General features: G+C 35.1%; 7 protein-coding genes across 18 annotated transcripts; 3 read left to right on the top strand and 4 right to left on the bottom strand.

The window, feature by feature from the left end:
• The first annotated feature begins 11,757 nt into the window (after positions 1-11,757).
• Positions 11,758-16,244, top strand: LOC121418788. Its single transcript, XM_041612902.1, has 2 exons — positions 11,758-14,578; positions 14,739-16,244. Exons 1-2 carry the CDS (start codon positions 14,230-14,232, stop codon positions 15,593-15,595), a joined length of 1,206 nt encoding a protein of 401 aa, XP_041468836.1. The 5' UTR covers positions 11,758-14,229; the 3' UTR covers positions 15,596-16,244.
• A 4,687-nt stretch (positions 16,245-20,931) lies between these two features.
• Positions 20,932-33,575, bottom strand: LOC121418786 (lysocardiolipin acyltransferase 1-like). 2 transcript variants are annotated; one of them, XM_041612900.1, is made up of 7 exons: positions 33,449-33,575; positions 30,538-30,746; positions 26,984-26,993; positions 24,522-24,710; positions 23,809-23,940; positions 23,113-23,244; positions 20,932-22,562 (listed from the first exon to the last, which is right to left on the bottom strand). In XM_041612900.1, the coding sequence occupies exons 2-7, from the start codon at positions 30,715-30,717 to the stop codon at positions 22,063-22,065; spliced, it is 1,143 nt and encodes a 380-aa protein (XP_041468834.1). In that variant the 5' UTR covers positions 30,718-30,746; positions 33,449-33,575; the 3' UTR covers positions 20,932-22,062. The 2 variants fall into 2 exon arrangements, with proteins under 2 accessions (XP_041468834.1, XP_041468835.1); XM_041612901.1 differs by lacking the exon at positions 23,113-23,244.
• A 13,746-nt stretch (positions 33,576-47,321) lies between these two features.
• LOC121418785 (neurexin-3a-like) lies at positions 47,322-184,270 on the top strand. Of its 9 annotated transcripts, XM_041612890.1 has the most exons (23): positions 47,322-47,465; positions 58,556-58,623; positions 82,319-82,351; positions 97,173-98,095; positions 100,720-100,749; positions 103,349-103,366; positions 115,676-115,980; positions 118,430-118,594; positions 134,968-135,144; positions 140,246-140,284; positions 157,889-158,128; positions 158,598-158,851; positions 159,461-159,582; positions 163,644-163,970; positions 169,022-169,042; positions 169,968-170,735; positions 173,154-173,273; positions 173,893-174,071; positions 174,636-174,807; positions 175,214-175,584; positions 175,989-176,112; positions 177,421-177,432; positions 180,079-184,270. In XM_041612890.1, exons 4-23 carry the CDS (start codon positions 97,357-97,359, stop codon positions 180,633-180,635), a joined length of 4,740 nt encoding a protein of 1,579 aa, XP_041468824.1. In that variant the 5' UTR covers positions 47,322-47,465; positions 58,556-58,623; positions 82,319-82,351; positions 97,173-97,356; the 3' UTR covers positions 180,636-184,270. The 9 variants fall into 9 exon arrangements, with proteins under 9 accessions (XP_041468824.1, XP_041468832.1, XP_041468831.1 ...); XM_041612898.1 differs by lacking the exon at positions 140,246-140,284; XM_041612897.1 differs by lacking the exon at positions 169,022-169,042.
• A 7,306-nt stretch (positions 184,271-191,576) lies between these two features.
• Positions 191,577-193,165, bottom strand: LOC121417986. The gene has a single exon (XM_041611694.1). The coding sequence runs from the start codon at positions 192,885-192,887 to the stop codon at positions 192,444-192,446; it is 444 nt and encodes a 147-aa protein (XP_041467628.1). The 5' UTR covers positions 192,888-193,165; the 3' UTR covers positions 191,577-192,443.
• Positions 193,166-195,139: 1,974 nt separating this feature from the next.
• LOC121418781 (McKusick-Kaufman/Bardet-Biedl syndromes putative chaperonin-like) lies at positions 195,140-203,720 on the bottom strand. 2 transcript variants are annotated; one of them, XM_041612885.1, is made up of 7 exons: positions 203,459-203,720; positions 202,304-202,596; positions 200,658-201,484; positions 200,117-200,325; positions 199,475-199,653; positions 198,669-198,779; positions 195,140-198,339 (listed from the first exon to the last, which is right to left on the bottom strand). In XM_041612885.1, exons 3-7 carry the CDS (start codon positions 201,482-201,484, stop codon positions 197,761-197,763), a joined length of 1,905 nt encoding a protein of 634 aa, XP_041468819.1. In that variant the 5' UTR covers positions 202,304-202,596; positions 203,459-203,720; the 3' UTR covers positions 195,140-197,760. The 2 variants fall into 2 exon arrangements, with proteins under 2 accessions (XP_041468819.1, XP_041468820.1); XM_041612886.1 differs by lacking the exon at positions 203,459-203,720 and adding an exon at positions 202,959-202,996.
• Positions 203,721-205,044: 1,324 nt separating this feature from the next.
• LOC121418784 (mitochondrial import inner membrane translocase subunit TIM50-like) lies at positions 205,045-215,350 on the top strand. Its single transcript, XM_041612889.1, has 9 exons — positions 205,045-205,484; positions 207,249-207,280; positions 207,752-207,832; positions 208,268-208,387; positions 209,120-209,227; positions 210,821-210,919; positions 211,505-211,661; positions 213,597-213,700; positions 214,996-215,350. The coding sequence occupies exons 1-9, from the start codon at positions 205,103-205,105 to the stop codon at positions 215,095-215,097; spliced, it is 1,185 nt and encodes a 394-aa protein (XP_041468823.1). The 5' UTR covers positions 205,045-205,102; the 3' UTR covers positions 215,098-215,350.
• A 3,052-nt stretch (positions 215,351-218,402) lies between these two features.
• LOC121418783 (constitutive coactivator of peroxisome proliferator-activated receptor gamma-like) lies at positions 218,403-265,124 on the bottom strand. Of its 2 annotated transcripts, none has more exons than XM_041612887.1 (6): positions 265,034-265,124; positions 255,486-256,872; positions 254,804-255,084; positions 253,870-254,076; positions 243,448-243,538; positions 218,403-225,140 (listed from the first exon to the last, which is right to left on the bottom strand). In XM_041612887.1, exons 2-5 carry the CDS (start codon positions 256,816-256,818, stop codon positions 243,467-243,469), a joined length of 1,893 nt encoding a protein of 630 aa, XP_041468821.1. In that variant the 5' UTR covers positions 256,819-256,872; positions 265,034-265,124; the 3' UTR covers positions 218,403-225,140; positions 243,448-243,466. The 2 variants fall into 2 exon arrangements, with proteins under 2 accessions (XP_041468821.1, XP_041468822.1); XM_041612888.1 differs by having other exon boundaries at positions 255,486-256,867.
• Positions 265,125-267,416: the final 2,292 nt, after the last annotated feature.

The following is a 267,416-nucleotide window of genomic DNA, read 5'->3' as shown; positions in this document are numbered from 1 at the left end:
CAAAAAAAAGGGGGAGAAAGAAGAAAGAAACGAAAAGAAAATTAAATTTTCAGGAAAAAATAAAAAAAAAAAATCGCTCGTGCTTCGCGCTCGCACTTTTTATAAGGCTTATGAGATTATTTTATGTTTATGTTGTTTAATAAGAATAAAACTAAGAAGTGACTGAAATAGGTGAAGATAATTTCGGGCCCCGTCCCCTATTGGCGAAAGTCGGATTCGCCCTTGTGGACACATACACACACACCGGAAAAATGGCCGGTGCCCCCCCCCCCCCTGAAAAAGCAAGGACCCCCCCAGTGCCCCCCCGGGAAAAAAATCCTAGCTACGCCACTGGTGGGGGGATGGCCGGGTGGTGAGACGTGGGGGTGGCCGGTTGGTGGGGTGGGCAGTCATTCCCGGCCCCAAAACGTACCCTAAAAAAATGAGAAAAAAAAGATAAAAGCAAAGGGGGAGGGTATTGCTTTATACTGTTTTCCTCCTTATATTTTCAAAAAGAATAAACGCCTAAACGAACGTTCTTCCATGGACCTATAGTAGGTCCATGGTTCGGGGTTCTACTCTCTTCACTTTGCTTCCGCGCTTTCCCACATTATTTTTCTTCTCATTAGAACTCATGTATTTCTTTCCAGAAATTATAGAATATACATTGTTTTAAAGTATGAAAAGTATTTTTTTAATTGCATTGTCAGAAAATTTCCGCTTTTCTGGTCGAACTTGCTGGCAAATATACTATACCGCCACTCCTTGAGTCCCCATATGCTATTTCTTCCCCCGGTTTCTTCCACGTTTTAGCAAGCAATTTTAGGCAAGTATCTGCTCAAAGGGATAGGCATATAATCCCTGCCCATGCTATTTACAAAAGTATATATAACTTCATTCCATATCCGTCTCGTGTCTTATTTAGCGCCATTAATTTGAAAATTTGAATGTCACTCAAATTTATTATCATACAAAACGAAGCGCATGCAAATGATGAGAAATTACACAAATGTTTTTTTTAACAAATCACAAAGGTTTCTATGCTTCACGTGTATTCGGGAAAGGAAAGATCCCTCTCCGTGAGTGCATCATCCCTTTCCCATTTTGTGCTCTTTAAGAAATACAATTAGAGCAGGATAAGGTTTCAGACAAAGTTATTGGTGGGAAGGAATATCTTCTCTTTGCGATCTACCCATTTTGCGATAAAGATATAAGGCTAGATCTGTGGCTCTTACATCTTATCTGACCAAGATAAGCATTTTAGACTCAATGAGCTGATGAGGGTCCTAGAGACGCAAAAGATGTCTAAGTCTTCTGAATTTGATGAGACTTTGAACATTTCGTGCTTAGCTTGAAATCAAAATTTGATTTGTGATAGATAGACTTTGACATAAAACTATGCAGAATATTAATAATTATATAAAATTGTTTACCCTTCTCTCTTTTTTGTTTTCTTGGTCGTGAAAATTTGGGGGCAAGCGCCCCCCCCCGCCCACCATCCGATACGGCCACTGGAAAAAAAAGATCTCATCTATTGTCTTGTGTGAACCCCCATATTATTGATAAGTCTTAATCAGGATCTGTGCCTGCAGACTAAACAAGGGAGGGGGTGGGGCTATTATGGGGGCGTTACGGCCATTAGGTTTATATAACTTTATATAATTCCTGGTTATACGGACAGGAGCGCCACGCTTTTTTTTAATGCCTGCACACCTTTTTTTTTATAACAGCCGCAGATGAACATCATCATCTTTTCAAAAATACATGTTTCATGATGACTAGCAGGCGCGCCGGAACACTTTCAGTTTTTTTTTTTTGGGGGGGGGGCGAAATCCCGAAGGGGGCACAATATTTTTGACAGCGTGAGACACCAAAGCGATCGAGCGGGAGAGGCTGTGGGACCACCACCCCCACGGTACGGACTTTGTGTAAAAATGGAGTATAAAAGTTGCGTTTCTAAAAGCATTCAAAAATAAATTTCTTGAGAATTAAACAGTCTTGAAGTTCTCTTTGCTCCTTCTGTTTCCTCCCTTCTGACCCAGACTGGTGTTTCTTCATGATCAGGGTCGCAGTTCCAGCAAATTACGAGCCTTATTGCAAACGAAATTGTTTCAAACAAACCAATGTAATATAAGCCTTTAGCTAGACTTTAAGATGACAAACATGACCGTACGCAGCCGGGGGCCGCCGATCGAGAGGGCAAAATTCACAAAATTCACCAAAAGTGTGCACGAAATCCTTCAATTTTATTCTAGAAAATGCAAAAGCTCCCCCATCACAAACCCCCTCGCTCTTAAGTTTCTTCGAAAATTTAGGTCTTGCAGCCCCACCCACTCCCGGATTGTTTTTTTTTTATTTTTGCAAACGTCCATGAATAACAAAAGCTGGGATGAACCAGAGAACATAGCTGCCATCTCGATCTGATTAGTAACAGGTAATGGAAAGAAGTTTTGGAATCTAAAATACATAAGTGCTATATCATATGAGCTGAAATAGTATCAGACAAAACGCCTTCCAATCATGCCAATGAAAAGGAATAGAGGAAAATACGGGGCTGTGAAAATATCTTAAGACTTTTTTTTATAGTAGAGCAGTACTGTAACGCTTTTTTTCTTTTATATTCTTTATTTACATTTTTATTCATATCTCGGATAATATGAGCCCGGTCAAGAACTTCAAGAAGACACTTTCACAGATGATTTTATTTTTTACATGTCTAAACATTATCTCTAAGTTGCTTTCGAGTGGGATTCACCATTTTCACAAATTATAAACCTCTATACATGATTATTCTGTGTGTAGTTTTCTGATAACATGTCTATATTGAGTTGAAATGACCTTGGTATTTTCTTTAAGGCACTGACTTGTTATCACTGTATTAACTCAATTTATATTTAGTTGAAAATGAATAATTGAAACAAGTTTCTCGAGATGTTATGGTTTCTGGGCTTGACAGCTATGACATAGATTCATATGTGGCTCGAGTAACTAGTGTTCACGCGCGTTAGTGATATCGGGTCCGGTCGGAGCGTTTCTGGGCAACCGCGCGTTTGTTAGACGACACAGCCAGCATAATTATAACCCTAATCATTGGTGGACCACTATCAATTTGCCATTCGCTTTTAGTCTGAAATGTATTCCTTAAAAGGTTAAACGTTATCACACTGTAATGAGATGGAAAATGGGCTTATCAAAGGTATGTTTCACAGAGGAACTGTTCGTCAAACGACGCTAGGCTTAGTGGCTTACTATGATAACGTATTTGCCCCGTCAGGGGCAAATTTTTTTCATTTTTTACAATGGAAATGACAATTTTCAGGCGGAAAAGTGCCTTCGTTTACTTTTGTCCTTAAATAATTTATCATTTTTCTACTTTCAGGGGGGCACATTGGGGGGGGGGGGCAAAATCTCGTTTTGCCCCCCAAAAATGTCATGGGGGGGCAAGCGCCCCCCCTGCCCCCCGCTTCCGGCGCCCTTGATATTGACTTATAAAAAGGGGGTATGTGTCTGATATAATGAATATGAATGCACAAATATCACTTTCACTTTTTTTTAAATAGAAAATGGTATTTTATGGAATATATTGCATAACATATAGGAAAGCTGCCAAATCTTCAAAAATGCATTTCTTTATTTTTTCTTCTTTCATGAAAAACTTAACGTAAGGTTGAACTTTCCCTTTCAAATGTCAACTCTGAGAAATCATATTAAGACCCAGAGGAAAACTTAAGAGGAGGAAGCCATATAAACAAGGTGGGAAGAAACGGAAGAAAGATCTGCATTGTTTGTGAACACTAAAATATTAATATAATTCAATTACAAGTGGAGCGAGCGCCTCTGGCAGTCTCACCTGCATTACACGATTCAGCAGCATGTGATGACATAAATTATTCACAAAACACCATTCATATAATGATACAATACTACGTTCATTGACCCTAAATGACATTGACCTTGATCATGTGACCTAAGATACTTGATTACCCTTATGTCAATATTTCATAAACTACATCCATAAACTTCGACAGTTATGACAGCAATATAATAATTACCTCCAACATGGCCAAAGTCCATTGACCTTAAATGACCTTCATGTGACTTGAAACCCCGCTTGAAACTCGACCGCAAAGGATATTAAAAAATACTTGATTACTCTTATGTCCAGGTTATATGAATCAGATCTATAAACTTTCAAATTATATAATTCAACAAATATCTCCAACTTGACCAACGTTCATTGACCCTAAATGACCTTTGACCTTATTCGTGTGACTTGAAACTCAGGCAGGACGTTCTGTAATATTACCTTGATTTACCTTATGACCAAGTTTCATGAACACTTACTATAGGTCCATTATGATGTCATTAAAAAAACTTAAATTTCGGTTGAGATTGGACGTTGACCCCGCCGCCCCCGTCCTTAAAGCGGCGCCTATATAGTCTCACTCTGTTATGCAGATAAGACAAAAAATGGCATCATATTTAGGCTACCTCTTCCCTCTATCAAAATTAAATTGTGGAATTATATCATACAGATTTCCAGAATATGAAAAATAAGCTCATCTGAATTAGTTGATAACAGCGGATGACTGTGACCCCACAATTAAGGCCGACAATAAAGGATTAGATATAGATTCGCCTGTCCACCCACCCCCCCAAAAAAAAAAAATGTCGATTTGAATTAAAAAAGAAAAATAATCATACAAGCATATATGCTGGAAATTTTATCAAAATTTGATGAAAAACAAGAAATCAATGACATCATAATTTGATGCTTTAAAATTTCCTTATTTTTAACAAATCAGATATGGCACAGCACATTGCAAATGAGAGAGTCGGTGATGTCTCACAACGAATTATTCCGGAATTATCACTTTTGAAGATTTTACAAAACACTTCTCATCCAAACAAAATAATGCACTTCCACATTGTCAGGGAGAAATAAAAATTAGTTTTACATTACAATGAGTAGAAAATAATATTGTAGTATTATTTTTTTTAAATAGTGAGTACGTAGGCCACCCGTCATCGGTCCCGTAAGTTGTATATTGACCAGAATGTGTGTATTACAAGGTAAAACTTTAAGATTTTTTTAAATCCGATTTTGATGAATTTTTCCTCATTAAAAAAGGAATGAATGAGATACATTTGCAATTTAAATATAATATTGTGTGCATGTTGTGGGCGTCCCCACCCTTCGAGTTAAGTGGTGACAATCGTTTTTTTTTTTCTTCAAATTTTATTTTTTTCCCCAAACGATTAAATAGTGCCTTTACATGAAACTGAAAACCTTTCCATGTGTCATTCCGAATACGAGTAAACAACTGGACGAAAAGTATATTTTAATTACGTTTCAGTTCTACCGCCTGGCCTTCAGGTACAGATTCTTTGACCGCGAGTGTGGACGAGCATGCAATCCGCGGCGAAAATTATTCTTCCATGAACAATGCGCGCCATCGTCAGACGGGGGCAATCGATAACAATATTTTGTCTTTTCTTTTTAAATCCATAGAAAGGGATGTATAACAAAATACACAATCAAAATTGAACACATTTGAATCGTTTCAATTCAACCATCAAAGATCAGACAATATCATAGGCCACACATGTGAGGCTGCTTTTACGGCACTCCGCCCATCTTTCTCCTCTTTCTTCCCCTTCCTCTCCTACTTCTTCCTCTTCTCCTGTTCCTTCTTCTCCTTCTTCCTCTACTTCTTTCTCTTCCTCATTCTCCAGCCTCTTCTTCCTTCATTAAATTTTCCCATTCTCCATATTATTTTGTCATAATATTGTCAAATTAAAAAACAAGTGGAATGCCTCTGGCCGTCTCACCTGCACCACGCGGTTCAATATAGCAGCAGTGCTGACTTTGAATACTACTCTAACTCGCACAAGATGTTCAGTGATACATGGTTACTCTTATGTCCACTTTTTATGAACTAGACCAATAAACTTACAGAGATATGATGGTTATTCAACAAAAAACCCCAACATGGCCAAAGTTCATTGACCTTACATGACCTTTGACCTTGATCATGTGACCTGAAACTCGCACAGGATGTTCAGTGATACTTGATTACTCTTATGTACAAGTTTCATGAATCAGATCCATAAACTTTCAAAGTTATGATGGTAATTCAACAGATACACCCAGTTCGGCCAAAGTTCATTGACCTTTGACCTTGGTCATGTGACCTGAAATGCGCACAGGATGTTCAGAGATACTTAATTACTATAATATCCAAGTTTAATGAACTAGACCAATAAACTTTCAAAGTTATGATGGTAATTCAACAGATACCCCAATTCGGCCAAAGTTCATTGACCCTAAATGACCTTTGACCTTAATCATGAGACCTGAAACTTGCACAAAATGTTCAGTGATGCTTGATTACTATTATGTCCAAGTTTCATGAATCAGATCCATAAACTTTCAAAGTTATGATGGGAATTCAACAGATATCCACAATTCGGCCAAAGTTCATTGACCCTAAATGACCTTTGACCTTGGACATGTGACGTGAAACTCATGCAGGATGTTCAGCTATACTTGATTAACCTTATGTCCAAGTTTCATGAACTAGGTCCATATATTTTCTAAGTTATGATGACATTTCAAAAACTTAACCTCAGGTTAAGATTTCGATGTTGATTCCTCCAACATGGTCTAAGTTCATTGACCCTAAATGACCTTTGACCTTGGTCATGTGACATGAAACTCTACTAGGATGTTCAGTAATACTTGATTAACCTTATGGCCAAGTTTCATGAACTAGGTCCATATACTTTCTAAGTTATGATGTCATTTCAAAAACTTAACCTCAGGTTAAGATTTGATGTTGACGCCGCCGCCGTCGCCGTCGGAAAAGCGGCGCCTATAGTCTCACTCTGCTTCGCAGGTGAGACAAAAATTGCAGCTCATTGTAGCGGATCAATGTGACCGGAATGGCGTAACAAAAAATGTGCGAAGCCTTGGAGCAGATTTCTTCCTTTTTTCTCGATGAGAAGAAAATGCTATGCTTTGGATCGGCTTTCTTTGTTCTTTTTGTCAATAGGACAAAAATGCTATGCCTTGGAACGGAAATTTGTGTAAAAATGGCGGTCCCCACTGCGGCACATACCAACTATGCAATATATACTGAGTGCCCCCCCCCCCCCCCCGGAAAATACCCTTTCATAAAAGAAAATGATTTGAGCATTTAATATACATGTACATTCAGACACATTTTAGGCATACTTGTTTCTGTACTGTATAAAAAAAATTGTCATGAACTTAAAAAAAAACACAATTGATGCACTTTTATGACATGACACACACTTAAAAACTTGCTTCATAACAAAACTAGTTATTTTTTGATGGATTTTTTGCCAAACCTTCATTAACATTCCTCCCATTTTCTATTTCTCGAATTAAAACCTACTTGACATAAATGATCAGGGTGAAACTCCTCTCGTTTATTGAAAATTAGTTAATTTTGAATCGGGGATTGATGTACAAATCTTACAGTCCAAAGCAGAAGCACAACTGTATTCAGACAGAGTTAAAAAAGCCTTCATCAAGTCAAATAATATATATAAATATATTTTATTCTTAATACCCAACATTCATAACACAATTGAATAAAACGTATCCAAGAAGAAGATAACACAAAACCAAACTTCACATTTATCCCATTTCACAGATTTCTCAATTCTTTTCAAAAATTAGCATGACTGTATAAAAAAGTTGAACAGCCGTCCTTTGTAAAAGAGGAATTAACAACTGCATGAGGAAAATAGCATTCCTAACCTTCATTTCTTGTCATTTCCAAATATTCTATCATATCCAGATCTAAAAACAAGGCATTCAATCGCATTCAATAAACAGAAGAAACATTGGTACAAGAACCTTAAATCCATGCACGTTTCTTAACAACAAACTAATGAACCCTACTCGTATAACAAATCCTTTTAAAACATTTATTCACAATAATTGCTACTATCCATATTAGTTTCAACCATAAAGCTTATTTGATACCTGAAACTAGATATCAAGAGAGAAACCTGTATCTGATGCAAACCATAAAAATTACATGTTTGGGGACAAGACATGGCACATTCCCTAAATCTTGCCCAAATGAAGACATCTGTTTATACACCTATATCAGTGCAGATTCTTCCTGAAGCCATGGTCATTGTTTTACAAACCCATTTTAGAAGTGTTTGTAAAGTTAAAGATATATCTCAATTAACTGTTGGTGTACTATTACTAAATGGGGATTTGTGAGATAACAGTGTATTTTATTCACCTGTCTTGAGTTTGCAATAGCAGATTTATGCCATCTTTTTTACCAAAAGATTCCACCGCTAGCATAAGTTTTTAGTATATTATTATTAGTCATCAAATCATCAGGATAAAGTTGGAAGTCATATTTTGGCACTTCCAACTGTGGCCACTTTACACATAGCTCAATAAACTGTTGGTGTACTCTTACTAAATAGGCATTTGTGAGGTAACTGCATTTTATTCACCTGTCATGAGTTTGCAATAGCAGATTTATAACATCTTTTTTACCAAAAGATTCCTCCGCTAGCATAAGTTTTTAGTATATTATTATTAGTCTTCATCAAATCATCAGGATAAAGTTGGGAGTCATATTTTGGCACTTCCAACTGCGGCCACTCATACCATCATGTATAATAACTTACAAATAGCTGATGAAATAAGCCCCCCCCCATCAGTACTTTATCTTGATGTGATGACACATTCTCTACAAGTGGTCATAAAGAATACATATATATACACCAAAGGAAACATAATTTGGTTGCTAGTTGCTACCATTACATAGACTACGTAACTTCTATCGAACTGTTCAGTTCTTGACCAATATTATTTTTACAGGGGATGGGGTACTGGTAAAAAGAACAGCCTTTTGCCTGAAATATGGTAAGAATGATTAACTTCTGAGTGCTATACTTAATCCATACATATTGCACATCCTTGCTGCTACCTATGAATTCATATCACATTATGGCCCCTCAAAAAACGTCATACAAGATATACATTTGTATTAAAGAAAAAGGAAAGACCCAACTGAAACATGTTCCTAATACTGCTCAGAAAAAAAAAGAAAAATATGAAAGAAATTGGCATTGTGATTGGGTATTCTTAGCACCAAAATGAAATGCATCTTGCGCAAAATGTACACTTCTGCTTGTAGAAGAAAACAAGATTACAAGCCCCCTTTGAAGTCACAGTCAAGACTTTGGCTAATTCTAATTTAATAATTCTACAAACACAGCATATTTTACAGACTTGGCACCCGAAAGGTATGGCATGGACACATCCCTTCCTGAAAACAAGCAAATAATGCACAGGTCACAATGTGAGAATATGTTAGTAGCCAAGCAGAGAGCACTAAAGGTAAATTATGATGTTGCAATAAGCACGGGGCAAAAGCACTAAACATGTTTGCAGATTGAGAGAAATATCGGAGATGCCTGCATGTGTGTTTGAGTCTTTTTCACAGAGGTGCATCAATCAGATATGATTGTTTACAACTCAACCGACATTTAACCTCACTTTCTGAAAGACTTGATGAAGTAATTGTTTCATAAAGCTTTTAGTAAGTTACGAGTGACTCTATAAAAGACTGGTGATCATTTCTTAGGCATTTAATCAACATCAATGAAAATTTGGTGTACATCAATTACAAGAAAGGATAACCAGTCAAACAATACCTTATGAACAGTATTATGAAACACCAAACTGGGCTCAAACCACCTCAAACCTCTGCTTTAATTTGTAACCTACCCAACATAGCTTGGATTATTTGCATTATTGGTTTCGTAAAACAGGTACCAGTATGAATGTCTAAGAAAATTTGTTCATAAAACCTTTCCAATTTCCACGAATTGTACAGGCAAGGAAGTCACATTTACTTCCCCTTATAACTTGAAAAGCATAACTATAAAGTATGATGCATGTTCATGTCACTGCGTGCATGACTCAGTGTACACACCATTGTCAATGCAATAGCAAAGTCTTCACTTAGAAAATACACAAATTATCAGTGCAGTGATGCATCCAAAATACAAGGCCTGGAGGTTGGGTAAAATCGAAGCACCAGCACATGACTTAAACACTTAAACTATTGGCCATATTCTTACAACCTGTTTATATTTTGTTACTACTATTTAATAATAATAATAATATGGTCCAGACTCCATTTATATAGCGCAGCTACTATAATTGCATATACTCTTCTGCGCTTGATACTTGGTATCATATTACTACCCCAGCTGTAGCTGAGCAGCCATATAGACGCTAATGCATTCAAGGAATAAATCCTATCGGGTACCCATTCACCTCACCTGGGTCGAGTGCAGCACAATGTGGGTAAATTTCTTGCTGAAGAAAAACACGCCATGGCTGGGATTCCAACCCATGTCCCTCTGATTGGAAGACAAGAGTTGTAATCAAGAGACCATGATGCCCCCTATTCCTATTTGTAAATGAATACTTTCCAATTCTGTAGAGCTATTCTAAAATATACAATAAACACAAATTTTTACTTCGTTTGGAGATCTCGGCTGCTATGGATTATTGCATGTCAAATAAATAAGTGTAGTTCCAAAATATGTTACACCTTATAATAATAATAACAATAATTCATTATCATTCTTAACATTCTCTCTGAAATATACCTGTGCATCAATACTGAACAATGAAAAAGCTAAAACAACCCATCACAAACTTCAAAAGAAATGGGCATAAAATAAATATACAACACATTGCACAGAACATTCACTGTTTCATGAATTTGATAAGTAAAATTCAAACATGCAAATTCAACAATAAAAGTTAGGTATTCAAATTATTAAAAAAGCTATGTAAAAAAAAAACAAGTGGAGCACCTACGGCAGTCTCACCTGCATCACGCGATTCAATATAGCAGCAGTGCTGACTTTGAAAACTACTGTAAAATAAATATTCACATAATGATACAATACTACGTTCATTGACAATAAATTACATTTGACCTTGATCATGCGACCCAAGTCTTGTCAGTGATACTTGATTACCCCTATAACCTATCCACATTTTATAAACTATATTTATAAACTTTGAAATTTAAGACAGCAATCTAATAATTACAAACAACATGGCCAAAGTTCATTGACCTTAAATGACATTTGACCTGGGTCATGTGACCTGAAACTCGCACAGGATGTTCAGTGATACTTGATTGCTCTTATGTCCAAGTTTTATAAACTAGATCCACACACTTTCAGAGTTATGGTTATTCAACAAATACCCCCTACATGGCCAAAGTCCATTGACCTTTGACCTTGGTCTTGTGACCTGAAACTAGCACAGGATGTTCAGTGATACTTGATAACTCTTATGTCCAAGTTTTATGAACTAGAGTACTAGACCAAAAAACTTTCAGTTATGATGGTAATTCAACAAACACCCCCAACTTGGCCAAAGTTCATTGACCTTAAATGACCTTTGACCTTGATTATTTGACCTGAAACTCGCACAGGATGTTCAGTGATACTTGATTACTCTTATGTCCAAGTTTCATGACTCAGATCCATAAACTTTCGAAGTTATGATGGTAATGCCACAGATACACCCAACTTGGCCAAAGTTCATTGACCCTAAATGACCTTTGACCTTGCTCATGTGACTTGAAACTCAGCCAGGATTTTTAGTAATACTTGATTAACCTTATCTTCAAGTTTCATGAACTAGGTCCATATACTTTCTAAGTTATGCTGTCATTTCAAAAATTTAACCTTTGGTTAAGATTTGGTGTTGATGCCGATAGTCTCACTCTGCTATGCAGGTGAGACAAAAACTATGATATGAAATGCTCAACACATTATTGTCCAAATTAAAAATACACAAAAAAAATGCCTACAAAGATCTCTACTGAGAGTATGGGCACATCACTATTTTCAATATTATTAAATGTCCAATAAAAAAAAAGGGTTTTCATTATGGTATGTATATCCTAAATAGCTCCCAACAGAAACACTAATCTACAATTAACTACTACTTGGTGAATCCAACTCAACTATTTAATCACAATTATCTTTTATATTTCACTTCATACAATTAAAACAATATTCATGAATGACTTTGATCATTGGTCATGAAATTGTTTCAGGATTTTCATAAACACCTTGCAACATCTGTCACCAAATGAGATTTACTTAAATAAATAGAGTAAAATTCACAGAGCAGAATGCTCAAATTTTCGACAATTTGCTCTGTGAATTTTACTCTTTTTATTGAGATATCAATATCCTGAGCCTGGACCATCCCTTTAATTGGCTACATGGCTACTACTTTTTTCCCCACAACACATTTATATATTAGTGTCTAGGATCATTTAAATGAAATCACTCTTTCTTAGTAGCATTAACGTGAGGAGAGAACTGCGGGTCACAGTTCTGTGTGCGCGCCCTCCTTGGCGACCCAGATTGGCTGGCTCCTCCAATGTGCCTTTGATGTCTTTGACAGATATATGGCGCTATACAAATGCTGTGCATCATCATCATTATTATATTTACTGTCATAAAAACACTATATTTTCTCTATTTTGACATCTTTTACATGAAACAAATCATTCACATGTTGTCATTTACTGAGAGTGAGTGGCAATCAGTAGATGATGAGTTGATGGGACAGACATTTTTGGCTAAAATTTTCAAACAAATTGAAGTTCTTACTAGTCACATAAACGGATGATAAGGACAACTACTGAATATGGTGTAATGGACACTAACTTTAATAACTGATTATTGCCATAACTGATGAGATGCCGTTTAATAGACTAACTGCTTTTAAATCTGTGTTTACTGAATTACTTTTGGCAAATGAGCAGGGATATTATATTACATCAAACAATATCCATGTACTGACATTGTAGTAAAAACATTATGTTTCCAAGAAAACCCTATCATTACCTCTATTTGACCACTATCAAATACATAAACTTGCTGAAAAATTGCAACAAAAGAACTGCTGAACCTGATTTTAAAAAAATCCTCATTTTATTTATCAACACATCTATAAGAAAAAAAAACAAAGGGGAGAAAAGTTTAATGTAGTTTTGTTCATGTCATGAAATCTCGAATGATGTGATTGTGACCTTTAACATTAAAAAAAGAGGACATACATGTACATTGAACATTTCACAAATAACAACAATGCAACAAAATTACAATACTCTAAAAATCAACCTTCTTTTTTCAGTCTACAATAATAACAATTAATCAACAAGACCACAATACTGAATATGCTTAATATTTTCGACATTACATAATCAAATGTCTCACCATTTTAAAAATGGTAACCCGTATTAAAGAAACTCCATCAACAAATCAAGGTAATTTAAAGAGACTTCATAAAGAAATGCAATGGTTAGCAATTTCTTCAGTGGGGATTTAATAAGCAAATAATCACCACTGGTACAGGTGATGAGCAAACTTTCACTGTCAAGGCAAGCTGGATATAGCTATCTTTCAGCAGCAGCGCTGAGGAAAAATAGTGAGTACATCCAGCTCGCTGAGTTGTGAAAATGATGTAAAGTTAATTTTCCCAGAATTACATTCTTGCATCACAAGAATGCTTTACAAAAGTTCGGATGACCGCTAAAAATAAAGACATTCAATAGAGTTTAAAGTACATTGTGCTCAAAAGATCAGTACTGCCTCAATAAGCATTTTATCTCGTAACTTCTCGCTACGGGATTCTGTGAGATACGAGCTACGCTTGCGCAAAATCAGTGAGCCTACGTTCATGCATCGGCTGACCACAGGCAGCCATTTTGATCAGTAGAATTTTGTTTTTCTTAGAAAGTTCCATACTCTACAGGAGGTAGGTGTAACTTATTAATGTTTCTTATAATTATCACTATTTTCTGAGCCAAAAGATAATTTCTTGTGTAACATTTTAGCCTGTTATGGCTGATTTTGATGACAAGGGCCCCCGTGAAGGCTCGTCGATTAAGTCGGCTAACGGTGACGTGTTTTTACCCGAGTCAATCCGCACGGCGTTATTGGCCTCTAACGCTGCGAATAAGGCTCAGAAACCAAGCAAGGCTGGTACAAGTGATGTGAATTTTGCCAGCACGCTGGTGATGTTCAGGCCTAGAAAACTTTGTGATACCTAAATTAACAAAAACCAGATCGGGTTTGAGTATTTCCAGTAAAGATAAGATTGATTCTCAATCCCATTCCCACACCCAGTCCCACATGTACGACATGAGCAATCAAGCCCAACAAGAGGCTAAGGCAGGGCCTGCTAAGCCAAAACTAGGGAAAAGCAAGCCAAATAAAGACCCCAAATCTAGTGCTATTGGTGGTAAATCATGCAAGTCAAGTGATGTTTCCCCTCCTGCAGCTACAGGAACCTTGGCCCCGGGCAATTCTGTGAATGAAAGTAATGAAAAGAGGTTTCAAAGTCTAGAAAGGGCACTTGAGAAACAGAATACTATGTTAGAGAAGCTCTGTAACAACATGTCACATACTAGTAGTAGTAGCAACAGGATTGAGAGACAGGATGTAAATGTTAATGCCCAGGGGGCACAAAGTCAAGTTTCAGGGCCCCGTTGCAGAAAGAGCTGCAATCAAACGCAACTCTAAAAATCATGCGCAACTTGATTTTCAACCAATCAACAGCGCGCATTTGGGACTTGCAATTGATTTTTTGGCTTGCGTTTAAACGCAACTCTTTCTGCAACGGGCCCAAAGTCAAGTTTCAGATCAGTATATGGAGGGAATGGACCCCGAGGAAGGGAGTTTTGTACCAGATTATGAGTATCCTTATGACTATGGCGAAGATGGATATATTTTCTCCCTCTCATCTGCTCAAGCTGGTGCTGAGCAGGTAGACCCTGCCCCTACTATTAGTCCCAGTGTAGTTGAAGATGAAGTAGTCATGACAACAGGGCAAGATGGGGATTCTGTTGCTACCCCTATGGTGGCAAAGGGTTTTGCAGCCCGTTTTCAAGCTCAAGCCCCTATGGGACCAGATGTGAATAAAGAACTAGCAGATAGTCTGAACATTATGCTGTCAGAGCGCATGGGCCTGGAAAATATGGGTGTACTCATGGACAAGTATGTTCCACCCAAGAATGTGCCAAACCTGGTAGTACCCAAGGTTAACCCCTTAATCTGGGATAATATCCCTGCAAAAACAAAATCCAAAGATTTGAGGCTTCAGAAACTCCAAAAGCCCCTAATCAAAGGAATGATTGCTGTAACAGAGCTTATGAAGGATAAGACTACCCCAGAACAGGAAGAGGCAATTGCACTACTGGCACATGCTAACAATGAAATAAACATGTTCCGAAGGGAGTCCATTAAGCCAGACCTCAATCCAAACTTCCAACCACTCTGTCGATCAGACGTGAAGGTAACAAAACACCTTTTTGGTGAAGACTTGGGAAAAGTTGTGAAAGATATGACAGAACAACAAAAGGCAGTGTCTGTTACCAGGCTAGGTTTCCACAAAGTCAAGGTCAGAGGTTTGCTCCATATCCAGGCAACTTCACTAGGCCGGCATACAGACGGAGGGGCCGTGGTAATCAGAACTCTCCCTTCACACCCTCTTTTTTAGGCATGCAGACCAGAGGGCATGCATTCAACCTGCAAGGCAGGGGGAGAGGAGTAGTCATGAGAGGCCAGAAGAGAATGAGAGGACTCAAGGCACCAGCTACGCAGTCCAGGCCCCCTTTATACTAGGACCCAGTTTGAACAAGACAGATGATGAGGTAAGCAATGAACATGCATCTAGTAGCACTCTGAATTGCAACCATTTCCAGGGGGGCCAAGAAAGCTTACATTTTGGCCAATGGGAAAGTTCAACTTCTGATAGAAATATTTTGAACATTATCAAAGGGTATAAATTGGAGTTCATAGGAGCGCCACCCAATCAGATATACATACCCCATCCTTACAAACTGACTCCTGTTGAAATTTTGGCTGTAGAAACAGAGATACAAACCCTTTTGAATAAAGAGGTAATTGAAAAATGTGACCACATACCTGGTGAATTTATTTCCAATATTTTCATGCGGGAGAAAAAGGATGGAAAATGGAGAATGATTCTGAACTTGTCCCAATTTAATGATCATTTGGATTTCCACCATTTTAAAATGGATACCTTTGAAACTGCAGTGCAACTTTTAACCAACAAGTGGAATGCCTCTGGCCGTCTCACCTGCATCACGCGGTTCAATATAGCAGCAGTGCTGACTTTGAATACTACTCTAACTCGCACAAGATGTTCAGTGATACATGGTTACTCTTATGTCCACTTTTTATGAACTAGACCAATAAACTTACAGAGATATGATGGTTATTCAACAAAAAAAACCAACATGGCCAAAGTTCACTGACCTTACATGACCTTTGACCTTGATCATGTGACCTGAAACTCGCACAGGATGTTCAGTGATACTTGATTACTCTTATGTACAAGTTTCATGAATCAGATCCATAAACTTTCAAAGTTATGATGGTAATTCAACAGATACATCCAATTCAGAGAAAGTTCATTGACCTTTGACCTTGGTCATGTGACCTGAAACGCACACAGGATGTTCAGTGATACTTGATTACTCTAATGTCCAAGTTTAATGAACTAGACCAATAAACTTTCAAAGTTATGATGGTAATTCAACAGACACCCCTGATTTGGCCAAAGTTCATTGACCCTAAATAACCTTTGACCTTAATCATTAGACCTGAAACTTGCACAAAATGTTCAGTGATGCTTGATTACTATTATGTCCAAGTTTCATGAATCAGATCCATAAACTTTCAAAGTTATGATGGGAATTCAACAGATATCCCCAATTCGGCCAAAGTTCATTGACCCTAAATGACCTTTGACCTTGGTCATGTGACGTAAAACTCATGCAGGATGTTCAGTGATACTTGATTAACCTTATGTCCAAGTTTCATGAACTAGGTCCATATATTTTCTAAGTTATGATGAAATTTCAAAAACTTAACCTCAGGTTAAGATTTCGATGTTGATTCCTCCAACATGGTCTAAGTTCATTGACCCTAAATGACCTTTGACCTTGGTCATGTGACATGAAACTCTAATAGGATGTTCAGTAATACTTAATTAACCTTATGGCCAAGTTTTATTAACTAGGTCCATATACTTTCTAAGTTATGACGTCATTTCAAAAACTTAACCTCAGGTTAAGATTTGATGTTGACGCCGCCGCCGCCGTTGGAAAAGCGGCGCCTATAGTCTCACTCTGCTTCGCAGGTGAGACAAAAATTGTTATATGGCATCACTTGACTTAAAGGATGCATACTTCTCTATCCTAATAGATGCCAGGTACAGAATATTCTTGCGGTTTCAATGGAAAGGGAAACTGTTTCAATTCAGAGCGCTACCCAATGGGCTCTCACCTGGGCCTAGGATTTTTACAAAAGTGCTCAAGGTGCCTCTATCTGTGTTCAGGAGCAGGGGGCATGTTATTGTTTCCTACATTGATGACACACTCATAATAGCAGAATCAAGAGAGCAGGTGAGGCGTGCAGTGAATGACACAATAGAAATGTTGTCAAATTTGGGGTTTGTCATTCACCCCAAAATAACCAAGTCAGCAAATCACTTTCTTAGGGTTTGACATAAACTCGAATACCTTGACTGTTACAACAACAAATGGGAAAGCAGCCGAGATTAAGGCATTTGCTCAAAAATTGATGAGAAAAAGCAAGATCACCATAAGACAACTGGCTTCTTTTATAGGGAAGGTTGTAGCAATCCTCCCTGCTTGTGAGCAAGGAAATATGCACTATAGCACTTGAAAGAGACAAAATCTTTAACCTGAAAGTACATAAAGGCAATTATGATGCTCAAATGACATTAACTGACCCATCAAAATAATTGATCTGATGGGTGGAAAACATTGAATCAGCTATTCAACATTTGGGTACAAGGAAAATAGATGTTGAGTTATGTAGTGATGCTAGTGGTTCAGGCTGGGGTGCCACAGATGGCAATACTCAATGTGGAGGTAGATGGAAAACGTCAGATTCCCTTGCAAGTGGCAACAACATAAATTACCTGGAGTTACTTGCAGCTTTCCATCTACTGTGGCAGTGGTGTATAGTGAGAGATATTTGGGTCACTGCAGCCCATTTGCCAGGCGTAGATAATGTAATTGCAGATAAAAGATCCAGAATCTTTAGAGATGAAACTGAGTGGATGTTAAATCCCTGAATTTTTAACGAATTGTGTAAACTGATGGGTAACCCTGAAATTGATCTCTTTGCATCTAGATTGAATACCCAGCTCCCCAATTATGTGTCATGGCAACCAGACCCCGGGTACTAGCCATTGATGCCTTCACCTTGGATTGGGGAGGTCTAGAATTATATGCATTCCCCCCATTCTGTATAGTCAATAAATGTCTTCAGAAAATTGTGGCAGACAAAGCAGAAGGGATTTTGATTGTCCCAAAGTGGGCCTCCCAACCATGGTTCCCTAGATTATTACAATTGTTAGTTGATACACCCATTGTTCTGCCACAGAGTGAGCATACCCTAATGCAAATGGAAACGGGGAAAATACACCCCCTGTGTGATAAACTGTTTTTGCTCGCTTGCAGATTATCTTGGAATCTCTCAAAGCAAGAGGCATTCCAGAAGGAGCTCGCTCAGTCATCTTGGCTTCATGGCGACAGTCTACAAGGAAGCAGTACATGTCTTACATCAGGCGATGGATTCAGTTTTGTCATAGGAGATCGACTAATCCGCTGCAGACACATGTCAGTGAGATTTTAGACTTTCTTACAAACCTAATGCCTAATGGTGTAGGATATAGTGGCATTAATACTGCAAAATGTGCTATTGGAAGCTTCACTCTATTGCAAGGAGGGAAATCAATAAAGGATGATCAGATAATATTGAGGTTTATGAAGGGAATTTTCAACCTGAAACCACCAAGGCCTCGTTATTCAGACATCTGGGATGTTGGCAAGGTGTTAGACAACATTCGCTTCCTCCCGGTTAATTCTGACATTTCCCTGCATGACTTAACCTTGAAACTTTGTTTGCTAATACTCCTGATATCAGCACAGAGAATCCAAACACTTCATCTTTTGAGAATTGACATGCTAGATTTGCAGAAAGATCGAGCAAACTTTGTGATAACAGAATTGTTGAAGCAGAGTCGACCAGGCAACAGTGGGGCGACTATTTGTTTACTGGAGTACCCTCATGACAAACGACTATGTGTTGTAGAAACTCTGAAGCAATATTTGTCAAAGACAGAATCACTACGTAGAGAAAAGCGGCTCTTCCTCAGTTACAAAAAACCTCATTGTGGTGTATAGCTCAGAAGAAGGATTGTCCCGGTCAGGAATCGACACAACAAAATTCAAGCCTCATTCTACGCAGGCAGCCTCAACGTCTGCAGCTGAATCAAGGCACGTCCCCGTTTGTGAGATTATGTCGAAGGCTGGATGGTCATCAGAGAACACGTTTCGTACTTTCTATCACAAGCCAATAGAGAACACACTTGTAGATACTTTCCAAAAAGCAGTGTTAGAAGCCTGATGATTTATTGGAAATTTTGTTTCATCGAGGATGATTTTTAGGACATGTGAGAAGACTTGAGGCTGAGAGGCCAAGCCTTTGTGACTTCAGTTTTGCATTTCTAATTTTGACATAATGATCAGGACAATAGAACAGTAACATGTACTCTTGATAATGTGCAGAGAGGCATTAGTTAATGAACTCCAACAAGCTTGGTATGGACTGACCCAATTTTTATAGGGTTACTGATGTTTTTAATTTTATAACATAATGTGATAATGTTCACAAGTTCTTGTAATGAAAAATAAATTTACAGGACATTTGAGGCATTCATCAGATATCATACAGTGGATGTGTATGTTTATGGTTTTCCTAGTGAACTCAGAGTGGCTTTCAATGTCTCACAGAATCCCGTAACCAGAAGTTACGAGATAAAATGTATACATTAAACGAGAACTTACCTGAGTTTGAAGTTTGATCTTCATTTTATGAAGTAACGGAGAGTCTAGGGATTATGTGCCCTACCCTCCCTCCCTTTGCTTCAAAGCTAAGATTAGTCTTTACTATATTGATTGAGTTGTAGGTAAGTCACTGTTTAATCATAAGTTTCACTCTGGTTCCACTAGTGTTTTCAATACTGATTTTGCGCATGCGTAGCTCGTATCTCACATAATCCCTAGACTCTCCGTTACTTCATAAAATGAAGATCAAACTTCAAACTCAGGTAAGTTCCCGTTTAATCTATACACTTTACATTCATAAATGTCAAAGATTTCCATGAACCAAAAATTTAATGAAAGAACTTGTGCTTACTTTAAACTAGAGATGCTCGGCGGGACGCGCAGCCGAGCACATGTATCCCCCGAACCCACCGCGTCATCCGTCATTGCGATATATAGAGCTCACACAGAAATTTGACAAATAAATACAATTATCATGGCGACAATGACCCTAGCATGCAGGTCCCCCAAGCCCATCTACCATCCAAATGTGGTTGAAAGTGACTTATGTTTGCGGAGAAAGAGAGTCTTGCATGTAAACTTCAACGTTGACCTGAAAATGGCCTTTGACCTTACCCTGTGACCTCTGACTGCAGCATTAAATGCAGGTCCCCCAAGTCCATTTACCATCCAAGTTTGGTTGAAAAGTGACTTACAGTTGCGGAGTTAGGTGTCTTAAGAGTCTTGCATGTAAACTTTAACGTTGACCTGAAAATGACCTTTGACCTTAACATGTGACCTCCGACTGCAGAATAACATACAGGTTCTCCAAGTCCATCTACCACCCAAGTTTGGTTGAAAAGTGACTTACGGTTGCAGAGTTAGGTGTCATAAGAGAGTCTTGCATGTAAACTTTAATGTTGACCTAAAAATGACCTTTGACCTTACCAAATGACCTCCGCCCACACCAAAATCGATTGGCGGCTCCGCTATACCATACTCGACCTTCATGCCAAATTTGAAGATGATCGGAGAAGAAATGCAGCTGATAGAGCGGTCACAAGGAAATCTCTGCGGCGGCGGACGCGGCGCGACAAGGCCAAATCCATAGTATCCTCCAAACTCTGTTCGGGGGATACAATAATTGGCATGATGTGGAGCACAGGATAATATAGAATACTAAGAGAATCTGAAAGTACTGTTAACCAATGCTCATTATTCAGCACTTCATGTAGCACTGTCCCGTTATGGCAAAAGGAAGCAAGTGACAAAGGTTAGATCTGTAATTTACTAACATATTTTGCGCATAATTTAGTTTTTACAGACATGCATCAATCAGATATGATTGGTCATCACCTTCAAAAAGATTAGAACCAGAGCACGAACCTCGAACTTGGGCGTTGCATTGTAACTTCTCCATGTAGCTTGGATTACAGGTGCATGCCATAACGCCATATTTTTTTATCGGAGGGGGGGGAGCCGTTTCAAAAATTGTTTCCAATGTTACCCGAGACTTTACAAATGTCTAGAACATGCACTGAATCGGATTCATATTCATTTCAATTCCCTTCAAACAGAAAAATGTTGGTACTTCATTACATAGAACAAGAACACAATCAAGTTACTGTAATTAGGGCTGAGTCATTACATTTTTTTTTAAACTAGAAATAATAATGTGAAAGGTTTCATATATAGATCTAGACAATGAACCATAAGTCTTAAAGTGGTTGATATTCTTAGTCTTTGGTGATACTGATTTTTATGTATTCTTTATTTTAGTGGTGCATCAGTCTGGAAGATATTGCATCGGTGATTGGTGGCATCGGTCGCTCACTGGTGGACCGTCAGCTTTGACTCAGCCCTAATTGTTATGTTATGCATAGTTCAAGAATTTGAGCACATCAAGTAGAATATCAATCTCTAAAATGTGACTGGTATGTAACTTGCTTCCTTTGCCAAAGTAGGACAGAGTATATCTTGTATAGATTTATTCTCATATCTTCAGAAAGAAAAGGCTTTTTTCGAAATTACATTCTGCTGTTTTTCTTTGGCTGTAGATACCCGGCATACAGTCAACGAGCTATGACGACTTCTCTCGTGTAGTCCGTCCCACATGCCAGTTATAAGCATTCACCATCAGCCTCTCCATACCACCATAGAAGATCCCCACACCTGTGAAGAACAATCCAACAATTAGGGTATGCCACCATGCAATGGAAGTGTACACCAACAGACACACAATAAAGCACAAGAAGAAGATCCAGTAGACCAACGCGAGGAAGAGAGTGATACTGATCGCGGACACATATCCTCTGTCCACGCCGTCCCCGGTGGAACTGCTGGACACGAACCTCTTGTCTCCGGTGTAATACTCCATGAGTTGGACCTCCTTCTCCTTCCATCTCTCTACACACCAGTCTTCATAGTTTGTATCTTGAGGTAGGGATTTGATGTCATATCGTTTCACATGGTAGTGGACCTCGTTGGGTAGTTTGGCCTTGAAGATATCCATCTCTCCACCTACAGGTATCCTATCAGGGTAGGCCACTGTCACGTCATAGATGGCATCCACTGCTTCATCTGTCAAAAGGTCAAAGGTCATCAGACATCGTTTCCTGCATCAATCTGATTTATTCAATGCTAGTTTATAACATAAATTTTTAAGTTCTATTTTCAATGAAGAAAAAATGATTCAATTACATGAAAAAGGAAAAATTCTAGTGACATTCTACATGTGACATATCATCAAATACAGGGGGATCTTTTCAAGTGTAATATTACATATGAAAATTAAGAATTGTCTTGATATTTTCATCTCCAATACCACTGATAACAAAATAAATGCTTTGATTTAGCAAGCTCTTCAAAGGTGAGATGCACTTGTTCAAATACAAATGGAGTACTGAGTATATCCAAGTAAATCTAAAAAGTGTGTAAAAAATTAAATAAAAATTGTAACTGCTGTACTGTGACAGCACAAATAAAAATTCAGTTTCAGACCATCAATTCATATCTGTAGTAATGCATCTTTCTTTTTTCATACATAATCAACTTGCTTTGTGAATTACTCTCCAGTTTGTTTGTTTTATGCTGTTGCTGTGTTTATTTGTTTTTTTTTTCAAATACTCACGTTTTCTTAAATGATCCATAATAAATTTGAAACCAGTTGTTCGAGGATGCAGAACATACTCATACTTTGGTAGATTATATTTGTTTGCATAGGAATCACTTTTATTCTTGCTGTCATCAGTGTAGTCAGTTCCTGTACATGTAAAATAGAAAATGCAATGTATTAGTAATCTTGCTCAACAACACAACTAGCAACTCTGAAACTAAATCAAGCACATATACAATCAAAAAAGTTAATTAGGGAAATATGTATATTAGGAACAGATTAGCACACAGAAAGCACTCTTTAGCCAGAATGATTAATTCTGTGTCTGCTTAACACTATCCTGCTGGGTAAGTATGATGCAAAGAGTACATGTCCCATTCAGCTAAGAATCCGTAATAATTTGCCAGGTAAGGTTTTCTGCGGTAAGCTGCAAAAGCCATTCAACTTAGCAAAATATCTGAAAGAGTAATTCTTTGTCTATGTGATGTAAAAAAAATAACCAGATGAAAAAAGTTTATTTGAAACAATTTGATTTCAGACTGCTGAGTTTTATAGTATACATATTATGCTTGAGTTAATCGAAATTTTAAAGACCTGATTTTCACCTAGTTCATTTGATCTTGCCATGAAATGGTTCTACATTATAGAAAATATTTATACATTCTTTTGAATATATAAATGACAAATAAACTGAATGAAATATCTTCAAACCTTCAGGAAAGATGAGATACTGAGCATTGTATCGCATATCACAGAAGTAATCTAACATCATGGCCAACCATTCTTTGTCTTGTTCCCAACGTCTTTTTAAGAAGATATATGACGCAATCTGCATAGCCCAGCCTGAATGCAAAGAAACAAATGAATATCATCCAAATAAATAAAGTAGTAGTTTTGGTACGTAGAGGAAGGGAAATTTTTTAGCATACAGTAAGTAACACTATCATACCCCACATAAATCAACTTGAAAGGAAAACATTTAATTTTGTTGCCTCCATCAATAATTGATAATGAGCTCTAAACCAAATATTTAATTGATTTGTTCTAAGGCAAATCAATCCAGCTTGTGGGACAAACTTTCTGAGCCGCTTCAAAACATCACACCTCAAAATTTATAATATTCAATCAATTCTTGCCAAGTTCGTTATACAGTTGTCATTTATTTCAAGAAATATGGTGAATTTTACAAATTACATTAAACAGTGTTAGAGAAAATGCATGTATTGTTATGTGTAGTGGACAAGACATTGTGTGATGTCTGATATGCTATAAAATAAGTGCAATCTCTTTTCAAGTGTATAATTGTGTTTCACTTTGATCAGGATATTTTAATAGACTACTCAAAATTACTTGATCATTGTGAATTAATCATATGACAAAGAAAATTAAGTCCATGAATAATCATGTTTAGTTGCTTCTCTGACCTGGCCCTGGTAAATGTTTGAGTTCATTCTTGAGGATGATTTTCTCTGATCTGACAGAACTGAGAGAGAAGAGAGGTATCCAGAAGAACATCCAATCCAATCTCGTCCGATGGTTCATCATGATAACGCTCCTCTCTGATTTACTCAGTCTGTCACCGCTCACCCTACATTTCACTCCAAATATCACTTCTGCAAAAACAAAAGATAAAGGCTTAATTCCATAGAAAGTTAAGGTCTATTCTAAATTCAGTATTCCAAGGGTTGTCTATTATAAGGAATTGATACTGGTATGACTAACTGAATAGTGGTTCATTTCATTCAAGTTTAATAACAATGTTTAACAATAGTAACAATATCAATTATGATAATTATAATAAGAACAACAACAATACCACTACAGTACCACTATTACTACTAATAATGATAATATTAATAAAAGGTAATAATAGTAGCAATGACAAGTTCATCCAGTAAGCAATTAGATCAAATGTTAGAAATTATGCAATTTACTTCCAAAATCTGACTTGACTGACTTGAAATATTTCTTTTTTGTGTCTTTTCAATACACGGGGACTCGGGGCGATTTTGCCCCCGAAATGCCCTAGAGAGCCCTGGAAAACTAAAATGGAGCCCCTGAAATTCATATAGGGTCCAATGTAAACTTTAAGACAAATTAGGATATATTTGGGCTACTGAGCTCAAAAATAGCTCTGGAAAATAAATTATTAATTTTTTCCCTTTTTCAATCATGTCCCTTTCATCAACTAAAAAATACTAGTTAAATGTTTTTAAACATCTTAATGATCTTATAAAATTATAAACTTCCAAAATAAATTTCATATTATATGAACTAAATCAAATTGAATTAAGATCATTGAGGGGTCTTTAATGCTAAAAAAGATATCAGTGTGCAAAGCAATCTTTGTCATGATGGGGAGATAATTCACAAGCTTTAGTTGTATTGTTTTCATTATGCAGCGTACATTATTTCACAATTATCTGACCTAATACATGCTACCATACAAAAGCTCTGTCTGGCTTTCACAAAGGACTAGAACATTGCCATGGTAACTGAATGTGAGCTTAGTGAAGGATAATCAAATTTCCATTAACTCTAATGGCCAATGTGATGTCCAATGACAGTAAGCTGAGTACTACATGTATGTGCACAAATCATTATTAGCCTTCACCATTACACTTACTCAGGACTATGTACATTGTATGTCAGCCTAATATTTGCATTCATAAACATATTATCATTAACTAAGGATGCCATAAATATAAATTGTAGTGAATTTATATTTTTGGTTCATTTTGAATGATTTACTGGTTCATGCTCTGCTGACTAAAGGCTCGCAAGAAATGATATCCCTATACCCACCCAAACAAACCATCTAGGGTAGTATGTCTCGCATTGTCATTGCTCTATTACTGTTTTAAATAATCATGCATGTATTGCTATGATTGTCACCCCCATAAAACATAAAAAGATAAGTAAAATAAGATAGAGTAAAATAAAATGAATCAATAAATGAATAGATACAAACTGAAAAAATGGGGGGAAATTGGCTTCTCTTTTAATAGAATGATAGCTATATCCAGATCACACAAGATTCTCACTACCTTCATCAATGTTATTTTACTTGCTTACTACTTTCACTTTCTAATCAGTGTGTTGATTTAATTGTATGTACTATTCATAGGACATTAATGAAAGAAATTGCCCAAGTTAATTTTTTTTTTATATATATCATGATTATTTAGATATTTCACAATAAGACCCATCTTTTAAAAACTTGTGATTGTAGGTGTAATGGTGCTTCATTTTATTTGATTTTTGCTACTCGATATTATTATTCTTTTATATCAATAGGTAAACCCTTGGCTCCTATTTTTTGACACATAAATAACAATTAATATTTGGTTCTTTAAGTATTAACTGGTAGAAATTTAGAAGAAACACAATCGATAAAAGGAAAGGGACAGACTACTGTCTACTGAGACAGCATTATGTCTTCTAAATTACTATTTTCTTCTTTCTAATAATCATTAACTGGACATATCAAGGTTGGCAAATTTTGATAACAAGTACAAATATTCAACTAGACCCCCCCCATAGGGGGCATAGGGAGAAAAAAATTATTGTGTATAAATGTGGTAACATCGTCATTGAGAATTCAGAGATTTTCACATGATATATCTTGGTAGACTTGGGAGAATGTTAGATACAGTGTGATTCTACATTTAAATGTCCACTTGATACATTTCACATTGTTTTTATTTCTTTAGTTTTTTTTTAATGTTTCATTAGGAGTATGATAACAATCACATTGACAAGTAATATACATGTTACCAGCACTGGAATCTGATACTTTTTTACGAGTAAGTGCAAAAGGTGGTGGAGCACAATCAAACAGAAGCACAACATGGATAATTAAAGACAGTGAAAAAAAATAACTCACCTAAAAAAAGCTGAAGTTTTCCATTTGTCATGAAAATGAAACAAATAAAGATAAGCTTTGTGAAAGAGATTAAGCTATATGAATAGGCACAGTAAAATATCAAACATCCTAAAACTTAAAAAAAGATATACATAAATCTATTCAAATGAAAATATTTTCTGAGAATTTTTTAATGAAAACAAAAATGAAAAAGAAAAGCTACACATGTAAAATGCACGATGGGTATGAAATGCTGGAAGTTTTTATCTGTTATTTTGAAATAAATCAAGTCAACATCATATGGGCATAATTTCCATGTTTCATGTTTGAAATTCAGGTTCAACACAAGGAGACAACCAATAGATCTATGACCTTATATTCCAATGAATATGTGTTAAAGTCCAACAAGGAACCAGATTTACAGGTACTCACAAAATTTAGGGACAATTGTCCTTCAAAAAACGTGTCTGATTTAATAATCACCTCAAAATTGAAAAAGAAACAAAACAAGAAATTTTCCTTTAAATAAACTGTCCTCCCAATACAGACTAAAATGACACCTAACCAACTGAACTATGAAGTAAAAAATAATATATGCAGAAGTTAACATACACTTACAATGCACTGAAACATTTATAAAAATTTCAACTTGAAATATCATTTTGATTCTGACTAAACATCATGAACTGTAACTATCAAAACATACGAATATGCTCAGTAAACTATAAAACATCCTAAAACTGGCATTTATTCAAATATGAAAACAGAGAAAAAAAGAACAGTGGGTATGAAACAAATCTCATTTCAGATCAACATTTCATAGGCATTATTTTGAATTTATCATAACTTTCTCAATATCATACATGTATTTGATCAGATCTTGGCTTATCTGGTACCTCCAATTAAAGTTGAATCTAATCCAATTGAATTTTGGAATTTGTTTAGCATTAATTTAAAAAATATATATATATATTTCTGGAAATGATGAAAGTAACAATTACTTGCAAAGCAATCTGAAAAAAGGGACAATCTTCAGTCAAGTTCTAAATGTGGATATATTTAGCTGCCAGAAGATTCAGTTGAGCATTCCATAGCCCACATAGTCTACATATAAAATGTAGATATACATTCAGTAAACAGCCCAAAATGAAAGTTTTAAAAGTGGAACAAAAATCTACTAAGCAACCTGTGAATGTTTGAACATAATTGTGCAAACATGAGCAAACAATAAAAGTATTTGAAATCTTATTATAAAAGGTTGTAATTATTTTATCAAAGGGGAATTCAAATTGACAACATATGAAATGTTATTGTGATGTATTTCATGTATGGTACACAAAATGACTGAAACATCATCCTTTACAAAAGCTTTACTTTCAATACTTTTTTGTTTAGTTTGCAAAGAAAATATATATATACATATATTCTTATAATGATACATTTTTTATTACCTACCATCTACAGGGCTCCACACTAACCCATTTTTTCTACTGGTCCAACCTATTCATGTCGGACCAGTAGATACCCAGTTTATCAAATTTTTACTGGTCCGAACCTAAAATCTACTGGTCCCAAAAAATAAAGAAAACATTAAAAAAAGGCGCATGTTTATTTGTCTAGCCTTTCGTTACCCCCCCCCCATGAAATGAAGGAATGAAGGACAAAAAGAAAGCAAGACAGAAACGAAGAAGGAAAGAAAGGGAGGAAGGAAGGAAAAGAAAGAAAGAATAAGAGAAAGGAAGGAAGGAAGGAAGGAAAGGGAGGAAAAGAAAGAAAGAATAAAAAAGGAAGGAAGGAAGTAAAAAAAAAGAAGGATAAATGTGAAGGAAAGAAAAAAAAGAACTAAAGAAGGAAAGGAATAGGAATGAAGGAATAAAGAAGGAATGAAAGAAAGAAATGAAAGAAAGAAAAGAAAGAAAGAAATGAAGGAAAGAAATGAGGCAAGCAATACAGAAAGAAAGAACAAATCCAGAAAGTAGTAGGAAAGAAAGAAGAAGCAATACAAAAGAAAGGGTTAAAGGAGAGATGGAAAGAAGGACAAAAGAAAGAAAGAGGAAGGATTGAAAGAAGGAAGAAAGGAATTAAGGAAGAAATAAAGGAAAGGTAAAATGATAGATAGAAGGAAAGAAATAAATAAGGGAAGGAAGGAAAGATGCAAGCAATATAAAAAAAGAAAAGGTAAAAGAATAGATGAAAGGAAGAAATAAAGAAAGACTGAGAGACAAAGAAAAGAAGAAATAAAAAAGGGTAAATAAATGATGGGTGGAAGGAAGAAAGAAACAAAGAAAGTAACGAAGAATGAAGGAAAGAAAAGGGTAAAAGGAAGGAAAGAAAGAAGAGATGAATATAGGATGGATGGACTCAAGAATTAAAGAAAGAAAATATCAAAAAGAAAGGAAGGAAGAAAGGAAGGAAGGAAGGAAGGAAGGGAAATAGAGAAAAAGATTTTTTAAAAGGATAGAAAGAACGAATTAAAGAAAAAAAAAGGGAAAATAAAAAAGAAAGACAGTAACAAAAAAAATTAGGGAAGAAACAAAGAAAGATTGAAAAGAAAGAAGGAAAGAAAGATAGGAAGAAAACAGAGGAAGAAAGCTAAAACTATCATCATAAATAATTTATCAATTTCTTTTTGGCTCAATTAAAATAGCTACGAAAGAAAGTCAGAAACCAAGTGTATCAACACACACATAAATGCATATGTGGGGCTAACTTGTATTCAGACGATATCACCCGAAACCCGATCTGTTTGAACCAAACAGAAGTGAAAATTTATCCTTTTACTGCTTACCAATAACTGAGTTACTCCAATTTTTAGGAAATATGGACATTATAAGAGCCTTTCATGAGTATGAACCGCGAATTTTGACAGTTCTGTGAGAAATTTCTGCCAGAGTTTAGCCAAGCTTCGTTCGCGCAGCCAGTAAAGAATTTACCACGTGAGTTGTGTGGCTGGCTAGCTACATATGTACACTGTATCTGCTCTAGTAGCAATTACGTGCGATTCATTCTGTGTGTATTCTGTGTATGAATGACAGAATTTATCGGGGGGGGGGAATGGTTTGCAGTGAATTTGACCATTTCTGGAAAAGTTATTGGCCCAACAATAGTTTTTATTACTGGTCATGTCGGTTCCTTAAAATCTTGCTATTTTTGGAAAAATTACTGGCCCGACAATGATATTTTTACTGGTCATGTCGGACCAGTAAATCTTCCTATTTCTGAAAATCTACCGGCCCGACAGCGATTTTTACCGGTCTGGGACCGTCGGACCGCCGCTAGTGTCGAGCCCTGCATTATACATGTAGGTGCATAAGCTGAGGAGTTGTCCCTACTAATTTCACTCACAACCTACTTGCCAAATTGCCAATTTGAAATTCACAAAGTCCTAGTAATATTGTTATACAAAGAGATATATCACTTTCCTATTCCTCGTCCAATTTCTTTAAAACTTTCACCAAACCCTTCTGTTTTTTTTTATTTCTCTTTTTTAACCAAATCATGACATTACAAAGATTGGATTTCACTTAAAGTTTGGATGTACTCTGGGACTTTATACTTACTGTGCTAGTACTTACCACTGGTAGTGTCAACCATAAAACCATGAGGTTATCATTGATGTGTCTGAATGCAAGAGGTCTGATGAACATAAGAGGTATCAAGGGCCCCATCATCAACATGGATCCAAAGAAAGCAGTAAACGAGAGGAGGGACAAAAATAAAAACCCTCCTATCTTATTATTCAAGATTCCACCCATCCTAAACGTCTAAGTCTATCAAGAGTGACCTGTAGAATGAAACAACATGGTAGGATTAGAAAGGTAGGAACACAGATCATGTCAATAGATTATGCAATAACACATTTGAAAACTGCACATGTTTAAAATGATTACAGGCGATTGATTTTTAAAAATGTACAACTCCTAGGTAATAATTTTCATAATACCTTCTTGAAAGCAATTTATTATAGGTTTTCCCGCTCAATTTTGCACTTAGTGCATGCAAGAGTATAAATAGTTAATTCAATGTCGCGAAAGAGCAACCAAGAATTCAAACTAGTCATTCAAAATCGCCATAGGGCTGCCAAAAATTCATAATGGGCATTCATTGTAGCTTTAGGGCAATCAAAAGTCTAAGAACATCAATCAGATTCGCCATAGTGCACTCACGTTAACACCGGAGGTCATGTGACTGAAGACAGAGCGTTCAATTTCGCTATTGGGTATCCATGTTCATAACTAGTGCATTCAATTTAGCACTGTATTTACATGACTTGTAATACATATTCAAAAATTCTTCGCTTGTTTTTCCCAACCTGCAGTATGTGTGCCACATCATGCCAAAAGGGAATATTAATTTTTTTGTCCCATTTATTTTCAAAATTTTTATTCATTAAACTTAAAGACAAAAATTGAAGAGCCCCGACGGGGGGATTTTGCATTGAATCATAACAAAATGGACGATCGAGACTAGGGTAGGAGAGAACTTTTCGGATTTTGAAGTTCCAGTCTGTGCATCCATGCCAGGATTCTACCACTTGTTAGACCTTCATCCATATAATCGCGGTAAGTGCATAATTTCTCTTTTCACAATTTATCTTTCTAGATATTTTGACCATAATCTACCCTTGTCCCGTGAGTATAGGTAAATACACGGTTAGACAGCTGGCAGCCGTCTGTTTCGAGGAGTTTTTTAACATTTTTTTTTTATTTCTCCTCGTACACAGACGGCTCGCGATCGTGCAGCCACCATTAGGGGACTTGCAATGCAAAATCCCCCCGTCTGGGCTCTTCAATTTTTTGTCTTTAATGAATAAAATTTTTTTTTAAATCAATGCGACCAAAATGCAAATTAATATTCCCTCTTGGGATTAATTGCCAAAAAACAGAGAAAAATCAAGTTAAAAGGAACAAAAACAGTGACTTACCTCGGCTGTCGCGAAAATTCACTTCCCCGTTTTATCCGATAAACATATGGCCATTGAGTACCCTGTACATGCAGATCGCGCAAGAACTTCGGTCTCTGTATTTGGTGAGTGAAGCCATCGGAGTTCAGCCTAACAACCAACAAAACAGAGACCGGAGCTTTTGGTCTAAAAATACACAGTAAGCTCCTGGGCGCCGGACCGCTTTGCGGTCCGGCGCTCCTTGGCCTGGTTTAGATCTTTTACTAGTTTTAGAGAAGGAAAGTAGAAATCTCGGGGGTGAAAGTTTCAGGTTTTGGCTTCCGTCGTGTGGGTCAATGAGAAAGAAGACCTGGCTACATTGAGAGTAAGCCTACGTTAGTAAATTATGATTTTTACACTCAAGAAGCCGCCTGGCTAAGCTGAGCCGAGTTAGACCAAAAGCTTCGGTCTCTGTTTTGTTGGTTGTTCAGCTGAACTCCGATGGCTTCACTCACCAAATACAGAGACCGAAGTTCTAGCGCGATCTGTACAGGGGACTCAATGGCCATATGTTTATCGGATAAAACGGGGAAGTGAATTAGCGCGACAGCCGAGGTAAGTCACTGTTTTTGTTCCTTTTAACTTCATTTTTCTCCCTTTTTAAATTTAAGCAATTAATGCCAAGAGCCTCAAGAGGGAATATAAATTTGCATTTTGGTCGCGTTGATTTTCAAAATTTTTATTCATTAAAGACAAAAATTGAAGAGCACTTGTTCACTGCTACCATCTGGCCTGTGGAGAATCTACAGGTAGGACTATGGTATGCCAATCGTATGCGCATGCCAATGCTGTATAGAGAACCCACTTTAAAAAATCATTAAAATATCACTTTTGTGACCAAAATTACTTATTTCAATATAGTTTTAATTTATTTATCATTAGTAATGTGGGAATAATTTTTGTATTCACCAGAGCGCTCAAAAACTTGAATTTTGGGCATATTTTTAAGTACGCCCTCTATTGGTGGAAAGTAATATAGCAAGAAAATTTTCATTTTTTGATGTCTATTTTTAATTAAGAAAAAATTATATAAAGAATCAAATTTTAATAAGAGCCAAGTGGTATGAATTACCAGGTCTAATGGAAACTGTCAGTTTAAAAAAATCAAGCATTTGCCCCAAAGAAAAAGAGAAAATAAGCCAAACATTGCCACCTTTATTTTGTCACACATGGAGATACTGAGAACAATTATAACCTTATGAGTGCCAACGGGGGGATTTTGCATTGCAAGTCCCCTAATGGTGGCTGCACGATAGCGAGCCGTCTGTGTACGAGGAGAAATACCAAAAAAAATGTTAAAAAACTCCTCGAAACAGACGGCTGCCAGCTGTCTAGAGCCGAGTGAGTCAATCCCCGCCGCGGCCGTGGTTCGAACGTCGTCTGGTGGGGCGCGGTCGGGCTAGCGTACGGTACCCGGTACGGTATGGACCGGGAGCTGATGCTACCGTATGCAAAAAAAAACACACACACGATCGCGAAATTACGATAGAGATTTGGGGGAATTCTAGAAAAGAGGGATAAGTCTTCATAACTTAGTCACTTACCAAAGACTCTGAATAAAACCAAAGATGATCCTGTTAGTTCTTCTGCTCCCAATTATTATTTTATATCACAAAAATGACAATATCAAGCTTCGTGTTCGTCTCTGATCCGCCGCGATAATATGCACGTAGAATGTGTAAGGTGTCGTTGAGATAATATGAAAAAAAAAATCCACAACTGGGCGTTGTGGCGTGCGCCTGTAATCCAAGCTGTCATGGCTGTGGGGAAGTTACAAATTGATGCAGAGGTTCGAGCCCTGGTCACGTCTTTCGGATGGTGACGTTAAAGTTCGGTCCTAGACGTAAATAATCATTTCTGATTGATACACGTCTGACAAAACTCAAAACACACATTCATCATCAGTTCACCTCATCATTATCATCGTTATGCACAAAGGGGGCTTTGTCGGTTTGTTTCCATATTGTTTTATTTTTGTTTGTTTTTTCATTATATTTTGCTTCGACTTATTTTGGAGAAGAAATGTCTCCTGTTTGGGAACTGATATCATTCTTTTTAACATGTTAAATTTTCTGGGAGAAAAAACGAGAATCTATTTATAACTTTTGAACTTCCTCTAAAAGTACCTTGAAATGTTTGCATGCATCATCATCATCACCATCGCCAATACCCATCCTCATCATCATCATCGTCGTCATCATCATCATCATTATCACCATCATCATGATGATCAACAAACTGCATTGTTAGTCACAATTGTCCTAATTAGTTTTTACTTCATCTTTAAAAAAAATATGTAAGGTCAAGTCCACAAAAAAATAATTTCATTTCAATCATCAAACAAGCATTAGGCCTACAGTATCATTTTGACATTTAGATCTATGCTGATGACACTAACAAACATCGCTCCAGGATGACTTGGATGCAGTACCTCATGGGCCTAATCCTGGCAACTCTCCTTCAACCAGGCTAAATATGCAAAACCATGCACATTGGAAGAGTTCATGGGCGGAAATCCCAGGGGGGACAGGGGGGTCGTGTCCCCCCTACTCAAAATAGTAGGGGTGACACAATATCAAATGTCCCCCCTACTATTTTGTGTCTTTGGTGATGCTAAGAAATATATCACTGAAAATGGGAATAAAACGTGCGTTTTTGGACGAGATGACCTTTTTATTTTTGCTTGTCAAATATATTTTCGTCGAAACGACCTTAAATTTTAGGTAATACCCTTTTTTTTGGGGGGTTGTCCAATTTTGTCCCCCCCTACCTTTTTGGAGAGATTTCCGCCCCTGGAAGAGTTTATACCAGAACAACATACCGAATAAACAACCAAATTTTACAAGTGTCTGTTGCTGTAGAAAATGACCTTGGAGTCATGGTTGATGAGGAGCTGAAATTCCACTTACATGTAGCACATATCGTGAATAGAGCCAATCAGATGCTAGGACTAATCAAAAAAACTTTTACTGTCATCTCAAGTACAACATTGCCAACCTTGTTCAAGGCATTAGTACGTCCTATTTTGGAATATGGAAATGTAGTGTGCCATTTAAGGTTCAAGAAGGACGGCTGTTAAAATCGAAAAAGTACAGAGAAGAGCTCGAAGAACTACAAAGCTAATCCCAGAATTGCGGCAGACTTGTAAGCCTTGGAATGTACTCGCTACATTACAGAAGACAAAGAGGAGACATGATCGAGGTATTTAAGATTTTAAATGGATTTGTTAATGTTGACTCTTCTGTATATTTCATCAATGCCATTTAAGACACAACAAGAGGACATCATCTAAAACTGTTTAAACAGAGGTCTAATACTACTTTAAGGAGGAACAGTTATAGTCAGAGGGTTGTAGACCTGTGGAATAATCTTCCTCCATCTGTTGTGTCGGCACTCAAACACAGACTGGACAAACATTCAATCATCAAATTTATTTTCATTCTTCAAAATGATACAAATAAGTACAAGATAGATTAATTCAATTTAAATAAACAATAGCATGAACAAAATTCAATATTGGAAGAAAAAAAAAACATATTTGAAAGTAATCTAAATAGGAATTAACATACATGTCAAATTAAATCAATATAATCAATATCATTAGATATAATTGAATCAATGCAATTATATATCATAAGAAGAATGGAGGGGTCCAAAACATTGGTCTTGCCATCGTAAAATTCTCCCCTAAACAAGCACTATCAGAAGGAACGACTGGAAGTCTCGACAGGCTTGCCTTCTTCTTCCGTATATATATGATGATGATGATAATGATGATGATGATCGCTCATGCATGCTGTGCATTTGTGTTATTTAAATAAAGCGGACATTTAATCCCTATAATTTTCCGATTCGTAGATGAATTGAAGTGAGATGAGCTGTTTTGTCCATATCAAGCCTTTGAACTCATCCATGCAGGGATGTTCCGCCAATATATAATGAAGAGCATCTGATTAGGACAAGAACGGACATCCTCTGCATGGACGAAAACAACATGTTGTCAGTCGCTGACAGGAAGTTCAACAATGTTATGAAAATAGTCAGGCTATGATGGTCCATTGAAGAAAAAAGTTGTTATCAGGAACTGTATCATATTGAAGCAATGTATAAAAACGTCTGAACTCTAACTTCGGCAGATGGAGGACCCCCCCCCCACACACACACTGACACTTTTCGGAGAGGGCGAAGCCTGTCAGTCTGTCACAACTTCCGCCCCCGCGCCCCCGACGCACACCCTTCATGACAAAGGCTATTTTATTTCTTAGTCATCAAATAATTTACATCAATTGCTGTTAATGAGTGGTTCATCTTTATCTAATGTCGGCAACTTATTTGGGCCTAATTTTGCATTGTGCAAACGCAAAATTTCTCGCTGTCACTCCGATCCCGCGGTCTCTTACAAAAAATTGGCCACGACATTATGAGTTTATTTTTAAAGTGACTTTTGAATATGGTTATAACATTCATCGTCGACTAATAAAATGAAGAAAAAAAAAACTACCGTGAATTATGGGGCAATAGGCCTATATCGTGGCATGTTTGTTGAAGCTGGTGATTCTGTATATACTTATTTATGGCATATTGATCATAAATAATGATTTCAATAAACACAGCAGTATTTCATATAATTTTTCATTTTAATCAATTTTAATATGAGATTTTAAAACTAATAAATATTTCAAATGTAAATGAAATTTTGCTCATAATTTTGAATGTTGTATCATTTTTTTTTAAATATGTCAAAAATTATTTTAATCTGTACTTTCTGCAAAATCTTGTCCTTCTCATTTGCATCATTTTATTATTTGGACGTATTCTATTGAAGTTCATGTTATTGTCTGTAACTGGCCCGAAGGCACGTCCGAGAGGCACGTATCTCGATAATCAAGATCCCAGGCCTTTTCCCATTCTCACCTAACCTCTAACCAGTAAGTAAATGAGTTTTTATTGAAAAAAGAATCGATCGACTGTGTAGTTCTCATTTTTTTTCGCTTCGATTTAAAAGCTTTGTATTTTTGCCTTTTCTTCTGGATTTTCATTTCATTATTGATAGGTGATCCTTATTTTCCTATGTGGCTCAATATTTTGGACTGCTATAGAAGAAGCATTGTTTCCAAGCCTTGCTCACTATATATACGCTCGTTCGCCACAGGTTTTCAGTATCTCTCATATACATACCCCTTGAAAGACTTTTTGGAGACAGTCTTACAACTACTGAAAATATGCTCGCTTGCTTTGCTCGCTGCATACATGGTCGTCTCAACTGTAATCTCAATAAAAATAGACCGTACTAACTGTCATCACCAAAGTGGAAGCATTATGGACAGCTTCATTTATCCCAGTAAAGGCCTACCTAGCCCATGATGTGGGGGTGCCCCCAAATTTTGAATTTTAAAATTGTCGGCTCAATATATTGCTATCATAACCATTCCCCCTTGTGCTCGGACCAAATTTAGGGAACTGATTTTTATCATCCTGTTAAATTTCTTTAATCTTGTAACTTTATATAATCATAAAGTAATCAATGATATTGTTATAACAACGTGTGCTATTATTATAGCACTTGTCATTTTTAACATCTTTTCTGTAAATAGTACGCATATTATTGTTTGTTCCAAAATAGTCATTATTTAAACCTGTTTGTCTTCGAATTCTTACTATGAGTTTTATATTAGTATTTGTTATCTCACAAAACCCAATTACCAATCAAACATTTTTTTAAAACAAATGCACACCTAGTTACCAATAATACGTGAAGCATTTCCATTTATTTGAATGCAGGATAAAATAACATAGGTGCCGTGGCTGGGAATCGAAGCCCGGACTTTCCATGTAAAGCCAGGCACCTTAGACCACTCGGCCACGGCACCTCTATCAATCAATCTATCTATCTATCTACCCAAGCAACCAACCGATCATCGAAATATAAGATAAATCGCGTGCGCATATACTGCAAGGTTAAAATGAGGGGTAAACATTGTGCAGACAGGCTCCTTCCTCGAAACTGCGAGGTTCACAGCGATTTTAACAAAAAATCCATCTAAGCCCTAGTTCAAACAACAGTTCGTTCATTCCAGACCCTTTGATTCTTCTCGGCTAGAATACTTCTAATATAGAGATAGCCGACTGAGAAGTACGTCAACAGGAGAGCTTCACTCGGTCCATATTATACATTTTTTGATAATGAATATCAAAATTAGTAGATTTTGTATAATATTCAGAAGTTAACATCATATTTCACTCTCTGTCTTTCTTTTTCTCCATTACCCTTGTTCCTGATTTTTTAAAGGAGGTCTATACTAACTGCCTTGGTGTCAACCCTGTTCTGTTGCGAGAGTTGAAAGAACAATTTTTTCACTGATCCTTGCTCCTGGAAGTGTAAATCAAATTACCCACTAGTCCCCTTCTCGAAAAAAAATCATTATACAGCAAAGCAATCCTAAATTACCTCTGATAGCGTTTGAAGCAAACAGAACACATTTAAAAAAGAGAAAGAAGGGAAATTTCATTTTCAAAGACCCATGCCAAGAAACAAACACGATTGACATGAATATACAGCAATTGAACAGCGCAGAACATGCAGAATCGAGATCAAACGAGCATTGTCGGCCCTGCTGAGTTCATGTCGGTTTTAAAACGAAATCTGCTAGAATCATTACACCTAACATTGCATTTGACCTTCCTTGAATATGAAAAAGATAGGGACAGACAGTGGGAGGACAAAAGAAAAAAAAAACTAATGAATTGACTGTTGACTAGAAAAAAAAGTGTGTAAGCGGGAGAGTGTGCAGAGAGCTGGTGGATTGTGCGCATGCGCGGGTGTGTGTAAGTACGTAGCGTTTTGTTGTTGTTGTTGGACATTTGTTAATGGGGTGCCGACGTAAATTGGACAAAGAGAAAAATAAGGATAATAATACGCACAGCACCCCGGTTTCCTTGGAAATGATTTGCTGTAAGGTCTTGAAGGTTAGGATGGGAGAACATTCTGCAGACAGGTTGCTACCGCGAAATGGGGAGGTTCTTTCCTCAGAATGGGGAGGTTCCTTTCTCGACCATGTCGACATGGGGATGTTCACAACCATTCCCCCCACAAATATCCATATAAGCCCTACCTCAAACAGTTCGGAATTACATTCGACCAACCTCGATTCTTCTAGGCTAGTATACTTCCAGGTGAGAGAGAGCCGTCTGAGAAGTTAGTCAGCAGGAAAACCCTCAAAACCTCCCTCGTTTCATGTCAAAGACTGTACGTATAGCTTTGGGGAACAATATTACCTCGGCCCAAGTGGTTGGCCCTTTTGGGGTTCCAAGTCGTATTACTACTAGCAATTCATGCACAAGGTAAGACACGTTTGCAAATATATATATATATATACCATACATGTATAATCATAATCTTTTGCAGGATTTTTCGTTGATCCGCCCTTTCCGTCAATCGTCATTCAACATTCAATATTACATTACAGTGTTATTAATGTTTCGTTTAATCGACAAGATTGATAGGCAAACATGCATTATCGGTAAGGCTGCGTCTGAGGGTTTTAAAATGAAAGGTCCGATTATTCTGAAGACGAGTTGCAATCATCATGATTCAAGATTCAAATGTGAAAAGGCTCTTTGTCATGTTTGTAATAACATTGAAATTGACCTTCAGGCCTATTATTCCTTCTCATGAGAAAGAAAGAACGAAAGAAGGGAGAGACAAAGGGAGGGAAAATAAATATTAATGGATTGACTGTTAAGTAGATAAAAGTGTGTGAGAGGGAGAGGGTGGAATTATGCGTGCGCGCGCGTACGTAGCGCGCATGGGCCGCGGAACCGGGGGGGGGGGGCTGGGGGGCTTCAGCCCCCCCCCACTTTTTTCCAAAACCGTGTACAAAAACGCAAAAATTACCATACGATTATGATTTTTAGCATGGTCAGCCCCCCCACTTTTGGCTCAGCCCCCCCCCCCACTTTGAAAACCGTTCCGCGGCCCCTGATAATGACATGGTTCCAGGGTTTTGCTTGTGATGAAGAAACTGTGTATTTTGCTTTAAATAATCACCCAGTAGATGGCGCTAGTATAGTAACTTTTCATTTCAGGTGTCGTGGAGGTGCCGTGGCCGAGAGGGAAGGCGCATGGCGAGAGACAGTTATGTAGATACATGAAAGTCCGGGGTTCGATCCCTAGTTACGGCCGGTCCTTGAGCAAGGCATGTTTGTAATAAACCTTGCTCTTTTATCCCATGGATTGTAATGAACGGGAATGCGAATGACAGTATTAACCAATTTCATATATAAAGACTAATTGGGGAGGGCAAGAGGGCCGAGCCCCCCCCCCCCTTTTATTGGTGGCAAAAAAAAAGAAACAAGCGAAAGAGAAAAAAAGGAAGGAGAAGAGAAAATTAAGAAAAATGATAAGCGGGGGGGGGGGAGACAAGGGAATGAAACGAGGGCAGGGAGTAAACTAGAAAATAAGAAGAAAATTCGCGTTTGCGCTCGCATTGCCTTGAGTGATATTACAATCTCCCCAAGAGAATGGGGCTTAAAATATCATGTTTTAAGGGAATTATATGTTAGAAATATATGTTAGAAAATAAGAAGAAAAATCGCGTTTGCGCTCGCATTGCCTTGAGTGATATTACTGAGGGAATTATATGCACACATTATTCTGCTCGTGATTCGAGTTTTCCTTATTTTATTTCAGCGAGATAGCATCCTGTTAATAATTTGAATTTGATAAAAAAAAGTGCTGAATATCATTACTTTCAGCTCGCGCTACGCGCTCGGATTATTTGATTCCTGATTCCTCTTCAGAATTCCCACAAGCAATCACCGAAATGCTACCTTTTTAGGTCAGTGTATATAGGCTTGAGTAAAATATTTTCATTGCTTTGAATCAGCGTTTTTTGTTTGTTTGTTTTTATAGTAAGATACGCAGCATATTCATGCCTACAAAACATGAATAAGGTACATGGGGATTCACAACTAAAAGAATACAGAAAGCTTTTCGTTTACAAAAATGAGCAATCCGTTCAATAACTCATTCTCATTAACTATTTCAAGTAAATGCACCTCTTTTCCAAAGAGATGTTATAGACTCATGCAGTATATAATTTCATAACCTGTTTATTTATATACCAATGCCACAATCAGATGTTCATAAAGTCTCTCCAAATTATTTTAAAATGAATGATTTGTACCATTCATCAACTAGAAATTCAAACAATTACCACCTTCCTTTGCCATGTACACTCTTAAACTATTTTTTTGCTACTCTCTTTGAATTCATTACCCAATTTTGTTAAATATTAGGTTAATCTTCTAATTTCTTTAAACGTGTATGTCTCTGGGACAAAAATTATAATCACGGCTTTCCTTTCATTGTAATGATTTTTTTTTACCCCTGGCCCTCTCTCTTATAATTATGTAATACTAGTATTTTTATCGTTTTGGTGCTAAGTTTACATATATCAAAATGATTTTTTGGGGATATCAACATGGGGCCAATCCCATAAACAAGCAATTGTGCTACATTGACCCCTTCACATGTGAAATATCTTTATTTCAATGATTTTCATATATAATTTTAACTGTCAAAATAAAGTTGAATTTGAATTTATAATGTCCCGTTTGGGGTCTAAACAAAAAATTAGTTCGCGCTTCGCGCTCGAATTATTTTATAGTGACAATCATTATCCTCCCTCTGGCGCTGCACAGCGGCGATCAATAAATTGGGCGAATTAACTTTTCGGAGTATTTCATTTCATGTCTATTTCGATCAATAAAATATGGATTGGATTGGATAATGTTCATATTATTTTTAACAGTGCTTTTCGGGTCAGTATATCAAAATTTCCATCTTGTGCTTCAAGCTCCCATTCATTTTTTTATTGAGATAATGTTCTGAATTAAAAAAAAGTGCTTAAAATGCCCAGATATTAGGTCGGTATATGATTTTAAGCTCGCGCTTTGCCCTCGCATTATTTATTTGGGAAAATTCTCGCAAACATTTAATGGTCAAGTCCACCCCAGAAAATTGTTGATATGATTAAATTGAGAAAAATGAAACTAGCATAATGCTCAAAATTTCATCAAAACTTGATGTAAAATAAGTTACGACATTTAAACTTTCGCATATTTTTCACAAAACAGTGATATGCACAACTTAGTGACATGTAAATTAGACAGTTGATGATGTCCCTCATTCACTTTTATTTATTGTTTGAATAAAATATTTCAGTTTTTTACAGATTCGACAATAAGGGTCAATTTGAATGAACCATATAGTATTAAAATAATGCTAATTTCACATGTTCAGGGATTTTGTTTCCACTTGACAATGAGGAGAAAATTGAAATACAAATGAAATAGCAAGTGGATGATGTCATCATGCAGTCTCCTCATTTGCATACCAACCAGGATGTGCATATAACTGTTTTGTGAAATTAAGCAAAAGTTTAAAATGTCATAACTTTCTTATTTTATATCCGATATTGATGAAATTTTCAGTGTTATACTTATTTGGATTTTCTCTTTTCATTCATTTCAATTTTTGTTGGGGTGGACTTGTCATTTTTTAAGAAATGTCCTATTTTAAGTTCTAAATATAAAAAAGTCAGCCATATAACTAGTACTAGTTGTTTAAGGCGATATTTCTTTATCAAAGACATGCTAAAACTGTTTTGGTTTTTAGAAAAAAAAAGTTTGCGCTCGCATCGTGTTCAAGATAACAAGAAAGTGTCCTAAATTATGTCGAAAATGTCTCCTTCTTAGGTCTCACCGAAAGGATACAGCTAGCGCTTTGCACTCGTTTACTTTATTCTTTATTTAAAAATGTGATTTAACTGTAGGCTTAAAGTTTTGGGGTTGTAACATTACAATTTTCAGTTTTGCTGGCTTTTCACATTAAATTGTTTAGTTCTATATACCTATGCTGTTTATTGCTTATACGTGTAGAATGTCAAATTTTCAGGTCATGCAGAATAAAAAAAAATCACTTCGAGTTCGCATTATTATTGGTGAGATACAGGGGCGGATCCAGGATTTTGAAATAGGGGGGCGGGCGCCAGCGGCGAGGGAGCGAAGCGACCGAGCGGGGGGAGGGTGTGGGAGGGGGGTACCCCCCTCCCACGGCAAGGACTTTTTCAAAAAATCATGTCCAAAAGTCGTATTTTGAGAGCACCTTTAGAAGAAAAATGCACACTTAAATCACTGTAACTTCATGAATAAAGACACATACTGACTCATTTAGGAGCTGGTTTCCAGTCACACACCGTATAAGCGGTCATTCAAAACATACATTTGGCAAAGGCTCTTCACTTGCTTGCATCGTGTGATTGAAACGTCAAATTTAAATGATACGAAACTGAGACTTGTAATCGATAAGTTCCGAATAATCCATTCTGTTTATTGTCATTTGTGTATTTACATTGTGTGTTTCAAACGAGAATTGTTTAGTCGTATGGCAACATGCATAAAATTTTGTTCTTTTTTCCCCAAAATGCACAGTAAATTGTTACAAACTACAGAAAAAAACGACATCATCTTCTGGTAATCAACCTTTTCCCTCGTATTATTTTCAAATCATCTTCAATAATCCAGTCATTCTGCACAACCTCAAAGTAATATAATGCTTCTTAAGGGGATTCTCATCATTTTTATTGTTTACGTTTTCGATTTTGCTGGCAATTTTTTTTTAAAGATATATTGTAATCAGCAAACCTATAGATTATCAAACATTAAAAATGGGGTAAGGGGGGGGGGTTAATGTCACAATTTCTACTTTTTAACAATACACAATGTGTCCTCGGGACGTTTTTCCCCAGCACGAAAGTATTTTTATTCTCCCCCCAACCCCCACCCCCCCCGTCACATAAAATCTTCGCTCCTTACGCTGACATATAGCTGCCTATACACAGCAAACGCGGAGTGGGGTCGACTGGTGATTGAGAATATACAATTTTGCTCCTTGATAATTCGTTGGAATGATTGCTTCGGCGAAACTTAGTTGGGGCGCCCTGGATAATATGCCTCTGAATCTACCAGAAAGTGTAAAAGTTAGTTTACATTAAATACAAATATGTCTGACCTATACATTTCAGCAGTGGCGTACCGTGGGTCACGGCATGGGGGGGGGGCACCAGGAAAAATTTCGGGTCACTTAGGGAGCGCGCGAAGCGCGCTTAGTTGTCAGGTATACTGACCTAATAGAGATATTTTAAGGACATGCAGTGCCATCAAACGAATATGTATCTCACTGATTAAATAATGTGAGCGCGAAGCGCGAGCTGAAAATTTTTGATATTGAGGGCTAAAAATGGACATTAAAAGCAAATTGTTTTGTAATCATGATACTTAACTGTCTCGTTAAACAAATGATGCGAGCGCGAAGCTCGAGCTAAAATTTTTGTATATACTGACCCTAAACAAGGAAATTTTAAGGATTATATTTTAGAATCCATTAAGAGTATAAATATCTCACCATAGTCATCTAATGCTAGTGCCATCCTTTGCTGATTTTGTTAGAATTACATCTAAACACAGTCATGAAGCACCTTTTGTAGTCATGTAATCATGATTATCATATGTATCTTACTAATCAAATACTGCAAGAAACATTTAGGAAATATAGACCTAAAGAGTTGCATTCTAAGGGATGTTTGTAGGAATTCTCTAAGACCCTACGTATTTGACTAACCAAATGATGCGAGCGCGAAGCGCGAGCTGAAATTTTTGTATATATTGACCCCAAAACATGGATATTTTAAGGACTATAGTTACAAATCCATTAAGTCAGAGTATACATATCTCACCATAGTCATCTAATGCGAGTGCCAAGCGCTTGCTGATTTTGTTAGAATTACATCTAAACACATGGAGCACTTTTTGAAGTCATTGTAATCATGATTATCATACGCATCTCACTAATGAAATACTGCGAGCGCGAAGCGCGAGCTGAAAATCTAGGAAATTCAGACATGAAGAGGGGCATTCCAATGCTTGTTTGTAAGAATTCACTAAGACCCCACGTATTTCACTAACCAAATGATGCGAGCGCGAAGCGCGAGCTAAAATTTTTTGATATACAGATCAGAAAAATTGACATTTTAAGGACTGATTTTAGGAGTTCATGAAGAGCAGAAATCTCACCAATCCACTAATGCAAACGTTAGCACGAACAGGAAATGTTTTATATTAAGACCTTAAAATAGGGCAATAACTTTCAGTAGCCATGAAAAAGAAGAACATATCACTACTTAAAACAATAACTCTAATTGCGAGGAAATATATTATTTTGTTGTATATTGATTCGAAAACGGGAGGCTTTAGTACATCAGTTTTATATGTCTCGTTAAAAAGTCTATGCGAGCACCAGGAACAATGAAGACACAATTAAGCAAATAATGTTTCATAAAGTTGTGAAAAATGCTTCTTATGTTATATAACATAATATAACACTATGATAAACAACAATTTCTTCTTTCCCCCACTACGTTTCTCTTCCTTTTTCCCTCTTTTTCTCCTTTTCCCCGTTTTTTTTTTTTTTTTGGCCAGCCGATTGGGGGGGCACGTGCCCCCCATGCCCCCCCGTAGTTACGCCACTGCATTTCAGTGAAAACGTACATGACCAAGGCAGAATGATAATGCTGCGCACGTGGCGCCCGATATAGGGCTTCATCTTTGAGTGAAGAATAATCTCGGGGATAGACATTATCATTCGCATCGTTGACAATTTCTCTCGCGATCTGTTACTTACAATTTACATGTATTTGCCATAAAGACGGACAAACGCATGTTACAAAAAACACAAAATTTCGGGAAAAAATGATATCCAATCCAACATCTTCACACTGGTCACTGCACTGCAACTCCCGATTACAAGTGGTGCAACTTTCCAACCAATCGACTTGCGCGCCCTGGAATTCCGGAATTTACATATTGCAATACAGTATGACAGAGGTGCATTTGTGCGAACACAAAGGCCATGAGCGTAAGTTAAAATATAGTTTTGACTAGATCTAGCCCTTGAAATTGACTACATTGTACCAATTCAGTAAATAAAAAACCATCAAAAAAAAAAAAAAAAAAATCCGGCGAAAATAGGGGGGGGGGGGCGCGCGCCCGGGGCGCCCCCCTCTGGATCCGCCACTGAGATATGTATTCTCTTTATTGATCACATCAAACAGCGGCGGATCCAGAATTTTCCAAGGGGGGGGGGTCAGTTTCCCCTTGAAAATTTGACAAGCCCCGCTCAAAGAAAAAGGTTTTTACCTAATTGAAGGTCATTATGTCAGCGGAAAATTTGACAAGCGAAAAAAAAGGTCTTTACCTTCAAGAGGGCGGCACACTTTGGGTTAAAATGTCATATTTACATTAAAAATTTTGATAATGGCTCTCAAATATGGGGGGGTACAGGCCTGATGTGCCCCCTGGATCCGCCAGTGACTTCAAACAGCTCCCTTTTCATGTCATATACAAAAATTTCAGTTTGAGCTTCCAGTTAAATACGCATCTTGATCGTGATTACAAAATTTGCTTAGATGTTGAATACTCAAAATAAATAGAGCCAGAGATTTGCACTCCAAATCCTTGAATCATTAATTTATGAGATACCTTCTAACTTTTTTGAAAAAATAAGTTAAGGGGCTGCGAAACCGGGGGAGTTCGGGGGTCCCGGGGTTTCCGGTGGTGGCTTTTCCATTACAAAAACTTAAAAATGATATGATTGTATTTTTTGCATGATCAGCCCCCCCCCCACTTTCGGCTCAGCCCCCGCACTTTCAAAACCGTTCCGCGGCCCCTGAAGTTAATATGGACTTGCAAGATTACAGGCTCAACTTTGGTGCTATACCTGGTTGCTACCAGTATTCATTTATTGTGTGAAAAAAAATTCTCGTTATGTTCTTTGAAGGTCAGGGAAGGATACAGTTTTCACAACTTTCTTTGATCAGCTACAAGAGTGAAGAGCAAAAAGGGGCTATAAACAGGGGTGTTTTTCTTTTGTCGGGAGACTGATGAGAACATTTTAGTTTAATAAAAAAATTCAAACTTTTTATCATTTGCATTAAGAAATGCTTATTTGTACATAAGGTGCATGATACTTGTCATTAAGAAAGGTTCAAATTTGTACCTTTTTATGGTGCATCTTTGCCCCTTGGGATGCTGCTATTGTACCCCATGCAGAGGGATCCAATTAAACCCCAATTTTTTAGTGTGTACTCTTAAATCTTACCAGTAATAAAGACATGATTCAAATGATTTGAAAAATGCATGACAGTATAATTTAAAGAAAAAAATTGAAAGCAACAAATAAAGAAATTAAAATAAAGTTCTTGCAGAGGGGTGTCGAGCCCGCATGAACTCAGCTTGAGCTCGGAGATCGCATTTGGCCCTGTATACTGCGCCTGCCAGACATCTCGAGCTAGCTAGCTGGAGCGTAGCAAGGGGCACAGTACGGTACCCTACACAGACAGTGGTGGTGGAGGCGATTCCCGTCTGCTTCGATTTCGAAAAAAATAACCGATTCGCTACTCTATATACGCCAACTTGGAGAACATCGAGGCTTCATATTTAGAGGTAAATATGGCATGTGTGTCCCGGCTTAAATTTAAAACGTGCAAAATCTTAGGTACATCTCATATCTGGCTTTATTGCCTTCGTTTGGCTTTGCCAATGGCAATGTTGAAGTTGAGCCCGGAAAGTTGAGGTCTAATTTTCAGCCCCTGCGCCGCGCCGCCGGCCGGCTGCGCTGATGTGACCTCTACACTCACGATATGCCGTTTTATTTCGTGGACTAGTACTTGAGATACTAGACCTGATTGAGAGCGATTGACAGTCTGTGTATTTGTGTGTTACCATTAAAATAAAGTTGATTCTATTTACTTTAATTATGCATTGTACAAATTTGTCTGAACATTTAATATCATTTAAACTGTGCAATGATTTTTACCCTGGTGTTTTTGATGATGCACTTTTTACAGTGAGGGGGAGGATCAAAGTTGTGATGTAGAACATTAAAGGGGAAGTTCACCCTGATAAAAACTTTATTGTAAAAATAGCAGAAAAAATAATAAAAAATATTGCCGAAGGTTTGAGAAAAATTCATCAAATAATTAAAAAGTTATTAGAATTTCAATTATTTGATTTGTGACGTCATATGCGAGCAGCATTCCTACATAGCGAATGGTAAAAAAATCAATGAAATGTCATTTTCTCAGAAAATTGAAAATGGATTTCACTGTACCTTTTGTATATCAATAGACAAATCATTTCACACCCGATCATGAAAAGAAAACAAAATTAAGTCATCAGGAACCATACAAAATTTGAAATTAATGCATTTTATATTACATAACACATGGGGCAGCTGCTCGTTTATGATGTCACAAATCCAAAACTTTCAACTCTAATAACTTTCTTACTCTTTAACGGATTTTCCTCAAACCACCAATATTGTTTACTATTTTTTCTGCTATTTTTGTAACAAAGTTTTCTTCAGGGTGAAATTCCCCTTTAAATGATCTACATATTGGAGGGTGGCTCTTTCAGTCTTTGTTCTCCATTCTGAAGCCTGCCCCATGAATAAAATCTGTACTGCCAAAGTATGGGGGGGGGGATCAGTCCCCCACTTACTCCAATAGATGTGCACAAAAACAAAAATTACCATCTGATTGTGATTTTTTTTTAATGGTCAGCGGTCAACCCCCTCACTTTTGGCTCAACCCCTCCCCACTTTCAAAACTGTTCCACAGCCTCTAAAAAAGTAAAATGACACAGATATTGAATGGAATGGAGACCCATCCATTCAATCAAGATAAAAATAAAATAAAATAGCAAAAGAAGTGATAGTCTAGATGTTAAATGTCTGCCAAGCTTAAAATACCCCCTTCCTTCCAAAACAACCATTTTCAAATGTGCCTGTTCCAACTTTTCATGTATTGCTCAATTTCCACGGTTATTTGTCCATCACCAAAAGAGAGAGAGAGAGAAATAGAAATTGGATGATGCGGGTCATGAAAATTGGGATATGTAGGAAGGCTTATAAGTTTTTGAAGTTTGTTTATAAATGTATAATAGCAGAAACCTTAATGCATTTTTCCAACTTTATTTAAATATGCATTTTTTTTGCTTTGTGTAGTAGCTACTAGATAGTGTGTACATGTAGCAATAAAATAAGCAGTGTCTACTATTGATACATTCTTGTTCAGAGCACACTTATATTACGATGTTAGAACATATATGCTTTTCAAGATATCAAGATATTTTTAAGTTTTCTACTTTGAAACCTTTTTTTTTCATCTTGAAGATCATGAAGAGATGGTATCTTTAAATAATCATTGTTATTATGATTTTCTCACTGGAAGTGAGCTTTACCCCATATCTCGGATATAACATACCAAACATTTGTAATACCCATGTAAATTACTAGTTTCATAGAACAGAAAGTAATTTCATCATACATAGTTTCCAGATATGTTGAGATGTTTTATTCAGAAATGTAAACCTCTTCATTTTACATGATTAAACACCGTTTGTGTTGACTATAGTATAAGCATCTGTTGATAAAGAATGTAAATCCACTCCGGAATGCAAGTGACTTGATTAAAATGTCTCCCTCTACATTAAATGCATGTAAATGTTCCTAATAAAGGGACACTAGATATATCTAAGATAAGTTTCAGTGTATTTGAAATTAGATGTTCATCTAGTTTGATTGAATTATAATGTTATTTCTTCTCTATCCTCGTTTAGGAAAAAATGTTTTGAGAGCAATTACAGCATACAATATTACTGTAAAATTGTTTTAGTTGATCCTTTGATCATCATATGAAAGGCATTTATCCAAACTGGATATTTTTTTTAATGTAAAATAAGTAATACCAACTTTAATGATAAGCATCATCACTTTATTCTTCATATTGTTATGGTAGTTATTGCAAGTGTGATGAATTGTGATCTCACTCGGTTATGTAAGTAGTTTAGTTTCCCACCTGGAGGTGTTTCACAAATATTTAAGTATGATTTAAAATTGCTCTCATATTCCCAGAAGCCTTTGGTATCTCATGCATCAACCCCATTCATTGGTAGGAGCATGCTCTGAGGATATGTGCTACTTGGAGTTATTAATGAGATGAATATGCATTGAATATCAGGTGTGCTTGATGAATGCCTCGGTCACATTTGCTCGACGACGGCCATACAGCGAGTCGAAAACAGCCGTTTTAACATTTTTTTTTACCAGCTACATATAGGTGGTTTGAATGAACATGAATAAAATAGCTGTTTTCGACTTGCTGTATGGCTGACATAGAGGAAATGTGACTGTAGCATAAAGAAGACTTTAGATCGCACCTAACTCTTTGTGAAATACCTCCCTATGAAATGTTCTGGGGCCCGATTCCATCAAATTGAAACTACTGTGGTAACAAAGGCTCAACAGATGCAGAATCAAGGAATTCAGGGAAAATACCAAAATGATATGTATGATGTAGTAACATTTGTGCAAGAGGACCCCATTCTGGCATACATCTTTAGGTATTACCAAGCTTTACAATCATATGTATTTTCCTGTCCAAAGACCTGAATGAGACTTTAGAGGTGTTTCAAAGTTCAATGTACAAATTGACTCAAGGATAGAATTTGACAGTCAATTGATAAGATAATGTTAGTCAAAGCTGATTCATAAACACGTCTTTCAACGAACATTGTTTTATGTCCTTGTTAAACAATTAACCAATTTCTTTGCAATTTCAGTTCTCTTCAGAGGAGATGTTATTCAGTTCAAAGAAGAGTCAGATGCATCTCAAGGTGACTTGGTGTGCATTTATTTGAATATTATAAAAAAAAATACTAGACTTTGTTATCAGTACACACAGGTGCTACATGACAAAGTTCATGGCAGCAGCCACCTCTTATGATATTTTAAGTACTTAGCGAAAAAGGAGAATAAAAGAAGGCAAAGACTTCAGAAGAAAAGTAAAGAAAGGAGAAGCGTAACTCTGCAATGTATTAACCCTGTTATTCATTAAAAAAAATATTATCACCTTCATTTTGTCTACTGCCACCGCCCTCAAAATACCCTGGCACAGCCCCTGAGATCACATACAGTTTGATAAAATCAAACATCTTCAGATGCCCTCAAATCAGTATATGCCTCACCTTGTCTGATAGATGTTTTGCATGACTACATTGTTACAGGACAAGTTCACCCCAACAATTTATTAATTCATGTTTTATTTATATCAAGTGATAAAATAAGGTAGAGGGTAGTTCAGTTCAGTTAAAAAAATTGCTTTTGGTTCAGTTATAAAAACTGCTTTACAAAAAGTCATTTAGATGAAAGAGAAAAATCCAACAAGTACATAACACAGAAAATTTCCTCAAAATCGGATGTTATGACATTTAAAAGTTCACAAAATAGCTATATGCACATCCTGGTCGGTATGCAAATAAGAGGACTGATTCGTGACGTCACCCACTCACTATTTCATTTATATGTCATTATAGGAAATATCAAATATTCTAATTTTCTCCCCATTGTCCTGTAAAACATAGAACTTTATATTTCTCCCCAAACATGTGGTATTACCATTGTTATAACATTGCAGTTCAGAAAAGTTGTTTCTTAATGTCAGATAGGTAAAATTTGAAAATTCAAACAATAAAAAAAAGAAATTGTGAGTGATGGACATCATTGACTCTTTCATTTGCATGTCACTGAGTTGTACATATAACTGTTTTGTGAAAATTAAGCAAAACTTTAAAGTGTCATAACTTATTTTACATCTGATTTTGATTTTCTGCGTTATGCTTGTTGATTTTTTTTGCATTCAAACAAACATTTTTCTGGGGTGGACTTGAACTTTTAAAGGTACTTAAGCTTAAATGTCTAAGAATGAGGGCTTAATTTTATCTGTTGAGTTTAATTGCAAAAAGTTGTTTGCCAAATATACTGTTTCATGTAAAGAGAGGAAGGAATCATCTATTTATAAGGGAGACCTTAAGATGACCAAATATTAGTAGTGCTCAATATTAGTGTTATGAAGGTCAAGTACTAAGTTGTCAATTTGGCAAATTAGATTTGAGACTTTTGAGTTTACAGTGAGAGTGAGAATAATGAATTGAACAACTGCTTTTAATTTAATTGAGTTAATCTTTTCAGTGTCATAAAACAAGTCATTCAAGAAAAGAACCCTGCTTCAATTAAGTATCTGAATAAAGTAACACATGTCTAATGACTTGACAATCATCCGTGCTGTGTATTTCAGGAAAAAAGGTCTTAATAATGACCAATCCTGGTCTGTACACATGACTTTGTTTATTCATGAAAACTGAGATGAGGATGGGAATAGGGCATTCTCACGATACATCATTCCTTTTTCAATAAACATCTTCTCCTTCTTCTCAAAACATTCTAGGAGTTTGATTTGCAGTCATTTGAAAATATTGACATGCCATTTAACATTCTCTCCTATACTTGTGGGAAAATTTGCCTGTTTGAAATTGAAATCTATGATAACCTCTTACATGGTATCAGACATTTCATCATCACGTGAGCAATTCATGAAGCTTTTAAAAGTGGGTGATTTTCACTGACCAGTTTTGCTCTCTGACAATAAGATGCAAGGATTTCCAGTAGCTTGTAACATTCATTGTTTAAAATCACTGATTAAAACCCTCATGAAATGCTTCCCTGGTATCTGGGGCCGATTGCACGAAAGGGTCTTTGCAAGGACCGTCTTTCGTGTCGCCCATCTTTTATGATGCGCCATGTGAAACGCATTTTAAATAAATCATCTGCAAACATATTTCATTCGTCCGTTTAAACAAACAAGATATTTGTTTATAAAATAATGTAATCTATCATGAAATTGTATAAAATTTGATTTAAAAGCAAACTAACGAATCTTATTCTTTATCATAAATTTCAGAAACACCCCGCTTATAGCGTTTCATAAAAGATGGGCGACACGAAAGACGGTCCTTGGAAAGACCCTTTCGTGCAATCGGCCCCTAGTTCTTGCTAAACCTAGATACTTTTTGGTCACTTTGTTTTATTCTCTTTCTATTGTTCCTATATAATCTCATTAATGTTGTAGCAACATTGTTTTACAATTACATTTTCGATACTTAACTCATATTCCATACAAACTACAGTATGAATCATCAAATTTAATATTACAGTAGAAGTTAATTCATGAATTACTGATTTTCATTCCTTTGAGGTTTTTAAACTAATTTTTGTGAGGGAAAAGCCCAATTTTAGGTATACGTATTTCTATTGATGTTCAACTTAAAAAAAAAATTGGGTTAATATATGAAAAAAAAAAATCCATGATTGATCGTGGGCCTGGCAGCTGCTGTACAACGCCAGAACAAGGCTCTATCTCTTTAATTGTTGAATGCCAAACGGTAGCAGCAACTCCCATCCTTTAACGTCTTTTAATCTTATGTGGCCAGGGTTTGCACTCCCGACCTCCCGGTTGTGAGACAGACGCTCTACCAACTGAGCCAACACACTGGTCATATAGGAAAATAATGAAAATGTGTGATTATTTAGATTTTGGAAATGATAGATTTGAGTGAATAGAAAAAGACAAGAAATCATGGACTGTAATTTATGATAGGCCGATAACAAAGCAATGCCATATTTATAGCGTTAGTTTGCCCTCTTGTTTTAGTCTTGTTGAATTAATTGGCATATCTATCTTCTTTCATATCTAAAGATAGGAATTTTTTTGCAATTTTATGATCTGATAGAGAGGAAGGGCAAAAGAAATAGGCTCTCAAGCATTGCCAAAATGTCAAGGGGAAATAATGATTGGTTTGGACATTTGCATTAGTTCTATCGATATAGGCCAATTAAAAATGAAGGGTACATGTATGCGTGTCGTCAGGAGCCTGGCATCTGAATCAGTATGCAAACAGTTAATTAAAAACTGCACAGAAATCACTGATGTTCAACTGCAGGAGGATTTTTTTTTTGCTCCAGTCATCGTGCAGACGTGCATGTTTCATTTCCGTGTAGGCGGTTTAATTTGATAAATTATGCCAGCGAATGAAGTAGCAAAAAACCCCATTGTACTTACATAATGTATAAAATAGTATTTTGAAATTTATTGATACTGTTCTATCCCTGCTCTATCATTGAAAAACAAAATTTTCATAGGATTTTTTAAAATCAATTTAAAACCAAAGGGTTGATAACTTTGATTGTCATATAGCATGTGTAATATAGTCTTAGAGAGATAAGCTTTGATTAGGAGATATAGTAACTGGATCAATTTGTTTACTACACACGATAATATGATATAAAATTGATTTAAAAATGTATGTAAAGTTAATTTCAGAAGTGACGATACAAAGGTGGGCAGTTATCAGTATAACCTCATACACATGCACTTTGATAATTGAATAGTTTCAGTAAATGTTGCTAATTGATGCTAAAATTTATGCTGATTTTATAAAAATGAATTCTGATCAAATGTATATATTTGTAGATATATGAAGGGAATGGATCAACTGTTTAAAGAATGTTCCATTTCACTATAGCTTTGTGAAGCATGTTTATTTATTATTTTCCACCTTCATGTGATACATGCTTTGAAAGGGGACATAGCTCTATTTATCCTGTGCACAGCAGCTCCATTCTGTGTCTCATCGCATCAACATTACATACAAGACTCATGCACCCCACCGCTTGCCCCCCAAAGACCTCAAAGCTGTTTGCCTCATAAAAAAAGAAAAGGGAAAATCCTTCGTCATACAACATAAAGCCGGGCTTCTCCGTCTTGGAAAAGCAAGAGTGTTGGCCCTGGAAATAGATGTAGATGGATGGAGCGCATCTCTTCCATTGCTTGGCTGGAGGATGAGTTATGTGAGGATGAGGAGAGGGATGCTAGCAGAGATGCGGAAGATGGTTCTACCAGATGTTCTTCTCCCTCTCCGCAGCAACAATCCCAAAGGTTAATTTCATCACAGCCACACGCCTGCCCTCAAGAGTCACTGCATTAATGCTAAGAAACCCATTTACGAATCATCTCTCTGACTAATTGAGGGTCAGCGGGCAGGGTAGGAGGAGGGATTTGTCTTTTAGAATGCTCTTACCCTCAACATACCTTCATTCAGAATCCTTGGCAACTGCCATTTCCATTTCGATTCCATCAACATATTTGTGTTGTTTTGTCACAACCAAGTCCTTCCTAAAAGAAGTATAAGTCAAAAAAAAATAAAAGAAGCCCAACAAAATGTTGAATTTCATTGTGATCAGATGTGAAATAAGGAAGTTATATGTTTGGCAGTTTCACTACCAGTTAAGTTGTGATTGAATGGAGAGGTCACAGTTCCTTTGTTGTGAAATCTATTAAATGAGGATATTTGCAATATCATGTACTGAATATATTTTCAGTTTTTACGTTTGTTGCATTCTTCTTGGTATACATCAACTAGGCATTTGATAAAAATATGCAAGCATATTAAAGCGGAATATAAAATTGATAAAGGTTTGAAATAGTCAAGAGTTTCTTTAGTAGGAATAATCTCAGAATGGATATCTGATATGTTTTGTAGAGAGGGCCTGTGAATGACCTAGTTGAATTTTGCATTTGATTTTTAGGTCATACTCGTACATAATATCCTTTTTGAGGGAGTTTCCTATCTTCAGTAGAAAGTGAAGTATTGAATGCCTCTCACTGTTTCAGTCTGACAGGGACAGTTTGGAGGTTTCATGTTCTTTTTGTATGTTCAGAGCTACATTACAAAACAACAATACAGTCATGGATGTGAATATACATGTACATGACTGTCCTACATGTAACTGCCCCCAATATTACATTCTAAAATTAAAAACTCATGTAAACTTCATCTGTAGACTCACTAGTTTAAGTGTGTACATGACCAGTTGACCACACATATCTCTGTAATTTTCTTTTTTATCAAGAGTTCAGCTTTTACTGTGCTGTATGTTTTTGGAATGAAACTTAAAATGTCTTTAAACATAAAAGATATTTAAGTATGAACCAACTACTTTAAAACTACATGTTAAGTTCATCATTGTAGCTTATTGAATATTGCACAAATTGCTTCAACATAAATATGGGGAGCGTGTAGGCATGTCCGCTTTGTGCAACTGTAACAAGAAAATCATTGAAAGAATGTTGAAAGCTTCTAACCTGGAAATACAGGATGAAAGTATTTTAACAGGGTGTATCCCCTCTTTCACATCACTGATCTCTGTGCCATCCCTCCCGTTCACACTTAAAGGAACGCTAAAACAAACCCTTAAGAAGAAAAATGTGAATGGTCTGTCTTTGTAGAGTAATATTACACTAATATTAGGCACAATGGCATCTTATAATGAGGAAAAAGAAATATGCTTCATAATGCTTATATGTTTAAAGAAATCTTTTTGTAGAAATTGATTTTGATGGATCTCATTGCTGGTTTGTTTATAGTTGTATCCACAATGCTAATCATGCTTTGTAGACTCCAATCAATCTTAGTTCATTTTTTATAATTTGACTTCAAACCAAATATGATCCAATGTTTTGTTTGACTTTCATGATACACATCACAATGTGAACTCCGCAATACATGTATGTTGTTGTACTCTTCTAAGCAGGCCTATATTTCTGCACACTACCTAAGCAAAAATAAACATATTATTGTTGGTGTCATTTCCATGATTCAAGACTTCTCTGTAGTCTGAAATAGCTAAGGACATTAGCATGCAGATTGTACAACGAAGAATGACCAAGCACAGTTGTGTATGGATGGAGTGCGTTGACGGTTTATTACAAGGTCATCACGTGGGTTACATTAGTCTCAATTTGTTTGACAACTGTCACGAGAGCACAGGTAAATTGATATGCTCTCGTTCGTCATCACTCTGGGGCTGTGCCCAACTAGATAGGGGGCTAATAATAAAATGGTTTCAAGGAAGGGGCAAGCAAAATATGGTGTGGTAGGAGTACAGTGTGTATGCTCTCTTAATTTGCATGAAAGGCCTGATTTGGGGGAATTTATAGCGTGCAATATTTTATTGGCCTGTATATTATTAATAGAAGGATTAAATAATGACCAATTTCAATACCGTTCCACACAACTGTAAAGCATAAATTGAAGTAAATATCCTTATAGATTGAAGGAGCGTTTCATCAACATTTTTGTCTGACAAGTTGTCAGAACTGACATCTTTCCTTCATTTTGATTGGCTGAGAGGCACTGTCTTATGGTAATTGTCAGATAAAACGGGACTTCTGACAAGTCCTTTCATGAAATGCTCCCCAATTGTCAGTGGGCAAACAGTTATTGATATTGTCAAAAAAGCAAAGATGATACTTGCTCTGTGAAAGACTCTAATCACATAATGGTTTCTTTTGTCTGGATCATTTTTGTAATAGAGGGAAGGAGCTAGATCTAAGATGGCACCCCTCCTTAAATATTAGCCTTCTACCTTGCTCATCCTACATACATGATGGAATTGATATGCTTACTTTCTTGTCTCTTAGCCAGGGTCTATCTGTAACATGAGTAAAGCTAACTGCTTTCAGTGGTTTGCTATCTCGATATGTGCGAGGCCATCCCTAGCGCACCTTACACACAGGCTTCGGAGAGAAAGGGGGTGGTTAAAAAAAAATCAATACCATCACTGCGATGAAAAAGCTTGCATTGGGTGGCTCGGTGGCTATTTGCGTGTCATTCTCGTCATTTCTCGCATTGTCCTCGAATGTTGGCTTGCGCTTCTTTGATGGAATTTCACTTCCTAATAGTTCATCCTCTGAGGTTTGTGACATTTGAAAACGGGTGTCCTTTGGGTTAGCAAACAGTCACTTTAGGTTTGTCGGTAGAATGAAGTGTGAATGTATTACCTGTGTGTGTAAATATACTCACGCCTGTCTCTGTGGATTCCTTTGTATGTAAATGTATGTCACCAGTCTGATAACCCATATTACCCCTGATCTGTGAAAACATCTTTGATTTCCTATAGAAAAAAAACCCCACTTATTTAATTGTAATGAAACATGTATTAATTTCAACATAATATTATGAAAAGCAAAATTTGACATGTTTTGTATAACCTACTATGAAGACTTTATTTGAATTTCAAAAAGTATTACAAATATCATCATTGGCAATGATTTTAGTTTTTGCTATCACAAAATATATGATATGAATATGACAGGATATTTTAATGTTTGCTATTCACTTTTTTTCTTAGTATTAATGAGAAATTTCTTTAATTGATATATTTGCGAAATACAGAAGTGGCAATTACTAATAGAGATCATCTAAAACTCGTCAAAACTTATAGTTCCGTGCAAAATGCTTTACTAGTATAAAATGGTTTTAAATACAGGAGGAGAGTAAGATGTTTAAATACCAATACACCACACAAACACTCCATCTTACACATTTGCCAGAGTTTAGTATCACTAGTTGCTTCTACCTCTGCAGTCCTTTGTTCTATATTGATTGACCTTTGAGTCCTCTCATTCAAAAATGGAATCTGACACAGTGAATTGACCCTTGATAGAGCCAAGGTATCCAATAGAACAAACCCTATAGCCGATTAAGGTATTGACACAAGAGTATTTAGCAGTGTTGATTGTGATGACAGTTATTGAGTTGGATGTCATGGAAATTCTTGCTATTTATTATTTCCATAGGATGTTCTCAAATGACCATCAGTGATCAGAACAGGACCAGGACACACCCAGTGAGCCATTGAATGAAGGTAGGCAGTGGGAATACCCTCTGGAATGAATGGTTCTTTTAAATTTTTCTATTTCATATGACACCCTAGTTTCAGAATGTTTGTCAGTTGTGGGAACCTAGTAGCAGTGGACAGACAAGATATGCTACAATCAAACGATGCTCTGGGTTATTAGTGAGATAATTGAATAACTCAAGGTGTGAAGGAGTTCATCCTCCTGATAGTGTATGCCAAAGTTCTCAATTTTAGTTGATAAGATAATACAATGTCATCAATGATTGCTTAAGATCGACCTAGTTGGTTCATAGTAATATTTTTCCATTATTGATGCCAATTTCTGATTTATAGTTATGGTTTTACATATAGACCTAAATGGATATAGTCTGGAGTGAGCAATTATTTGTGAGGGAAAATAATACAAATCTGGGGCCCGTTTCATAAAGGACTTGCTTTTGTTGTAACTTTGCCATAATGGCAACTACAATGGTAACAGGGCTCAGCAGCCCTGTTACCATAGTTGCAAGTCCTTTATCAAACGGGGCCCCTCCTATTATAAGAAGCAGACTGAAATTGACAAAATCATCATCATCAGAATGATGGAATGAATTTCCTGCATATTTATTACATGTTAAAAAAATTGTGAATCAAATTGGAAAAATGATGCATTGTTAACTTGACACAGTGACAGTGTGTCTGTGTACAAAAGACCGGCAAACGTTTATGAATACAACTTTTCAGATATCAACACACCTTACAAATTACTCAACACCATTGCTATTTGCTTCCCAGGCTTCTATAATTGATTCCCTACAGAAAGAGTTGTCCCATCTTGAGGTCACCTATTGATAGTTTGAGAGATCATTCCCTGGTAGAGGGATTCTAAATGGGTTTATACCTAAATACACCATTGTTGCCTTCCCTGTTATAGACCCTCTTGTCACAAATTGAGTTTACACAAGACTGAACAATGCCTTTATATCAAACACAATACCTTCCTATAGTTATCCAACTGGTGTATGGAATGCATTTACCAGAAGGTGGTGGGTTGTGACCCCCTTTTTTCATCATCTGTATCCCTTTCAAGATCAACAGTTTGCTTCATTTTAGGTGTTTTGTTAAGGGAAACTATTGTTAAAAAGGGTCTTTTGTTAGTTGGATGAATAGCCTTCCTGTGTCATGTCTTTGCGTATCTTTTAGAAGTTCGTTTACTAATTTGATGGAAATAAATACATCAGTATATTGCTTAAAATAAGAAATATTTGTCTAATTCATAGAAAATAATACACTTGAAACTCTAAAGAAAATGTGAATTTAAATCAGACATTTCAAGATATTTTTCTTTCAAAGTCAATAGATCTTTTTCTTTATAACAATAAGAATTAGGCAAGAAAAGTACTTTATAAAATTATACAAGATGCCAATCTCTTGCATGAATGTTTTTATGTTATCAGGATTCTCAAACATGTACATGTAGCATGAAAGATGCATCATTCATTATAGGTTGAGAGTCTATTTTAAGATGTCTTTGCCTCTTACAAGCCCCCTGAATTGCACCTGAATTATGGATATATTATGACTGTTTATTGTGGGCAAATATTGACTATGAAAACATCTGTCTGTACTTGAGTCATGCATACATTCATGCAATTCACACTCGAGGGACAAATCATACCAGGCACTTCATGAAATGTTCTCACCTCATCATGACCTGGTGTATGCTCGATAAGAACCCTTAAAGGGAGTGTTTGTAGAGTCTTGGACAACGTTCTCACTACCGTCCTAAAACTAGTTTAGTGGAAACTATTTTAACGCATAATCATTATGAGAACGGTCGAAGCAGTTTTGGAAACCAGTTCGAAAACCACCTCTCGAAGTAGTTTTCAAGATCTGTTTGCCTCGTTAAAGTGATTTTAGCGTAAATGAGAATGCAACCGTTCTTCAGGAAGCGATCTTCGCACATTTTGAGCATGCTACTCCGCACACTATGTGTAGAATAGCGACGCTGCGGTTTCAAATTTCGTGCGATACATGTCACCCCCACTGAGAGCATTTCCATAGCAACAAGGCCACTTTTAATACTGGAAGTGGTTTTGAAAACCACTTTCGGATGATCAAATGGGAACCCGAGCAAAGCAATCCTGGTTTTCTAAACCGGTTTCCAGTGAACTATTTTTCGAAAGTATAATGAGAACAGTGTCTTGGAAATCATGAATCTTTCAGTGATCCACTGCAGTATAGCATGTAGACTTTGTTTTTTTATTAAAGAGTTCATCTGATTTACCGAATTGAATAGTGAAGTGAAGATGGAATTTCTTCTTGAAATAATTCTTGTCTTGGGTTGTGTGTTTTTTAAAGACAACATGCAGATCTGGTTATGAGATTGAATTATCGAAGAAACTGCTTCAAAAGTGATAGTAAAATGTTTTATCATAATGCTCCCAACAAGTGATGCGTACTGTACGATTTGGAAATAGCCAAAATGATAAGATGTTGACTCAAGGCTGATGAGAGTCGCATCCAATATGCATTCACACAGAAATGCGTGAAAGGGACTACACCCATAGCTCTCGTCACAAGCGTGTAAGCTATAGGATCATACATGTACGTGTAAGCCAGCATATCTGAGAAGGGATCCTTTTATACTTCCTAAATATGAAAAACTTTCTATCCTAGAACAGGAGTTGCTCTTTTGATCAGTTTATCAAGAGCCTTAGAGTGAATTTTCTTGTATGAGTTGGTCACAGCCTCACAGGTAAGTATTTTGTTGACAGTTTGCCCAGATAAGAGTCTAGTGTAATTGAACTACATGTACTTTCAGTAAAATTGTCAGGAGTATGGTTTCAGTTAATAGTGTGTCCAGCCTTCATTTTTGAACGAGTCTAATAGTGAGTAAGGTATGTGCATTTTTTCACATATTTTGTCCATAGCCTACTAGTATGAAAGGTCCAATTAAAATAAGTTGCAGGTTTAGTTTATCCAGCGCCTAGTGTAAATGAGTCTACTATAAGTTGGCAGGGGATACACCTGTATGGGTGAGAATGCAAGAATCCAGGGGCCATATTGTTTCCTCATTAACCCTGTGAATCGTGATCAACCAGCATCTCAAAAATTGGGTCATCCCGTCACGGTCAATCAAAGGTGTGCCCATTTCACTTTTCTTTCTTGAGAACAAGACAATTGAAGTCAAGTGGTTCATGGGTAATCCATGAGCCTTCTTAGAGACCCTTGTTTTATGAGAGAACAACAGGAAAGAGCTAACAAATTATTTCCAAACACCCCCTAAACAAGTTTTTCGTGGGCTTTATTTATACACTTTGGGCCCTTAACAAGTTGTTGTCACCAGAATATGACCCCGGGGAAAAAGCTTGGGGAAAAAACATACCCTAAACACGTCTGGCTAACTGTTAGTCTTAAAAGAAAGAAAAGCTTTGGAAAAAAAACCCTTAAATATGTTTGACCTCCAGATTGGCCATTGACCTGTCTTTTAAAACCACCCTTTTCCTTGAAAATCTGTGTTTTTGATACCCTTAACTAGTGCACGCACGCGGCCAAAACTGAAAAAACACCCCTTTAAATGCATTTTTTTGGTCAGGCATACATGTATGTACAGCAATATATTCCCCCCCTGGTAAGAAAATATCAGTTGAAATGAAGGGAGAGAGAAAGATTGGCATACTAAAGAAAAGCGAGCACCCAAATATCTTGAAAAGGTGTTGCAATGATAAAAGTCAGCCATATGTAATCAATATGGCCCAGAGATACAGGTGAAGCCCAGACCCAGAAGCTCATTTTAAGTGGCCACTATAGAGGGTCTGCTTTTTTGCAAAATGAGCGGCCACTGGCCTGTTAGACAGGTGCCCACTATATACAGGGTCTACAACACATGAATTTTCTGTGGGGGAATTTTAAGTGGCCGCTATAAGCAGGTGGCCACTATAGACATGTGGCCACTGAGACAGGTTCGACTGTACATTTGAAAGCAGTACCATGTTTTTCTTCAGATTTCTTCAAAACAGTTTTTATTTAAGTCACCTCTCTGCATTGCTGAGTATGTATTTGTTTCTGTGAATGTAACATCAGTCCACAGACAGAACGCGTTATTTAGTATATTCACTTGTCTAATGATTTTCTTTTCTGTTCAAGATTTTAAATACCTCTGTATAGAATGGATATTCCCATATTGAAAAATACAATCCATATTCAATGCACTTGCAAATCTCATTCAATAATGTGTACGCACCATTGCACTATAGGTTTGATTATATCTGTGATGATTCATGTCAATCTATATATGAATTATCTCATTTGGATGGGGGTCTGCATAATATTTGATCACAATGCCTGCAAATATAGTTTCCCAACATGCCCTGCCAGGGGGCACTATTCCGAAAGCAGAAAATATTGATGAGAGGAGTAAATTGCTGTTCACTTAGCTAAGAGTCTGGTGGAGCCGGTATGTGTTGCAATGCTGGCTGGTTTAGGGATGCAGTCATCGTTAGCAAGATGGCATTAACAGGCCTTAATTGTTCAAGTTGGATGCTGGAGATTGAGGCAAATCAATATGTGTGTCGCCACTGAGGTTCCGGAATAGCGGGGAACGGCAGAGAGGGGAAATTGATAGAAAAAGAAGATATATGAATGATGGTGTCAGATTACGGATGGATAGAAGGTGGGATTCCTGAATTCAAAAGTATCAAACAGGAATTGTGCTTTTCAGAAAATCAGTGCAATCTCCCCTTCATATTCCTACTCATATAGCAGCATAATTGATTCCTGATCCTATTCAGGTATAAATTATTCTGAATGAATAATGAATCAGCCAAAGCACAGATATGGCAATAATCAATAAGTTGAGGCAACAAATTTTACAGTTTTTATTGCTCTTGAAAAGTGGGGCATAAGTGAGGTGTGAAAAACTATGAATCAATTTAGTATTGCTATCAGCACGTTTTAATTAACGTTTTTAGGTCTCCAATTATCATGAAGGATCTATTTCTTCATTTTTAGCTCATCCGGCCCAAAGGGCAAGATGAGCTTATGCCGTGGCGTGGCATCCGTCCACAATTTCAAAATGCTACTACTTCGCCATTTTAAGTCCGATTTCAATTCAGTTTCCTTTTTATGATAGCACTAGATGGGGGATTCAAAACTTCTACACAGAATTTTGAAATCTTATTAAATATGCTAATTTATGCGCATTTTCAAAATTCACAAAAAATGCTTCTTTATTTGTTGACCGATTTTGAATTTTTTGCTTCCATCTGGTAGAGCTTTATGAGGTTCACAAAATTTTACACAGAATTTTGAAATTTTGACCAGAACAATTTTTATGCTAATTTATGCAAAATTAATTTGTGCATATTTTTAAAAATTCACATAAAATGCTTCTCCTTCTTTATTTGTTAACCGATTTTGATTTTTTTCATCCATCTGATAGAGCTTAATGAGGTTCACCAATCTTCTTCACAGAATTTGGATATTTTGACTAGAACAATTTTTATGCTAATATATTTATATGCGAAATCAATTTATTCATATTTTTAAAAATTCACATAAAATGCTTTTTCTTCTTTAATTGTTGAACGATTTTTACTTTTTTTCTTCTTCCATCTTGAAGAACTTCATGAGGCCTACCAAACTTCTACACAGAATTTTGAAATTTTTAGTAGAAATTTACTTATGCTAATTTATGCAAAATTTATTCAGAAATCACAGAAAATGGCTCTTCTTCTTTATTTGTTGACAGATTTTGATATTTTTCTTCCATCTGGTAGAACTTCATGAGGCCTACCAAACTTCTACACAGAATTTTGAAATTTTCAGTAGAAAATTATTTATGCTAATTTATGCGAAATGTATTCATAAATTACAGAAAATGCCTCTTCTTCTTTATTTGTTGACAGATTTTTTTTTATCCATCTGGTAGAGCTGCATGAGGTTCACCAAACATGTACACAAAATTTTGAAATTTTGTCTGGAAAATTATTTATTCTGATTTATGCAAAATTTATTCATAAATCACAAAAAATGTTTTTCCTCTTCATTTGTCGATCAATTTCAATTTTGTTTGCTTTATATGATAGCTCGAGGTAGTGATACAAAATTTCAACATAGATTTCTGAAACTCATTTAATATGCTAATTCATATATTTTAAAAACTCACAAAAATCACTTATTTGTTGATTGATTTTGGTTATTTTTGTTCCATCTGAGAGCTACATTAGGTTCACCAAGGTTCTACACAGTTAAGAAACTTTGACTAGATTATTATTAATACTTAATTCATATGAAATTTAGATCACAAAAATGCTTCCATGTCATTTCTTCGTCAATTTCAATTCTATATCAATCTATGTCACCAATTTAACTCACTACAGTGTCAAATGGGCTGAAATTAAGATGGTGTTACATTTTGTTGCGAGATGCCGAATGAGCTCCACATTATTGATGTGCTAGTTTGTTACAAATTGGCAGTATGATTGCCAGTTTTTTTTATACCATAGAATATGATAAAAGGGAAGAACAGTAAGCCCATTTACATCGGGTTGACTTTTCAAATTATTCATCTATTGATCCAAGTAAGAACAATTTTGAATTTTTCCTAATTTAAGTAGGGGGATGAAAATATAGATCACCCACCCCCGCCTCCTTTACAATAGGTTCACCATCACTGCTTGGATTTACACCAGCCGTAGAAGATGCTCTGGATGAAATATTCAGACCATCACCACTTTATTCAAGCATAGAGCCCAGAGCAATCATGACTTGATAATTGCCCAAGGTCATATTCTATGCTTTACCAGGATCCCAAAATTTGTTGGAATAAATTTTTTTAATCTTGAGGTTTTTTCTCCAGATTGGCTGATTATTGTAAGAATCTTGAGATTGGGAAAACTTTGGCTGACAGACAACTGCCCTGATCATCCCAGCTTTGGATTCATTCCTTAATGGAGTTCCATGACATTTCCTCAAGTGGCAGTATGGCTCCTATGAAAAATCTGCATATTATTAAGCCAAACAGTTCTCAAACCTAACCGTTAGCTTATCCCAATTACCTCAGAACTATGAACTTAAAATCATATCACTGCCTTAAACCAATCCTAACTTTAACCCTAACCCTGCCCAGTGTCTGCCAAGAAATCAAGACAAGCAATTTTACAAGTTCAAATGTCTGGCTACCCTCTATTCAGCCCACCGGTCATTCAATTTATCCTTCCTTCCTTCATTCAATCTATCTTATTGGATAAGAAGTATAGTCTTAATTCTTGAGAGCTTGATGATGGATCAGAAGCTCTTTTCAAGGAAACGCTTCAAACTAATATGGTTGTGTCTCCTAGGATTACTGCATGCATAGAAACTTTCAAATGGGTCTCGTCTCAACTAGTGTACCCCATGGTTCATTTTGTGTAAATGGAATATATACAGTGAAAGTTAAAAAAAAATAGGATACTGATGGCTTACTCATACAATAGAACTCATATTCAGGATGGTAAAAATACTCTTTACAAAATTACATGGAAAGAATGGAATGGAAAGAATGGAATCTGAAATGAAAGTAGTTTTGCTTTGTTTCTACATTGTTGAGAAACTTAGAAATTAAAAAGAAAAACATCAACATAGAATGGTACCTCTTTTTCTGTAGATGATTGTTATGAAGAACTTATAGAAAGGAAGATTACATGATTTTGTATTTCTTTTATTAATATAGAGAATAAAATTTTGCATAAGTGTTGAATGAGAATAAATGAAATTGTAATCAATTCAAATTTTGACAAAAATACAATATTTTCTCAATTTTTGTGTTGATATTTAGAATCATATATGTTAAATATTTAACATAATCAGAACATGTGTTAACCATAAAGAAGGATATCATAACAGAATGTACTAATAATTCAAGCTAGTAATCATGCAGAACTTATTGGCAAGCTTTGTCAATGATGCATTAAATTAGAATTGTCCTACCATGTAAAGGGGGTTGTAATGACAGAGCGTTAATTAATTTTAGCCAAAGTCTTAAATCATTGTCCTTATTATTGAAAAAGATTATAACTATCATCATTTCATATCTTTCAGGGTAAGCCTAGATGTTTGAGAGTTGTTTGCCTGAAATTTAGGTAGTGAGATAGTAAAAGTATGTATTTATTTTTTGTTTAAATACCGGTAGATAGTTCTAACTAGAAGCAACGGTAGTAATATAGAAGTAGAAGTACCCATGTTTGGTGTTTCACCTGCACCCCCCAATTTATTAATCAATTCAATTTAATTTATTTATTTACTGTCATGTATTTTGCTTTAAAAAAAATTGTAAGGATATATAGATATTCAGCCTGGAAGGAGCAGATTATCGCAAAGAATGTATAACAAGGTTGTATGATTTGAATAATTTGAACTGAATTGAATCAAATATCAATTTCATACAATGAAAATGATTAGTAAAATTAGATGTATTCGTTGTCATTGTAATAGCGTTGTTATTATTTTTTATTCTATTAACTTTGGTTTAAATATTATAGGGTGCTGAGAGGACCCTAAAACCATCATCAGTAATTGCGTAATTGCATTCATATCTAAAAAAGCCATGGGATTACATTTTATCACATATAGTCATGTTCGTAAGAAATGATCTAAATTAAGAAAATATAACTGCTCAATTTTAGTCTTCTGACATCATATGATAACAATCAAAGAGTAAAGTGATGCAGAAAAAATTGACTTGCCACCGGTTTATGTATTGCATTTCAGTAATCAGTAATCTCACTTTACGTGTGTCGGCTCGCATCAATTCTTGTAACAATCCTTACAGCTGCACACCGCCACCACAGTCATTAATATCTGACAAAGCCTGCGCCCCGTTCTAGTTCTCTGTGCAGGAGAGAATCATGGGATGTACGTAAGTGTTGTGTGGAATACTCATTAGAGGCCTGTCAAGGTGCTTTCATCTGCTGGAATTGGACAATTGCAATGCTAGAAATTAGTTTCTCAAGGGTTGGATTTCATTAGATATTTGTTAATTCTTGTTTAATGAGCAGTGTGTAATGGGAATGGCAGAAGTTGTTTTGTACTTTATATTGTGGAATAGTGTTTGCTGCATATATATCTTTGGAAGTTTGATACTATCATTCAGCTTTCTATCTTTAGTCTTGGAAAGTTCAGTATTTTTTTTAATATTGTATAGTTCTCCATTAAAACATGTATTTCAAAGAAACTGCTATTTTTAAGAAAGTTTTTCCTTTGTTCTTTTTCCCCCAAAGAACTTTTTATGAAAATAAGAAAAGAAAATCCCTTAGCCCTGTAGCATTTTTAGAATCTTAAATCAAAATGAAATTTGGATGTGCATAGATAATTGTAAATTTGGGGAAAAAAGAGAATTCTTCTTTTTCTTTATACATTTTTTCAGAATTGTTTAAAACTCGCAGTCTCAGAGTTTTCTAACAATAACATATCCATTTATATAGCGCAATTGATATGTGCATATACAGATTTTGGGAGTTGCCCGTACTGATGTTAAGGAAGTTACTAGCATTACTCTTTTGTTCTGTCATGACTTTTTCAGTTTTACCAGACTTCATTTATATATTTCTCTAATTTTCCTCCTATTTTAATTAAAAAGTTGGATCAATGCTTTTTTTTCAAGACTTCCCTGGATCATGCATCTGTAAACAGTATAAAGACTTTATTGACTGAAGCATTATGCAAATTCAGAACTTTTTTTTATTGATATTGACTTCACTATACCTGTCAGATCAAGAATTGTAGGGCCTTTTCACACGTGAATCTTGAATCATTGTAATGATGATTCCTATTTTAATCGTGGCTGTGATTAGCATTCGTAGTTCTAATCATGTACCTACTGGTAGGTCCATGGTAGTTCTAATCAACCGCCATCGAACATGTTCTATTTTGGTTTTACATGTGCTAAATATTCGTCATTAGCCTTATTTTTCACTGGAATCATTATTCAAATTACGATTTTTTCCCGTGTGAAAGGGTGGTATGTTTGCAGGCCCATATTTCACACCACAATGCTTTTAATCAAACATATAGATCTTAATCACGATTTGTATAGTAGAATTTTATAGCCTTGCCTATTTCTGTGGTTATGACTGTTGTGCTCTAACCTCTAAATATTTGGGAATTTTAAATGCCTATAAAATATCAGCAGGCAGGATGTATCCTGACTTGTTTATTTTATTGTAATAAATCTTCATGTTTTATATGTTCGATGATTTAAAATTATTCTGTTAGAATAGATGTGGGCAAGTACATGTTTTGAATCTAAATGTATGTTAGAGCTTGTCTAAAGCTGTGGTATAGGGGTCAGTAATGTGAATTACAATCAAGTATCAACTAACATACCAATCCTAGTGTAAAAGCAGTAAGATCATTTTCCAACCGCCACTTTGTGAAAATTCCAAATATAAAAATCTTAGATATTTAACACCCTCTCTCTGTTTTTTTGTCTTTAAAAAATGGGACTTTGGGGATTATATCTTCCAAATCGTGATTTGATATCCTAAACCTACATACTAAGAATACATCCTGAAAGTTTCAGCCCATCCTTTTGAAGTGGGTTTTATTTAAAAAAAAAACAAAAAAACATGCAGATATTGTATTTTGATCGGGCATCAGATCAAATTAAATTTTCATGTGTAATCGCAAAATCTATCCTGTAAAACACATTTCCATTTCATGTTCTTCACATCACATAACTGTTTTAGGGCATACCCATTTACATTAGCTAGAAAGGAAAAGGAAGAATAGTGATAGTTTTAGGGGATTTACCAATTAAAGACAGGCTTTAACATAATTATGAATAAATATAAGGTTAAAATGCCAGAAGCAGCAACGATTAGAGGAGGAAGTGAACAAGTAGACGTGATGATGGGTGTATGGCTTTCTGGGACACAAAATGGTGTTAGAATTCTTTCTTTTAAAGATGAGCATGTGATAATTAAAGTTGAATAGATACTTTTCATAATTAAACCTACAAATTATGAAAGGTAAGTGCAATATGCGCAGAATTATGAATGGTGACTCCCCCTCATTGGTACTGGTAAACATTCAGATTACCAGTTAAGATTGACTAATCCATAAGTGAATCCACATTGTTCTTAAAAAGAAGACAACCCAAACATTTTAAACCACAAGTTAGGCTTCATGACTGTCACATAAGTGCTGTGGGACCCTGTAGCTGATATGATTTTGATATGTAATTCTTTTTTATCCTAAATTAGAAATGGATTTTCTCTCTGGTTTCTGATTTGCAAATTTTCTGAATTTTGTTTACCCTTTTAGCCTTTCCCATCAGGGGACCATAGTTCTGGATAGAATTGATGACATCTTGCAAAGTTGATTGTTCTTTGTGAAAGACTGGAGTTATATTTCTTTTTGAAATCGTTAGTCAAAAGCTTTCCAAGTGATCACAGGACAAATACGGAAGATGCACTTTATAACAAAATTGATGCCTAATCAGTTTTATGTATGTGAAAGTATTTCAAAAATAGTTTTGGAACACCATCCAAAATGTTGATTTGTGTAATGATTTTTAAAGTCATTCACAGTAATACAATAGCTTTAGTCTTGTGATCGGAATGAAAATATTGATAAGGTAAACTGTTATTCTCACAAGATTGTTTTTGCAACTTTGCAAGGTGTTGTTTTCCATTATACAGTATGTCATGTTTTAGTTATCTTGAACATTTAAACAAAATCCTTCACCCCTTTTGATATTCATGTAATTCAATAAGAAGGATGTTTAAGTAAGTAACATCCAAACATAGGGAGAATGTTGGGAAAAGACAAATGGAAATTTACACATCCCACTTTCAGACCTACAGATTTCATGGCATTACTATGTGATAAAGAATGTACTTGTACTAAAAGTTCTTGAAGTATATAGTGAGATGCATGTTTAAGCATCATTTTGGATCAATGAATATGATCAGGTTTCTCTCCAAGTGTGGACATTTGTTTTATTACAATCTGGATGCCTTCATTGCAGTTCAGTAGGCCTATTCACACTTCTCTAAACAAGTTTCAAACAAAGTGTCCCTAGTCTGAACATGCTATGAGACGTTCTAGATGATACCTTGGCTGTCTTCAGAGAGGTGTTGGACCCCACAGCAACGCTTCATATGATTACAAGTATACCCGACCCTACAGGACATACTTTATTTCTCATCGGTAGATAATCAGATCATTTTCTCTCACTGGTGTTCACGGCTGGAGCCAAAGCGACACATTTTCCGAAACGCTTATACTACGTTTCTTCCAGTAAAACTTTGGTAAGTGGATTAGCAATGAGTGGCAGTTTGCTCTCAGCAGCCATGTTGTTTTACACAGCAGGAAGGTGTTTATGTCTCTGTGTCCCTTGTGGGGGACTTGTCATAGAGGCTTGTCATTGCAACCTGTCACAAAAACACATCCAAAATTGTTTTTCTGTCAAACCATGGACCTACTAGCAAATCACTTTGATCCATTGAGGAAGAAAACTACCCTCTCACCAGTTGAGAATGCATACTGTTCATGCTTTAGTAATGTTTATAGTTGGTAGTTATAATAATTATGAAATAAATCTGATGGGATTCCCTCAGTCATTGTGGCTGATAATAAGGGATTAAAAACATTTTGGTTAAAAAATATAATTCCCTTTATTTGACAGGATATTGCATGTATTATGCATGCTTTGTCTAAAATGAATAACATGAAGCAATATAGAGATTATCTCACGATCCAGCTCTATCTATACATCTTTCCGTGAAAACTGAGGGAGTTTGTGGCTGATACTTTTATAGCCATGCTTAGATATTCTAAAGCTTCCTAAATGTCAGAAACGTTTTTTCTGACATTTCAAATGCTTTACATGTACTTGTTTTTAAGGTTGTGATATATTTTGTTTAGCCTTTATCCTATTCGGCTTAGTATTGTATCCTGATAATTTGAATGGTACTGTGCTATTGTTTTCTACCTAAGTTTTGATAGGACTGTCAATATGTCAATTATTATTGTGGGGTTGAAATTAATTACAGGTGCATTTGCCTCTTACTCTTTTGTCTCTTCTGAGGGCGGAGTAATTATAGAATCAATATGTATGGCTTTCATACTGGGTTTTTGCAAGGATCATCATAATTTAGTGTCCCGTTGTTGCATTAGTTCCATGGTCGACTTCTGAATGTGTGTCTGAAACGTGCAGATTATCATCCCATGATGATCTAAGCTAGATCTAAGCTAGATCTGAACTTACTACCATGATAGGTCACAGAAATAGAAACGGTCAAGACTTGGAGGTTATTTATATCATGTTGGTAACCGGATTGCTAATGTTGCAAATCATTTCATTGCTACATTCCCGATTGGGTTGCTGGATCCGTGCCCGTGATTAATAATGATTGATAGGAAAGGATATATAGCGGGCATGAAGTATTTGAATTGAGAATGCAGAGCCAATCAAAATGGCATCTGGGATTTTTTTGTTCTATTGACGTACAGACTCATAGATTTGGTGTTTGCCGTCACAGCTCTGGCAAATGTCATGGTGGTGGTGACATTACGAAACTGTGCACAAATTGAAATAAAAATTACTATCACTTAGCATTTTCCGGAATGTTATTGCTCTCTTTTGTTGTATTCCAGAAAACGTCAAGTAGTTTTAACAGAGAATATTATGAGCATGGTTGACAACTAAATGAGTAAAATTTGTTGACCTAATATCCTTTTTTCTGTATTTAAACAAAATGCTCTATCTGTTCTTCACTTGATAGAAAGAATTACCCTTAGCATTTCAAATAAATAAATAGTTAATCTCTTTTCCCCTGGAAATGTTGTTCTTAGTTAAAATTACCAAAGCCCTATTTTTGAGAATTAAGAATTTGGTTTTCTGCCAGTTGTACTTGTCCCTGCCATTAAAGGTCCTCATAAAGATGTACCATATTATTTCCATTTCATGAAGCTATATGTTGGACCAAAAACTGCTAGCCCTTACACTCTAGATCTGTTGTGATTAATGGCAGACAGGCTGAGACTGTTGATGTCCTTTGTACTCTCTAATTACAACCAAGCTCAGGTTGTTGTTTCTCTTTACATTTGATGGAAAGGGTATCACAACATCACGGAGCAACATCGGTCATTCTTCTTACCAATTGTCATCTCACAACGTTGTCATCTTCCACCATTGTCACAATATTTTGGATAGATTGGACTTTCTCTTTCACATCAGCAGGGAAGTGCTTACATATCATGGCTTCTTAGCAATGATTTAAATAGTTTGAATGTCTAAATATATACTTATGATTTCGCCTGTGTTAAGTGTTTCGGGATACATTGTACCTGCCGTGTTGCCAAAAATTCTTCCTCTGTTAGAATGCTTACATTAAAGAGAAATTCCAGTAGTTGCAGTAAACACTGATTTCATGAGAAAGTCTGTAAAACAAGGCTTAATTGTCAGTATATCATCGAGGATCTAGATCTGGTACAGTTACATTAACTGAACTTTGTGAAATCTTGAAATCTATGCTGAAAAATGTTCACACCGAAGATCCCCAACACAGATAAGCGCATGTGGGACAATGTATAATTATTGCTTAGAGCGTCAGGCCCGACGCCCTACCCGAATCCTGTGCTTATTTGCTGATTTCTCAGCAATTACACAATTTCTTCCAGAATCCTTTGGCACATGCGTTTTATTTATACAAACAGACAATTTGGTGGTCATTTCATTGGATTCTGCACGAACTCCTTTTGATGTCGTTACCAAAACTAGCATTTACCTTTAAAGTATACAGTTTATTTAAAACAAACAGATACATGAATGTACAAATTTGCTGGTTTGAAAAAGTTATTGTGGTAGAGCTTCAAAATAATGTGATACTTTGAAAATAAACATACAGTATATATATTTAGCTACATACATCAATATGTCATTCATGTGGAATAAGGAAATTATTGAAACAAAAAAGGGAAATAAGTTTGTTATTTCTTTTTCACAATACATAGGTGTATATGTAGATTTCTTACAGTTACGCCAGGGTGCTACATTAACTTTTAAGAAGCACTTGCCAGGTCGGGCAAGTGAAATTTTAAATAGTTGGAATATACTTGCCCCAAAAATTTATTTCACTGCCAAAAAAAATCCTTCAATAAAAGTTTTACCTCTTCAAAGGAAAATTTTTGCAGTTATTTAAACCAAACTGTTGACCTTTTTCTCTCTTTTGACATGAACTGATTTACCTTTTTATTGCATTTCTTTTTCCACAGTGATTTTATGTTGCTTGCCATGTTCAAATTTAGGGTCAATATCATATCATATTGACCCTAATTTTGGTCATTCTACTGTGAGGATTTTTCTTGCCTGAGTTTTTAGTTTTGGTCTTTACTTAAAAACACTTGCCTGACTCTAACTTTTACTTGCCTCGGGCAATCAGACAAGTGCTTATTTAGCACCCTGAGTTACATACATCACTCACCGAGAGTAACCTAAAAATGTTACCTGTACCTTAAAAATGTTTAATTATGAATGTTTTATGCTTGTTACACAGAGGAAAGAGCTTTCACAAAAGTGGAATTTTAGGGGGAAACAAGAAAAAGACAATTTTGTTGTGGTTTACCAAATTAATAATCAAATGCTGTTATTGAAATTGTATTACCTATGAGAACAAAAACATAATAGATTGAGATGCTATTAGATGATTAGTTTTGTAAATCATCGAATGATTTCCTACAATATGTACTGCCCACTAATGGAATCTGGGATGCTAAACCTCAAGGTGGGGTATGAATGGGTAAAATCAATTAGTATGAGAGTGTTAATATTGCAAATATTTCATTTGATAGAGAACCCAAGCGGCCTTCCCTTTTGTTCTAAGAACAATATATTTTACAGACTTGTCCACTTTGGTAACATTTAATTACACGATGGGATCGCTGAGATGGCAGGAAGGGAGGATGTGCTATAAATGAAAGATATCTTGAGAGTGCTGTGGTGGAAATTGGTGAGGTGTAATTAATGGCAGTGAAGCCAGTGATTGCATCATGGCACGTAGAATCTCAGCATCTCAGTGGTTGTAATTCACCTCCGTAAACTTGGCGGCGCGGCGGTGGGTATTTCAGGGTGGGGGCGTGCGCTTCCGTCAATCTGATTAAAACGGGTAGGAGAGTAAATGGATAGGCTGTGAATCAAGATAAGATACTGCTCAAATTAATTATGAGATAGACAATGCTGATAGATGGTTGTAGTGATGGGTTCCAGCAGTGTTTCTTGTGTGTGAAATTTCAGATGCAATCAATGTAGTATTGATTTATTATTATCAATTTCTCTCTTAAATCTTCTGCTGTATGCTGCTCACCAGCACCCATGCTTCAAAGTCATTTATAGAAGAGGAAAAATTTATCATTTGCCTTCTAATCTTCTTGGTTTACTTTTAAGCTTACATCTATGCATTTTACATATTCATTTTACAATTCTTGGCTTACATCCAAGTCGAAGTCAAAATAATGTGTTCCACTGTTATTAAACACTCCAAGGTTTGATCAGATTATTAATATGACCGCTCTTGGAAGCATAATGATAGCCAACGGCCCATGGGCAAATGTCATGACACTGTCCCCGGCAGAGGAAAATCATATTAAAACGGAGGCCCAAGTTATCATTGCCTGACATTAATGACATGACTCACTGGTGCTTACACTGAGTGATGATGTAGGGAGGATAATATCCTCGCCAATTCAAGGAAATGTAGAATTACAGGGAAAGGACATTTGATTGGTAGAATTTATACCTGTTAATTTGAATGACAGAGATCGGAAGTACTTGACAGATGACGTTGTTTATCTAGTAAAAAGAAACCCAATGACGTAGCAAATTAGGAGATTATTTTATCATTGATTTTCACAGAATTCATGTTTTTTTTCATCTGATACAAATATACCAGTTTACAGGGGGGGGGGGGGAATAATGATATTTTATTTACATTTTACTCTCTTTTTTATAAACATTTTCATACTGACCCATCTTTGAAAAAGCTTATTTACTCAATATTTATTTATTCATTTATTTTTAAAATTCTTTATTTATCATTTATTTATTCTTATTTATTTTTCATTTCAGGGGGGGGGGGGAGGGTGAAGGGTATAGCACTTTTGATCCTCCATTGTTTTTTTTCCCCCTTTGAATCCTGACAGTCATATTTCTAATATTTATTTCTATTGCTATATTTCATTATTCATTAGTGGTGAATAGGGGGGCACACCCCCAAAGTTAAACAATGAAGAAAAAAGGAGAAAAAGCAAACTAAGGAAAAGGAAATCTGGCAAGTGTGAAATTCTTTTTGAATATTATGTCAAAATCTAATCTTGTATTAGATTTTCATTTAAATAAGTTCAAAACTTTAGCTGGCTTAATTACAGCTTTTCTGGAATTTTGCCCCATGTGCCCTGTTGTGCCCCCTAAAAATATGTAAGTCATTACTCCATTGGTATTCTTATCATATCGCCATATTTTCACTACTAGTCACTTGAAAACAATAATTTTAAAGTTTAGAATGCTGAAGTTGAACTTTATAACTCTGAGGAAGTTGAACACAGAAATTGCATGTTAGAAACTGAGAAGTTCGATCTAGATGATGGTAGTGTGTTTTCAATATATTCACCATGCAATATTGGACAAGAATTATCTAAACATTTGAAACAAAATATGCCCAAACACATCCAATATGTAGCTTTAATATCATGATCAGTCTAAGTGTCTACTATATCAATCATTGAATGTTGAGAGAGGGAAAATGATGGGCTGGTTTGTTCAGGATGGGACGATATGAGCTAACCCCTATCTTACCCCTATCTTGTCTTGATTAAAATCCACTCTGTGGTGAGTGGGAATGGAAATGGATGCTTGGAAATTGATACGAATGAGGGCTTGTTTATCACAGGCACTGCCAGGAAGGCAGAAGGATGGTGGGAATGGATCGGAGCCAGTGATTCTGTCTTTTTGGATTATGTTCTTGAAGCCAAGGAGCTGTAGTCAGCATGTCCACCACTCACAAGTAGGCCTACATACCAGAAGTTAGACACTGTTCTCACTACCTTCCTAAAACTAGTTTACTGGAAAGCGATCTTCCAAACCGGTTCAGAAAACCACCTCGCGATGTACTTTTCAATATCGCTTTGCCTCGTTAAACTGGTTTTAGCGTGAGGACACAACTGTTCTTCGGGAAATGATAAGCGAACTTTTCGCACATTTTGAGCACGCTACGATAAAAGACAGGAGCAGAATGTCTACACTGCGGTTTTAAATTTCGCATGAAACATGTTACCCAACTGAGAGCATTTCCATAGCAACAAGATCGCTTTACGTGAAGTGATTTTGAAAACCACTTTCGTGTCATTAAGTGGGAATACTAGCAAAGCAATCTTCCAAACTGGTATCCTGAATCAGTTTCCAGTAAACTAGTTTTAGAAAGCGTAATGAGAACGGCCTCTTAGAAATACCGATCTGCCAATAGTTTACATTTTATGCACATATCTCTGTCTATATCTTCCCTTAAGATATGTGCCATTGTACCATCTGTATATCAGAGCCTTGTTAGTCACAATATAGTTTTGGTAAAGATTAATTGAATAATTACTTATTTATTAGCTGATATTTTGAAATACCTATGCAGTGTAACCTGTAGTGACCTTTGTATCATTTTCATTAATTGATTCTGGGTGGAAATGTGAATTTCACACAATAAAGTCAGGTTCAATATATTCTCTTAAAATCATGCATGGGATAATATTAATACAGTTCTTGTACATCCCTATATATGGGATGAGATGGGAATGAAATATCAGGAAGAATTGATATTTTCTGATTAAAGATTTTCTTTGATAATTATTTCATAATGATTAGCTTATCTTCAACAATTCATGAACAAAATAACTAAACAATGGTTGTCCTTGAAATTTTCTTCCTATAATGACTGAAACTCTATGACCAACAAGAAGGAAAAAAAATATATATTTAATATGCAGAACAAAACAAATCTTTATTTCAGTTGTAAACTTTACTCATTACCATTTCAGACAGTTCATTAAAAAAATAAAAACAAAAAGTAGTAAATAAGTTTATCAAAATCTGGCATTGGAATATCCAAACTAAGGCCAGGCGGTAGGATAGTAATTCAATCTTGCATAAAATAGCCATATATTATTCAGTTTATGGAACCAGATCACTCTCTCTGTTGTCCTTTTTCTTTGTATTAAAGCTTAAAAATAGACAAGTAGAATAACATTCTGTAAACCTGACACTGTAGTTAAGGTAGGAAATGTAATTTGTTTTCAGTTGTATTTTGGATTCATTGTCAGAAAGTGTGTGTATATAGGGAACATGTAGTGTTAAAGATTAAATCTAAATTTTGAAGAAAAAATATCATTTAATGTCTAAATTAAAAAAGGTCTGATTTGCATATTTTTTTTTGCATGAAACCAATTCCCACACAAAAAATGGGATTAAAATCTTGCAGATATACTTTTATGAAGCTTTTTTTATGAATATTTGAAGGACCCTTTTTAAGCCTTAGTATCACAAGATGAGATCAGTCAAATTTAGATCATTTATAATAAGAATCAAGTATGGGCAATGTACATGTAGTTTCATAAGATTTATTTTTCTTTAAATTAGAATAAGGATCTTCACAACTGAAGGAAGGCTTTAAAAGTGCATTAGGATTTACTCCCATGTTTATTATGTTTAGTAATGATATGAACCAATGAATAAACCAAGTATTGTTAGGGAAACACATTAATCATACTATAATTGAAAAAAAAGGCTGGGTTTTTCCCTCTAGCCATTTCTCAGATCATTATCTCTTATCGTGCAATACATTATTCATCGTCGGGAGTTTGTTGTCCTCAGTTGGCATTTCAAAACTGAGTGATTTTGCAAGTAACACCTTTAAAAAGCAAGGGTGTTTATTGCACTTTTCAGTTATTTTTGCAATTTATATATGATTACGTGATGTGAAAAATATGATATTTGGTATCAATTACTGGGAAGTGAAAAGATTTAGAAACATTTTGAGATAGCCACTGTGGTTTGTGTTAAGTCCAGAATCAGTGCTTGAGTTGAATAAGAAATAAAATTCTCTACTCACAATTGAAATAACTTGATCTGGTACCATATAGAACTAACATGGATAATATGAATCGTTTTGAATTGAATACATAGTCCAACATGAGATACAATTGGATGTGAACTTATATTCTGAACAAGTACGAAAGATAGGCCAAGCATTGCACAAACTAGAAGTCTTTTCCCGGGACTGATCACTCTCCAACCTAAAAGCGGTCAAACTGTAACCTTATGTTGAAACACTAAGAAAAAGAGTTAAGAATATTCATTTTGTTCTCAGAATGGATGCATTTTGAAGGTAGATGCTGATGAAGTATTGAGATGCAAGTGATGCAGTCTCTATGGTACCAGTGAATAACTTAGAAATGCTAATACAGTGCATGCCCATGTGTTAGCATGGTGCTTTTAACATGTTTAAAGGCCCTAGTATTGTCATCAGAGGATACTGTCTGAGAAGTGAGAGTGGTTTTTGTCTCACCTGCGAAGCAAAGTGAGACTATAGGCGCCGCTTTTCCGACGGCGGCGGCGGTGGCGGCGGCGGCGTCAACATCAAATCTTAACCTGAGGTTAAGTTTTTGAAATGATGTCATAACTTAGAAAGTATATGGACCTAGTTCATAAAACTTGGCCATAAGGTTAATCAAGTATTACTGAACATCCTATTAGAGTTTCATGTCACATGACCAAGGTCAAAGGTCATTTAGGGTCAATGAACTTAGACCATGTTGGAGGAATCAACATCGAAATCTTAACCTGAGGTTAAGTTTTTGAAATGTCATCATAACTTAGAAAATATATAGACCTAGTTCATGAAACTTGGACATAAGGTTAATCAAGTATCACTGAACATCCTGCATGAGTTTCACGTCACATGACCAAGGTCAAAGGTCATTTAGGGTCAATGAACTTTGGCCGAATTGGGGATATCTGTTGAATTCCCATCATAACTTTGAAAGTTTATGGATCTGATTAATGAAACTTGGACATAATAGTAATCAAGCATCACTGAACATTTTGTGCAAGTTTCAGGTCTCATGATTAAGGTCAAAGGTCATTTAGGGTCAATGAACTTTGGCCGAATCGGGGGTATCTGTTGAATTACCATCATAACTTTGAAAGTTTATTGGTCTAGTTCATTGAACTTGGACATTAGAGTAATCAAGTATCACTGAACATCCTGTGCTCATTTCAGGTCACATGAACAAGGTCAAAGGTCAATGAACTTTGGCCGAATTGGGTGTATCTGTTGAATTACCATCATAACTTTGAATGTTTATGGATCTGATTCATGAAACTTGTACATAAGAGTAATCAAGTATCACTGAACATCCTGTGCGAGTTTCAGGTCACATGATCAAGGTCAAAGGTCATGTAAGGTCAATGAACTTTGGCCATGTTGGGGTTTTTTGTTGAATAACCATCATATCTCTGTAATTTTATTGGTCTAGTTCATAAAAAGTGGTCTAGTTCATTAAACTTGGACATAAGAGTAACCATGTATCACTGAACATCTTGTGCGAGTTAGAGTAGTATTCATAGTCAGCACTGCTGCTATATTGAACCGCGTGATGCAGGTGAGACGGCCAGAGGCATTCCACTTGTTGTTGTTGTTGATTTGAATGCATTCATTGGCTGTCTATTAAACTTACCTAGATGTTGACAGGTACTAGCCGTGTACACTTTAGACAGTATGATTTTGGCCACCTTAAACCGTCTAAAGTAAATTTGATAGGAGGCAGAGAGCACTTTCCAACAACAGTTTGTGACAGGGTCTTTAATAGTGTTACGATCCATTTTACACTCTTTTGAAACTTGCTTGCAGGGCTACACATAATATCGTACTGACTGAATTGGCCTGTGTAGGATATCACAGCCAGTTGATCTCCAATATTCATTATAAATTAAAAAGTTTGTCCTGATTTCTTGTCAACAGTCAAACAATTTGAAATTCTAATATCTGCTGTAGTGACCACCTGTACAGAAGGATCACTTGTCTATAAAGACTGCAAGCTAGGATTTCCTTCAATAGTTTCTCCATTGAAGCAATAAAGGAACCTTAAAGAAAACTTTTCTAGCCACCCTTAGGTGGTCGTATACAGGTTCAATTGTATCGACTGCAATGTACCGCAAGGTCTGCACTGGAATGTGAAATGTTGTATTTAAACCATTGATTGGAGTCAAGCTTTGATTTCTTTTTTTAGGTAAAAAATGTACTTATCATTGAATTAAAAATGTAATAAATGTACAAAAAAAAATTATATTCATCTACCAGCTTCATCACTCAGTGAAAAATGATTACTATAATATGAAATTCTGTATGTGTAATATCTGATTTTTAAGCATGCAAAAGGTGTAGACTGACTTTAAAGATAATTGCTTGTTCTGCGTTGTGTTTGTTACAGGAATATAACTGGTACGCTCACATGCGATACTGTATTCTTTGTGTCAATATCCTTCCTTTTGAGATGCAAATAGGCAATTACACCATACACCCTATATCAGCCGGTCTCTGGAATTCAATGCATATATATTGAGCATCTATGAAAAATGACTAGGTATTACAGATAATAAAGCTCCTGGCTTTTAAGATGTAATGGATGCTTGAGTGATACATTCTGCTTGTATGATGGGATATCGGATTATGTTATTGGCATAAAAGCAATAAGATTATTATGTAGCCTACACAATACAGCACAGCCATAAGTGTATCATATTCCTTTCTTGGAACAATTAAACTCTATTTTTGTTTTCATCCCAGTAAATATATGTCAAAGTGATAACTTCCACCCAATGATTTATTGTTTTGGTCTGATGCTCATGGGAAATGCTGATGTAATCAATTCTCTTACTTGAGCTTGCGGAAGCGCACCATTGATGTTTGAATCCATCTGGTCTTTACTGCAAACATCCCTGACCTTAGATGAATTTCCCAAAAGTTCTCAAAATATTGTAGTGTTAGGCCTTCTAACTTGCAGGTATTGATTTTTGAGACCTTTTTGCTTTGGAATTCTCCATATGTATATATAAAATTAGGATCGGAATATTATTTTCCTTGTGTACCTTTAAGATCAGCTGGTGACGAGTTAGAGAGCTCCAATTAGCTGTTCTCACATGACAGGCTGGACAGAATTTATTGGTGTAGCCACTGTGACATTAATCAGTCTGATGGTTATAGATCATCACACACTGGCCTTGCTCCTAAATTTATACCTATTATTCTATTCATTACACACCTATGTATGTTACATAGGGATGCACATGGAGACATAGTGGTAGTGTTTCTTTGAATTTATTGTAAACGAAACACAGGAATTGGTTCAATTGGCATACAAGAGTATCATGTCAAATTCTGAATGTGATTCTTATTTTATTTACTCTTGTTGATTAGTTTTTGAACATACATTATATCTAAAGACTGATGTAAGCGATAAACTTGGCTTTTGATAATACAGATACATTTAGATATTGAATTGGTTGAAAATAGACATGTAGAATGAAGAATATGTCTAGAAAAAGAGAAAAGGAGGTGATGTTCGAATAAAAGCACTGTATCTAAGGAGTTAAATGCCATATAACAATGAAGTTTTTTTTCATTGTGTTTGCATACAGGACTTGAATCTATCAAGAAACTTGAACAAGCAGGTAAGTGTACACTGTTTTGAAAATTGAACTTGCTTACAAGTCTGGTTTAAGAAGTCTGATATGAGATTCAAGTAACATTTCTTACTTTCATTTTATACAGAAAGTATATTGATCTCTTGGAAAATGGAAGGAATTAAAGTTATAGTGGTAGTATACATGGGGGATATAATAAACTCTTAGAACACTTAAATCCAATTATTATAGCTTCATGAAACCACAATGTCTAGATTGCTGATGCACTTTTTAATAATTATTATTGCTCACATTGAATTCCAATACATTATTGCTGCTATTATCATTTTACCACCACCAGAAAATGCATTTCCCTTCTCCAAATCTCCAGAGTGTTTTCTTGAGCTCAAAGAACTTTTCATAAGTGATTAAAATTCACCCTTTCAAATACATGAATATGGGAATACGTTTATTTCCTTTGGTATTTTTCTGCTCATCGATATTAACAGACATAAGTATATGAACATCAGCGGATGCTTTTCATTATGGATGCCTGGTTACTCTTCATGTATGCATAGAAAGGTTTGGATAGAGAGTGTTTTCACATGAGAGCCTCCATGATTGCCATTATGAATCATTATTGAGCAAACCAAATGCATGATGAAAAAATTGGCAGTATTTGTATTATTTAATAGCATTACCGAGCAGGGCATGAGGGTATGTGTTATTTCAATAAAACATGCAATGAGCCAATGAAAGGAGACCTACCACGACAATTGTTGCCCACAGACACACACAAAAAAGTTGTTTAAATTTCAAAATGTTCTGCTTCCAGCATTATAATTTCGAGTTAAAATCATTGAGCAGTCACATAGGAATTTCTATTTGTAATTTGAAATATGAATTATTGATTTTTAAACATCTTTGAAACCATTGTTTACATGTTCACAATTCCAAGTTTTACTAGGAAATTATACTTGCATTCATATAGTTTTAAGTAATATCATTGGCTATGTCAGTAAATTGCATTTGATTGGCCATTGTAATTTTACTGAAGATTGCATGTTTTATACTAAAGGCAATCTAACAAACATCGGAGCATAGCATTTTAGGTTTTTTTCCCTCTGTGTCTTTTCTAGTCTTATCTCCCATTATCAGCATACAAAAATAATGAGAAATATGGGAATGACACTGAGAAACACTGATGTGGATTCTTGCAAAAAAGTAATAATTTAGCCAATCGTTTTGATTTTGATTTTTTTTTTACTTTGCAAAGTAAAGTGATTTTAATCTCGTGTGAAAAGCCTGATGAAGAGATGGCTAGTTGTTTGTTAGGATGTCTGAGTGAGCAGAGAGGTAGAAGATGTGAAGTGTTGATAAGATTACTCAAGTACACTTCAAGGGGAAAGTGACCAAAATGGAGGTCAGGGACGACTGTAGTATCTCTAAACATATCTTTAAAAAATGTCCATTTATGCCCTGAATGTGGTAGGTTCAGTAACCCAATATGTTGATAAAATGCACCAAGCTATACATTCTAATATTGTAATTTACATTTATTGTAAGAAAACAAGAACAATGTATATTAGTATTACTTAGATTCCTGGCCTGTATATTCAATATTTGAACAAGTTTGTGATTGTGAGAGATTTGTGATCAGCCAGTGCTGGTAACACATTCAGTTATGATTAAATGAGATCAGTGATATGAATGTCAGAAACCTTTGATACATTGTTCAATGTTCAGAGATTTTAAGTACTTTTCAGAGTTAAGTATTTCATCTAGATTGTTTTATGTCAGCAGAGCAATGAACTTATAACATGTGCCTTTAATAAGTGGTTTATTCAAAGTTTTCATTGTAAATTACATTTTGTTATGGAGCAGTAGAATAATAATGATTTGAGTGAACCATTTTTAGAAAAGGCATGTTAAAATCACTGTTTTTATTTTGCAATCTTTGATGATACATATACATCTAGAAATAAATTTGAATGTCACCTCACTGCATATATCAGATTGCCATGAGTATTAGGTAAGGGGGTAGTTTCTTTTCACCCAAACTATGTGGTTTCTTCTGAAAATGAAATTACTTTCCTCTGCTCAGTTGGTGTGTAGCAATGTTTGCTTGGTATCCCATCTGCTTTTGCCCCTATTTGAATATATTATGAATGAGAAAATTAGCCGCTGAGTCATGCGTCATGCCTGTAAATGCTTGCACAGAAGCTTTGGTGATGGGAACTGGAATAAAGTGAAAAATTTGCAGTCAATCATCATGTGTGTTTACTCTGTTTCTCCCTCCCAATTAAGAATCAGTTATGTCTACACTTAAACCAGTGCCATTCTCACAAGTGAAATGTTTCTCACATTCTAGTCCATTTTATCCAAGAACTGTTTGATAATCAAATATAAATTAGAAATATAAATATCAGAGATTGGCAAGTGGGTGATGGTATCTTATTTTTGTTGTCAGTTGTCAAGTCCAGATGAAGTTGATTAAATCACATATTCAAGCTTTGTTTATACAGATGATCATAATTTGATATTTGCAGAATTAGGTGATCAGTACATCACTCAAAGACTGATTCCTTCCTCTGCAGTTGTTAGGCATAATTCATACAAAAACAAAAATCTGCCTACATTAATCTGCAGGCTTCTATTCTAGGGAAGTGAGTTTCATCATGAATGTGAATTGTGAAATTATCTCTGAAATTCGATTTGATTTAATTTATTTTGATGGATAATTACAGTATTTATATTCATCATGGAATCTTGTTATTGTCTGAACTTTGTTTGACCCTCTCCATTATGGCCAACTATATGTGCACTTTTGCTGATTTCTGCATCGCAATTATCCAGGCAATCAAGATCAAAATTATTTTTACAAACCAAGATGGACATATATCAAGTTGATGTGAACCTGATCGTTAGCCAGTGATGGTGGTCAACCTTGTTTCTGTGATGTGAAGGAGACATTTGCGGGAAGCGCTGTGTGTCTAAAAGAGAAATGACTTTTACGGTTGCCTAATGGAAGCTTTCAAGCAAGTATGAATTGTAAATGCATTCACAAAATCACTTTTGTACTCTCAGACTTTGCTACAGAGTAATAAATGACGTGATTCATTACCCTTTTCAGTAGGGCAACCTTCAAACTGACACTTCCAGAGAAACATATTTTAAAAAGAAAAACATGTTTGTACATACATTTACAAATCTATACAATGAATTGAGATTCTGTCTCCAGAAAGATGTCCAACTTTGTGTCTTATCATGTTTAATTTTGTTTTACATTGCATGGGTGTTTTTACCCTTTAATTATATCAGACAAGTTGTATTTTGCTTTAGCAATTCTCATAGGTGCTTATACTGACGTAATACTTCAACATCTTCATTAGATTTCATCGAAATTTAAAAATAAAAAATACTGATATTTGTCTACCAATCGTTATCAGAAAATCATCTGAGAATAATAATGTGGATTAACTTGAGTCTTTTTTATCTTTTATTTCATTGTTTGGGGGTAACATAAAGAAATGAATATGAACTTAAAATGAATCATTTAATAGATGAGAATAGCAATTTTTTCTTACTTATAAAATCATTTTGATGAAAAGACACATTTACTGGTAACCCTTAGAACCCTGAAATAATCGGGATGGTCGTGACCCTCACCTGAATTATTTGCAGATATCAAGCTTATCGGCAAAAAGAATGAATACATGACGTTTGAAATAAATTGAAATCTCCTATTGTCATGATTCAAGCCCAGCCAGGTCAGCGGCACCTAACATTGGGACCCGGCCTGGTCCAGCTGATGTTGTTGAGTATCCCGTACTAACGGTTTCAAATTTTGTGCAAAGCATGTCGCCCCACTGAGAGTGTTCCCATAGCAACAAGAACGCTTTTCATGAAGCTGTTTGAAAACCACTTTCGGGTGATTGAATGGGAACGCTAGCAAAGCGATCTTTCAAACTGGTTTCCTGAACCAATTTCCAGTAAACTAGTTTTAGAAAGTATAATGAGAACGGTATCTATTTGTAACACCAACTCATGCATAAAAGAAGAACAACCCCGCTGACCCCACCTGACCAGCCTAGGACGAGGATGCAAACTATGCACGTCTCCCTCTCTAGTTACCCTGAGAGGAAGCCCTGTCCGACATGGTCATTGGAAATCTTCACCCTTCGATTACAGGAGACGATAGGTTCCAGGTTGTTTATTTGTCAGAATGGCAAGGCAGAGTACATTTTGATATGCTGGTCAAGTTACAATCATGCTACTGCACCATTGCATTGAAGAGAGAGATGTCCACACCCTGTTTGAGGATTCTGGTTATATTTAAAGAAAAAATGGATTTATGTTGAATGCTCAAGCCTTATATAGGTGTAATACTAGATATTGAGAAAGTTAGTTATTACAGCTTGATTGCAGCAATAAATTCTATAAAATGCTATTGCTTTTCATTATCTATTGATTGATATGTCATCGATGTAAGATGATGAAGTACAATGATAACATTTGGTTGGGAATTGTTTCAGAGGAAAATGATATGTGTTCTTGAAATTGCCAAGTAAATGAGGGCATTCATCTTCTGAAAAATTTAGATCTCAGAACTCTCTCTCATACCCCTTTCATAAACCCAATTATGCGGCTAATAGCAGCATAATTTGGTCGTAAAATTGGAGGACAAGAGTTATCCGCATTATTTTGATGCTACTATTATCCACATAATAGCAGCATCGGGACAAGATTTTGAGTTTATGAACGCATTTCCAAATAATGCGGATAATTGCCATGGTGCGGTCACAAGGTCACCCTTCTCCAACACAACTTCATGAATATTTTGTGCATGCGTTTATGTTCAGAATACCTAATTGCTGTATATAATGCTGTGTAAAGGTGCGGTGGGTAGTAGAAAGATAGAGATTGGGGATGGAAAATGAATGAGAGAGAGAGAAAGAAAGAAATAGGGGGGATTGAAATGAGAGGAAACGGGATAGGTTGCAAGTGTGTTCATGAAATAATGATGGTAAATCAAATACCACATTTGGTTTCTTTCATTTACTTGACTTTTTAGTATTTCGTATTGAAAATTGGCTGTTCCAATTAGCTGAAAGAGCACCGGTGTTTCACATTTTCTTTTCTTTTCAGCAATCTCCATCATGACATGGAAAGGTCAGTAGTTCACACATGATGTGTTGGCGTAAATGGCTGTGCAAATTTCAATTTCATATTGGTAGTAGTCTTTGCAATTAGATGTAATTCGAGTTCACATAGTCTAGCTAATCTGATGTGACAATGTAACATGCAAGCGTGGGCTTTCTACATGTTTAGTGGACTGCGAGGCATTCCAGACCCTGCTCCAGCCTGAAATATGTATGAGAAGGGGGAACGTTACTACGCGACAGTGATTTGAGGCACGTTTATTTTGCCTCCTAAGTATGCCGGGCGTGTATGCGGGTGCATACAAAATGAGACAGGTCTCTCTCCCCACTGTCGGTGAATGGGACATTGTTTTATTTGTTGTGTGTTTGTTATGCGGACGGATGACCGCTGTTTTGATGGCTAGGATAGTGTGAGTATGTGAGAATGAAGTGAGTACCGTTGGTGACCAGAGAGAATTGAGATGGAGTATCTTCTGACCTGGCATGGTCATCGCACTGAGGTCATTTTATCTCACAGTTCATCTGATTTAGTTGAACTTTGCCATTTTACGCCATCAGTTTCTGAATCACAGGCAGTGATCCAAATTTATGTCTCAAACAATAAAGCATACATTTATTCTATTAAGAATGTATCCATGTTCAAATCATTTAAATGTAGGATTTGGGATTTAAATTTCAAATTGAGAATTTTTTTTTTGAACCTTCTGAAATGTGAGTTGGCTGGGTGGTACTCTGCAAATGAAATAACATTTTGCTAACTTGGGTAGTTGAAATCTGTATTATGAGAGAAACATTGCCAAATCTGCCTAAGAATAAAAAACCCTGATCAGTTCCTTTTCAGAAATTTAAGTGTATGTTTCCCTTGGAAAAATAAAATCAAGTTCAATCCGTTGGAATATTTTGTTTGCCCATAATAAAAATTGATTTTTTTTGTTAGAATCCTATAAAAAAAAACCTCCAGTGTAAATTATAGAATCCTCAATAGTGGGAAGTGAACTATCGCTCTGCAAACTGTTGGTGGTTGTGTTAAAGTATGATAAAGATGTCTGGTGTGCTTTTACATCCATCACCTCCAGATAACCGCTGACGGTTAAAGACAGCTATATGTTACATCCCACGCATCATGAAAGTTTCATGCCGGAAAATACAAAAACCTCAGAAAGGCCATTCAAGTATAAATTTTCCCTTTTTGTCACTGGTTTGGGACTGGATCAGAGTGAAATCGATTGCTTCCGTGTCTGAAGGTAAAGGAATAAGTTGGTGTTGGTCTGTATGTTGTTACTCAGAGTGATGCCAAATTAAGCATGCTTTCTGTTTTTAGTAGATTATGCAAAGAAATGTCATGATTAAAATGCCACCTTCATCAATTGGACATGATAACGTAGGGAAAATTAACGGGTAAATGGAAGCTTGCAACTATTTCTCCGTTTCTAAATTGATTTCAGATGTTAATATATATTTAATTTCTTTTTGCTGAGAACTACTTTAGAAATAAAAATATCATTAGTATGCATGTAGAGAAATAAATAGATTGATAGATAGATAGATAGGTGACAATATGTAGATAAACGGTGAATGGATTGAATACTGGATGGAGAGATAGATAATAGATTGATAAAGATATTGATAGTGATAGTGTGTGTGAGAGAGAGAGAGCGAGAGAGAAGGGGTGTACACACATGCAAGTGAGTGAAAGAAACTAGTGATTACAGACATAATACAAATAGATAGATAGATAGATAGATAGATAGATAGATAGATGTAGATAAATATGAATATAGATATAGAAAAGGTAGATGTATGAAGTGATGAATAGCTTGCTGATCTGGGTACAGTATATATATCATGGACGGATAGATAGATAGATAGATAAAGGGGAGTTTGTATGTAATATTGGGATTTCATAATCATAATATATGAGAGATTGATGACACTATAACAGCACCTGCAGAATTATTTTATCTAGGACACAGAGGTCAGAACAGGTTGTGAAAACAAGGTATGTGTATATCTATATTCCCGTTCTGTGGTTTACAAATTCATAGGGTGGATCAATTACTTCAACATGGAGTTTAATGCTTCATCATAATCTGTCTGCAGAATGATGAAAAAAATCATAATCATATCAAATTGAAATCAAAATGAAAGAGAAGTTTTGAAATGGAGAGTCAAGAAATTGGTGATTTCAAATTGTTTCCTTTGGAAAACATCATTACCTTCCTCAATAAAGTGGATTCTACTAAAAAGTAGAATATTTCAGATTATGTATGCATTCACTCTGTTAATTCACTCTGCATTTGAAATGTATGAGAAGAGATTTAAAGCAGACCTGATTTAACTTCAAACTTCTCTTGGAATCCTCTATCATATCATCATCACTTATCCTAAGGTACCATAATGAATCATCAAAAGAAACCTCAGAGTTATAACTTCATATGTTTGATGATAATAATAATGATAAAAAGAATACATTGTTTGCTTGAAATCCCGTGAAAGGAGGTAACAAGGTGGTTTTTATTCCTAACATTAATGATCAAAAATAAAAGATTGCACATTTTATGTGCTCCAATCAAGAGAATATTGAAAGTCTGTTATATTGGCGCCGTGACATTTTAGCTTCATACAAAGAGCTATTACGCACTGAATTCCTTCTACCACATTCCCTGACAAGGCTGACATGCAGTTGAAAAAGTCATTTTACTTGTACAAATGATTTTTTTTTCTCATGCTATGCATAGTCCCAGAGAAATGAACGGCATTTTCACGGTCACCGGCGAGCGATATTTGATTAAGTTGGTGAAAACTGATTGTGCAGTTGATTTCCCTGCAGGCTCGGTTCAGGAACTTTTGTGTGTCTTGCGTATGAATGTGACCATTCATTAAAAGTGGGTTACGCTAATAAAGAGTGATTGGTTTGTAGATGTAATGAACATAATTTCATTTTCAAATAGCCCCTGAGACACTAGTTCCTTGTTTATAAGGTCAGCTAGAGCATTATCTGATAATTTAGGCTTTAGGATATTCTGGATTACTCAAGATAAAGAAAACATTACATAATTGAATGCCCAATGATAGATTGGAGAAGAATTTTAGATTATGATTCCATTATCTAAACTTGTGTAAAGATTAATAAACTGCTTGATTATAAATTGAAAGTTAAAATGGGGATGTTACTTAGACAATTAATAGATAATATTTCCATCATTATTTCTATTAAGTAGTTTTTTTTTCTTGATAAGTCATGTTATTAATTATTTTGTTTGTGCTTTGAACGTAAATTGAATTAGCAATTCATAGACCATTCTTTGAATTTTCAGCATAAGGAATGTAGTTAAAAAGAAACAGCTGGAGTTATTTCCTCAAGAAAAGAATATTGATGTGGTAGTTAAAGGATTATGTTAATACAGTATAGACAAATCCCCCTAATCAATGTAGGGACAAGCATTTACGTATGTTGTTAGAAGAAAGTATAAAAGAATTATTAACTACATTGATATGGATTGAAAATGTTTGATCAGGAATAATGATGTATTAATTGGTAAACGATTAGTGTGAACTTTAACAATGAGCATAGCAGGTGGCTTTGCTACTGAAAAATTGAAGAAAACATCTCATGAAAAGAAGAGTTAATTAACATGGAATTAGATTCATGATAAACATTGCTTAAATAGCTTACAGGACAGGTGAATTTTCACAAAAAAAAAAGGATTGTCAGTTGTTCACTGTATTTATTTATTTATCCTTTTTGGATTTGTACATGAGAACAAGGGAAATGGCAGCCAAGGTGTGCTAAGGATTTCAGATAATGCTCAAATTTTGATGCAGTATGACTTGAAAATTATATAAATATATTTAAGTATATTTCGTGGTATAATGGAGACAAAGAAGTAGGCCTAATTACAGCTAAAATTGATGTGACTTTGTGAATTGATGTGATATCAAGAACTTTGATATCAGTGTATAGATATTGAATTACAAGATGATGGTGAAAGTTTAGTGGTATGGTATGTGAATGTGCAATAGATAAATTTTCATCAGTAGGTAATTTATTCATGAATAGTAATGATTTGATATCTATATCAGAAATCCTAACTTGGCAGACCCTTCTTAGGATTAAAATATTGCTACCCCCTCCCTGGTATATTTGCAGTCTCCCTTAGCTTCACATGGGGAAAAAATGAAGCAGCGGAGTGTGTATCTATGTGTTCATTATTTGCCTGACCGATTCCCAATACCCATGGAAAGCGGAGCTAACTGAGGATGACGGCCGGGCCTTGATTAAACGCGACCCCCGGCAAGGCGCATCGCCAATAACCTGTCATCGATTATGCCGGCGTTTTATTGAATACATTTTCTAATTCTGCTACGAATGCAGCCTTAGTGAGGATATGATGCAAGCTTTCTGTGTGTGATATGCCTGATTTTCATTCATCTTCGGTTGGATGGAAGTGCAGATAGGAGTCATGCTTGTGTAATAAAATATTTTAACTTAAATGAAACAAGGCTGTAGAGTAGATAGATGTGAGCTAGGAATCAATGAGGTACGTATACAAAAAGATGTAAGCCTGGGAATAATGAGGTACCTATTTCCTTCTTGCATCTGTTGTGCCGCCTTTGGCTGTAGTTTTAAGTAATGTTGGCAGCATAGAAGGAAAGTTGATACTGACGTGGAGGAATCCTTCTTTCGTTCTGTCTTTCTGTTTGTCTATCAACATTGCCATCACTGATGCATAGAGTATCGCATTGACAAGGGAGGATATTAAAACGTGGGGCATTTAACACACTGTACAATGAGACTGGGATGCCAGGTAAATATGGATAAAGGGTTGTGTATATAAGAGAGAGAGTAAAAGGAAGAGAGAGACAGAAAAGGGAAGAGAGAGAAAGAAAAGAGGAGAGAGAGAAAGAAAAGGGGAGATAGGAAAAGAAGAGGGGAAGAGCAAGAGTCAGTTGGAGGATAGTGAGTTGCTCTTAATGCATGAAGCGCTAGTCTGTGTGTGCCTCATGATTTGAGGTGAACTCTATGTAGGTGTGTGTGGAACCTCTCCTCTATTCCTTTCTCCATCTTCTCTCTCTGGCTCTCTCACCCTGCAAGTGGGATGCAGGAGATCTGAAATCCCTCACCCGCTCTGTGCAGTGCAGTGCGCTCCACTAATACCCCCAACGCATCACTCGCTCGCGGGTAAGATCAGAGGAGGAGCATAACAGGGATATTTATCCAGCCAGTGGTGTGTTATACATGTCCATCGTCCGTACCATCGTCCGTATACCACAGTCCCTTTGCCACCGATCCCCCACATTGGAGACTTATGTTTAGCAGCTTTCGGTATTGGCGGAACGGAAAGGATTTTAAGGAGAGCTTGAATTGCTTACTGTATGTTTACAGACGTGGAGTATGTGGTGAATCTGGAATTATCTCTTGAGTCTTGATTGGTCATATGCTGTTTGGGACCTAGTTGATGTATTTAAGAGCTACGTGTATGATGACTTAGACAAGATTTCATTTACTTGTGACCATTGGTAGGTATGTACTTCAATGTCAGTATCTATCAATATTCAATTGTATTGTTGGCAGTGAAATACTTATATGAAAATCAATGAAAATCAAGATATGAAAATCAATTTAATACATGCTAATAGATTTAAGCATATGTGGCTGTTTATTTTTTTTCATGTAATAAGCCATTTATCATTGTAAATGAAAGCAGGATTTACTTGAAGTATGAACTCTAAAATAATAGTAAGCAGGCTTGCCCCTATAACTTAAATTCTTATCTCTTAAATTAGAGATGTAGACTGACATTATCATGAAGGGATTATATATAAATGATATTTTAATGTAGATAGAGAATAGATAATGGGGGTGTAGGTGGATGGTATTCATCCCCCCTGATTCTGAAAGATTTTGTGTTCATTAGTCATCTTGTTAAGGGGCTGGCTTTAGCGGACCCCCCTCCATCCCCTCCATTGTGCCCCTACAAACTGTTTGTCACATAAATCATTTTAATCAATTCAAACAATTCATTATTTTACTGTTTTTACCAGGAAGAAACTATCGTGCCTTAAATGAACAATATATACATGTTTGTTATAAATTCATTGGTCTTTGAATACAGTGCTTAGTGTGTGATTGTCATAGTCAGTGAGAGGGAACGGAAATGTCATTTGTATTTTTTTCTTTCTTATATTTTCTTTCTTTTTTTCTTTCTTAATTTTTTGTTAGAAATTCTAAATTTAATGGTGAATATGCATATAAAACCTAAATATGTGCATAATGTTCTACATTAAAATCAATTATTTTAAATATAGTCAAATCAATGTTAAGCTTATATATGCTTCTCATTAAAAGGTTACAAATTTTTTTTTTACATTTAAAATTTGAGAAATTAATAGTTCAATTCTTTGAATCATCTTAGTTTGTGTGATTTATTTTAGGTGTTCCTTTAATGCATTTTTCCATTTGACACCATCTAGCACCATCTAACTGATTTGATTTATTGGAGCATTGCAAAACAACTCCATATTGTAACACCCTCACACCCTGGTCAATTTGTTAATGACATCCATCTTTAAATTAGACCATAAAACGTCATCATAACACATGCTTATGAATCCTGAATTAAGAGTACCGTGCTTGTAACCAATCTAATTAGCAGAAGTGTACTTTTTACCTTAACGCTTAGTGCTTCATTAGGTGACGTTTATGAAGGCTCGTCAATATAATGGATTTTTTTCTCCTGCTCCGTCTGCTAATTGAAAAGATTTTATGAGGATTCTATTTGCATTCCTCTGTTATTTTCTTTTCTTTCATTGAATTTCAGTTATGACGGGTGGTAATAGCTGAGTGTATTTATTAGAAGTGAGCTAATTGATGGTGTATTTAAAGAAGCAAATAAGTACAAGTTTTGATTATGTTTCTTCATTGGATTAGAATTCTTGCAATGATGTCAGCAGTTACCACATACAGTATGACATAAGACAGAAAATTTATTTTGTTAAGTAGATACTGGTAGCATAGCTTATTAAAGAGAAATTCCAGTAGTTGCAGTAAACACTGATTTCATGAGAAAGTCTGTAAAACAAGGCTTAATTGTCAGTATATCATTGAGGATCTAGATCTGGTACAGTTACATGAACTGAACTTTGTGAAATCTTGAAATCTATGCTGAAAAATGTTCACACCGAAGATCCCCTACACAGATAAGCGCACGTGGGACAATGTATAATTATTGCTTACAGCGTCGGGCCCGACGCCCTACCCGAATCCTGTGCTTATTTGCTGATTTCTCAGCAATTATACAATTTCATCCAGAATCCTTTGGCACATGCATTTTATTTATACAAACAGATACTTTGTGGTCATTTCATTGGATTCTGTACGAACTCGTTTTGATATCGTTACCAAAACTAGCATTTACCTTTAAGCAAACCAAACATACATGAAAAATGTATATGATTATGGGTGTATTTTTACGTTATCACAATATCATTTTTCAAAGGAGTCTGCACATGTGTGATGTGGATGATCCATGGTTAAAGCTATGAATTATTTATCTTAAAACAAGTTTTTAAAAAGGATTTGGAACTTTGTGCATTCTGTGATCATCACCTTTCACATCATCATCCTCAGCAACATTATCATCAACAAACATCATCATCATGATGAGCAAACTACATTATCATCATCACCATCATCATCATCATCATCATCACCATCATGAACATCATTCAGCATTATCATCAACATCACCATTAACTTCATCATCATTATATTCTTCGTCATCAAAATGAATATCATAAACATGTTCAATATTATGCCTTTCATTTTGTGTAGATTTGCTAATTTGAACAAAAATTATCTGAAAGAAGGGATTTACTCTTGGTTGAAACATTGATGATATAAAAACGATTCTGAAAATATATTCTATCTTCTGTGAGCTGTTTATATTTTGACAATAGTTTGTTCACCTCTGAACACAGAATGTGCTACAGAAAATATTACCATTCAGTTCGGATCAAATCAATGAAACCCTAAAATGGCTATTGTTAAATTCACAATAGAATTCACCTCAATGAAAAGTTGGTTGAACTAGCGTGATATATATTTCTCTGTGTACTGACAATGCCAGTCAACTTATATCTGATTGTAATGTGTTTTGTCTATTGAGCATAATCGGAGAGAAAATGACACTCCACTGGATGGTTTCAGACGTGTTGAGCCCGCCATAATTAATGGGGTAGTTGTATACTTCTACTAAGTTGTGGTATGTAGAATTGTATGTATCTTGTGAAATTGATATTGTTGCATCTTCTCGCTTTAATGATTTTTTTACAGGGTAGATTTTGTAGCACTGTCATGTATTTGTATTATGGGGATGGGGAGGGGCGGGTGAGCTCAATAGTGTAATTTTGTTTTTCTTTTGTTTAATGAAGTGTATTCAAGACTGATCATTGTGAATTGCCTAGTACCTACTCATGCTTGCATATATTGATTTTCCACTGTGATGTTGCCTATATGAGTAAATAACAATTTGTCCATAAATAATATTCCAACTATACTGCTAATGTATGTTTGTACAATCAAGGAGGTATCACTTTATCGGAACCTTATTATCAAGATGGATTGGGGATCTATTTTATGAATACTTGTTGTAATAACAAGAGCAATTTTTTGCTAAGTTTACTATTAGACAATCAAATTCCATGATTTAGGTATCGGTAGCTTTTAATTTTTGTCACAAATTTTGTCTCGCCTGCATAGCAGAGTAAGACTATAGGCGCCACTTTTCTGATGACGGCGGCGTCGTCGTCAACATTGAAATCTTAAGCAAGCTTAAGTTTATGAAATGTCATCATAACTTACAAAGTATATGGACCTAGTTCATGAAACTTGGATATAAGGGTAAACCAAGGTCAAAGGTCATTTAGGGTCAATGAACTTAGACCATGTTGGGGGAATCAATATTGAAATCTTAATCAAGGTTAAGTTTTTGAAATGTTGTGATCATTATCAGATAATTACAACATTTTTGCATCAAACAATCTTATGTAAATGAAATGTCATTTAAGTAAAATCTCATGTGTATATGACATTTACATGTATAATATCGACAGTGTTTCTAATTGTACTGGAAAGCACTGTCCCCCATGTGTAATGTAATGTGGCAAACATTGACCTTGTGCCATGAATGACGTAACGAAAATGATGTTTGTTTGTCCCATCGATAAACTGAGGATAATGGGAATATGGGATCATTAACAGATCGACATGCCGCTGTAAGTGGTGAAGAGCTAGAGTACAAATAGCTGTCTTGTTTTCTCTTTTGTTATTGAGTAATGAAGCAAATAAAGTAGAAGCTACATTGATTGAAGTTTCAATGTATATTGATTAGGATGTCTGTCATCTATTGAATGTAGTCATCACTGTAGCTTACTTTAGAAGCTTTACTTAATGAAGACAAAATGAGTTTTCTTTGTATACCTTTAGCTATGCCTCACTGGGTATCATCTGAGGTATTTGCATATTCAGCCTGATACCTCGAGATGACTATGTCAGCGAAGGGATATATTAATTGCAAAATAAAGGGAAAAAAGAAGGTAGATAAAGTTTGAGATGAAGGTTTACATTTTGCCTTTGTACATTGTGGAAGGTCAATTCTTGACGATTTTAATGTGAAATATTTTTTATTTCTTTTTATTTTTTGCAGGTAGGAGAGTAAAAACTGACTTGCAGAGAAAGACTGCAGAAGAAGAAGCTTTTCTTTGGAAAGACTTTAAAAATGTCTAGATGACAGAATTTGATCTGTAGAGAATCTGTTAGAATCATTTTATTAGGACAAAGTTGTTCAATTTTCTCATTGGAAGATTGTGTGTGAGAGGATAGGACTCACCATGAAGCCATCAATAGCAATTTGGAAATCAAAACTGTTACTTTTAATAATATTTGCCGTATCATGGCACACTGCAATGTCACTCCGTTTTCTGGGCACTGAGAACACATACGCACGATATGAGGAGTGGAACAGGACAGTCAACGGAACTCTCAAATTTGAATTCAAGACAGAAAGGAGAGATGCATTACTACTGTACACGGACGATGGTGGCACTGGGTCAAAGTTCTTCTTGGAGCTTGTACTGGATAATGCACAGTTGCAATTACGCTTCCGAATCAGGAACAAAGCAAGGACAATAATCATTGGCGAAAACCTGGATCAAAACACATGGCATAAAGTCACACTAATGAAAAGCCCAGAAGAGTGTGTTATTATCTTGGATGGTGTAAGAAAAGCAGGAGCTATTCCTGATGGTCAGACATCGCTAACCGGGAGTTCGGATTTGTTTATTGGTGGTGTCCCTCGTACTTTGCCTGTTACGGATATCTCTGAACCGGAGGTCAAATTTCTGAATCGCTTTGAAGGCCACGTTCGGAACTTAGTTTACCTGGTGAGCGAGAGACCCAAAAGGTGGTATCGTCCTGAATCGATGGCAGCTATTGGCCTTGAGGAAGATCCTTCAGATCTGTGTGGCAGTGATGACTTCTGCAGGAACCAAGGTTTATGTGTCAGTTCTGATGCAGATGCAGAGTGTGATTGCTCAGGGACAGGCTACACTGGTCTTACTTGTGAAACACGTAAGTATACAATACACAATACAGGCAAGTATAGTTTCTCTGTCAGGTTCACATACTCTTGTCATTTTCTTTTAGAATTTTCTAATGATTTGTGATTCCTTTGGAGAGTGAAAATTTATTCTCCAAACAGTGTAGAACAAATGAACCCCCACTATTCTCAGTGAATGAGATTTTACATCTAATGTCAGATTATCATTCTTATAACAAATATTCTTCTTTCAAATCATCAATATATATATATTCTTTCAATAGTCTGATGATCTGTTTGAAAATAAAAGATGAAAAATCTAGTTATAGTTGCATATACATTTTCTGGGATGATGTTTTAGTAACTTTGGTAGCCATTAATGCAAAGGTACATGTATAAAATGAGAGAAAGCTTGAGAATCATGAAAATTATTCATTGACTGTTCATTGATCAAGTCATAAAGTTAATTTCAATAATTTTGACTTTTATCCTAAATTTATCTTATTTTTCGAATAAAAAAATCAAGATGAGCATAGCTTTACTCTTTAACTCCTGTGATAAGGATTTTTGCGGGGTATGATACTCCTACACCATTCGTGGTTCAAGTTCAAATTTCATATGCAGCATACATTAGGTAGGCTATAAAGCAGCGTTCAACAGGTCTGAAAGGATATCAGAAATAAGGTTTTTGTGTTTATATTCAGGTGTGGGTTTCTTCCGCTAAACAGTAGCGTTGCACCTGCCAATGCAAGGTTGTATAATATCATCATTCCTAGGGATGGTTGTATGAAGAGAGAGAGAGAGAGAGGGAGAGCATGCAGATGGATGAGTGGGTGGTAGAAAGTGTGGGAAGAAAAAACAAAAAGGATAAATTTACAGTGTGTCCCACAAAAAAAACTAAACTGAAATTTTATCAGTTTTTGTTTTTCATAACTCACCATAAATAATAGCTCACATATACCGTATATGTAAAGTGTTGGCTCCCCTTTTTTTTATCTCATTGTACAACTGATATGATGTATACATGATGAATGAGTTAGTAAAAAAAATTAAGAATAGAGACCAAAAGTTGGTTTTGTTAACAAAATTTGAATTTCAAAGAGATAATCACTTGTGTGAAGAGTTTAATACTAGTATCTGATTCTCAATTGGGAAAATGAAAATAAAAGCTCTAATTTTAATGAAATAATGCTTGCATTTCAATATCATGAAACTAAGATATTTTTCATTGGCTGTTGTATACTGTCATGCTGTATACTCTCGACTATGCACTAAGTCTTAACAGCAGTGAAAACAATTTTTATCATGGCATTATTGAAATACAAACATTATGTCAAAGAAACGGGACTTAGTTATTCCTAATTCATGTAGTTTCACCATGATTTAGTTATCATATTAATAAACATTATATAATTAAACTTTCTAGGAATGTGAATTCTCTTTCAAATTACCCAATCTTGATACCTTACACTAATACCCTTTTAGTCTCCTTTCTTCACATTGTTTTGATGCACTCATGTGGGGAGTAGGCATCATATAAGTTGCGAAGCAAGTACACAAAATAATATACAGAAAGAAGAAGGGCATATAAAATCTGAAGATGGATCTTTGTAAGGAATATAGTAATTCTACATAGATCATGGATCAGCTATAAGAAAGGAGAGAAGTATATAAAAAAGGCACATTAACATCACCAAAGCAATAGGAAGTATGAAGATAGATATGAATATGAATTAACAAAATGGGAAAGAGAGAGAAGGGGGGAGATTCAGCACAAGAAAATCAGAAAACTGCAAACATTGTTGATGGAAGAAAAACAGAATTAGGGGGACAGACAGAGATAGATGGACAACCATAGTTTTCTCCTTAAAGTAAATCTAAAACAAATGATGGATACAAAGCCAGAGTTCCTGCTTCCGATCAGTAGGCTGCTCATGCAGCTCATGTCGGATATTCAGATCAATAACTTTCCAGCCTGTGAGCCAAGGAGTAGTGACGTACTTGCGTATGAACTATTGAAACATTGCTCCCTTCTTTTCATTTTCCTTTCTTCATATCTGTCTCTCTTCCCCCTCTCCTCTCCCTCTCCTTTTCTCCCTTCTCTCTTATATACCCCTTTCTTTCTTTCTCCAACTCTTTTCTCTCTGTCTTTCTTGCTCTTTTTTTGTAATGCTTTGTTTCCCAGATGGAATCTGATGATAGGCAATGTGGAATCTTTTTTTGTTTCTGTGAAACCTTTTTGTTTTAAGCATTGAATTATTCTCTCCTTCCTCCTCTTCTCTCCTTTGCCATTTAACAGCATCAGAACTTGGTTAGCATTGCTATCTATTTCCTTATGATCACCCTTGATCAAAGAAATACTTTAAAATAATAATAATAAATTTTGCCTATTTTTTCATATTCCTTGCCTGCAAAAATTCTATGTGTATTGTATTTTTTCCCTCTTCTCTCTCTCTCTCTACTTTTTCATCATTTTCAACTCAGTTTGTATGTGAGAAATGCTTTTTAAAGAAAATCATCTATCCTCTGAAATAAATCAATAATATTAGAATGCTTGTATGTATTATTTATTATTGTAATCATTGTACAGTCTCTTACCTCAAGATAAGTAATAATAACTTACATTTTTTATTGTATTAATTTTGTTTCATTGAAGCACTCATACCCCAAACACAATCTGAAGAAGGTAAGCTTTGTATATGTCTGCATGGAATGCATTGAGTTTTGTGATATGAGTATTGTCATTGCTTCTAGCTTTTTCAATCCAAAGATATCATTTTTTATAGGAAAGAGCAAAATGAAATGGATTAATTTGAAATATTTACATTACCATTCTTTTATTAGTCAATTCTAACAACTATTTAATGAGATGTTACGTATTTAAGTGAATGGTAATTTCCCTTGGATCTTATGTAGGAATGCAGCAAAATTGCATTGAGGTACCATACCCAGAATGTTGAATATTTCAATACATAATGTGAAGGATCACTATTTATTCCATTTGATTCACATTATGTTGATATGCACTACCAAGAAATCGGTTGCCCCTAATTCATTGTCAAGCTTTTGATTCTGAGATACTCTATGAGAATTTCACAAATAATTAACATATTCATTGTGATGGACTTGTAGTTGATAACTCAATTGGATGTTGCATGTTTGTGTCAGGGATAGAATTATGTTTTTTTCTTTGGGGGTTGGGGGTGGGGCTGTTTTTTCCACTTCTTGCCATTCTAGAATACTTGTACAGAATCCAATAGCAAAAATCTCTTTAACTTGTGAAGTCCATTTGTGACATTTTGGGGGGCAAATCCACCTTTGGGCACTATCCTCTGGACATTATATTATTGTATTTGTTTGTTCTGTGTTACAATTTTTTGTTTTTGTATGGTGATATTGAATGATCATTTATATGATAAATAATATGATCCTATGAAAAATTGAAACTGTTGTCTATTTTCAACCCTTTTTACAATTCAACTTTTATTAAACTATGATGGATCAAATAATTGAAAAAAGGTTAAATAAGTTATGTTTTTAATGAGCTCTACAGTTTGATCAGTTTATATGTTATTCAAATTATTTTTTTGTGCATTTTAATTGCATGTAAATACTTTAATTAATTAATAAATAATTTCATAAATAATTTGATAAATTAGTAAGTTTTGGCAGAATAACATAAAGACACATTCTTTTTATCATGAAATATATCATTCATGTATTTTAATTCTGAATGATATTTGTTTTGTGTGTTTGAATTTTGTTTACTCAAAACTATATTACATCATTTGCTTTGTTTTGATTTAGTCAACAAATTATCAAAAACCCAAAGCATTTTTTCTTCATGTTTTGATCAATTAAAACAATAACTAACTAGTAAGTCTATACGGACACATTCTGAAAAGACCCTTATTTCTTTCCTTGATGCAACAAGATGGCCTTTCTTTCCAAAACACATCAAGATGGCCTATCTAGGCAACATTTACTATTGATTGAAATACATTACACTTCTCCCTATTTCCATTAACCGTCCTCAGTCTAGGTTCTTTAAGAAAAAATATTTTGCTTCTCAGCATATTCAGTTACAAAGAATTGAATTTAATTAGATATTTAAAGATTTTCCCCTTGGGTATCGGGTTTTTAATGTATTACTCTTTCATGGAAACATTGTAAGCATTTAAGGAACCATTTTTATGGATACATCCTTTCATCATAGCAAAAAACAAGATTGTTGAGTATGCATTTATATGTATCTTATCAAAATATTTTTTTCATTGTTATAGATTTATTATTTATATTCCGTAATTTGTCATGTCGGTGCAAGAACGCCCTTAGCAAAACATTTTTGCGCACCTGCAGTGGTCCAGAAACGCCTTTTTGCAATGCACTTATTCGTGCTGTCGAGGGCGTTTTTGCACGCATGCAGTGCGCAAATTTGTGGTTTTACGGATTCTGTTGCACCAACACAACAAATTATTCTTGTAGTAGATATAAGTATTGATGTATGATGTGTTGTCTTCCTTGGATGCATGTAAGTTTTTTGTGTGTAGATCTTGTCATTGGCATTTTCTTTTCTTATACCCCTTTCATAAACCCAATTATGCGGCTAATAGCAGCATAATTTGGTCGTAAATTCGGAGGAGGACCAGAGATATCCGCATTATTTTGATGCTGCAATTATCCGCATTATACTTTAAAAGCAGCATCGGGACCAGATTTTGACTTTATGAACGCATTTCGAAAATTAATGCGGATAATTGCCATGGTGCGGTCACAAGGTCACCCTTTTTCAGGATGGGCGCTCGTAAAAATAGTGCGGATTATTTTCGGAGTTTTGTGAACGCAATTATTATTGAATTATCCGCATTACTCTTAGGCGGCTAATTGGAGGATGGGTTTATTAGTTTTAGTATTGTGATCAATTTCTTACCCATTCTGTAAAATTATGATACTTCTTTGTTCAAATTTGTGTTTTTTATTGTATATCAGATAACATTTTTTTATAGCCTTTTAATACTTTTCTTGATTGAACAATTTCCAATCATTTCAAAATATTAGAAACCTTTGAACAATTGATTAAGACTTGATGTGGATAGTTGTTTGAATAGATATTTGAATGAGCATTTTGTTTTCATAAAGAAACAGATATCCTTGTTTGATATTACTTTTAATTCAGAAAATGAAAGTATATATGTTTACCGTATGTCACCAAGAAAGCAATGTCATCAGTTGAAATTGAATATGATGAAAATCTCTTTCACTTTTCCCATTCTATGGATATACAGCACCTGATGAGAAGGAAGGTAAGTGTTAAGTGTCTGGTGAATCCAATTATGAGTTAGTCTCTTGTTGTTAAACTAGATGTTGAATGATTTAATCGAAGCTCCTTAGACATGTAATGTGCTTTTTATTTGTTTTTGTTTTAATTTCCATTGTTCTATAAAGGGGCGGTAAAGAGAAGGCGTCACAATGGGAATGTCACACAGTGTTTGGTTTATAAAGGATCAAAAGATGTCTTAGAAAGCTGCTATACAGGTGATACTCATGAATGCAGCTAGCCGCATTGTGTTGCCGAGAAAGAGTTTATGTGCTTTTGCAAAAGGTTCACAACTTGCATTGTCACAATGTAGCAACGGAAGCTTGTTCGTATAGATGCACTTTTGCAAGAGTTCATATTCACAAGTAAAGCAAGCTCATGACACCTTTTCACCTTAAATAATTAAAATGATTGACTGAAAAAATAGAAAGAAAAAAGGTCAATTTCACATAATTATTAATCCATCTATTGCACTTGAATTGGTACTTATTTGAAATGTAATGAATGTAGGTAACATTGAAACTGGGGATTGCTATTTTAAAGATAATGTATGCTTCCATTTTCTTTTAAATTTCTAAACTAACTAAAGTTATTAATTAATGACTGCAATAACTTTATTACAAACATACTGTTATTATTAAGTAGATGGGTATTTGCTAGAACTCCAAATTTGTCAATTAATGAAATGACTAAATTTGTGATTTTAACACTTTGACAGTTAATACCTGTTTTCTATTTTGTTGCAAAGAAAAAATATGTATTTATAGTATTCATATTTGTCAGTTTAAACAAAAAAAGAGCAAATCACATGAATTATGTGTGTGTATATCATAGTTTGTTGTGACATCTTCTCTTTTATAACTTCTAGTATATAGAAGTCTGCATTGTGCTGAATGTTGCATGCACATTTTGACATAAAACTTGCTGAACGTCAGAATCTTATTAGAAGAAATGTGAGTGTTAAGATTGTACTTCATAATATCTAGAAGGGTGTCAGGCATACACATTTGAAGACTCTTATCCAACTAGAATCTGTAAAATTAGTTTATATGGTATACCAGGTCATGATTGATGGGTTATAGCTATATCTGTTAAATTATATTATCATTGTAAATTTTTTGAACTTGTTTTCTATCTCTGAAATGATGATAAAATGTTAAATTGTGATGAGAAAATATTCAGAAATAACAAAATCAAGTTGTGAAATGATTACATGTATTTCTATAGTTTTAGATTAATATAGACTAGATGCTATCTGTTTTTAATTGATGTTGGTTTGTTCAGTATTACTATTGCCTTAGTTTTCTTTCAAGCAACTAGAATGAAATGGGTGATTTTGTTGTTGTTTTCTATTGCATTTATCGTGGCATTATTGTGAAGTGTATTGAATTGAATACTATACACATATTTTATTGGGAATTAAAATCTGCATATTGCATTTGTTTTATGGGATTTCCTCATGCAAATAATTGGACATCTTGTGAACCATGATCTAGGTTGGTTGAGCTGCTCACATTGGTAATGCCTTAGACATGATGGCATTGCCCTGATGAGTTTAGTATCTGAGTGATTTACCGTGACAAGGTTCGTTAAGCAGAAAACAGCCGTAATCCAGAAGATCCGGAGTAGAAAACTACCCTAATTTGCTTGTAAATTAACATTTTTATGTTGACATACTTTGCTTCATAACATCCATTTTCATTTTGAACTGTTCCTTTGTTGGAATTATCTATCCCGGGAGTATGTATTTATGGCTGCTCCTGAATTCCACTAGTTGCAGTATCAAAGCGAATTCTAGTGGGGAATTATGATAGAATGTATGGAGGAAATGAGATCTAGCTTGTTGTGCATTTATGCCCTGTATTTATGCATGCTTGTGTGTGATGGATGAAAATTATTAGGATGATCTAGTTAGATATGAGAGATGATGATGAACGTTGCCGATGCTTTTCATGTAATGAAGTAAAAGCCATGCATCTAAATTGACAATATTACATTGAAAAGAATGATGAGAGTGAACATGATTGAACAACATACCATGCTTATCTTGCTTTCTTTGGAAAAATATGACAAAAGGAGAGTTTAAGTTCACCTTTATGTTCAGGTTCATGTGTGTGCTGCAATTCCAAGAAATTTAGAGGAAACTTCATCATTGCTCCATGTACATACGGTATATTTTTTGTTAATTTTTTTTTATCGTAGACTTGCCTGGAATTTGTAACCATAGGGGATTGTGAAGCAGTGGGTGATCAGTGCCTCTGTGAGGTATTGACACTAGCCAGCCATTGAGGCGAATCTTAATCAGTCAAGCTTGATTTTATTCAAGGGTGGTGCTCTTCTGTTAAATTATTTTAGCCGGCTTGTGTTTGTCTTAGAAATATAGACCTACAGGTGAGCTTTAGTGCAGTTCTTGACACGAAGAAGAATCGAGATGTCTTTAGCAAAAGGTCAACCGTCAGGTTAGCACTTGCAGGAGTTCACTTTACAATCAAATTTGCTTTCATCGATGCTCGCCAAGACCCATTGATACTTAACCTGTCTTCTTAAATTGGATTTCTTTTATGAGATGACTTTCACATGTGTGTTTAGTGCATGGCTAAGTTACAGTACTGGTAATCCAAAGCTCAGACATGGTGGTTTTTAATTAAACCCTCAAATATTTATGTGAGAGGAGAGAAGAATGCTGTCTAGATTATTCTGCCATTGTGTGTGTGAGCATTTCAGTGTACTTGAGGATTTTATTTCCAAGATTGATTATACAATTGCTCTTCAATATATTGCTTGTCATAAGCTTGTGCTATCTAGAGAAGATTTGGAATAAGTGATTGGATGAAGGGATTTTATACATTTTGGAGACCACAAAAAGAAACTGTTAATTTTTCTTATAATTCAGAAAATGAAAGATGCTTAGAAGCAATGATAAAGACTTTGATAGAATGATGAAATAAAATGAAATAAAATATGAGAAAAGGACCATGATGTAACATAACTAAGACCCATGTTATAAAGACCAAATTCATACATATTTTACTGAGCCAAGCAATTTAAATTTCTGACCCCTTTCATTTGTAGAATTCAACTCTAAAAGTGTTTAAACGCGGGATTACAACTTCTATTTTCATGAAGTGTCCTGAGTGGCAAAAATTGATGAAAAATTAAAAAAAATGAATTAAGAAGTATATAGGTATCTTAATTAATATTCAACTAAAACAAAACCTATTAAACACTTTGTAGAATTAAAAAGCAAGCGTGTGATTGCACATGTTGTCTTTGTTGTAAGATGTAGCTACACAAATAGATATATTCTGTGTTTAATAGAAATTGTCCAGTTCATCAGCAGTTACCTTTCCCATAATGGAATGTGTTTGCTATGAAATGCTTTCAAATAATCCCCACTTCGTTGTATGAAGAATGTCTATCAATTTCAAATGACAGTTGTGTGTACTCTATGGAAAGTTAATAACAAAGCTCTCATATCAACAACAAGCTTCATAAAGACATGAATACTGATAGCCAACTATTCATAGAATTTAAGTGAATATTTCAGTAGAGTATTTTTTTCATAGATAGTGCATTATAAAAAACAGATCATAGTCACGCAGTGCTGTTTTTAACCTCCTTTTACCAATGCAGCAAGTGTGTATAAGATCTTCATCTTGAGAAGCTGACCTTTTCTTTATGCCTCAGGAAGTGTTTTCCTACTTCATCGCTTGGTAGCCTCGTCCCAAATGGGAAGTTTAGAAAGTAAATAGTGGGAGACATATTACTCAAATTTTGCAGCAGAAGACGTTAGTGCTCATGCATGTGATGTTATGTAATTAGGCTAAGGCATGGGTCAAGGGGGTATGCTTTTATAAAATAGAATAATATAGAATAGAATATAGAATAGTTATATCTTTTTGTCAATCATTTAATTTCTTTGAGAGTATGTGAAGGAAAGGTGTAAAAATTGTGCAAGAAATTAAGATGAAGCTTGTCTATCTTGTTTGACACAAACATCGGTACATTTTTGAAGGTATTTTTTTACTTTCTTATAATTGCATTTGATTGAAGAATCTCATATATTTTTAATTGAATTGGTAATTTTTTTTTATTATTAAGCTTTTTTAATTCAAGAGTGCATTTACTTGGTTACAACATTTAAACAGTTTTCCCATGTAAATCATGCTTTCTTTGAAATTCCATTCTCTCATCTTTGGTAGATGTGAAGTTATGATAATGATGACAAGGATGATGGTTATGATTTGGAGGAGTAGGAGGATGATGGTGATGATGATAATGATGGCAATGGGATGATGATGATTGGTGATGGCGATGATGATGATGATGATGGTGATGGTGGTGATGGTGATGGTGATGATGATGATGATGATGAAGCTAATGATAAGGGTGATGATAATGGTGATGATAATGGTGATGATGATGACAATGATAATGACGAGGATGATGATGATGATTACATTGATGAAGATGATATTGATGATAATGATATTAATGATTGCGGATATTTATATTTCCTGTGTGTGGCAAAGATGACAGAAAGACGGGGAGGGAAAATGTGATAACAGGGGAGAGATGTATGAATGTGTAAAAAAAGAGAAGGGAAAGTGTAGCTAGGTCATCAGAGAGAGAAAGAGAGAGAGGGGGGGGGGGTGAAGTGAAGGGGGGTTGGATAGTGACCAGAGGGAGAAGGAAGAATAAACCATTGCGAGCACAGTTTTAATGCGATACACTGGGACTTCAGCTTTTATTGGATTCTAAATGCCACATGCAAATGTGTAATATGATTGCTTGGCATTTGCTTCTTGCTGTCCATTACAGCGTTTAGCCCGAGATTTATTTCCCTTACCCGACTTTCAACTTTAATTGGAAGGAGGCAAAGAAGACTATACGATATGCCTACTCCGTCCCAGCAGACTGATGATGGAAAGTATAACATTAAATTTCTATGACTGTTAGTTGGTTTATATTACTAAACGGTTTGTGGAAGTAAATATGGACAGTTACGAATCTGTTTCATAACTATGAGGGGGGGTGAATGTAGGGTTTATTTTCAATTGATCTAATGCCAGTTTGTCTAATTACCAACTGGTCTACTATCAATTGGTCTACCATCAGTTCAACCACTATCCACATGGTCTAAATCCTCTCACCCATTTCGTCTAAAAGCCAGTTGGTCCAATAGCCATTTAGTCCATGTACCATTTGGTCCAATTGGACTAAATTTTAATTGGGTGAATGAATGCAAATAAGATGGATATTACTCAAACTGGTTATGAGACGAAATGGACAAACTGATGATTAGACCTAATGTTTATTGTACCAAATGGTCGTAAAACAAAATGTTGATGGACGGAATGGCATTAGACTAAATGAAGGTAGACTATGTTATGAGTGGACAAGTTGGATATAGACAAATTAGCAATTTACCAAATTTAGGTACAAAGGCTCTGGATAACATTCTGTACACAATAGAGTAGCAAGATCTTAGGATTAATAGTTAATATGGAATATTTTTTTACAGTTTTGCTTCGTATTTCCTGGTTGCTGTTTTTTTACGATTTTCTTTGTGCATCTTAAAGATGCACCTTTTCAGATACAGATAGTTTGCAATTTTAAAAAGTGAGTGTGATAGACTTGAACCTCTCTCCCTTATCTTTCCCACTTCGTGGCCAAATCAGCTTTATATTTGAAGAGCGTTCGCTAAGTAAGACCGAGTTGTTTGATAATCGAGACTGAACGGCTATCAGGTGAGTCTACAGAAGACCTGAAGGGATTGGTTTAAACAAAGTCTCCACTGTTTATTTCCATCTTCTTTCCAGCCCCATTATTCTCCATCTTAGATTCCCCTGTTGGCATTGTTATTACAGTCCCATGCCAGAAGCTACTCCCAAACACAGTATTGATTTATCACGACTAATTTTTTATCTTGTCTATATTCCTGGTCACCCAGAGAAGTGGGTGGTTTGTAGTTGGGTTCTGATCACACCTCTGTGCCATGTGTTATTTATCGTTATGTTTATCTCGGGATTTCATCTTAAAAAATTATGTAAAGTAAACTACCATGCATGAAGTATTTTTACAACCGTACATTTGAGAAAGGCCTATCAGTTTTCACATTTCAAGAGAAGTAGGTTCGAATGAAGAAGAGGCATGGTGATGTTTAACAATTTTTTAAAAAGAATTTAGATATCACAATATGATAGTGACAATTGAAGTTTTTATCACGTGTCAACTCCAATGTACAATTTAGGCCTACTCATTAAGTTAAGAATAAATTTAATGAAAAAGTAGAAATACTGAAAACCAATTTTAAAGAAATATTTTTAAGCTCTAAAAGCAGCTTACTCTACGGTTGGAAATATAGCTTATTTGTACATGATATTAATTAAGAATGGATTTTAAAGAACACGCAAGTGCTTTACACACTGATAATCATTCAACCACTAGGTTTTGGAATATTTGTTTAGTTTTTGTTAGTATGCAGTTTGTTAATATGCAGATGTACTCATTATGTTAATAAGGTGTATGAAATGAAAAAGAAGAATTTTATGAAAAGGAAAAAACACTGAAAACAATACAACACCAATTTTAAAGAAATATTTTTCAATTTCTAAAAGCAGCTTATTCTACTGTTGAAAATATGGCTTATTTGTACATGACATTTATTAAGAATGGATTTAAAAGAACACCCAAATGCTTTACATACTGTTAATCATTCAACCACTAGGTTTTGGAATATTTGTTTAGTTTGTTAATATGCAGATGATATATTTGACATTCCATCAGATGGTTTTCATGTGGAGTAATTTTGAGCAGATTGCACCTGCGTGTGATTAACGGGTATGTTTGTATCGTACGAAACATTGCACAATCATGCAATCGTTAAAATGATTTAGCTGCCGCCGATAATTATGATAGAGTGTGTGTTTAAATTGGCAAGAGACGAGTTGCGCAAACATGGTGTTTGATCATCGTTGCGAGGAACATCTGTCACCGTCGACCCTCGTCATGTGACCATTTTTTTGTTTATTTGTTGATTGCCCTGAAGCTGTGGCCAGAGTATGCAATTGTTATGGTCTTTGGTCTTGCTGGTTAATCATTATACAAACTTTAATATTATCTTAGTTGACATCTTGGTTGAACTTGATTATAATAATAATATGTCCATTTACATAGCGCTGTTACTATGTGCATATACACAACTGTGCATTGATAAGAATAATAATAATATAGGGTATTTATATTGTGCACATATCCACCTTGTTAGGTGCTCAAGGAGCTCCTATATTACCTGGCTAAGCTAGGCATTCAGAGCGCACACAGTTTCTTGAGGAATTACTTCCTACCGGTACCCATTTAACTCACCTGGGTTGAGTGCAGCACATTGTGGATCAGTTTTGATATGTGGTATCATTATCTTATTACCCCTGCCGTAGCTGAGCCACAATATCCGTGCTAAAGCATCAAGGAATGAACTCTAGTGGGTACCCATTCACCTCATCTGGGTCGAGTGCAGCACATTGTGGATAAATGTCTTGCTGAAAGAAAGAAAACTTCATGGCTAGGGTTCAAACCCACGACCCTTTGTGTGAAAGTCGAGAGTCAGAACCACTGGACTATGATGGCGCCCATTGATTGATGAAAATAAAATATGATTTTTTTTTTATCATATCTTTTAAAGTTAAGGTAAAAAATGTCCCAGTAAGAAAAAAAAGAAGAAAAAGGATGGTCAATTCAAGTGACGTAGAACCAAGTGGAAGCGCCGTGGTGTAGCGGTTCTGACTCTTGCCTTGTAATCAGAGGGTCGTGTTTTCGAATCCCACCATGGCCCAGCGTCCTTTGGCAAGGCATCAATCCACAATTTGCCACTCTCCACCCAGGTGTTAAATGGGTACTCGGTAGGATGCGAAAGCCTATGTAGTATGACTAGCAATTGAGTCTTGGAACTCTTGTTGGAATGCTCCCCAGGGAGTGGAGAAGGTGCATACATTGTATGCGGGCATGCAAGGATCTAATGACCGGGGTAATAATATATCTGTAATGCGCTTAGAGACGTTGTTTTGATGTGTTAAGCGCTATATAAATGGGGATTGTTATTATTATGATCATTTAAAAGATGGAAGATTTTTATACAGAAAGAATAGTACAAATTGTAGACATTTTTTCATTTTGACATTTTAAATAAAAGCTTATTTTGAGATGAATAGTACAAAGTTAAAAACATTTTAATATTTGATATTAAAGCTTGTATGTAATTTCAACTTTTCAGGAAAAAACTCAGCATTATGTTTATTAAACATTCATCATGCAATACATTGTTTGAAGAAGTGGCAAATAATGGCATGAATGTCAAAATTTGCAAAGTAAAAAAAGTTTCATTATTCAGAAAATGGTTTTATATTAGATGTACATGTCATGTAAGAGTCTACTTCACACATCTTATTTTTTCTAGTTTTACATGGGTTAAAGTTAATATTTCATATCGCTACAAGCCACGGTCACTCTGAAGAGAACTTAATAGGCAGTAAATGAAGCAGCAGAGTTTTAGAAAAGTGGGGAGAATAATCTTTGCATGTTGAAGCCTAAGGCAGATCAAGTACGGCAGTGGACCATTGGCGCCATGCCCTATACCTACCCGATCTATTGCCTCTACTCGAGATGTCAAAACCTCCCCGTTTTCATGAATAATGGAGATTATGTCGGGAGGACGAGGTGGCGGTGAGCAGGAGAATGACTAAATCAGGCCTGCAATCTGATGAATAACTTGAGATTTTTAACGTTATAGTCACTTCTAGATTTCAATTTCTTTTAGGAATGTTTGTGAAGTGCTTGGATGTAGCAGTCTACATTTGATGGAAGTAAGATCTATTAAAGAATGTCATTGATAGAGAGTGTGGTTTGATCTTTACCACATGATTCATATCTCAAAAGCTTCCAGGGCATTGACACATTGGAAGACTATATGGGTTAATGTCCTTCTAGTCATAGGGATAGAGTTTATTGTAGCCTCAGTCTTAGGTGTTCATTGAAGAGAGAGACTTTATAGGATTCTTCAGACTTTTCCATAGAAAACCTGCACATAAGCCAAAAATGAAATCGAAATCTTAACCTTAAACTTATATGATTCTTGTCTTAAGATAATTCTAACTCAAACAGACCAACCATGTCACAATTCAAACACCAACCCTATATTATTTAGAAAATTAAACAAGATAAATTGTTATAAGGAGGCGTGTTGACTTAGAGCTGAGGTTATGATACCGGTTGTCATACAGACTCAGTGGTAATAAGGCTCCATCGGTGGCAATTCCTGTTCAAAATAAGCCATGTTAGAGTGGAATTCTTTTTTATTATGATTTTCTCAAGAACTTAACTTAAGGGTAAATATTGATATCTTTTCATTTTCAGATTTATGTTGATACTTTTAAGATTAACGAATAGCTAAGCATGGTTAGAGGCTCTAATATTTATGTACCTGTGTACGGCGCAATGATATGGGGGAAAGGAACCACAGGGCACGCATTCTAAAGCCTTGGATTCAAGTTCAAGTACGCCATTCCCAGGCCAAAATTACCCCCTCAAGGGATCTCAACAGAAAGCATAGCTGTATGAGAAATGGAGCAATCTTCTACGAATAATGAGTGGAAAAAATTTACATAGATGGAGCCAAAGAGGGAGAAAGTGCTCTATGCGAAAACGAAACCAATTACATTTGCAATTTAGATTGATGTCATGTTCACACTCCCATGAAACATGCATTGTAATTTGAAATGAATGTATGTACTTTGCAATCTTTTGCAGCTATTCATTCTGTTCATTTCGAAAGCTGGTGTTGTGGGAAAGGTTCAGGGCAAACATTTGTGTATAGTCCCATTCATGCACTTCTGTGTGTAGTTCATACAACCCAAATCAAAATTAACTGAATTTCGATCATTTTGTTGATCCAAAATTCTTACAGCAGGCAATTGCCTAAATCATATTTCCCAATCATTTTGAGATATTTTGTTTTTCTCAACTTCAGTGTCGTGACCAGAACCTCTGATTAAGTTTAAATGAGTGACATGGTACTCTTTGAGTCTTTAATGTTTAGGTCTGTTCATTCCTGAGAAAGCGATCCACCCATTACTGTTTACCATTGTAAAGTAAAAATAAAGATTGAAGCATACATAAAGTATTTTTAGATTTAAATAGATCAAGGGATCTATACAATTTTCAGTAGATTAAGTTATTAATGATTTTGAGCAGTTTATAGTGCAGTTTCTTATGCCGTGATATAGCTTGGTTCTTCAATTATACTATAACAATATCACTCCAAACGCATTGCCACTCATTGCATGAATATATTTCCAGATCGACAGAAGCGTCAGAGAATTCCCCAACCCATCGATTCCGTTCCCCCACACTCTAATGTGTGAATACAGGTTTTTGAGATATGCTAAGTACATACTTCAGACGTAATTGCCAAGTGAAGATATGCACATGGCAAAGTGGAAGAGGTGTATTATGACTTTCATCCATATCCCATTTCAGTTATCCAAACAGCTCGCCCCAAAATGAGGGACTGCTTTTCTGTTTTCGCATCAACTATTCATGAAAATCTTGCTTGGTTATACACAGGAATATGATACCGGTAGAAGTTGATTAATGCACTGCACCCTGCTTCATCGATGATGAATTCTTCCACTCATGGTGGAGACATTCTCCTGATATGATTGAGCATCGATAGGGTTAAAATATCCCTGCACAGCCTGTTTTTCTTGAGGAGGAATTCTAAAGTAGCTTGAAAGAAGATATATTTTTTTTCATATCAGCCAGGCATTACTGATACAGGGATGACGCACATGCCAAAGATTATATGGATATGCCTATTTGGGGCAATTTTTTTCCCAAAAAACTGATAGATTTCAAAAGAGATTGAAAATTTTACAGCAGATCAACATTGAACTGTAAGATTTCTCCTTTCCTACATAATGTTAGCATTTGAAATGATGAAATTATACTACTGATTAGAGCTTCCTTATTTGTAATAAAAGCTTTTAAAATAAAGAACACTTTACTGGCCAGTGGGCCAGTGATGTTCTTCTAAGGCTTGCTCCAACCTATGAGATGTTTTAAGATAAGTTGGTATCAGTAGTATCATGGGTATTGTTTTGCATTGTATCTTGCTACTCTTCCAAGCCTGCATTTTATGCTGCCTTTATAAAAGACATTTGATATGATTTCTATTAAAATATTTTGAAGTTTCAATTAAATGTATTGCTTGCATTTTCTTTCCATTCTTTTTCTTTGAAAGAGGTTTTATTTGTGTCAGTTTATTTTGGTTGCTTGTCCATGTCTTTCATGCTAGCAGTCTAAAGCCCAAGCAGATATTTGTGAAAACCGTTAATTATAGTACTAGCCTTTGGGAGACCCTGTCTGAAGACGTTCTGGGTAATTGCCCATAAGAAACGTATTTGATTATTCAGTATCAGTTGCAAAGATATTGTATTTTTTATGTTTATTTTCTGTTTGTAATTGTATCATTATATAATCAAATAATAAGTTTGTTTCTGTAGTGCATGCTTTATACATATCCTATTTCTTGTTGGAATTTAAGTGTTATTTAGCTATGAAAATCTAATAATTTTTCACGAGATAAAAGAATTAACAGGTGTAAGATTATTGTTAAACCCATTCCAACCAGGGTGTCTTGACTATTACACATTTTCAGGTCATTTGTGTCTCAAAACTGAATGGCTTATTTATACACATTGCATTTTGTGATTTTGTGAAATGTTGTGGTTACTCTCATTCCTAAATGTACCATTCTGTGGTTATTAAATTAAGAGGATATGGTTATTATTTGGCTTCAAACCTGACTCAGGGATATACTCAAGTTAAAAGAGAAGTTGAAGTATGATAGTTAATGATGAGAAAGAAAAGGGGAGGGGACAGATGTAAATTAACTATTGTATGATCTCAAAATTAATGTTTTCTTACTTCTAAGTCTTTGAAACAGTTAGTCGTTGCTCGTTCTGGATTTGGTTGGTTGGTAATTTGTGTAAACTTTGGCCTGTTTCTTCCTTGTAAGAGTTTGAACTCAGTTGAGACTATCTGTGTAATAATAACCAAACACCAGAATCAGTTGAGAAGATTTGAGAAAAGGTCATTATGCTGCATCCAGATGTTGATTATTTTGTCAAAATTTGAGGAAAATTATTAGTCTGTACTTCCATTGAAAATGTAGCTATTTCACAGGACTTTGGATGTGAATGTAAATGATTTTTCTCCCCTTTCATCTCGGAAAATACAGGTAAAACAGCCACATCAGCTACCTTTGACGGGAACACCTACATCAGCCTTAGTCTTGACAAGAAGCAGATCTCCACCACTCGGGATGAACTCCTGTTTGAATTCCGGACCCAGTCTCCTGCAGGCCTCATCATCAGTGTTGGAGAGTATGACTATCTCTACGTTGCTATGAACGGAGGCAGGATCGAGATAGCTATCAATCTTGGATCAGGAGAGTATAGAGAGTTTATCTCTGCGAGGAGAGGGCCAGATGGATTTATTGATAATCAGTGGCATAAAGTCAGGATAACAAGGGAAAATACACAGGTAAAAATGTAAACTCGCTTTGTCAGTGTCAGTATGACCAAAAATACACTGGGTCAAAGAAATTTTGATAAAAAATTTCAATCTTTCATTTATTTATTTGAAGACTGATACTAGTGGAACACATGTCAATAACATGAAAAGTGAAACAAAAATTATAGAAAAATCACAATATTATTAATGAAAAAGATGTATGCTGAGAAGTGTCAAACCTGGAAAACATTTCAATGTTGAAAATTGCACCTTTCAAATATAGATCCTCTGTATTTGCAAAAGTACCTTTCTAAATTGCTATTTGGTTCAGTACAAAAATGGCTGTTTTTTATTTAAAAACTTAAGAAGGTGTCACTTATACACATGTATATTTTTACCATGATGGCCATTGTTTTGTTAATTTCTTAATTAGTACAACATTATACTATTGTTACTGCATATTGTAATTGAGGACAGCATTTTATTTCAAATAAAGATAATAATTACCAAACAGAAAATATTAAGTGGAAAGAAATGTGTTAAAATTGTATACGCTATGAGTAAGCATAGATTTAGACTCAGGATAAAACTTAAGGGATGATGATATTCAAATTAAAAAAGAGGAATTATTCATTTTTTTCCAAACTGCATCTAATATCAAAAGGTGATAGAAAGGAAAGAGAAAGATTAGATTTAGTTAGTCAAAGCTGGACGAGAATAATCTCCCCGATCAGTGTCTTGTCAGGGCTATCTATCTGTGGGAGTAATTGAATATTAGCCATGGCTCCCTGTGAGTGTGGGTGTGGGGGTACATCTGGACACACTTTAGAAGCAGGTGCAGGACGGGGAGGCGCCCATCGAGAGAAGACAACTAACGTTAAAGGTTCACTCATAGGCAGGGAAGTCCATTCAGATATTGCTTTCTTCAGAGAACGACTTAGAGATTGTAATTGATATTGTTGATATATTTTGCCTTGAAGTCATGTGTGAATTTTTGAGAAAAAGAGATGACTTACTGTAGCTTTATTTTGATGCCAGGTTTGACTTCAGATTCTTTGAATGTATAGGATGTATTTTTAATGTCTGTTACTGAAAAGGATTTCAATATAAACAGATATGTATGAATCAAACATGGATTTATTGTTTATTGACTCTAGATGCAAACAGGCAATAATTACATTTATAGTTATTTTTCTTTCCTCTGGAGAATACTTGTTTTGGTTTTTTAATGAAATTTATGGGGACCAAAAATGTTATTATAGATCATATCGCTAGAAATAATCATATCTTGTAGAAGTCAATAATCATCGTAAAGAAATTAATTCTATTAAGATTTAGATGGCGATAAAATTATACTTCCTTTATTCACTGTTATTATAATACCAGAGTCTTAATCCTTTTCACAAATTACACAATAAACCATCGTTAAATGTGTGTTAATCCTAGAGTGATTATTCTATTTTGGTCTTTATGTTACTGCGCTATGTCCAGTAAATCAGTATCTTGTATGCAATTGTATCCAGCTATTCCTGTACATTTGCCACTGACTAACTGGTAAATGGATTTAGTTTGCTGCTGCACTATGAAAGCTTCTATTTTTAGTCATATTATCATGCCATGTGTGAACCAGCCGATAGGATGTAGATGGTGTCTTAGACGTGGCGGCTGAAGTTGGACGTGGTTACATTGACACCATTCTAAGATCTAAATTAAAATTTATTTCAAGAACATTCTCTGGTACATCATTGTGACAGGAAACATCACACAAGTGTTTTAACATTTATAGAATTAATTTCCTATTTTTCTTTAAAAAATGTATTATATGGGATTATTTATGTGGTATTTGTTGTTCCTAATTCACCAACATCTTACTGCATTATTAGTATTTTTCTTGATTAAGTCAGAAAATTGTCAATAGTGTATATTTACTTGTATTGACATTATGGTATGAAAATGTAAAAAAATCTTGCTAAGATGATTTAAATTTGTTTTGAAGTTTTTATTGAATTTAGTGTTTTGGGGGATAGTTTTATACCTATGTCCAGAAAGGCATAAATCTTTACAAAATGAAATTTCCGCACAGTATACCTGTAATATGATGATATTCAGACCTTTCATTATTTCCCTCAATGTGTATAGTTGTTCTCCCCCCCCAAAAAAAAAAAAAACATTGATTGATTGAAACCATAAAAATATGAATGAATACAAATTAGAATAAAAATGAATAAATAAAAAATGAATAAATGTAAATAATAGTAATAAAACAATTTTGTAATGATATCTTGTATTGAATATTTTACATTTACAACATAATATTTAAGAGTAAAGAAATTTCTCTTTTTTGTAATTTATTTTATGTCTTGTAAAATATGGGTACAAAAGATGTAATAAAAGAAGAATGTAGACAGTAAATAAAGACATGAGATGAATATGAAAACATGATACAGTTAACTATTACATGTGTGTACCATATCTACAGGTAACAATACGAGTAGATGAGAGTATCATGGCAACGGGTAATACACAGGGGGACTTCATGCGTTTTACCAACAAGAGGGAGTTTCTAGTAGGGGGTGCAACTAATCCAGAACAGGTTCCAGGATACACAGAGGTCTCACAGAACTTCAGAGGAAATCTCAGAGATGTAAGTGCCATTTTCAGAGTTTTTATTGACTGAGATATTAGTGCTTGTATTGTTCCATTTGAAGACAAAGATGAGAGAGAGAAAGACACACTCATACACAGAGAAAAATTGAGATAAATAGATAAATAAATAAATAAATAGATAGATAGATAGATAGATAAATAGATAGATAGATAGATAGTAGATAGATAGATATATAGTAGATAGATATATAGATAGATAGATATGGAAGGGGAGGGGTAAGAGAAGGTATGGAGAGACAGGCAGAGATAAAAAGGTGGATATATGTAATGTTTTATGAGAGCAGAAGGGGAGAGAGAGAGAGGAAGGGGCATGAAAATGACTATAAGGATGAAATTGTAGTTAGGAGATGGAATATAAATCATAAATCAAAGAGTGCGAAAGATAATGAGTGATACCAACAAAATTATACAAACATCTAGACAGTATGACAAACAAACTGATTTACTGAGGAGTGGGCAGAAAATTAACTTTCAAATTTTAGAAAGAAATAAAAACCAGGAGGAATAATGACTAAAGACTTGAAGAATAGTGATCAGTTTTTGAGTCATTATAGTTAAAAAATAGTGTTCATTATTATAAAATACATTTGTTACTATGTTGGAAAAAAGGCAGTACTGGTCAGTAAAGCAAAGCTATTTCCCCCCTCACTGCACCTCATTGCCGCTCACAACCCCCTCATTGCCCCACATTTTCCACCTGATCTAGTTGGACAATCTGGAGGCAGATTTTTTTTTTCTGTCTGCTTCAATTGAAAACTGACCTCAATTACTCCTTCATTTTAGCGTAAAGGATGGTTGGTGACTTTTTTTTATCATACATGAACTAGTGATTCAATTTTATTGCCCTATTTCTATCACACAATTGCAATTTTTGTAATTTTCTCAAGCTGAGCTGAGATCCATGTGATGACAGTTGGTTAACTCACCACAGCCCTCAACCCTTCTTATTTTTTTCTTCACATTCTTCTCATCTGAAGTGCTTCAGAGATTGTCTGAATAAAGACTTCATCCCTTGAAAGAATAACCGTAAAATATAATGGTTTCTGTGCTTTCTTTTACTTGCTTGGAACATTACATTATAAAAGTATCTCAAATATGTAGTGATAAACATGCTCTTTAAGACTTTTGTTTTAAACACTCCTCAATGATTATTAAGAAAATTTGATAATAAACATCAAAGTGATAAAACGACATAGAAGGGCTTCTAAAGATGCATAATTTATGTAAGATTGTTAATTCCAGTAAAATAACAACATGGTTAACACTCTCAAGCATAAAAATTATCCAAGCTGCAAGGATTTTCATCAAAGTCCAATTACCATCAAAGTGTATAGCTCATGAGCTACCTTTTCCTAGTACAATACAAAGACAGTCCCCTTAGCTAGTGTTATCAGGAGTTTTATGAGTCATTGAACTTTAATGTTATTGGGTAAATAATCATTCCATGTTTTAAGACATTACACATTGATCAACGCATACAATCTTTAAAGAGACATAGAGCGAAGTTCAATAAGGTCACACTGGAGTGAGCATTTTAATTTTGTATAAATTCTGTATGGAAAATGAGTTATAGTAGAAATAATCATGCAGGTATATTTGTTGATATGATAAGAGCTATTGATAATGATATTTGCTACTGAGTAGGATTTCATATTTTTACCACAAAAGATTAGTCAATAAGACTTGGAACACCTACCATATTATTCATTACACAATTTTGTCATTAAAAGTTATGCAATCTAGGGAGAACTCACAGAGTATATTTTGTTTATTTTTATTTCCCGATGGTTATCAAAATAAATAAAAAGTTCCAAAATATGTCACTAAAATTTCAAATTACCATGAGAAAGGCTTGGTTTGTTTGATAGACCCTTCCACTGTCAAATGAATAACACGCCACTAACATGAATATAAAGAAAACAAATAAGACATAACCTTTTGGCAAATAGGACATATTTGCAGTCTCCAGACTTCATAATCGGAACAAAATTTTATGATCAGATCCAGGGAATTATTTACAGTTGTATATTATGGTGGGTAGGTAGTGTTGGGCATATTTCTGTTAAGTATAAATCCTGTATGAGAGTAAATGTATTCATCCACACCAAAAATGATCATTTTGTTAACTTTGCTGTGTGAAATATTATCAGTCGCATCCAGGGTCCAATCTTACAAACAGTTATGATTGATCCAATCAATCTCAACTCTGGAAATCCATCAGTGTCATGATTTTTTTCTACATAAAATTTTCAAAATGCCCTTTGTAAACAAAGGTGAACACAACAAATTGTCAAGAATTCAATGAATTTATGTAATTTACGTCATATCTAGAAAGCATTTTGAACAAACATGCATTTTAGATGTTGACATTGCTGGCCATTCATAGTTGTGATTGATTGGATCAATCGCAACTCCTTGTAAGACGGGCCTGATCAACCCCAACTATGGAAAGCCAGCAATGCCCACATCTAAAATGTATGTTTCTTCAAAATGTTTTCTAAATAATGGTGTATATTCATGAATTCATTGTTTTCTTGACGATTTGGTGTGTTCGCCTTTGTTTACAAGGGACATTTTGCAAATTTCCTATTGAAAAAATAGAGTTATGATTGATTGGATCGATTGTAACTCTTTGTAAGACAGGACCCAGATGTGATAGTTACCTTCTCAAGAAAGAAAATCAATTATTTATAATACAGAAAATAAAGATCCCCTTAGTTTACAACCTTGAAAGATATATGTTTTCATATCTAATGAAGATGATGATGTAAGAATACTTTCCCCCATTATCCTTAAGACAAAGGCAAAGCATGTTTATTTTCTTGACTTGTTTTACTTTTCCATATAGATGATTATACTTTTTCAACCTTTTGACAGCTGGTACATGTTTGAAGCCTTCAGACTTGATAATTAGACTAGGATCATGATTGGATGTAGTGGTTTGAATTATTTTTAATTTTGTTGCGCATCTTCCCTTTGAACCATCTACTCACCTTCAACAAATGTGTTTAGCCATCTGCTTAGAGGTTAAAGGGGCATCAATCCATAAATCCATAACTTTACATATAGAGGTTAGCACTATTTGGGCTTTAAGTTTGTAAAATTAATCATCCTGAAAAATTGTGTTGTCTGTACCAGGGTTATGTTTGAATAATAGAAACTAATGAGTATGAAATAGATCAATATGTCACATCAAATAGTGAGATATGTTTCTAGCTATGTCTGGGTAGAGTACTGTTGCACAGGTAATAATTTTTCCTGTAATGCTTAGACACATAAATTTGAATATTAAAATACTTTTAAAAATGCATTAATTAAACCTTGGTAGTGATGACATAAGCAAAGATAGATCAAAACAATTTTGATTGGATCTTCTGCTTTTTTTCAGTTCACTGTCAGTAAAATATATTTGCATAGAAATAGGTATGTTTGTCCAATGTATTTCATTACGAGGAAGGGAATTTTGGAATACCTTTTATTATTGATTAAATCATGTTCATTCATTTCAAACTCAGATGTTTTTAATATGTATGATTATTTCAGAGTTGATTAATTTACTCAAGAGACATTTGGATAGTATTTATCATGAGATATTCTTTTTTTATCTACTATTTCATAAAGAGGAAATTGTTATAATCCCATCGTTCCCTCACCTTTGCTTTACTGAGATTCCCTTCGCGATCTCTCATAAATACATCAAGCTCGACCATCAGGGATACTGCAATTAAGATAAAGCGGCCTTAATGCAACAAACAAAAGATCAAAATTGAATTGGTTCCAGCACGGCTGGATTGTGACAATAGACTCTCAAATGCTGAACATTCTGTTACACCGTAGCATATCACTGCAGTATCACAAACTGCGAGGCAATTATGCTAATGCCAACAAACAATCAGATAAATCTTTAAACTGGAATCACAATGTATCCTCTATTCCTATTGGGACCCCCTCCATGCCTCACTTTAGCTAATCAATGATAATTAACGACTGAAATCAATATTAGTTTTTTCTGAATAGCGATATCTATCCTGTGAGTGTACATGATTAGTCAGTTGTTCAGGTATCCAAGTTTTTCACAATTTTTTTTCATTATGTGCTTTACAGGAAATATGAAGGTCGCCTCGTGATATCCGTTCATTACATTCAACGGCAATCATTGTTATATTTTTTGCACATTGTAATTTTATTTTCTCAAACACAAAATATGTACAGGGTGTATCAGAAACACAAAAAATATCTTTCATGTCCTTTTTTGAAGATGAATATAAAATAAAATCTAATTTAAAATCACATTGCTTAAAAATTAATCTTATCAGTATTCAAATGAAATCGTATTGATTATGTATGTAGGACCATGCATCGGTGGACACCATTATTTTGCATTAAGTTGCATAATGGTTCATGTATGGGTTTAACACAATGAACAATGAAAAATGAATATTAAAACTTAAAATTCATCATACATCTTCCAGTCTAATAATTTGTTGATTTTTTTCCAAGAACCTCCTGCTTCAAAAAGTAAAATTGGATTCAAACAACAATACAGTAGCCTGTTTTTAAAACAACTTTGATGTGGCTATAAAAGTGAATGCATAGTTGCACTGTTCATTGGCAAGAATTCACATTTATTTGCTTTTTCATTGTGCTTTTAAATCACCAGCTGGTGTTCAGTGATGCATGGTCCAAGAAACATAATTCAAGTGTCTTTGGAATTCTGATAATTGATACTTTCAAATTTCATAATGGATTTGATTATTCTACCGCAAACAATTATATTATTTTGCTTTGCTTTATATTGATACACCCAATATAACAGATGAAGTTATCTCCCAGCGGGTTAACGCGAGATGAAAAAGTCCCTATTAAAGTTTAATGAAAAGCACGGATATATTCTCATGAGTTCTTGTTTTGGGAATAATTTTCGTGCCATTCATTCAGGCAGATAAGATCCATTCATCAATAAAACATTATTGTGTCAGGTTTGTGATATTTTTAGTTAATCCTGAAATTAAGAAAAAAGAAAGGGCTCTCTATAAGTTAGGAAGTGTTGCAGTTCTTAATATAATGGATGGAAGGTTCTAAAAAAGGTTGCTTTTGGTCAAATATTAAAAAAAAGAAATATTACAATTTGTTTTTACTGCTTGAGAGAAGTAGGGGCTTGTATAACAGGTTAACATGTTATATTGCAACAAATTTAGAGCGATAATATGAATTTTGGTTACGGTAAATTACTGGAAAGGAGTATTATAAGCTGATCAAAATAGCGGCAAGTTGTCAATATACTTTCGGTTATTCAGCATACTCATCCAAATGCAGATTAACTATTAGTACGATACAGTAGGATGTTTATTCTAAAGTTATGGCTTTTTCTGTCTCTCTTGGGACAGGTCTTTATCAATATTTCACCCCTCAAATGGGCAACTTCCTTAATTGAATCTGTCCTGTGTAAATCAAAAGGCTTAATCCTATCACATTAAACATTGCAAACCTTACTCTCAATTCATGGCAAGCGTCACTGAAAAGGCAGGATATTAAACGAAACAGAATTAGTCATGTAGCCAATTAAAATAACTACACATTGCTATTGACTGTTTATTGGTTAACTCTAATGAGTTTTGGGAGAGATAATGTTGAAAGGAGAGAGACAATCAGTGTGATTGAGTAATTGGTTTACACAAGTATCATCACATATTATGAAAGACCTAGAGAGACATGTACAATAAATGTCTGTACATTATCTTGAACAATATTCATACATGAGACCAATTATATATTTTTATGTTTTATATATTCATTTATTTTTTTAATTCTTTATTTATTTATTAGTTTATTAATCAATTAATTATTTCATTTATTAATCTATTTATTTATTGATTTATTTCATGTTAAATTTCATTTAATTTATTTCTATTTTTGTTAGGGGAAGCTAACAACCATTAGTACTTCTATTCATATTGACAATCATTCATAATAACCACTATCCATATATACATGTGACTTCAGAATTGAACACGGGCATGTTTAAAATCTCCATACTTACACTTAGAAAGCAGACGGTGCAACTGGGGGCTTCATATCTCCTGAAAAAAACAAATTCCATGCACAGATAAAACAGTGATTGTACAATCAAATGACAAATTTCTCTCTATATCTTATGAAAAAGTTGTTCTCATTTAATAAAATCATTGAATATCTGTGCTGATTCAACAAGATATTTTAATGCTGGTCTATGTCTGTACAATACAAAAAACCCCTGTTTTTGAAACCCATGAAAGATTAATTCATTTCCGTACGATACAATTTGTTGCATGATATTCTTCAGCATAGCGCTTAATAAGTTAATTGTAGTGAAATGGTCGATATACCAAACAGATTAAATTGCATTCAGATCCAACTTCCTTCCAATTTTCTCTCATGTGATTCTATTCTTATACTATAAAAAAAGGTGAATGAGTAGTTTACTTTGAACCATACAGATACAGGGGCAGTCATTAGTGAATTACTGTTTCTTTTTCGAGACTATAACATCCCGTTAATGACGCTATAGCACAGTGTGTCATGGGCATTGCGGTCTTCCACTTCATGTACATTTAAAATGTTCTATTTTAAGATACCTTTATCCTGTTGAAGCATAGTAAGCTAGCATCATAGAGGAAATTTTGAAGACCCATTATTACATTCTTACTTGCCTGAATGGTGTAAGGCATTAAATGGAATAGATATTGGTGTTTCATTGGGACTATGCACAGCAAGTGTGTTATACAAGAAACGCTGTTATGAATGCACCGGTAAGTTAGTTGAAAAAACAAGCATGACACATTTAAACAAATATTTGAATCCTGTGCTTTCACAAAGTGATGACTGTGTTTAAAGCTCATTTATCCCCCAAATATTCACAATCATTGAATAAAAAAAAAAGATTATTGATCCAAGTTAAGATGTAAAATTATTTCTCTTTTCTTGCAGTATTGCAATTGATAGTATTTGTTATATTTTTGTTGGCAAATAAAACTGACTCTCTGTGACTTTCAAAAAATGGTGATGATACAGTGAGTTTAGTAGTAATAGTACTTGTTTCTTTCTCTTTACTAAACAAAGAGAGAATAAGTACTATCATTAAGCAGATGCCACTGTGATAATAAAGCAACAACAAAAAAAGATGTAACAGAAAAGTGTGTACTATAAAACCTGCATAATACATGTAATGCAACTACTTCAAATCAATTAAATTAGTTGGATCATTTTACAGAATTACTGAATCATATCTGTCTAATGGGTCAAAGAGTTAAGGGAAATATTAGAAGTAATTGTGAAGTGCCTTCATCAGAGAGAAGGTAAAAAGAAGGAAGCAGTTTGTGTCATCAAAATTCCTGATAAACAAAACATCTGATTGGTCTGGAAAGTGTCATTGGTTGGGGTCATATGGGTTTGGACGAGGTTCAACTTTTAAACAAATCGTATTTTGGGAATGTTTATGTTGAAATGCCCCATTAAATTGACTGCCCAATTATCTTCTTTCATCTTCCTTGACAATCTCATGCAATTCATCTCTCACCAACCAACAAGTCAATTCTCTAACTCCAACCTCCCTTCTCCCTTCACCCATCTCCACCTCCCTCTCTACTCCCTCTTTCTGTCTGTCCTTCCTGTTCTCTCTCCCTCACTCTGACTTGGCCATCTCATTATTTCACTTCAGATCTCTTTCTCTCTCTCCTTATCTCTATTTTTCTCTCCCTTTCTCTCTGTCAATTTTCCCTCTTTTACTTTCTCTCTCTTCACCCGTGTTTGTTTTAACTCTTCTCTCCCTCTCTCTATCTTGGTCATCTCTCTCCCTTTCCCTACTTCCTTTCTCTGTACTTCTTTCTCTTTTTCTATCTTATTTTCCCTTTATCCTCTTTTACACTCTTTCTCTCTTCTTATTTCTTCCCCTCTTTGTTTCAACTCTTCATATGTGTTACTGAATGGAATTCTGATGACTACCTCTGTCTCTATGTCATCTCTGATATCTCCTGAAGTGCTCAAAAGCTTTCTGATGTTTATCGCTCCAAGTGGCATCAAAAATAGATTGAGCTATTTGCTATTCTACCTTACTGAGCAAAGATAGACTTAAACACAGATTCAGGTTATAGGTTCAAGTGCATTCCATCTGAAGTTCATGATTTCTGAACTGCATGTGCTAAGTGGAAATATTGTTTATATGTATGTGGGTTTAATATTCTTTATTATGCTTAGATATTCTTTTATTATTCTTGAAGAATATGACATACTTATTTCTAAGCCTGAGTCGAATCGATTTTAAAATCGGTGTTCGATCGATGTCATCGAACACCGGTGCAGATTTTGCAAAATCGGTGCATCGAAAAAAAAAAAAAAAATACGTCGGCCGGCCGATTCGTTTGGTTTACACAATCAATCATCAAAATATCAGTAATGTCCAACTTTACTACTACTTACTTGATTTCTATTGCCCCCAAAATGAAACCGAATGAGTAATTATGATGCTATTCACCATTAATTTGAAGTTTATTTCGATCATAGTTCGAGTCCTCGTCTGCTCGTGCCGAGATAATTTATGCACGATGAATTCATGAATATATGGAAGTCATGGCCATCGATCGTGCATGCGCAGTACTGTTCTTTAATCAAACCAGAAAATGGCCGGAAATTGACGCGATCAACGTAAAATAAATCTTGCTTTCATGAACAATATTAAAATCATGACCATAGAACATTATTTAATCGTAATATTTAACAATAATTTGCATATGATAATCATTAATATGAATTTAGAGCTTGATGTGAAACGTTTGTATTTCGTTTCAATTTTCAATGGCGGACATCTCATGACGATCGACTTGACTTCTTGAGTCGAGCTAGTGCACTTGTCTAAAAAAAATAATCATCACGTCAGGATTGATTCTCGAACATTGTCTACATGCAAAAATTCTGTTCAAGTTCGTAATATCACCATATAATAACATTTTACATGACAAAACAGAGAAAATTGCGTTTGATATTTTTTCCCATCAATTTGAAGCTAGTTTGTGCCCAACTTTGGGCTCTGATTTCATGAATGGGAAAATATGTCATACGTCATCAAACACGCATGCGCATTGTGCTTATTTTCTCGGAGCTTGGAGGAGACGTCCAGAGATGGAATAACAATAGAAATAATCCCAGTATTATTTCTTCCATATGAACATAACATACTTTGCTGACATCGTCAATATTCTTAGTATGACCATAAAATCTTGTTAAATCGTAATAATTTAGATGAATTTAGGGCTCGATTCGAAACATTCGTACCCGGGGGGCCACTTACATTGACGAGTGGATACCATGCGCGACCAAAAAAACACGTAAAAAGGATGTCCTTTTCACGATAGGGCACGTTACGTACGTAACGTGATAAGGGTGTCAAAAACACAAAAATAATGAAAAAAGGGTATCTATTTCGCTAGGAAAATTACGTGTTTAGGGTCGAATTTGCGGGGATGATAAAACAAAATTAAACTGTTTTATAAAGGATGTCCTTTTTGCCCCAACACTACGTGTTTAGAGTCCTATTTGCGCGAGGTGTAGAAGGTGGGGTCGCACTAAACCAAAGTACCGGTAAGGTAAAGCCGATCGACGACCGAAGGACCCGTAATAATAAAACATTCCTGTACTTGTTTAGGGGTTCATTTCAGGGAATATTTGCCAAGAGTATCGTTTTGTTTCCAATACTTGTTAAGGGTAGGGTTTCACACGCCAATACTTGTTAAGGGGTGCATTTTCAGAATATGGAAATTACGTGTTTAGGGTCCTTTTCGAGACCCCATGGTCGCGCATGGTATCCACTCGTGAATGGAAGTGGCCCCCCCGGGCATTCGTATTTATTTTGATCGCATGCTCAATTGCGTCTAAAAAACTGGATTGTCATTATCAGGATTAATTCTCGAACATCGTCATAACTCATATTCCACAATCTTTCCTCACAATCGTTATATCAGCATTGAATAGCAATTCAATGACCATCCAGAGAAAATTACGTATTTATTCCCATAAATTTATTTGGAGCTCATTTTGGATCCAACTACACAATCTCAGGCAAGTTACAGCGCTCTCCGTTGATTGCACTTGTTTGCTGGCGCTGACGTCAAGCACGCCTGTCGTTTCGGGAGAGTGAGTGTACGGAGCTGCGGACGGGGCTGGTGAATGGACTGCGAATGCTAGTCGACCGAAAATCATTCGGATCGACTCTGCGTGATTCATGTCTTTATTATTGTTTCATTTTAAACTTATATGTTGTCATCTGCAAATATCATTGTTGAAGATATTTTGGGAAGAATTCTGCTTTGGTCCCCGGCCTTTTTTGTGTGTTTTGTGATCATGGAAAATACAAACGAACTTTGCTCTGTCATCTGCTTGTGCAACGCTCACCCGGCAAACGCCAGCGCATACATACCGTCAGTGCGTAGTGCATATATGCAAAGCGCATCGCATCGACGCAAAAACAAGACTAAATTTTCCCCGCCTTCAATATTCGATGCATCGATGTTCGATCGAATTAGAGCTGTCGAACACCGGTTTTCAAAATAATCGATATGACTCAGGCTTACTTATTTCATATCTTCACTGAATACACCTCGGTAATGATGTATACAACATTAAAAACAGCACATCAGACTCTCTGTACTTTCATCAAACATTTCCAAGTTGAAATCAATCTAGTGATATTGCAAAACAAGGTCTGTTTTTCTTGTGACACCTGGATACCTTCATAACACATTGAATTCCATACCCCTGACCAGTATTTACTTTTCCTTGATGCTTTGGTCTGTCCAGGATATTGGGAGAAAACGAAGAAAAGATCTCGAGACGTGATATGAATGGCACGTCACGGAGGAGCATTTTCAAACAAGTCGGGCGTTTAAACACAGGTGCTGAAATTCTAGGCCGTAGACTCTCCCATTCCATGAGATTCATAGCCCAAAAAGTCAATATGGCATTTGCATTTTTTGTCTCCGATGCCAAAACTGATCTGAGTTCTCCAGAGCTATGTTGCAATTGGGTCCAGCCGTGCTTCTTTTATCCACACGTGCCTTGGGGCAACGGTAAATAGAGAGAGAAAGCGAGATAACCAGGAATGGATTGTCCAGAGGAGGATGCGAGATGAAGAAGTTATATTTTGTTTATTTTCCAAATATTTAAAGTATGGGAATTCAAGTGCTTCCCTTCAAGGCACTTTCACTGCATGCTCATACTTTTAACCTGTAGGTCGATTGGAGTAAATTCATGCTCATCCATTTAGGATTTAAAAAAAAACTTTATGTACAGTGTCTATAGAGTTTTTTAATTTCTTGAAGTGTTGAATGCTAGATGATTGTTAACCGGACTTTGTAAATTGCTTTGTTATTTGAAGACACAACTGGCTTTATTCGACTAAATTACCTGCAAGCATTACCTTTAAATCCAATTTCATTTTGCCATGGAAAATATTGTTAGAAGGAATACTACTGATAGTATCCAACATTTGATTGCAAAGTAAATCAAAATTGATATTACAATAATGATTGATAAGAAATAAATCCTTTTTCTTGACCTCTGTAATTTTCTAAAGGATCCCAAAAGATGTCCTTAATGATAATACTTCCTATTTTACAGTTATTTGACAGTTCCTTTGAAACATTTTTGAAACTTACCCAATTTATTTACTCAATAGAAGGACAAACATAAAGCATCTTAATCCTTTAGTGGTTTGTTGTTGTTGTTTTTCCAAGTGGTGCACACTTAGATTTAGGTTTCTTTTGCTGAAACGACATTGCGACTTTTATCTCACAGATCTTCCTCACTTGGTCAAAATAGAGACTGTATTTGATAGTGTGCTTTTATAGTTGTTAAACATGATCAGGTGGTAAATAGCATCTATAGCTTCAGGATATATGCATGTTTTCTTCCTTTCATAGTCTCCGGATGCATTTCAAGCTCTGTTCCCACTGCCAGGTTTATGGGTTTCCCAGATTGCTTATACCCTTTTTATTGATTTTGAAGATTGTAATGCTACCGATAGCTGGCCAATGCTGTGCTGTGCAAAAAATTGTAAGACGTGGGACTAGTAAATTGAGAAGGGTGAATAGAATGCACATGAACAAGGTGTAATATTGACAACAGTCATGTTTAATCTCATATTAGCTTTATACCAGATTTATTATCATATTTATAATCTATTAAATTTAAAATAGAACATGAATACATCTCTAAAAAGCATATCAGACCGGAATTACTAATTCATGTTACTTTGTTTTGTAGTACCTTCACAATTTTAGCACAAAAATGGTTCTTTGTAAAACTAGAGATCTAATCGCAATGCGTTCAGCTGAGATATACTGTAAGTTCTCACTAGTGTCCATCCTCATTCCTTTCATCATTATGTTAGAGTTTGTGTGTTTGATGATTTTAGAGGTTCAGTCGCGGTGAATAGTATTACTGGTGAATGTGGCCTTTAATATGGATGTGGATTTCTAATGAAGAAGAAATCTGACCTCCACTATCTTTAGTAGATATCAAACTAGTTTCAAAATTGGCTCTGATAGAATAAGATACATGCTATTGAATTCTTGTTTAGTTAATAAGTTTTATATAAATCAGAGTCATGGGCATGTTCACACCATTCACCGGCAGTATCGTGTGTCGCCAAGTTGTCTGTAGGAGACTCGACGACACTTCTTGCCTGTAAAAACATTGTAGATAGTCTGGTGTCCCAAGCTCAGCCAGTAAGAAGCCAAAACGGTTTATGCATAGCCGCAGCTATCACCAGAGGCATTCACCACGGAAATAATATTCACTCTCAAAGAAGAAAAGCAATTGAGCATTCGTAATCAATACTGCCACCTTTATTTTTCAGGGCGTATTTTAGGGAATGTGGGTGCACCTCGATGTCCAACTGTGGTTGGGGTACGTGTTTTCATTAGAAATGGAATACGGGAGATCAATAAAAGCGCGTTTCAGGGGGTTTTGAGACATGGGACGTGGGATGGATTACGTGTGCAATATTAGCTTGTTCTAGGTACTAAGCTTCTGCCATAGGCCCCCCTAGCTGGAGTAACGCTGTACTTATGCTGACGACGCTAGAAGAGGATTTAGGCTTTAGACTTCATTGATGATGGTTGGCTTGGTGATTGGGTCATGTGATATGATCTCGGGATTGAAGAGTCATGTGACTGAGTGACAGAAGATTGAGTGCATGTTGCCACTTTCTCTCTATTTCTTTGGTTTCTGAGGTGTAGGGGTCTGTATCCAGGTATGGCACCCCTGAGGTCATGAAATAAAGTAATAGAAGAAGTGCTGACAAAGTGATTCAGTGTAACAAATAGCTCTAGTATTTCTAGCCCAGATGACTCTATTTGATATGGTAGTTGAAATCTCAGAGATAAATTTAGTTATCAGAAAAACCTTTAATACATTTTAGACAGACTACTATCATAGAGTTGTGAAAATAAAAAAAAGATGTTTTACAATCAATTGTTTTATATACCCCTATGTTTAAAATGGAACCATACTTTTTTTTCTTAGGGATCCAAATGTTGTCCGTCACAAACCTAATGACACATAACTCCACAACCGTTAGTCGTTTTTCAACCAAACTTGGATGGTAGATGGACTTGGGGGACCTGCATGTTACGCTAAAGTCAGAGGTCACATGGTAAGGTCAAAGGTCATTTTCAGGTCAACGTTAAATTTTACATGCAAGACTCTCCTATGACACCTCACCCTGCAACCGTAATTCACTTTTCAACAAAACTTGGATGGTAGATGTACTTACGTGACCTGCATGTTATGCTGCAGTCGGAGGTCACAGGGTAAGGTCAAAGGTCATTTTCAGGTCAACACTAAAGTTTACGTGCAAGGCTCTTATGACGAGTGTTATTTCACATTGAAGTTTCAATACAATTCTGTTGCGTGCCCTCGCAAATCACAATATTTCTGGTTATATTCATCAGTGGGCGAGACACAAAGTCGCTTTTGCCTTGTTTTACCTTGAAAATTATGGACATGGAGTTTTACATCATGACCAAAAAACTTTTGTGCAATTCTTTTCTATTAATATTAGAATTAAATTGTGCTTTAGATAGAAGGTAAAGTGATAAATTGTTAAAGATAATAAATACAATTGTTTTTTCTTGGGTTTGGAATTATGACTTATTATTTCAAGGGAATGTTTTGTTGTTATTCTTAGCTAGTTCTGCTTGCTGTAAAGTTTTTTTTAGAAATAGTGATGCATTCTCATCCCATTAATAAAGAGATCAATCATAACTCCATTATGATAAGTCACCTGTTCAGGTAATTTATTATGAAAAGCCACCCCTGCCAAAGTAATATACATATAAATTGGTCTTTACTGATGGGGAATGATCTCTCTATTATTAGGAGTTGGCCCAATTATCAGTTGTTAGACCTCTTCTATGCAAATGATCAAATCCATAATTTCAAAGTTGAATTGTCAATTACAGTAGTGATGTAAATCATTGTTACATTTGAATTGTCTTTTAACATTCTAAAGATTGGGATCAAATATGGATAGATCGAAATGTTAAGAGATGAAAAAATTGTTAAAAATGTCTCTGATGTTCCATCAAGCCTAACTGAAGTTACATTCAGGGCTCTGTAACACAAAGGTTAGCGATTGATCATATGTTCGATTCTCACGATTGATTGTACATTGTAGTCAATGGAATCAATTGTAGAAAAATGTTATACAATCATTGCTAAGCTTTGTGGTACGAAGCCCTGATCTTAATATCTCCTCAGAATGGGGAATGCATTTGTATTGTATGCATTATGGATACATTATGGATTATAGCTAGAATTAAAATTCATATTCTCTCATATTCCTGCATGTACTTGGTTACCTTAGGAGAAGTTCTTATCTCTATCTAATGATGTCCCTTGTAGAGTGGCTGGTGGCTGTGCACCTCCAGCGCCTGTCACAAGCTCTTGCTTTAATCTCTTCAGTATAATATAATAATTGATAACCAAATTTTATTTTGAAAGGGACACTCCCCAAGTCATGGAATGCTGAAATGGTGTTAATGCGCTCCAGATCTCTGGGAATGTAGACAGGTCTTTGTTGTGCAAGCCCCCCCCCCCCCTTTCACCCATTGTGTATTTCATTTGCATTTTGGGGGTAAAGTATTATTCTTCCAAGGTGTATCATGGAGAACATTACCTGCTGTGTATGAGCAATAGTTTTTTTTTCTTTCTTAAGAAACTTAACTATTGAATGAATAAACAGATATCTTGAGCTTTTGGTTGACCCTTCTGACTAAACTACATGCTTTACTGAAATATTCAGTAAATCTTGTAACATACATTGCCTCTATGAAAAGTGTATAAAAATGCCTCCTTTTTAGAGTTAAGGCACCCAGTTAACACCTCATGTACCTCAGAAGATTGGTGTGTTTGAATATCCTGGCCAGTATTCTCACCATTCATCATAGTAGAAAACAAACAGTATCGCAGCCATTGACTGGAGGCAGTATTCAGAGCATTTGTTTACATAGAGCATGCAGGAAGGAGATGAAATATGCAATGAATATTTGATGCATGGGTTTAAGGCAAGATAGCTCTCTAATGACCCAGATTTATTTCAAGTGCTACATGCACATTTATTTTCAGAACCTCAATGAAAATACCTCTTTAATTTTTTTGAGGAGGTTGGAAATTTTGGTTAAACCTGAGGCAATTCATCAGATTTATTGATAAATGATGACAATGAGATTACAATATTGAATAAAGTAGTGATGATACACGTTAGATTGTTTCATCGTATGAAATACATGTAAAACATAAATGATCATCCTCATGGTAAAATGACACTATGAATTAACTCAGAAAATCGATATACATTTCAGTTTCAGATTATAAACTTCTGAAACTTATCATATAATATTTTGTGAAGTTATGTCAAAATATCTGATACAAGTAAAGTTTTGAAAATAACTTCATTATATTTATAAAGCCCATTTTGAACTCTATGTATTACTGTATAAAGGCATATTCAGAGGTTATTTACTGATATTTTTATTATGTCTAGAATATTCTCTTCTAATTGAAATCATTGATTGTATTTTTGCTTTTATTAACTCACCTTTCCCAAATGAGCAGATGAGCATATGGCATTGCCCCTACTTCATTATTTTTTTCCCCAATTAAATTCTGTTTGTAGTATATTGCATGAGGTGAGGGATTTTAAATACTTGCATAGAATTTCGAAAACTCATTAAATATGCTAATTTGTGCACACTTTTTGAAAAACAATTAAACTGATTTTTATTTTATTTAATTATATTTTTGTTCAATATTTTCCAGGTGGTTTACAACTGTGATGACTTTATGTTGGAGCTTCTTGACATGGCTTTCAATGGTAATGACTTCATTCAGATTTTTGGTGATATCACCTTCACAACAGAAGATGTTGATGCCATTGACCCTATCACCTTCCTCACCGAAGAATCCTTCCTTCTTCTTCCAAAGTGGATGGCAAAGGTAAGGCATAGTGAATGCTTTTATTCTGAGATATTTCTTATATCTGACCATGCTCCTTGTCTCAACAATGCATGCATGTGACACAGCTTTGAATAATGAGCAAGAGTACACCAGCATGTGTTTGGCACGTCAGTGACAGAAAGTCAGTATGGAATATAGTAACATTATGCCCTTATCACTTTCAAATCTTATTTGTAGCTGAGGTTTATCTTCAAAAGTAAATGAAGGTGTGTGTGTGTGTGGGTGTGTGTGACTCAATGTGCTTTTTTCATTATTTCCTGTCAATCTAAGAAAAAGCTTATTTGAATGTAAATAATATTTTTTTTTTTTTTATATCATTAATATTAATTGAAATTGAGAAGTCATAAATACTTTCCTTATCATTTTAGAGGTCTGTGTGGTAACAGATAGAGCTATAAGAAAAACAATAAAATTTAGCTTTATATTTTTGCACATCAAGGTAATTTTAAATTTCTTAGGTTTGCTTCCTCTTCATTTTTATCATATAGGGGGGAAATATATTATGAAATTTAAGTAAAACTTGTGATTACTTAGTGAAACTATAAGGAAACAGGGTGTAAAATGTTTTTTTTCTAAATAAAGGAAACAAACAAACAGGCATATTGTTTAATTTATCAGTTTTCTCTTCAATCTTGTTAGAGTAGAGAGAAATCTACTTGTTCCTCTTTTGGGTGAATTTTTATCCCTGTTTCTCGCCTCCAGATTCATGCCATTGAACTTTAAACATGTAACTCCTATGTTAGTATTGGCAGGATTTTCTTGCATGTAATTTGGTTAACGCGATCCGGCTGTCTGTTATTGTTGCATCAAACAGTGTGCCAGCTTGTAGATGAAGGATTGTTAAACAGCCATCTGAAATTACTTGCTCAGTCATAGAGATAAACACACACAGTCAGTCTGTAGGACATTGATTGTGTTTTAATTTTCAGATTATTATGGAATATAAAAAATGGGTTACATTTGGGGTGGAGTTGTGAGTTTAATTTGAATTTATTGAATGGGATTCAATCTTAATTCTTTATTTTTCTCAATCTTTGATGTTATGCAAAGAGCATACTTTCATGGTAATTGTACTTGTTTAGTTGCCTCTTTCTGAAAAGGTATCTGTATTGGGGCTGAATTATTTTATTATTATGTGTAGTAACCATTTGACACCAATGAGGGTAAATTTGGTTTGTCTTGATTTGATGCTCTCATTCTCCTCCAATGTTTAAATCAAACATGCGTTGTTCAAAATTTTATTTTCATTGATTACATTAAGATTTTGTGGTTGTCACCTAATTTTTATTTGTACAAGACCATATCCAACACAGAATAAATAAATGGAAAGATTTATGAAAATTATCAAATTAAAAAGCTTATTTTCAAACTCACAAACCTGGATGTTTATTTGTGGGACTGAATGAAGCCAGCTAGGATGAGATGAGTTATGCCTAGCATTCGGACTCTGGATGAAAGGACTATCTTGTTACCCAGTGTTTATGTGTGACAAGGACCGATCTATTACAATCCTACTGCAGTCATGATAAGTCAGGCTTTCAGCAGATTTACAGGTGCTATGAATGGAATTGCCTCTGAAGATGGAAAGAGATGCAGGGGGGGGGGGGTGGAGAGGGAGAAACTGAAGAGAATGGAGATTTAAATGATAAATTATAAAACTTGGGTATAAATCAAAATAAAACTGATGATTATACAGTAATAAAGTTTATCATGATGCTAGGGGAATCAAGAGTAGATACTTGATCATTACATTGGAACATGAAGTAGGGATTCCTAAACATGCATGGCAAAATCAGCTTAGCTATAAGTGAAATATAAGCAGCATTTGGGGTAATGTAGGAAAGATGTTATGGGATAAGATTGTATGTAACATTGTAAAAGAGAACCTCTCACAAAGATAACCAAAAGTCAAGGTCTTGAAGAAGAATAAGTGAGATAGTATCTATCATTCACCTGGCTGATTGGCTTTATCAGGCTTTCAGTAAAGCCGACAGACAGAAGCGTGTCGGGAGGGCATTTCAAGGAGTGCAAATTCGGCGGGTATTACGAGGTCCATTTGCTTGATTTCCGTCAATCGGCGGCAGCATCTCTTGCCTGTGTTGCCATGGTGATGGCATGGACGAAAGGCCTCTAGTTAGGCTACTTTGCTTTATTTGGAGGGCGTGGGCTGCATGCGCAACAGGATGAGTCTCTCTAAAGAATAACATCTTTGTCGATGACTTACTCAAGAAGAAGCACCTTGAGTGACAGTTACTTTGTGTTGGCTCATATTATGAGACGCGTTTTTGTGTTTATTTTAGCAGCTTCCGTGCAAGATACGTGTATGGGGAAAGCCAGGAAGAATGGGATGTGCAAAAGTGAAAGTAGACAAACCAATGAATGATGTTGATATTGTCAGTCAAGTTTCATTAGTGGTTTTATTTATGTATCGCCATCTGTTTTTACACTAATGTTAGATAATTTGTAGTCGTATATCCTTCCATTTTTATGATTTAAAAAGATTTATACTTGTTTAATTAGATTAGAAAAGTTTTTTTAACCATATAATCTGGTTAGTTAGCTTATGAATACTTTGATTTGAGTACAATGCATATTGTGCTTCAGCAATTATGTGGAAGCTATGAAAAGGGTCAATTTTTTTAAGTAAACAAAATGTGGAAAGTAGGAATTCATTTGGTGTTAGTAAATGATGATCTCGTTGTTGATGTTTTTATCTGTCTCTTTTTTTCTGTACAATCTATATCTTTCTATCAATCTTTTTCGAACATGTTTGTTTGCATGACGTGCATGCTTTTCTAAAAAATATGTTTTATTTTTCAACAATCATAGTGATCATAGCTTTAAGTAAAAATTATTCGCTGGCAGGCAGGAGGCATAAGTTTTTTGATAAAAACTTGAAAGTGAGGAAGCCAAGCGACCAAGCTTGTCATTGTGGCACTTTTTGCATTTTGTAAAGTGAAATTGAAGGATTTGTTGCATACTTTTAGTGAATTTTGCAAAAAAAATCAGTAAAAAAATGTAAGTTTTCAAAGCTGCCCCCCACTGCATACAGCCATGATAGTGATTAATGAGATATTTACTCATTTCTGTTTTAAGAGGAGTTTTCTCACATTTTTAATTCAAAGTATTCATAACAAATTATTAATGTTGGTTTGTTTTTTACTGGGAAGAGCCTATTGGATCATTTTAATGTTGATTGATTTCTAGAAAAATGAAAATGTGGTTTATTTCATGCCTGGAACTTGTTTGTGATGTGGTGATGTTCAGACAGTTTAACTCATCAACATAGATATAATTTTAATGTAAATAAAGCAAATTAAACATAGCATGCTTTTAAATGAATTTAACATGATAGGCCTATATACTGATTATTAATTCAGTCAGCTTGAGAAATGGTAGTATTGTTATACAGAATTGATGAATGGGCAGTTGTGCATTCAATCAACATTACAATAGTACAATATATGACATATAGCTCTCCCTGTGTTGTAATGGGTAATTCTAGTCCATCGCTCATTTTCAGAAGGCTTCATTAAATAATTTGTATGGTAATTTTTTTATGTTTTATTAGATATCTTTATGATAAGGGACCACAAGTGTCATGTCATCCATAAATAACAAGATGGATGTACTTGTTTGATTGTGTTACAGTTTAGAAAACGCAGAAAGTGTAGAAAATGCAGAAGGGTAAGTTTTTAAGCATGAAAAATATTCAGGATCCTTTACAAGAATTCTTGCACCAATTGATGCAATGCTTCTTCCTTGTGAAGAAGGCATGCACTTTCTTCCTTGAAACTTTTCACTTTCTGCTTGAAAAATAATGCCCATCAGAACAAAGAGGTGGGCTGTTTTCTTTCCTGACTATAGTAGAAATATTTCCATCAAGAATACAGGAAGTCGTGATATTGAATAAGTTCTTTAAAACAAAGCATTGTCAGGATCACATAAAACTGTAGCGCACTTAATTTTTTTTCCAAGAAAAACAACAATCGCCATTGACACTCTATATAGTAGAATCCACACACAAATATAGAATTGGCTAGTGAATTAGTCATGCTTATATTTTGAAGAAATTCTCAGAATCATGTTTCAGTTCTTCTTAGATATTACCAATCTCTTAGAAGCTTTCTTATTTAAAGTGGTAGCATAATGACATTTTTGAATCCCTTCCCTGGATAACACTCTTTAATCTTGAGCTAATGATTGGATGGTCTTCTTCGCACCTCGTCTGCTCCCAGCAGAAATTTGCCCATCCATCTTTCATCGATTTGTAATTGCAAACACCAACTGCCACTCTATTCTCTTGGCATCAAGATCACAAAATATATAGTTTGTCTGCTAGTAATGTCGTAGGTTTACCAAAGTATAGACTAAATGTTGTTATATCTCTGCCTTTATTGATTATAATAGAACAATTTGCTTCAATTTTATATTCAGTAAAGAAATTAAAATGCTAATGATGTGAAATTTTCCCCATCGGCAACATTTTTTTTTTCTTTGGACTGAGGTTCCACATTTTTCATTTCATGAGGAATGAAGGTTTGACTTGTAACTACAAAGGGGGAGGGGGTAGGCATGAAGCGCCTCATTCTGATAATTCCCAGTTAAAACATTCAACTTTTCTATGAAATAAGTTTAGAACTTTTATTCAGTGATATAAAAAAAAACTTTGGATATGAAGTCTAAAGAATGAATAGAATACTTAAGATATTCCATATGTTTGGTTTAATGTGAAAGTGAATCAAACACTGCAAATGATAATATGTATCTGCTAAATATACATTTAACCCCAAAGAACATCATCTGTCATTGTATAATGTCAGTTATTTAGAACATAAAGGAAATAAGAGATGTTTAATGGTTTTCATCTGGAATTGAACACTGTTGGTTCTGTTTGAGCCCTAATTTATTGTATATAAATTATAATACATCATATACAAAACAAATTGACTTTCAAATATCTTGCATCAATTCTATAATGTTTTTATAATTGATCTTGTGTTATTATTTTGAGTATTTTGTTTCCAACTTGATTGAAAGTAAAAAAAAACGCTTGTGGTTTTGATTTTTATTTTATCAGCTGAATAGTGCAAGTGATATCGCCCCCGGTCAGGGACAGGTAAACCAAGATGAATTGATCATTTTTGTTATTTTTGCCTGGATTTTTAACAATTAACTCATCAAATCATGGAAAAGAATATGGATTCTACATAACCCATCAAAAGAATGAATCATTTACTAAGTGACCATAGGGTGCTGAATATTAATATATTATTAATTAATATTGATGTATAATTAACACTTTGATGATGTTAATGATTAAATCTCACTCTCAAAAGCATGCAGCAACTGAAATTGTCTTTTCCTTGAATTTCTTACATTTTGAATATTTTTTCTTTGAAAATCTCTTGTAGAGATTCTTGATTTTGTGTTAAGATTATGCACCATTTTTTCTGCATGGAGGAAAATTTACGTCATTAACTTTTCACCTTTCACTGAGATTCCTGTGATGTCTTTATAGATGAAAAGTTTAATAAGGATATTTGCTGTTTTAGGAATAGATATTGATTAAATACTTATTAATTATTCATAAGCATGTATAATTGATATTTTCAGATAGCATGTCAAGAAGGTATTCTTTTATGATAGTGTTTTTGTGATGATTTCTTCAGATTTTTTTTATATACATTTACCTAATTTTTTTATTGCATTTTTATATTTTTTATCATAAATTTATTTTGATTCAAACTTCTCTTTTATCTTCAAGAGTATTTGGATATTAATTCAAATTTTGTTGTGTGTTGACATCTTTTTTAATCACTGTGAATGAATCATTGATAAACATTTTGTCTCAAATCATTTAATTTTACTTTTTTTAATCATTTTATTTTCCTTTATTTGTTTATTTCTAATATTGCCAGTACTCTTGAGTTTAGTTTGATTTGCATGATGCAATCTTCCAAGAACGTAAATGCAAATGGGGTACAGCCCATTTACACAGTTGCAAGGCAACTTTCAGAGAATGGCAGGTTCTGATTTTAAGGCTTGGTACCACTGCACTTATGGATGCAGCGAGGATGTAAAACCGAAAAGAATCTTGTCATCCATTGGAATACGTTATGTATCTGTTGTGTACTCTTTACAAACATGTTTCATACGCTCTATGTCCATCGAGCGTCCGTCCACTGTCATCATGGGCGGAAATCCCAGGGGGGACACGTCCCCCCTACCCAAAATAGTAATGTCCCCCTACTATTTTAGGTCTTTTATGAGGGAAAGAAATACATGCAAAATCGAAATAAAACATGTATTTTGGACGAGATGACCTTTTTGAGTGATGACCTTTTTTTTTGGTTGTCAAAGTTATTTAGGTCGAAATGACCTTACATTTAGGGTGATAACCTCGGGGGGGGGGGGGGGGTTGTCAAAATTTCCAGCCCCTGGCCCCCTACCTTTGGGGAGAGATTTCCACCCTTGACTGTTATTCCATTGTTCACCTATTTTTTTCCATTGTCTGGAGCAGATGAAAACGGATGGAGCCACCCCCAAATTTTGCTTTTCCGCTGTATCTGTTATTAACACGTTTTGATAAGTTTTGTGTCCGTCAGCAAGGGAGATCAGGCATTTAGGTTCTTGGAAACGGGTTCATATTACCTAATCTTGACAACAGTCAGGATCCCCGCCATAAAAAAATCGAACAAAATAAACCAGGTGGATTTTTTTATTTAAAAATCATAGGTCTAGATTACATATTAAAGAATTTAAGGATTTGATTCCAGCTGCTCGGTCTTACCTGAGAAGAAAATTTGCAAGGTGAATTTTGTATAGTCTGTGCAATTGGGGTATAGATTTGGGTTGAGGTATATGCATTTATTGATTGTAATCTCTTGACTCTGCATCCCAGATTGAAATGACTAAGTTTACACCGGGAGTTTAAGATATTCAAAAGGAAAAAGATAGATTCAAAGGACCATATTATGAACTCTAGTTTAAATTAAACCCTGGTTTAAATTTTTGGTTTAACTTTGGATAGCCAATAGTGGCATAAATCTCATTTCATTAAATTTCATTTCATTAAATTGCATGGCACTCAAATCATTCATAACTGCTGAAAATGATAACTGAAGTATTTTATTAATTATCCAAGCATATGGAAACAAAATAGGATTCATAAGAAATATACAATGTGTTTCGATGATCGAAACTATTTATTTGTTGCAGATACCATAATATATGTTCATAGGTAAAAATCGGTTTCGGCCTAAAATTTCAGCTTCGAAACATGTCATAAAACATCGAGCAACAAGTTTCGACCGAGGGCCTGAAATTTCTCCTAAAAGTAGCAGATTCCGGCTAGGATGAAGCTTGTCCAAATAGTATTGTGTAAACAAAGTTCGTAGTTCCTGCCAAAGAAGTAAGTGTGCTTAGATATTGTTTTAAAAGGTTTTCTGAACCAATTATCTAAAATGTAAAAATGAAAGTGAAGAAAACCTTCAGGTTCACGTGGTTAAATGTTCATTTGCATAAATTTTGCATATTGTGAGGTCGCTGTATAGATAACAGAACGCGACAAGACTTGTTTAAAAAAATGGTATAAAATTCATTGTGTTATACTTGTCAATGACAAGGAGAACGGAAAGAAATAATTGAGTTGAGAAATTATTTTGATGATAATTATTTAAGAAATAGCATTAGTTTCTTTGCATAGAAAGAGGGATAGGCCTTTGTAAGCTACGTAGATTTGGGACATGAAACCAAAACTGAAGTTAGCACACTAAATTTGCATTGTTATATAAAGCAATGAGTAGCAATGTCCAGGGTTATGAAAGCTTATATATCTATGGAATATTATTGACAGAGATATTATACAAGCATTTCAGATTTATGAAATAACTGAGTGTATTATGAATCAAACTAGACCAAAGCAATTTAATGTGGTTAGTCAAAAGAATTTAAGCAAACTTTTAAAGAGTTGTTTTGAGTAGGATTTACAATTTGTCAAGGGAAATTTTTATACTTAAATTCAAGTTGAATTTATTGTATTTTCCTGGATATTTATTTTCCAGTACAAACATCAAAAGGATTACTGGTGTAGCTTTTTCTTGAATATTTGCTAGGAAAATAATGCAGATATTTCATGAAGATAATTATGATTACTACTGATAATTTTATGGTTCTTTTGCAAGTTAAGATAGAGCTGGCAAAAGTCAATAATCACACAAAGAGACATGGTTTGATGTTTCATTCAGGTTCAAAATTTATTTTGATAAAGTACAATTCAAAGTGTGATTTAATTTAGACAAAATATGTCTAATTTCCGGTTCAATTGTTTGTTCTTTACAGATTGAATTGTTTCTTCATAAACCATAAACCATACTATTCAATTTCTGGTGGAACTTCGCTGAGTTGTTACTACGATGGCAGAGGACAAGAAGTCGCTGAAACTCAAGAGAAGGGGAGCGAAGGCCAGGCTTACCAGGCACAGTAACGGTCTTCAGATCTTGCTTAACAATAACAGAGAAGTGCCAGAAATTCAGTCTGCATACAGCAAGTTTGAGCAAGCATATGGAGACCTACAAGAAGCCCATGAGAACTTTACTATGACTATTGATGATGATGCTGAGTTTGAGATAGAGGAACAGTGGATGGATGATTGCCAGAAAGAATTCCTGAAACTGCAGATAGAGGTTACAGATTACTATTCTCAAACCAGCTCAGGAGTCAAGACGCCAACAGAACAAGTACTACCACAGTTAGAGATGCCGCCAATGCAGGGAGGGTCTCCTATACCTCCAGAATCTGCAATCTTGTATCCCCCTCCACTGCAGAACCCAGACACTTCTCCAGGTATGTCAGATGCTAGATGCAATTTTAAGGTGGAGAAGCCGAAGTTACCCAAGTTTGCTGGAGATGTTCGGGACTATGAGATATTCAAGTCAGACTTCGTTCACATGGTTGATTCGCGTTATGGAAAACGTGATGCAATGACAATCCTGAGAAGCTGTCTCGTTGGCCGTGCACACGAATTAATCCAAGGCATAGGTCAGGATTATGATGCTGCCTGGGATCTATTAGATTCCATGTATGGAGATGCTAGAATTGTTGCAGATACAATAATCAACGACCTGAGCAAATTCAAACCACTGAAAGAGAACGAAGACAACAAATTTTGTGAGTTTGTCAACCTTGTTAGAAGAAGCTATAACATCCTTAAGCTAGTAGGAAAGAAGGGTGACATGGACAACAGTCACATGTTAGCAACCATAGAGAGAAAAATGTGCGCTGTTGATAGGAAGAATTGGTTTAGATACCAAGAATCAGAGAAGCAAGCTGCAAGCTTTGAAACTTTGTTGACATGGCTGAACCTGGAAATGAAAGCTAGGATGAGAGCGTCAGCACCATTGAGATCACAGATGCAAAGTGAAGGAAAGTCAGTAAATGTTCATCATTTGTCATATAAAGAAAAGAGCAAACCAGACCATAGTGATAGATACCATGAAGAGCAGCCACGAGACAGAGCTCAGAGACAACTTCGCTGTTGGCATTGCAAGACTGATGAGCACTGGGTAGATCAGTGTAAGCGTATAATCTCTATGGCTGCCCCAGAAAGACTGAAGTTCTTCAAGGAGAATAGATGCTGCTTTAGCTGCCTAAAGAAAGCAGGGAAAAACCACTACATGGCAAACTGTAGGAGAAGGCAGAAATGTCCAGAGCAAGGGTGCACTTACTATCACCATCCTTTGTTGCACTTTGAAGCCAGTCAACAGATGGAAAATGAGAGCGGTAAAAATGACATTAACGTTGCGACTACAGTTGGAGCATCGTTGCTGCCAATCTTATCCATAGACGTTGACAGTGATACTAGAGCAAACGTCCTGTTAGATAGCGGCTCACAAGTTAGTTTGATCAAAAATTCACTCGCCGAGAGACTCCAGTTGAAAGGCACCAAAACGAGCATCACAATCAAAAAGCTTGGCGACGTTGAAGAAGAGTTGGAAACTTTCAGATATAGAGTGCCGATTAGAGAAGCAAACACAACCAAGAAACACCAGATGATTGAAGTTGTCGGCGTCCCTTCAATAACAGAGGAAGAAGCTGTTAATCTGAAAGACCTCGCAGATCAATTTAATATCCCTAACCTGAACAGAGATAGTGGGCCAGTGGAGATCTTGATTGGAATAGATCATCCAAAATACATAGTAGGTGGTAAACTAAAGAAGAGAGGTAACTTCATAGCAAGAAAGACTCCATTAGGATGGGTGATCTTTGGTGGCACAGAGAAGCGAACCACATGTGTCAATGTCCTTCATGTAGCAGTTCAGAGTCCAGACTTGTCAGAGTTTTGGCGAATGGAATCTCAAGGTGTAAGTTGTCAGTGCCAAGAGACTAAGTTAACCATTGATGAACAGAAAGAGGAAGAGATCATCAGAGCTTCTTCACAGAAGAAAGGAAAGCAGTGGGAAATTGGCTATCCATGGCAAAGGGATCCTAATGATCTCCCAGATAATAAGAGTCAAGCAGTAAAAATCCTTGAGTCAACTGAAAAGAGACTATATAGAAACCCAGAGCACGCGAAAGCGTACAACAAGCAAATCCATGAACTGGAAGAAATGGGGTTTGCTAAGAAACTCACAGCAGCAGACATCGAGAAGTATGAAGGACCAGTTCATTACATATCACATCATGCTGTTGTAAGACCAGAAAAACAGAGCACCCCTATCAGGATTGTTTTTAATTCTTCTGCATCTTACCAAGGTCATCGGTTAAATGAATACTGGATGAAAGGTCCCGATCTCTTGAACAGTATGGTCGGAGTGCTCTTGAGATTCAGGGAAAATGAAGTGGCCTTGTGTGGGGATATCTCCAAGATGTACCATCGTGTGTCAATCCCTGAGAGAGATCAACATGTCCATAGGTTCTTATGGAGAGACATGGATGGAAACAGAGAACCTGATGTCTACATGATGAAGGTTGTCACTTTCGGTGACAAACCAGCCCCTGCAATCGCCCAGATTGCTCTGAAGCTTACAGCAGAACAAGGAGAGTGTACACATCCTCATGCTGCTTCTGTTTTGAAAAGGAATGTGTATATGGATGACATATGCGACTCTGTACAGACTGTAGATGAAGCCAGGAAACTTAGTGCTGAGATAGATGAAGTGTTAAATGACGGAGGCTTCAAAGTCAAAGGGTGGATTTCCAATGAATCTGATGTGGGAGACCTCACCCAAGGAAAGATGAAATTACTAGATGACATAGCTGAGGAGAAGGTCCTAGGAGTAGTTTGGGACAGAGAAAATGACACCTTCTCTTACAAAGTAAAGCTGAGAGACAGTGTACTGAATTCAAGATTAGATGGAGAGAGTCAAGAAAGATTAACCAAGAGGAAAATCCTAGGTCAAATCGCCCACATATATGACCCCCTAGGATTTGCTGCCCCAGTGATTGTAAGAGCCAAGATAGGGATGCAGAAATTGTGGCAAAGAGGCTACAACTGGGACGATCCTCTTACTGAAGAAGAAGATGCGGACTGGAGGCTTCTGTTCGAGGAAATGAAAGGATTGAATGAAGTATCTCTCGAAAGATGTCTAACACCTCCTGAAGCTCAAGGTAAACCAGTGTTGTGCATTTTCTCTGATGCATCAGAAAATGCTTATGGTGCATGTGCGTATCTAAGGTGGCAAACCGGAGATGGCAAGTTCGAGACTCGCTTTGTTGCATCCAAGTCAAAGGTAGCACCGTTAAAGACATTGACAATACCCAGATTGGAGCTACAGGCTGCCGTGTTAGCTGCCAGACTGTACAAGTCGATCACTGAAGAGATGAGATTAGAAGTTGAGAAAGTAATGTTCTTCACGGACAGCATGATAACTCTACAGTGGATCAAGTCTTCGGCCAGGATATATAAGCCTTTTGTGTCAAGCAGAATAGGGGAGATTCAGACTCTCACTGACCCCTCAAGCTGGAAACATATACCTGGTGAAGATAACACAGCAGACAAAGTGTCAAGAGGAATCGCAGTAAACGACCTTATGAAAGTATGGAAGTGCGGTCCTAGATTCCTGCATCTCGACGAAACAGAGTGGCCAGTAGACAAGGTGAATATCGACCAGAGTCTTGAGAATCTAGAGAGACGAAAGATTAGTCAGACAGTGTTAGTTGTCAACAGCACATCAATTGCCCCCATCGAATCTGAACATTTCTCAAGTTGGCGAAAGTTAGTCAGAGTGACTGCCTATGTTCTCAGATTTGTACGGATTCTCAAGTCAAAGCTCAAGAAAGAATCCATGCCAGAAGCTGATGTGACATTAGCCCCAGCAGAGTTGGAGAAAGCTGAGCTATATTGGACAAAGGAAGCGCAAAAGGGTCTGAAAAGCAGATTTGAGAGAGGAGAGTTCAGAACCCTTACTCCTTTCATTGATAACGAAGGAGTAATCAGAGTAGGAGGAAGAGTTGAGAACTTAGTGACATCATATGAATCTAGACATCCAGCTCTACTCCCAGGTTCCCATCACATAGCTCTACTTTTCACACGTCACATTCATGAGATTGGACACCCAGGTGTTGAAACGACAACCGCCAAGGCGAGACGCAAGTTTTGGATCATACAAGGACATCGTTTGGCAAAAACCGTCAAGCATCGCTGTGTCAAATGCAGGTCAACAGAATGCAAGCGTGAGACCCAGAAGATGGCTGATTTACCTAGTAATCGTGTCGCACCTCACACTCCACCATTTCATTACACCTCCTGTGACTATTTTGGCCCCTTTCAAGTAAAGGTTGGTCGTAATAAGAGGGCCAAGCATTATGGTGTAATCTTTACATGTCTAAATACGCGTGCCGTTCATCTGGAAATGGCAACTGACTGTTCAACAATGGAATTTCTCCAAGTCCTAAGGAGATTCTTATCAGTGAGGGGACGACCAGCTCAGATCCTTAGCGACAATGGAACGCAATTTGTGGGAGCTCAACGCGAACTTCGCGAGATGATATCGGGATGGAGTGAAGATGAGCTCAAAGATTTCTGTGCAGATAAGGGGATACAGTGGAAGTTCATCACCCCTAATGCACCCCACCAAAATGGGTGCGCTGAATCTCTTGTTAAAAGTGCCAAAATATCAATCAAGAAAGCAATTGGTGAGCAAGTGCTCACACCATTTGAGTTGTATACATGCTTTCTTGAAGTAGCTAACCTTATGAATGAGAGACCGATAGGACGGAAATGCAATGACCCAGATGATGGAAATTATTTGTGTCCAAATGATATGTTGTTAGGCAGGTCTTCTAGAAATATCCCACAGGGTCCATTTAAGCAAACCAAGAATCCTCGCGATCGCGTAGAATTCGTTCAGCTAATAGTGGATTCTTTTTGGAAGCAGTGGTCTCAAAACGTCCTACCACTGTTAGTACCATGTAGAAAGTGGAACACAGATCGAAGGAACGTTAGAGTTGGTGACGTTGTAATGACTGCAGAGAGCAATGCAATCCGTGGAAAGTGGACTATAGCAAGAATCATTCAGGTTTATCCGGGACCTGATGGTAAAGTTCGAAATGTGAAGCTAAAAACTGTTTCCGGAGAGTATCGTAGACCCATTACAAAACTAGCGGTTATCTACCCAACAGAAGGTTATAGTGACTAAATTAAAGACTTTGAGACTGAACTTTCATTTGAGCTCAATTCATTGAAAATCATTGATATGTTATACATGTATTTATTCATTTGTATGTCATGTGATAGATATTTGTTTGAGAAATTTCAAGTTTTCAAAAAGTCTCCTCATCCGGTGGGGCGGGAGGATGTTTCGATGATCGAAACTATTTATTTGTTGCAGATACCATAATATATGTTTAAAGGTAAAAATCGGTTTCGGCCTAAAATTTCAGCTTCGAAACATGTCATAAAACATCGAGCAACAAGTTTCGACCGAGGGCCTGAAATTTCTCCTAAAAGTAGCAGATTCCGGCTAGGATGAAGCTTGTCCAAATAGTATTGTGTAAACAAAGTTCGTAGTTCCTGCCAAAGAAGTAAGTGTGCTTAGATATTGTTTTAAAAGGTTTTCTGAACCAATTATCTAAAATGTAAAAATGAAAGTGAAGAAAACCTTCAGGTTCACGTGGTTAAATGTTCATTTGCATAAATTTTGCATATTGTGAGGTCGCTGTATAGATAACAGAACGCGACAAGACTTGTTTAAAAAAATGGTATAAAATTCATTGTGTTATACTTGTCAATGACAAGGAGAACGGAAAGAAATAATTGAGTTGAGAAATTATTTTGATGATAATTATTTAAGAAATAGCATTAGTTTCTTTGCATAGAAAGAGGGATAGGCCTTTGTAAGCTACGTAGATTTGGGACATGAAACCAAAACTGAAGTTAGCACACTAAATTTGCATTGTTATATAAAGCAATGAGTAGCAATGTCCAGGGTTATGAAAGCTTATATATCTATGGAATATTATTGACAGAGATATTATACAAGCATTTCAGATTTATGAAATAACTGAGTGTATTATGAATCAAACTAGACCAAAGCAATTTAATGTGGTTAGTCAAAAGAATTTAAGCAAACTTTTAAAGAGTTGTTTTGAGTAGGATTTACAATTTGTCAAGGGAAATTTTTATACTTAAATTCAAGTTGAATTTATTGTATTTTCCTGGATATTTATTTTCCAGTACAAACATCAAAAGGATTACTGGTGTAGCTTTTTCTTGAATATTTGCTAGGAAAATAATGCAGATATTTCATGAAGATAATTATGATTACTACTGATAATTTTATGGTTCTTTTGCAAGTTAAGATAGAGCTGGCAAAAGTCAATAATCACACAAAGAGACATGGTTTGATGTTTCATTCAGGTTCAAAATTTATTTTGATAAAGTACAATTCAAAGTGTGATTTAATTTAGACAAAATATGTCTAATTTCCGGTTCAATTGTTTGTTCTTTACAGATTGAATTTTTTCTTCATAAACCATAAACCACAATGTAACCAGAATTTTTTAGTTTTTGGCTCTCCATAATTTTATCACAGAGTTAGACCAGAGTCTAAGTTAAACCTGACTTCAGAATACAGGCCTTTGTGATTACTCTACTTTTTTTGCAATTTTTCACTTTTTATATATTTTCTTGGAGTAGCTTAATGAAAAACATTTACAGCCCAAATTTGGTAGTTAGTGGGGCCTGAGATATGATCATATAAATACCTTATTAGCCCCATTGAAAGTCAATGTATTATTGACCTGGTTCTAGGCAATTTGATGTCTCCTCCAAAATAGGATATGAAAAAACAATGAAATGTGGAAAATCATGATGTCATATTTCAGTACTCAATTACATCTGGCTGCAACTGCTCCATTACCCCCACCCCCATCCGTTATTCATCATGATACCATATTAGATGTTTAACCCATGTTGGTGTGAACAATCATGAATGCTATATCCTTCAACTCCTCTACATTCGGAGCTACCAACCCTCTAAATAACTCAACAAACCAAATCCATGCAAAGCAGTAGTAGCAGTTCACTGCACTATCGCAATCAGCGGCCAGATCCGTCTACATGCCAACAATTGGAAGCATATCGCATGTCCCGAACAAATGCCTTGATTGATGAAATATGACTGGAAACATGACTTCTGGTCAAAGATTTCTATGTCTATTTCAGGACCACAACACTTTGATCATTGTGAATGTCATGTGCCATCTCAAATCTGCAAGGAGTAAGAAAATATCAAGGAGTATATTTCCATCTTTGGCTAGTGTGATCAGTATAACAGTTGTGTAATCATAATAATACCATTCTGACGTCATGTTTACAGCATTGTAGAGATTTTTAACAGCTAGGTCTTGATGACAAGTCGACATGTAGGTGATAATATGACTTTTGTCTACTCTTGTGTCATATTTCACTTGTGAAATGGTATTTTTCTTTTGTAGTGCCACATCCTAGATGTGAACATGATATTTTCACAAAAAAATGCAATGGACTTGACAGAGTCATTTTTCCCCAGTCACCAGATGATGTGTGTTATCCCACTGCTGCCACCAAATGTATCATCACCTTGTCCTCAAACCATCACTAGAGGCTTTTAGCAGATCTAGGAAAATTTTGAAATAATCACATTTAAATGCTACTTTAGAAGGTTAAAAGTGTAGTTGAATTTAATTTTTGATAGTGTGTTTGTAGAGCATTATCTCAGAAATTGAGACAGACTGCTAGTTCAAAAATTACTTGAATTTTTTTTTGTGTGTGTTTTATTAATGTTGACTTTGGACACTTTGTTAAAATGCTGACAATGAAACAACAAAAAAAAATCCCTCTCTGATTTGTCCTGTTCTTTCAATCGCCATATCAAACCCAATCTGTCTGAACTACAGTGTCATCACATAGAAATCCCCGTACTAAAAAACACCCCATTAGCAATTCGGAGCACGATGAGCAAGAGAAAACGAGGAGCGGATCTTCGGCCTCTTAAACTAATTTTTGAATAATTGATGCGGCTGATGCATAATTTACAGGTCACACATGCTTTTGCAGTTCTCCAATATCAGTTAATAATTGAGAGTCTCTGTGTGTTGATATTGTCTGATGTATGGATGAATGCCTTAAATCTAGACTTCTGATATCCATCTCCCAGCTGAAATGACTGAAATTTATTTACAGTTGAAGAGATATGTATTAGAAGACAGAGGTCAGACATTATTTTGTTTGATCAAATTAATGAGAATCAACATGCGATAAAGCCTTGCAATATCTCCATTTTGGTTTTGACCTTAGGAAACAGTTTTGTAAATGAAGGTACAAGAATACCATTGAGTTTTTCTTAATTACATTCAAGTGATATAAAAAAAAATATCCATAAAATCTTATCCAAAACTGCTTCAACTCTTGGGCAGTAATTACTAAGAAGTTCAGCTTTCAGTAATTCTTCAGTTTTATTTTCTGTACATTCATTCATTTTAGTTATTTATTATTTGTAATATTTGATATTTCCAGCATTTTGTCATATTAAAATGTAATACCACTTGTTATTGCTTTAGATGGTCTCTTATATATGTTGTGAAATTGAAGTTTTCTAGACAGTAAAAAAAGTTGATATTCATATTTTTGCACTTTTAACAATAAATTTTGAAAGTTTTACAATTATAAGATGACACAATGAATTCTTTGTAGGGAATACTGTGATTACAATTGGATTTTAAAGCGGATTATGCCATGTTTTAGAGATTGGCACTTGAGCTCCCAACATTAGATATGCTCTATGCACTGTAGATTCACTGTGACGATCATTAATCATACAGCCATTATCCTATTTAGCATTCAACTCTGCTCTGATTTTTTTCATTTTTCTTGGTGCTCTCTAGAATCTTGAACACATTAAAAGTAGGTTGGACACTGACTCCAGCAACTGTGAACTATTTCAGTTGCAATATACTCTGCCTCTGAACTTGATTTTTGCCTGTGTGGACATAAAATTACAGCTTAAGATATTTTGGGAAAACAGTTACTTCTCACTGATATTATCTTTATATTCAGGACACAATCATTAATATTGTAAATAAAGAGGCTTTTTAATAGGAGGAAATTGTAATTTGTAAACAAATTTTCGGCAGTACTCCTATGCGTTTAAGATCATATGCTCGATTTGTAATGAAAATCTTTCTATGTTCCAATTTTTTCTGACTTATGATTTTCATTACAGATCGAGCATGCGATCTTAAACACATAGGAGTAATGCCAAAAATTTGTTTACAAATACATTAATATTATTACCAACACTTCTTCATTCACAGAACAGATATACCGATATACAGATATATTGATGTACTAGTGTGTTGACCCAGTTGGTAGTGCATCCGTCTCACAATCGGGAGGTCATGGTTCAAACCCCGGCCACGTCAGACCAAAAGACGTTAAAAGATGGGAGTTGCTGCTACCCTGTTTAACGTTCAACGATTAAAGGGGTAAAGCCTCATTGATCTGGCGCTGCACAGTGGCTGCCAGGCCCACAATAAATTGGGCAAAGCAAATGTTTGGAGTATCTCAATTCATGTCTATTTCAAACAATAAATTATGGATTTTTCCTCATTTTTTTAAAATAAATATCTATAATTCGGGGTCCATTATAAGTCATTAATGTGACTAAAAATGCTGATCAAGTAATAGTTTGGAATGGACATTAAAAATAAAGAAAATTCACTGGATTTAAGAAATTTTCCTCAAATATTTGGAAGGAAACTACTGTTTAGTCTGTTATTTTGACCTGTGCCAGTTTTCTATGTTTCGTATTCCCACTATGATTCACAATCTGGTATTAACCAGCGATGCATAAAAAGCCTGGTGTATATTTGATGAAGGGCTGACCATAAAAATTGCCCATGTCATTAAACATTCAGTGGATTTATCCCAACATTGATCCCTGTGGGACTCCGCTCGGTTAGCTTAGCTGAGATGACTGGAAATTGGAACACAAAATGGTGGTCAGAATTTCAAACCATTTGGGATTAAGGGAGAAAGAGGAGATGAAGGGTGGAATAAAATGAAGTATGGTCGTGACAAGAATAGTATATAACTACCTTTGAAAGATGAATAGAAATTCAAAGCTTAATGGTCATTGAGGCTATGGACAAATTGACCCTACAAGGTAAAATAATAAAAAGAACCAAAAGGTGAGTAGTTTAATATCTGATATAGATAATTCAGAGATATAACAGACAGTATTGAAAGTTTTGAACATGAATTGTGGAATGTGGAACGCATTTTGTCATTGCAAACAGGGACCAAATTCTGTCAATGAAGAATTTTGATTTACTTATCTGTGATTTGATTGTACCATATCCTATGATGTGGATGCATCAAGAATTTTATAACAGTTCAATCTTGATACCATTCCCACTGATATGCTTGAATTTGAATTAACTTTTGCTAATTGCAAATATTTGACTTCCTTTTTAGAATGATCATCCCTTCAAGAAATACTAACCAATTTAGTTTGAAATAAATCACCTTTCTAGGGATTGGTTGGGTGGTAGTGTATTATTCACTCTTCCTCAAAGGGCTTGACTGTTAAACATCCATTTCTTTCAACTTACTCTACTCCTGAAACATGGCCTCTTTTTAGAAAAATTCAGCAGTATATGGAACATGACAGCATTGTCAACCGGCAGCTATCAATGTCCTTATAGTGGGTCGCTGTAACTTACGTTAATTGTGCCAGGGTGTTGGCAAAGCCTGCCCTCTTTGTACGGAGTATGAAGATGTGTTTAAGAAGTAATGGAAGGTGAAGGCTAGAACCTCCTCTGCAATTGATCTATGAATGAGAGGTCACACTCACAGTGAATATTTTAGGGGCTGTAAGGGAAGGGTATCAGATGGAAATGCCCCACTGTCTGAATATGCCACTGATGCAGTTTGATTGTGTAAAGATAGCCAGCCATGTGTGGAATATTAATTTATTATATAGTTCTCTGCCATCTCAGAAAAGCTTTGCAAGTTCAAGCTTTGCTGGCTAATTACAGCATCACCTTAAAACATAACATGTGATGTTGTATAGAGTTTGTTCAGTCTGATATGGTAAGCAATTTGTGAAAGACTATGATCAAGGAGTGGTCCTATCAGAAACATGCCACCACTGTCCACACCAAGTAATGGCTTCTAAGGTTTATCTCTAGGTAGTGTCTTCCTGATTCCTGTAGTCAGTGATATATTACTTGAAGATCAACCACCCCCTTGAGATATACAGGGTGCCTCAGGTAAAAGTTCTAACTTCCAGATCATGTTGCCAGTATGTAGAGACATGCATCAAACAGTGGCCCTTTTCAGGATTAGACTCACATTACGATCTTGATCTTGGACCATAATGCCAAAGTCTGCAGATAGACAGAATGCCTTACAGATTGCAATTGCTTTCAATAAATGTTCTTGATACATCTTTATTGCACAAGGTGCTCACTGTAAAGGTTCTGATTTTTTCATATTTGCATATAAATCTTTAGATATATATCATGTTATCTCAGAAGAGGTAGTATATCATTATGGTAAATATTAAGGATCAAGTGATATTTTAACTTTGAGTGATGTAAAAGTGAAAAATCATAGCTGTTAATCAAACAGGGTATCTTGGTAAAATATAATGCCATTTGTATTCCATGTATATGAAAATCATGATATCTAAAATGATGCAGTAACCACTAAGTTGACTTATTCTGTGTATAATTCAACCAGGGAAGTGTTATGTAGAAGGAAATGAAACTCGAAAAGTTCCCTTTGTAGCATGCGCGGAGCCGATGTTATTCTCCACAATTGTCTTAATCTCAAAGCTCGTAAAATGATCCCCTCCGGTCGGTCGTAAAGTCCGCTCACGGTCGCGACAGCTGGGGGAAGTACAGGACCCGCGCAGTGCAATATGGGATAGGCTTATTTGCTAAGATGGACGCCGAACATAAACACAGTGACATTGACAATATTCCCGACGAAGAATTGCTGTTGGAGCCCTCTGTTTGGGAAGTCAGCGACTTGGGGTCCACCGTTTGTACATGTGACATTCCGTCTACGGAAAATTTAATTCAATGTCGCGGACCAAGCTGTCCAATTGCTTGGTTTCACCGGCAATGTGTCGGACTCGGAGTAGGCTTAACCAAGCCAGGTGTAGATCTAGCCTCATCGTCGACTGACTCGCCGGCCGAGAGTCACAGGGATCAGGTAGTAGGAGAAGAATGTAGAAGAAGGTAGCTGTGCAGCCTGAGCCGCACGCAAAAAACGGTAGTTCCCATCGAAACTGAACTTAAAATGAAACTTCCCAAAGTCCACCAAACACAGCATTTAATGATTTATAAATAATGGAACATAAACTGAAATAAATAAATCATGGTCATTTCCATGCAATCCTTTACTATTATTCAGCTGCACGAAAGTCGCTTTCCATGCACGCTTGGCGCTCGAATCAAGTCGATCGTCGGCCAAACTGGAGATTTCAACCAACTTTGAAGTACCATAACTTTTAGGCACGCGAGAACACGCCAATGAGACAACTACCATCAGAAAGATTTTTTATTCCTCTTCAATTACATATAACAGAAGATTAGCCAAGATTAGCGGGTCATACAATGAAATCTATATATCATATTATATACAAAAATGTAAACAAATAGATAACAAACCTTGTTACTCCGGTATACGAAGGGTGAATTTGATGAATGAAATACCGGCTGAATCGTTAGAATACACTGGGTGCGAATGTGATAACTGCGCATGTCTCCAGCAATCAACAGGGTAGTGCGCAGCCAAAACGTGTACATATAACTTTTCACTCTGAACTCTGCTATTCAGAAATCATGTAAATGACGTCATGTTAGCGGCTCCGAGGTAGTGAGATCAAAAGACTAAGTCGTTTGGCTAGGAGAGCGGAGATTAGAGAGCGAGGCAGGGAAAGCGATAAAAGTAAGCCTTAGTTGCGTAATCATCGCGGCCTGCGGGGGTAATTTGGGGGCTGGTGAGAGACTTATCAGCAATTATCAGCAGGGTGTCCCCTCTCAATTTCACTTCGGATTTACCTGAAGGGGGCAATAAAATCTTACTTTTCGAGTTTCATTTCCTTCTACATAACACTTCCCTGATTCAACATTATCTTTAAAGAATAACAAGCAGAATTTATTCATTTAATTATGAAAATGTAAAGTTTGTTTTAAAATGTACTTCTCAGGAATTTAGAATTTATATATCATGTAGTGCTTTACAGTGATGTTCTATCACCATAAATGTGATTTCTATGGATGTTATTTCCATTTATTGCATGATTACACTTAATTGATTCAAGCCCTGTTATTTAAAAAATGTCTAAAAATTCATATTTTCTGTAATTTTCTCCCACATTTCATAGGATTTTACTTACATTGATTTTTTGTACTTCACATATCTGCATAGTTCTGTATGAATACGTACACTTTCAATTTCAATGACTTAACTTTCAGTTCATATCTCGCTTTAACTTTATGAATATTTATTCATAATTGGCATGATTAATTGCATGAAACCAACTTAAAATATTTATAGTATAGAATTTTTCTTAGGTTCTTTACTTCATTCTGGGGTTTGCAATATTGTGAAATTATTTTGCATTCCTTGTCTATTGTTTAGCTAACAGAAGGAGAGAACTTCATACTGTAAGTTAGAATGTGATGACTGGATCTGGAACATTCTGTGGTTCAGTCGGTTAATTCTTTTATTTCACAGTATACATAAGTGAAATCATGATTTCTTTCCTTACTGCCTTACAAGCACCTTAACAACTGTTGGTGCCATTTTTAGCCGTGGCTTTTTTTATCTAGAACCCCACTTTTCATTTTCTCCTTCAATCCTCCGATTCCTGCAGAGATAATACAATACTGGATCATAAATCTGCTCTGAAAACTTTGAAATCCATCTTGTGTTGAAGCAGCACATGTAATTTTTGCAGATATTTTCTGATAACATCAAAGATACTACATCAAAGATACTTCCGATGTTGCTCTTAGGTTGTAATATTTGAGGATAATCAGTTGTAGACACAATGCTATCTTTTGCTTTGGACATATCCCTCTTGTTCATACATACTAACGTTCTCTTTATTTCATGTTTGAAATATGTTGGTTTTCTACTCCCTCAACATTATGGTTTAGTGAGAGGGGTACTCCTCCCACTAGTTGTTATGTAACCCCATTCCTATGTAATTCACCCCCACAGACTGAAGGCACTCTCTCACTTAGCTTCCGTACCAACGAGCCATCAGGGGTGATCATGTACAACCGAGGTGCCGATCACATCACAGACTTCTTTGCTCTGGAGTTGTTGGATGGCCACTTGTACCTGGTTCTAGATCTAGGGTCCGGAGCTATCCGCTATAGGGCCGATTCCCTTCCGCTCAATGATGGTCTCTGGCATTCTGTTCTGCTCTACAGACATCATAATAGAGGAACATTACAGGTAAACTTGTAATTGGTTTCAAGTAATGCCTTATTTGTCCATATGATCCACCAATGACTACCAGAATCATGAACTTGCTTAATTAGAAGAGACTAATGATTTAGGTAAATGTGATGTGTTAGGTTACTTGTCAAAAGTGTGAGCCCCATCTAGCTATGTCGTTTTTCCACTCAACAATTTTTTCCTGCCAATTCTCCAATTCCTGGATCTGAAGATAAATCTGGAAAGCTTCATAAAATTCTGCATGTGGTTAAGCCTTGGACATTCCTGTTAGTTCTGTCATATGATATTACCCAAATTGGTATCTGAATCATTGGACAGAGGATTTATCTTGACAAAAATTCTGCATTGGAGAGGAGAAAACATTGACAAAAAGTGATATATTAATGTGTGTCATCAGGTGGATATCATGATAAGATATTGTTTTGCCTCAAATTTTTTTTTTACAAATCCTTTTTGCTATTCCCAGATCGATAATCGAGACCCGGGCAAGTTCAACGTTGGAGGTACAAGTAAGCATCTCAATCTTGTGGATCATCTGGTGCTTGGAGGAATTGATTTTGAGAATGATTCAAACTTCTTACCAATGGACCTGTACAGCGGGGCACTACGGAGGGGTTATGTGGGCTGCCTCAAGAACCTGGTCCTACAAGGGACAACTATTGATCTTCCAACTTATGCTATTGAACAATCTAATGGGAACGACATTGGAGTCTACTGTCGGTAGGTCTATACTTACATCTTGGAACTGATACAAATCTTGTATAGTCTGCTGTAGAAGAGTGTAGGTTTTACATAAACTACAAAATCAAATGCATGTCCAATTGGATTTAGAGTTTGGGGGTAATTGCAACTCTCTGCACCAGGACCCATGACTATTATATTTCAGAGTTGTAATGTGTAAAAAGGTGGATTATTGTAAATTCATGTTGAACAGTGTGAGAAGCTACCACATCTTGTCTCAAATATATTCAATGATCCATCGTTTTTTTTCCCTTCCATTTTGGGGGACAATAAACTTTATTTCATGTGCTTTGATTGTTCATTGTGATTTTGTTTGAAGAGTAGCAGTCCCTATTATTTCTGTTTACTGGCACTTAGAACATTTTAGTGTTTGTTTTCTTTTGCTATTGTGTGATAATTAAAAGAAAAGGAATTTAAATGGTGGTGAGCAAATACCTTGGCCCTCATTTTTTCAAAATATCATTTGAAATGCTCAGAAATAGTGCATTTGCAACCAGGAAAATGATAATGATAAAGGGATAGGTGTCTTCTCTTGAATTTTTGTTGAATATCTTATAACCTTGTCTTTCTGATCTTTTGATGATGTAGGGAAGAAGAAGGGCAGTGCTCTAGCACACCCTGTAATCATGAAGGAACTTGCACGGAGGGCTGGAACAGGTTCATCTGTGATTGTCGTATAACTGGCTATACTGGAAAGACATGTGACGAAGGTAGGTTACCATAGCAACCAAGTACATTCCACCATTCACTTTGGCTGGCATGTTTCTCACTTGCATCACTCTTAAACGCACCGCCTGTAGCTTTTATTAGCAGTCTGGGAGTGTTTGTTACTGAGGTGCAAAATCTGTCTAGACCCAGAAACGTTCTTATTAGAAAGGGAGATTCTGTGTGCTGATAAGTTGGATAAAGTCTTATTCAAAACCACTGAAAGATATACATCTAGATCTGGCAAACTTGCCTTGTATCCGGAATATGCCACTCTCACATGTACTTTACATCAGCTTATTTGCAGCTACAAAATGCAAATGAAGTCTCATGTGTAAGGCTCTTTCCTTTTTTAATCAAACTTATGATATTCCTCAAACTACTTTATGTTTAAATATCTTTTTTTTTCTTTCAAACATTCATTTATAAAAAAAATCAAGTTAATCTATATGGATGATTAAATCAAATTGATTCCTTTTTTCAAAACACATTAATTGTTCCACCTATAAAATTAACAACACTGAAATAGCAATACTGAAACTGCACATTGGAGGGAATCCTTTATAAGAAACTCTATCCTTGCATCTAGCCATAGACTCTGACAATATTGATGACAGAAAATCCTTGTTTTATCAAAGGTTTCTTGCTTGCTCTGCTCTTGCATTGATATTTTCATATATTTTCCTTTTTGCAATATGAAAGTTAACATTTTTTGCACTGAGTTTGTTACCATGGATGTTTGTTAACAGGACAGAACATCTTTGCATGGCATGTAGAATGAAGTTTGTAGTGTTTTGCAAAGTTTCTTGAAGATCACTGCTATTAACCCACCTCATGATTCATTTGATATGGCCACTGAAGGAAAATGTACCTAGGTTACTTATATCCAAGAAGCCAAGTCTAAAACATGATTAAAGAAAAAAGAAATTGAACATTATATTTATGCAGGAGAAATAAAGAAAAGATCATAATGAATAAAATGCTCATAAAGAAGTGTTTTTTATATTTAAGAAGAAAAACAGCTGGTGTAAAATTTATTTTTTTAAATATTCATTAGGCCTATATAAAAGTGCAGCAAGTACTTTGAAATTATTCATCCAAAATTTACTTATAACCTAAAAGCATATGCCATCATTTGGATTCTCAAAATTGCATAGATGCACCAACTTTCACTCCAAATTGCATTTTCTTTATCTGTTCTCTATCTTAATCCTTTGAGCAATAGCACTTGCATGCTTAACAAATGCACATCAAAGTATTGGTTTTAGTATAAACTGAGAACTGCTCAAAGGGGATAAGTGTTGATAAGTTGGTGATTTCTACTTAGATTAGTATGTTGTTAGCAAAGGGTGTCATATTATGTGCCTGTTGTGATTTTGTAAGATCAATTTGTAATCTAATAAAAGCTTATATGCACAATTTGACAGTTTGATTGAATATAAAGTCAATGAAATTGGTCGAAATGTTTTTGTAGTTCCCCTTTTTAAAGAAACCACCAAAATTAAATGCTGTATTTTGGATGTGAACTGACTGTATCCATTATCTCATCACCGTGTGAGTGATAAGATATTTATCTTTATAAACTGTCAATTAAATTCAATTAATTGCATTTTCTTCCTGAGGGCTGTATTTGCAGATATAAGAATCCATTGTTATTTTAATCTGAAAATGTTATTGAAATTGCAAGCCTTAGGCAAATGATGACACCCTTTCCATTGACATTTCTCATCTGTCTTCTAACAAGAACTGCTTGCATGCTTTCCAACTAACTTTCCAACTAATATATTTTGTTTCCATTTCCATTTCTGATACTGCTCATTCACTTAACATAACTCTCATTTAAGCATACATGAGCTTATATGTGAAATGGGCATTATTCATGGAACATGAAGTTATATGCTTGATTTTTGTATGGATGTCAAAATGCGATATTCCTAAATTCCATAAAATAAGGGAAATGGGAATAAATGGATCATTTTGATATCGTTTTGAGACAATCAAAGAACTATTCATGAAATAGATTGCCCCATCAAAATATAGATGGCTTTTAAGAAATTGGCACAGCTCAATCTTTCTCTTATCATGATATGTGTTTATGTTCAAAAGAAGGAACATTGATGATGCAAAATGATCTTGACTTGGAATTAAATTACATGAAACAAAGTCAGTTGGAAAGACATTATTGTGTGTTTTGTGACTAACACAGTGTGTTCAGCTGTTCACATATGTACCTTTTGAGACATTATCTTCTTAGTTTGTGCATCTTGACTAATCTTTTGCAGGCCTCGTCTGTGAAATCTAACCTCTCTCTCATCTAACAGCATAACTGTTTCTCCTCTCTGCTTATCTGGTAGATATTTTACTGGAAGATCTCCTTTTAGTTAAGAAAATGGCCCTTTGAACAAATTTCTTAAATATTATCTCCAATGCTACTATGAAATATTTGGTAACTAAAAAAAAATATTACATTGACCTTTGTTACTAGTTCATTAACTAATCAAGGCACCTAGAATCCTATGGAAAAAATTATTTCTTCTCCTTCTGTCTATCTGTCCTTAGATTTCTCTCATTTTGTTTTTGAGATCTTCCAGTAAAGTACTAGGAATAGAATCTCCTTTTAGTCACTACCGTCCATCCAAAATTTGCTGAAATAAAATCTTCTAACAATTCTCTGCTTGCTCCTACTCTTCCAAAAATTTGAATCCTCCTCCTCCTCTCCGATCATCCTCTCAACAATCTTCCCCTCCATTGCCGCATCACTTTCTCACGAAAAATCCTAACCTGCTCTGTTACTTGCTCTGTCTGCTTTTCATCAGTGTTCACCGAGGAAGGAGGTGAGTGCGGTACTAACACGGGTAAAAGTTTGGAGGACTAAAGATATTTCATTACATATTAATAATAATTGAAATGGATAATGAAACAGAAAAGAGATGATTGTGTTGATTGTAGAAATGTAGGATAGAATTACAGATTTCTTACCTATCGTGAATGTGCATGCATCTTGAAATAGCATCCTTTAGAAGTTAGAAAATTACAAATTTATCCATCCATCCCCCCTTGAACAATAGGTTTGCTACTCATACCTATGCCAGTTCATCTTTCTATTACACTTCAATTTGTATATGTTTTTTATCATCTATATGTCACTATTTCTGCAAGTCTTTAAAATTTGTTCTCCTTAAAGGGAAATAAGACTTCATCTGATAGAAACTTCAATTTTTTAGTTTGTATTTTGGATTATTTTGTTATTTCTATTGCACTATTTTGTAGAAACTCCTTTGCGCATTGTGCCAAGTACGTGAATATTTCAACAGGAAATATTGAATATGAGCTGCTATTCTGTTGAGGGCGTTCTTGCATTGATTCCATGATTCTATTCTTAACCCTTGGAATTCAAAGCACCACGCTACTCCCACAGGCAAAGGGTTAATCATTTCATGATTTCAATTACAATTCTGGTCAGGGGTTTTATGTGTCCTGATATAACCATTACAATTATGATTGAAGACCTAATGTGCAGTCAAGCAACTGATTGCCCCTTTGCATTATTGATGAGGTTTTATTGGTAGGTGGTGCTACGTTTATAGTTTAACCAGGGAAATGCCGTGGACGACTGTCATGTGTTCAACCGAAGGGATAAAGAATTTATTCACTTCAGTAGAGAAATTGGGGAACCTTTTATTTCCATGTTGGAATTAGAGATGAAAGTCACAGGAATTATAAGAGTAAAATCTGATACAGAATTTTAATTGATTCAATTATTCAGGCAAGGAAAATCTTATACATTTTCCACTGGAAGTGGAGGCTTTCATCAGTTTAGAATTATGTTCTTGCTCACATCGAGGTCAGAGAGTCAATGGATAAAACATGTACTTTGATTTTCTTCATCATTTATTGACACAAGAAGCTCTTTGATTTTAGTGTAGATTAAGAAAATCCCACAATGCATTAATTTTAGGCAAAAGTGTTTTGATTTTTGAACAGGGTTTATTTTCGATTCTGTAAGACACTGGTGATATGACCATTACGACCATTCTCTCTTTGTTGAATCTCTTCTTCTTTACAGAGGTAGCACGACTGTCCTTCAATGGTAACCAGTACATGCGCATCACAGTATCGGCAAACTCGCGCAGCAAGGTTGAAGACATCTTCCTCAGGTTCCGCACTCGCTTCCCAGACGGCCTCCTGGTGGCTACTTCCTCTGATAACGTGATTGATATGCTGATGGTGGAGCTGAAGCAAGGATTGATACGGGTGATCACCAACTATGGTATTGGTCAGACGGTCATCACTGCAGGACACGGGCTGGATGATAATCGATGGCATGCTGTTCATGTCCAGCGGCGGGATGATCGTCTTATGGTCACTGTGGATAATACTGACAGAGCCGAAGGTAAGGGCCACTTTCTGTGCTGCACTGTACTTATATTGTATCCATTTCTAGTTATGTATTGTTTATCTGGAAACTCCTACATTTGTACAAAATGCTATGATATGCATTCAATTTGGCTGGATTCTCTCTCTCTCTCATATACAAATATATTGTGTGTTTTTTATCATTATTCAAGACATTTCATTCATTTCAGTATAATGGATTATAAGGATGACAAAAAGAGAATGTTTCTGTAAATATCCATGTGATTATACCTGCTACTGAATGATGATCTCAGTTATTTATATATCTGTCTTTGTGAGCTTTTCTTTACTCTTCTCTTTCTTTCAACAAACATTTTGAGGGTTTTTTTTCATATAATTAAAATTTAGTAGTTGACAGGTAGTTCTGATACAAGATTTTAATTCTTAATAAATAACAGTCACAAATTGGTATCATATATTGTACACAAGTTAAAGTAGGAATTCAGAGCAAAATGAGAAAACATGATTGTGATTATGAATTACATTATAATGTTGTATTAAGCCTGAATCTTCCTTAACCCTTTGTTTCCATCAAATTTCTAGTACCTTATATAGAAAGTACTCATATAGTACATCTAAAAATTTCTTGAATTATTTAATTCTATATATTCCTCTACAAGATGGTCTAGTTTGATTGAACAGAAAATTCTGTTTAAACACTAACAAAGAGGAACTTTATATCATCAGCGTACCAAAAGTTACTATTAGGAAAGTCTTCCATCCAACAAATGTGACAAGTCAATAAACCATCTCATGGTTATTTCTCATTGTCAATTGATATACTTGGATAGATTGTCTTATGCATGATCCAAAAGTGAAAGATGAATATAACTATTTTATTATGGCTCATCTAAATGCTTTACAGGTTCTTCTTTCATATGCATAATCTCTTAGTCATATCCCTATCTATCTTCTCTTTCACCCTCATACATTTGCCATTTTGTTTCTTTTTTTCCAATATAGTAAATATATCATTAACTGTCAATTTCTTTTTACCAGATATAAAGTTTTCTTCTTTCATGCCATCATCAAATATATATACATAATGGGACAATCGTCTTTTTATATGATTGTAATCATTATTCCTGTGTGTTTCCAATATCATCTGTTCTGTTATTTAATCACTTTACATATATATATATCAGAAGTTTTATCCCGATAGTCCCATATGCATCATGTCATGTTAGTCATGTATCTATAGACTCCCTGTACATGTAGTGGTTCCCCAATGCATTCCGAATTACTTTTTCTCAGTGTTTGCTTTTCATATATTTTCTCAATTCAATCATAAACATTTTGAACCGTAAAAAAAATGAATTCATTGCTCAGTTGGCTGCCAATAAATACAAAGATACATATGACCTGAAACAAAATATGTCATTACAAAATATGCTCATTAATGTTTTGTGTGTTCAGTATTAAGTTTGCTTTTATTTCAAGACTTTATTCAATAAATACTTGGGTTCAAGTTAAATTTATTGTATATGATTGATTTAAACTGCAGTTTCTTATGATGTCATTATTTGTTTGATGGAACTGAGCAATCAACATTGAAACATTTTTGTTTTCATTTGATTAAACACTTCAGTTAAAAGCTTATGTTTCTTTATGTCGATGTACTAACATTTATATGTAAATGAATTTGTTCAAATACTAACAATCTAGTTTATTTATCTTTACTCCCACTGAGAAGCAGGAATGAGAGCACACAAAAAAGAATATTAACATGTTATTAATCTGAAAATGCTTTCACATCTAATTATATATTTTCTATATATATCTTAGTATTCTTGTCCCTCTGCCTCTCTTTGGAATTAGTAGGCCTGTTGCATTTGTTTCTTAATCAGAAAGGAGAAAATTGACAATTAAATTGAAGGGATTTTTGTTAGGTTTAATGTTTTCCTCTTTCAGAATGGAATGCTTATTTCTAAAGATATTATTTGTTATATGTTTTCTTATATATTTGGATTAATTAGTGGTCAGGTGTTGACTTTAGCACCTTTATTTTCATGAATCGATATTGAAATTTGAAAATTAAAAAAATAAAGATAAAAGATTTTGAGCTTTCTTGCTTCAAGGTAGATTTGGTAAAGATAAATAATGTAAATTAAGTTTTGTCAAGGTGTCATATCATGTTTATTTTTTGTTTTTCTCCCATTGCTAAAACAATGATAAATCTTTAAAACAGATAATGTGCCTCCTCGTCCTGATGGTGAGATCATTTAAAGAACAATCTCAAAGACTTTGATAGTCTGCTTGGAACTATTTGGAATGAAGTTTCTTCTTTGTTCAATTAATTTACTGATGAGGCATGATATTCTGACAATTTTGACCTTTCCTTCAATTTTTATTTCTTCTCTGAGTACGTACGAGGAATGTCGAGTCACGAACAGATCAAATGTGATCAGTGATTTCCAAGTTTTATTTTGAATTTTACACGCAGTCTGAGTTATATTTCAGACTGTTTTATTCTTTTTTAAAGAGAATGAATAACACAAACCGACACAAGTGCACCTTAATCACAATTCTCACATTAGATAACAACACAGCACAAAATCTCTGCATGATTTTCAAGCATGAACCTTGCATGGCACATATAGATGGATCAACGCTTGCAATTAAAACATCATTTTGCATCTGTAGTGAGCGTATGCTGTTTGCATTCTCTTCTTTCTCTGTTTGTGACTTATTAATCTTTTGAACTGTAATTTCATATTTTGACGGATATAATCAATTTGAACAGGGCATGAAGCATGCTTATTCAAACTTACTATTATTATTCTACTAACACAACTAACACAGCCTGGACAATTGATGTCTAATATTGTGTATATATATTCAACTTTGTTGATATAGTATTAGCATGCTAACTTTGAAATTCAATTGACTATATTGTGTCACTTAATTCTGGAAATATTGAAACTAGTTTTTGTTTTTATTTTGATTTGAAAACAAATAAATATATCAATATTAACTCATTGTAAATTACAATGTTGTTATTTAAGATTTTTTTATGAAGAGGACTTTGAATGTTCAAACAGGAAGATCTAAATTCCATATCCTATTTAGTGCAATACAAGTTAGAAATGAGCCTTTTTATTAGGTATAAGTGGGAAATGAAGAAATTGATAGGGAAAGACAAAATTAAGTGGGGAAAGAAGTTTTATTTGTAGATGTATCTTTCTTGAAAAGAATTTCTGTAAAATTTTCCTCTTTTCTTCGATTCAACCAGAATGGATGCTGCCTTCCAAAACATTGAAAAGCTGCTTCCTTCTTGAACTTTTATATAGAATGGTTGAGAAACCAACTTTCAACCTCTTTTCTAATTCTTACTACATTTCTTTCTGAAAAGATAAGCTGGAATATGCTAGATATCATTTTTCTTGTTTATGCTATGGTTCCTTGTGTCAGGTCACCTCAATGCTAAGTAAATAATAAAGAAAGATACACGGTTGAATTCCTTGTTCCAGAATCATTTATGTCATGGAATGGCCTCTGATATACTGATGTTTAATAAAAATATATATATGAGTCATCATCCATTGCACACAATGACATTGATGGTCTTATGTTTTGATGCAAAGTTTGAAATTGAAATATATGGAGAACTTTTGAAATTGAGGCTCACTTTGAATTTTATCAAAATTAGTCTATAATAAATTATTATGATTATGAATTCAGTATTATACTGTATATATATATATATATATATATATATATATGATGTAAAGAGCCCACTTGAATGCTAGGATGAATATTATGACTGGGCCATCTTTTTCTACCATTGTGAAGCAACCATTGCAAATAGAATAAATGGAAGGGTTTTTTTCCAAAGTTTATTCTTGGTTACTCATTTATTTAGACAAATAAAGGTCTGTTTATGACAGATATAATTTTTTTTTAATTATAAAGTTGCATCTAATCTTCCCTTTTCTGTCTCTGGAAGTACTATAGACATCCTATGTCAATAGACATGCTATCTTGAATAAAAGAGGTCTCAATCTTACCTTCATCACACAAATACCCTTTAAAAAAATAGTTTAATGAAACTCCTATTGTCTGAATGCATTATGAATTACAAACATTATTTTGGAAATATGAGACATGGTTTATTCCATGACAACTGATACCTATGGTAAACCTCAGTTGGTAATTGAAGTTTTTCTTTTCGATAATTTGGGAAATAAAGCCTGAATCTCTTTAAAAAACTTTGAATTATTTTTAAAAGACATTTTGGGTTTTTTTTTTTATTAAAAAGACAGAAGTTTTCATATTTTGAACATACACATAGACTCAAGAATATGTTGCTGACTATGACTTCCATGACATTTTTTTTCCAAATTAACCATTTCAAATAGGTTAATGGCTTGGTTAATGGTAATGGCTTCTATTGATACAAAAAGTGAATTCCACCTGTACTTTACTTAAAATCAATTACATGAGTACATAGGTTGAAAAATTCATTTCATCGTTTGGATATCATTTTCTCCATGAGTGATGGCTTATGGTTAGTCTGCACATCAACTAAACAAAAATACAACAAAATCCAAGGATCATTACTCATTGTTGAGAAAGTTCTTGATCATAGTATGGAAGACTTCATGAAAAGGGGAGCTTACTAATTCCGTTTTAGTTACAAAGTTATGTTATTAGTTTCAAGATATTGGTTTTTAAAACTGTATCATTAATACAAGAGAATATTTTAAAAGCGGAAAGGTGTAAAGTTCATCCATTCAGGGTGACCTTTGACCTGACAGAAGGAACCTTATTCTTACACCAACATTTTTTCTCTCTCATATTTGCACTCATGTTTTCTCTTTCCACCATGCATTCCTGCCTGCTACTTCATCATGACCTTACTTGACCTTTGACCTCTTTATCTTCAAACAAAATCTCTTCTCACATCTTGGAATCTTCCACTCACTTTTCACCTCCACACATCCTTTTCTGACCTATGAACTTTGAACCCTCTTGGCACGCTCTAAATCTCTTCCGTGTATGTGTCACGGCAAACTTCTCTTCTCCCAGCATTTAACATAACGTATGGAGGTGAGTATGGGTTTTTCTGCTGGACGACTGTATGCCTGTCTTTCATGATACCATTCTTTATCTTTGCCTTGCTATATGCATCTTAGGGCTTCCTCAAGCCTCTATCCCTATTTCTGGAATGACTCTTCATTTTCCCCCATCTTCTTTGCCATTTCTCATCTCTCATCACTTTTTGTTGTCTCTCCTCATTTCTTATGTTTATTTTCTCTCTCTTTTCTCTCTCTCTACTATTTCTATTTCACTCTCTTTTCCACTAACTTTCTGTCTCCGATTTCCTGTAATGCTACTTGCTTTCTCTCAATTACTTGTTCTCTTATACTATGATATTTCTTGTCTGTTCTAATTGTTCTTTTATCGCTGTTATGTTCTTTTAGGAAGAAATTCCTTTTGCCTTTTGACATTCTACTCGCATTTTTGAAAGCCGATAAAACATTGGCCATTCAAAAGCATTATGTTATGAAGCTTTGTCCTTGAAAAAGAAGACAATTTATTTTTTGCTTTAAAGATATACATTTTACAATGCATCCTATCATAACTACATAATTATGTCAATAAATGTGACAATAACATTGTTCTTTGTGTACGCACTTGCCATAATCTCTCAATCATTAAACATGCTCGCCAAACATTGTGCATGCATAACATTCAACATCATTTTCTCTCTTTGTTAGCTCACTTCAAACACCTCACAATTTCAGTAGTCACATGAGGCTGTCATAATTGAAATCATATCATTTTGATTTATCGGCACTTGGAGTTGTAAAAATTGTCGTAGTAATACATGATAGTGAAGCACAAGCAAAAATTAACCAATATGACAATAGTAGCACACAAGCACACACTCATACAGTTTCATAACTCTTTTTTCGATGCTTATCGTTTGTTTTCCTATTGGTGACATTAACTCTACATTTTGATCACACAGTGAGTGAGAATTTCCAGAGTGGTATCCTTGATTATCATTACATCGAGGTTGGAGGGGCTGCCAATCGTGACAGCATGCCAGATAACCCTGTCAACTTTGTTGGTCATATGGAGCAGTTCCTGTACAACAACCAACCTTACTTTGACATGGCCAAGGCACGAGAACTTGATTACATCAGATTAAATGCAACCTTTGGTGAGAAGATGAGCCAGAGGCCAAAGGTCAACCCATTCACCTTCAGAACGAAAGAAGTCTTTGTTCAGCTGGAGACACCAGACTCGTATCCAGCCCTGACGCTTTTCTTCCACTTCAAGACGACAGAGCCCAATGGTCTGCTGCTCTACAGCAGTGGTGGCCGCACTGACTTCATCTCAGTTGGACTGGTGGCAGGACAGATACAGTATGCCTTCAACATGGGGGCCGGACCTGTCAAGATCCATGCCAACACACCCCACAAGCTCAACGACAACAAATGGCACGAGGTGTCCATCTCAAAGAACAGCGTAGGTCGACATGTCCTGCAGGTGGATAACTCAATGAGTATTGCTCAGCCGTCATCCAAGGCAAGACATCTAGACCTGACCGAGAATCTTTACGTTGGTGGAGTCGCTACAGATATGTACGAGGACCTACAGAGTGGAGTGGAGGCCAGGGTAGGCTTCCAGGGATGCTTTGCATCTCTAGAAGTCAATGGCAGGAAACAGGATCTAGAGGACTCAGCTATCAGCATCGAGATGGATAAGTCCAACCTGAAACGTGGCTGTGAAGGTATGTATAATATTCCCATTGCCCATTTTTAGAGTAAAACAAATTATTGCAGAAGCATTTTCCTTTCCCTCCCCCTGAAAACCAATCCAATGTCACTTTTGTTGTTAGAAATGACTCTGATCACTGCTATTATGTATAGCACTATCTGGTGTTGGTATTCACATATTTTGCTCTTGAGGTATAAAAGAAGACCAGATTTCTACGTTACAAAATCACTGACTCGATACTTCATTTTAATTTACGTCACTAGTATCCGAACCATTGCAAGTTGTGTTTTGTCCGGTTGAGAATGTCACTTATAATGAATATGTATCCCACCGATGCCACTGTGTCATTACTGAACTAAGTAAACCAACACAAGAGGTACTTCTGTGATCACATCTAAGTCTGATTTATTAAGCCACAACACCAAGAAAGTAACATCACCAGATGGCACCATACACCACAGCAATCTGTCATTACTGACAACACAAGTAGCAAGAAGTCTTAAAAATATCTCTCAAGAAATTTCTAAGGAGTATGTAACCATAATGTTTCTGATTGTTCTCGAATTGATTTTCATTCTTTTTTGGGATGAAGTATTGCCTTCAGTTTTGCCAAAAATGCAACTATTGTTAGATGACGACTATAAAGCTCCTTCCATTATTCTTTGTATCACACAATGTGGTATGAAACCAATAGTTTATTCTTTCTATCATCTGTAAAAAAAAGTGACTCAAGGTATGGATTACACTTTATTAATATTTTTCTATGAGTATTGTTTTTTTTATATGATCATTGGAATCAAGAAGGAAAATCAGTTTCAGAGAGATGTGTAATTAGGAGTAGAATGAGTAGGCAAAACAGAGAACTGTTGTTTCAGAGTAGAGTATGTCCTTCAAATGACAGTTGTATCAATACACTTGTATAGTGACATGAGAGAAGTTCCTCATCTTTGAAATATCAAGAACTACACAAGTTTTCCAGGAAGAGAATATTCTGGAGAAATTTGTTTCATCCCCTAAGATATAGCATAAGTCCTATATGTTCAACTGTGTTTGGAGTTCAACCAAGGTTTGGAAGCCAAGTCCATCCCATCAATAAGTTGAGTTGAAGAAAAATAGGAAAAAATGAAACAAGTATAATGCAAAGAGAATGTCAACAGTATCAGATATGTGATAACAATGAAATATTCAATTTTTATTTTTTCCTCCAATAATGTAATACAGGGTTTGACATCCTCTTGAATATATTAAATCTTCACAATTGTAACTTCTGTAGTTTAGTTGAAAACGTCTTCATATAGTGAGAAGTAGATATCATCAGTTCCCTGCTTAAATACAAATGACCATCCAAAGTTGAATAGCATCGTGTATGGTTACAAAAACTTTATTAATTAAAACCATGGTTTATTAAGATAAGAGCATTTTTATCATGTGCCTTTCTCATTATTTTCTCCTAATTTACATTGGAAAGCAAGCCCCTGCCCCCACCTAACCCTACCCTTGAGTGTAATGTGTTGTGTGCTGCAAAAGAACAACACAAAAATCTTGATATTTTTGCATCCCTTCTTTCATGGAATCAGAGCTCCCTTTATATTACAATTTTTTTTATTGCTCACTGACAATAGAATTTTTTTTTATTATTTCAAAGATGAGTAAGAGGCCAAATGATGTTATGAATCAATAGTCTGTCCCACAGAATATTGATGATTCTCTGTCTATCTAAATATCCTTGTTTGCTCCTGAATAAACAGTAGCTTAATCATGATAGTTATGCTGTCTTATTGATTTCATATTGGAGTTGTATTATCCATATTGATTCTCAAAATGAATCTCCATTGTTTCCCCAAAATCCTGCCACCTTGTAGATATCTTTTTATAGATTTTCCAGAAGTCAGTTTGATTTCAAGATTGAAAATTTCTGCTACTTGAAGCTTGGCAATTTTTATTTGCTCTGATATTAAAGATTTTTTTATTTATAGATATTCAAACATGATTACCACAAGTTGATAAATAAGTTTGTTGAAGGAACAATTCCTAATTTAAAAAAAAATGAGACAGTGGATACACATTACAAAAACTATAGTAAGAATGATAATTAATGATGATGTATTCTACAGTGCTAGGTTCCACAAAGTCAGGTGGCACTCAAATTGTAATTGTTTAACACATAATTTTCCTGCATTTGTGAGTAGACAAGTTGTACTTTAAATTTACTTTTAGCAAGATTTGTATTTTGTTCTTATAAACAATAAATATATTAATAATATATTTAATTTACATGAAGGTTTTCTTAGCTCAGAATAAGTCTATAATACAATTTGCTCTGCTAAAGCCTGGGTCATTAAGATTCATTATTGTAGAGCACTTAATTCTAAATCTAGTGAATGATAAGCACTTTATCTTCATTTCTTTCTTCTTTCTCATCTTTAACTAGATAATGGTGATCTTTGCCTAGCTGATGTATGTGCTAATGGAGGCCTATGTATACCAGGTTGGAATGGATATAGTTGTGATTGCCGGATGACCAGCTTCTCAGGAATCAATTGCTCTGAAGGTGAATTATTTATTATTCTAGATAATACCTGTCTTGGTAACTTGGACCCTTATCAGTAATCAGAAAGAGATTTGCCATCACTGTTTTATATTGGCAGAACTCATATGAAAGGAAATTCAAACTTACCAACAAAAAAAAATTCTGCAAGGTACACCCATTTTTTTTTGCTGAGATAGTACAAGTCTGATTGAAAAGCAGTAATATCATATGTTTGACATGATGAATAGTGACATAAAATTTTAAAAAATACCTGAATTTAATTCTAATCTTTCAATGATTGTAAAGATTGCTAGAAATAGTGGATATTTAAAAGTTGTGTGCCGTAATTTTATCAAAGTCATTGATTGCACTTTGGGAATATTCTGTCAAAAAGATACAGTGAATGACATGAGAACGAATCGTCGTTTTATATCTTCCTGCCCTTTTTTTTTAATAAACAGAACTATGATACTTCCATTTACATCAAAATTCCAACTTCAAGGTATATGAGAAATTGTAGCTTGGATATGATGTTTGGGTATGTTTGAATAGTTTATGATTTTGTATTGCATTAAATGTTTCTGAAGAAGGTAAGTAGACTTATATGAAAAGTAAAATTATGCTTCTTCTTCTCTCTCAGTGAGTACATCCTTTGGTTTTGGTACTGGTGGTGGTCTCATCTCATTGGAGATACCTGAATCTCGATGGTTACGGACAGACCATGATGATCTCAGTATGGGTGTGGCTACCAGGTCGGCTAATGCCATCATAGCCCGCATCGACAGTGCTACTTCTGATGACTACATTGAAATGGAACTGGTAAATAATCATAATCTTATGAGATTTTCTAAGATACATGTATATCACAAGAAAGCAAATAGTATGAACCGCTTGAAAATATCAAAAATTCGCAATACACTAAAATTAACAAATTGAATTTGAAACTTATTTGTGGAATTAAAGGCAGTGTTTAGTTATGCAGATTTCTTTTGATTGTTCATTATGTGAGTAATAAATTAATCTTCTAAAAAATTAATTGTATCTTTTTTTTTCATTCAGTACCAGAAAGTTACAGACAAATTCAAGATAATATTTTTTGGGGGTATGAATTGAAATATCCTACAAATTCGGAATCAATCCAAAGTTGTAATGTAATGGAAATCACTAGGAGGTTTTTTGTGCAATTGGTAATAGTACTGTTAAAACTTAAAAATTGGTCACTGGTAACATTAAAATAATGTTGTTCTTAAGGAGTATGTTGTACTGATTTACATATACCATATAAACGGTGCAAGCATGGTTATGAATATCACTGCTATGACTGATATACACTATTTGTAGAATAATTGATACAATCGTGTTCTAATCACTTACTCTTTTAAGGTAAATGGTTATCTCTGGACCATGTACAACTTTGGATCAGCTGACCACATGATCAGTGATGACATCAATCGCATCAACGATGGGGCATATCACGTGATTCATTTCTCAAGGACCGGGGCCAACGCTTCTCTGCAGATAGATCAGTATGCTCGAGTTTACAAGACACCGAAAGGTAGAATATACAATGAGAGTAATAACACCATGTTGTTCTTGTTACTGCCATGTTGCTTATGCTCTCTTGAAACTAGTATTTTGAGATGAGAAAGAAGAAATAAACCTGCAAAATGCTGGATGGTAACATCATACTATGGTTTAGACAGTTGTTTTGATTTAAGTTCTAGACCCTTTTTTCACATAGGTTACATAAATGTAAATTGCTATGCAGAAAATTTGTATGGATGGGTGTAATAATCACAATGAAATAAACACATCAGAAACTTCCTGGTCTAAATTATTTATTTGGTTCTTCATGATACTCTCCATATTTTTACTAACAAAATTTCTACAAGAAATTTCACAAACAAATTTTCCCTGGTGGTTCAAAAAAATAATGAATTGATTAATCCATTATTTGACAGGCAAGCAGTCTACATTCTTTGATGACCAGGCGATGATAAACCTTGGTGGACGTGGTGATATCAGTGAAAGCCAACGGAAGAGGAGAAGAAGAGCGCCTTCCTCATCTCAGTTTGAAGGCATGATGTCGGGTCTATCATACAATGACATGAGAGTGCTTGATATAGCAGCGTCAGATGACCCACGCATCGTACTCAGCGGGAATGTAGGTGAACTCCAGAATCCAGAGAATTACATCTATGGATCACCGATACCAACAACCTCAGATGAGAGCACTATCTACCGCATCACCACCACCAGGAAGACACCGGTATTACCACCAATACTCAATATATCAAGTACAGCAAATTCAGATCTCACATCTCCAACAAAGGTAATCACAAGTAATTTATTTTATTCACCAGAGGATAGCAAGGATTCACATCATTGAATGGTTTTATAGGCGATGAGATTATATACCTATCATATGATAAAGGTTCCATTGAATAAAAGCAGAATAAAACAGTGTTTTTTCAAAGTTCCAAAAGAGGTATTTGAAGTAGATTTCAGGTTGTGCATGAAGATAATGCGCAATAATATTCAATCCCCGAGTGGCTTAATTTGAACTATAAACAAATGGTCTTTTATTTGGAACGTAAAATATTAATAATATTCTCATTAGTGTTGATGGAAGTTTGTTATTAAGGAATTGCATTATATAGAGATTTTGTTTTTTGGATATTTATGCCAATTAACAAATTAAAACATCTCAATTTATGCATATTTCATCTTGAATAGATTACAATGTCAATAGCACCTACATCCGATGGTGAATACACACCTGATGATCAAGATATTATATTTGTGACTGGATCTGGATGTTTGTCTGATGTACCAGAGGACTGTACTCCACAAGCTGCAGGTAACAGATATGATGACGTATACTTGGGTGTGTCCTCAAAAAAGTGGAACATATGACCCCTTTGCCCACAGTCAAGACATACATATCATCGGCGTTCATCCGAATTGTGGTATTAGTCAATTTTGGTCCCCCAAAATAACTAAATTTCTAGGCAGCAATTTATTTTAGTTTCTGAGTTATTTTGAGATTTTAACAGCGATGCCATGCAAATTGTTGATAAAATGCACAATCCCATAGTAAACGTGCACTGTAGTAAATCAAACATTAGCTGCGCTTACTTAATATGCAAATGTGCGGTCAGTCAAACCGTTGTATCGGCTCTGCGTTGACTTTGCATGTGAAAAAGCGATACTATGTTTTGACTGATCGCACGCATTGACATCGTGGTTAGGGTTGCTGTATCCCCTATGGTGTTTTTGTACAGGGAAACTCTCAACCACAAAAGTTTCGGATGACCACCGAAAATATGGTTGAAATTGATCATCTCTATGAACGTGTAAAATGTATTGGTGTTACCAATTGTTAGCCTATAAAACAAGGTCACAATCATGCTTTTGAATATAAACTGAATGAAAAGCTAATGTACCTACATGTAAGTGATATTGATAGGGTCCACTGAAAAAATTACTTGCATTGGTATTTTGGAAACCAAAGTCAATCTTATATTTTGCAATTGATTTCAAATTTGGAATCAGTTGCTTATTCGCTGCTTCCTGCAGAAATGCATAATTATATTTTATTATCAGCCATATTTTTTTTTCATATTCACAATATATATATATCCAACAGTTTGAAAAATTCTTTATTTTATTTTTGCAGATGAAGGGATATACTATATCACAATCTCCATTTTAGAAATCATATTTCTAACATGCATGTGCTACCAATTAAAATGATTGGTTTCTTAGAAAATTTGAATTCTTATATGCAGTTAAGAAGACCAGCAGCCTGTTGCATAAAACTTTTTACCTGAGAAAACTCCGGTAAAAACTGAAAACTAAGGTTAGTCTGATTTCTGCCATTGACTTTAACACAGGGCAAAAACTCAGGTAAAAAATACCTGAGATTTCTCAGGTAAAAAGTTTTATGCAACAGGCCCCAGTAATGTGAGAATTAGCTATATTTTCTTTAATTTTACTATTAAATTTTAAACTTCTTTTTTTATAGACTTGATTATTTTCCTTTATTATTTATTATTGTTGCTCTTTAATGACTCAGTTACATCCACTTTTTTAAATCTTGCCACAATATTGATCATTCATTCATGAAATCATTCATTATTTTGTTGCATCATCTATTTCTTTACAGTTACTCCCAGAGGTAAACATTATTTTATTATTTCAGCTAATATATTGATTTTATTTCCACTCTTCTAAAAATAAGTACAGGTATATCTTTATTGATATTCCCTTTTCTTCCTATATCTTTCCCTCTGACTCAAATTGATTTCATAGCATGATTTTATTTTTTCACTTATTCTTCCTTTCTCCCTTCCACCCAAGTTGACAAAATTGAAGAGAAAAACACATATTAAACACAGCTATTCCACCCCCTATAAATTTTATTTTATGTGGTTTGAAGATAATTTGATTAGTGTTTCACCCTGTTGATAATTATGTGCACTGTCATATAATCCTGTCCCAAATCACACCCTCAACTATTACAAGACTTATTTTGTGAATATTTTGTTTCCTTAGGGAAAAATATGGCATCTTAAGGGTCTTTTTTTTCCTTCTAGTTTGAATATTATATCTAATCTCATTCTCAATTTCTCCTTGCATGCTTCTTATTTGACAAATATATGTGGTAACAGTTTTAGAAAAGCATCCCTTCCCTTTTTGGTCACATTAATTTATTGATTTGGGACATTTTCCTTTTTACATTTTTTCCTTCAGATTGTCTGGTATATACGGTTGGTCCAACTATATTTGTCCTATTCTGAAATGCACTTACATAAAAACTTGGATTAGATTAACATTTTACTTGATTTAACATGAATAAAAAAAATGATACAAAATTTATGGAACTATGTTTATGTTTAATAGAATTCAAATTTTGTACTTTATTGGTCAAAAAATACATTCTCAGTCTCACTTTCAGATAGTTTGTTTCTTTCAGTATCATCAGAACTGATACATCTAACATCTGGGCATTGTAACGTTACTCTTAATCGTAACTGTAAAGCTATATTATATTGGGGACAAAAAGTTTAAATTGTTTGTAAATTTGATTGTATATCTGAATGTAGCAGGTACCTGATTTTTACCTTATTTTGAGTTGGACTGGCGTTCACGGTATAGGCCATATAGATTTTACTAAATCTTCCATTCTTGATAACACTCTAGTCCTAAATCTTTCTGTTAGTTGTTTAATTGATATCTTTTATATATTTAATATTAAAACATTAATAGTGTTTTGTCTTGATTTGTTGATTTTCCCATTAAATGCACTTTCTTGACTCCCTAATTTTAGTCACCTGGGGTGGTATTCTGAGATCCATTTTATCTCAGATAAAATAAAATATTTTATCTCCGTTAAAATCAGTGAGATAAAATACCCTTAAAATCTCTCCGAATTGGTATTCTGAGAACAATTTTATCTTCATTTTATCTCTGTAAGACACACCTACTTTTTAATCAATATCCAATTAGAAACGCGCTTTTATAGCTCTCTCGTGTCACTCAACCAATTGAAATCCATTCCGCTAGGAGGTGTGTCAAAGGGGACAGATTGCGTCAATTTATTGACTTAAAATACGCTTGCACTATACGCTTGCGCGTCTTTACAGAGATTTCTTTTTAACAAAAAGGACAATACTCTCATCTTTTTTCGAAGTCTCCATCGCATCTTTTCAAGCATCATTTCAAAGACATTAGTCAAGATATATCCTATGAAATACTTTCTGATTGTATAGGAATAACGTTAAGGTGTTATTCTCAATAAATATATATTTTTTCTTCATTTTCATGTCAAAATTTGGGGTTAATTCACCTAGAAATATTGGTGAAATCAACGTCGCGGAGATAAAATAGCCCCTACCCTCTTTTAAGTTTATTTTTTTCCTCAAAGTAACATGAGCGCAAGCACATCATCCGCGTTGCAATACCAAGATACGCGATGGGTATGTCTACGCAAGCACTGTTCTGTTGCGTATCATCTATTGTTACGCAAGATAAAATTTATACGCAAGATAAAATTGAAAATTTTATCTCAGAGATAAAATGTCATCTCAGAATACCAATTTCATTTTAAGAGATAAAATAAAATATTTTAAAGATAAAATGACCTCAGAATACGGCCCCTGGACCATGTAATATAGAAAATATATTATTATGGTAACTTTGTCATCTAATGATAACTCCTATGGAATCCTTATTTTTGATTGGCTGTTGCAAACTGTTACCATGGTAGTTACCATTGGATGGTAAAGTTAACATAAGAGCCCCTTGACTGTTACATAATATTTGCAGTATTTGCACTAAACAATGTATTATGCTTCATATCCAAACAACCCAGACCTCATTCCCCCAGTAAAAATTATTTCGCTACATTGAAGAATATATATATATTGGAAACATTTGATTTTGTCAGCAGTTGCATTATTGATATATTTGAAGCAAGGCAATATTATCCATACGATGAATGGGGAGTCAGTCAGATCTTACCACAGGTATTACACAATTTATCAAAGGAAACCTATTTTATTGTGTATGTCTGATAACAATAAACATATTAGCCTTTGTTGAGTTTGAATGGCAACAGAATACTTCCCTATATGTTGAAGTTACATAGATATGTAAATTCCTGCTCCAACTCATACAAATTTGTTTCAAATGCTATTGATAATAAAAACAAATTAAATGATTCTTTTCTAATACAAAAGTAATTTTCTTTCTTGTCAGATTTGTTTCAAGAGTTTTTTTATTCACATATTAATCATTACTATGTCTATATTTCTTTCATTAGGTGAGGATATTTTTGTACCTGGAGAGACAATGAGTACACCCCCTCCAGAGAAGCCTGGTGCCCCAGCAACCACGGAATCAGCCTCTCCCATGTCTCCCCAACCCCTTCCCCCATCCAGCACGGAGCCAGGATCAGGATGTGACGATGATGACGAGGATTGTATGACTGCTTCAGGAGAAACCTCAGGCACCAAACCCAGCCCAACCAAAGACTTCACTTTCACCCCGGTTGGTGGAGGGGCTACCGTGATAACTGCTGGATCCACCCCTCAATCCGGAGCCAGCCAGGGTAACAATGGGTTTGATTTCCTTGGCGAAGCTGGGCTGGTGGTGGGCGCGGTATCCGCAGCAGCTGTAATCTTTATCCTTGTCATCCTTGCCATCTATAAGTTCAAGAATCGAAATGAAGGCTCGTACCAGATTAACGAGAGTCGGAATTATGACTACGAGGCGACGCGCACCTCCCTCTTACCTGCCACGGCCACTAATGGCACCTTACCGTCAAAACCTAAACCTTCATTACCGCCAGAGTATGCGACAAAAGAATGGTATGTCTAGCAGTAGTTATAGACATAGATAGATATATAGCACATATGTAGCTTTGTCTTCTTTTTGTATATTTGAAGAGAAAAGAAAACACATATATTATATAGTATTTCAATCAAAATTATTCTACCAGTGTGTGTATATACAAAAAAAAAGCAATGTCCTATGCTAATTTGATATGCAATTATGAACATTTGAAGCACTATGGTGGATGCTCCAGCGGTTATTTTTGAAGATGTTTTTAAAGATCTTGCCAGATTAGTTAAGGTGAATAGCATGCAAGTGATACCCAGTTTATGGACCTCAATCAATTGACTATCACTTACAGAGTTTGGTGATAGTTTTTTTCTTCTTCTTCAGATAATGAAAGTTTATTTTATCCAAATTATAATACAAAGCCTATGTCCTGATTCAAACTTGATGTTGAATCTCTTTTGAGATTAATGAACCCTCTCTCATTAGAAAGCACTGAAAATGTTGTCTCTGTTGCAATTTAAGTCTCAGTGTTGGTTTGTGTACTTAACATTCACCAGACTACCGTTGAATGAGAAGCGTGATATCACATCATTTTTTGTATATCTTCCAAGAAGTGTTTTGGTCTTGTATGTAATATTCTCTGCTTGTATAAGTACAATTAATTCAAATGTGTGAATTTTGTTGTTATATTTTAGAATCTGGAAAAGGTTTCAAGCATGTTGTATTGGAATTCAGACTTTCATCATGTCTTGTGACAATAAGGGATTAAACTGTAAATGCTCTTTTCATTAATGTTGCTATGGAAACAAAGAATGATAAAGCATTGTGAAAGACCAGACTATATCATAGTCTTGTGATTTTATTGAAAGAAGAATAGAGCATGGATTGATGCTAGGTATTGCTTCATTGAATAGTATTTGAATCAGTAAATGTTCATCAAGCTATAAGCAATGGTCTAAGTTTTTTTTTTTAACAAACAGACCATTTTACAACCCTTGATTCAATTTTTCATGTCAAAAAGACAAAGTGGTTGTCATTGGCTGTCTAAATTAACAAAGTCAGATGTCACAATATTTCATGTGAAAGTCTGAAAAGAAGCTTCAGATGTCAGTTTTTTTTTTTTTTTTGCAATATGATTTTACCGACAAACATTTGATTAGGTGCTACAAGCAAAGTGATATATGCTTGTCCATATAGTTTTTCTTTTTTTTTTCTCATTTTTCACTGCATTTTGTTGTGCTGTATAGATTACTTGTGACCACTTCGTGAATACAACTCATTGTAATTTATTGGTGAAACTTCTGTGATTGCTCGATTACATGTATATGATTATCCACCAATAAAACATGATTACGTGCTTAATGATCATCTTCCAACAAGACTCAAACTCAAGCCTCATTCAGATATGATTTGACAAACCTCAGTATTTTTTATCACCCTACTTTATATACTAATAATAAACATATATCTTACACTTCAAGGCTAAAAGGGTCCAAAGTTGCATGGATAATCTGGTGACATTGTAAGTGATATCATCATTCATGTTATGCAGTGTCATTAATATTTTGTTATGACATCATGAGCTTGTTCATGCAACCCTGGACAGATAATTTTTTTAATGATTGGTACAGATTTTTATTTTGTCTCCTTGCAAAGTCTCTTGACCTTTTTTGATGCCATGATTCTTGTTGACTTGTACGCAAAAATATTGCTTAACTTTTTTTGCTGAGTTTTGTCAATCCATATCTGAGTGGGGCTTTAGCAAGAATGGCAAATTGGCAATCCACTAACACTTAACAAGATGCAATCATAATGTATGTACTGAAATTTGATTCACTTTCAATCAAAAAGCATAGAAATTCAAATTATGTGACAGCTTTGGTTTTGTCCTTTGAAAGAACAAACTAAAGAAACTGAAATTCAAAGAAATTAAGCACAGTACTAAATATACTGCTATTGAAGTTGTGTATTTGCTTGTATGAATGACATGATTATGCTTATCACCAGTAGCGGACCGTGACCCGGAGGAGACAAAGCATTGGGGGGGGGGGCACTGCATTGTTTGTGAACAATGCCGTGCCCCCCAATACTTTGTCTCATCGGGGTCACGGTCCGCCACTGCTTATCACATTCTAATTTATGGAAATACAAAACACAATATCAGTCTATTTTTATTCTAAGGAATTTTTAAGTTTCAATCTTTGTCAGGTGGGGATACTAATCAGCTTTTAAAATCAATAAATTGGGTTAATTATAGAGTTTAAACATTTATCCCTTCTCTGGATTTTGCATTTTCCAGAGTTGTCAATGTGTGATTAGATTAGATTTAAATGTGTGCTAATTTAAAGATTGGGAAAGCTTTATAAAGTCTTTTGAGTAGACTTGATTTTCACTTTTATTTACTATTATGTGATTAATTATTGTTTATATGTATCCAGTGCCATATATTTATTTACATATTTCATGTTAATTGGGATATCTTTGTTTTGTTGCATTTATTTTCATTTTTTTTTATTTTGATTCCTTTTTATGTGTAAACTGAAACAAACATGAAACGAAATTAGATACAAGAAACAACTTAATTAGATTTTTCAATGAAGATTAATTGCCAGGTGCAATTATAAAACAAAACAGGCAAGACAAAGAATTACATATAATATATTTCAATCATTATTATTTCTATTACTATTATTATACTGTCATGTAATGTAAATATGGATTACCTGTAAATCTTACATTCCTTTTCACACAAATTATGTTCTGTAGAAATAACATATACAGGTTTACAAATGAGATATTGTATAGTTTGATGAAAAAGACAGGTGTACATAGAGATATGTATCTAGTTTGTAACATAAATAACCTATGAGTAGACTTTAGTTTAAAAAAAGACACATTCTATTATCAAAGAGAAGTGTAGTTAAAATTAGTTCTTTTTAGAAATCTTGTTAGGTTTTGTGGTTGTCATCCTTGCTGATATGCATGTATCAGTCATTTCTAATCTGTTTCTTCAGACAATGGTTTCTTAACTTGGATATAGTAAAACTAAATTCTTGTTTTACTTAATTCATTTGGATTCTTGTGGTAAAATGGGTGAAAGAGGCCATGATAATTTGTTTCAACTTATTATATTGAGATAAATTCAAAGGAAAATGAGAGCTTGTGGTATGCTGAATACTTGGTTAATTCCCCACTTAAAATATGATGTAAAATAAAAATGAAAATAACATTGTTAAGGGAATTTCAAAATTACATAGATGGGTTTAAATAATATGACCCATGTTTGAGAGTATGGTGTAATGCAAGATTTCTTCTCATTGAAAAAACAATAACCTATCAATGCTTGATGCAGAATCAATTCCGTATATCATTCTCATAATCAGGCATATGTAGATATATATAAAATCTGGAATATAAATTGATATGTATACCCATTGCTCTACTATATCCTTAGCTTACATTCTGTAATTTATTATTTTTTGTTCATAAAATATACACATCAAGAGCTGAAGTGACAGCAATGCGGTATACAATGGTGAAAATTTATCCTTTTCCATAGCAAACAATATTATATTAAAATGCACTTGTGCAGCAACAAAAGTACCTGTATCTCTATTCCCGAGATTTGTTATCTCTAGAACATATATGCTGCAGCGAAGCAATTTGATAAATGGTTTTAAAAAAGTACTTTCTTTTAAGCACCCTCCATAATACAGTACAATGTTTGTATTTGAGTATATTTCTTAAACTACAAGCTTGTGTAAAATATTTTTCCTAACATATGGGTGCTGTGTTGATAGTTTATCATAATGTACAAGTATATATAATGTACTTTACCCAGGAATTAAAATTCTATACAAGCCAATTCCAATCTTGGTCTTCATTTTTGACTTGCTGACCCATTTTGTATTTACACAAGACTACAATTTTTTGTATGATTAGTATTATAGGGTCATTTTATTTATGGTTAATGTTTTTTTTTTATTAGATAAAGCATGCAGCAAATTGGCAGTGATATTTATATGTCAGACTATGTAAAAACAAATCGCTTCCAAATGAGTTCATGGTAAACCTCGAAAGTAATTTATTTGAAAAGATTATTATGTATTTTGTTTCTTTGTTTGTTTCAAGTAGGTTGTTATTTTGATATCTTTTATTCAGCCTCCCTGGCATATTTTCATTATGCAAGTGTAGCAATAAATGTGAATTTGAATGACTATAAACATTGTTTCTTTTGAATATGTTTGGAAAAGTATAAGTGAATTATCTGAGTTGATGAAGATGCTGACTTTGCTGCTTGGTGTTGATGGTGATGATGAAAAAAATGTAACACTGACTGGGATGATGTATTTTAGTGAAGATGGTGATGGAGATGAGGGGAATGATGACATTGGTAATGATGATGATGATGATCATGCTGTTCACTTTGAAGTTTGTCAGTTGAGTGTTCAACACTGGAAAGGGGCAAAGAGCCATAAGCAAATAACTTCACAAGAAATATGACAATGCAAAGGGTATTTTGTCTACTTTTCTCTTTGACAACTTTAAGCTTAAATTGTCATTGACAAGTTTTATTTATTCTTCCTTCCTCCGCCTCGTGTTCCTCATCATCTTCATTAGTAATACCTATTGTGATAAGCTATAAAGTTATCCATGTTTAACATAGGCCTTCAAAGCTGAAATTTGACAAACTGGCCATACTCATTTCATCTTCGTAAGATTAGTAGGATGATGAGGAGGAGGAAGAGGCTTTATGCCAATATCAAAGATGTGGATTTTTTTTGTTTATAAATGAAAACATGAATTTATTTCTCCCTCCCTGCATGTGGAATTAAAATGGGCTAAGATTAATTGTTGTTTAGTTATCGTATTGCCCAAAATATACGATGTGTGTTAAAAACGACGCCCAAATATCGTGGTTTTTTTGTTGTTATTGAAATCAATAATCATGCTACTTCCGTTACTAGAAAGTAAATCTAGTGAATTTACCAACTGTTGGTTGAGAAAATCTCAATTCGTTGGTATGCAAATTTCTTTTAACCAAGTTTTGAAATTGATATGTTAACAAATCTCTTTTTTATGAGCGTGTAACTAACAGGTGGTTCTCTTCCACTGCACATTGAACAGGCAAACTATGAGTGCAACTCTTTTATAACCGTTGCTTAAATGTTTTATCGATTCACCAAAATAAGTGTTTTTGAAAGCTCAACATTGTTATCATTGAAATAAGATCAAATTTTGAATTCATGAGATCAGAATAGGTGTTGATTTTCTTTTCATGCCATTCATTCTTAAAAAGGATTTTTCATTATGTTCAATGTGTTTAGCACGCAAGTAAAACACTGGGAATTGTAACATATTCCGGGACGATGATGTTCCACGAATGCATGGTGGTATATACTAATTATACCGCAATGATACTCCTTTGTTCTAAAAACAAAGTGCGTCTATTTTGCGTAGGTAAATGAAGTGATATTTGACAGCCCTGCACTAAATTCGCCCACACAGCATGCCAAAAGAAGAGAGAGAGAGAGAAAGAAAAAGACGGCGGGGGGGGGGAATAACGAAATGAAATGGAGAGAATAATAGGGGAAGAAAAAGCAGACAGAAGATTGCTAAGAAACAGACATGTGTTCGAACGGAATTTGGTCTGATCATGTGTCTTTATGTATCTTAAAGGAAACAAGACCGGAAACGAGTAGTAAGATGGCCTAAGAGAGACGGAATTTCGGGAGATAACAGAATGGGACCACTGATATAACCCTATTTTCATTGAATCACTACAACAACGAAAGATGTCGAACACCCACACCCCCCCCCTCCCCCATGCAAAAGAAAAGTTTTTTCTTAGTATGAGACCAGGGGCAGCACCAGGATATTTCGATTGAGAGATGGGAATGACTACTTAAATAAGTATGACGCCCGGGTATGACGTCATAATAATTAAACGGCCCAAACATTTCCTTTTTATTTTCTTCTTGATTCAAATTTCTCCCTGTCCCCCTCTCTTTTCACTCCTAGTAGAATCATGGGGAGGGACCGTCTCTACCCCCTCTTGCGGCCCAACGCATTTCATATTTAAAAAAAAGTTGTTTAAAGAGTTAAAACAATATTTGTTGGAGTGACAGGCTTGAACGAATTTTAAACAGCGTTTTACAGTGTTAGAAAAAACGATGCCTCAGGACTTCGTTTAATAAAGGACTTTGTAAGATTGCAGTTATGTTACAGGGCTCAACAGCCAATCACAGTTAAGATGTCCAAGGTAATTGCAATAATGGCAAAGTTGCAATAATTGTAAATCTGTATGAAATGGGCACCATAATTAGATGTTTTCGCTGTTTTTCTCGCTTACTACACTCGCACATAAATAAACAGGTCTGTTGATGCAAGAAGCTACCTGCTATATCTAGCAGCGAGAGGTGGAAGACGAGCATTGCAATCCCCCCCTGCATGGAAGGGCCCCACCCCCATGTCCCCATCTATACCAAGTGATAGTCATGAAATGGACGACCGGTGTTCTAGATACCATCTTCACTCTTAAAATGTTGGGCAACATACTGTCCATACAATAATTTATTGGTTAAAAATTTATCCAACTCTGGGTAGTTTCCCGGGGGGGCACTTACATTAACGAGTTTTTTTCAACCAAATACGGTGTTGTTTTAACCAAAAGCACACATTATTGGTTTAAAACTATACCCAGATATTGGATAAAGTTTTAACCAATTATTGTTGTGTGGACAGTATGTTGCCCAGTATTTTTTAAGAGTGTTTATTATTTGTTATAATAATTACATTTAAAGAAAGTATATTTTGTCCTTGTTCGCTTGCTCGTAGACACAAATGGTTTCAGGCATAGAGCAAGGTACCCAAATGGGAGTCACGATAATAAGGCACATTATGATCCAAAGTAAAACATGAATATCTTATGAAATATGGCTTTACTGCATCATGGTAATCACGAAATAACACTTCTTCCGTGAAAATAATTTCAGTGCGTTGTTATATTTCGTGTATTATAATTATAACGAAGAGCCAGTGCTTTTGGCAGACTAGGTGGAAAAAAAATATTACAAGGCGATATATGCCAACAGGATTTTGCTACCAAAATAAATGCTAATTAATCACTCAAATATTCAAACAAAATAAACACGGCATGCGATGTTTATCAGAAATAATTGTGTTTTTTTTAGCACGAAAAAGGCGCTTATTCAAATCAAGCTCACGCAAAGATGGTTGAGCAAATGCGATGATTGACAATGGTACATTTTGATTTCTAACACGAAATTGGTCATTATATTTTCCTCGCTCGATACGCTCACTCGTACACTTACATTTCAGAAGATGGACGCAGGTCACGGGATGGACTGAATTAGTTCAATTGTCAAAATAAACAAAACTACTCTCAAAACATATAGTAATAATAATAATAACGTAGGGTATTTCCATTGTCTTACTTTTCAAGCATTACGCCTTTGTATCAAACTCATTTGAGACTTGATGGAATAAGGCACTGTTTTTTTAACCAACATTGTAGATGAATTCATTTTCGAAAGTCGGATTTTTTAATTTATTTATTTGTTATTTTTTGCTCTCCTGAAAACGTTATGATACATTTGGAAACATGAAAACTTATTAGAAATGTTTGTATCATCTTGATAAAAAGTTTAACATGATGAATATAATGATACATTAATATTTTCTAATGTTCTTGAAAACCATTTAGAAAACAATTCCAATGCGTTTTCAAATGTTACAATTATACCATGCGATGATTGAGGATTGTAAACTAATTACAAGCTCACTATAAATGTGAAATTATACAAACAATGAAGACAAAAAGTAAGTTAAACAATTCTTGACCACAAATGACTCTTTTCTTGAACACAATCCACTCCCCACCATGGATGCATTTGGAAATTAAAACTCATAGCCGTCATGATATTCAGCTGCGTTGGCCCAAGGGCTTTCAAAAACGGGGGCTGAAGATGATATAGGCTTAGTTGCTTGATTATCGTCATAAAAATAGTGAAAATCGTTACATTGATCGTCATCCAATAGATCCATTCATCGGACAATTCAAAGGCTATTCATGATCTCCCAGCATCTCAAGATCGAGAGATTGGATTAGCAGCCCAATAGAGTTACTTTCTTCACTAAGTTTCCTGTCAAGTTTTGGGAGTTTAAAATCATCATAAAGGGCGTCAAGGTGATCCCGGGTTGTATCGTTATGAAGCTGTCAGCTGATTAAGTTAACTGCTCTTCGTTTTGATATTCCCAACATCGAGTCCTCTTTGATTCAACAAAATATAAATCAAAGCAGATCCAAATACAGTGGCGGGTATAGTATGAGATGGGGGTTCTCCTACCATCAAGAGTGTGTAGATGGCTCCAATCATGATGCCAAGAAGAGGCACGGCAGCGAACACCCTGTAAGCAGGTCTCCCGAATGCAAGTAGAGCTCCCAACAGCAATTCTGCAGCACCAACCAGTGAGATATACATAGTGGCAGTCTTGATGCCTAAGAAGTCCCTCAGTGGCAAAACTTTTATGAATTGTTCGAATCCATCATACATTTCAGGAAGTCCATGTCCTACCTGATCCTTGTCGAGGGGTAGGACTTTGACGAGCCCTGCGAGTATGAAGAGCACTCCGAAGACGAAGGCGATATAGTGACTGGTAGCCATTGTAACTTTGTTGCAGGAGCTACGCAGTAAGAAGAATTATCTGTGTCGATAATGACTCACTCGTATGATTTGTTTATTTTATATAAAACTTCAGGTGAGATATACTGCTATACGCCTCCTCTAGTCAGACTCAAAGGTCAAGAAGATTAAGAATAAACGTGATCTATTAATAATCGTAAAAATTCACAGATGTTTCGTTTTCCTGCTAAGAAGTATAAAATGTAACCAACATGTGTACAGTATACTGTACACCTTTTCAGTGCCTTGTTGTATACACGCCTCAATACTGTCAATGGTTGGTCAGGAACTCGATCGGTAATATTATTGTCCGCTTTTGTGTTGACGGCACGGAAAGTTTGTGTCTCTGAAGTCCACTGATCTGTATCATTTCAGGTCAGTGATGAGGCCCGGGGAATTAAGAACGCAGTCGAGTCCAATAAATTTGTGAATTATCCCAATAATCCCTGCAATAAGTCTACATTGGCACTGCATTTCATCATTTTACTAAAAAAAAAAACAATATTAAGCAGATTTTTCATTCATATAATAATACAACCATAACTATGTAAGATATAGCTTTTCCACGTATAAGGTTCAAAGTATTCCCCTTTTATACTGGTTCACGATTATTTTATTCAGAAACTTTGAATCACATTTTTAGATATTGTTTTATTGCATTGATGAACTAAACTAATTGATAAAGAAAGGGAAATCGTAATTCAAGGGTTCCAAATATTATGGTCTTCTTTCTTTGTCTCTCTGGTATGCTCTCTGCGCAGGTATGGCAAAATGAGAATATGTAGTGCCTGCATATGATTTTATGTTCTTTCTCGGACGCCAAACTTACGCTCAGCAAAAAAGTTTATTTGAATAAAAATAAAACGCTGAAAAGCATTTACATGCCCAATACGGGTAGTAATATTGAACTTGTTAAGGTCCCATGTACACAACTAATTTTTTTTGGGGGGGGTAGACTTGACCTTTCACATTCAAGGCAAACGGGTGAAAGATGCACTTGGTGTTTTGATAAAGCGTAAATGAAATGAGTTTTGTTATAACCTGCATGATATAAGCAGAACCCGGAGCAAGGCAACTGCTTATTTTCGGCTTATTTCGTTAAGTTGTTTTCCTGATATGCCTATGCCGTTACCAAAATGATCTCTCGATTTGTCTGCAACTTTCATTTCTCTCTTTCGATCTCCATCTCTCAGTCCCTTTCCCTTCCCCTCTCTCCCTTCAGCTCCCTCTTTCATCACCGCTCTCCTTTTTACCACTCTCTTCCCCTCTCAAAAAGTTTTCACACATCCTCCCCATCCCACTCTTCCTTCTGTCTCACCCCCCCCCCCCATTCTCTCTTCGCTCTTTTGCTGCTGATGTTACTATCTTCCCATAATTATGTAGGCCTAATTCATGGATGTACAACCTCACTAAAACAATTCCATGGTTTGACAAAATTGACTCAGGACTATTGGAGAAGTTTGTCTTTCGTTTTTTTTTTATTCAAAACAATAACGTGTTTGGATACATGCTCTTTATGCAAGTCATTTTTTTCCATCACTTTCCGATAGTGCCCTTGAAAACAAAAGTCATCTTCAATAAATCAATATAAATATGAAGCAATAACAAATAATATAATCAAGAAAATGCAAAGGAAAAAATTTCAGAACAAACAAGATGATTACAATGGAAATATGGTGGTTTCATAAAAAGTTTTGAAAAAAAAATTCTTGTACACATGATCCCAATTTACATAATAAAAAATGGCTAGAGATTGATTTTGTTTAGCTTAATAGAGTTAATTGGTTTTCTATGACCTTAACGTGACATTTTGAGGTCAATTAATAAGAAACACATTTATAAAACAGAATAGTTTTTCATGGTCACAATGGAAAGAACGTCCATGAAATATAATTAAGTTTGTTTAAATGTTCCGGACATATTCACAAACAATGTAGGTTAAAAAAACGTATTCTGACTTAGTATTACTTAACCCACTATTACACTTCTTAATCAGTGTTTGTTCTTTCATGCTCTAATTGCAATCATTATCAACCTTTGCATAGATTAGGGCCATAATAAGGAAATGCATAACAATACCGAAGTAATTAAGATATCAAAGACAGAATATTCACCCAGTTGATATTCATTCAGCTGCTAATATTTATTCATTAACATCATTGTAACTTTTGGAGATGTACATGTATTTCTGAAATCATGATACTCTAGTCTAAGCACTTTTCGTAAAGATTGGCATCAAATTACATTTTATATATATATATATATATATATATATATATAGAGTGCACATAATTATTATACTTTGAAAAACTGACCTGAAAAGGGGACAGTGTTTATGGACTTTTTTTGTTTCTAAATTCATGAAGAGAATCCGTATCTCAAACAAAATATTATTGTAACAAGGATCATAAAGGCTATTATTGTTTATTATTTTGAAAGCAATGAAAATAAAATAAAATTTGAAAAAATAGAGAAAAAGTCACACTGACCACACAGAATAATTTGGAACAAATGTATTATACGTTACGTTCGAGTACTATAATTGAATTATTGAAAAATTTGCAGTATTTAAATAAACCATTTTCATGGACCGCGGACCATCTCAGTTTCGCACAATTCAAACAATTTGTTTAAAGTTAAAACTTAATCAGATTTCTAATTGATCACTAGATAACAACGAATGTGTACAAATATGTAAACATGCCAAGGGGCACCACAATATTTCCTGCCGGGGGAGGGGAGAAAGTTGAAGACCTAAAGGTAACTATATTTTCTCACATAATTATAAAAGTAAATGTCCCAAAGCTCTCATTGATGCTCTTCTCTTCTTGCTTCTCTTTTCGTCCCATTTTTGTCTTTTTTTTCATTTATATATTTTTTCACTTAATTTTTTAGAATAGGAACCTTTCGCCTCATTGCACCCCAATTACCCCCACCCCCCTCCCTTAGGCGCCCCCTGAATATGAATAATCACAAGCTGCAGTGGATTGCTACAATAAGAAAAATATATATACAAAATAAAAACATGAAATATTACAATAGATCGAAGGATAGGTGTTACAACTTTGGATCTCGGATACTAGTAATATTTTGGCAGCTAGGTCGTCAGCTTCGTTGATGTTGACATTAAAATATGATCTCAGTCACTTTTCGTCTTGACAGTCCTTGTATAGGTGGTATTTAGATCACGTCTATTTACCAGAATAATCAAGAGTACAATACCAAGGAACAACGGAGGAGAAGCCATTGCGATGGGATCACCAATCTTCTGATGCGTCAGGAATGCTCCAATCATGATAATAAGAAGATAAAAAGCGCCAGTCACCCTCCAAAACGTGCGTCCGAATGCAAGCATGCTCCCGAATACAGTCTCGGCAAATCCGACAGCCGACCTGTAAATGGTCGTCGTGATCGTCACTCCGAAGATGTGGTGTACAGGAAGGACGGAGAGATAACGTTTGAACATCGCTTTCATCTCTGACTGGCTAAATCCATTGCCAAGCTCGATCGGTGTGAGCTTCAGGAGACCTGCGAAGATGAATAAAAACCCGACCAGAACAGCGACGTAGTGAACGAGTCCCATGATAATTATGTCCTCTTTCTACATGTAAACACAGCATGTGAATTCAAGATGCTACAATAGGTCTCTAGTCTGGAGTTATGATAGGGAGACCGTTTTAGTCAGTAGCTTCTTATTAAGGTCTTATTTCCTAAATATTTCTCTTAGATGTTCACAGGAAATCTTAGAAACATTGTTGATCACATTAGATCTAGACTTGCATACAAATCGCACTCCTTAGTCGCAAACGAAACGGTGAACATCTAGACGGTATATACAGCTCGGGTACTGTTGACGATAAGGGGGGTTAAAGGTTATCCAGGCCAGGACAAAGAACGCACGCCCGCGTGGCGTCGTCAGAAGCACTTGTACTGGGTTGTATAGGAGATATCTCCTTGGTTGTAGAGCGAAAGAAAACATAACAGCAGCTCCTATCGGGGCTCCGAGCTGACTATATAATAGGGCTCCTTATTCAAGCATACTTCTTTTTCCTGTTTTCATCATCAATATATTCATGGCATATTTGGGCTTATAATCACAAAAGAAAGGCATTTAATGAATATATAAAAACAAAAAACTATTATTTTGTAAAGTATTAGAATTTATTCTAATGTAGGCCTAATGTTTATTACATAAAGCATTAATAAAGAAAGAAAATAATTTATGTCGAATGAGGGTTCAACAAGAGCAATTAACCTTCTTACTTTGACCCGCAATACACGAAGGGGGGGGGGGGTGATAAAATAAAAAGTGAAGAGAAATGAAAGTTTAAATAAGCTCTTATTATGTATATTTAATTAAATTACAGGCTTCAAATTTAATAAGAAATAATCGAAAGGAATGTTTAAAGCTATTAACGGAGAATGGATTCTTAAGATGGTTTGAGATAGCATATTCTTTGAAAAATTATTTCTGACAATATGTCAAAGCTTTGCGGGTATTATATTTATGTTTTAAGGTCAGTTTTAGATGCAATTAGAGGAGAGGAAAAGCCTTTGGAACACATAAACATAGAACTCATTCAATTTATTTATCATGTTGGTATAATAAGTAATACGAACAACCTCGGCAACCAATTGCATATGACACTAGTTTGTTCATGCTTTTTTTCAAGATTCATAGACAAGAAATAAACTGTCTTCAAAATGTTGTTTGGTGATTTACTAACCATGAACAGGCCTTTTAGACCCGCTTTAACGCTTTGGACACTTCCTTTCTTATCTGATGAAGATGAGTCTTATCATTATGTATCAGAAATAAAGTCTTTGTAACAGTACTTTCCTGGCTGGTTATCTTCTTCATGTTTTTCTTCTAATTTAAATCAATATAAGTGCCTCATATTCATAGACCATTCAAAATGTTCAGCTATAAATGTATTTATCTCTTTCACACACTCACACACCCCCTCACACACACATGCTACCCCCCCCACACACACACACTATGCTCCCCCCCCCCTCTTTGCCTCTGACTCCCTTTCTCTGCATTCCTCTCTCTTTCAACTACTCTGTCTACCCTGTATGTACAACTTCTTTGATCTTGTTGTTTGAAGGTTTGCATGGTGGCATGTAAAATTGCTGATGTGGTTTACGGTACACCATGTGGAGTGTTATAAAAACATTGGATAGAAGAAGAGAAGTGCATAGGCAAGAAAGTGGAGATTTGAGAGTATTCTTTCTTGAAAATAGTCCTGAAAAGGACTGTAAACCAGGAATGTTGAGTGAGAACAGCTTGAGTTGAGAGAGAACAGCTTAAGGACGGACAGTCAGCCTGTCCGAAACGTCGAGTCTCTCTACTACTCATCATCTCTACTCGCCGACTCAAGCCAGCATCTCCTCATCAGCTCTACTACTCAAGCTGTTCTCACTCAACATTCCTTCTGGTTTACAGTCCTTTTCAGGACTATTTTCAAGAAAGAATACTCTTCAAATCTCCACTTTCTCGCCTGTCCACTTCTTCTCTTCTTCTATCCACTGTTCCTATAACACTCCACATGGTGTACCGTAAACCACATCAGCAATTCTTTGATCTTGATTTTTTAAAGTGACATTAACACTGTGCAGTAGCACTGGAAAGTGAATGGTAAGGTTTTCTCTCAACTTGTTTAGCTGACTAATACATGCGAACAAAGCGGAAAGGAAATACTAGTACTTTCGTCCAATGAAACGTACTTACTTTATGTTATACATACGTGTATTACATCTTTACCTACAAATATAAAAGATGACAACAGATGATAATCAGACATTAAAGAAAATATGAGCCTGTCTGAAAAGCATTATTAAATCATTTTCTTTATTATCATGCTCAATTACAACATACATAATTGACCTTTCGATTCATCTTCTTTAAATGCTGTCTCGTGTTATAGATAAGTCATGCACAAATTATTTTTGTGTCATACTATTTTTTTATAGATCTTATTAGATTTCAGATTACAATGCATACCATGCAATCACATCTACTCATGGACATCAGTGCATTATTTATGTTGATACTCTATTATCATATTCAACAGTATTTATATTTGAAAAAAAACCCTCTTGAATCAAAGTAATACATGAAATAGGAAACATCTTGCAAAAATCAGTTTGAATCAGAAAAAATAATGATGGCATCATTTTTGGAGGCTCAAAGACGTAACCTCTAATAACCTCTTTTAACAATGATGTTTTTTCGTTTTCTAAGGCGGCAATGTATAATGGTCAATACTTTCATATATAGTCTTATTTCGACTATATGACTTACAAATCGTATTTAATCTCAGAGGTACTAAATTTTGTCAGGCTCTGCTTCTTTTTTTAGTGTCTTGTTTCTCATGTTTTCTACATCATGTGTAATCAAACTATTGATTTTGTATTTGTATCTAAGATTTATTGCCAATTTGTCGCAATCCTTATGCATCATTTTTGTTATATTGTTACCTTTAACATTTGACACGTGAGAAATAAAGACACTTGAACTGAATTGAACTCTAAATTATCAGCACCTTCTTCTGACTCTGTAAAGACTGTCATTTATTGACTCCAGTTTTCATCCTTGAGGAATGGTAGTCTGAACTTTCGATAATTAGCAGATGATTTTCAACCATCCAAACAATTGTAATGTTTATTTGCATTACTCTTTTAATCATAGTAGCGAGGAGTGAACACACACACACACACATACAATTGTAAACAAATCATTAAAAGTGAGGATTTAATTAATCTTAATTACAGAAAAATTCTGGTTGAGGTAATCATAAAATTGGCTCAAACAGAATGCATGATAATGACCTCAGTATAATTAGGTAGCAAATTATTCTAATAGATTAAAATTTGTTGTGTAATTATAGAAATTAGTGTTGACATCCGTGAGTATACTGCTCATTTTCAAAGCTACAGTTAGGACAGGTGCTTAAGCACATTTGTAAAATTTTAGTATTATCATTTCTCTGCTAGCATTCATTATTTCTCCTCTGACTGGCTTGAATTATAACAGAACTCATGAAAACATGATAGCTATTGGAACAAAAAAAAATATTGTTAAAAATACAATATTAACAGCCTTTTAGAATCACTTTGAGACAATTTCTCCCATGTTCAAATTGGCAACCACATCTGATTTATCATGTTGACAATTTATTCTTTGTAGTTACATTTAAAAGATCATAAATGAAAATATGTCTACGAGTTTACACCAAAAAGTTTTAAAACTGAGAAAATTTAATTCAGGGAAATGATACATCAGACATATTGAGAGAAATATTTGTTCTTAAAAGTGGCTATGGGTAAATAATTATACAAAAAATTACCAGCATTTAATATTCTCAAAAAATACTGAAGAAAAACACTTCTTATAACTACAGTTAAACATAGAGGCAACTGAGCATGATAAAAATTGCACATTTCATTTGATAATTTAGAATCCACAGCTTCAGAACTTGTTCAGGTTAGAGTACAACACACACAAAGGTAAAGAAATTTTGAAGAGTAATATCAAATAGCATGTTTTGAAGCAGTTGCACAGAAATATTAAATCTAAAATGAAAATACAAAGAATTATGTAAAGTTTGATCCAAAAGGTTAAGCATTTCCATGTACCGATGGAAGACTGACCTACTTGCAAATATTTTATTGTTAAGCTCTTCATTGATCAGCTTGAGGCAACTAGAAAATGAAAAGCTGATTCTAGACTATTGCCTATTGGGTGAATTTTCTTGAAATAAAAAATGAAAACAGTATGGAGAATGTCAAGAATTTATAATGAGATCACTCATTCGCAGGGTTGGGCTAAATTAATTTCTTCAATTACAAATACGTAATTGGAGAAATGTTCGATTACAATAACTTTTAAATTATAATTGACCAATTACTTTTGTCAATTACAAATTACAACTTCAATTACTTTCTAGAAATGTCATGACACCAATTTTTATTTTTAATATATTACCACCTATTTCAACATAAGTTTAAGTTTCAGAGAAACTGAAAAAAGATGAAGGTCTGCCTGTTAATCTCTTTGATGCTGAAGCAGTTGACATGAACAAGGCCAAGAAATTAAATCACAAATTAAGTAAGTTTATTGTAAAATAATTGAATGTAATTAAAAGTAATTGAAGTCATTTACATTTTTTAAAAATTTTAATTACTTTCTTTCAACTTAAATTACAATAACAATTACTCAAAAAAATGTAATTAATTACATAATTGATCAATTACCTTGCAATTGAGCCCAACCCTGCTCATTTGTAGGAGAAAAGGAACAACAAAATTGCTATATCATGATAACATTGATAAAAACATGAGTCAACAGTGGTATTGAATTCTGGATTTCACAAAATATATAATGATGAACTTCACCTTTAGAAATTATGATAGGTGAACCAATTGCAAATTGTCCATTTAAGGTAATGATATCAATTGATATCTTCTACAGTATGTCCAATCCTCAACACCACATTAACAATGTCCACAGCCACACAAAATGAATTGAACCTCACAGCAAAGGAGTCCAAGATCAGGCAAGTCTTGTCTCTATCTAGACCCATAGAAGGCTTCTGACCACACATCCCATCATGCATTGCAGTCCGATCTGTGCTAATGGGATCATCATCATTCCTAGTTTCAGTTTTCTCTCCATAAGCAGTGTCAATTGTAGTCCTGCTTGCATCTGTTGTAGCTTCCTCTTCCATCCTGTACTCTCCATACTTGAGATTTCCCACAATGCCCCAAGAGCTTTGCCTCATCTGATTGGCTAGCTTCATGCCACAGCCACACCCACCCATTCTCTGCAGCCAATCAGGATCCTCCATGGCCTCCCTTGGGATGGACCAGCTGTGATGAGATGTGGAGTCCGTAACAAGATGGCTGGTATTTGTACACGAAGTTGCCACGGCGACTTCCTCTAAGCTGGATGCAAAGGTATCAGCTAATTTCAGAAACTGGCTTTTGGAGCACCCTGCATCTCTCCATGTGCTTTCATCCATGTGCATTACCTGTACATTGATTATGTAATACAGAACATAACAATAAAAAAGATAATCATCAAATTGTCAGTAACTACTTAAAATTAGTTAAAAGCAATGTAAATAGCCCCTAAAATGGTCCAAAGGCTATTATTGGCATGTCTTATAGCTGGTAACATTCTTATTCTGAATAAGACAAAGTAGTGAACATAAAACCTATTCATATATAAAAGTAATTTACATAATCCAACATCATCAAGTATAATTTTTGCAGGCATTTGTCATCTTAATACTAATACAATTACTTAATAATCAAGAGAAATCACATGTGAAGGGTGTGAGAGGGATTTGATTCTGACCTGTTCTCTAATATGATGAGCCAGGATAACATGGAGACAGCCAGCTCCAGGTACAGCAGTGGGATCACTCAAGGTCAAGGCCAGGGTATGATGAGCTACATTACATACATGCTGCTTGTACAAGGGGAGAAAAGAAATATACTTGACTGTATAAGTAATATGTGTAAGGAAAGGTAAAGTTCTACAATACTGTAAATGGAATTGAACTATTCAAGATATAGCCACACTGAGTGAGTGCTGAAAAATGTAATTGCATTCCTATCTTTTTCACACTAAGCATTTAAAACTGCTTAACTCAGTGATTAAGGATTCACTGGACAGGATGTATAAAGACAATATTTAGATCCACTTGACATCACTTTATAAAGTGGCGCTCAAAGTTAGTGAACCCCAACAGAAAATCAACATATTTAGAGCGTTTGATTTCTACCATGTTTTAGATATTTAATTGTAAAGTTGGGTGATAAAATATTACATTCAATAAAATCTGTTTCTCTGGGCTTGCCAAGCATTGTAGTGTTGTCAACATTCGACATGCACTCAGGATGAAGGGGTGCATTTTGTTATGGGGTTCGCTAACTTTTGAGCACCACTGTACATAAACCTAAATGATGTATTAATAATAATTTTAAAATGTGCAAAAAAGGTAAGTAGAGGAAGTGGGCATTAGACCATCTGGGCACTAAACCAAGTAAACCAAGTGATGTCTGAACCGAACAATGGTGTTAGACAATCTGAGATTTAAACTATCTACAAGAAGAACAAGTGGTTACAAGCCCGTGTATATAGCATGGATTAACAATTACCTTCATTTCCTCCAGACTCTGCTCAGTGTGATTGCATAATACCAGTGTACAAAGTGATGAAGAATTGTTCTGGAGATGGAGATAGCTCCTACCAAACATGACAAGGTGTTTGACATCCGACACCTTGCCTAAACTTGACGATGGGACTGCACAGTTGAAAGAACCAAGAACTTCTGCACCTAAAAATGGGAAATGATTTATGATGAAGTCATTGCCTACGGTCAATTTTTAGCTTAAAGTAGACAAGTGAAACTTACTGGTAAGTCAATCCATGGTAACTGTTAAGCTCCTCTGGGCTACATTTGATCTGACACTTCGCCAACCAATATCAAAGAGCCTTTACAATTAATATTCATATCAATAAAGTATATTGAACCTATTTTCTCTGCTTCAGAAAACTGAACCTGAAAGTGAATTTTGATTTTCCCTAGAATTTGTGCAGAGACCTAGCAGTTCCAAATACAAAGGTTTAAAATGTGAAATCTGTCAAAAAATTCTATATTTTATTTGGTATGTTTAAAACTATGACAAAATTTAATGCAAGGAATCCTCAATAACTTAATTTTCCAATTCAATGATTGAATAATCTATTTCATCAGTATCATTAACCCAGCATCGCTGTAGGTAAATAATAGTATTTACCAGTGATCTGCTGTACTGCTCCAATATGACGAATGGACAGACGATCCATGGCTAAAATCCCCTTCTGTCTGAGGTAGCTTTTGATGGATGGATGTATGACCTTTTGACATGCTATTAATCCAACTCTCATGTCCACAAGCTGATCAACCAGATCCCTCATGGCTTTCAGATTACTAGCTTCAGCTGTCACTCCTGGGGCCAGCTCAAAACTGAAATGACAAATAGAAACATTTATAAACATATTGCTTGTACAAGCTGTGTCCTTATGTTAATTTTTCAGATCCAAAGGTGTACACATAGGTAAGACAATGCAGGCATGAAACATAGGTGTAATAACTTGCACTTTTGAATATCACATAAAGAAAACAATTTTAGAGTACTAGAGAATCATTGTGCTTTTGATCTTGGCTGCATAAAACCTGAGAATTATACATAGCCTAATGTTTTTGTAATGAATGCTATAAATCAATCTCTAACAATTTTCATTCTTCAAAAACTCAATGCATTTGCCTGTAATATTCCAGTAAAAAACATGTCTTACCGAACATCGGTGTATTCTTCACTATCCCCTGACAGAGATATGTTGAACAGCACCACTCTAACACACCCAGCATCAGGTCCAATCTCTACCTTAGGCACTTGTAAATCCTTAGTAAAGAAAGCAGGAATATCTGGAGCTTCTATCAATATACCTTCTACAATATGTGATTCTGAAGGCATCTCTCCCTCTACTCCGATGAGTTGGACCTCAGGAATGGTCAGTGGCTGACCGTGGTCTACACTGGGAATGGAGGATATAAAGGATTGTACGATTAATCTTGCTACCAAGCAAAGGTCCCGCTTGACCAGGCCACACCCTGGCTTTGAAGCAATCACTGGGTGAACAAGAGACAAGAGTGTCTCCATGGACGCCACATTGATAGGTATCCTACAGCTTTCACTGGACAACATAGTTTTCTTGCATATGTCCTGCATTACTTCATTGACAGCTACACACATCATAGGATGTAGTCCTGTCTCCCAGCAACCTTGGATGAGTGAGCATGCCAGAAGAGCAGCATGAAGACCTCCATCTGAATACACCTTGAGATGTCCCTCCACTGCTGTAGATATCATCTTCAGCAGTGGTTTGGATAAGGAAAGGGTTGACAGTAGTCTCTGGCTGGAGGAAGTCAGGGTAACATGGCCTCCACACTGGTTCTGAATCATTTTCAAGTGCCCTTGCGGTCCGTAGCATGATTTGATGATGGATTTGAAGGCTTGGAGAGCACGGATGTTGGATGGATGTTGCTGGTCATAAGAGCTGATGCGAGATTGTTCCTTTGGAGTTTGATAGGCCATACTTGTTCCTGGGGACACAGCAGACATCTGGAATCAGAACAGAAAACATTTCTAAATTAAAGTTACCAGTAACTTTAATCATTGGATAGAGGACCTGTACTCATAAAACTAGTTGGCATCAAACTGTCATCCTCTGAATGAAAATAAATCTAATGTGGGGCGTTGTGGTCATTTGATTATGATTCTCTTCTTTCAATCTGAGCGGCATGGGTTTAATTCCCAGCCATGGCATGTTTTTCTTCTGCAAGAAATTTACCCACATTGTGCTGCACTCAACCAAGGTGAGGTGAATGGGTATCCTGTAGAAAGAAATTGCTTGAATGCTTGAGCGCCGATATAGGCAGTGCAGCTAAAGCCGGGGCAATAATAATAGAGATTTGTATCCACATGCCAAAAGTGCTATATATTATAATTATCATTATTATACATTAAAATATTTTTTTTTTCCAAAAGAATAAAATCACCTGAAACCAGAATTAGAATGATAACACTGTTTATTGATCCCCCCCAAAAAAAACCCGATACAGTTCTAACGTAAATAGAATGCACAGTAGAACTGAATTTTAGCACTTGTCATGTGCATGATTTATTAAACTATAAAAAAAAATCACATGTTAATCATAATCTTGTAACTACAATGATTTTAAGAACAAATGCTTTCTAATAGGTTGTACTTCCACAATCATTATTCAAAGTAAATCAAAAATAAATCAACTATATCAAGTAATTCATTTTTTCCAACTCCTACATTTTGATAGTTAGTCTGCCTATTTCATGTCTCGAAACATTGAAAAAAAAAACATCCCTTTTTTTCCATAAAACAGGAAAATTACAATAATACTTTACCTTGATCAATGGTCTGCTTAGCTAGATGATTTACTTCTCATCTTTCCCAATAACCAGTACAGTATCTTGCTCTTTCCTATCCTCAATCCTAGCTGAAGTTTTTGCAATCTTCTGAACATTGTAGATCAAAAGGTGGGTCGTGACCAAAGCAATTCCAACACTCATGAACTTGTGTTCCATTATAATCTTTTTGAGACCCATGGTAATATGTCCTTCAGAGATATTAAATTTCAAAAGTCTATGGTATGTCCTAAATTCTCCACTGATTGCACAGGTATTGGTACTCCAGTGATCTGCAAAAAAAGAAGACAAGAAGAATTCATGTACATCAGTCAGTCTTTGAAATGTCTTTTAAAAGGAAGACCAAAAATAGACATTTAGAGCCAAAGTCCACAGTCACTTTGAAGAGCATAGATCTACTCAAATCCTAAACTATATAATCCATTCCAACCTTGTTCACTTGGACAACTCCATTACTAGTCACATCTTTCTCCTGAATAGACCCAGAAACCTTAGTAATTTTCTATCATTTCATTATTCATTATATCAGTTTCTAGAAACAAAATGACATAGGCAGTTAGTTCGTTATCATCCAGAACCCCAGAAAAAGATAATATACACCAATAAACTCTTATGTATTCAAGTGATGTCTTACTATATTACTCTTATAGCTCAACATCTCACTACAAGGATGGACAATGTTTCCTGCAGCATCTAGATAAAAAAGATAGTACTTTATTATTGCTGGGTCCTTACCCATGCAAAATCTTGATTGTGTAGTCTTATAATATATCCCTACTAGAAGGAATAATTTCTGCTTCTCTTTTCAACATTCACACCAACAAAATTGACAAAGGTACTGGGATCAAAGTTAGCTTCTGAGCATTCCTGCCATTAAGTTTAAATCAAAAGTCACAATACATTTTCAACTGTTTTTAAAAAGGATATTATAAAGACACTCTATAAAGTATGTATGCATTTGACAGGATGCCTACTGTGTGATTAAGCTCATTGGAGGACTCTCCCCTTTGCTGTCAAACATAAAAATATATTACTGAACACATGGGCTCTGCAAGCATTTTTTCTTATACATATCAATGCTTTACATTAACATCAAATTAATTTAACAGTTTCTTACTACAAAACTATACTTACAACTAATTGGACTTCTCAGCTGGTGACTTCAAAGCCTTTGATTTGATATAAGATGGAAGACGATCTGAAACTTTCTTCTTTGAATGTCCAGCTTCTTTATTGAAGACAGGATCATTGGCAATGTGGAACCATCCAACATGAATGAGTGTAATACTTATTAATCCTACAAAGAGTACTCTGTTACGAACAAAAAAGTTCTTCTTTGGTGGATTCATGATGCAGGAAACGTTTCCTTCCTCTTTCAGAACTCAAATGCAACAGACTAAAATGAAAGGGTAAAATAAATCAAGATTAGTCAATAACTTTAGATGGAACCTCAGATCTTAATCTTATTCAAACATGGAGTACATCAAGTTCAAGTTATCAGAAATAGAAAAAAATATATATCTTCAATTCATCATTCATTAACCAAGTCTAAGATAAATCATGTCCTGATAAAATGAGAGTGAGTCCTCGTACTCAAAGCAGCAATCATATCAGGTGGATCTGACTTCTGGAGAGCGTTTCATGAAAGGACTTGTCGGACATTTTATCCAAATTTCATTACAGATCGAGAATTTGATCTTAAACACATAGGAATAATGCCGAAAATTTGTTCACAAATTATTATTACCTCCTACTAACTTAGCCTCTGTATTTACTAAGTCCTATTTCTTCCAACAGTTACCATAGTAACAGTGCTTCTCAGCAAAATCAAGGAAAGTTGTCAGGTCTGACAACCCAAACATGGTCAGGTGTGCGAGGTTATTTTAGCTATCTAACCTCGCACCAAGCCTTCAAGGTCCTCCACCAAAATAAGCCGAATAAAATTTCCATCCACCAAGTCATGAAAAAAGTACTCTACAGAATCAAATTAAGGGCTGAATAAGCACACTATACCCAGCAATCCTCAATTGGCAAGAAGTCTACCTACGATATCAATAGAGTGATATGGTGAAAATTTTTATAATAAATATTTTAGAACAGTTTCTGCTGTCAATTGCTCATGTTTGAGTGGTTAAACTAGTAGATTGTTTCAGGTACAAGCTTTATGCTGCATTATTGTATTGCATAATTGGCACGGTTTGAATCCAGCACGATACATTTTATTTTCAGTTGTAAATCGATAACAAAGATGGAATGGTGATAATGAATTCACATGACCGACCATGCATGTCGAAAACTGACAAAAAATCACGGACTTGCACTTGGTCTTGCAAATACGGCAGCTGGGAGTAAAAGCCATATTGTTGACAGGATTAGGAATATCAAATAAATCAATGTTACATCATCCGTCCATTTTGAGGTAGCTCCCCCCCTGCTTCTCTCTCCTTACTTACTGGTCACATGAATATCAGTATGTGGGACCGAACAAAATGTGAACTTGATATGGGAACTTCTTGGAAGATCCAATGGGACCAAAGACCAATACTATTTACCGTAGGCCTAGATTGAAATCACTACATGATTGTGCAATATTAAAGATATCCATATAGTGTTCCTATTCCATTGGTAGAAACATAAATAACTTAGATCTAGATCTCGTACTTGCCTTTTCAGAAGTTTATCTCAGGTTCAGCTGACAGCATCGGCATTGCACACAATTTCGGTTACACAAGATCGCTTTGTCGCCCTCTAGAGTTACCGTAATATGAAGTTGACAAAATGGCAGCGCTCAGTGGAACGTGTGTGAGGCAATGGTTACGATTTTTGGGTTCGAATGCAGCAAGAACAAGGACTGTGGATCATAGCACTCACCGTAGAACATTACCGTCTTCAAATAATCATGCCAGGCTATTAGTTCGCCCATTATCAGTGACTACATTGCTCAGAAATGAGGAAAAACAGTCTAATCAGCCGACGGAAAGTGCGATGCCATTGGTGGCAATGCTCCGTGAGGCCGAGGAGAAGGCGAAACGAGAAACAGAGGATGACCGGAAAAAGAAGGAGGAGCGAAAAAAGAGAACGGCACGCATCCAGAAGTGGGCAATGCGCATCACGGGGGGAATGCTTGTTGGAGCATCATTATTGACTGTTTATGAATTAGGTATTCCGGCACTCCCCTTGTTCTTGTTAATCTTTACTTTTCTTACTCCGAATTAAGTTAACCAGTCTTACTCCTAATTAAGTTAACCAGTTATAAATGTGCTATTTCGGAGGAGTTTTTCAACATTTTCTGATTTTTTTGTCCTACACAGATGGATGACGGCCATTGGGCTAGTAATGGTGGAGCTCCACCAATGCCTTAACTACAGCGCCAATGGAGAAAAGGGTGTGATTTTGCACCCTCTATTACTCCTAAAGTCGGCTTTTTTGATGGAGGAAAAAAAAGGAAGAAATGATTAAACTAGATAAATTTACATTGAATACAATCAGCTTACCTCTTCCGAAAAATATGCTAAAAAATAGCGAATTTTGATGAAAAACAAATCAGGATAATATTGGTGAAGGTTTGAGGAAAAACAAAGAATAAACAACTTGGATCTATTTGAATTTTTAATTATTTTATTTGTGACGTCATTTGGCATGCAAGCAGCTTTCCTACATATCATCAATGAGTTGTCATTTTAAATTTTGTTTTTACAACAATTTTTTTTTTGAGGGTGAACTTCCCTTTGAGTAAAGTAAGGTAGATGATATCTAATATGGGTGACCATATTATAACTTATTTCTGATCGATTAGATATTGATGGTGATGATGTTATTCAATTAAAAAAAATTAAGAAGTTCAGTAAGATGGGGGTCGGGTGTCCGGACATTTTTTATTTTTGAAGCCTTCTTTTTTGTCTTTGGATTATACTAAAAATATGAATTCAATATTTGTAATCATCTATTTTGTTCTTTATAATATTTCCTAACATTTTGTACTGAAAATTTATGAAACTTTGCTTGTAAATTTTTCCAAATGACATTCTAAAATTGATGATCTGGACACACAACATCTGGGTATACCACCTAGACATCGGCCAAAGTCAATATTGGAGACAATGATGACAATCTTACATATTCATTGGAGACTTCCTTTGCAAATGAACAACAACCACTAAACAAGGCAATTTTGTTTCACTGAGGTCAGAAGACTCTGAACTTCTCAGTTGCTCATTTATTTTATGTGTGGGTGACGGGTTCACTTCTTGTCATATTGCTGTTTGCTGCAAGGGTAATCACTTTGAAGCAAATATTAACCCCCCCCCCCAAAAAAAAAGTGGTCTCTAAATGTTGCCTGTGCAGTCATGTTCTAAATTGTATTGAAAATATTGAATGAATGATGTGAATGGTCTCTTAAATGATTCCACCTTTATCAACTGTACTACTACAGTAGTGATGGCTCTTGATTGACAATTCTATGATGACCATAGTACCAATAATGCCTTCATCTTTATTGGTATAATTCTTTTGTATCAGTTTTGTACAGAAGGTCCATGGGTATTTATTTTCTAAATGTAACAGAAATTTCATAGTCAAGCAGGTTAACTCTTTATTTTTAAAGTCAAACCTTGCAACATTTTATGTGACTGTTTGGTAGATGAGGCATTATATATTTCCTTTTTTTTTAGTTTGTTGCTTAATTCACTGAAGGGATTATTGCCTCATCAGATGAAAAGGAAAGATGCTGCTGGACTGGGTTTGGATATTCATTTTTACCCATTTGATATGAATGAGAATAAAAACAGATTATTTCAGGGCGTGTACATGGTAGAATAAATTTCTATACATGTAGAACCACCCAATAATAATCACGGTACAGTAAAAGATACTTGTTAATATTGATTATCTACTTCAACAATTCCTCTTATTTCTTGTTTGGCAGGCCAACCTCAGCTAGATGACCATGGAAAAGTGGTAAGGTTCCAAATATCTTTTTTTTCCTTCATTCATATGAATCGATTTGTATATACTTATTCTTTCCTTTTTCTTCTAAAAGAAATGCCAGTGAGCTACAAGGTATCTCTCTGTTATAAAAGTTATATTTCCTAACAAATCTTGACCACTTACAGTTTTGTACAAATGTGATTTTGACATTGAAATATCAACATCTTACTATCATACAAGCTATTAAAATAGAATAAAGGAAAAAACATGAACTGTATGTTGTAAATATGATGTGAATAAAATGTATATTACATGTATAATTGCCTATAAATGCTAAAAAGGAAGGACAAACACCCTGAGAATCTCAGGATTTTTTTTATCATTTTGAGCAGGAATTAAACTGATGCAGTTTTATTTCACATCATCACCAGAGTTGTTTACATTGCCAATTCCTGGATAGCATTTCTTTTACTTCATTTTCATTTGATTTGTTGTAACCAGATAGTTGATGAGTTTGAGAATGATTTCATCGTCTTGGCCTATTTGAAGAGGGCATATAAAGAAATGAACACCTACAGAACAGTAAGTATTGTTTGAAATTGTGTACTAGGAATTATTATAGAAGAATTGTCCATTGTGTCTATGAATTTTGGCAGATTACGATAATGCCTTTTTTCAATCAGCACTTCAAATAAATTATACAAATGACTTTTATTTTTTTGTCATTCACAACTTCTGTACATAATTAAATGGTTTAATTTTATACGGTAAGTTATGAAAAATATTTTGGCTATATTGTCTTAGCCTTCTTCTTGGAAGATTGTTATTTTGAAATTTGCTATGGTTTATTGAAATTATATTTCATGCACTCATTCGGAAAAAAAGGAAGTGTAGATTTTCGTTTTGATAAATTCTACATGAAATGCTATATGTCATTTACTATTTCATATTTGGTAAGCAATTAGGAAACATTGAATAATGCCCCCCCCCCCTTTTTTCATTTCTCACTTTGTCCAGATGATTGCAGAACCATCAGCTGAGAAACTCCTTCCAGATCCTCTTGTAGAACCATATTATCAGCCACCATACACTCTCGTTCTAGAGATGAAAGACGTCCTAGTTCATCCAGAATGGACGGTCAGTTTTACATACTCCTATTAATCTATTTTGTAGAAAATCACTTTAGGCTATGATCTCAAAATACAAATCTACTTGGTACCTGTACATGATCTCATAACTTGTTATCACTATAATGACTAGTATTTCTGAACTTATACTTAAATTTTGTAATCATGTTATTCACAATGTTGAATTCATTAAAGAAATTCACAGAAAGTATAGAAGTTTGCCTCATTAAACAAACATGTTTTCACCAGTTTCCCACCAAAGCTATCACATGGTGAACAAAAAACATTATGCATGGCTGATCATCAACAAAACGTAATGTTGAGTAAATCTGAAAGCTAGCCTGTAAAACCTTCATTTAATGAAATCATTTAATTTCAAGCCTTATTTAAAAAAAAACAGGACTTTGTTATTTCTCATCCATTTTCTGTAATTGAGGTATCAAACTAAGGAGCAGATATTGAACATTTTAAAAATGTGATTTTCTTTTTGAAACCCAGATACCACCTGCCAAGTTACTTTTTGGTAACCTTTCTTCAAATTATTTTTACTCATGCATGAATGAGAAATCTTCTATGATATACCAGATGAGGGGACTCTAAGCTTTACAATGATTTTGTCTACTGTATTTATGATTAAGTTATGATAAATCATCGCTAAATCTCGATTTCGTTCATTTTGGGACCCACTGTATATATTTAAAAAAAGGAAACGTCTTTTATTTTTATTTTTTTCTTAATTCAGTATGCAAATGGTTGGAGATTTAAGAAGAGACCTGGAGTAGAATACTTCCTACAGCAAGCTGGTCCTCCATTATTTGAAATTGTCATCTACACCTCAGAACAAGGATTTGTAAGTACTGCCTCCAGGGGACTGTTTCATAATTTTTTTTGTAAACTTATATACAGAACCTTATGAACACATGGTTTGTTGCAAGCCAAATGTGTGTCTCATTAATTTCGAATAGCATTCGCTAAAGTTTGAACATCTTGATGAGGATTATTATTCTGTGCATTTTCAGGGAAAAGAATTATTACTTGCCTTTTTCAAACCCACTTTCCCAAATTATATTTGGAAATTAAGTCAAGCTTTCTTAAACTGACGGGAAAATAATTTTGCTTTCATTTTGGCATGTCTAATTACAGTCATTCATAATGCAATGCGTAATTGTTCAAATAGCTTGTAAAATATGACTCTTTATTGGGTGACACAACATTTGCTATTGTGACATTTAGTCTGGTGTTAATATCTTAGAGGGCGTAAGGTTAGAGTTGGGATTGTAATAGAGTTTTATAATAATTTAGAATAGTTTAAAGATGAGGATTAGGCTTTATTTAGGTTTAAGAGGTTAGATTTCATGTTTGGCGTAGTGTGTAGATTTTCCATCAGAGGAATTGTCGCTGGAGCAAATGTCAAGGAAACCTTTATTGGTTGTTCATCTGTTGAAAAGTGATAGGGCGTTTTCACATACTGAACTTATAAGGTATGATTACCTTTCTCATTCAGGGAAGATTGTACATGAAATCTGATAGAGCACCTTTTTTAATAATATTTTTTAGTAAAAACTTTTCTATGAAATTATTAATTTTTTAAAGAAAGCAATATTGAAATATATCCTAAAATATTTTGTCCAATTCCATGCTTGAAAGTTGGTTCATATAAAAAAGGAGAAGTAAATATTGGTTGACCCAATTAAATTTAGATATCTTGATTTTAAACTTTACCTGTTTTTATTACATTTAGATGACATATCTCACACAACATACATTCCAAATCTTTCATTTTATCTGATAATGGTTAAAGCTTAGAAAATTGATAATCTTTTGATTTACCAAAGCTTGAAGTGTCTTTTGGTTCAAGTCAATATCAGTAGTACATTTGATCTAAGGTTTATCTCAGAATTTTTTTTTGTATCCACTTTATATTAGAAGGGATTCATTGAAATGAAAAGTTTTAGGGGGAATTCAATTACAAGTGCATCTTCTTCGTGCATCCTATTTTGTATTACTTGCGTACCAAATAGTATTAGACAGTGCAAGATGTTTGATGAAAGCAACATTTTTATTACATTGGAATTGTTGCTTAATGATAATCAGGTACATTTTGTTGGGTTATATGACAATGTTTAACCCACTCTCAGTTTACACTGGTTTTGACAAAAGTAAGTTAGACCTACCAAAAGTACCAATAGCCCCACATGAGCTTGCCTTGAATAATGGAAGGTCTAACTCCTTAGAGCGTACTTGATTTTATAGTACACATGCTGGTACCAGACTAAAATAATGTGTGTGAAAAGAAAACAAATGTCAAGCAGCCATAAAAAAATATCCATACAAAGGAAAGTATGAGATTAGGATAAGCCAGTGTAAACTAAAATCCTGTTAAATAAAAATCAGATGTGTTTACATCAGATTATTTTTTATGTGCTATTGTTTATTGTTTCAGACTGCATTTCCCATCCTGGATTCCTTAGATCCTAAGGGTTGTATCATGTATAGACTATTCAGAGATGCAACCAAGTATGTCAACGGTCATCATGTCAAGGTTTGGCATTTTAATTTTTTTGTTCATAACGATACTCTGACTCCTTCATTACTGACATTTTAGTAGATATTTTAAAAAGTTAGCATTATAGGTATGTTATAACTGTAGGATCATTGTATAACTGGGCTAGTATTCATTTTAAACTAGAAAAGGAAATCTACCCACAATTTGAATTCTGTTTTCTGACAGAAAAATGAGAGAAACATAAGGAAAAAAAAACTTAAAAAAAAAAGAAGTTATGAATGCCTAACAGTTGCTTTATGCATCACATGTGAGGTGCTCTTATTTATCTTAATGTTATATGTTGTTAATTTTTAATTTTCATTTATATTCTCTGAAAGATTATCCATTGAATTAATTGTGCATAAAAAATTCAGACACATTAATTTTACACAATTCTGTGAAAAGATCAGCCATGGGTAAAGTTTTAGATATTTAATATTTAGAATTTTACAACATATAGGAGAGCAGGTAGCAAGAAAACTCACTAAATAGAAACTCAGAAACATCAAATGTTATCTTGAATAGATTTTTGTAAAAATTTCATTTATTAGCAGTCATATTTTAAAACCCTACTTGTTACAGGATCTGTCAAGTTTGAATCGTGATCTTTCCAAGGTGATCATTGTTGATTGCAATGCTAAGTCATATCAGCTACAACCCAAGAATGCTCTTGGTCTCAAGAAATGGGAAGGCAATGATGATGACAGGACTCTCTTTGAATTAGCTGCTTTCCTTAGAAGTAAGTTTTCACTATGAGTCAGTGCTTTTAAAGCTCCTGTTAGATTGCCTAGATGAGATTTCAATATAAAAAATAAAGTAGCAAACTTGATTTTACAAAAGGATCTGTTGTTGATATCTATTACCTAAAGAAATTTCATACAAAAATGAAATAGCATTAGTCAAAACTAAAATTTCAAGTATAGTTTGTTTTAGTACCTTGAAAAAATATTGTCTCTTTTCACTTTTGTCACATCTGTTCCTTAATTTTTACTTGATATTCCATGAAATTTTAGGTTAGAATATCTGTATTTGTTTCATAATGTGCATTCCACATGCAAATATGAATTAAATCAAGAAAAAAAAGGAAGGTTCTTTAAAGATTTCTATGTGTGGGTTTTCTCAGCCAGGCAACTCTGCCTATTCCAATATCCAAGGAAGGTATCGAGCTGGACTGAAGGCTAGTCTCTGCAGGGGTGATGGATATTTTTGTTTCCTCATGGCTTTTCGGGCTAAAAGGGGAAAGCAATCGGGAGATACTGTAGAATGCACGATTTTGTAAGCCCCATTCAATCGTAGACGAACCTTGTACGTCATGCGTGTTCGTCAGACTAGTCCAGCAATCTCCGAATGTTTCCGAAAACGTCTGAAATTGACCGAAGTCTGAGGCTACATGTTCAGAAAATTGCAGCTTGCGCTCTAACTGGATGTGAGCTAGACTGCTCACCAAGCTAGATGAACATGATGAAGCCTATCGATCGCACCGAACACCTCAGCCTAGCTAGCCTGTCGCGCGGTGTGCCGTGAGGATATATCATGTGCATGTATGCTGCAATTATGTGAGTGTTGACAGACCGAGTGAGGTAAATTCAAGCAAAGACAGCAGAATGTGACAATAATGGATTCATTAGAAAAAGGACCAAACCCAGTGCAAGGATATATCTTCACAATGCTTATGAAGTGTGGGTCCGACTAAGGGACATCTTAAATTTCAGACTAGAAGCAGGCTTGGGCGATTGGACGAGGAGTTCGACCTCCACCTTTTCCATCGCCATGGCTTGCAGGCCCAGCGGCGATAGCTTGCACGCAGCTGCAGCTGCATATGTGGCGCAGCGATTCGAATAGCCGAGGTATCCCAATTTGTTTAGTTCAATTTCGCTGGTCCTAAATACGGTGATAATAATGCCTGCAGTCAAGAGAAAGTGAATTGCTTGCAAATACATGAATTACCCCTTGCTGGATGTTTTCATAGAGGGTTTGATAACCTCACCGCAGTGGTGAACCTTTGTCAATTTTGATATAGAATTGTGTGAGATCAGTTTGCAATTAAACTGAATCTCTAAAGTTGATATAGAAACTCCTAGTTCTGTAAAGGAGAGATGAAATGAATGCTGTGATAGTCACATCCCTCATAAATTAAAAATGTGCTTCGAAGAATGATCACCCATGTCAGAGAAACTATTCTTCAGTCATAATTTCAATCTGTTTGATATCTTTCAATTTATTTATTAGGTAAAGAATCACATGAGTAGATATATACATTGTAAAATGTGAGGATCAAACACCCTAGGAAAGCCAGAGGCTTGAAAAGCAGGGGGATCCATGGCAAATAAATTACAGTGATACAAATACAGCAAATATATTAGAGTAGGAATAAAATACATAGGAAATAGCAATTGAAATAATACATGAAACAGGTTACAATATTTACAATACATGACAAAACAAAAAAAAATATATCATATAACTGTGTTTAATTTTGGTTTAATTTAAATTAAATCTTTTTACTCTTTTAGGCTATTTCTTAAAAAGATGACCATGATTGTAAAGGATGAAAAATACTCATCTATATCACTGTCTTACAGTGATTCCTAAACATCAATGGTATCCAATTTTGCTGACAGTATTTGATGATTTACAAAAAAAAAAGTTCTCATATTTTCTTCCCTTTGCGAAGCCATTGCTGCTAGTAATGTTGAAGATGTCAGAACAGTACTGGAATTCTACCAACAGTTTGATGACCCAATGGAAGCTTTCAGGATCAACCAGGCTAGATTACAGGTCAGAATAATTATATGATATTGATTATACAACTCCTCAGAATGTTCTGTAATCTAATTGGTCCAAATCGGATCACATGATATTCAGTGAATTGCGCTATTGCATCCAAAACGCACTATCCTGCACTCTGACGTCATACCAAAAGTACTATCCTGCACTCTGACGTCAAAGTGCAGGATAGTGCGAAGTCTGGAATATCTAGAATTATCTAGAATTTAGATAAAGTATAGCATTTGGGGAAACTCAGTAACATTTGGGGGTCGTATAAAACAAACAATGCACGCATTCTTGTGCTTAGAGGAACTGAATAATGAACTCTGTGCTCTACTCGCAAAATGGATAGATATACCGCACTCAGTCCTGCGGACCTCAGAGCGGTATATCCATTGACTCTTCTCGCACATCGTTCATTATTTGGCCCTGCATGCACGCACTTACATGCATTATTTGTATACTGTCCTGAAAGGGATACCACACAGAGAAGTCTCATATTGCCCCAAGTTGTGACAGGAGCAATATGGGTCTTCCGAGGAAAATATATTTGTGGTATCTCCCAGAAACTAACGCCATTCAATATTATTAATACCTACAGCTGGATGATATGTCATTCAAGCAATTTATATGCCTGCTTGCTTTTTTCCAATTCCTGATTTCAGGTTATTAGTGAAGTAATCCTGGCGATATCATGTCATAAATTGTTATCATGCAGGCAAGAACGATGCGCTGCGTGCGCATCCAATGTGCATCCCCATCTTATGCCTGGGTTTGATCAGTTGGGAATATGGATATTATGGGCTGAAATTTAGTACAGAGATGCAATAGGAAAATAAATCTCATCGAGAAGGGATGTATGAATATTACGATTTACAGTTTGGAATTATTAGACCACTTTCCTACTAATGTTCCATACTTTATGGTCTAATAATTGTTACCACAGCTGTATTATGTTGTTATTTTCTGAATATTTTGGCAAAGTCTATCACAAAAGGAAATTTTCATTTGAAAAGTTTTAAATTTTCCCCCCACTTCGCTAGCTTGGCACCTATAAGAAATTTGTCACACACTATTTTGTGCCCCCTCAGTGTTTGGTTCACTATAAACCACTGATTGTAACTTTGTCATTATGGCAAACTACTGTGGTAACATGGCTCAGTATCCAATCATAATCAAGGATATGGTGGCTGCCATAATGGCAGTGGTACTAAAGTTTTAACTCTTTATGAAACAGGCCCCTGAGTGATAGATCAACATACTCTTTGATGATTAATATTTCATCTTCATTTGATGTATTGTAGAGGGAGCAAGAGGAAGAGGCAAAGAGACTAGCAGAAGCCAAAGAGAAAGGTGGTTCATCACTAGTAGGAGGCTGGACCAAGGGATTGATTGGAAGAAGATGAAACCACATCAACTCCTAGTGTAAACAAATCCGTCTTGTCACCACCTTATTCATTCAAACTTTGCCTGTCTACTATCTCAGATGTATGTTTATCAAGGAGAAACCAGTTTTTACCTCCATATGCAGCAATTGTATTTTCCTTTTGCACTTCCCGATTGGACCGTGGAAGACTCGCGTATAAAACGCCAATGAAGAGTCGAATTTGAGGCTGTTCAGGTTTTGGAGAAATTTGTTTCTGTGATGGAGAATAAGCATCTGGGCCCGTATTCCATAAACGAGATAAGCATGCTTAAGTCAAATATCTAAGCATTTTGTCTTATTTTTCTGTCTAAGATAAAACTCTTAGCCAAAACGCGTATTCCATAAAGAATTGGCTAAGAATTTTGTCTTAGAATTTGGCTAAGAGGTTTTGCGCAACTAAGACAGATATAGGATGAATGGCTAAGTAACTTTTCTTAAAACTGCAGATTCTGTATTTCATAAATACAACATGGCTAAGAATTTAGCCCTAACTTTAAGACAGCTGTGAGTTGTCTTAATTGTATTACTTTCAAGGTAATTCAGCCAACAAAATTTTACAATTTATACCTATATTGCATTTCGAGCTCCTACCTCATTTTTTAAACCGATTTTCATGAAATTTTGAACACACATTGGTCTTAAGGTAAGGAGGTGGAAGATGTTTTTCTTTTTCAGAAATTGTGTTGCCATGGTAACGGTATATAATGGCAAAAATTATGTATAAATCTTGCTGTTCCAACTACTTCCTCAGTTTTTAACCAATTTTCCTGAAATGTGGCACAAACATTAGTCTTGATGTGAAAATGTGCAAAACATATTTTATGCCTATATAAAAAATTGTGTTGCCATGGTAACAAAAAATACCAAAAATAAATGAAAATCTTGTGATTGAATTACTTTATCAGTTTTCAACTGGTCTATTCTCCTAAATACTTGGCATACACATTAGTCTTGAGTTGAAGATGTCTAAGACATATTTTTGCCTGTATCAAAAATCGTGTTGCCATGGTAACAACATATTATTTAACGAAAATCTTGTAGTTCGAACTCCTTCATCTTTTTCAACCAATGCTCATGAAATTTGGCACACACATCAGTCTTGAGTTAAAAATGTGCAAGAATATTTTTTGTCTGTATCAGAAATCGTGTTGGCAAGGTAACAACATATTATATAATGAAATTAGGTGAAAATCTTGTGGTTTGAAACCCTTTTTAGTTTTCAACCAATTCTTATAAAAGTTGGCTCACACATTGATTTTGAGGTATAGATCTGCAAGACATAGTCTATATTGGAAAATTTGTTGCATGAACCAATTTTTCTGTGGCCGGTCGAGACAAGTATTTCCTAATAAAACCAATATTTCGCAATTGGTAGCGAACTGATCTACAAATAAAAAAAATGTGATTAGACATGTGAGAATAAAATACTAGGCCTATACCGAGATTGCGACAAGAACTTGACAGATTTACAGTGAGGCCAGAAAATGAGATTGAGTCGATGTGGATTTTACTAAGATGTACCGGTACTTTGGAGCCAAAAAGAAGAAATTCACATTTGGCTGGATTCAACTTAATGCTAGATCCCTAGCCTACTTCCTTTTTGAATAGATCTAGACTAGCCTACATTTACTATTTTTTAGAACTAGAATCTATATTTTGATAGAGTCTACAAGTCTCTACTCTAGATCTCGACCTATAACTATGAATACCTAGATTGATGTTTTTCTACTTCTACTAGATCTAGATAGGGTCTAGCTTTTAGTCTTATTTTTCGTCTAGATCTAGGCCTACGTTAGAGATTCTAGATCAAACAGTAGACTAGTCTGAGATCAGCCAGTCCTAACGTTAGGGCTACCGGCTAGGCTAGAAATAGAATCTAGAATGAATAGAAGAAAGTATAGCCATAATAGGCTAGGCCGCCTAGACCTGAAGTAAATTTTTATATAAATCTAGGCCCCAGTCTAGACTGAGCTGTTGGTCTACTTGGCTTTAGGCCTGTTTTCTAGAAACCTAGATCTAAACAAACTCCCCAAAATGTATAAATTAATATCCCCTCCAAACAAATATATGGACCTAAAACAGAAGTAGACCTAGGCCTAGATCTACTTAGAATCTACATAGATGTCTAGGTCAGGACTAGGCCTAGATCTAAGTTTAGGCGTAGTTGGCAAGCAATGCATAGCGATAGGCCTAGCAGTAGCACTGTAGACAGGAATAACCGTCGTTTCTGGGAATTTATTTAAAAGTTTCTGACATTTACTGTCATATCACATTGGTGAGATTAGGGTCTAGGCCAACGTAATGTTGTTAGACTGTCGAGTGTCGTACTCGTAGTTTAGCAGAAAAACCAAAATACAGTCGGAGACAGAAGCTTTTGGTCTAGCCTAGGGCTAGGCCTAACTCTAAGTCAGCTCTATTCTAGTCCTACATGTAAATCTATCCCTGTCCTAAGTAAGGCTAAGCCAGGCTAAGTCCTGAATGTTGTTCTAGGCCTATACCAATACTAATATAGGTCTATATGATGTATTATTATATAGCTTCAGTCTCGGTTGCTCCACTATGTCTATGGCATGCCACTACTAAACTAACAAAGTTACGTTTTGCAGCCTTCATAAAAATGTTTTTTAAAAAGTAAAAAACAATAATTTTCCTCCAAACAGACGGATATTCTAATTGGGCCTAGGCTAGATCTAGGCCTAATGTTAGACCCAAGACTAGTCTCAAATGTTACAAAAGTTTTCTCTTAGGGGGCCTAGGTCTACTTAAACTGAAGTTAGAGTAAAGATGTCGAGAGGAATATATTCAATTTATATTTTGACAAACAATACATGAAAAGTAATATATGGGACTGATACACAAAAAAACTGCAAGTCACTCGGTTTGGGATTGAAATGTTTTGGTAATTAACAAAAATATAGATAAGTTGAATTAAAAATTCTTACCATATATGTGTGATGAATGCTCTTCTCTTACTACAATAGTTGTAATTAGTTTCAATAAAATCCAAACTTTTAAGAAAAAACAACTTTAGTCACATTTTTGCAAGTTTGTTGCAGTGACCTCTGCAGCAATTTATCATTCAGAAGGTCACTGAGTATCATTGCTGAAGGTCATAGAATTTGAGACTTTGGCTTAACTATATCGCCTGACTTGAGAAAAATGTCTTAAAGTTTATAGAATATCGTTAGGGAAGATTTCTTAGACAAGCAAAAGGCTAAGACAAATTGCTAAGACTTAAGCAAAAACCTTGTCTTGTTTATGGAATACGGGCCCTGGCTCTCGGTCGATTGATATCAAAGTATTGCTGCATGTTATTCAAATTGATCTCATCTATGGAAAGCCATTGACACCATAATTTGTCATCTAGAATGGAATTCGAGTGACCCACTATTTAAATAAAAAATATTGATTTTGATCAATACTATTGATATTATTTCAAAATTTTTGGCATGATATGTTTGATTCAGTTCCTGTGTACGGCTGCATTTGTGTGTATCAGATGTTTAGTCGGTCATATTTCACTGTAATTGCAATGTCTGTGTTGATATGTTTGTTCATCTAGCTGGTTCTTGTTTTTTTTCCTGCAATTAACTTTCACAAGACAAAAATAAACGTAATGTAATGCTGCACTTTGCTTTCTTGTGCCAGTAGGGTAAATTATCTGCACAGATTCATGGATGGCAATAATTGAAAAATGAATTAGCATGATTAGTGATAATTGTCTTACTCAGACTCTGCTGTGAACAAGGCAATTGCATTCAAGTTCCACCGGAAAAGGAGGTGTTTAATATTTGTGTTGAATGCCAGGTAATAAAGCTTGCTGGCAGTATAGTGGATCACATGAATTGTCCAATCATAGCTCACTCAAGTAATGATTTACAATTATACATTGAACATTGATTTATCCAATTATTGTGCTCTCTTTTGTTTATAAGAGGGCAAAATACATTCTATGTGATAGATAGGTCATCACTGGCATTCCATGGGTAAGATTGATGAAATCAGTCATGAATCCTTGTAAAAGAAGGCTTCTGTTTGTTTGTCGACAATAAGTTTAGCTTTGCATACCAGTGGGTAATAATGCCCATATTTCCCAAAGCATCTTCAAATTCTAGTACTATATGTTTTTATGTTGTTTTTTTTCTATATATTCATGTATATGTTTTAATGGGGATCAATCCCGACTTCAAGTTGGTTTGATAAAGGGGAAAATGAGAGATTTAATGGAAATCCACTGCAGAATATCAGAGTTAAGTACACATGAGCAGCAGTACCCGCTGAATGGAATGTAATATCACGATGAACCACATATAAAAAGTCAATTTATGAAATTCATAGAGCAGCTTGCATGTGACATTACCCCCCCCCCCCATGCCTTGGTGGACCTCCCCTCAAGACAATTGTCAATTGTGAGATAATTGAATTTGAATATTGAATCTGGTAGAATTAACCAGTGCATAAAGAATGTTTATGTATGTTGTACTGTAAAGGAAGAAATCCCTGCTCCAAAATTTTGGTCTCTTGGATGTAGATATTGAATCGTTTCATGCCATTAATAATTGAATAACAATTCGCAAGTGAATGTGACAATTTCATAATAGATTTCCAACTATCAAAAAATCTTCAGATTTTTGCAGTAATGACAATTTTTATTAATGCTACATTCACAAATACCTCTATGAACAACGTATGAAAGATTTTATAACATTAATTGCTATGTATAAAAATTGTTTGTACAGTGTTTGTAAAGGTACATGTATTTGTGACTGTAGTACAAGTTTCAGGCCATGGGCGTTGCTGGTAGGACAAAGTAGTAATCCTGTATTTCGTCTTAATAAACCAGAATAAAGTACTGATTTTTTTTTCAAGTTTATTAGCCAATGAAAATCAAGGATTTCTCTGTCAGAGAAAGCTAATTTGTCAGTTTGTATGGTCGAACGAAAATTCTATGAATTACTTGTTAAAATAGGCAACTGTGGCCTGTTTATCCCGTATTTTATATATTGACACTATACATTTGTTATATGGGCTCATTATAACTATTACCGGGTATGGTTTGATTCTTAAAACCACACTGGTCATATGGGGTTTACTTTGTCTTTTTTTTTAAATACAACATTAGGCCAGTAGGTTGGTCAATTTTATCTTAATAAATATTTTATGTGCATGATGGCTACAGAGCATATAATATAATAACACAAGTTTTACCAACATTTTCTGAGGTAGATACTTTAAATTGGCTAAAAAATAGGTGATTTTAATAAAAAGGAATAAAACGGCTGTTTTCGACTCGCCATACGGCGGCCGTAGAGCAAATGTGACCAAGGTATGAGCAAGGGCAAACTTAAATTGTTGGGTCTGCTTCTGTATAACTGAAGTCCCACACTTTATACCTGTATTTCTTATTTAAATGTGCACTTCTGAGCAATGCTACATTACCTTTTTCTTTTGAAAGGTATACATAAAATGATAGAAACTTGAGCACTCTTGTAGCTTTTTACAGTGAAAAACACATTTATTTGTAAAAAATAAAATTACATATGGAAATTAGATGTAAAACAATGAGAATTCAAAACAGTATTCAGTTGTTTTTCTGTTTAAATGACTACTTGACTTTCCTGAATTCCTTGGATTACAACAGGTAAAGAAAAAAACTCTAGATGGATGTGCTGTAAGAAATGGGCCAAATATACTGGTATATTAAACTCTTCAGTACTGTCTGACACCTGGGGCCCATAATGCATGGCCCCAAGATGATCATATCACTGTCAAAATCTGCCCTATAATCAATTACAGTCTTTTATGTAGCAGGTCCCAGTTGTCAGATTTTACATTTGACCTCAAACAACATTTTAAAGCAGATTAAATGGTTACCCAGTACTAGTGTCTGCACAATGCTACTAGTACACTTGCATGATTTTGGGCCCCGAATAGTTCATGACTAGTTATTGTGAAGTGTGCGGGGGCTGGTGCGGAACATTGCTTGAAGTGTCGTGCCAAAATTTTAAAACTTCTAAAATCTTGGCACAACAAATTTCAGCGATTATTGGCATGAACTATTCGTAAACTGCGCAACCTCGTCGTGCCATGGCACACATTTCACGACTAGTTCATGACTAGTTCACGAGTAGTTTGCCACAAGTTTAAACAACAGTTTGTGCATACTAGTAGTTTATACTCGCATAAGAATTGCTCTCCTCAAAGTCATACGCAGTTTGGCTAGATCGAACGGCATTTCATGGAGTTTGATTTTATGCTCCAATGAATGATAATGAATTGAATGACGTTACCAATAGCATTTCTACCATCAACTTTGATAAAGAAATGTAAGAACCATACACAAGCAACATAGTTACTATTGTCCCCAGACAATATTGGGCCCATCTGATGCTCGATAAGCACCTGGTAACATGCCTTGCATTTTAAGATAGTTGCCAAGGTTAAAGCAGTTTTTCTGGACTAGATTATGCAAAGCATGTGTTATTCATATCTCAAGTCAAGAAGATATCTGTCCCAAAACATTTTACTTCAGCAGGCTCGCCTGTATGTGATTCATAATTTGATTTTTCATTTGGCAGTGGCTATAACAATCATATCATATTCCTTTTCTAACAAGAGTGATAAATGCAAAATTTCAATTCAAATTTGTCAAATTGCAGTTAGCAAGTAGCTCTTGCATATCATATCATATTTTTATTCAGCCTCTACCTTCTTGATAAAACTGGTATCAGTATTTCAGTACACTATATCATATACAGTGGTGCTCAAAACTGTGTGAACCCAACACAAAAATGAACATATTTAAAGTTTTTTTTAGAGTTTTGCCAGCATCTAGATACTTCATTGTGAAGCCGGGCAATTAAATATTACATTCAATAAAGATTGTTTCTCAGGACCCGCTGAACAATGCAGTGTCGTTGTCTTACATTCAACACTCGGCATGGAGGAATGCATTTTGTGAAGGGGGTCACTATCTATTGAGCACAACTGTATGATATAAGTAATCAAGATAAAGAGAGACTGATACAAGACACACTAGGTCAAGTACTAAACATCAATACAGTCAAACCTGCTTATTAAAGTAAAACCTGGGGGTGTTTCACAAAGTTTTAAGTGTGGCTTAAGTCGCACTTAAATGCTGACACACGATATGCAGCACGCAATCTTATTGATAAATACGAGATAGTGCGCATTCTCTTTGCATGAACTGACCAATGCTGTCAAGCCTTATATAATACACACAACTGGGCAAGTGCGACTCTAAGTCATACTTAAATCTTTGTGAAACAGCCCCTGTAATATTAAAGATTTTTAATCTATAAAGGCTGTATAACCCTGTAGTATAGTTCTAATTGGAGAGCAAAGCTACCAATGAACACCACCTGCCTATAAGAATCACATTTTGTTTCTTTGAGTAGTATGTGCTATGATGAGTTTTCTGCACATATTCTTGACCAAGTGAAAACTGATGAATTGTTTATTTTCATCTTAACTACAAATTGCAGTAAAAATATTCTCTGCAAAAGATGCTCTTTAGAAGCCCTAACTTCCAAAATATGACAAACATTTCTGAGCACAGTATATACATGTACATGTATAACCACAAGACAGAATTTTTCATGATTATTTTTGTGATTTAAAAAATCTGATGGTATACACTCATTCTCATTTGCATCATAATCAAATTTCCCAATCATTAAGAGGCTGCTTCTTCTATAGCTAAAATGGCATAATTCCAAATATTTTAACATAATCATATTGCATAAACATTGAAATTCACTCATTTCAAATATGAACTCTTATGAGGTCACATAGCTTTGATTGATTCTGTAGACAACCACACTATGAACAATTCTTTTATCCCCAAGATAAGTTGTCAATTATAGAAAATGTATTACCTATTCAAATACATTTAATTGGAGTACATGCATGGAAAAGGCTTTCCTATATAAAGTAATTTATAAAATAATTCATTTCACATTTAATTCACATAAGTTCATGCTAAAGGTGAGAATATATATTTTCCAAACCTTATTATTTGGAAATAGGTATCATTTCTTATACTACATTTACTACATGTTTACAAATTCTATATCTTTGATATATTTTCATTTACCACATATATAGAAATTAACAGCATGTTTGTCACACCTTTGTGATAACAAAACTTAATCGAATCATGATTTTAATCTCAACAGAAAAATACTGTATATAAGTACCAGTGTTCAATTATCGTCATTTGTCACGTTGTCGTTCAATGCCGGCTTCATTTTACAAATGATAGATATCAGAAAAGTAAAAATAATATAGACAAAGAGCAACCACAATTTTTCACTTACTTTGTCCATATGGCAAGATTTTTATTGGCACTTATTCAACTCCATCAAACAATATCAATCTCTCTTGATTCTAGACATGTCATTGTCGTCAATTGGCAACATTTATCCCACTTCTCTTACATTTTTAACGAGATACATATATTCATTGATGAATGAAAGTTGTACAATAATGAATTTTGGATACAGAAAGAAAATAGTTCAATGTGATAGAGAATAAGGTACAAGTTGAAGTTACTATTGTAGCGTGATTATGATCTTAATTTCATTTGATCAATTTTGTAAGACAAGATTTAAATTGAATTATAGGTTTTTCAAACTGCCCTACAGTTTTAGCATATATTGCACAAAAACTGTTTATATCCCCAAATCATTACATCTCTCACACATTCTAGAGCTTTGTAAATTCAAAGGTATACCTTGGAGAAAAATATAGTTAGTCCTTACAAGAACGAATAAAGGTGTAATTTTTCATGTGAGATAATGAAAACATTTCATGATATTGGAAAGAAATTTGTAGCTTGGCTAAACAAATAATATTCCAAGCATTTTATTCAAAAAACAAATAAGGACTCTCAGAAAAAAGTAAAGGGGTATCATTTGAGTTATTAGAAGCACCATCCCCCCCCCCCAAAATAAAAATATCGAAGAGTAAAAATACATGTTCTAACAATATAATCATGAAGACCTGAATTAACAAAGTTGGTGTCAAAACCAATGAATTGAATTTGAAAATAGTTTTTAGATATGAAGGGTAGTTTCTGCACTACACTGATAGTGAATGCAAGTGTTTGGCAGAGGGAGCCTAATTTGCTCTTGGTATTCAGACTACTGAAATGAACCCATGATTTATTGATTTAGATAAATTGGTTTAAAACCAGAGCAAAAATAGCATATATTTAGCATCCTGGACATGTGTTCACATACAGGCCTACCAATGCATCCTTTTCTATCTATATGCTAAATCAAGCACAAATTTCAGTGCAAAAAATCTACATAATACATGGTTTCATATGCCTTCTTAAAACCACCTTTGTGAATTCAAACCCAATCATTGTGAAGAATCACGTAGGATTGTAGGGTTTCATTATCATCATGGCATTAATATGAAGCAATATATTATTAATGATTACAAGTTTGGTTGGTCACAAACCAATGTCAAGATATACTTCGGTAGTAGTTTCACTTGCTCAAAGGCAAAAATGTGTAAAGAAATTTAATTATGCCAATTTTTTTCCTTCAAAGTGAACATTCTGCAGAATAAAAGAATCCCTTGGTCGCAGTTTGACTGAACAATGATATAATTATTAAACAAACAACAGTTCATTAAAATCCTCAACCTAGAAAAGCCATGGTTACAGCTTGCCTGGAACAATGTAGTTTGGTGGGCATAGTACTATGACCCAACACCCCAGGGGCTCATTAGTACACCCACAACAGGAACAAGAATGGTTTCATTATCACCTTAAAAGTTTAATTACTACAAGGCTAACTTGGGAATACAACACTCTTCAGAAATTTGATGCTCTTTTCCCGGGCATGCAGGATACTAGTAGTATTTGTTGATTAGCCTCCAAGGTAACCATTGGTGCTCATTCACTAATGAAGATGCTACCTGGAAATGGGATGTCCACTCATTGTAGCATAACAAACAAGCTTCATAAGTTACATAATTCCTTGGAGGGACCTGGATGAGAAGAAATAAGAAGAAAAACAATGATTTATTGGAAATCAAATGTTGTTTTTTCCCAATGGCTACACACAATATGTCTTCCTGATTTATTTATTTATTGAAGGGGTGGGGTAAGTATTAGATGAGAAATTGGATAGAGAATGAGGAGACAAGAAGAGGAGGAGGAAAAGAGAAGGAGGTAAGGAATAGGAGGAAAGGAGAACTTTGCTGAGAGATGGGAGGGAAGGGTGGATGAGCCCCAATGTATGGTAAAACATGAGAAGATTCAGGAAAATATCCATCATATTGAAGTCATTGAACTCTTTGTTATTACAAAGTAGTAAGAGGTTCACCTCTATTAATCGCTTTTTAAGAAGCTTAGAGAGATGCAAACAATGTCTATTATTAGTCACACACTGTTATTCAATCCTGTTATGTAATAAAAAATGACACATCTTATCACTTGGCACAAAGTTTTCTGAATCAGATTATGACAGCTTATGTGAATTTCAAAAGTTCATGTAATATATCACAGATCAGGGGATGGAGAAGGCTTAAAATTTTACTTCACAAAGTCGAGAAGCCGTCTTTTTCATTACAGATCTTGTGATATACGTCAGGTTAGCCAGTGGGCTGCATGCCTTTCCCTTCATAAGTATCCTTGACAGGACCTGTTAAAATTCTCTATTCATTTTCTGTTTGTGCATTTTTAAATTGCTTATATATATATACATACATGCTGAATAAAACAACAATAATATTACTGTGTGATATGTAAAATGATAACATTACTGTCTGATGCTAATGAACTGAAAATGTAGTTCCAATGTTGATTTCGCTCAAAATGTCCTGTGTGAGACTGTACTGAATGCCCATTAACTGTTTAAGATTCCAATTCTGAGTTGACTTGTAATAACCCCACCAAACGACACAACAGAGTATTGAATCAAAACCGAGACATTGATAAAGGGATATTTTATCAGAGTCCAACATCTCCCTATAGAATAACCTTTGACACCCATTAGTAGGGGCTATTAAGATTAAACATGGACATAATCAGGAGAAATATGTCAGCATCAGCTGCCGAGCTTCTCATGAAGATTAGAATGCAGTCCCGAAAAACAAATAAAATCCAAATGTGAAACAGAGACTCAATGCAATTGATAAACAAGGAACATGTTAATCTTCAGTTTCAAGTCACCAGTGCTACAAATTAATAACAGGCGGGAATGCTTATCAACTTGATTCACTGATCTTGGCTTCATGATTATTCTTTAATTTGACTTTCAGATTCAGTTATTAATTTTGTTACTTCCGTTTAAATGTGAATTGTCAATTATCTACTTGGACATTATTATCATGACATTAATTATGAGACAATCTAAGAATGCTCTCAATCCATAATAATGATATTAATGGCTCTAACATTACAATCTATGAAAGAGCCCCATCTACTGGTGAAAAACAGACAACAGCACATGTTGATTGTACAACCAAAAAATCCCAACTTGTATAAAACTATATTTATTCTATTTGTAAAACATGCTTGAAGCTTGTGGGGATCCAATGGTAGGTCATATTTACTTATTTTGCATAATTATCAGTTATTGGCTCAGCAACATTCGTGTAAGAATGAAAAACTGTCCCGTGTTCCTGTCAAGGGTAACAGACCAGACAAGCTGTTTTGATTGAAATATAAACCCAGATGAATGTCCACATTAGTCTGTGTCCTAACCAGCATAGATGTGTACCATTTATGCACACTGCGTTTCAACATTCTCCGTCTCAGCAATCACTAACCCCACCACCCCCTTTAACATTATATAAAGGTCAAGTCCACCTCAGAAAAATGTTGATTTGAATCAATAGAGAATAATCAGACAAGCACAATGCTGAAAATTTCATCAAATTCTGATGTAAAATAAGGAAGTTATGACATATCAAAGTTTCGCTTATTTTTAACAAAATAGTTTTATGAACGAGCCAGTTACATCCAAATGAGAGAGTCGATGATTTCTTTCTTGTTTATTATAGTTTGAATTATACAATATTTCAATTTTACGAATTTGACGATTAGGACCAGCTTGCCTGAAGCACAAAATATTAAAATAATGGAATACCACGTGTTCAGGGAGGAATGAAACTTCAATTCATGACGAGAAAATAAAAATATTTCATATTTCTTATAATAAAATACAAAAGAAATAGTGAATGAGTGATGTCATCAGTTCCTCATTGTCATACCACCCGAGATGTGCGTATAACTGTTTTGTGAAATGATGCGAAACTTTGAAATGCCATAACTTTCTTATTTTACATCCGATTTTGATGAAATTTTCAGTGTTATGCTTGTTGAATTTTTCTCTTTTTATTTAAATCAGTTTTTGTTGGGCTAAACTTGTCCTTTAATGATTTGACCATAGAGGAAATTTTGGAGAAGTTTTTTAGACTTGGCTTATCTTCAGAAGTCTGCCCATATTCAGGAATCAGATATACAAATCAACAAATACTTGGACAAAAGGAAGCCATCTGTATGATAATATAAAAGTATTGCATAATATTTCATAATATGAGTTCATTATACTCTACTGAAATCAAGAATTAATTGGAAATATAACAACTCTGGCATCTTAATTGGGCAAGGACTGGGTCAAGGAAACATAATTGAATCTGTATCTATTCATATCATATTTAGGCCTATAGTCATTCATAATCTGAAAAATCTCCCCCCCCCCCCCTTACTTCATTCCTTTCAGAATGAAGGAGTGAGTTACCTCTGGAGAATATAGCTTAGAGATACTAATTACATGTAATTTGGAGTGAATGTATGAACATAATCATAATAATTAGTTCATAGTCCTTAATGTAACAAGACCTGCAGGTGCAAACGTAATTGGGCCCCGGAGAGCAATGTATGATGATTATCATTGGCACATGCTCTGTAATGGCTTTGAATGAAGCAAGACAAGGGAGAAATAATCTGAGATAAATGACCCTAGCCAAGAATAGTTGTACAAAGAAATGTTGTGCCAATGAGTTCGTTATAGGGCAATGGGGATAGACAAAGGGTTACATGATGTCATTAAATCTCAGAATAATGTTAGAGATGTAATGCAGCAGAAAACCTGTTTCTTTTTTAAGTTTTATTATGAAATACACAATCTGTACAGTGAGGATAACAATAATGTGCAATTTGAAGAGTACATAGCATGCAAGGTCAAGTCCACCCCAACAAAAAGTTAATTTAAATAAAAAGAGAAAACTTCAACATATTGAAAATTTCATTAAAATTAGTGTAAAATAAAAAAGTTATAACTTATAGTTTTGCTTAATTTCACAAAATAGTTACATGTACATAATAATAGCCAATTTTTATAAAGCGCTTTTCCCAGAATGGCTCAAAGCGTGTTACAGCATATTACTACCCCGGTCATTGGATTCATTTCAATCCCGCACGAAAAGTGCACAATTTCCACTCCCTGGGGAGCATTCCTTGCATTCATCGCAGCCTCATTATGGCGCTGGAAAAATTAAACATACAATATCTTTCGCATCCTACCGGGTACCCATTTAGCACCTGGGTCGAGAGTGGCAAAGTGTGGATTAACGCCTTGCCAAAGGACGCTAGACCGCGGTGGGATTCGAACACATGACCCTCTGTTTACAAGGCGAGAGTCAGAACCACTACACCACGGCTCTTCCACTGACATCTTGGTCAGCATGCAAATGAGTAGACTGATGTCATTCACTCACTATTTCTTTTGTATTTTATTATATGAAATATTCTAATTTCTCCTCATTGTCAAGTGAAACAACGATTACTTCTTCCCTGAACATGTGGAATTGGCATTGTATAATACTATATGGTTCAGTCAAGTTGGCCCTTATTTTCAAATCTGTAATAAATGAAATAATGTATAATTCAAACAATAACAAACAAAAGAAATAGTGAGTGAGGGACATCATCAACTTTCTCATTTGCATAGTGGCACTGAGTTGTGCATATCACTGTTTTGTGAAAATAAGCGAAACTTAAAAACGTTATAACTCTCTTATTTTACATCCGATTTTGATGAAATTTATAGATTTATGCTAATTTGATTTTTCTCTATTTATTCAAATCAACATTTTTTGGGGGTGGACTTGAACTTTGTATTCAATACATTTGTAGGATAATATTGTGAGCATATACACATGCTTTTTTTAAAACCCATGTTGGGATAAAACAGGCATATTGATTAAATTTATAGCTTCACTTTTTAATTAATAATTTATTTTCATATTACTACAGTGCTTGGGGTACTTAGTATGATTTGTGCTGTTCCAAGAGCATTACATTTTAAGGCAGTTCTGGAGACCCCCATTTTAAGACCAAAGTTAATTCCAGAAACCCATTTTTGTTTTTTGGTGTGGCATATAGGTATCATTTTATAATTAAAGTACCCAACTCCCCCCCCTCCCCCCACCCCCGGTAACAGAGTCCCCAGTTCTCTGCAATATGGAAAACAAAGAAAAAATCACAGAATTTATTGAATATCATGGAAAATTATTTCAGGCCAAACAATTTGAAATGTGGAAATACATTAAAAATCATGAAAATAAAAGCAAAATCTGTACTGAAGTGAAAAATCTGATTGCAGTGTTTAGTATGTGTTTGCATATCTGCATGGAAAGAAACCTGTTTCCAAGATTTTTACTATCAGCAATTACTTTGTCAAATGTTTTGAACATGCTATCAAAGAACACTGATAGAACACTGAGGAACATCTTAGCAAACAGAAAACTGGGGGCTCTACATTACAATTAATGACATTTCCAAGAGAAAAAATAGTTAACAATTAAACAATAAAAGAACTTGAAACAGTTAGGACCTGAATATACTGATCGTTGAAGAAAAATAGTTTTCTAATAATGGTTCAAACTGTCACTTTTCAAAAGCATATTATGCTGAGCACCTTGCTAGAGTGTAGAACATGTTCTGAACTCTTGTAAATGACAGTAATAATAGCAGTAGAAGTAGTAGTATAACAGCAGTATAGTACGCAGAAGATGGGGAGGAGGAATAGCAATAGTATAGTAATAGTACTAGTAGTAGTGGTAGTAGTAGTAGTAGTAGTAGTAGTAGTAGTAGTAGTAGTAGTAGTAGTAGTAGAAGAAGAACTATTATTAGCAGAACTTCAGAAGTAGCAGCAGCAGCAGCAGTAGTGGTAGTAGCAGCAGCAGTACAGTAGTAAACTAGTAGAAGTAGAAGCGAAAGTAGTAGCAGTTGCAGGGCCGTCGCCAGGGGGGGTGCGGAGGGTTCGAACGCACCCCCCTTCAGAACCAAAAAAAGAAAAAAAAAAAAAAAAAAAAACAACCGGAGGGGGGGGGGGGGTAGGGATACTTGAGGGCTCTTTTGAAAAAGATCTGGCCGGCGGGCTATATAACTGCATGAAATTGAGTTAATACGTTGTTTTTTGTGTTTTTGTGTTTTTTTTTTCATAAAAAGCACCCCCCCTAGAAAAAAGCTGGTGACGGCCCTGAGTTGTAGATTTTTTTATATAAGCAGATTGAAGCCATATTAAAGGATTTATACATCCATAGATTCCCAGGGATGGTGAGCAGTTCTGGTTTATGTACAAACAAAATATATTCAAGTGGGTGATAAGCCTATTGATTTATCCCACTGTTTTCAATGCCACATCAATAGCACTTTATGAGTACAAACACATGCTAAATGGACCATATTGTCAATAATAATTCACTAGTAGTTTAAAAACACTGTATTTACTTTGTATCTTTTTTTAACGCAGTAAATGTAAATGCTGCATTGTTGTTCTTTATCGAAAACATATGAGATTAATATTTCAAATATTCACAACTATAGAAGAATATTAGGATAGGATTTTGAATTGCTGATTTAAAAGCAACAAATTTATATTTTGATTCATTGATATTTTTTAAAAAGTGGAAAGGGTGTATTTTCACTCATTTTGGATTGATCTTTGAGTAATCCCTGAGATAGTTTAAGAATGAGTTAAAATATTCATTCTAAATTCACTTATCCTTCAAATTTGCTTTTCATCGATTAAACGTTTTCACTGAATTTTAGGAGATATCGACCTTCAAAAGTAGTTTAAAGGACAATCCACCCCAACAAAATCTTGATTTGAATAAAAAGAAAAAAATTCAACAAGCATAACACTGAAAATTTCATCAAAATTGGATGTAAAATAAGAAAGTTATGGCATTTTAAAGTTTCGCTTATTTTCTACAAAATAGTTATACAGTGCGTATCAAAAAAAGTTTATACTTAGAAAAAATCCTGTAAAATTATACATTTGTAATATCCTGAAGGTTTTTCCACATTTTAACATTGGTACAGGTCCATTTAAGCAAATGACGATAAAACTGTCGAAAAATATTTCCGCTTGAGTGAGCACCACTTACTTTTGAAAAGTTAGTGAAAAATGATTTGCGCAAAACTTTGAAATAGTTATGCGAATAAAAGTAGACCTTAATCATGAATAACACATGGAATTTAGCTAGTGAAATTGATTTGAAGATATCTTTTACCAATTTAACTTGTTTCTTTGCCCAAACCACTTCGAGGAGTGCATTGCGCCCCACCCCACTCCCCCTCACACCGAGGCCATCGGGACAATATTTGCTTTACACTGAGCTGTGATTTACATGAAATGGCTTAGGCTTGATTTTCATTTTGTTAATCATTGTCAAGCTTAGGAGAAGTGTGGAGAAACAAGTATTAAATAAAAAATGAAATGTAAACCCACTTTAAATGATAAAAACTTAGTGAAAAATTGCTAGAGATGTTTGATATAAACTTTGGTTCAGATTCGGTTATGTCCTCAGATCCAGCACACACAAAAAAGGTAAAAGTTGTGCATACTAAGTGTTAAAATTTCAATTTGGGTGGCAAAATTGTTAGAAAATGCTTGAATCTATCCGTTTTATTTCAATTGACTAAAAGTGCAAGGGAAATGTATGAGAAATGTTTCGCAGGGTAAGTTTGATTTCACCCTTTCCCCTTGACACAGCGTACAAACGGGCATTTCTGCACAAACAGATTTCTGCGAGCTTTACAAAAAAGGACAGTGCTCACTCAAGTGTAACATTCTGTCAAAACTTTTACTTTCATTTGATAGATGAGACCCAAACCTAGGATTGTATGTGAAAAAAATACCCACATGTTGTATATTTTTTAATTCCCAGGGCTTTTTCAAAGTGTAAACTTTTTTTTGATACGCACTGTATAAACGAGCCAGTTACATCCAAATGAGAGAGTTGATGACATCACTCACTATTTCTTTTGTATTTTATTATATCAAATATTTTCTCATCATTGTCATGTGAAATTAAGTTTCATATCTCCCTGAACACGTGGAATTCCATTATTTTATCATTTTGTGCTTCAGGCAAGGAGGTCCTAATCGTCACATTCGTAAAAATTGAAATATTGTATAATTCAAACAATAAAAAACAAAAGAAATAGTGATTGAGTGACATCATCGACTCTCTCATTTGGATGTAACTGGCTCGATCATATAACTATTTTGTTGAAAATAAGCGAAACTTTGAAATGTCATAACTTTCTTATTTTACATCCGATTTTGATGAAATTCTTAGCATTGTGCTTGTCTGATTTTTCTCTATTGATTCAAATCAACATTTTTCTGAGGTGGACTTGACCTTTAATATCCAAAGCCCCAACTCTCCCAAAGGCTCTTTAACTACTGATAATGCAATCACACAGGATCCTGTACTTCATAACCAAAGATGAATGCTAAGTTAGAGTTCTAGTATAAAAATATAATTTCAATTAGATGTATGTCATATTTTTTTATCAAATTGATGTAAGCAATCCTAAAGTGTTGATCATCTGCCAGAATGCTTATTCAGAACAACAAAATTCAATCAAAATAATTCAGGCTTGATTTAAATTATATTCATTTCATCGCCACATGCTTTTCCTGACGAAGCTAACAGAGGAAACAACATATAGGGCCACACTTTCAACTTGCGGCCATTTTTTTCAGTAATTTTTCTGATTTTCATTTGCTCAATACTCTGTAATAATACATTTTCTCGAAAACCGTTTGGCAGATATCATTGATTTATAGTTTTTTTCATAATCCTGTGTAAGTTTTGTTAAACATTTCATTTCTGTTGTTTCCAGTACCAGAGTTTATCTTTAATTCCACATCTTATTTTTCTTTTATGAATGAAAGATATATCTTGCCTATATCCTGACAAACAAAGATAACTGATGATAATTTTTATTGCCATCCTCCCACTAACATTTTGAGGCTAAGAAATTCAGAAAAAACAAACAAAAGAATTATGAATGGAATAAACATTGACATTCTAAAAATGTGGTTTCATGTACCACAAATTCAATATAAAAATGACACTGAAATTAACCATTTCCCATTCAAAATTGCTAGTACTTGACTCGACGCAATCATCCCACGAGATACCCTACGTCATAGTTGATGAACATAACACAAAGCTTCCTATATACTCCTTGATCAAAAAAAGGTCAATACAAACGGCTATTGATAAACTAGAGGAAACTTCTGTCATGACTTTGGTCCTTGTCATAGCCTAGGTTTTAACCTAAAGTATGGAGAAGACTCGCTCATAATCATCAATTAAGAAGGAACCATTTTGTTTCTAAGAGTCTTGGAAGATCATGGGGGACTTTCATGGATCCTCCTAATATCTAAAGGAAATCTTTGCCTTGTTGCACGATAACGATGGGCAAACATCATTATCACTCGGCAGCAGAAGAAATGCCTGGTACTGAATGCACTTCAAGGCATGGTTAAAGATCTAATCTTGGAGAGTCATCAATTAGCTACCATAATCAGTGTTGCTTAATTACATTAGCTGCACAGACGAGCGTTCAATTGGATGGTACTTGACTGTCAAAAATGAAAAGAGCCTTCTTCATTTTGTTTTGCTAATGGATTTACAAACAGTGACATGCTATGAAGAACGTTTTGAACCCCTATAACACACTTGCTTTAATTTGGAGGAAATGAGGCAATTTGAATGATGGCTGAAAGATTCACAATTATTTTTTATCTGATGCTAATGAATTAGTCAACTAATGCAAACACTTAAATACATTACCTCAATCACTTGGCATTCGGTACCTTTCATTGGCATGCATAGCAAATCACCAATAACCAAAATTGGTATATGAGGGTTAATACAAAATTTGGTGAAGTTCCACTTTTCATTTTTCTTTTATTACAATCTAAATTTGTTGACCTCAAATGATCATGACTTATCTTATTACACAATTTGTTATAATTGTGTAATAGCCAACTAATACAAGTTTCAATGCAATTAAATATGTTTAAAATAACAAACAAAGTGTAACTTATTATCAAGTCATTTTGCCTGAAATGACCTTTGACCTTGATCTAGTAACCTATTTTCTTGATTGCTGATACTCTGATTACCACCAAATTTTACGGAACAGAGACCTGTAATTCTCAAATCAGCTTGAAAAGTCAATATCTTAAACTTTTGATTGGTTATTTAACTTGATACCATAAAGTCAATTAATTGACCTTAAGAATCTTTGTACCTTAATTTTGGAAGTTGAAATTCATTCCAAAGGTTTGACGACACTTTAAGTCCCAGATTAATAACATATAACCAACATAATGCTTTCAAAACTGTGATGACATTTCCAAAAATTTAAACTTAGATTTTGATGTTGAAGATGTTGCTGTTGTTGCCTTATGCATCAGTTCTGCTTTGCAGGCAAAATAATAAAGCGCCACTGATAGAAAATCTATAGAGATAAGAAGATGGCGCCGTGAATGTGAGATATACACAGAAAATGACCAAGGGGAAAATTAATAGTATAAATTGTGAAAGTACAATTTTTTAATATTATATATATTATGGACATGTCATCATTATTCTAAATGTTATAAATAGGTTACCATAAACTTTTCCAGAAACTACTATTCTGAGCCAAGCACACACGATGCGATTCATTGCGATCAGAATTTAAAGAAATTATAATATTTGATATGAACACTCCAATAATAAAATCTTAGCGATCTGAGATCAGAATAGTGGTAGGACTACTGAAATCTAATTTTGTTTTATTTTGAGCCTTCCTGTAGGAATAAAAGCATTCCAAATCGTAATGACATCATTGTTGGCTGCGACATGAAGCCGATTTGGACTTTCTGACCACAGGGCTTGTCGCAAAGTTAAATTATGATTTTATATATTCCTAACATTATGCTGAAGTTCAATTGAAATAATATTACTTGTTGGAATGTTCACATTTGATGCAAAATGCGTTCTAATGAAAAATTGCGTCGTATCTTATCGCAATGAGTGCGCTGGGATTAAAACATCTAGAATATAAAATCCTCTTCACCTTCAACTAGGAAAAGAACTTTCTTTCTTACCATCCCTTCTTGTAACTTTTATGTCTCTTTCATAGTGATGTCACACAATCTATTTCTGGGAAATACATGTGAAGTACTTTATATAGAAATTCAATTTTATGGTTTCATGTCAGACTTGTCACAGAAAAGGGGGAATTATTCTACAGAAAAAGGGGAATTAAAAATCTACAGGGAAACATAACACTTGCAACTTTTGGCACCATGCCAAATATTATGAAGCTTTACTTTGATTATTATAGCCTGGATAAGGAGCAGAGTATATACCTGTAGGCAAATTGGCATCATCATTTCTTCTTATATAGGCCTACAGCAAATACAATAAGTCACACACTTAGGGAGAGAAAGAGAGAGACCGAGAGAGAGGGAGGGAGAGAAAGAATGTGTAAGAAAAGGTGGAAGGAAAACCATTTTGAACCTTTATATTGAAGGAGAAACATCTCTAATCAAAGCCTGTCTATAACTTAAGTAAAGGTTCAATAATGGAAATATTCTAACATTTCAATTTCACAAATGTGTGCCATTACATTTTTTTTTCATGTGGAATAAAAGTTCATTGCTACTCATTTCTGGTCAGATTTTCTCCATCACATGCAGTTTCATTGAAATTCCTCCGAGACATCACAGTTGCCAGCAAGCAATGATTGCAATGTTTACATGCATGCTAGCTGTATAACAAGTATACTTTTCAATGGAAGGTTTAATTTTCATATCAATATTTGTTTTCTTAAAGAAATATATTGCTCTCTTCATGTATAATTCAGTAAAGTTCATTTGCTTCGGATAAATATTGATTTCAAGTGACGAGACAAACATTCATCAATGAAGATTATTTGATTTATTGTTGCATACTTCAAGTGTATTTTGCTGGGGCATTGTGCTTTTATATATATTCACACTAAAAACAAAATTAAACCAACAAAAAATGTTAAATTGAATGGGTTAAATATGTTTGAAAAATAAATTTGGCGAATGTATTCTCCACACAAGAGAAATTTAAAGCAGCCACGAGCAAACTTGGTTAATGATATCACTCATCATTGTCCTCAAACAATGGCTAAATACTTCCAGTGAATATTACACACAAATTTAGAATAATTAGACTGGGCTTTAAAAACTTGGATGTTTATGTTATTTCAAAGAAACAAAACCTATTTTCTCAATATCTTAAAAGGAAATTGAAACAACCGCTACAAGGGCCAATACGATATCATTTTGAAAAATCTGTTCAGGTTCTCACTCTCTAAAATCACGGATGAAACATATAGATCAATATTTCTGAAATAATCAATATTTATAAAACCATTTCAAACATTAAAATGTAGCCTTTGCGGTCGAAAATGTTAGCCAAAAGCCTTTCTGTTTCACAGTTGTTCAAACCAATATAACGATCTTTATGAATGTCAGTGTTCACCTAGAGGGCTTTAACACATATGCTTCACTGTCCAATTCTCCAATTACAAGATACAATTGACACTGGTTTACTTCTCTTTGTTTTATTGTCAGATCCTATTAAGTCGTCTATATCTGATGTAATTCCTACCAGTAAAATCAAAGGTCAATGTAACCTTTGCAGAAGAGGTCAATTAAGGCACAATCCAGAATGCAAATAGATAACATTTGAAACGATTAGGTCATCTTAATAAACTGGAATTCACAGTCAGGCCATTTATATCTGGAAGTTTAGTTTCACCAGGGGATATGGAAGAAACCTTGGTTTCACTTTTAATCAGAAATCGATGTTAATTAAAGGTGACGTCTACCCTAATAACAAAATGATATGAATAAATAGAGTACAATCACTGAACACAAGACTGAAAGTTTCATCAAGAATGAAAAAAGCTATGACATTCTAAATGTAAATGGATAACCTCACAACTCATTATTTCATTTGGGCTTAATCATAAGAAATATCACTTCAATAATAAATAAATCCTTGAATGAATCTGAATATAAAGATTTATATGTTCAGTAGTCTGACATTGAAGGAGGAAAAAATACTTCTAATTTTTATATATGGTGAAATTATTAAATGTGTGACATCATTGGCTCTCTCATTTTCAAACCATGTTGTAAGGTAGAAAAGGCGCGATAGCTCAGTCGATAGAGCAGGGGATTCGTATTCCGGTGACCCGGGTTCGATTCCCACTTGGTGCGATTTGGTAAGGCATTAATCCTCATTACCAGGTCCTTTGGAGAGGACCTTAAGCTGTCGGTCCTCTGGTTGCTTGCTCACAAGCATTCATGCTTTCTTAGCAATCAGGTAAAAAAATCCCTCACCAACCAATTCTTTCTTGTTAAAAATTCCTTAACTTTAAATTTTGATACTTTCTTATTCAACCTCCAATTTTGATTATATTGTCAGTGTTATTCTTTTTTTATTATTTTTCAAAATCAAATAATTGGTTTGCTGCTTATGCAGACCATTCATCCTTTCTTATTGAAAATTAGGAATGATTTTGCCTCATGAGTAGAAAGAAATCAGTATTTCCTCCTTGATGCTAGATTAAAGGAAGAGCTTGGAATAGTCAAAATTCAGATCCTTACACTGCAAAAGCAGTAGTGTTAACACTACACTACCAGTGTTCACAGACCACAACAAATTATCTACACCAGTCTTATGTTCATAGTGTTAATTCAACACTCATTGTTGATATCATAGCACATTGTGTTTGTGATACTTATAAGCACCAAACCATATTTGGTGATATTTTTTTTCAAACTCCATGGTGTATTGTTAACACCTGAGAGTGCAGTCCTCTCAGAACTCTGGATGGAATGAATACACCTAAGTTTTTAATGAGTATCTCTAAATTCAGCATTATTGGAGGATCTATAATGTCCTTATCCTGCATACAAACTAGTCAGGCTTGAAAGATAATTAAACTTTTAACAACTTAATTAAAATCAGTAAATGGAATCGAGGTCTGGTCCACTTGCCCCATGGATAAAATACCCTCAATCCTATAATTTCAAACATAATAATTCAAACAAATCAAAAACAGTAATCTTCATCCAAGCGACTCGCTGCATATGAGTGAAAAGGCATTGTGTATTAGTGATTTGATGAACCTGTTGATCGAATTGATGGTGTATATATAACAACCTTTTAGAGCTTTTGTGTCCAGCTATAAAAGGGTTTATACTGCATGGGGTGGTGACCACGCCTCAAGCCGTGGCCCGTGGCTCCACGTGCCAACCAGAAAGAATAGGATGATTACGTTAAGAGATGTAGGCTTTCAAGCGACTAACGATGGCATCCTTCCGCCATTAGAGAGAGTACCATGCTGAACAACAGGTTCCTAATTTTAAAATTTGCATTTCTAAATGATGCTGAAAAAAAGTTATGAAGATGCTTTGAAAATGAAGGATTTTCTAGGAGTTAAAATGGATGATAAAAGAGATGTGTTCGCTCGTGCATACTGGTGATTGGGAACAACAGGTTTTTGTAGTTTAATAGAAAAATTAATTTTATTTGTGATGTTGAAAAGGAGTAATAAAGTATGCACTGGATAGGACTGACTTTCCAGGGTTATCCATTTTCTGCATCGATGCAAGTTTATGATTGGTAATAGTTTGTTGCAGCTGAGTTATAGATCTTATCAGGAGCACTGGATGGAGTGAACCTTAATTAAAATCATAAAATTAATCTGAACATATTGTATCAAACTACTGTCAATTTTTTATATGATTTTTCATTCACTCGCATCACTATGATAAAGATCATTATTGCCATAACTAAGCATCACCATCAGCATCACCAACAGCAGCAGCAATTATGTATTTATGAAATGAAGTATCACAATACTTTTAGTTCTTTAGTATTTTATTCTATGACACAACCATTTTCTAGAGGTAGGCTGCACAAGGACAGTTAAAGCATCCAGGATAATGAATCACAACCTTCAAACTTCTGAATTCATGAGAACACCATATTCTTTCAACAAAAATCTAAAAGGCTCCTAGTAACAATTAAAATCAATAGCATATATTCAACCTTGCTTTCCTCTTCTCCCTCGTTCCTTCTGTCATATTATCCTTCCTTTATCCCTTCTCTTCCTCTTCCTTCTCTTCTTTTTTCCTTCTTCTTCTTCATCATCTTTTTATTTTGTATTTTTGTTACTATTATATGTAGATCAGTAAAAATATACCATCTGTCTCTCTTTATTTACCACATTTTAACCAACTAAACTGGGTTCCAAAAGAAACTTATTGAATTTCTCAAGTGCACTACACAAATTCCACTCAGTTAAAATGAATAAAATTTTGACTCAGGTGAGCTTTAATAATCTTTTCTAAGCAGATGCCAATAATTAAGAGATTGGTTAATCACAAAAAGGCTGTATCCCCTTAAATCAATTGGTTACAGAATCCAAAGTCACAAAATGGCAAAAGAAAGACCAATGAAAATGAGATGGGAATAAACAAACTTACCAGTTTATAAAAAAAATCACATTATGACCATCAGCATGTTTGAGTGATTGCCTCAATAACTAAGAAGTTGCAGAAGTTGAAATTAACATTTTAAACACAAATATTGAGGTCAAATAAGCAATGCATAAATGGACCCAATAGCAGTCAAGCAAAGACTGACCATTTGGTTTAATCCCATCTCATATTTATGAATCCAATGACCGGGGTAATAATATGCTGTAACGCGCTTTGAGCCATTCTGGGAAAAGCGCTTTATAAAAATTGGCTATTATCATTATTATCATTGGTCTTTCTTTTGCCATTTTGTGACTTTGGATTCCGGAACCAACTGATTTGAGGGGTATAGCCTCTTTGTTACTAAACCAATCTCTTAATTATTGACATGTGCTTTAATATTAAAGATTATTGAAGCGATCCTGTGTCAAAATTTTGTTCATTTTGACTGTGTGGAATTTGTGTAGTGCGCTCGTGAAGTTTGATAAGTTTCTTTTGGAACCCAGTTATTCACCATATTCTTTACCAAATTCAAACGACTCTTTGACATAAATCATCCTGAGTGTGTCTTGAGAAGACAACATGGTGGTATCATCCTTGCATTGCTTAGCAACCAACTTGCTATCATGTAGTGAAGGCACGAAAACCATGCACATCTCACTGAGACTATGGACTTGTAGTCACTTACTGCTGAGACAAATACCATTATCATGCTGTGAGAATCAGCAACTGTGCACCCATCTTATATCAACTCAACAAACCAATCCTTTCTCTCTCTTCAAAGAAGTTTGAGGGTTGATTTGTCTTTGTTTTTCAGTGTGGGGGGTTCTAGCTATTTTGCCTATTCTTCTTTCCTGAATAATTTTTTCATTCAAACATTTCCTTCAAATGATATATTCACAACTTCTTTAGGATTATCAGTGAAAACACCCGTCTATATAGTTATAACTGTAACGTGAAAAAAAGTAGCAACTAGTCACTTCCCACCAGTCTAATTTATTGTGATCAATAGGGGTCGTGGGCAGAAGCCATTGCTGTGGCCTCCGATAGGCAAGGGTGGAGACGTTGGGTAGAGACGTTTGGTGGAGGCCCTATGTGCCATTAGGCATCTCTGGTTCAGATGACTGCTGACGATATAACTAACAACGTTTGGTGCATAATCTACCTTTTCGGCTCTTAATATACATTTAGTTAAAACATGGCTGCATCCTTTCTCATAATAAGTTATATGTGCTTTTCTAAACTGACAAAATTATATGTTTTTTATAATTTGCCTTTTTGGAGAGGCATAAATGCAACATTAATTCTAAATGCTTTGAAATGAAGCCATTATTACAAAATCTCTGGTGGAGCGAGATCACAACATAAGAATACAACAATTTTTGAACCACATGGCATATCTTGAGCTCTCCTTACAGATTAGGGTAGCATGCATCTCAAAAAAAAAAAGTATAAAACAGTACTCCATGAAAGTGTGGTTAAGATGAGTTTCTGCTCATTTTTTTAGCTTCTGAGCACGGAAGTATAAGAGCAAGCTAAGTTCAAATGAAATCTCAGTGAAACAGATCCCTGATATATTTGGGTGATTTCAGGGAAAAATTACAGGGGACTCAGGGCAATTTAATCCTTAAAATACTCAAAAGAGCCCTGGAAACTCAAAAAGGAGCCCAGGAGCATTTCATCAACATTTTTGTCCGACAAGCTGTCAGATCTGACAACTTTCCTTGATTCTTATTGGCTGACAGTCACTGTTACTATGGTAACTGTCAAATAAAACCTCCAGACAAGTCCTTCAATGGAATGCTCCCCTGGAAAATCCTCAATCATTGCAATGTTGAAGCTTATCCAATGTTGCAGATGTAGGTTGTGAAAGGTAACCCGGAAATTGACAAATTAATTTTTTTGCCAGGAGAATTCTACCTTTAAATATTAGAGACATGGTATGATACCAGAAGCATCAATCTCGTTACGTGTTTATTGACCCCTGGAGAGGAGGAAGATTTTTGGCAGTCCTGTCCCCTCCTCATCGCACCCCATTCATATTCATAAAATAAACAGTTGGGAATCAGGATCGCAGCAGCTCAGGTTTTGATTTCATCATTATTTGGTAATATATAATTTTAGAGCACGTACTGAGCTAAAGAAAAGATAATGACTCACTTTGAACTAAGCACTTGACAAGTTCTTCATGCTCACAGATTGGATTTGACATACTTGTTTTATCATTATCTAGTAATACTGAAATTCACTGCAACTACTAAACTGCAGAATGTTAACATAACTTGAATTAATAACATCCAAAGTTTTTCATGCTAGACAAAATAGAACAAACCTTTGTTTCTTTTTTCAAACAAATTATTAAAACTAAACATCTAGAAGATGGCATTAAGTTTTTGATATGATTTTTTGACTTTTTGTCTTCCTTGAAGAGTACAGACCTAGTTTCATACTGGTTCAATATTCTCTTGATACCAATAAAGATCAAGATGGAATGCTGGAGGCCCTCTATTATCATTCCAAGACTGGGTGGAATTCTATAGTTACTTATGTTTTTCGATATCATGCATTTGAATGATAGGAGTGGAAGATACACATCCTGTTTACCTCTCACGTGCTTCATCATATGAATATCAAGTAAAATAAGATTTGGTGTAGGAAGTCAATGATAAAATTGCAAATTTCAACTTTCTTTAGCAAGAGATAATGAGTTATCAACTTACTTAACAAAGAGATAAGTCATTGACTTAACACTGAATACGAGAGGATCTTTTTCTGGTTATATTGACATTGATACATGTTTTCTTTGTGTAATTCAAAAATTCCATTCATTCATCTACATGTAGAGTAAGTATAAGAAGCAGTTAAATATTTTCTTTAGTTCATTACTGGAGAAATTTCCAAAGGTTTCCACCACATCTAATAACCAATTATACAACATTGTAAACAAAATCTAACCACAAAAATAACACCATAATTGATTATTTTGGAGTTATTTCAAGGGATGTTTTATCACGTTGAATTATAAAACCCGGAGGGGGTCTCATGTATAATGGCAGTATGAGTATGTGCAGCCCTTAAGCCTCCCATACCCCCCCCCCTCATTTTCACACCTTGCCAGCAGTTCCCAAGCATATCTCTTTTACCCTTTTTCATTGACCATACTGCTTTTCCCAAGCCCCTTATTTCAGGTGTCAGTTCTCACTAACCCTAATTTCATGTTAACTTCCACTTCCCAAGCACCCCCCATTTGCAGAGGGCCATTTAGTTCTCAGCACCTCATTTTATAGAAATTTCAGTTCTTAAGGGTATAGACTATTAGTTTCAGATTTTAGGGATGCACGCCCCTGCCGTTTCCAGATCTGAGTGCCCCCCCCCCCCACCTCCAGCAACATGTCATATCAACATACAAAATCTAACACCAATGACATACATATCCATCAAAACAATTTCCTTACCAGTATCATCAGTAGTTTGCTAGCGGCTCTGGAGTCTTGTTCCTCGGATGATCCATCCCTTCATCTTGTGAAACACGTCCACTGCTCCGGGCTGTATGGAAAACAATCACATTCATGGGAAAGAAAATATTAAAAATGTCTGGAAGAATGAATATGTTCTTGACAGTTTGAGAAGCACCTCTAAATACAGATTAAATAAGTGAAATGTGGACCTCTAAATGAAGAAGCTCGAGGAACTGTATTTCTTTTTTTCAGCAGCTCATCAAATACTGAACATATAGAACCCTTGAACTTGACCATTAAATTTATTTTAGTATAAAAATTATCATTATTATAAGATCAACAGCAAACTTTTATGCTGTGTTCAATCAGAATTATTTTTACTTAAGTGATTTTTCATTAATACTAAATAGGTTCATTATTGCGGATTGAAATAATCGCTAGAGGGTATTCATTTGTCTCGCAATCTACTATGGTCAACAAGGAAATTCGTGATCACTCTCGCAAAAAGTGTTCACTGGCTTTCGAGGAAATTCGTGATCACTCTCGCAAAGTGTTCACTGATTTTTCATTTGTTGTAAAATAGAGCTCTATCAAAACTCAAATATTAAGTGGCAAAATGAGTAGGTTTTGAAAAGGGATACTGCAGTGTCAAGCACGTTAAAATTCAATTCTACAATACAGTACAAAGACCTCAATCATGATTCAATGATAGGACTTCTTCAAGTGCAGGGGCCTGTCCTATAAAAGTTGTTACAATAACAAATTTGCTTTTTTTTTTTGCAATAACAGTTTAAAGCTACTGAAATGATTCAATTTGATTGGTTGATAGTAAACTTGTTATACAGTGCGTATAAAAACAAGTGGAATGCCTCTGGCCGTCTCACCTGCATCACGCGGTTCAATATAGCAGCAGTGCTGACTTTGAATACTACTCTAACTCGCACAAGATGTTCAGTGATACATGGTTACTCTTATGTCCACTTTTTATGAACTAAACCAATAAACTTACAGAGATATGATGGTTATTCACCAAAAAACCCCAACATGGCCAAAGTTCATTGACCTTACATGACCTTTGACCATGATCATGTGACGTGAAACTCAAACAGGATATTCAGTGATACTTGATTACTCTTATGTACAAGTTTCATGAATCAGATCCATAAACTTTCAAAGTTATGATGGTAATTCAACAGATACACCCAATTCGGCCAAAGTTCATTGACCTTTGACCTTGGTCATGTGACCTCAAATGTGCACAGGATGTTCAGTGATACTTGATTACTCTAATGTCCAAGTTTAATGAACTAGCCCAATAAACTTCCAAAGTTATGATGGTAATTCAACAGATACCCCCGATTCGGCCAAAGTTCATTGACCCTAATGACCTTTGACCTTAATCATGAGACCTGAAACTTGCACAAAATTTTCAGTGATGCTTGATTACTATTATGTCCAAGTTTCATGAATCAGATCCATAAATTTTCAAAGTTATGATGGGAATTCAACAGATATCTCCAATTCGGCCAAAGTTCATTGACCCTAAATGACCTTTGACCTTGGTCATGTGACGTGAAACTCATGCAGGATGTTCAGTGATACTTGATTAACCTTATGTCCAAGTTTCATGAACTAGGTCCATATATTTTCTAAGTTATGATGACATTTCAAAAACTTAACCACAGGTTAAGATTTCGATGTTGATTCCTCCAACATGGTCTAAGTTCATTGACCCTAAATGACCTTTGACCTTGGTCATGTGACATGAAACTCTAATAGGATGTTCAGTAATACTTGATTAACCTTATGGCCAAGTTTCATGAACTAGGTCCATATACTTTCTAAGTTATGATGTCATTTCAAAAACTTAACCTCAGGTTAAGATTTGATGTTGACGCCGCCGCCGCCGCCGCCGCCGCCGTCGCCGCCGCCGCCGCCGCCGCCGCCGTCGGAAAAGCGGCGCCTATAGTCTCACTTTGCTTCGCAGGTGAGACAAAAACCGGGACAGATTTGAAAAGTCTATACAATTTTTGTTTCAAATTATGATCTCTATATTTTGGTGTCAATAGGTGCTCTGAAGTCTTATCCTTCAAATGCCATTAAACTAATTCAGTTTCATTCATGCTTGAGTGAACACGGAATGTTTTTGTCAGGGGTTAAAAAGGAAGCTTGCGCTAAAATGGCATAAAATGATAAATATGATGGTCGGACTTCTTGCTAATCAGCAGACTTCCTTGTAACCTTTTCATTATCTTTGCCACAATTTTCGAATTGTGCGGTCAAAATTCATTTCCAAATCTACTTATTTGCTTGAATAGTTCAGTTGTTATTCCTTTTTAATATGTTCTCTTTTAGCTTGGAATATTCCTTCTTTAGGCAAGAACATTTTTTTTAAACCGAAGTATGGGAGAGCGTTTTTTCCCCCAAATCCTTTCATTGTGTGCTACAAAGGTTATGGTGCTTTTGAACAGTGGCATACTGATGGGTGGGGGTTCGGGGTGCTCCCCCCCCCCCCCCCAAATAAAAAAAATCATGACCAAGCATAAAAAGTGGAAAGGAAAATAAAAGAAAACATAGAAAGTGAAATGTGATATAATTTTCTGAATATCATGTCAAAATCATAAAATTTGGTATTTTAATAAAAAAAGTTTACATTTTTGCTTGCTTGCTTCACAGCTTTCTAATACATTTCACCCGATCTGCCATATCTTGCTCCTTCAAAATTGACTCAATACACCATTGCCATTGGAAGACATGAATCCTTTCCTGTTTGCTCTGTCAAGCACATAATTAAACTTGGTGAAGGATTCAATAACCCCTTGAAAATAAGATTCATGTCTTTTATAGGTACCATAACATAATTTGTTTCATATAATACAAGAATTTGAATAATTACAAATTCTCCCAAATAAAAATGCAAATCTTCTTTGGGTTGACAAAAAGTCTTCTTTTCTTACTTATGAAGGAAAATTCAAAGGTAAAAGAAGTTTAAATGAAAAACAAAATAATTCAGGTACATGAATTTATGAAATTTGACAGCATAACTTGAAAATTATGGTAAAGATAATGAAAAGATTAAAAGGAAGTCTGCTGATTAGCCAAAAGTCTAATCATCAAACCTCTCGTTTCTGCCATTTTGGCGCAAGCCTCTCTTTGAACCCCCGACAAAAACGTCCCTTGTTCGCTCAAGCATGAACAAAATTTCTTTTTTGAAATGGCATTTCAAAGATAAGATCTCAGAGCATCTATTAACATCAAAATATACATATAATAATTTGAAACAAATTTTTTATAAACTTTTCAAAACTGTCCCGTTTTTTTATACGCACTGTAGAAGTTGTGCATTTGATATTATAACAAGTCTTCATGAAAGGAGATCCAGGTAATATGCACTCCTTTAATATTACAATCCAAGTTGACCTTAGCTTACTTCAAATATCAAAGTGGGCAATGGATGTGTTTGAAATATTTGGAATCAATTTGAAAAACGTACCAAATGTTTGGTCTTTAAAGTATGAAAATTGCAAAACAAAGAAATAGCCCATATTGCAAATTATACTATTGAGTAAAGATCCAATCATATTCCATGACCTACATATTCAAATTGAATATCACCAAGTGGTAGATTTGTTAGGAATTTCCTCGCTACTATTGAAGAATGAAAGTACACTTTGAGCATGTGAATTTCCTGGTAGCTTTCTTTAAAAAGATCACAAAGCCGGATATCAGTGAAAATCAGCTGTAAAAAGAGCACTAAACACTGCCCTTTGGTCCCCTAAGTGAAGAATGAAACATAAAAATAACTCTGAGACTGTACGCTTTTCCCTGTTCACACACAGAGAAAAACAATGACAGTGATTTAATAACATGTTTATGAGTAGGTTTGATGGATCAATTCCTGACAAAGTGGTCACATTGTGTGGTTTGGCTAAATAACTTTCATCACATAAGAAAGTAAAAACTTACTGGCCCTTATTCTTAAGTCAGGTTCAAAGAGAAATGCCAGTAGTTGCAGTAAACACTGATTTCATGAGAAAGTCTGTAAAACAAGGCTTAATTGTCAGTATATCATCGAGGTTCTAGATATGGTACAGTAACATGAACTGAAATTTGTGAAATCTTGGAAAATCCTGAAAAATGTTCACACAGAAGATCACCAATTAACACAGATAAGCGCATGTGGGACAGTGTATAATCATTGCTTTGAATGTCGGGCACGAAGCTTTACCCGAATCCTGTGCTTATTTGCTGATTTCCAGAATCCTTTGGCACATATGTTTTATTTATACAAACAGACACTTTGGTGGTCATTTCATCGGATTCTGTACAAACTCATTTTGATATCGTTACCAAAACTGGCATTTACCTTTAACTTAGACCACGGTCTAACTCTGTGCTAAAATAATGGGGAGCCAAAATTTAAAAAAAAATTATGTTTATATTGTAGGCCTACATCTCCTATGCTTACTATTTAGTTTCATGTTATCAGAAAAATACTTTGGAATACTTCAGTTATCATACCCAGACAATTTGAGTGTCAAATGAGTGAACAAAATGGATGTGTACTGTTAGTAATTTGTGCCCAACTGGCTCTCTATATTAAACCACTTTAAACCAGGGTTTAATTTAAACCTGAGTTCAGAATACGGGCCACTGCAGTATGTCCAAATTTATTGCATCGTTAGTACAATATAATTTTCATTCCACGTTAAAGAAAATTGATAATCAAAATCATTATCATGATCATCTCATATTTTTAAATTCGTATAAGAAAATCAGGAACATTTTGGGGCAGTACATGAATGATTACTTATTTACTATATTATTGGTTGGTCATATTTTTCTGGAATACATGGAAATATTGGCATTTAATGAAATAAGCTACATGTATCCTACTCAAGGTCACACAAGATTGTATGATTATTTAATTGGCTGAATATTAAAAGAAGAAGCTTTATTTAGACTAGGAGTTTGTAATGAGACTTACATTCCATATCGTAACACAAAAAATTGTTTGAAATATTGCATAATATCAGACTTACTCCCTCTGCTCAAGGGCTATAAAAATTCAAATCTAAAACAATAGAATTATTAATGAAATAGCGTATGTCGTTAGGTACTCTACACGTGGTTGACCATGGCTTTGGAAGACCTTTTGTGACCCTGAGAAAACGGAAGTTATTTGATGATCCTGGTAATAAAAAGCATGGGAATTCACCCGATTGTTTCCTGTAATGACTCAAGTGATATGTATGCTCAATAATACTTTGGAAACAATCATGGGAATCTGCCTTGAAACAAACAAGTTGATCAGAAAATGTTAGGTATCCATTGTTTTGTTTTGTTTTTTGTTTTGGAGCTTCATTTGAGGTCATGAAAAGTAGTGGCAAGCTTTAAAATAAGGTGATAAAACTAGTCCTATTCAATAAGGGTTTCTCTATCTGTCCAAGTTTGCACAATCTCAAGGATTTGACCTGACCAATTCTACTAAGGCGGTGCTGCACCAGCCCGAGTTTGCTCAATCTCGACATTTTAGCCCGATCGGCCATCTTCGCGATTAATCTCGAGATTCAAGAAACCCTGTCTCCACCATCGCAAGAAGAGCGATCCCTGCTCGAGCGAGGCATCGATGCATTATGGTCTGACGCCGTGAACAAATAATCCTGAGTGCGTCTGCACCTGCAAATTAGCGGGATATTTCGTAAAATAGCACACTATTTTGCAAATAATCCCAAGTTGACTTGGAATTGCAATCTCAAGATTAATCCTACAAACTAGCGTTTCTTTCTGAATGGAAATTGCTGCTTGCATATTGATAAAGTAACTTTGGTATAAATGATATATATATCTCTGGAAATCTGAAGATCTCTCCCTTCAGAATAATGATATATTCCCATACTGTCAAGGTTGGTGAGGTAACAAGTTACTTGTGACTATAGCTAGATCATTAAGAAATAACTTGGTCATGGCCATTGACAGGATAAGTGGCAGTAGAATTAACATGATGATAGTCTACCTAACTAATGGGAATTTTCAGAAATCACACGGTCTACTATAGCACATCAGACCACTATTTTTATTGTTGCTTGATAACTTCCTGTGTTCTGAAGATAGGCCAATAATATTTCCTTTCACAGAGGTTTAATGTTTGGATTAAAAACATTGGAGGTCTACATTTCTCATCGTGATCACGAGAGTCAAAATCCTTTCTCACTTTAGGATAAAATGCAATTGATAATATTTTGGGCCAAATTTAGAAGCAGAAAGTGTTCACACATGTATCTTTTACAAGGATGTGAACCATTTCAATTCATCATGATGTAAAGCATATTGTTATTTTGAATATTTATTATTTTCAATGTTTACACTAAAACTACATAATTTGTGATATTACATTTTTATCACCCTCTGAATGCAGAAATTAAAAGTAATCAATCTTTTTTAAAATATGGTGAAATATTCACAGGCATACACATATAAATTGATCTGATATTTATGCTTTCTTACCCTATGATAATATCTGATACTGGATCACAAATAGAATCACAGATACAAACAAGGTAAAAGCAATTTTGTATCTAGCCCACTTATAAATGAAAATAACCAGGGCAAACAAGAGAATTATATCTTAACTTCATTGTGAAATAACTCGGATGGAATAACACTTATCATAAGAGCCTTGCACATAAACTTTAATGTTGACCTGAAAATGACCTTTGACCTTACCGTGTGACCTCCGACTGCAGCATAACATGCAGGTCCCCCAAGTCCATCTACCATCCAAGTTTGGTTGAAAAGCGACTTACGGTTGCGGAGTTAGGTGTCATAAGAGTCTTGCATGTAAACTTTAACGTTGACCCGAAAATGACCTTTGACCTTACCATGTGACCTCAGACTGCAGCATAACATGAAAATGACCTTTGACCTTACCATGTGACCTCAGACTGCAGCATAACATGCAGGTCCCCCGAGTCCATCTACCATCCAAGTTTGGTTGAAAAGCGACTTACGGTTGTGGAGTTATTATGGGTTTGTAACGGACGGACGACATTTCGATCCCTAAGTCTCGCCTTCACCTCTGGCGGGCGAGACAAAAAGTGGTACAAAGAATTTGCAACATTCTTATTATTATTATGTAATTGTTTAGACTGAAATTTTTAAAGAGTAATGATAACTATATGATTATTAGCATAAATAGATAGTTTTGCAGTAACATCATGTAGGTTAGTCCTGAAAAGGACTATTGGTTTATCTTTCTGATAGTAGCTCTCAAACGAACTGTTGATGTTTCGAGCACATAAGCTTGATAACGAAGAGCAAAGCTTATGTGCATGAAATATCAAGAATTCTGCGCTACTATCAGAAAGATAAATCAACAGTCCTTTTCAGGACTAACCTACATACAATGTAAAAAATGAAGCGCTATTTTAGTCTATATTTGAACTAAAAAATCAGCACTCGTAGTGCAGTCACTATACAAGCACTGTAAGTGCTAAATTATCACTTCATTTTTACAGTGTAGCACTACCACAAAACTCTTCATCACGTCTTACCACCATGCAAATACTACAGGTAGAATCTACTCATCAGGGGGTCCCAGTTACTCGTATTCTCGACTGGGATTAACATAGACATTTCCGGGGGATTCTTATAAATATTTGTTTTTTCAGAACGGACCCATGTATAAGGATTATTCAGTTGAAAAATAGGACCCATGGCTAAGGATTTCTTGTACTAGCAAGACCCATGTCTAAGGATTTTTTTTCGCAAAAAACAACCAACTGGGGTGGCACATCCCATATGCGACATACACATGAGTACCCCTCACCCCCCCCCCCCCCCCCCCCCGGAGTATTCTGGTGACATATTCACAAAATTACTAAATTTCTCATATGAAGAGACACAGTTTATGCAATATTAAACACTCAAATGATTATGCAGAGAGCTTTTTACATCAAATATGCACACATATCATCAAGCAAGAATGAATATTATTTTTTCTTGTTTTTTAGGTTTGTATAAAAATTCAATGAATTATTTATTCATCATACAAATATATTCAAACCTTGTGTTAAAATGAGCAACAGAGAGTTGATCAAAAAGAAAATCTTGTGCACACCTCCCAAACAAAGAAATAGAAAGTAAAATAAGATAGAGAATGGGGATAAACTGTAAGGGAAAGAAATCAAAATAAATCCAGCAAATAAAGCTGCAAAATGTAAAAGGTGAGCTTGGGACATAGTTTGGTTGCTACAGATGATATAACAAAATTTTCTTTTAAATGATATTGTCTGCTTGAAACAATTTCTCTTACGTCAGAGTTCTCATCTCACCAGTTTTATTGCACTTTTGGAGCACTTAGTAAACAAAAAAATTCATCGTTTACTCCGGAGTGGAATCATAAAATTGATTTACACCTGGCTCATGAAGGCATTCATCATATTCCATCAACATGGCATGAACATCTATTAATCATCATGCGAGCTTACTCTGTGCACACTTGGTTGAAGTGACAAGCTCGTAGAAGTGCCATCACAGCTTCCGACCATAATTCATGGCTCAACATGGCAATATATAGCGAAATAAGACCAATGACATTGACTGCTGCACAAACTTTCTCTCGATTGTAATATTGGATGTATTTGAAAGACATGAGAAAGACAGTGATAGAACTCAGCTTGTTGGCTTTTGGGGTGTATAGAAGTTTCAATACACAGAAACGTGAGTTTTTTTTCTAATCATCAATTTTGATCTATATCGAGGCATATTTTCACTTGGTCGTCATCTATTCATTTTCTCACTCATCCATCCCTATCACTTTTTTTTCACAAGAATAAATGTCCAAAAGATGTCATTTATCATCTCAACGTGCAGCTGCTATCCCACACAGAACTGAAGATCCAAGTACATAGCAACCATATCATCTCTCAACTTCTTCAGAGATCATATATCACTATCAAACATTTCACAAATATTTCACCAAAAAATAACCTTTGTATTGATCTAGTGTAAGATTATCAATACTGCAGATGCCATTCAAACCATGCTCGGAAAAGACGATTTTATTTTTCTCTTGTTACCAAACTACTTGACCCTTCTTTTTATATTAATTTCTCACTTGCTTATCTGATACTATTGTATAATGCTTAACCAGAGGTGATAGACCTGAAAAAACAAACATGTATAACAAAGTCTATCACACCTTTTTTATTGACTGCCATATTTCTACATATATTTGAACAACTAATTGATAACAATTTAACTGCTTAGGCAGTAATAAATTGGGGCCTGTTTCATAAAGAGTTACAGCTGTTGTAACTTTGCCATTATGGCAACTACAATGGTATCCTTGATTTTGATTGGCTGCTGAGCCCTGTTGGCATGGTAATTGCCATAATAGCAATGTTTCAACAGTTGATAGTCCTTAATGAAACGGGCCCCTGTTCAAGGTGCAAATGCACAAGACTTATTGTTCTGAATTATTTTTTTTTGCTGATATAAATTAATTTGTTTAAATACATTAAGCACAAGAACCAACTTTTTTAAAAAATATTTCACTAAGAAAGAACTGTCTAAACTTGCATTCTGATGGGACTTTAAAAAATACATAACTGACCCTTAAACTATCCAAAAAAGTTTGATCTTATTTTAGATAAGGTTTACTGTGAGACAAACCCTATTATTTGATTCAATGTATTTGTGATAGGAACAATCTTGAATATATGATGTTGTATTGCATCTTTTGTCATTCTATTTTAGCTTTTGCCTTTCTGTAATGTATTACCCAATATATATGTTTCTTATATTCTCGGGGTCAATGTTGAATTAGACTATACATGCCCTTATATTTTACCCCCTAATTCGTAATTGTGCTTCATTTTCGATCTGCATTTTTTGTATTTTATTTATTTAATCACGGTCAAAAAGCCTGCCTTCAGCAAGGCCGTGGACAAAAGATAATAACAATTAATATCAACATAAAACAAGCACACAAAAATAAGAATGAAAAAATCAAAGAATGGTAAAATACAATTGGCAAAAGTAAAATTGGAGTTAACAAAAAATGAAAAATAAATAGACAAAAATAATATACAAAGTTATGTCAAATTTAAACTTAAATAAATGAAGGTATAATGCGTTTTCATCAATGGTCATCGGGGTGGGGAATTAAATTGAGAAAGTGATATGAGACGTGCAAATGTAGTCGGGTTTTTTCTAACCGGTTTGTTGCGGGTAGGTTATTGAATAATTTAGAAGCTGAATAAAGGGGACTGTTTTTAGATAACTAGAATGAGGCTCCGGTCTGTAACTATATCTCATATATAAAATGTGTATTTTGCAATCTTTTTGTATCATCTATGCTCTTATGGTGAATGGAAACAACTGAAATTGAATGGAAAAGTAACAAGAATCTTCTACCTTATGTTCACAAAGCTGCTCCGGGGTACTTCCATCCTCTGCCGCTATGTATTTAATGTGAAAGAGTTTTCCATCAAACGTGTACCATGGCATCAGTGATTCCATACGGAATGGAAGACAACAGGTTGAGTTGGCAAAGAGACCTGTAGTCAGACCTCTCACAAAGATGGCTGCTAGGTGAACTCCCCTGGAACTTACTCTAGGAACCTGCAGGTACAATAATTAGGTTAGAAACCAGATATCAACGTCATTAATATCATTATTACCATTTATCATTTATTCAATCACGTATTCTAAATATCAACATCATCATCATTCTAATTGTTCTTATTATAAACATTGATCATATAAAAGAGAAGTGATTTTTAATGTCATGTTATACAATACCTAAGTTCACTGTGCCAAATTTGTTGCTGAAAGTCAAAGCTGGATAATTGATGTTCTGCGAGTGAGCGAAACGCGCGACTGAAAGTTTTTGCCAAATAATAATAATAGAAAGGCATACTTTTGCCATCGAAATTGACTCCTCACGTTTGAAATATGCAAGTGATGGCGCTAACTTTGGCATTAGGGCTGAAAATAGAAAAACAACTTTTCATGAGATTTTAAAATCATAACTGATTACCGGTATTTCAGTTTACATATTCATTTCAAATGTTAGATATTATGTAAGAAAGGGGCCACTGAACACCGAACTTGCGAATTTAATTCATGCCCCCTGCAACAATCACTCCAAAGAAAAAATAAATGCCTTATCAATTATTACAATTATTAATGCACTTTGTAATTTCATCAAGCACTTTTCAGTGAGGGAACCAGGATGGTTACACATGCTCTCTTATGCCCAGACAGTCGGTTATACTACCTTTACTTCTACCTCAAACCTTTATATAGACGTACTTGCACACTTTTGAAAACTAATAATCATACAAACCTGCAATCGCTTCAGTGTTGCTGGGCTATGACCCTGGAAGCATATGGCTTGTGCTACGAAGGCATCAATATCACATGACCTTAGAGCAGACTCCGCAGCATGGATGAGCAGAAAATGGAGGATGCAGCAGAGCAGGATGTGATGATCGGGGATGGCATCCAAAATTCCATCTTCAAAGAGCTTGGTACAGTACATGCAGGAGAAGAAGACTCTAAGACGTAGTCTTTGAACATCATCTGTGATATCATCAACGCATAAGTCTTCTAATCTGGGATGAGGAACTGGATAATGATAGGAGAAATATTCAACTGCCTCTACGAGAAAAAAATCATGATTAATTTATACTCCCCATGAAATTGAAACATTGAGATCTAACCAGATACATGATGAGGAAATCAAATAAAACAGATTATTGAAAAAATACCATAGCAAAATGGTAAATTAAAGGACAGAATGACATGTAAAATTTATAATTAAATGAAAACTATATTAGAAAACCATGTGAATATAACTGCTACAATGACCAAATGCCAAAAAAGATATTGGCTTCTTATTTTTCATCAAAGACAGCCCTCTGTCTACTTGGTATTTAGTTAGAATTTTTATTCTTTCAAAGTTGTTTGCTTATTATCAATTAACCGGCATATAAAAATATATCATGAGGATGAAAATGAGTATTTACCAATATCTAGGGGCATCCCTTGAACAACATCTGGGACATCCATTGGATTTCCAGCATAAGCACACATTTCTTCCACAGTTCCAAACTGTACTGAAAGCCCTCCTGCATTCACTGGTCCAGACAAACCCACCACGCTTCCTTGAACATGTGATTGTAGAAGGATGCCATAAAGGCGTTGGCGGATAGGTCTGTACACAAGACCAGAGGAAGGTGTGGCAGTGTCAGTGTCGTCATCCATGGTCATGTTACTTCTGTACCCTTGAAGGGTTATGACCTGCAGAACAAAGTCGGTAATGTCCAAATTCCTGTGATAAGAAGCAACTTTGTTCATCACAGACTGGTTTACTTGAGGTGTACCTGATGACTCAAATGGAGCTCTTGCTGGACCAGCAGCAGCACCAATTCTGGATGGGACATCGCTCCCTTGCATATTGTCACAAGCATAGTCCTGTATGCACTCATACAAGTAATCATGTTGGAAAGCTCTTCCTACATCATAGGCAACAGAATGCAGGCTTGTTTTTGACAGGTCTCGTAGATGTAAAGATCTGATATAACCTGCTACACTAGGAACAAGTGGATCACGTTTGCCACGAGTCACTCTTTTGTGGAACTGAGAGAGCATAGGAAAAGGCACTGTGTCACAACCTAGTAAACAAGCAAGAAGAGGTAAGAACTGTGGAGGAATGCCTAGATGATGACAAAAGATATCTCTCCTGAACAGCTGCACTTCTCTGACGTGTCCATTGCTGCAGGTTATGTAGAACCACTGTGGCACATCAAAGATCATGAAGTCTGTGTCCCTACTGACAATTCCAAAGCTTTTACTATTCCTGCAATGGAGAAATAGTTCTCTATCAACCTCTATGGAAGAATTGTAGATGGTGACACCAAGGCCCTTCATAGCAAAACGTGTAAGAGTGCTAAGACTTGTTGGGATGTGAAACAGCTTGTGGTCAGGATGCCGTCCTGAATGCTTGATGAAATTAAAGATTTTGGAAACAGATTTCCTTTCATTTTGCCTCCTATCGATCCAGGTTTTAATTTTCTTCTTTTCCACAACTCCATCGAACATAACAAGAAGCTCAAATCCAGCATTTTGAAAGTATCTTATAAACTCTTTGATGTGTTCTAAATACTGCAGCCATTGTCCCCCAAAGGCAAACTCTAGCGATCCATAGATATCCCTGATGTAACCATTGCAGTCGATTAAAAGCTGAGGCTTGGTGTTGTACCTTTGATAATACTGGTCTGCTAGTCTTCTGAGATCCACACGTTCAAAAGCATCAGGACATTGTCCTTGGACATAAGACAGCAGTCCTCTTACACCCATTGTGTGTTGTTACAGATCAATATGGTTGAGCACGTCTTTTTGCAGATATCTTTCCTTAGGGAAGGAGAGAGGACAACAAAAGTAGATACTGTAATATTCAAGAATATGCAAGCAAGGGAGACTTTTAAATATGACTAGCTTCTTTAATACCCACCAGTCACAAAAATTACTTTCTTATTGTAATTTACATCTTGATCAGAATATTGTAGGGGTATACCAATAGGGGGTAGGAGGTAACTCCGTTAGAAAAATTATACATTTTTTTCATGAATCCCTTTTTTAGTTCATATTTTCAATTTTATATTTTCAATTTGTTGGGAGATATATTATGAATATTTTTCAATGATCGGGGGTGGTATTCTCAGGTCATTTTATCTCTTAAAATGAAATTGGTATTCTGAGATGACATTTTGTATCTCAGATGAAATTCAAATTTTATCTTGTATATCTATAGATGATAAGCGACAGCGCAGTGCCTGCGTAGACATACCAATTGCCTATTTTACCATTGCAACATGGATGATGTGCTTTCATCAGTATTTCTAGGTGAATTTACTCCAAATTTTAACATGAAAATGAAGAAAAATGATACACTGAGAATAACACCTTAATGTTATTCCTGTACAATCAGGAAATTTTTCATAAGACTTTTCTTGACTAATATCTTTGACATGATGCTTGAAAAGATGTGAGATAGACTTGAAAAAAAAAGAGAGCATTTTCAATAACTTAACAATCTCACTCCTTTGCCACACCTCCTGGCGGAATGAATTTCCATTGGTTGAGTGAGATGATAGAGATATAAAAGCGTGTTACTCATTGGATATTGATTAAAAAATAGGTGTGTCTTACAGGGATAAAATTGTTTTCAGAAAACTAATTCGGAGAGATTTTTAAGGGTATTTTATCTCAAGGATTTTAACCGAGATAAAATATTTTATTTCATCTGAGATAAGTGGATCTCAGAATAACACCCAGAGTCATTTGATTGACTTTAAAAGCAAATTAAGAAAACAAGTGGAATGCCTCTGGCCATCTCACCTGCATCATGCGGTTCAATATAGCAGCAGTGCTGACTTTGAATACTACTCTAACTCGCACAAGATGTTCAGTGATACATGGTTACTCTTATGTCCACTTTTTATGAACTAGACCAATAAACTTACAGAGATATGATGGATATTCAACAAAAAACCCCAACATGGCCAAAGTTCATTGACCTTACATGACCTTTGACCTTGATCATGTGACCTGAAACTCGAACAGGATGTTCAGTGATACTTGATTACTCTTATGTACAAGTTTCATGAATCAGATCCATAAACTTTCAAAGTTATGATGGTAATTCAACAGATACACCCAATTCGGCCAAAGTTCATTGACCTTTGACCTTGGTCATGTGACCTGAAACGCGCACAGGATGTTCAGTGATACTTGATTACTCTAATGTCCAAGTTTCATGAACTAGGTCCATATATTTTCTAAGTTATGATGACATTTCAAAAACTTAACCTCAGGTTAAGATTTTGATGTTGATTCCTCCAACATGGTCTAAGTTCATTGACCCTAAATGACCTTTGACCTTGGTCATGTGACATGAAACTCTAATAGGATGTTCAGTAATACTTGATTAAACTTATGGCCAAGTTTTATTAACTAGGTCCATATACTTTCTAAGTTATTATGTCATTTCAAAAACTTAACCTCAGGTTAAGATTTGATGTTGACGCCGCCGCCGCCGTCGGAAAAGCGGCGCCTATAGTCTCACTCTGCTTCGCAGGTGAGACAAAAACAAGTGGAATGCCTCTGGCCGTCTCATCTGCATCACGCGATTCAACATAGCAGCAGTGCTGACTTTGAAAACTACTATAACTCGCACAAGATGTTCAGTGATACTTGGTTACTCTTATTTCCACGTTTTATGAACTAGACCAATACACTTACAGAGATAGGATGGTAATTCAACAAATACCCCCAATGTGGCCAAAATTCATTGACCTCACATGACCTTTGACCTTGATCATGTGACCTGAAACTTGCACAGGATATTCAGTGATACTTGATTACTCTTATGTCCAAGTTTCAAAAGTCAGATCAATAAACTTTTAAAGTTTTTATTGTAATTCAACAGATACCCCCAAATCGGCCAAAGTTCATTGACCCTAAATGACCTTTGACCTTGGTCATGTGACATGAAACTCATGCAGGATGTTTGGTGAAACATGATTGACCTTATGTCCAAGTTTAATGAACTAGGTCCATATATTTTCTAAGTTATGATGACATTTAAAAACTTAACCTCAGGTTAAGATTTTGATGTTGATTCCCCCAACATGGTCTAAGTTCATTGACCCTAAATGACCTTTGACCTTGGTCATGTGACATGAAACTCTAAGAGGATGTTCAGTAATACTTGATTAACCTTATGGCCAAGTTTCATGAACTAAGTTTTGATGTCATTTCAAAAACTTAACCTCAGGTTAAGATTTGATGTTGACGCCGCCGCCGCCGTCGGAAAAGCGGCGCCTATAGTCTCACTCTGCTATGCAGGTGAGACAATAAAATTGATGTATGAATACTCAATATTATTCTTACCTCCCTGCTATTACGCAAATACTGTCTCCTAATATCAAATAATATATTATTGGTAGAAAAATAAGTTTAGGGGTATACACAAGTAAGTGTGTCCAAAATCACCCCCCCCCCCTTCCTTAAAGGTCAAGTCCACCTCAGAAAAATGTTGATTTGAATCAATAGAGAAAAATCAGACAAGCACAATGCTTAAAATTTCATCAAAATCGGATGTAAAATAAGAAAGTTATGACATTTCAAACTTTCGCTTATTTTCAACAAAATAGTTATATGAACGAGCCAGTTACATCCAAATGAGAGAGTCGATGATGTCACTCACTCACTATTTCTTTTGTTTTTTATTGTTTGAATTATACAATATTTCAATTTTTACGAATTTGACGATTAGGACCTCCTTGCCTGAAGCACAAAATGTTAAAATAATGGAATTACATGTGTTCAGTGAGGAATGAAACTTCATTTCACATGACAATGACAAGAAAATCAAAATATTTCATATTTCAAACAATAAAAAACAAAAGAAATAGTGAGTGAATGACATCATCGACTCTCTCATTTGGATGTAGCTGGCTCGTTCATATAACTGTTTTTGTAAAATGAAGCGAAACTTTGAAATGTCATAACTTTCTTATTTTACATCCGATTTTGATGAAATTATCAGTGTTATGCCTGTTGAATTTTTCTCGTTTTATTCAAATTAAGTTTTTGTTGGGGTGGACTTGTCCTTTAAGAATAACCTGCCCATCTTCTCATTTGCATGTAAACAAAGTTTACATGTACAAAGTTTACATGTACTACGCATGTAGGACCAACAAGTAAATTAAAATTCAAACTGCATCCTCATACCCCTATAATGGAGCTTGAAATACCAGCTATTTTGCCAGTGTTATGGTAGGCCTACAACAAAATACTTGCATTATCCAAAGCATAAAAATAATGAAAACTTTTGCTTCAACTGTTCTAGCCTGCAGGATATTTTTAGCATCCAGTCGAGATTCATGATATTCATTGGCAAATGCACATTTTTTAAATCTAGCACCGCTCATGATTTTGCTGCCCTCTATACATGTCTGGTAGCTAGGCTACATAACAAAGAAGACAAGATGGCAACAATAACACACCTGAGTAAATGCTCCCGCTGTTAATTATTTTCAATATTTTTACACTTTTTTTTACAAATACACTCACCATTAGTGTGTGCGGGGGGTAAATATACTTGTAGCCCATTTACATAAGTTTGGGCTCAAAACCCTAAACCACTCATTTAATGAACAAGGTTATGATATAACGGGCCTGAAGAGAGCGTTGTTGGCCCAGTCAGTAAAGCGTCTGCCCGTTGAAACAAAGATCGTGGGTTCGAGTCCATCCCAGGCGGATGACTGACTGACTCACTGAAGCCAGTGCATTGTGTGAACGTCTCCCATGTTTCATAGAGGCAGGCTATGTAACCATGGAAAACTCTCCGTCCCTCGGACAGGATGTTAAATGGAAGCCCCGTGTAGAGGAGAGTCACCACCTTTGCACATCAAGAATCTGCTGCACTATTCTTATAAGAGTAGGGTGAAACCACGGTGTAGTGGTCTACCTGCACTCCCCCCAATCAGTTATATCGGGAAGAGAGACCTGCAGGTCATAGTGATTCAGTTCCCTTTTCTCCTTTCAGGTACAGTTGACGCCAAACAAATAATAATAATAATGAACTTAAATTTTGATTTTACTAAGTTTAATCGTGGGAAATGGTATGCCGTCCCTGGCTCCATGGAGATTAAGCATGTCAGTAGTATGAATTTAATCTCTAGGAGCCTCTTGGCTACGCCAGTTTCAGTTTAGATTAAAACTTTCAAGTTTTAAGATAAAAAAAATAATCAAAGCCAAAGGACAAACTCAATGCTGTGCAGAAATAAATTGTTAGTTTAGCTGTTAAATGCCTGGTGAAAAAAAATCAGGTCATCTATTAAATCAATATTGGAGAGTAAACAGTGGCGTACCATGGGTCACGGCATTGGGGGACACCAGCAAAATTCTTTACTCACCTAGTGAGCACGCTCAGTTGCCAGGTATACTGACCTAATAGAGACAGTGCCATTAAATGGATACGCATCTCACTAAGATATTGCGAGCGCAAAGCGTAAGCTGAAAATTTAGGAAATTCAGACCTGAAGAGGGGTATTTTAAGGCTTGTTTGTTGGAATTCACCAAGACCATATGTATTTCAATAACCAAATGATGAGAGCGCGAAGCACAACATTTTTTTATTCAGATCAGAAAAAGGGATATTTTAAGGATAGATTTTAGGAATTAATAAAGAGCAGACATATCTCACAAATCCACTAATGCGAACCTAAGTACTGACAGGAAATGTTTTATATTAAGACCTTAAAGTGGGGCAATCACTTTAATCATGAAAAAGAATCATATGTCACTACAGAAAACAATGATAACTTTAAGTGCGAGGAAATATACTTGGGGCATTATCCTGGGGCCTGTTGCATGACGAGATGAGCGATACGTAGGAACGTCCTAGGACCATTCTTCCAAGATAGGAAGATTGGCGACAAATCAGTGCTTTCCGTTTCACGAAGGCAACTTTGTCTTCCAAGTCCGCGACATCGTTTGATATTGATAGTATCAGAAAAATATTTAGTCTTTATCGTCACCTGAACCTTTTCAGAATGACGACTTTTCATAAAATTATTTATTTCCATAAAAGGAGATCAAATTACATTTTATTTATTACTGATTGTAGAATTGATGTATGGAGCTTACTTCATGAGGTAAAAAGAGAAAAAAAATTTACAGATTCACAAACATAACTGAATAAAATTGAAATTTTAATTATTTCCCTTCTTTAGAACACAGTGTCCTTTTAGAGATACCTTTCATTGATATTTTAACAAAAGAGATCCTTGTCAGATATAAAATTTGATTTAACTAAGTAATTTTGACAGTTTAGTGTTCAATATTCTGTATTTTCATAGAATACTTATATATAATGATAATTTTGCAAATTATGCGTTAATATGTTATTTGTTGAGGTAAACATAGGGTGTGAATGGGGTACACAAAATCAACAGTGTCTGATTGTATGAGACTAAAAAGGAAAATATGAGAGGCTGCGTGTGAAAAATCTAATGTATTTATTTTATTTGTCAGATATAACACAAGAAATACAAATGTGAGTGTTTAAATATACATCGGTTGCATGATGAGTAACCGAAGACAAGGAAAATATGAACATTGCTGCAAGCATGTCCAAGTGAATAAAGTACTTGTAGTGCTTTGCAATAATGAATAAAACATATAAAAAGTTGTGCAATCCACAATGGAAAAATACTATTAACAGAAATAATGCTAACAATTGCAACGATAATAAACGTTGGTCATATTAAAAGTTGATCACAAGAATAGGCTTATGAATGATAAAAAACATATATGTATGACTACCGTGATTCTTTTAACATGACATAGGAGCCGAAAGGGGGCTACCCTACGATTTAAAATGCACCTGTTTATATGGACTTTCCACAGTCTTTTCATTGATGAACTTATCTTCATTTGTAATGATTGTAATGGATTCGTCAGCTATAGGGCTGTATCTTTAATTCAATTAGCTATTTTGTTACTGCAGAGTTTTGTTTTGTTTCACTGTTTCACATCTCAAGTTATCCCAAATCCAAGAATTAATTTTCATTGATTAAAATTACTCTTATGAAAAAATAATGATCATAATGAAAATGAAATAAAAAATAAGTAAAAGATAGATAGCATGTTTAACGTCTTAGCTTTGTATTGTTTTTTTTTGCTGAACGTTAAACGTTTTTTTCCTTACACAATTTCTTATAAAGAAAGTTGTTTTCATGTTGTTTAATTATCTTTATTGAGAAAGCATGAGGGGTCGGAGATATAGTGCCGCCCATTTCGATAGTTCAAGTTTTTTTTATGGAAAAGGGGAGGGGATTGGACGGAGGGAGAATAAAGAAAACATATTTCTAAAAAACGTTTGGGCCTACATTACCCCCGGAGAAGTTAAAATGACATCTGCTTTTGGTTGTCTTGTCGACCTGAAATTGATGACAACTAGCCCCTATATAAAGAATAACTTGGCGCCATCCCAGATAAAATGCATCATAAACCCACTAAAAAATATGTTTTAAGGTAATATGTCAGTGTGGCTTGCCGTAAACGCATTTTCTCTCAATGCCGACAGTGGCGGGCGGTGTGCAAAGAAGATCATGCCTACGTAGGACATGTCTTTCCAAGGACCATTCTTCGAATCGCCCAAATCGGCTTCGTGAAACAGTTGAGCGATATCTCGTTCTTACATAAAATGGTTCTACGAAAGAACATTTCATGCAACAGGCCCCTGGTTTAAGTCATATCATAACCTTGTTCATTGAATGAGTGGTTTAAGTCACCACTCCATTCATTTCGTCAGCGGTGGTGACTTCTTTCATCTCCCGTTGACTTTGTACACAACGAGCATTATGGAGCATACTAATACTAACCTTGCAATACACACTGACACACACGAGAAGAGAGGTGACTTATTTCTGGATAAGGCCATATTTGGTGCATATTTACTTGAAAACGGGAGGTTTTGGTACAAGATTATATATCTTGTTAAACAGACAATACAAGAACAAAAAAACAATGACGACATAGGCCCTGAGCAAATTATGTTTAAAAAAGTTATAAAAAAGGTGTTTCTTCTGTAATATAACTTCATTGTAATAATATGAAGTTATAATTATCTTCTTTCCCATGAACACTACATTGCTCTTCCTTTCTCCCTCCTTTTCTTCTTTTCCCGTTTTTTTTTGCATCGTAGTTACACCACTGAGAGTAAACCCGGATAAAATTAGCTAAATGTAGTAAATGTAAAAAAACGGACATTTGGAATGGCCATGCCCATGGGCTTGCGCACTCATTCAATGAACAAGGTTATGATATAACCTTGTTCTCAGTTATATCTCCATGACATGTGTGGCAAAATAAGGGTGGCAATGTTTGGCTTATTTTCTCTTTTTGTTTAGGGCAAATGCCTGATTCCATTACACCTATTATTCACACAACTTGGCTCTTATTTAAATTTGACACTTTAAATAAATTTTTTCTTAATTAAAAATAGAGATCAAAAAATGAAAAATTTCTTGCCATATTACTTTCCACCAATAGAGGGCGTACACAAAAATATGCCCAGATTCAAGTTTTTGAGCGCTCTAGTGAATACAGAAATTATTCCCAAGTTACTAATGTAAAATAAATTGCAACTGTATGGAAATTAGTAATTTTGGTCACAAAAGTGATATTTTAATGATTTTTTAAAGTGTGTGCTCTGTACAACATTGGCATACCATAGTCCTACCTGAAGATTCCCCACACTCGCCACAGGCAGGATGGTAGCAGTGAACAAGTGGGCTTGCGGTGGTTTGCTTATAATATATGTCGAACACATCGCCAAACTCAGATTACATTACGTGGGACCGTTATCATGAGTGCGTTGACTTAAGAGTATTATATACATTTTATCAGTTCCACGTTCATTTATTTGAATTAAGGATTCAAGGATCATATCATGTTATCACAAAACAATGAAAGCACAAAATAAACTGGTTACACTTACAAGCATAAGCAAGCTAACAACAAATTTCACGTATAATATCTTCGTCGATACAAATTTTGTCGACTGCTTCAGTCTTCCAAGTTACGGTATCTTCTAGTTGAAAATGTACATCGTGCATGCATTGTGCGTGTCATGTCCCACGTTTTATCCGACAGTTACCATAATGAGGGAAAGATGTAAGATCTAACAACTTGTCGGACAAAGTCAAGATGTTGATGAAACGCTCTCCTGATTGACACTTTGATCAACATGTGGGTCTCCACGCATGGCACGCAAACACTAGCACTTGCAAAACTTTGTGTTTCAATTCTGAGCGAGAGGGCCTTAAAGGGGAAGTTCACCCTGACAAAAAGTTTATTGTAAAAATAGCAGAAAAAATAATAAAAAATATTGCCGAAAGTTTGAGAAAAATTCATCAAATAATTAAAAAGTTATTAGAATTTCAATTATTTGATTTGTGACGTCATATGCGAGCAGCATTCTTACATAGCGAATGGTAAAAAATCAATGAAATGTCATTTTCTCAGAAAATTGAAAATGGTTTTCACTGTAACTTTTGTATATCAATAGACAAATCATTTCACACCCGATCATGAAAAGAAAACAAAATTAAGTCATCAGGAACCATACAAAATTTGAAATTCATACATTTTATATTACATAACACATGGGGCAGCTGCTCGTTTATGACGTCACAAATCCAAAATTTTGAACTCTAATAACTTTCTTACTCTTTAACGGATTTTCCTCAAACCTTCAAAAATATTTTTTACTATTTTTTCTGCTATTTTCACAACAAAGTTTTCTTCAGGGTGAACTTCCCCTTTCAGTACAAAATGCATTAAAGGCTGCACATTGAGACCTTTAAAGGGATGGTCCGGGCTGAAAATATTTATATTTTAATACATAGAGTAGAATTCACTGAGCAAAATTGGATAACAAATAATGAAAAAAATATGATTTTATGTAATAATATATAATAAGGAAACGGAAAGTGTGACATCATCAGCCCACCTAATGAATATTAGTGACGACTGTTTTCATAAAATATTGCTAAACTTTAAACTTCAATAACTTTTATTATACGTGAAATTTGTTGTTAGCTTGCGAGTGAAGGGTTTGCAACTTTGCACAACAGACTGGTTCATAAAGCTTTTTCAAATGAATTGATATTTGTCATACTTAGGGTGGTTTGTTTAATATTAAATATTTCATCAATGAATGAAATAATCCAATTATATAGAGGAAGAAGAAATCTTTTTTTTTACACGAAAAGATGAAAAAGTTGTAAAGCCCCAGTTGTACGCATTATGACGCATGATAAATAATGATCACACAACTAAGCCCTCTTGAAAAAGTTTATATTATGTTATATCACTGCTGGATGTTGTAATCTTTGTGTGTGTGTGTGTGAGTGTGTGTGTGTGTCAATTGCTCAGCATTCGACTTCCGATAAAATTACTGTAAGAGAAATAGTCTTTCAGTCATCCTAGTCGTAGATAATTACAAGAAATACACATGAAAAACATGAATTGTTACCGTTTCATGTAGGACTTTCATGCAAACTAAACTTCCAATACCTACCCCCCCCCCTTATCTTTCTGAATTTCATCTCTATTTTAGGTGTTTCCTTTCCCGCCCAATTGTTACCAGCAGGTCGCTTAAGGGAAAGAATATATTCTGTGATAACACCATTTTAGTACAGTGATTTGGCGCACCCGCTGCTTTATGAATAGGCTTACGCGTTATTTATCAAACACAAAGTGAATACCTGCAGTATCATTATAAGGGCAGGGACAGGTGCAGGTAGTGATTTCACATCGAAAATTTGAACCAGATCTTTTCTAATTTCTCATCATCCACTGAACATTATATCAGTAAAACAATGGATGAATCTATAAACAGTTGGTCACTTTCAATTATTTTGCTCTGTCTTGTTTTCAATATTTCATTTATGATTAGGACTGCATGAGTTGGAGTAATGTTTACACCACTGATTTTTGCTCCTATCACACCTTGGTCTATGCGATTAACTCACGAGACATCAGACGAAACAAAATTCAAATCATAATTTGTATAGGGGATTTAAACACACATGTTGATGGCATTAAAAAGGGGGTGGGTAAGCTGGGGGTGCACTGGTTGCACGTCCACACTCCCGCTGAGGCAGAGGAGTTCCGACACTGGCAGCAAAACGAAATCTGTACCCCCTTTTCTGCTTTCAACAGCTGATATTCCAAATTTTAGTTCCACCTCCCCTAGATGTGCACACGCCCATATCACTTCACCTCACCAGGATGTGCACCTTCCCATGCCTTAACTCACATTACGCCCTCGGGCATTATGTGAACCTCAACCTGATTATACCCCCAAATCTTGAATG

The sequence above is a fragment of the Lytechinus variegatus genome, chromosome 7, assembly GCF_018143015.1.
Source record: "Lytechinus variegatus isolate NC3 chromosome 7, Lvar_3.0, whole genome shotgun sequence".
Lineage (NCBI taxonomy): Eukaryota > Metazoa > Echinodermata > Echinoidea > Temnopleuroida > Toxopneustidae > Lytechinus > Lytechinus variegatus.
The sequence above is the reverse complement of the archived record's forward strand: the minus strand, read 5'-3'. Positions and strand labels throughout refer to the sequence as shown.

Excerpts from the sequence above, each read along its gene's own strand:
- LOC121418786 (XM_041612900.1), bottom strand. The coding sequence starts at position 30,717 with ATGGGTGGAATCTTGAATAATAAGATAGGAGGGTTTTTATTTTTGTCC. Across the intron at positions 23,245-23,808 it reads GTATCTCATCTTTCCTGAAG|GAACTGACTACACTGATGAC; the intron begins GTTTGAAGATAT and ends TTACATGTACAG. Across the intron at positions 22,563-23,112 it reads TATGGATCATTTAAGAAAAC|ATGAAGCAGTGGATGCCATC; the intron begins GTGAGTATTTGA and ends ACCTTTTGACAG.
- LOC121418781 (XM_041612885.1), bottom strand. The coding sequence starts at position 201,484 with ATGTCTGCTGTGTCCCCAGGAACAAGTATGGCCTATCAAACTCCAAAG. Across the intron at positions 200,326-200,657 it reads GAAGAATACACCGATGTTCG|TTTTGAGCTGGCCCCAGGAG; the intron begins GTAAGACATGTT and ends TTGTCATTTCAG. Across the intron at positions 198,780-199,474 it reads AGAGTCTGGAGGAAATGAAG|CATGTATGTAATGTAGCTCA; the intron begins GTAATTGTTAAT and ends TTGTACAAGCAG.
- LOC121418783 (XM_041612887.1), bottom strand. The coding sequence starts at position 256,818 with ATGGGTGTAAGAGGACTGCTGTCTTATGTCCAAGGACAATGTCCTGAT. Across the intron at positions 255,085-255,485 it reads AGGGATGCCCCTAGATATTG|TTCCTCATCCCAGATTAGAA; the intron begins GTAAATACTCAT and ends ATCATTATCCAG. Across the intron at positions 243,539-253,869 it reads AGCAGCTTTGTGAACATAAG|CCCGGAGCAGTGGACGTGTT; the intron begins GTAGAAGATTCT and ends TTTTCCATACAG.
- LOC121418784 (XM_041612889.1), top strand. The coding sequence starts at position 205,103 with ATGGCAGCGCTCAGTGGAACGTGTGTGAGGCAATGGTTACGATTTTTG. Across the intron at positions 205,485-207,248 it reads ATTGACTGTTTATGAATTAG|GCCAACCTCAGCTAGATGAC; the intron begins GTATTCCGGCAC and ends CTTGTTTGGCAG. Across the intron at positions 211,662-213,596 it reads ATTAGCTGCTTTCCTTAGAA|CCATTGCTGCTAGTAATGTT; the intron begins GTAAGTTTTCAC and ends CCCTTTGCGAAG.
- LOC121417986 (XM_041611694.1), bottom strand. The coding sequence starts at position 192,887 with ATGGGACTCGTTCACTACGTCGCTGTTCTGGTCGGGTTTTTATTCATC.
- LOC121418788 (XM_041612902.1), top strand. The coding sequence starts at position 14,230 with ATGTACGACATGAGCAATCAAGCCCAACAAGAGGCTAAGGCAGGGCCT. Across the intron at positions 14,579-14,738 it reads GGCACAAAGTCAAGTTTCAG|ATCAGTATATGGAGGGAATG; the intron begins GGCCCCGTTGCA and ends GTCAAGTTTCAG.
- LOC121418785 (XM_041612890.1), top strand. The coding sequence starts at position 97,357 with ATGAAGCCATCAATAGCAATTTGGAAATCAAAACTGTTACTTTTAATA. Across the intron at positions 158,852-159,460 it reads GACATTGGAGTCTACTGTCG|GGAAGAAGAAGGGCAGTGCT; the intron begins GTAGGTCTATAC and ends TTGATGATGTAG. Across the intron at positions 173,274-173,892 it reads AGGAATCAATTGCTCTGAAG|TGAGTACATCCTTTGGTTTT; the intron begins GTGAATTATTTA and ends CTTCTCTCTCAG.